Source organism: Peromyscus maniculatus, chromosome 23 (genome assembly GCF_049852395.1).
Source record: "Peromyscus maniculatus bairdii isolate BWxNUB_F1_BW_parent chromosome 23, HU_Pman_BW_mat_3.1, whole genome shotgun sequence".
In the NCBI taxonomy this organism is placed as follows: Eukaryota; Metazoa; Chordata; class Mammalia; order Rodentia; family Cricetidae; genus Peromyscus; species Peromyscus maniculatus.
In genome coordinates this window covers 53,906,801-54,195,158 of record NC_134874.1, presented here as the reverse complement: position 1 = coordinate 54,195,158, position 288,358 = coordinate 53,906,801, and the positions used below count along the sequence as shown (strand labels likewise).

Below are 288,358 nucleotides of genomic sequence, written 5' to 3'. Positions count from 1 at the left end.
GTAAAGGACATTTTGTGAGAGAGTGATGGGACCTGATGCTACAGCTGTGTCAGAAGTGGTTTCTTGGGCACAGTGGGAGCCAGTGTCAGGACGGAAGGCCCCTGTGAGAAGTGATGGGAAGATGTGTGCCGAGCCTGAGAGTGACTGCCTGTGTTCACTGCACTGTTTTCTGCCCATAAAGATGAGATGAGAGCACTACAGTAATAACAATAAGTGCTGATTTGGTATTTAAGGGTTTGTTAGAATGTTTTCACAGAGGTTTTCTAACATTTGTGTGAAAGCTGTCAGTATCCAAGAGGAATTGTGTCAAGCCGCAAGCAAAAAATAGTCATCTCCGGAGGGACCTTCACAAACTTCGCTAAAACCCCAAGGACCACACACCCCAGCCTTCAGTGAAGGCAACTGTGCCCACACAGAGAACCCTCCGTAAAAGCCAACCCCTGCCCAGCCTCACTCAGGTCACCCATCCTGACTCTATCAACCCTTGCCTGCCTTAGTCTCGTCTCTAGAAGCCCGTAACTGTCAATCATGAGCCCAAGGATTATGGTTGTTGGGTATTTCGGTCAGCACACCTTCGGGACCAGGAAGAACCGCCTGATGCTTCTGGGCTGCAAATTAGTTCTCTAGACATCACTGGCACCTTCTGGCTCACAGATGCCCCGGAACCTAGAGGGAGCCCAGGACACTCACCAGTAACAGACTGGGGTTCTACTAAACACACAGCAGCAGTTGTGGTTCACCAATCAGGAAGCAAGGCATGCTCCCGATGCATGGCACTTTCAGACAGCAGCAAAGGGGGACCATGCTTGTGTGTCCTGGGTGCCGGGGTACTGGGGACTCGGGGACAGTTCACCAACTGTCACCAAACCCTCAGTGGATGCTCACTGTGCAAGACCCTAAGACACTGCTCTCGTTGCCTGAATAATCACCAACCACCATTGTGGAGGCAGGAGCTCCTTCTACAGAGGGAACTAAGTAGCTGAGGGTGACGCCAAGGTCGTGTGGCCCTTGGAAAACCACCAGGATCTAAATGAAGGGGATGAGCTATCGAGCATTTGACAATCTTGTCCAGACCTTCTTCCCTCCCCTCATCTGGGCCCATCTCTGTCCTTGGAGTTCATATGCTGGAGATGCTGCCCTCAGGAGTTGGTAGGTAACTTAGGGGACCTTGCTCATCTCTGCTTAGAGCAGAGCACGACTGGCAGCTCCCAGTCTCTCTGGCTCCCTCACACAGCAATTCTCTCTCGAGCACTCCATCCTTGAGGGCATGCACCGTTCTGTGATGCAGTCAGGGAACTTTCCAGAGCTAGTGCTGTGCCAATTGTATTTCAGCTTCCCAAATGGGTCTAACTATCTTTTTATAATGTGCCCACCCCAGACTACCAAAATATCAACCAATACAACAGGAAATCTCCAGGGTGATTGGTGTCTGTGCACATTAGGTATAAGCTTCCCAATGCCCAAACTGAAGTTTTCAGACACAAAAACAAATACACAGCCTTGGGTCTGAGCGACATCTCCGGCTGTGGCACGTTGGCTTAGGAGAATATGGATAGAGCCTTGCCAGCAGGCATACCTTTGAAGATGATACTGACCAAATCTGCTTTTTCTGGGCTTCCTGGCTGACAGGAGGTGAAGAATTTTCCTCTGCCACTTGCTGACAACCATAGTTTCCTATGCTAGGAAGCCATGCTACTCTATGTAGCAAAACCTTGAAGACCAACAGAACTACTGCAGACAGTCGAGCCCAGCCACGGTGGGATTTGGCTAAGATATTTTAAACTGGCTTCAGGCAGAATTCACCAATGCTGTGTATTTGTAATACTGGGCGACATTTGCAGGGAACTTCTGGGCTCACAGCTGTAGAAACACCTTGGGGAGAGGGGTCCTCATCAGCACACCTGCCCACACAGTTTTCAGGCACCAGAGGACAAGGGCCAGGCTGGTCAAGGGTGCCAGCAGGTCTTCCAGGGTGGGATCTGAAGCGACTCTCTGCAGGCGCTGGGCCGCTCTGAGTCAGTGACGAAGCCAGCGGTTTAGAAATGCCACCACAGGGTGAACTTTATTGAAAGCTCATGAGGCGTTCACAATGATCACATGATCCCGACAGCTCCCGTGTCACCCTCCACGGGACAGTGCACTGTGTGGTGAGTTTCAGCCTTGCTTCGCATGCTGCTACATGTCACTAGCTGCGTTGTGCTCGCTGGGTTTGTAATAATGAAAGCAAAATCACTCTACGGGACAGACTTAATTCTGGAAAGCCCTTATGCCAATCAGACTTCGTCTCATTTATAAACACCACGGCCACACACATGCGGAAATGGAGAGCAAAATGCAAAAGAACCCAACCTTGGCGAGAACCGCTCCCAGATGCTCATCACGGAGCGCCTGGACAAGCAAGCGGAGTCTGTCTCCTCGGCAGACACTCCACTCCTCGGCGGTCCCTGTGGCAATGCTGCACAGCGCTCAGTGTGGGTCACACCCCACACGACTGTCACCAAGGCCATTCTCCCTTAGGGGCAAAGACTACAGACTCCAGCTTTTCCTTTTCCCATATAATACACAATATTTCTAGACAGTCTTAAAACAAAGGAAATATAAATAGACGTCAGTCTGTTGTACAGTACACATACTATGGCAGACATTTCATGAAGTGGGGAGGAAGCGGCGCAGTGCCTAGTCTAGGTCCATGTTGACAGGGCCCTTTTCGTTAGGATGGCATTCACCGTTCTGATGCGGAGCTTCAGCACCAAAATTATCTTTGCCTTCTAAATCTTCTTTCTTGTCAAGATTTGGGCCATTTGGAGTTCTCTCCAGTTTAGGGGATTCAATTTTTGGTTTGGGTTGTGTTACAACAGGCTCACAAACATTGTTCAATTCCTAAGAAGACAAAATTAGTCATTATGTAAACGCTGATCCACCCAGTTCATTCATCTACTTCCTCATACTTCTGATCGAGTATGTTCTGACCCAATTCCATTCTCGGCATATCTCTACAAACCGTAGTGACAACCCCAATCAAAGTGACTACCTCCCAGGGTTTCTTGGGGACTTGCTAGATGACTATGGATGCTACCTTATCGCTGCAACGTAAAATGCAGGAATTATGAACAAACGCCACAATACGGACAGGACAATGACTCGAGGTTAAGTCACTTCAAGATGAGGTCAAACTTAAAAGCGGCCAAAAAGGCTCCCTCTCCCCGGTCTTCCTCTCGTGTATTTCCCAGACAAGCACTTCCTTTTCTTCTCAGGACTCTGGCACAGCTGCGCTCCCCAGCATCCGACAAACTCCACCCCTTTACTTTCCCCACAGGACCCCACCTGACTGTTGCTGGTCGCCTTCCCACAGGGGCAGGACTGGCTGTGCAGCACTCAATGTCTGTTTCCTCCAGACAGACAGACAGACAGACAGACAGCAACTGCTGGCACACTGCAGCCGACCAGGATGAATGTTTGCAAAGGCAATAATGAACCAGGGAAGCCAGTACTGGTACAGGGGAGGTCAAAGATTTAGAGGGAAAATGCCACGTGTCAGGCTGAATGACAGAGTCCAGTCAAAAGCTGACACACTCACCTTGACCTTCGCCCTTATTTCCTGAGTGCGCACAACAGGGTCCTGGTCCAGACTCCTTTTAGCCTGAGCATTCATAACATTGTTCATCCACTCCATCACCTCATTAACAGACTTCTCAACCTTCTTCATTTCAGATTCATCAATGTGGTTGTATTTCTCATCCTGGACAGAAAATACACAGACACTATAGAGTACTAAACGGACACATCTACTCTGACCCACTTTCCCCAAGTTCAAATCCACCCTGATCCAAAACACCAACAGCCCTCACTGACAACATTTATTAGGATAGAGATTCTGAGGCCAGGTGCTGGCGAAGTCAAGTCGGTCCTGGGGAGAGCACAGCGCCCACCTTGCTTCTGAAGTCCGCTGCAATCTTGGCATAGTGCTGCAGCCGCTGCCCCAGCTCCTCCAGCACTTTCGGGCGCTCCTCGGCTTCTTGAAATCGGACTTTAACAGGAGTGCCCATTTTCTAAAATGAAACACGGAGTTAACAGTTGCCAAATCTACCTCCAATAACCGTCTACAGCGTAAAACGCAAGTTGCCCCTTTCAGGGGAGGAAGAGCTTACCATCAACTCTTCCAACTTGTCAATATACGCTTGCTTAGCTTGGTCCTCTCCTTCCTCATACAGCCAGTCTTCTGTCTCTGTGAGAAGCCTCAGGAACTTTTCATGTTCCTTTATAGGAAAGTCAAGTTAGTGGCAGCTCACCCCAGAGGTTCTTATCACCCCAGAGGCTCTTATCACCCCAGAGGCTCTTAACCCAAGCAGGCATTTTAGTAGTGACTCCAGGCAGCTCACCTGGGAAGGAACCAGACACTGGGTTCCCTTCACATTAACTAGAGTCCTATGGCGTCACGTGCGGCAGGCACTGGGGCTTTTGTCTTACATAATTCCAGCACCGCTTTTAACTCACAATGCTATGCCTGAGAAACCCAGCTCCAGGTCATGCTTGGGTCATGGAGGAGCAATTATGTTCGGCACAGGTACTAACTAAATAAAGTACACCGCAGGGCAGCTCCAGGGTCGGGGGACCCCAGTATAAAGCAGCTCCAGGGTCGGGGACGGGGATGGGGGGGGGGGAGGTGGTGGTGGTGGTCCTAACCCCAGTATGAAGCATCCCCACACCACACTAGGTGTTCATCCCCACACCACACTAGGTGGTTGTCTGGCCAGTCTTTTTCCAAGTTCCAGCTGTCACACAGCTGTGCTCCTGGACTGACCCAGAGCTTCACTTAGGCAAGGAAAGTGCGAAGAGGACCGAGATGCTCAGTAACAGTGCGGTGATGGACCATGCTGGACAGCAACCGACGGCTGCCCAGAGAGCACCATCGCAGAGGCTGAAGGGCTCGTTTCTCTTTCCAGCCCTAGGTCACATGCCAGACTCAGGAGCAGATGTCTGGACGGTGCAGACTACTAGTGTGACCTGCAACACTCATGGCAGGTGGGCCTCTCTCCAGGGCCCAGCTCAGCTTCTGCTCTCGAACTGTTTTGTTCTCAGAACACCCGAATGACCACAAGCACAGAGGATAAGTGTTAAACCCGCCTATCTAGACCAGGGCCCAGAAGCGTACCTGCTCGCATATGAATTTCTCATAAGGGCCACACAGCTTGTCCCTGAACTCATACACACACTCCTCCACTGCGTTTTTAGCGTCGTTTCTCTCCTTCTCCAGTTTGTCCTGCATTATCATCTTCCCCTGTAAGGAGGCAGAGGTTAGTCAACCTTCAAAGCCACACCTCAACACGCCAGGACCATGACCACATAAAAACCGTTTCAAGTGATACCTCACAAAGCGTTTTCTACAAAATGTCACAGCCCTCCAATTTATAACTACACATGGAGAAGCTGTTTTCTGATGTGATGTTAGCCACCCCACTTTTCATTACTTGTACATTAGAAATAGGCAATTTCTACTAAGTTTCTAAATCCAGTGCTCTCATCCAGTGCAGTGGACCGCAATCACTGCCGGTTTCTCGACTCTGAGACTAGGAAGGCTCTGTCGAGGCCGCAGGTGTTTTTAGAGGGTCATTCCACGGCCTGCCTCCTCCCGTGCCTGTGCCCAGATTCTCAAGCAATTACTTTAAGGAACAAAGCAATTCTCAAACAGGCACAACTCCTGGAAGAAGCACAGACCTCCAGTCCTCACACCCAAACTCCCTAGGGATGAACGGGAGGGCCTCTTCCTTGTGCCTCCATCCCATCTCTGGTAAAGAATGGGTCCCCCCTCAGCCCTTGCAGTATGGATGCAGAACCAAGCAGCCAGAGACACCCGCGGAAAGCAGCACTCACCTCTGTCTCAATGTACATGTTAAGAAGGTCTCGCCCTAACTGCCAGACCAGGTTGGCTTCCACAGGCAGCTCAACGTTCACCACTTTGATTTTAGGTTTTTTGGCTTCTGGAGGCTGATCAACTTTCTTTTCATTTGCCTTGAGGGTTAAGAAAAAGAAAAATTCTTAATCCTTGGAAAACAAAAGCCTACCATATTTCCTGATGCTTTATGCACATATCTCCAATTCTCATGCTGCACCTATCTGAGAGCATCTCCGCCCACCGCCCACCCGGGACTATGGCAGTAACTACGCACATCATCATCTTCCTGCAGCAACTCACCACTCCCTTCTCCATTCACACTCATCTTCACTAAGTCTTTCCCAACTGTCAGGTCACATAAGCGCAGACCACGGCAGAGACGTGGGTCTTTAGTCAGCGGCTGAACTGACTATCTTAGTCCTCTAGCCCAGCACAGTACCTGTTCCAATCAGAACTAGCGCCCTGAGTGCCTCCAAGTCTGTGGATCACGTGCAGAGGTACCACCTGCCTTTCAGCCGTATCACTTCTCATCTGGAACTCTGAAGACAGCCAGGCACAGTGGTCATACCTGCCACCTCAGCACTCAGGAGCCTGTAGCTATGTGTCTGAGGCCAGCTTGGGCCACATAACGCGATGGAAGGGTCTTAAGGTAGCGACTGACAGGGTATCCCAATCCAAAAAGCTCCTAAACCTGAATGTGAAGGCAGGAGGCACCTGCCCCAGGTAGACAACTCCCCTGCTGACTGCGTGTGACAGGTCAGAGCCACACTACAACACAACAGACACCGTAGGAAGTGGCCTCGGCCTCCACGAGGACTACAGAAAACAGTCTTTCACATCCTACCCCAAGCTACGTCACCATTTGTATGTCACTATCAAAAAAGGAAAATCAAGACACTCCAAACATTACCAGCAAAGGCTAGCCAGTGTATTTTACTATAGATTGTTCAGATGATAGAAATACAATGCCAGAGGTGGCCTTTAGTTTTCCAAACATTGTCCATTTCCCTTTCTTCAGATTCTCACCCTCTTCCCGCCCCACCTGACGCCCTGCTGAGGAGACTCAGCTGCACGGTGGACTGGAGAAGCCAGGTGTGCAGCGGAACCTAGCAGGACTGCCAGGCTGGCATGTCAAGGTGGAGACCTGTCCCTGGCACGAGACTACAAGCGTCAGGGCCTGTTCAACGGCTGCACTAAGGACACAGTGCGCATGCTCCCAAGAGTCTGTACCTCTAAGTGTTGTGGACCACGCAGTCAGCCGCAGTGCCAAGGCATCACGCCCCGAACCCCAGCAGAAAAAGAAACCCACTGCCTATAGCTAGGAAGACACAGGAGTACAAGTGATACTCCAGGAACAAAATGAAATGTCGTATACACGGCAGCTTATAGAAACAAGAGCACAAACTTCAACCAACCCCTGACCACCCGACACAGACTTCGAGAAACCCCCAGAAGTGTTCAAGGGCCGAGAGCCAACCTATGTCATTTTCTAGAAAGGTACTGAGACTCCGCAGTAAGTCTGTTGAAATTTAACTCTAAATCAAGGAAGGGGGAATGATATTGAAATGTGAGGACCCATTTTCCTAAATAAATGTCACCACCTCAACTCTTTTCTAACAGGGGAAAAAAATAAACAGCTTTCAAAATCAGTCAGGATCCAGAGCTCATGTTAAGGGCCCCAAGACTAATCAGGACAGAAGCCAATGAGAAACTGGCACAAAATCTATTCTGACCTCCACCAGTCCTTCCCCTTCTGTAACTTGCCTGAGTGAGGGTAAGGGAGCCCCAGAATACTAGGAAGCCAGACAGTTCATCATTTACACGAAGCCTGCAGAAATGGGAACTCTGAAGTACAGCCTGAGCTAAAACGATGGGAGATTCTCACTATCAACATGACGGCTAGTTTCAAAGATTTGGTTACAACTGGCCATTTTTCAAGGGACACAATAGTTTTGTTTTTTAAATTTGGCTTCCAATACTGCAAACAAGTTAAAAGAATAATCAATTGGAAATACAGCCGGCTATTACCAGACCATCATAATTAATTCAAAACTGACAGTAACTGGAAAGGAGAAAAAGTTGAACTAGACTCCTGAAACCCATGTATGAACTACTTAACTCTTGAACTGACCCCGCAGCACGGGATACATCTTTCTGAAACCCGTGTATGAACTACTTAATCAACTCTTGAACTGACCCCGCAGCACGGGATGCATCTTTCTGCTTCTGCCCTTCAGCAAACAGTAGACCTCGCTTTAGGCTGTCTTGGAGTGGTGTTACCAGAAGTTTGCAATCTGCTTAAGTCTGAGTACTCCTTCTAGCTGGTTTTTCACCAAGTGACACGTAGAGAATGAACAGCAAAACCCTACAGCCCGTCCAGTCACCTGGTTCCTCTGGAAAGCACAGGCTTAGAGCATTAACCATCACATGCTGGAAGAGTCACTCACTTTGTCAGCATCGGGGATTTTGTTTTCTTCTGAGGGAAGTTCAGGTGAAGGGGGAGACTGTGAGGTTTGTTGGCCATCAGTTTGTACCTGGGGCTGTGTTCCAGCTTCACTGTTGTCTGGCTGGATATTTTTCTGAAATGAAAGCCCAGGCACAAAGGATGTAGAAAGCAGGTGTACTTTATGAATTTAAAGTTATAGGACACCAAAGACAGTATTCTCAATTTCTGAAATCTTAGTAGGTGGGCAAAAAAGGTACTAGATAAAAACAAAGTAAGTCTGCGAAACTTTAGACATGTAAGAAATTTAAACCTGTAAGAAATTTTATGAATGACAGTGTTACAGTTACATCATCCATGAGGGCTTGACTGCTGGGTGACAATCCAGAGCTCCTCTTGCAAAGCCTTTCCCCTAACCTTTCACAGCTAGGACTCTCATAGGCACAGGAAACGGCTACTAGGCCAGGCTCTTTCCAAAACCAAGTGTCCAGACTCGAGCGGCAGCATGCCCTCAATGGCGTCACCCCAGTTACAGAAAAGGACCAACTACTGGTAATTCCAGGGCTGACCCTCCCCAGCTTCAGGACTCAGCTATCCTACCTCAAAAGATCTCAGGACAAAGAACAAACAATAGGACATGCCAACAGCCCTGCTGAAAAGATCTTGAAGACCAAAGGGAAAGGAATACCCCCAAGCTCTTTAGTGGCCCCAGTTCCGGCAAGTCCGTGCTGTCACCACCTCTCGCCATTGCTAGAGAAGGCAGGCTCAACTCCTTCAACTGTTCCCTGTCCACCCCTCAAGTCTTCCACATTTTCCACCCACAGCTTCTAGAACCTGAGGCAGGCACTGAGGCAAGGCACTACGCCCCCGAGAGGATACAGCACTGGCCACTCCCTCTGTGAATGGTGTCCAGATAGGACAACTAAGCTAAGGCTCATGATGCTAATGGCCCTGCAGTGCTCGAGGCCGCTGGATCCCAAAGCCTTCCACCAACACTGCACTCACTGCCTGCCTGCCTCTCCCGGGAAATCTTTTCTGCTGCTCCTGGAGATCAACTGCAAGTCTAAGCTAAGAAAAGCAGTCACCAGGCCACCATTATCGTGACATGGCTCTTTCTTCGTGACTCCCCCAACCCAGAAAGCCAGGCTAATAAAACGAGTCCTGGAATACCACGGCCAATTTTGCCACACAATGAAAATGAAACAAAACTTGCCTTTCTATTTCAATTTTTATAGCTGTTTTTAACCAGTCAACATATGATTTAATATATATACCCTTAAGAAAGCAAGAAAAGAAAAAGCAACTTTTCCTTGTCTTTCTTCAAAAGAAGTCATCTCAGTCATAATACATAATATTCTCATATCCTGCCATTAATTGGCAGGACCAATTATCATTACACAAACTTCTGATCAATGTTATGTAAGTGAAAAGTATTTAACCTTTACCCTCCTGCTAAAGCTTAGAAAGAAGTCAATTCTACAATGTGACAACCACTCCAGCCACTTACATCCACATCCGAGCTTTCTGCTGCTTTCTGGTTTGGACCTTCCATGTCGGCCTCTACCGAAGAGCCGTCATCCTCCTCCGTTGGGACCTTCTCCACCATGGACGCCGTGGAGATGGTGAAAATGCCATGTGTGTTCACACGCACCTTGACTTTCACCCTAGACTTCTCTCCGTCTTTCTGTGCAGAGACATTCTGAACGACAAAGCGGCCTAGAGCAGAAGGGAACTGCCAGTTTAGAGACGGACTTATTCTATCAAGACAGCCAAGAAAACACAAGGCTAAGAAATAAGAAACCTCAGACAGCCACTCCAAAACTGTCTGTTTCCCCGTCCCCGACCACTCCGAGCCCCACCGCGGGCACCTGGGAGTCCATTCCCAACCCTCCCCGCTATTCCCAGGCCGTCACTAAACTCTGTCACTCTCGGAGTAACAGCACCGGGCAGACAGAGCTCCTGCCCAACGGCCTCCTGCTCCTCCTCATCTCCAGGTGGACGAGCACAGACTTGAGAACCTGAGCAAATCTAAGGCAGGAGACCACGCACATGCTAAATTCCCAGTCTTTTAGGGAATACTAATCTTCTGACTGACTGATCTAAACTGTTGAAGTCAAGTTTGAAATGGGGACACGAGCTGAAGCACCCATCAAAGCTCACACACATCGCTAGGGTAGTGCGTCAGCCCTCAAGAGTGACAAAGAAGAACACAGCTGAATGCTGCTGGGACCTGGTCTTAGACTGGTGGTTCTCAACCTGTGGGTTGCCCCACTCCTTCTGGGGTCAAACAACCTTCCACAGGGGTGGCCTAAGACTGTGGGAAGCACAGACACTCACATTGTGGTTCACAACAATAGCAAAAGGACAGCTATGAAGTACTAATTTGATGAAGAACTGTGTTCAAGTCAGGAAGGTTAGAAGTACCTCTCTAGAGTCACTATTTTAACAAATACTTACTACAGAGCCAAATGTGGTGACCCAAGTTCAAACCCAGAACCCACAGCACAAGAGAACCAACCCCTAAACTCCTGACCTTCATACGTGCACTCACACACAAATAATATTCTAAAAATACCCATTTTCCACGCATGATGGCACATGCCTTTAATACCAGCACGCAGGAACACACAGCAAGCTCGAGAACAGCCAGGATGCATAGACAGATCCGGTCTCCCAAGTGTTCAAGGAAAGGAACAGCCTTTTAACTAAGGTCCTGGCTGCACAGCACACAGCTAGATCTCATTACTGGGCCAGTCAAGGATGCTGGCTGGCACGACCACTAACTCAGAACTAACTGCCAAATGGTCCTTTACAGACACACTTCTGGGTACAACGCTCATGGGTACGGAATGTCAAAGTGCTCAGGAGGGACAGCTCATGACAGCTCCCGTGAGCCAAACACTAGCACTTAGGCAACAGCTCATCTCTGAGCAGTAGCAGATAATGCAGCACCCGACCCAGAAACCCTCAGTTCCCAAGCAAAGCTTTGTCCAGCTGTCCTCTCACGACACTGTGAACCATGTTTTCGAAGCAGTGTGTGATGGGCCAGACTGGAGTCCTTCAAATGCTTTCTCTGTCAGTGAGGTGAGGGCAACGGCGAGGCCTGGCAGCGTCAGCAGGTAGGGGACAATGGCAAGCCTCCGGGTGAAAAGGGCATCTGCAGAGACGCTCCTTCAGAGAGAGCGGAGTACACATGAAGACCTTGGCTCCCTGCTGTGGGAGCCAGGCTTCCAGTCTGAAGTTAGCACCCTGCCAACAACACTCCATCTTGGAGGGAGGTCAGTGTGAGCAGCCAGCACTCTGCAAACACAGACTCTGTCCCAGCAGGAGGGCCATGCAGCAGCCAGGCCAGCAAGTCTCCAGGTCAGCGCAGCCTCCTCACGACTAAGTCTCTGCACTCAGTGAAGGGCTGCACCTCTAACCCAAAGGGCAGGTGCACACCATGACTGGCTTACCTATCTTTGCTTCTGGATACGGAACTCCTTGAGGGTCTGAATAGAATGCTTCCAGCTCAAAAGGCCCCCTTCTCAAGAAGGTGAGAACTTTGGAGAAAGGTGCAGCATGGTTCCGACTGAACACCTCGTGAACACTAGGAGGAAGCAGACGCCAGCGGCTCAGACCTGACAGACTGCTCGCCAACCTTCCCGATTCCGCCCGTCACTCCCGATCACTCCCGACCACCACACGAAGGGGGACAGGTCTGGGCCCCTAGTCCTTCAACCGGAAAACTATCTATCTGTGGCTACATACCCTTCAGTTTCTTCTGAGTCATGGTTCCAGACCAGAGAAATGGGAAAAGGAACCGCATCTGTGACGGAGAACTCTCTGACTTTAAATGCTGGAGAGAGAATCGCACACTGAAAAGACAAACGATTTAATGTTAGAACAGCAGCATGTCATGCACCATTTTAACATTATGCTGACCACAAAGATAAGTCACCAATCCTGGGCCAGAAATTTTTTTGTTTTTGGTGTTTTTTGAGACAGGGTTTCTCTGTGTAGTTTTGGTGCCCGTCCTGGATCTCACTTCAGACCAGGCTGGCCTCAAACTCACAGAGATCCGCCTGGCTCTGCCTACTGAGTGCTGGGATTCAAGGCGTGCGCCACCACCGCCCAGATTGGGCCAGCAATTCTTACTTCCAAGTTTCACAGACTGAAAGACAGGTTTTCCCGGAAACGCCTTGTTGGTGGCATTTTCAATTACAAGCTAACTCTCTCAAGTGTACACCCACGAGAAGCCCTGCCTTACTGCTTTCACATGTCCAATAGACCAAAAGGATGGAACTCCAAATGCTCACATTTTCAATCAAATTTGTAAATGAACACCGGTGGCAAATTCAAAACTGGGACAGGACAGACAAGCTCCAGTCTACACAGGACACACTAACCTAGCTAAACACGAAGAAAGTACCCAGACCCACTGAGGAGAACGCATCTCACCAGTGGTATCCTTCAAAGCAGAGGCCAAAACTCAGCTCCACTGTTCAGAAACTAGGAATTTCCAACAGACAGCCACTCCACCATGGGAGGTGTTAGTCCAAACACTCTAAGTGTACCCATAGACACGCTGTTTCGTACAATTAACAAACGTTACAACACCCCGAAGCCAGGCTGGGCTGCGACAAGACAATGGGCAGGGCTGCCCCCTCTTCTGCTGTCACAGCCACGGCGAGCTCTCCGGAGACCTGCTTCACAGAACCTCATCTACTCGTACCTAACTGCCAAGCATCTTCTGTTTACTCCCAACATCTGGATTGGGTGCATCTGCCTCTCCAATTTAACGTAACGATTCAGCTCCATTTGCAAGTGGGAAAAGAATCTACTTTCTAGAAGCATTTGCTAATACTCCTAACCCTACACATGTTCCTCAAGTGAATTCTTAACTACAATTGGCTAACACTCTAATGCCTCCTGTGCTGGGAAACAGTTGCAGAGCCACCACACAGCTGACCAGCGCTCTACAGGCACTTCCTGTCATCTCAGAACCAGGCCGTCTCTAGACCCCTCTTAGAACAGCAGCCCAACAGTCCTCTTCACCTTCCTCTCTGCCCCTCCGGACAGTCTCTCCTTGGGAATGGAGGGAATGGAAGCAGGCCAGGCTACACGTGCCCGGGGACCAAGGGAGGGCACTGGAGACTCACATACCTGCAGGGCACAGCCTCTGGCCACCGCTTCGTCCGCATTGAGTGTAGTGCTGACGTCTTTTCCAAAGAATCTGGCAATTCTCTCCTTCACAGCTGGGATTCTTGTGGCCCCTCCAACTATCTCAATGGCACTCACATCCTCGGCCTTGAGCTGAGTCTGTTCCATCAAGGAATGAAGGGGCACTTCTATTTTCTGCAGGAGTTCAGCACACAGTTCTTCAAACTGTGACCTTAGTGAATGGAAGGAGCACATGGTCAACCATTGAGTTTTTACCAACCCAGGTCACTTTGCCTTTTCCTCTCAGTATCCCAAATCCCACACGGGTCAAATTATTAACTTGATATAAAATGCATATATTCTGCATATATATATATATATACATATATATATATACATACACACACACACACACACACACACACACACACACACACACATACATACATCACAGCATAGAGAGCACAGGGAGAAAATTCTGTGGCTAATGTAGGAAGAAACCAATCACATTTAGGAAAGGTCCTTCTAAAGACCCTCCCAGGCTGGGGAGATGACTCAGCAGGCAAAGCACTGGCTGCCAAGCCCGACAGCCTGGGTAGTCCTCCTCGGAGTCGTCCTGAGTTCAACATGTGCACCATGGCAGGGTCACGGACAGACGGACGGACGGACAGACAGACGGACGGGGACATGGACACACACAGACACAGACGTGTCCCTAGGTTCTGACTGATATATGATGGTGTCTGCAGCCAACAGCCATCACCCTGAAACCTAAGTCAGGAAGGGTAACAAAGAAGACCGAGGGCAAACTTGCACCGTTCATCCCCTTCACGTGTCCACATGAAAGATGACACACCTGTTCATCTTCCCCGAGACGTCTCTGTCGCTCATGAAGCACTCGATGCTCAGCGGCAGGTCTGTGCTGTTGGAGCTCATGAGCTTCTTCAGCTTCTCACACTCCTGATGGAGACGAAGAAGGGCTCGGATTTTGGATTTTGCATCTAACTTGTACTTGGTTTTAAACTCAGCACAAAAATGCTCCACCAGCTTCTCATCGAAGTTCTTTCCTCCTAGGAAGGGGTCAAACGCTGTGCCTAGAACCTAAGGTTGGTTAAGGAACGAGAGAAGCAAACAAACAGGTTACTTTCCATCAATCGCACTTGACTTAAAATCTCTCACGGCATTTCCTACGTTTACTACCATGCTGAAGAGAACCTTAACATCCTTTTACTTAAACGTAAAGACCCCCCACCCCCGCAGAGTCTTCATGCACCATTTTTCCTAGTTCAATCTTCAACCAACCGTCTAAAGCTCCCAGCTTCACGGTTCACAAAACTCTTCTCCAGAATGGGAGTTCCAACTTTACCTTGAGTTTCCCTTTGTTAAAAGCACAGGCAGAAACTTGGAAAGAGGAGTGCCCCATGTCCACAAACACCACTACCCGAGGCTTCTCATCTGCGTTTGGGAGGTCCTGCTTATAAATTCCGTAATTCAAAGCCACTACAAGGAAAACAAAAGCCAGATCACCAGTTGTCCTTCCCTTTTCTTAGGGATCTGGTGTCATAGGAAACCAACCCTTTACATCCTCTAAGGGATCAGTCACTACTCTCTATGACTGTTAGATAATGCCCAGCCTCTTCACCCCAAGTCACAGTGCCAGACTCCATACACCACCACCACACTTGCCAGGAGACTGCTCATCCACAAACTTTGTTCTCTTTACCCGTAAAAGCACTCGGAGTCAACAAATTCGGATCTGAACCCTAACCCTCTTTAGAAAGGCATTTCTAAGGACACCAGCAGGTGCTTCTCTTACCAGCTGTCATATCATTCATGAGTCGTAAGCAGTTCAAGCCCACGATCTGCGCAGCATCCAGGACAGACCTCCTCTCAGCGTCTGTGAAGAAGGAGGGGACCTGCAATAGATACAGCACTGATAACTAACTGTCCCACAGCCATCCGAATAGACACAGCACTGATAACTAACTGCCCCACAGTCATCCCAATGGACACAGAGAGTGCCTGGCCAGTCCCCAAATCACAAGCATAAATTTAGACTTCATTTCTAGTGATTTCCTTGACTTACAGAGTTGCCTTAAAAAGAGAAAAATAATAATAACAATAATTCCCAAAGCACTGGTTTTCAGCCAAGGGAAGACTCTCCCTGTGAAAAGCTCTTCAGAATCCCAGCCCCTCCCTGTATTACAGCAGCCACCTGCCCTAGAGAGAACAGGCGCAGACGTAGCTGGTCAACCTGTGTTTTTAAAAAGCTCCACGGGGGACCCCACTGCACTGCGAGCCTCTGTAGTCAAGAGCCCTGCGGCGTCTAGCTAACGTTAACTTTGAAATGCTCCAACCCATTCCATTAAGAACACCTTGGTAAGAAAGAGCATTCGTGTGTGTGTGTGTGTGTGTGTGTGTGTGTGTGTGTGTGTGAGAGAGAGAGAGAGGGGGGGGATGGATGGATGGAGGGATGGATGGATACTGGAGCCAAAGCACGGCAAGCTGAAGACAAACACGGTGCCCGGCTGGGTCTACTCACTGAGATGACACAATCCGTTACTGGCTTCTTGAGGTTGTTTTCTGCAGTCTCCTTTAACTTAGTCAGCAGCATGGCTGTTATCTGCTCCACGCTAAAGAGATGCTCTTCATCCATGTACATGACCTACAATACAGCGGGAAATGCTTACACACCCTACCACTTCGGCTAAATGCTCACATGAACTTCCAGCTGTTAGTACATACCCTGCTCCACAAAATTCGAGTTTGTTGGTTTAGGAAGAAAGAAGGAACCAAAAAAAGGGAGGAAAAGAACTTTCCCTAGAGAGAAGGAGGAGGGCGGGCAAAGCTGGGCTGACCCCAGCAGCGACTCCTGGCCGCTCTCCTGCTCTCCACGCGCCCCCCAAAGGGCTCTTCACCACGCCTGAGCCATCGTCACTTGGATTTTTTTTCAAATACCAAAGCAACCAAAAAAATCACTAGAAAGTTAGAAGAAACAGCAAATCATCTAGGTAGGTATGTATCGTCAGTTAAGGAAGTCTCAGTTTCTATTACCTACACTTTCAAAGGAGCCAGACGGGAGGGAAAGGCCCTCGGGGTGCAGTCAGTCACCTTGGGTAAAGGATTAAGCCGAGCCCTCCCCTCCAGAGATGCTCAGAGTAGTGTTACCTTTATCCCAACGCCACCATTCTTCATCGGGACCAAGTCATAGCTCAGGCCGGCCTTCTCCTTCTGAATGAAGGGGTCACTGAACGCTCTGCCATGGAATCTCTTAAAGCTAGACACTGTATTGTTTGCATGAGTGATTTGCTGCAAAAGAAATGGAAGATTTAAACTTTGTTCTAATTTCATCACCTGCAGCACCTGCAGCAATCTCAGACAGTCATTTGTGCAACTCAGACCAGCTCTGGGGGGTATACCTAACTTTCCCTCAGAGTCCTCGAGTTTCCATGAAGGGATAGCTCCTACTGTACTTTCTTCTATGGAAAATGCCAGAAGGAAAGGCAATGGTGTCATCAGACTTTGGGGCAGATCTCAAAATCTGCAAGATAAAGGAAAAGACGGCGCAACTGTCTCCAAGGCTCCAGAACTCCTGAGCAACTGTATTGCTGTACCCCATCTTCTCCCCCAGCAAACCCATGCTCACTCTTCCACTACAGAGGGACTGGAGCACTCTCAGGGGAAGGGCCTTATGCAATTCTGCCTAGAAACTGGCCAGTGCTAGAGGCAGAGGAGGACGGGGTAATTTCCCGTTTCTAATTGACTATTTGGTGGGGGGTGGCACAGATCTTACTGACAAACTCACACTCACATTGCTGGATGTGCGTGTTAAAAAAGGGTATACTTCGGCAACCTGGTCCCTGGAATGCGGTCTTGTTCTAGGTACACATGGAATAAGGGGCATGAAATTCAGAAAAACTGGGTGGACAGACATATGCCCACTTGTTCTGAGACGGCGTTTTCTTAATCTAGTGTTTGGGTCAACCCACTTCAGGACACTCCCTTCAAAGGTAGGCTCCTCACTCAAAATGAAGAGACACCCCTAAACTCCTCAAGTCACTCAGCCTGGAAGCAGCAAGGGGCCACTGTTTCTTTCATCCTGCACAGCTGGGCAGCACCCGAGGTTCAGCACCAGGCGTGCTCACACTGAGCTTGTCAATCGGACACAAGTCAGTCAGACAGACAGACAGACAGACACAGACACACAGACACACAAACACACACTACGAAGACACTCTGCAGGAGTGGGTCCCAGGGACAGAACTCTCATTGTCAGGCTTGGCAACAGGCGCTCCACCCACTGAGGAACCTCACTAGCCTGAGAAACTACACACAAAAAAAGCCAAGTGTTTGTAATTAAAAAAATTGTAAAGTCAAGCATGCTGTCATGCCCATGCCCCTTTAACCCCAGTACTTAGGAGGCGGAGGCAGTGGCAGGCAGGCCTCTGTGAGTTAAGAGGCCAGCCAGAGGACACAGTAACACCGTGTGTGCGTGTGTGTGTGTGTGTGTGTGTGTGTGTGTGTGTGTGTGTATACATACACACACACACATATAGATGAGCACCGAAGTTCCCCTAATGAAGGGCGGGAACAAGGGAGAAGGAGCAAGGGTGGGTGAGGATGACGAGGCAATCACCAAGGCTCAAAAAGAACACCTGACACCCATCTTAGCGGTACGATTTTCATCGTTAATGTGCACGTGTGAGTGTCTGCACACGTGTGCGGCATGTGCCTGGTTCCCATGGAGGCCAGAGAGTGTGTAGAAAGCAGAGTTACAGGCAGCTATGAGGCACCAAGTGGGCACTGGGGACCAAACCTGTAAGAGCAACAAGTGCTCTTCTTAAGGGCAGAGCCATCTCTCCAGCCCCGCGGTCTGGTTTCCAAACCCAAACTCTGAAACCTCAGCACACCATTCTGGGGTGCTGCCGGGATTTTCCTTAACCAGGTGGGCATTATTCTCTTCCAGAACATACCTGATTTTTGGCTGCAACTCCGATTGTTCTGTTTTTTGGTCCAAACGATATGACTGACCTAGAACAGAAAGTAAACGTTTCCCATCTGTCGAAAAAGCACACTCTAAACCACCAGGAGGGGTTCCAACACAAAGCACAGCTCTGCAGCTCACAGCTTTCCCCAGGTCCTCAAGACTCTGGGGATAGGAACAACTGCAAACCACAGCTCGGACAGTGCAGCCCAAGGGTTAACCCTGCTGGTCTACCTGCAGCTGGGGCCTTCTTAGAAGCTCAATACCTTGAGTGCTACTACAGGGTCACCAGGTCACAAGGACATGGAACTGAACACTAATTCTAAAAGCTCTCCATTTAGGGTATTATTAAACCTGGCATTATGCACAACCGACCGGAAGTACAGCGTAACTGTACCTCTGTCACCAGCTTCATACAATCCTAAATGTCACTGTCACTTATTTCTGTCCCCATCTACCACCTGCTTTAGAACTGAAAAGGTTTTATGTAACTCTAAGTCGTCTATGGTGCTGCCCGTAGAGTTTAAAGCATACAGATGAGGCTCCCATCTGGAAGATTCTACTTAAAGTCAAGTAAGAAAAAGAACCAAAGTTCCTGCAGCCTGAAGTATAAATGCTGAGGGGATGGAGTGACCATCAGTCACGTTAAGTCTGCTTTGACCAGATGAAGGGTGACCTGTAACTGGGACAGCTTCCTCAGCAATGGAAGGGGATGCGTAGTAACAGAACCGAGACAAGATGGAGAGGTCTTGTGTGGAGGCGGCAGTGATTAAGGTTTTGGATTAGCCGAGTAATCCACTGTGCATTACTAATGCAAGCCTAATCTAATTTTGGTTCAGCTACTCCTACGTGGGTAAATGAGTAAAATGGGACTATCCCAAGAACATTTAACTTTGCTGTAACAGAAACATCTTGGACCCAGCAGCCTAAGCAGGTACTAAATGTCACCCTAAAAGCCAGGGATTCTCAAGCAATGGCCGGATCTTTTAAGGCGCAGTCTACAAATCCTGTGATTCTGAGCTCTGAGAGACTAGAGACTTGATCTTCTCATTTTCCAAGTCAATTAACCAGCTGTAATAGGGATCAGTAGCCAATCCCATTGTTAACCCTGTAGTTTAATAGTAACGTAACACATCAGCTGAAAATTCTGGTCAACACACTGGTCAAGCATCTCCCCTGCTTCTCCCTGAGCCGCCTTCTTTTTAAACCAGAGACTGAAGAAGCACAGACACACTCGGCCCATCGGGGAGAGGCATTTTTCCTACTAATCGCCAGAGAACCAACCACCATGGCTGTGTAAAGAGGTGGATTGAGCACCACTGCGTTGCTCAGAGAGTAAGTTACCAGCAAGGCTCATTTCCTATTCACACTCATAAACGTTCCTCTGCACATAAAAAACCTAAGGTCGGAATGATTTTACCTTCAGGTTCGACGGTTAATAATCTTGGACTCTGTACATGATGGAAAAAAAAAAAAGTCCTACAACGATTGCCTATAAAAGCAAGTAGCCGTCGTCACCGACTGCACATGCAGGTCTATATATCCGCCTATGCAACCTTCAGAAACTAACCCCCTCAAAAAGTTGCTTTTTACCGTGCTTCCGTTTGCCCACCCACGGAGCTGCAGAATATTTAATCCAGAGGGGGGGTGGGGGGGAGACGACCCATCTTTCCCACCGAGGTTTTTGCACAGCAACGTGTTAGGAACAACGACGATATGAAATTTGTCCTGCTTATTCTAAACCCGTGCCAAAACAAACACACATTCGGTCTGGAAACTCTCATGAACGGCTTTCACGATAAGCCTTAAAAAAAAAGGGGGGGGGAGGGATACTCTTCCAAAAGGCGATTCGGGGCACCGGGGCCACCTTGGCAAACCGAGAGGGAGACGGGGGTGAAAGGCAGGGGCGGCGCGCGTGTCTGCGGTCGCTAACAACAGTCCGCCCGCTCCCCGGGGCGGGCAGCCGCGCGCAGGCTCCGCTGGAACCTTCTAGGTCGTTGGGAGATTTCCCCATGCGGAAGAGGAGGCTCCGCAGCCCGGGCTCCGCCGCGGGGTGGGAACCGGTGCCAGGCTGCAGACGCCGGCGGGGAGCCGGGCCGGGGACCCGGGGGCCGCGCTCCTCCTCCCCGCGCCACCACCCCGCCCGCCCGCCCGCCCGGGGAGCGGCGAGCTCGAGCCCCCCGCCCGCTGCCCTCCCCCGCGGCCGGGCGGCCCAGGCTCCCACTCACGGGGTGCAGCGGTCGCTGAACTCGTTGGCGATGGTCTCGATGCCGCCGGCCCGCGCCACCGCGATGTAGCAGCTCTGCGAGCCCACGTCTAGTCCCACCACCGACATGGCCGGCCCGCTCAGCCTCCGCCTCGGGTCCGCGGCGTGCGCCTCCTGCTCCCGACCGTCCGGGAAGATGCCTCGGGCTCACCCCGCGAGACGGCGCCCGGTCCCCGCCGCCGCCGCTGCTGCTGCTGCTGCCGCCGCTGCCGCTCGCAGCTCGCCCGCCCGCCCGCCCGCCCGCACGCAGCCGCCGCCGCTCGGCTACCAATCCAAAAGGGGAGGTCCCACTCGCTCAGCCTTATGTAGCCTACTGGGGAGAACTTTCCAGAATCTGCGGCATTTACTCACCGGCGCCTCCGCCGGCCCCTCCACGTGCCACTTCCGCTTCCTCCTTCTCGAGCCTTCGAGAAGGATTCTACCCAATGGGCGGCCGCCCGCCCCCGCCGGCGGCCGGCGTTGCCATGGTGACGGGGCAGCCGCTCGGGCGCCATTGGCCAGCGCGGACCGAGCCTGCCCAGCCTCCATCCCGCCCTCCCCACCCCGGGCAGTTCGTGCTCCGGTGGGCCCCGCGATGAGTCACGAGCCGGGGACGCCTGTCGCTCATGGAACGACACCGGGCGGCAGTGTCCGGCTCCCAGACGCCGAAGGACTACTGGGACGGGTGGAGACAGAAGCCACTGCTCCGGGACCCCCGGGCCTCTCGGGTCGCCGACTGGCTGTCGGAAGAGAGCATGCCGGGAAGTGTAGTTTGGCTGGGAGACCGGAGCGCCTTGCATGCCGGGGAGTGAAGTCCAGTGGGGCGGGGGGAAGGCCTGGGCGCTTTGCATGCTGGGATGTGTAGTCTGGGCCGCGGTGCGTGCTGGGACCCGGCTTTGTCTCGAGGGCTCAGAAAAGAAGGCCCCGCTGGTTGCTTCCCCTTCGCGCGCTTTCTCTGGCGCTGGCTTTGTGCTCTGTTCTGCTCTTGGCTGTTCTTCCCACAGCCGATGAATTCTGATTTAGGAACGTCAGGTTTACGCCGCGTATAAGCAGCACGGTTTGTCAATTTGCAGACACTGATCTGCTGGCAAGACTTGCAGAATGAAACACCAGGGGTTTCTTCTTCTTTTAATGAAAGCAGCTTTTGGTTGCGTCGCTTTTAGCTGATTTGGGGTACGAACTTATGCCGACTTTGTTTAACCCTGCCACTCCCAAGCATTATATAAACCGGTGTGGTTTGGTTACTTGTGCGATCTAAGCTTTCGTTTTCTTCCCTTGGAAAGTGAGCTTGGGTTCCACATAGAGACCGAGGAGGGTCAGGAAAGTCCGGCTGAGAACCCCGAGTGCACCTCGATCTCCAGGATATGGAAATAAGCACAATGCAAACGCGTGCGGCCAAGCCAGTGTGTAATTGAACAGACTGGGGACCCAAGGTTAAAAACCTGTCCTCCGGCGAGACAAGTGCGGTTGGCTACGTCAGAGGCTTGCGTACACATGACAGAGGAAGCTGTGTATGGTCGTGGTGGTTGGTTAGCTTGCCGCTTTAGTTATTTCACCTGCTACACTTAACGGCCGTATTAAAATGGAAAAAGGGTAGTAGTTATCTCAGGGGGGCTGCATTTTTAAATTTGAAGTCTGTTTAATGTATTTATTTTTGTTAGGCATCTCTGTCCAAAACTTCCACGACCTCAACGTTTTGTTTTTTTTTTTTAGAATAGGAAAACTTTTATTAAAATCGATAGAATCATAGCTATTTTTAACAAAGAGGACCTATAAATGATTTGATCTACCTTCCACTCTTTATATGAGGAACTGCAGAGATGTGGACCTGGACAGATTCGGGTCATGTTCAGCTCTTAGCACTCACTGCCGATACGTATTATGTAAAACACAGCACCCAAATTTGGACTTCATGGGCTTGTGTTCTGGCTGTCCTTATTAATTTGGGAGCTGTGTGAACTTGTAATTACCAGCCCTTCTGTGTACTCTCTCACAGGATTTTGTCATGATCAAAACTTACACAAAGCACTAACCGTGTAATTATCATGTAATCGTGCTTAATGTCTGTGATCCTCGGCAAACCCGTAAAATGCCAATACCACCCATTCTTGCTGGGGTTTTGGAAGGACTGGGTGTAAATAAAACATCTAGTGTGCTAATGAGCATTCAGTCGGTTATTGTAAGAAAAATTGTTCAAGCACGTTTCAGTGCCAGAACTGAAGTCTCAACTCCCATTGCTTGTGGAGGCCGAGATGTGCTATCATCCTGTCTTCCCTTTGTTTAGTCCGCTCCCTTATCTGCTTGTGTACAGAACGATCAAGTCACAAGAGGCCATCAGAGATCCTTTTATTTAAACACTTGTCACTTTCTGTTAGCCTCGTTCTGTTTTACTTGTGTTCATTCATTTTTATTATATAATTAATTTCCCATGCTATTTTTGTCATGGCATTAGAAATTTTAGGTTGAAACTTAGATAAAGACGAACCCTGCTGGAGAGGTGGCTCAGTGGTTAAGAGCACTTGTTACTCTTGTAGAGGACCCTGGTTTCAGTTCCCAGCACCCACATGGCAGCTCACAACCATTTGTAGCTGCAGTTCCAGGGGATCTGATGCCCTCTTCTGGCCTCCACAGGTACTGCACACCTATGGTGCACATAAATCATGCAGGCAAACACTCAACACATAAAAATATGTAAAATCTTAGAATTTTTTTGATTTAATTAAGACATGTTATTTCATACTCTAGCAATGAGGACACAGAAAAAGTTTATTAGAAGGTTTTTTTTCCCTTCTAATTTATGGAAGGATTGCTACCTTTCTTAACAAATATGTCTAAAGAAAATTCGGCATATGGCAACGGCTCACCGCTGCCCCTGCAGTCTCTCTGAACCACTTTGACACCAGCACATGATGTCACTGTGCATTGGCCTCCTCCCACATCAAGCTGCTGTTTGTATTCACGTGCTTTTCCCTGCGTGGAAAGCTTTTCTCCTTAGTCTCTTAGGTAGGCCTGTTCCCCCACATCCTTCAAGACTGGGTTTGAATCTCATCTCCCTTGGAGGAGGCTTCTGTGCCCCTCCCAGGAAGTATATCACACTTCCCAAAGCGCCTCAGCTTTTGTTGTTTCTCTTTGAGAGAAACGTACCAGCCCTGGTGCCAAGGGTGGTCACTTTGGTCTGAGCCAACCAGCCCAGCCCATCCTCCTTGGCTATGGCCATTGGTTCATGGATGACATGTGATCCAGGCAGCCCAATCAGAGTGGCTGTATGGTGCTAGGATTTGAGTTACCTCTTCCCTCTCCCTTTCCTCTCCCCCCCCCCCCCCCGCCCCCTTTGATCTCTGTTTAGGAAGTTTTCAGTGAGTCCCTCTCCTGCTGTTTAGGAAGTTTTGAGTCCCTCTCCTGCTATTTAGGGAGTTTTGAGATAGACAACCATTACTTTGACCTCACTGTCATTTTGGAAAGGAAAACGACCATTGCCCTCGAAGGACTCAGAGCTGGTTCCAGGAGCTTACGTCAGTTGTGAGACTGCTTCTGGAGAAGATGTGTGAGCCCCGGCTGCCGCCTCCTTGCAAGCCGCCTTGAATGGACGTTTCCTTGGGAAAGCCTTCCTTGAACGTCTTGTCCACAGCACTTCCCGGTGACAGTGTGTGTCACTCGCCCTGCACGGATGTGCCACCGTCCGCAGTCATCCTGGGGCACGTGCGTGTGCACGCATGTTTGGCTTCTCTCTGGTGATGTACCTCAGGAGGTCAGCGGCATGTTTGTCTTCTTTCCAGAGCCGTGGAGCAGCTCCGTAAATATCAGCGGGATAATTGATGATGAAACTCCATCGTAAACTGCCTATGACAAGGAGGATTTATCAGCGGTCCTCTGATCTAGTGGTTCTCACCCTGTGGATCTCAACCCTTTTGGGGGGTGAAAGACCCTTTCCCAGGGGTTGCCTAAGATCATCAGCAAACACAGACGTTTACATTACAATTCATAACAATAGCAAAATTACAGTTATGAAGTAACAAAATAATTTCATGGTTGGGGGTCACCACATCATGAGGAACTGTATTAAAGGGCCAAAGCATCAGGAAGGTTGAGAACCACTGCTCTAAACCAAGTTTATCAGCCTTGGCCCTGGGGACATCTTTGGCTGGACGATGCCTTGTTGTGTGTGTTGCAGGTTTTAGTTCATCCCAGGCCACGACCCACAGGAAGCCAGCCTTCTCCCCGAACCATGCACCACAACAATCCTCAGATGTTGTCAAAGGTCCTGAAGGCACATTTGCTTCGACGGAGGCTCCTTCCCTCAGTCTGGATAGTTTGATTGACAAAACAGCGTGGCATTCGGACGCGTGTGTAGAGAAAGGAGCCTGGCTTGTTTTCTGAACCACAGAGGCTGAGAGAGGACGTGACAAGCCCGACAGCGGCAGCCTGAACAGACACCATCTGAGAGATCTCCCACCGTGTCTCACACCACCTGAGAGATCTCTCACCGTGTCTCGTTTGGTCCCGGGACATGCCCACGGTTGTGAAGATGCCCGCAGCCCATTCCAAGGCAATGGTGTTGAATTGTGCCCTCACTCCCATCCTTATGAAATAATATTTGAATGCCTGCATGGCGGTTTCATAAGGAAGGGAGCGAAGGGCAGAATTTAACACCAGTGTCCTCCCGGCCGTTCACTTGAAAAGAGAGAACGTATGGGGGGAGGCAGGATCACGTCGGCCTTACATAACATTCTGGGCTTCCGCCCTGAGAACTAAATCCACGTACCAGAAATAGAGGCTCTTTTCTTCTTTGCTCTGTTTCGTCAGTGCCTGTGAGGAAAAAAAAAAAAAAAAGAGGAGCAGGAAGGAGAGCGAGTGGCCCGGGTCTTTTCTATTCTGAGCTAGACGGGCAAATTCAAAATCCTTGTACACAGACAGACTCTGGAGTCTTGGCATACTTGTTATGATAGATTGGGGTCTGGGATGGGATCTGTCTGCCAACTACAGATGTTAGCAGCCCTGTACAGACACCTTTGTCGGGGTGGTATGTTGAGTTCTCTGAAGCAAGTGTGTGCTCACTTCCCGACTGAATTAATAATTCACACAGGAAAGTGGGAGTGTTGGAATTTAAAGAAAAAAAACCCACCTTGGGGTTTTATTTTTCAAAAGAAAAGCAGACTGTCGCAGACTGTCCTGGCACAGGAGGGCAGCTACTCACACATCCTGGACCGAAGAAGAGTGCTCTGTCTATTCTCTTTGAGCCAGTGTGCGTCTTTGTGAGTGCTGAGGGAGGAAGGGGCCACCTCCTAGCCAGCCAGGGCCACCCCGAGAGTGGTGACAGACAGGTGCTACCTCACATCCAAGATCTGTTTTTATCAAGCACGTCAGGCTGTTTTTACCTTATTCGTGCCAAGAGAAATGAAATTCTTCCTTCCAGACAAGAGACCTAACTACCTGAGGCAAGAGTCCCGTTTTGGGAGGCAAGGATGGATGCAATCACCGTTACTTGCCAAGTGGAAGATGGCTAGAATAAGGTGGGAAAGAGAAGTTACATCAAGCTACACAAATCAAAGTTCTGTACTTAATTCTGTGACCCAAAGGAGAAATAGCACATAGGCAATTTCTTGCCAATCTAGAATGGTGAGGCGCTCTAAGATAGGTATGAGTGTCTTTCAGCTGCATTGTGCATCAGGAAAAAAACAGGAAAATAGAAGGAAGCCAGCTGAGAGGAATAAAGCTTTTCAGAACATGCACATCTCCAACCTGGAAAAAGTCCCTAGGCCAGGCATAGAGGCACACGCCTGTAATCCCCACACTTGGATGGTAGAAGCAGGAGAACCAAAAGTTTTCAGGGTCATCCTCAGTGACGACATAGAGATGTTTTAAGTCAGTCTCAGCTACATCAGGTCCGGTCTCAAACACACATAAAGCTATGTGCAAAAAGACATCCTCTTCGTGCAACCCAGAGCACAGTGTTCCGTTTGAGTTTTGATACATGTTAGAATACGATGCACAGAGCAGCTCAGAGTGATGGTGGTGATGATAATGAGGTGGCTTTTAAGAATGAAGAATTGGGCCGGGCGGTGGTGGCGCACGCCTTTAATCCCAGCACTCGGGAGGCAGAGGCAGGCGGATTTTTGTGAGTTCGAGGCCAGCCTGGGCTACCAAGTGAGTTCCAGGAAAGGCGCAAAGCTACACAGAGAAACCCTGTCTCGAAAAAAAAAAAAAAAAAGAATGAAGAATTGGCAGGGGCAGGGGTGGCACATTCTTTAATCCCAGCACTTGGGAGGCAGAGCCAGGCAGATCTCTGTGAGTTCGAGGCCAGCCTGGGCTACACAGAGAAATCCTGTCTCAAAAAAAAAAAGGAAAAAAAAAAGGGGGGGGTGCCCTGAGATGGCTCAGTAAACCACTGAGCACTTGCTGCTCTTTCAGAGGACCTGGGTTCGGGTCCCAGCACCCAGGACTGCTTGCATGCTAGGCAAGCATGGTACCAGCTGAGCTACATTCCTGAACCCACATTTATTCTTAAAGAGACTCAAAACTTCCCGGGGGCAGAGTAGTGTGTTGTTGTGGGAAGGGGGTTGAGGGGTGCATCAGGGATGGTGAGGACGGGACTGTGATGGACTAGAGACGTCCATTTGGTGGGGAGGGAATGGCGAGCGGGAGCCTCAGCCCACGTACACGGTCACCATGGTCACCGACCTGCAATCAGGAAGCAAGCACAGTGTTCGGAAGAGGGGGCAGGACTCGAGACCCCACCGCGATTGAGTTCCTCCATTGAGCCTTCACCTCCTAAAGATCCGAAGCCTTCCCAAACGGCACCTGTGGAGAGCATTCGTATTCAATCCACAGCACTGCAGGTCTCCATGAAATTAATCATAACAAAATCAATATAGCCAAACATTTATGACTTCCAGGTCCTCTTTATAGCTTGTATAAGGAAACTGCCTATTAACCTTCAATTTTAAATGTGTTTTTCCCTAACAAACTGTATTAGTTTTTTGTTAGTAATCAAAATACCACACACACACACACACACACACACACACACACACACACACACACACACGTTATGGGATAATCTTGTTGTACACTGTGAAGATGTGTCTCTGCCTAAGGTGCCTTCTGATTGGTTTACTAAAGAGTTGAGTGGCCAGTAGCCAGGCAGGAGAGAATAGGCTGGACTTCTGGTGAGAGAGGATCTCGGGGAGAAGAATCTAGGCGCATGGATTTTGGCTGCAAATTCGGAGCGACTTGGATGTGCCATGTTAAGGAAAGGTAAAGAGCCACATGGCAGAATGTAGATTTAAAATATGGGTTAATTAAGTTATAAGAGCTAGTTGGAAACAAGCCTCAGCTAAAGGCCGAGCTTTCATAATTAACAATAAGTCTCCGTGTCATGGTTTGCAGGCTGGTGGTCCCACAAAGAAAAGTCTGACTACATATATATATATGATATATATATATGAGTATATATATATCATATATATGTATGTATGTATGAAAGAAAGTAAGAAAGAAAGAGGTGGTCTTGTGAGATGGCTGGGTGGGTAAAAGCACTTCTGACCTTGGCTTTGTTTTGCCTTTTTGGTTTAATTTTACTCTTTTGCATTAGAGTGTCTCTCTCTCTCTCTCTCAGTAGCCCAGGCAGGCCTTGAACTTGCTGTTTCCCACCTGCCTCAGCCTCCTGCCTGCTACCACACCTGGCAAGACCCTGTGCCTGGAACACCACGAGGAAGGGCTGCCCTGGTTTACTTTCTATTGGTGTGTTGAACATGACCGAACGCAGCTCGGGGAAGAGAGGGTTTATTTCACCTTACAGCTTCTAGTCCCTCATAAAGGGAAGTGGCGGCGGCGGTGGCGGCGGCAGCAGTGGCTGCGGGAACTCGAGGTGGGAGGCTGGAGGTGGGAACTGAAACAGAGGCCGCGCAGGAATACTGCTACCGGCTGGCTCCTCATGGCTCACTCAGCTAACGTCTTATGTACACACAGTCACCAGCCAGTAGTGGCACTATCCACACTGGGCACTCAGGCCTACACATACACACATAAAACAAATCTTTTTGAAAGGCGTATCTGTTTTACTGTCTTTGCAGATAATTGTAAATACTTTTCTTTGCACAAGATTACCAAGAATTTTGTGCACACCTCGGGTTTTAACTGTGACGTGGAAAGGGTTAACTTCACTGTCTGCCTTTGTTTCAAAGACATTGCCCTTATGGCCCTGTTTTCAATGTTATCTTAAAAGGCATTATGTAGTTGGGCATGGTGGCGCACACCTTTAGTCCCAGCACTCAGGAGGCATGGGGATCTCTGAGTTCAAGGCCAGCCTGGTCTACAGAGTGAGTTCCAGGACAGCCAGAGCTATTACACAGAGAAACCCTGTCTTGAGGAAATAAAACCAAAACAAAACATCATTATGTACGTGCCCTATGGATGGATAGCTACACTGACATCATAAACTTTTCCAAAAGAATGCTGTGGTATGCGTGAATGAGTCAGCTGCCCATCTGATCACCCAGCCCTGGACGTTTCCTTAGCTTATTCATTCATGCATCCATGAAACAAATGCCTGTGAAATTCCTCCCATGAACAGCCATTACGAAAAAGCGTTACAGCCGTTTCAAAGATAGTCATCATCACTAACAACAAAAATAGCCTGTCTGCAGGGCTGAGAGATAGATAGAAGATGTGTGTAGGGCTGGGGTGTGACTTGGTGGTAGAGACTTGAGCGGCATGTCCCGAGGCTGTTGGCTTGATTCCCCTGCACCAACAAGAGGCATCGTGGTAAAATGAGGGAGATTACAAGGAGAAGCCAGGGAAGCCGGTGGCCTAGGGACCGGAGAGGTCACTCAGCTCTGACGGAGTCTGACTCACCTCCATCGTTTTCAGCTCTAGAGCGTGGGCCTTCCCTCATGCACTCAGCAAACATGCCCACTTTGTGCTGGGTACACATCACTGTCGTTTACTTAGGCTCGTTTTAAAAAATTCTTACCCTAGCACTCTAAGGCCTCGAGGCAGGAGACTGTCCCTGAGTGTTTGAGGGTGTGAAGGAGTTCCAAGGACCTCTTTTGCATGGGCAGGAAATCCCCAGGAAATAACCATGATGCCATAAAGCCAATAAGACACAATGAATGTGGACAAGCCTTTATTTTAAACTGGCCCTGAAAAATTATACAATGAGGAAGTCTGTCAGCTTGTGATTCTTTTCCTTCCTTCCTTCCTTCCTTCCTTCCTTCCTTCCTTCCTTCCTTCCTTCCTTCCTCCCTCCCTCCCTCCCTCCCTTTCCCTCCCTCCCTCCCTCCCTCCCTCCCTCCCTCCCTCCCTTCTTTCTCTCTTTCTTTCTTCCTTTCTGTTTCTCTTTTTATTCCTTCTAATTAGTCAGTCCCCCCTCACAGTGATGTTTCATGAATCCTAATTGGTCTTAAAAACCCGGGTTCAGATATCAGGGTGAAAGCTGAAAGATCAGAGAAGCAGAGCAGGCCACAGCCACCACCTCTTACCTCACCAGCTCCTCAGTACAAGAGCCCGAGTTCCTGTCTCCTCCCGCCTTACATTCCCTTCTCTGACCAGCTCTGTCACTTCCTGTCTCAACCTTCCCAGTGCTGGGATTAAAGGTGTGTGATCCCAAGTGCTGGAATTAAAGATGTGTGCCACCACTGCCTGGCTCTGTTTCTCTTTTAGACTGGATTAATCTCACGTAGTCCTGTGTGGCCTTGAACTCACAGAGATCCAGACAGATCTCTGCCTGTCTCCCGAGTGATAGGATTAAAGGCGTGTGCCACCACTGCCTGACCTCTAAGGCTAACTCTGTGGCTCGCTCTGTCCTCTGATCTTCAGGCAAGCTTTATTTGATACACAATATATCACCACAGAGTAATCCGGAAGAAACCAGTTCAGATGTTGGAGTCTGCACTGGTGTCTGTAGCGGGCTGGTCCAACCTTCTTGTCATGCCAACATGGTGCTTTTTTTTTTTTTTTTTGGTCCAGCTGCTTCTGGGGAAGGGTGACCCACTGTCCCCTACTGCCAGCCACTTGCCACACCTCTGGCCCACACCCAGTGACCACCCCAAAGCAAGAACAGGGATGAGCCGTGGCTGGCCTGCCGAAGGCCCCAACCACAGCTGAGAACACGCTGACATGACAATCCAGTTCCTGTCAAAGCACTTATGGGCCCAGGGTAGCCTCGGTTCCGCTGGAGCCCGGGAAGCAGGGGAGGAAATAAATTGTGGAAATGAGTATCCGTATGCAGAGAGCGGGAATCCAGGAGATGTGAATTTATTTTCTTTGCCACTCAGGGGAGCCAGAGACTCACGAACATCATACACAAGCTGCCAAAGAGGCGGGTGGGGAGAAGCAGCGTTTCACTTTGGACTTAGTCACAGGCCATACAAACCCAAGCAAGCAGAGAAACAGAACAAAGCAAAATGCGACAACAGCAATAACAACAACCGCAAAATCAACGACAAAGAAAGGCAAGGCAAGGCAAGGCGTCGATTCACGCCAGGAGGTTGCAGGAGACTGTGGTTTAGCCTCAGCTTTGCCTATCCAGGGGCTCGGGGCTTGCTCCGTCTCTCTGTGTCCATCTCTTGGCTGAGGTCTGCTTTGCTGGTTTCATTCCCAGGAGCTCCAGGGCAACACTCTTATAGCCTGGGAGAGAGGACCCAGCAGGTGTCATCTGCTTCCTTCACGCCACTGGGCAGGTGTAAAGAGTCTTTCTCTGTCCTGCCAGCTCCCAAATAATGACCCGGAGACTTCTTATTAATTACAAAAGCTCGGCCTATAGCTTAGGCTTGTTTTTTTTAACTAGTTCTTATATCTTAAATTAACGCATTTATATTAATCTACGTTCTATCACGTGGCGTTTTCCTCCATCTTGCGCCTTCTGTTTCCTCTCCATGTCTCCTGGCGTCTCTGCCTTTCTTCTTCCCAGAATCCTCCCTGTCTCTGGAAGTCCTGCCTAACCTCTTCCTGCCTAGCTATTGGCCATTCAGCTTTTTATTACACCAACAGCAGCAAATACATCTTCACACAGTGTACAAATATCTCCCAACAGACAGGGGCACCTGGCCTATGCAGGTGCAGGAGTGTTAACCCCGGAGGACCCCAGGACTCGTGCAGAATGGTTAGGAGTGTTGCCACAGACATGAAGAATAAAGCCCGGGGTGGCTGAGATGGGAGAGATGATAGCATCCCAGGCCACTGCTGGGTACCAAGCCCGTGTTTCCACATATCCTTCCAGGAGCCCTCACACATAGATGCCTGCCATGCTCAACCCTGTTTTACAGGATTCAAGAGCTTCAGAAATGCAGGTAAGCGGTAGAATCAAATTTGAGCTCTGAAGCCCTTGCTCGATCAAAGGGGAGGGAGAGAGAGTGGAGGACAACCGGGGACAGGCAGGTGTTGGAAATGAGAGAAAGTGCCTTCAAGGAATGGTCATTCTGTCTTTGGGAACACTTAGCCCACAGGTTCTGGACAGGTCAATTCAAGAGGATGTGGCATTTAGATTTGCATCAGCATCAGAGACTAGTGGCCGGCACTGGGCAGCTGTGGGGCTGAGACGGGACAAAGCTTTGAGTCTGGGTGGGGTGTCACACAGAACAAATGGTAGCTCATCCTGGAGACGGCCCTAGAGGAGCTGGATGCAGCTATCACGAGGTAAGTCCAACCCCAGATGCTCATTATCCACTGGGGACTTCAGGCTGGTTACTCATTCTCCCTGCCAGTGAGACCAAGCTACTAACTAACCCTTGCCGGGGATCGCACAGAGCCCCCTGGGGACAGGGACCTAGCACAGATGGCTTCGAAGGCAGCTGGGATGGAGGAGCCGGATTAGCTGGGAGGAAGGTGTTCACTGTTCCGAGTGTTTGATTAGAGCCTGTAGCTGAAGGGTTCTGGGAAACGAGAGACCGTAACAAGAAAGCTGGTGTCCCAGTTTCTCCATGAACCAGGGAGAATGTTCCAGGGCACCTGTGCAGTGGAAAACGAGATAACAGTGAGCCTGTGCGACCTGGTGACAGACAGAAGCTGCAGCCAGAGGAACCCTGGCCTCACTCGTAAAAATTTAATCCATCTCCGGCTCGACTCCCGTTCTTACAGGACCGTAGCCTGGCTCCATGATAATCGCTTTTACGCCGTTTGTATGCCTTGGCTTGTCTTTCGATTTTACCTAAGAGTTTTTGAAATATCAAACATGGCTTCAGCGGTCATAAAAAGGATACAAAGAAAAGGTAGTTGAATGACTTTTACAAATTGTGTAGAGCCGATGGCTTTTCACGGGCACCGAGCACCGAGCACCCCCGAGTCTGGGTTGGTACTGCCACCTCTGTTAGTTTCCATGGAGAGCAAAGTCACGCAACAGTTCTCCGTCCTGCGAGACGGTGACTTCAGACTGCAGGGCGGATGTCTTTCACGGCAGGCAGTCGAGGGGGCCCTGCCTCGCTGAGCAGCAGACCCAGGGGCCCCTTGCCCTCGCATCCGCGAGCATTTGTGACTCTCCCGTCCCTTCCACAGCCATTGAGTGTCTGCCAAGTCCCAGGCATCGCTCTATGAACTGGCTCTGTGGTGGTAAACAGTGCAGACAAAATGTTTGCCCTCGTGAATATTACAGAAAAACGGAGGAAGAGCTTACGCTAAGTGCTGTGAAGAAACTAAAGTGGAATAATGGGGGAGATGGTGTGTGTGTGTGTGTGTGTGTGTGTGTGTGTGTGTGTTCACTTGTGTGCACTCCTGCTTTAAATAAGGAGGTTCCAAATGAGCAGAGACTGAGGAAGTGAGGGGGTGATGTCCCGGTATCCAGAGAAAGGAAGTCTTAGCATTAGGGAAGCAAAGGCCCCGAAGGCATGCTTCCCCACCAGCAAGGCCAGTCTGCTCTGCATAGACAGGCAGCTGCAACAGTGATACACGGTGGGTTAGAGAGGCACTTGGGATCATCTAAGGCCACTGGAGGCCTGAAGGACCCCGCAGTAAGATAGTGTATTTGCCTGTGAATACAACACCATTGGAAGGCCTTGAGCTTTGAGCTTGACATGACATGATTCTCTAAAGCTCCAGTCCTGCATGAAGTCTTTGGTTGGTTTGGTTGGTTTTGTTTTTGGAGTCAGGGTTTCTCTATGAGGAGCTGGCTGGCCTGGAACTCACTCTGCAGACCAGGCTGGCCTGAAGAGCGTCACCTGCCTCTCTTCCTCTCAGCGCTAGGGTTAAAGCTGTGTGCCACCAGTGTATACTCCTGTGCCTGGCTTGCACCAAGTCTTAAGTACTGGCTGATAGAAACATGATTTGAGGGCTGGGGAGATGGCTCAGTCGTTAGGGGGCTTGCTGCAAAGCATGAGGACTTGAGTTCAAATCCCCAGCACCCATATGAAAGACAGGCAGGGGTAGTGGCACATGTCTACAACCCCAGCACTGGGGAGGTAGAGGCAGGAGGGTCCCTGGGGCTTCCTAGGATCAAGACCAACCAAATCAATGAGCTTGGGTTCAGCGAGAGACCTTGTCTCAAAAGATAATGCGGGGAGCAATGGGGGAAGACATTTGCTGTTTACCTCTGGCCTCCATACTTTTCTATTGCTGTGCTAGGACGCCACGATCAAGGCAACTTGTAGAAGAGTTTATTGGGGGCTTGCAGTTTCGGAGGGCACCATGACCATCATGGGGTGGGGGGAGCATGGCGGCAGGCAGGCAGGCATGGTGCTGGTGCAGTAGCTCAGAGCCTACATCTTGATCCATCAGCAGGAAGCAGGGTGGGTTGGGAGATGGGGAGGGAGAAAGAATAAGAATGGAGTGGGCTTTGGAAACCTAAGCCTGTCCTTGGTGACATGCCTCCTCCAACAAGGGCACACCTCCCAATCTCCCAAACAGTTCCACCAACTGATGGTCAGGTATTCAAATATATGAGCCTATGGGGGGTCATTCTCATTCAAACTGCTACATACATCTACACACACACACACACACACACACACACACACACACACACACACCACATGTAAATCATATATGTCATTTATCTTTTTTTTTTTTCTAAAACTGGGTGTGATGGTACACGCTTTTTTTTTTTTTTTTTTTTTTTTTGGTTTTTCGAGACAGGGTTTCTCTGTGTAGCTTTGCGCCTTTCCTGGAACTCACTTGGTAGCCCAGGCTGGCCTCGAACTCACAGAGATCCGCCTGCCTCTGCCTCCCGAGTGCTGGGATTAAAGGCGTGCGCCACCACCGCCCGGCTTGGTACACGCTTTTAACCCCAGTACTTGGAAGGCAGAGGCAAGTAGATCTCTGAATGCCAGGCTAGCCTGGTCTACAGAGTGAATTCCAGGCCAGCCAAGGGTATGTAGTGAGATCCTGTCTCAAAAAACAAAACAAACATACAAAAACAGAAACCAAAAACCCCAACCAACCCCCTGCAAACCCCATTATCTATTCGTTACTTTAAAAGGAAAAAGAAATATGAGGATAAGTATCTTTGAGCTAACTTAATACATCTAAGTAGTTAACAGCTCAAAGCAATGTCAGTTATTCTAGTAAGAGTTTGTGTATCATTTTTAATACATGGCATTCTTGAAGCCTGTGCGTTTCCGTCTCGCAGAGCAGCATCAGTGTTCTGTGTGGCTTATGCACAGTACAGGTCCCCACGGTGGGGGCGAGGGTGGGAGTGAGGCCATCACGGAGAATGTTCTCGGGGTATTCAGAATGACAAGGCAAGGCTAGTCGATGAGCAGAAGCAGTGTGGGGAGGGCTGACCCGGAAGCATGGCGCCTGCTGATGTCCAGGGTAGAACTGAACTGCTGACTCACTCACTTCAGCTTCCTGGAGGAATGGAAACCTCAATAGAGAGCAACCCTGTGCTCCACAGGACAGCCAGTTGGAAGAAAATAATCCTGATGGACATCTCTTGCTGGCTTCGCTAGTGCTTAAAACTGTCCTTATCACATTCCCACCCAGTGCCCAGAAAGCTCCCCCAGCATCCAGAAGCCTTCCCTAGCATTCTCAAGGTTTCCCCAGCATCCAGGAGCCTTCCCTAGCATCCTCAAGGTTTCCCCAGCATCCAGGAGCCTTCCCTAGCATCCCCAAGGTTTCCCCAGCATCCAGGAGCCTTCCCTAGCACCCTCAAGGTTTCCCCAGCATCCAGAGGCCTTCCCTAGCGTCCTCAAGGTTTCCCCAGCATCCAGGAGCCTTCCCTAGCACCCTCAAGGTTTCCCAGCATTCAGGGACCTTCCCTAGCGTCCTCAAGGTTTCCCCAGCATCCAGGAGCCTCCCAACATTTGGGACACTAGACCAGAACCCTGGAAGTTCCTGAGGCATTAGAAAGCCACCTGAGCACCCAGAAGCCTCCTCCACCTCTCCGCCCCAGATTCTTATGCAAAACTTGGCTATCCTTATCAGTACCCTTGCACATGGCATCCTGGGGTGGGGGCCCGAGGGAGAGCTATCTGTTCCTGGAAGCCAGAGTTCTCTCTGTCTGTTCCAGGCTTGGTAGTGCACAAGTCTGGTGAGTAGGAAAAGCCAACCAGCTTTCCTTTGCCTCCCAGAGAGAAAACTAAAGACGAGTCCTGAACACCCTTTAAAGGGACACAGTAGGACTTTCGGGCCTTACATACTTCTGCCCCCTTAGCACCCTCCTCCCACTACACAAATAACAGCAATAAAAATAAATGTACACACATATTCCCACACGTATGTACTGTGTTGGCCAAAAGACGAATATAGTAATAGCATATTTAATTTTTTTTTCTTCAGTGAAGTTTTCCCCCTGATTTTAAGGAAATACAAAACGATGCCATAAGCCCCTAAAAAGTACTGTGAGCCCTAAACATTGTTGGGTTTAATGGAGAATTTGGTCCTTGCCCCATCACGGGATTATTCTATATACCCTTCCTGGGTCTCCCTCTTTAATAATCGGTAAGATGCTTGTCTGAGCCTCCCAAAGCCTTGACGAATGTTAGATGTGTCTCCACAGGCCTCCACGAAAGGACATTCATTATAATGCTAAACGTCATACTTTACAGTAGGCTCTGTGTTGCCGCTAATGTCTTCAAAACCTCACCAAGTGGGTCTGGCAAGTTTCCGTGGAGGTTAGCAGCTGCGGTATTTGAATGAGAAATGTCCCCCAGACACTCAGGTCCCCGCTGGGGATGCTGGAGGAGGAAGTGTCACTGGCAGTGGGCTGGGAGTATTTACAGCCTCGCTCCACTTCCGGTTCACTCTCTGCTTTGAGCCTGCAGCTGAAGGTGATCTCTCAGCTTCCTTTCCCAGCTGCCTGATGCTGTGTGGCCCCCAGTCGTCACGGATTCTCCCTCGGAAATCATACATCCAAAGAACGCTTCCTTCCGTATGCTTCCCTGGCCCTGGCGTTTTATCCCAGCAATAGGAAAGTAACTACTGTGCATTGATACGTAAGATTCTGATAACTGTGGGTCCTTTCACGTGTTTGCTCCCTTTTCTTCTCGTGTGCACCGGACCGAGCGGTGGACCACTCAGCTGTGGTTTGAATGTGCCCCCTAAAAGTTCTCGTCTGAGAAAGGAAGTCCCTGTTGTAGCTGGAATGTAAGCCGCCTCCGGAGAACACTCAGTCTCCAGCTAGTGGTGCATTTTGAGAGGTTATGGGTGGCGCTGTGCGGCAGAAGCGGGTCACTGGGAGCAGGCCCCGAAGGTGCTGTCTTCTGGGGTTCCCAACCAAGCTGTCTGATACTTCTCACTCTGTAACGATGTGTCTTAAGAGAGGCTCCAGGCAGCCAGACGACTCTGTCTTGCCATGTGATGCCCTCGGCCATGTTATCATGAAGCAACAGGAAGACACTCTTGGATCGCCAGCTTCCAGAAACGAGAAGAAATGAATCTAGATTAAAAAAATAGGTTCCACATGAGGCCGTCGTCTACTGCAGCAATGGTCTGAAACACTTTCTGCCGAATTGGAGAATAATATCTCACTGCAGATGATTTGAACAGTGAGCTATTACAAAAAGGGTGTGCAGTTTGCTGGGTTTCTTCCCTCTCCACTGCAAGTTTTAATGTCCCAGGAAGAGGCTTCTCTGGCATCCTAATGGGTCCGAGAGTCAAAAGCTACATTCTTAGTACTTACGCAGTGGAAGACAGAAGGAAACTCTTGTTATGTAAGTCCCTGAGCATTTAGGGGTCGTTTATCATTGCAGCATAGTGTAACCTACCCTGGCAGATACATAACACAACTCCAAGTCCACATTATTTCAAAGCCCCAAATAAACCCCAGAAGCAAATATCACTATTGAAGGAGAAAACGCATCTGTAGACCTTTGCATCATCCAGACTCCTCTCCCTATAGTGGATGGAATATGTTAGCCCATCTGTCTCTTGCTCATTCATTTTTATCAAGACTGATTAGCCTCAAGAACTCTGCTGATCTGTGCCTCGCCACCTGTCCTAGAGGTTGGAACTAACAGGAGCAGAGTCCTCTTTTTGTTTCCCACAATCCACTGCTAAGGATGCGTGCTGCTCTTCAGGGTTTGATTTCCTAGGCAGGTGCCTGTACTCAGTGCTCCCTGTAGTCAGCGCGCTTAGACCTGAAAGGAAGGAGCAGGAAGCCTGGAAGGAAGGAGCAGGAAGCCTGGGAGGAAGGAGCAGGAAGCCTGGGAGGAAGGAGCAGGAAGCAAGAGAACGCCTTTAAGTGCCAGCGGTACTCCTGCAGCTTCCTAGAGCAGCATTGTGGGTGAGCAGTTAGTGATACATTGGCTACTGACCATTGACGCGTGACTTTAGGAATAAATCCTATCGGGAAGGAGGGACGAGAGCTTTCATTTTCGGAAAGCCCCTCAAGCCTTGTCTCTACAGGAGAGTTCAAACTTCCCCTCTGAAGTTTCTATTTTTTTCCCCCATTAATTAACTAGACAGAGTCACAGGAGAAATAAAAACTAGTATATGCACAGTGTGCTGCCTGGGTTTCTGCCACCTTGATACGAGCTAGAGCCATCAGAGAGGAGGGAGCCTCAACAGAGACTGTTACTCCCTAAGACCGGCTGGAAGGCATTTTCTTCATCAGTGATCAGTGGGGGAGGGCCCAGCCCATTGTGAGTGGTGTCTCCCCTGGGCTGGTGGTCCTGGGTTCTATAAGAAAGCAGGCTGAGCAAGGCATGAGGAGCAAGCCAGTAAGCAGCACCCCTCCGTGACCTCTGCATCAGCTTCTGCCTCTGGTTGCCTGACTTCTTACAGTGATGGACTATGATGTGGAAGTGTAATAATAAACAAACTGAAAAATAAATAAGCTGAATAAACCCTTTCCTTCCCAACCTGCTTTTAGTTATGGTGTTTCTTCAGAGCTAAAGAAACCCTGCCCAGGACACACAGGAACCATTTAAAACACAAAAACCCTGCCCAGGACACACAGGAACGATTTAAAACACAAAAACCCTGCCCAGGACACACAGGAACCATTTAAAACACAAAAACCCTGCCCAGGACACACAGGAACCATTTAAAACACAAAGCTCAAAAGGGAGACCAGACGGATAAAGCCTAGATACCCTCTTTCTAGGAGACACAGCAGTGTGGGTCCTTCTGGGGACTTTGAGCAGCAGTTCTCAATCTGTGGGTTGCAACCCCTTTGAGGTCACATAGTGGATATCCTGTATATCAGATATTACATTACAATTCATAGCAGTAACAGAATTACAGTTATGAAGTAGCAAGGAAAATAATGTTATGGTTGGGGGGGGGGGTCACCACAACATGGGGAACTGTATTGAAGGGTCGCAGCATTAGAAAGGTGGAGAACCACTGCTCTAGAGAGATGGGAAATGATTTGAGGGTGAATGAGCCTGGAGACCACACAATGGCCAAAGGGAAAAGTCCCTTGGGCTCCGGTGTCATGTTGGATTTTCAGTCTCTTCTTCAGGGAGATGAATTTAATCTTCCCCCATTAATGAAATTTCAGCTGGAAGATTGAAACAGCAATCGGGCTCTCTTGAGTGTGTCTGCTCTTTAGACAGATAAGAGACCCCGGGGGAAGTCTTCCTCTGCATCTGCTCCTCCCTGAACCCTCCCTTCGATGTCTACCTCGTTCCTCCTTCTGAGTGTTGCTTCCCGAGACACTGCAATCTAACAGCGTTTAATCTGTCCATCAGCTTTCACCTCAAGGTGTCCCAAAGCAAAACAGTGTCCCGACTGCAGTCCCCATCCCTACCCATGTCCTGTCCAGCAGCGAGGCCTTGGCAGAAACTCAATGTTGTCCTCAGGAAGAAGTAATCAGAAAACAACACAAAGAATTAAACACTGGGTCAAGACCCTTTGTAGATCTCGTCCAGACTAGTTTTCTTTTCAAATTAAAAAGAGGCTTCATTTGAGAAATCTCTGAGGGAGATGAAAAACAATGAAATTACAAAGCCTCACACGGAGTCAACACATGTGCCCCTCCACCTCGCCGTCAGCAGCCACACCACACTGTGAGCAGGCAGGTACGGCCACACTGGAGCATGCACCCAACTAATTATTAACACGATGCATTGCACCCCCGCAGTTCTCCCACCAGCCGAGCAACTTTCAGCAAGGACCGGGAGCATTGTAGACGACCACAACATGCAGTACTTTTAGAGATCCTATTTTCTGTAGAATTTCACAGCTGGATAATTCTCATAAGCAAAACTACTGAGCCTTGAATGCCCAAACTGAATAGAATTTTCAGAAGTGGAAACTGTGAGCATTTAAAGTATATTTCCATTGTTCTCCCTGCCCTGACCTACACAGATAGCTGGGCTTTTGGCTTGTTTGGGGAAATACTTTCAAGTGTACAAATGAATGGCCCAGTCCTAACTGATATGGCAATGTTCAAATATGTTATTTAAAAAACTGTATCTCTCTCTTTTAACCTTAGAACCTTCGATTCTCTATTAGAACCTCTGTTTTAACCTCTATTATAACCTTAGATTGTGGACAGAGTTGTAATTCATTTGTGCCCTTGTGAGTCAAACTGAGGCTAAAAGACAGAACACTTAACTGGTGAGCAAGGAGAGATTAATATCATTCACTTGACTTTGAAACTTTATTTCCTCAGATGAGGCAGCCCAGAGCACCAATTCCTGAGTCCCCCACTGAGAAAATGCTGTGGAATAATCCTGTACACTGTGAAATGTGTTGTTCTCATTGTTAATAAAAAACTGATTGGCTGATAGCTGGGCAGGAAGAGATTGGGCAAGACAGCCCGACAGAGAGAATGCTGGGAAGAGGAAGGGCGGAGTCAGAGGAGTTGCCAGCCGGATGCAGAAGGAGCAGGGAATGAATATGCCATGCTAATAAAGGTACTGCCATGTGGCAGAGCATACATAAGAAATATGGGTTAATTTAAAATGTAAGAGCTATTTAGTAATAAGCCCGAGCTACCAGCTGAGCATTTGTAATTAATATTAAACATCTGTGTCAGTTATTTGGGAACTGGCAGTCGGGACAGAAACTTCCACCAACAAGAAAATCATAGGCCTTGAAGATATATATATATATATATATATATATATATATATATATATATATGCTTTAAGTCCCTCTTTCTAAGGTTGTATAAGCCAGTTTTACAGGTATATAAAAGCATGTTCTGGAGCAGCAGAGATGGTTCTGTAGTTAAGCACACTGGCTGCTCTTCCAGAGGGCCTGGGTTTCATTTCAAGCACCCACATGGCAGCTCACTACCATGTGTAAGTCCAGTGTCAGGGGATCTGATGCCCTCTTCTGGCCTCCTTGAACACTGCAGTCACATGGTGCACATGCATGCATGCAGGCAAAATACTAGTACACATAAAAAAACTATCTTTAAAAGCATTGTGTGTTGGATACAGTCAGATACAAAGGCAAATTAGGGTATTGAAAACAGGAAACAGGAAACATACCACAGTGTATGAGAGATGTAAACAGAGGCAGAACCTTTTGTCTTGACCTCCCGGTCCCAAATAAATACATAAAAGCTTATATTAATTACAGAATGCTTGGCCAATGGCTCAGGCTTATTATTAACCAGCTAACATATAAATGAACCCATTTCTATTAATCTATGTATTGTCACATGGTCCGTGGCTTTACCGGTTCTCTGGCATCTTGTTTCTTGGGTGGCTCATCACATCTCTCTCAACTCTGTTCCTCTTCCTCCGAGTCCTCAGTTTGATTGCTCTGCCTAACCTTATCCTGCCTTGCCATAGGCCAAAACAGCTTTATTATCAACCAATGAGAGCAACACATATTCACAGTGTACAGAAGAATTATCTCACAGCAGAGAGATGCCATAGACATGCAGAGATATAGGCAGAGCGAGTGCACCCAGCACCACATAGAAAAAATCAGAACTCTACACTGTTTACCTCACATTCTTTTTCTATCTGTGTGCTTTTATATGTAGACAATTAATATAACATACTCATGATGTATATAGATGTAAGTGATATTGTCCATATCCAACAGTCTAGAGCAGTGGTTCTCAGCCATCCTAATGCTGTGACCCTTTAATATAGTTTCTTGTGTTGTGGTGTTGAAAATTATTTTTGTTGCTACTTCATAAATGTAATTTTGCTACTGTTATGAATCATGATGTAAATATCCGTGTTTTCCAGTGGTTTTAGGTGACCCCTGTGAAGGGGTTATTTGACCCCCAAAGGTATCACAACCCACATTTTGAGAACCACTGGTCTAGAGAGTATTGCTGAAGGGTATTAGAAACAGCAACATAGTGGCTCCCCCTACTGGTGAGAATATCAATTACCTGAGCTCCACAGTTCAACATATTAAGGGGAAAATTCCAGAAAAACAATTAATGCTACATTGCATCTCATTCTGAGTATATGATGAAGTATCTCCCATTGTGTTCTGTCCCACCTGGACATGAAGCATCCTTTTGTGCAACATATGCACACCTTATAGGCTACTGATCTGATGATCAGTCAGTAGCCATCTCTGTGACATTGCAGGGCTTATGTCCAAATAAAACATGATTCACTGTAAAAAGTCTCCAAAGTCTCACACCACAGTAGTGATGCTCAGTTTTCTTTCTCTTTTTCTATTGTTCCCCCTGTCTCTTTCTTTGGGATGGTGTTTTACCATGTAGACCAGACTGACCTTGAACTTGACATATAGCCCAAGGTGGCCTCAAACTTAATGCTTTTCCCGACTTCAGCCTCAAGTACTGGGATCATAGGCATATGCAACCACACCCAGCACACTAGTGATTTTTAACATTATATCATTATACTCATTCTATTGTGTTGTTAGTTATGTTAATCTCTTTATTCCATTGTCCCCATATATAATAAAATAGATGAAAAACATACTACATGGGGGTTGGTATTACTCAGGGTTTTAGGTACCTCTTGCGGGGGACTTTGGACTGTATCCGTCATGGATAAAGGACTACATGGCAAAGAACTTAAACAACCTCATGAATAAGCAACGTTTGATCTGGATCTTATAGGAAGCCCGGAATTTTGCCAAGACAAAGAATAGGGAAATGGAAATAATAAAAATGAAAACCGTGACACTATTTTCTCCCATGGGTAAAAAAGAATGGCACATGTGTGGCCAGAGAGTCCTGAATCCCTGGTGGGGCATGTGAGGGATGGAAGAGGCAGAGAGGAACAGGGTGAAGAATTGCCACACACATTTTATCCCACAGGATGTCCCTGAAGAAGGGAACCACAGGGGAACATGATGGGTTTGTGGCTTATTGTACCTCTCCACTGCCCTTTGTGAGAGGAGTTCTTCTGTCTGTTACAGAAAGAAAAAAAGAATTAACAGTAAGACAGCCCTCATGTTTTTAAAAGGTTTTTTGCATTTGTTGTTGTTTTTGTTTTTTCAAGACAGCATTTCTCTGTGTAGCCTTGGTGCTGTGAGATGTCTTTCTGCATGCTGTGAATATGTGTTGCTCTGATTGGTTGATAAATAAAGCTGCATTGGCCTATGGCAAGGCAGCTTAGAGGCAGGTGGGAAGTCCAAGCAGAGGTACAGAGAGAAGAAAGGAGAGGAGGGAGAGACGCCGGTTGCTGCTAAAGGAGCAGCAAGATGCCAGCAGATCGGTAATGCCACGGCCATGTGGCACCGTATAGATGAATAGAAACGGGTTGAGTTATAAGAGCTAGCTAGCAAGAAGCTTGCCATAGGCCATATAATTGATAATGAATACAAATCTCTGAATGATTATTTTGTAAGTGGCTGCGGGACCACGGGGCCGGGCAGGACCTGAGAAACCTTCCGGCTACACCTTGGCTATCATAGAACTAGCTCTATAGACCAGGGTGGCCTCAAACTCACAGAGATCCATCTGCCTTTGCCTCCAGAGTGCTGGGATTAAAGGTGTGCACCACCACCGCCCGGCTACTCTAAAATTTTATACATATGGGGTATTTTGCCTGCATTTGTGTGCGCCATGGACATGCAGTGCCCGAGGAGGCCAGAAGAGGGCATCAGATCCCCTGGAACTGTAGTTTCAGATGGCTTTGAGTCACCACATGGGTGCTGGGAACTGAACCCAGGTCCTCTGCAAGAGCAGCCAGTGCTCTTAACTGCTGACTGAGTCCTCTCTCCAGCCCCAAGTCCTCACAATTTGAAATAAATGGTTTGTAAATAGTCTTCCCGTATCTGCTATCAAATCTTTATTGTCGCTTGGCACAGTATTAATTGCAGACATATTATTAGATAGGCTTTGAATTTGCGTTCCTTCTTACTCCAGGTGATTTTACTCCAGTTACCAGACACCTGCCAACAACTAAGCAAGCTGTCAAATCAAATGCTCCATTGAACAATATTGCACTTCCCGTGATTGACGACCTTTCTGGATCGGTCCTGGACAGAGGTGGTGAACAACAGAAATCTCTAGCTGCTTTATGGAGAAAAGAAAACGAAAGCTATTACCCAGTTCAGAAAATCTGGGGCAGTAGACCCGGGGTTTGGCCAGCAATCAAGACCGGAGCGCAGAAAGCTAAGAATAAACTAGAAATTACTGTAGGGGTGGATCCGGGGGATCTTCTGCCAGCCCTTCAGGGTGGAGCATACGTGGTTGGAAGCACCTGTTGCAGCTGTCATCGCTCGGGGGTGGGGTGGGGTGTGTGGGGTGTAGGGGGTGGTGGGGGGTGTGTACCCTGCACCGTCCTTTGCTTCTGACTCAGAACCAGAGCACCTGTGCTGATTGGCCAAGTCTCTGCCCCTGCTTCTTGGCTGCTCGTGGGACTAGGAAAGTCAGCGGCTCCCCGCCAACAACATGAGGAATTTTCTAAACCAGGAAGGGGCCTCGGATACTGCGATGTCCAAGGAGAAAGCTAAATCACCCCTCCGAGCCAATCCCGCTCCGTTTCCACGATGCTGCAGCACGTGGCTCCCCGCCCCCACCCCGCCCCGCCCCGCCACTCCGATTGCTTTGCCACCGGCTTCTTTTTCTTGCTAGAACAGGACTTTGTGACACCACAGAATGGTGCCCAGGCTGTGTTCCTCATTCCTAGCACAGCGCTCCTAAAATCCTTGGAAATTCTGGAGTGATCCTGGTTTTGAGCGCCCGTTTGGTTCTACCGAGGCCGTTCTTGGTGGGCCCCTGAGTAGCTTCAGGGTGAGGGCCGATAAACCACCAAGACCAAGGCTCGGTGGAAAGCTCAGGCCCTGCAGCCCGGTCCCCACATTCTCCGATGAGGGGAAGAGGAGGAAAGATTCGGTTAACCCTCAGTGGCCAATTATTTAATCAGCTCTGCCTAAGGAGTGATTGAAGGACGGGGTTTGGAAAGCGCTCGCGTTGGCAAACCCATCCCCGTGCCGTGTGGAAGTGGCTTGGATCGAGACGGAGTTGCTGTGTCAACATTTATTAAATAAATAAAGCCAATGAATTTTTAAAGGAGGCCTTTTGTGCGCGGTTGCCTGATAGTTACCGTCACAACAGACCGCCAGCAAACACGGACCGCCGAGCATAAAAGCCACAGCAGCCTTGTATACAAAAGACCTCTGAGGGTGCTGTTCAACCCCGGGGCTGAGGTCAGTCTTGGGCGAACTACTGTGGCGGGAGCTTGTTTCAGACCACACTGTATGGGTGCGACGCTGGTGATGTGGTGGCAGGTACAGCCACCTTCCAAAGGACACGCATCGTCCTGATTTTTCTCTCAGGACTCCCCTTGTCTCCGTGTCTTTGAATACACCCGTAGTTCACCGCAACATTTATAGTCTTGTTGCATTGCCCTGTTCTTCCCACTGCAGGGCTGTTAATAAATAAATCCAGATTTATTTCGCTTCAGGTCTAATTTCTTTGTGTTTTTCTTGATTGGCAGCTGGGAGGACATCACATGCTGCCTCCATGGGGACATTGTTTCTCTGCTTGGGATTCTGCTGGTCCCCCTTCCATGCACTGCTTCCCCTAATGGTTGATGGTAAAACAATAAGCATAAATCAAAGTGCCTGCCTGGGTCCCCCGAGTCATTCTAGCAAATTATCAAACCAGAGGAGAGGGCCATGGGAACCCTCAAATTATAACCACGGTTAGAATTGCAGGTGACCTGGGTTTAGGAATGACATTAACGTAGGACTGAGCTATTGGATCTGTGGGCTCTGATGGTAACTCCAGGTAGTTGATGTCAGGATCACTTTGAATAGTTAAAGACGCAGCTAGTGCCAGAGACTTAAAGAAATGATGCTGGAACAGCCATCAAATGTTTGTAGTGAAGAGAAAAACAAAACAAAACAAAACCCATCACCCCCTATGTGCTTCCAACTCTTTTTTTGTTTTTTTCCTATATGGCATTCTGTCTTTCCCTAACTCCTCTTCCTCCACCTCCCCCCTTAAAATGATTGTTTATTTTTATTTATGTGTATGTATTAGTTTATGTGCACCGCTTGCATGCAGGTACCAGCAGAGGCCAGAAGGGGGCACCAGAGTCCCTGGGGCAGGAGTTACAGGCAGTCGTGAGCCGTCTGACTGGGTGCCAGGATCTGAACGCAGGTCCTCTGGAAGAGCAGCAAATGCCCTCAACTGCTGTGCCATCCCCCAACCCTGTGCCATTCTCTTTTTATTTCTACTGTCTGCCAAAGTTTCTTTCCCTGTTCTTCCACGGGTGTTGTCAAACCTGTGATCCATTTACTCTTCTGCATGCCACAGTCCTATGTTACCCTAATTCCTAAACACGTAAACCCAGATGGCTCATCCCAAATGCATCTGTCCAGCGCAGAAAGGCAGCTTGTTTTAAGTCCATGAGCCCCTACCCTTACATATATAACCCTGTGACTTGGCCAATCAGAGGCCAAGCTTCAGAAACACTCTCGGCTCTTCCTGGTTAATCCTTCATGATATCGTTGCTCTCTGCCTCAAAAGTGTTTCTCTGCTTCTGTATGCACCACTCTAGTTCAGCTCCTTGTTGGCTTATGCAGCTTCTCGGGCCGTTGCAATAACCATAGCCCAGGCTCACAGTCATCTGACTAGACCTCTCCCGGGTGTGATCTGCACTCGGCCTCAGAGTCATCATGAGGGGCTGCTTTGATTAGTGTGACGCCATCAAAACACTGTGTCAGCCGGCGTTCCGTCCCTGTAACAAACGCCCAGACGGTGAACGGAGAGGAAAGCCTTGCTTTGGTTCCCACGTTGGAAATTACAATCCACATTCCACGGGCCTCACTGCTCTGTGCTGAGGCCACACACGATGTTCTCAGTGCACGGTGGAGCAGACATCTTATCTCGTGGACAAGATGCAAAAGAGGAAATATCAGGGCTCCCCAATTCCCTTGGAGAGCACACCCCCAGTGATCTAACCTTCTTCTGGTAGGCTTGCCCTCCCAAGGGTTCCACCACATCTCAATGGTGCCACCATCTGGGGATCAGACCTTGAACACTCGGGCCTTTGGGGGACATTCCAGATCCAAATGGCAGTGATATGGGAGGTGGTACGATTTTGTGAGCCTGCGTGCAAGGCCTCAGTTTCCCTGCTTGTACCTTCTATGCCAAATACTTAAGCAAAAGGTGATTGTTTTGTGTGCACTATAGTTGGGAATGTGTTGATTCCAATCCTTTGAAAGGTTTTTAAACCCTGCACCCGGGATCCCTCCCTGGCAGTCTCGTCTTGTCTATGACCACACGCCTATTTCGGCATTTCTCTTGGTTTCTGTCTTAACATTTCTATATTTATTTATTTATGTATGTACTTACATATGTATGTGTGTGCAGACAGCAGACACACTGTGGGATTTGGTTTTCTCCTTCCTCCACGTGAGTTCTGGAGATCAATCTCAGGTAGTCAAGCTTGGTGGCAGGGACCATTACCCCCCCAAGCCATCTCACCAGACCAGCTTTTCGTTATTGTCCCCCACCCTTCATTAAACCGTGGTGGCTCTCCTAAACAGATATTTAACATGTACCCCAGCATTTAGGTTTTCCTTTTTCCTTTATCCTGTGTCCTTCCAAAGACAGATATTAAGGCACAAAGCAGGCAAACACAGACTGGGACATGCCTACTCTCATTTGAGACCTAAAACACAACAATTTGATTTAAGCAAGATGCTTCCAACATCTGCTTGACTTAATGCTTAGAAAATGCTATTTCTGAAAAATGATGTTTTTGTTTGTGTAAGACTATTATGCCACAGCTATTTTATGGTTATTGAAGTTGAGAAATTATGTAGAAAATACATTTTTAGACGGAGGAAAGAAAAGACATAAAACAAGCTTTGGCTTGAGTTTTTCAATTAAAATAAATGATGGCTGTATCTCCCAGCCTAAGGTTTCTCTTGTGGGTGAATAAGCGGCTGTCAGGTCCTCGCGGCCGCCATTTCTGTGGGCCTGGTTGCTTGTGTACTGTTCCCCTGTCTGGGCTGCGGGACATCCCAGGCTTGCTGAGGTTTTCTCAACCCCAGCATCAGTACTGGTCTGAGTACTGGCAGTGCTCTCCCGGCATGACTGATTACAACCACACAGTTCCAGTCACAAGCGAACAAATCTCTCTTCCTTCACTGCCATTAATGCCTCTGCTTTCCTCTCTGGCAGTCCAGATACTCCCCACATGTTATGACCTCTATTCTAATCCCACTCTCTCCCCAAAACTATCCTGGAAGGTCTGGAGGCCTCTTTCTCCTATGAACCCATAAAAGCTGTTCAGGTCACCTGGATTTCTAGTGCTGCTTTGCTGACAGTCATCTGTGTGGTTACCGGGTAAGTAGTTCAGAGACAAGGTGACATTCTCTGCCATTCTGTCTTAAGTGTTTTCGAATTCCTGAAGGTTGCATTCCCAATCTTGTTTTATGACCCAGGATTTATTTAGCATGGTATCTCTTCAGAGAGAAAATAATTTTAAGTTGTGCTATTAGAATTTTGATCTTGATTAGTTTATTTTGGTTTTGGTGCCAGGGATAGTATCCAGGGTCTTACACGTGATCACCAGGCCAGTGCTATCCTGATGAACTGCAACCCCAGCCCCTGGACATGAAACGTAGCCCAAAGGCCCAGGCGTGAAAATTCTAGCTACCAGATTGGTGCTCCTGGAAGGAGGTAGAGCCTTTAAAAGGTAGAGGGAAGTTAGGTCCTTGGTGGCACGCTCTTGAAGGAGGTTGTAAGACCACCCCCAGTCTGTCAGTCAGTCTGTCTGTCATCTCTCTCCTGCCATGACTTCACTACATGTTCTTTCCACGTGAAATGGAGCTCAGTGAGCTATGGACTGGAGCCTCAGAAAACTGTGAGTCAAAAGAACCGTTCATCTTTTCCAGTTGACTGCCTCGGGGATCTTATCAGGGTGAAGGAACACCGACTGATGCAGGGTGGCAGGAAGAGAAGGCAGAGCATCGTATTTACCAGTAGCAGGCTCCCCTCTTGGCTTCCGGGCTATTGGCAGCTCCCTCTCACCCTTCACGTCAGTGGAGTCTGAAGTGACTGTGACACCCTCACTGGTAGCTTTCGAATGTTGATGCTCGGCTGTTTAGTCTTCTCCTCCCACGCCACAGGGATGGTGGGGACTTAGCTGGTATGGCAGCTAGCCTGGTCCCTAACAAGGGGTGATGGTTGGGCTGGAAGGTCACCCCGGCAGCAGACTTAGCACGACCAAGACAGACCGTTATGTTAAATCGTGGTATTTGGGGTTGTCTCTCGGTATAACTTGGTCCGTTTAACTGTCCACTATTATTTTAAATCTGTAGTGGTTGGGGCTTGAACTGAATGACTGTGAGCCAAAGCAGGCTTGGGGGAGAGTGGGTCCCTCAAATACAGCCTGTCTGAAACTGGATGTGCTGTACCCAGCACAGTGAGGGAGGCAAAGGGCTTGGGGTGGGGTCCAGATCATCAATTTACAAGCTATGCGTCCTGGACTGGCCAGCCCCAAATCAACAGGGGCTTCACCTCACAATCCTCTTTATATTTGGGGAAAATATTGAGGATCCCAAAGAGAGTTTGCTTAAGTGTTCTGTTTCTGGGAATATTTACTATGTTAGACACAAAACTCAGAAATGTAAATACGTTCATCAACTCACCTAAAGTTGGACAAATAAATGCATCATGTAAGTACACTATATCTTTAATGAAAACTATTCTTTCAAGAGGCAAAGTTAGTGAGAAAGTTCATTGACTTAGAGTTTGTAACTCTCTTGAGTGTCTGGTTTACTAGAAGGCAGGGGCATTCTCAAAACAGTCTCTTCATTTCAGCTCTTGTGCTATATTACTTTAGATGAAGAAAATCCTGCTTCATGCAGATATGCAGTTGAGAAAAGTTAAAAATAGTTCATCAGTCCTTTTATATAATGATGAGTATCCTTTGATTTGACATCCGAACTTGAGACAATTGAAAATTTCTGAAGTTTATTACCATGTATAGTATAAGACTGTTACTTTAGGTGCAAATCTTTTGATTTTATAGGTCATTTGGAAATTACTATCTCACCAAGTGTTGTGAGAAATTGCCTATAAGAGAAAAACCTTCCATTTTAGAGGGAAGCTCCTTAAGGGAAGTGAACAACTCAAAGGTTTTAGGAAGTTTCTGAAACTGACCAGATTCACCGGACCCTCCACAAGTCCTTATAAGCAGAGGCACTTAGACAGGCTGAGAGCTAGGAAACCCTCAGACAAGCCAGACTGTCTAGAGCTGTGGTTCTCAACCTGTGGGGTTCGATCCTTTTGGGGGTTGAATGACCCTTTCACTGGGGTCTCAATAAGATCATACGAAGTCGGGCGGTGGTGGCGCACACCTTTAATCCCAGCACTCGGGAGGCAGAGGCAGGCGGATCTCTGTGAGTTCAAGGCCAGCCTGGACTACAGAGTGAGATCCAGGAAAGGCGCAAAGCTACACAGAGAAACCCTGTCTCGAAAAACCAAAAAAAGAGTTGTGATGGAAGATCATACGAAACACAGATATTTATATTGTGATTCATAACAATAGCAAAATGACAGTTATGAAGTAGCAACACAAATAATTTAATTGGTTGGGGTGTCACCACAGTATGAGGAACTGTATTAAAGGGTCACAGCATTAAGAAGGTTGACAATTACTGGCCCAGAGACTCAGATCAGCAGAATTGTCTGAAAAAGGCAGCGACCAACCAAGCTGTCTCTACGAGCCTCAGGCCACCTGAGCTGCCTGAAAGTGACGTCCCAATCCATGGAGCTGCCTGCAGGTGTGCAGGTGTGCAGGTGTGCAGGTGTGCAGGTGTGCAGGTGTGCAGGTGCGCAGTGCACTCCAGGTTTCCGGCTTTCATGACCTGTTATCTGTCCATGGCTGGGCTTGGTGATACAGCTGTCTTGGAGTTGTTTCTTCTCCTGTAAGTAACGCCTCACCCATTCCCTGTAAATAACCCCAGTAAAACACATTGGTTCACCAAGTTTGGCTTTGGTGGTATCCGCATTTCAGTCTGCCATGGGTTCCCTACACGGGGTGAGTAGGTGTGTGTTCACACCTCCCTAGGAGCAGAGTCACACAACACTGAAGTACAAGTGTGACATGAAGAGTTCAGATTTTCTTCTCTTTCTTTCTCTCTTTCTCTCTTTCTCCCTTCCTTCCTTCCTTCCTTCCTTCCTTCCTTCCTTCCTTCCTTCCTTCCTTCCTTCCTTCCTTCCTTCCTTCCTTCCTTTCTTTTTTGACGCAGCCACTGGTCCCATCTTTAAGGATTGAGAAGCTGCTGCGTTCTCAGCAGCAGATATACAAGTCTCATTTTGCATGAAAGTTTGTGTCTTATCACTGGCAATGGATTTTATCAGCCGCCTTCCTTGAAATGACAGGCTCACTTTGTTTATTTGTTTGTTTGTTTGTTTGTTTGTTGAGCACACACACATTTGTCTGCATCCTACGCCCCAATAGCTGCCATTTTGTGGCCTTTCTCTCAGTCACACCCAACTTTCCCAGAATAAGCAGCTAGTTGAGCTTGTCACTCAAAGGGACTCACACATGCTTCTTCAGGGGCCTCACGCGTTAGCTATGACATGCAAGGACTTCCACGTTTACCTCTCAACTCATCACACAAACTACTAGGAACAAAATGACGTGTATTCAAGGGTGTGATTCAATAAACCCAGTGCTTTCCACTGCTTCAGCAAGGACCTACAGCTCGACTCCTCACCCCTTTCCTGGTCCAGCCTCCTGTCACTCCTGGGTCATTGCTTTCTTTTGTGGCTACTTCTGCGCCATTGCTGGGGAAGCCTGTCCAGAACAAGCTAACATGTTAGCACTGCTACAAGAAATAGTTTGCACTTTGCAAGCAGATACTCTGAAGCGGTCTCAGGGATCCCCTTAGGAACTTGGCAAACCCAGATACTCTGAAGCGGTCTCAGGGATCCCCTTAGGAACTTTGCAAACCCAGATACTCTGAAATGGTCTCAGGGATCCCCTTAGGAACTTTGCAAGCTCAGATACTCTGAAGTGGTCTCAGGGATCCCCTTAGGAACTTTGCAAACCCAGATACTCTGAAACGGTCTCAGGGATCCCCTTAGGAACTCTGCAAACCCAGATACTCTGAAGCGGTCTCAGGGATCCCCTTGGGAACTCTGCAAGCCCAGATACTCTGAAGCAGTCTCAGGGATCCCCTTAGGAACTCTGCAAACCCAGATACTCTGAAACGGTCTCAGGGATCCCCTTGGGAACTCTGCAAGCCCAGATACTCTGAAGCGGTCTCAGGGATCCCCTTGGGAACTCTGCAAGCCCAGATACTCTGAAGCGGTCTCAGGGATCCCCTTAGGAAACCATTCAGCCATCCCAGGTTTGTTTCTGTTGCTGCGATAAAACATCCTAACAAAATGCAAAATGTAGGAGGAAAGAGTTTATTTGGTTTACAGTTTCAGGTTGCAGGCCACCATTGTGGGGAAGTCAAGGCAGGAGCTTGAAGCCGCTCATCACATTACAACCTCAGTCAAGAGAAGAGAAAATGCACACATGCGTACTAGCACTCAGCCTCCTTCCTATTCTTTCGCAGTCTGTGACCCACCCTCAGGGGATGGTGCTGCCCACGGTGGGCTGGTCTCTCCCCACCTTAATTAAGGTAATCAAGGCAGTCACCCACAGACTTGTCCACAGGCCAGCCTAAGCTAAACAGTCCCTCAATGAGACTCTCTTCCCTGGTGAGTCCAGATTGTGTTAACAATGAGCACTAACCACTGCACTAACCCATCTTAGACAACAGGGCAGTAGTCAAACTGGAAAATTGAATGGAAGGTTAACAAAAGTACGCGTAAGGCACTTAGGATGGTGCCTGGATACGAGAAGCCCCCAGAGCATCACTGTGCACCAACTGATGCTGTGAAGGCATCCTGCCCGTGTGCTAGTGTTGATTGTAATCTTTCATCTTTCTCCACACACTCATCCTTCTGGCAGATTCCCACTTTAATTAATTGCTTCGTCGGTGCCCTTCTGTTCTCTCCTTCTTAGCGCCAGCCAGGATCCACTCAAGTACAACTGGTGTGACCTCGGTCACAGTGCCACGTGACTCCTTCCTTCCATTTCACAGTGCTTGACCCGTTAAAGAGCAGTTTCCATCACAGGCAGTTCTGGCTTCTGGCGTTGGACCCTCTTGAGATTCATCTTATTATTCTAGAGACTGGGAGTCTGTCTGAGGCAGAAGGATCGAAAGTTCCCAGCAGGCTTGGGATACATACACAGTAAGACTCCATCTCAAAGGAAAACTAGAAAAAAAGAAGAGTTCTTTATTTTTTATTTTTTTTTTTGTGAAGGTTAATGAAACAATGTACTTAAAACTAACTGCCAGAAAGCTTACCTGTGGCATGCATATCTCATCTGTATCCGTTTTTTCTCTCTGATCTCAGTCTAGTCCTCTGACTAGAAGACATCACCACTGAATGGAATTTCTCATGCATTGCTCATTCATTTGGTCGCAGTGCATGTGGGTATTATCCGTGACTTCATCACATTGTGAAATATTTATTCATCGCTTCTCCGAGAGAGGCTGCGGTTAGGACACAAGACAGGCAGCAAGAGCTATGGGCCCACCGTGGAAGTTGTGTTCTCGCTGGCAGCCAATACAGCTTCTCCAACGGCCTCCGTGCCCTTCCGTGAAGGTCAACCTCCTCGGCAAGGCAGCCAGGACGTGGGCCCAGCCAGCTTCCCTTCGATGCTCCTTATGAGATCACTCAGCTCCTGTCTCTGAATGGTTGCAGTTTCCAGCTTACAGGCCAACACTTGCCTGTCCCCTCTGTTTGGAATGCCTTTCTCTATCTGCCCCAGCTTGCCTGTAACTGTGTCATCCTGAAAGTCCCCCACCCCCACCCCGGCTCCATGACTTCCCTTCTCCCTTGCCCTTCCATCTTATTCTGTTCCCAGGCTCCTCAAAAGATGTGTGCTCATACATGGCTCATGGTCACTCTGTGTGTCTTGGTCCTCCCGGTGGGGTATGATACACCAGGAAAGAGCTTCCCCCTCCCACTGTCATGCCATAGGAGAGCCTGGCACACATAATTCCTCCGTGAGTGTTTGTCCGTGGATGCGTGAAAATGTTCTCCACTAATTTTGGCCAGCTTCTTTAGTCAAGATCCTACATCTTGTTGATGTAAAATGACCAGCTAGCTTTTAGCAGTAGCGTTGAATTTCATACAGGCTGTGCAGTAAGTGGAACACACACTTCATTTCCTGATGCTCCTGCTTTTCATGATGGACTCCTGGTCTTTATAACCATGGGGTGGGGAAGGCGTCTGACTCTGGGAAGGAGGGCAACCTAGCCAAGTGGATCATCTGGTTCTAATGAGAAGTTCTAGGAGGTGGCTCATTTGTCGACAGACACCTTTACACTTCTGCGACATTCAGAGAATACAAAATCAGATGTCAAATGGCTTTGATTTCTGGGGCTTGTTTGGGATGCTTATCGAGGTGAGATGGTGACCTGAGTTGTGTTTCTTGGCTCTTGGTTTGGAGTTGGCAGGTTGTGAGAAACCTTTGGTGTAACATCTTCAGGTGGAAATCTTGGTTGAGTGTTTGGTTTGACAGAAGGAACCTGCCTATGGTTTTTAAATAAGCTTTGAATTAAAGTGAAACAAGACCCTTAGGCTTGGAGATATCATTTTAGATCAACCAAGTATTTTTCATGAGCACTTGCTGTGGGATGTAGTCCCAGGATGGAACATTTTGCTGTCTCTTATCTTCCTGTCTTTCTTCCGTGGAGTTAAAGATCCTCTTATTACCATGAAGGTTAAGGCATTTGGTGAAATGATCTCTCCAGTTACCTAGCCAGAGTGCAGATTCTGGGTTGAGGGAAAGGCTAGCCTGTTGTGGGAAACTTATACACTGTGTGAAGATGGGTTGCCGTGATTGCTGTAATAAAAAGCTAAATGGCCAATAGCTAGGCAGGAAGTGTAGGTGGGACTTCTGGGCAGAGAGAGAACTCTGGGAGGAAGGAAAGTGGAGTTACCAACCAGACATGGAGAGGAAACAGGAGGTGCAAGATGAAAGAGAGGTAACGCCACGTGGCAGAATGAAGATTAATATAGATGGGTTAATTTAAGTTATAAGAGCTAGTTGAGACAAAGCTAAGCTAAAGGCCAAACTTTCATAATTCCTAAAGTCTCTGTGTCATGAAAGACCCTAACCCTTCAGGCTTGCACCCCCTAAGCCCCAGGAGAATGAGGAACTAAAAATCTAGTTCCAAGGGCAAGCTGACTCAGCCACCCCTGCCACAATGTAACAAGGTAAAGAGATCTCTGTTAAGAGATGCGCTCAACTGTGACTGGGATAATTGCAAGTGTTCCAGGAAGGACCACTGTGACCTTTGTGTAACCTTCATTCCCGCCCTGATACCCCCTTGAGGTTTCGGGAAGAATGTACATGCGGACGTGACTGTACCCACCCCGTGATCAGGCCATGATCTTGTGAAATTAGCCTCTAGACATAAATCAATTGAAACCAAATTGTATGGGAATTGCAATCTTGTGGCTTTTGTGGGTTTTTCCTTTAAGAGTACCTATGTGGCTTCAGTAGGATGCGACTCTTGCTCTCAGGACAAGGGTAGCCCAACTGTACAGCTGCATCAATAAACCTCTCGCTGTTTACATCAACTGGACCGGAGTCTGGGTTCTTGGGGCGCCCACTCAAGAAGGTAGTACCCTGGGTCTGGGGTCTATCAGTCATTATTTGCAGAATGGCATTCCAGACAAAAAAGTACAACTACATTTGTCACCCAGTGTGGGGCACATAAATGCACATAAGGCCTGAGAAAGCTTTCTGGCGACCACGGTCTCTCCGGTAGGGTCAGTGCCAGTGGCACACAGAGGTGCGGCTCTTTTAAGAGGCCCTGCTATCAAGCACTTGAATGGGGTTTATGAGCAGCAAAAGGCTATTCGGTGGCAGGAGATTAGGCAGAAACGCTTACTACAGTTTAGACCCAGAAACTTCCCAGAGCTGGGGTGGACGGACCAGCTCCAGGCAGGGGCGGCAGGCATGAGGCTCTGCTCTCACTGACCCACAGTGGGCAGAGTCAGCCACCAGACCCTGTGTGCCAAGCAGAGCTTTGTGGTAGAGGGCCTAGCTACCGCTCAGCAGTTTAAGGTTTGGCTCCCCATCAGAGAACACTGCAAGGGAACAGCTGCAGGCACTTAGTAAAGTCAGGTCCAGGCCGAAGAAACCTCTGAATAGGTTACAGCATGCTTAAAAATGTGCTTAGATTCCGAAGAAAGAAAAGAAAATGAGTTTCGACTTTAAAATACTTTAAAAATAATAAAGCCTTTAAAGAGATGCCACACCTGCACGGCAATTGAGCTCGCAATCTGGCGGGGGAAGTCGGGATGAACACAGCACACACCAGTCAAGTTGCAAGCATCATGACCCTTTTATTCTTTCTTCCCTATCTTATATACCCTTTCAGAAGGAGGAACAAACAGAATTGTTTATCAAGCACCCAGGGTCAAGGAATGATCAGCATGTCCCAGAAGCCACAGCTGCCAAACCACGAGATATACCAAACAGCAAAACATCCGCAGAACAGCCTGACCTCAGTGCACTCAGAACAGGGGAGGTGGGGGCAGTCTTAGAGGGGTCAGAGCTATTCTGATCCCAACAAAGAGAGAATAAAACAATATAAAAAGAATAAGCCATGTAAAGATGGGAAATACACAGGATGTCTAAATCTTGTATGGTGTTTTGTTGACCTTGCATTTTTTAAATGCTAATGAACAAAAAACAATAGCTGCTGAGAGACATTGGATTATGGAAACTGCTAAATTAAACCAACCTATATATTTAAAAATGTCTTAACTTCAGAATGGAAGTCAGAAAATATCTTGTGTTGGGGGAGAGGTTTTCCTTTTGTTTTCACAGGAAACAAGATGCTATGGGTTTCTTCAAAATTAATAAAGATCAGATTTGATTGGGGAAGACTTCCTGAAAAATCTTGGTTACAGACATGAAGAAAAAATCAAGAAAAACTATATAAGACAGGTAACATATATGCTGATCCCCTCTACATGGGAACAGCTCTGAGACTGGATGAGATGTGATTAATCTTGTTGGCTACAGAGTCCTCATGACTTATTATTACAGGACATCCTTTCATATGGCATGGATAGAGATTTATATTACAGTTTGATTATACACTCCAAACAAACATAAAGTTAGCAGATGTCTTTTACCTGCTCAAACACAAAACAAAAAAAATTGTCTTTAGCTGATTTATGCACACAATTCCATACTTGTGTTAATACAGATGTGTGTGTGTGTATGTGTGTGTGTGTATGTGTGATCTTTAAAAGTTTGTGTGTTTTCAGAAAAAAAATGATCAGACACCAATGAAGACAAGTAGCCCAGGAGATCCAGCCTCTCATAATGCCTCAGTTGCAGTTTCCTCAAAATTCTGAATCCAGAACAGCTTCAAAGCTGCTGGCTGAGATGGTCCAGCCTCACAGATTACTCCAGCCAGGACTTCAGATAAGCTCTACACTTTCCCATCACACAGAAACTAAACAAAAAAGGATACAGCTAGCTCTCCCAGGACTTGACCATTGTCCCAATTTTCTCAGGGTCTCCTAAAGATGCCACCCCCAGACAATAGGAAACAGTTTAGAGAACATGATGCCCACATTCCCAAGAGGTGGGGTGGATGGTTTTTGGTTGTTCAATGGATTATGGATATTTATCATCATTTAGGGGGATTGGTTTTGCAAGTTGTTGTTGGTCATAGTCAGGGAAAAAGTTGAGTAAAGGAGATTAGATTCTGAAATCTCATTCTAAAAAAAAGGGGGGGTAGATAGAAATAATAGCATAAAAGTGTAGATTATTGAATCTGCTTTTAAATTAAAAACAGCTACTAATCTCAAATATTGGCATGGATTTTTGTATATAGATACAAATTTAAGGTTATTTTTGTTATAACACACTGTATATATGCTTCTACTCTTGTTTAAGGTATTTTTTTTATATTGATACAACTTTAAGGTTATTTTTTGTTAAACTGTATATATGTTTCTGTTTTTTTTAAAGATATTGTACCTATTCAGCTCATTTAAAAATGCAATGTAAAGTTTTAGTCCTTGAAAGCTATTATTACAAACTGTTTAGGATAATTAAGAAATGTAGGTTAGTAGTTAGTCACCCATAACAAACAAACATGTAGTCATATTAGGTATGTTTTCAAGGTTAAACAGACATATTTTAGGCTGGGCGGTGGTGGCACACGCCTTTATTCCCAGCACTTGGGAGACAGAGGAGGTGGATCTCTGTGAGTTCGAGGCCAGCCTGGACTACAGAGTGAGTTCCAGGAAAGGCACAAAGCTATACAGAGAAACCCTGCTTCAAAAAACAAAACAAAAACAAAAACAAAACAAAACCAAAAACATTTCAGAGATGTACAGAATATGAATTTAAGATGTTTTAATAACATAAGGCTTTTTGTGACAGTGAGACATGTCTGCTCCTGGCAGCACAAATCTACTTCAAAAAAGGATGATGGACATTGAAGAAACTCCATTTGGAGTTGACTTTTATTGTGGCAAAGTTAGCCACTGGGCAAGAAAATGCCCTTGCATCAACTGCTGTGCAAACTAGAAAAGCAAGACCCAAAAGAAAGTGACTGTCAAACTTTGCCAAAACAAGATAGGACGGTCCTTCAAAATTCCTGCTTCATAGAAAAATCTGCCAGATATCCTAGGCCTGTAGGCTGATGATGGATTCTCCAACATTGCAGAGGAACTTTGGGTGAGTGTCCAGGCAGCCAGCTGTTTCTGTCATTTCTATAGTTTTGGAAGTTTCTTGCTCTGCATTTCCTGTTACTCAGGTAATATTATATCCTTCTCAGGTCTCTGATGGGGTTGAAGACTAGACAGTTACAGTTACAGTTTTTATTGTTACCAGATTCAGAAAAGAAACTCACAAAAGAGGTGTAAAGTTTATAAGGCTGAGAGACATAAAGGCTTAAATTGTTTATCTAACAAAAAGTTTTAAGGTCTAGAAAGATATTTTTAGGATGGTAATACAAATTATGATAAAAATGGTTTAGGTATAAAACTTTAGACTCATCAAGATAGTATAGATAATAAAGTAATCTCTCCAAATTTGCCAAATACAAATGGCCTGGATATGGTAAATGTAATTCTTACATGATAATTGTTCCTGTTGTATATAGTTTTACTGTTTTAGAATTAAAACATTTCCTTTTCATTTAGACAAAGGGGAGAAATGTTGTGGGATATTTGTACACTGTGTGAAGATGTATCGCTGTGATTGGTGTAACAAAAAGCTGAACAGCCAATAAAAAGCTGGACAGCGAGAGGTATAGGTGGGACTTCTGGGCAGAGAGAGGAAACAGAAGGTGCAAGATGGAAGAGAAGTAACAAGCCCTGTGGCACAGCGTGGATTAACGTAAGTGGGTTAATTAAGTTAGGAGAGCTAGTTGAGACAAGGCTAAGCTAAAGGCCAAGCTTTGGTAATGACTAAAGTCTCCATGTCATTATTTGAGGGTTGGCAGTCCCAATGAAAAAAGCGCCACACTAGCCAGTGGTTAACGTATGACACTATGGGTCTGATCTAATGATCTGAAGTCCTAAAGAACTACTTTTTTTGCCTGTCTAGTCCTTCAGATTCCAGGCCTGACTTTAGTTTGGGAAATAATCCTTCGGCCCCTTCATAATTCAGAAAGCCACTTCCTGGTGTGGGAAAAGAATTGACCTCCTGGAATGTGCCGGTTACTTGTTTGTTTCAGGCCTAAAGCAAGAGTCTGACGCTGTCCAGTGGCCTTTGCCAGACAGGAATGGGAGGCCTGAGGGCGCATTCAGAGTTCCAGCAGAGAGGCAGCAGGCTGGAGGGGCTACTCAGAAGCCTTTCTCGTAGTCTGTCACATGGCTTTTGATTGATCTGCCGCATGCATGCCGTACCTCTGTCTGGGACCAGACCCCCTCCTCCTCTCAGCCCAGAGACACACTGTTTCTCCTTTAAGAAGTTACGCAAAAGTCACTTCTGTTTTTATGATCAGTTCCAAAGGGCTTGATAGATGTCACATATTCCTCTGTGTTCCAATGTGTTCCTGCCATCTGCCTGTACTGAAGTATCTACTGCATGGCAGGCTATGGACATTCTGTCTCTCTAACTGGACTAGGGAGTTCTTGGGCTCGGTGCCAAGTGCATGTCTCAGGGCCTAGCAAAGGCCCATTAGCCAACAGTACACTGTCATTTGAATAAAGAGTATTGCCTTAAAAACCTGGTGTTGCTCTAAGATCAACCATCTATAAAGAAGCTGTTAATTAGACTGTTGGCTACTAATGCCTTTATGAATATGTATTTACATTATTTCTTTAGGTATTTATACAGATTGTTTTAAATTACTTAAGTTTTAATTATTTAAAATCCGCCAACCTGTTCCAATCATGTTTCTAAAGGGTCCTCGAGAAGCAACAGCTTGTGCTAGCTTGTGCTAGCCTGTGCTAGCCTGTGCTAGCTTGAGCTTCTCACCTTGCCCTCCAACAAGGAAAGCTGGACAATCCCAGAAGCCAGCATGGCGGTGACAATTCAGATTAAGGTGAGAGAATCCTAAGAAAATAGAACTGTGGCCTGCTCTTCTCCATGTCACTACATTGGAGTGCTGGAGATTTATTTTTTTCCTGTGGAGAACTGTCCCCTCACAGTGGGTCTTACAGGCAAGCCTCAATCCTGTGTCTGTCAGTACCACTGTGAGCAGGTTTCCTATGGGAGTCTTTCTACTAGTGATCGGGAGAGGACTTCCAGGGAGCCTATTTATCATATGACCAGAGTCACTGAAAGGCAATCCTTTTCCAAATGTGAGTTATGGAGCTGTGTGATGAGCCATTTATCATTGTCCTCCGTGGAGAGACAGAAGATGGGCAAGTTCATTACTTAAAGGATGTGCTATTGTCCTTACGGTCCAATTTCCCACACTTGTCCTGGAATACAATTATGTTGTATTGTGATGAGGTTTTTCAATTAAAAATTTGTATTTTATTGATTTCAATTATATGTACACGTGTGGGTCTGTTTGTAGGAATGTGCCTGTAGAAACCAGACACATCAGATCACCCTGGCGTTTGAGTTATAGGCAGTTATGAGCCAACAGATATGGGTACTGGGAATGGAACTCGGGTCCTCTAGGAGAGTAGTACATGCTTTTTAAACACTGAGCCATGTTGTGGGATATTTATACACTCTGTGAAGATATATTATTGTGATTGGCATAATAAAAGCTGAATAACACCATGCGACAGAAGATAGATTAATATAAATGGGCTAGTTTAAATTATAAAAGCTAGTTGAGGCAAGCCTAAGCTAAAGGTCAAGCTTTTATAATCAATAAGAAGTCTCCCTGTTGTTATTTGGGGCTGGCAGCAGAAAAGAAAGTCCGTCCACAGAGCCATCTCCCCAGCCTCTCAGGATAGATTTTGATGCAAACTCTGATCCACTAAGCTCTCAAAGTTGTTTGCCACCAAAGCAGAGTCTTCAGTTGAGTTACTTGGCACCTAGACTCTTCTCTCAATTTACACCTTGTTTATATTGTGCGGTGGAAGGAATATTTTCTGGGGAGAAAGCTAGACAACTTTGCAAGTGGGAAACAATCTAGAAGCTTTAGAATTTCCCAAGAAGGGTCAAGGAGTCAAAGCAAGTCAGCTGAGAATTTAGAAAGGACCTAGCACTGGTCTTCATTAAATGTAAGACCTTAGTCAAGAGATTGACACTAGTCAGCAAGAGTTGAGCTGCAGACCCGTGGAAACCAAGAAACACGACTGTCAAAGTCCTTAGGAGCAGGCCTGCTCTGAGATTCTTTCGACCTGTGATTGGCAGCGAGTGTCCATCGCGTCCATCTGTGCTATGACCGGAGTCACTGAAAGGCAACCCGGACTGCCTACAGACTGGCATGGTCTAAACTCAAGCCGGGGATACACACTTGGTCTTATTCATGTCCTTAGAAGTGCAAGAGAAAACCTGTGTTCCTGGGAAGGGTTCTCTAATTTTCTCTGGTAATTGCTTTCCTCTTCAGTCCAGTACAATGTAATTAGGTAAGCCTACGAGCCGGCAACTCTCCCTCGGTGAAGGGAGAGCCTTCACGGTTCTGTGCTGGAAGGGACTCTGCTTATGAGGCTTTCCCACATCACTATACGCCTCTATTCTTTCTTCCTTTCTTCCTTTCTTTCTTTCTTCCTTTCTTCCTTTCTTCCTTTCTTCCTTTCTTCCTTCCTTCCTTCCTTCCTTCCTTCCTTCCTTCCTTCCTTCCTTCCTTCCTTCCTTCCTTTCTTTCTTTCTTTCTTTCTTTCTTTCTTTCTTTCTTTCTTTCTTTCTTTCTTTCTTTCTTTTTTTAAAGACAGGGTTTCTCTGTGTAGCTTTGCTCCTTTCCTGGAACTCACTCTATAGGCCAGGCTGGCCTTGAACTCAGAGATCTGCCTGCCTCTGCCTCCCAAGTGCTGGGATTAAAGGTGTGCGCCACCACCGCCGGCGTACTCCTGTATTTTAATTGATTCATTTTCATTAGGTATTTTGAATAAAAGTGTACCCTTCCTCTTCTGTCACGGTGAACACTCAAAATTACATTTATAAAAAAATTAGCTTTACATCAACATCTATTAAGAGCAGAACTCGGGGCCAAAGCTATTGATCAAATTCCACTTAAATAGAGGATATTAAGTAAATTAGTTGAGCTGATTAAAAACACCTTCATCAAAGTAGAACATCGGTGCCAACAATATAAAGAGCTGAGTGATCGATTTTGCTTTTTATAAAAACAGAATATAGTCCATTAGCAGGGAAGCGAAATGATCCCTCCTCCTTCACTTTGGGCACAGTAAGGGGAGTGAGTGCTCTTCTGCTGGGGATGGGGAAGGAAGGCAGAAAGGAGGCCCTGAGGTCAGAACCCCGGAGGAGGAGGAGGAGGGCGCGGTCCAGTTGGGCGGCAGGACCACCTCCATCCGCCGCTGCTGCGAGCGCACACTGGGACGCTCCCGCTCCCGGCCGCCAGAGGGCGCAGCCCGAGCCGGCGCGGCGCCGGGAAGGAGGAGGGGAGCGCGAGAAGGGTCAGGCGCGCAGGGCGTCCGCGCAGCTCGGCTCCGGGAAGGGCGCGCAGCCTCCGCCGCCGGGATGCGGCCGCCTGCGCTGCTGGCGCTGCTCAGCTGCTCCGCGGGTAAGTAGCGCGCGGCCCGGGCGCGGCGTGGGGAGGGAGCCCGAGGCTGCGGGCCGCCCCCGCGCAGTTCCGGCTGCCGCCCGCCCCGTCCCGCCCCGTCCCGGCCGCAGCGCCCTCTAGCGGCGCCACCCCTGGCCCGCTCCCTCTCCATCTCCGCCTTCTTCCGCCGGGGCAGGCGGGCGGGTGGGGAGGGCGCGGCCGGGTCGGGAGCCTGCGCCGCGCAACTGCTAGAAACTTTGCAAGAGGCCGCGCCGTGCCCGCCCCTGCCCGCCGCCCGCGCGCCCTGCCGTGCACACCCCGCGCCCCACTATGTGCACCCCGCCCTGTGCGTCCCCAACAGCCCCGCCGTGTGCTCCGCGCGTCCCTCCGAGTGCATCCCGCGCCCCGCCGTGTTGTGCACTCCCTGCCCTACCGTTACCTACCTCGCGCCCCACTGTGTGAACCGCGTGCGACCCGCGGTGCGCACCCCCTGCTCCTCACCTTTAGCACCCCACTCTCCACCTTGTGCCCCTCCCCGTTCCCCACGCTATTCACTCATGGGCCCCACAGTGTGCACCACTTCCCCCTAGATGTGCACCCCTGCGCCCCACCTTGCGCACATCCCGCGCCCTACCGTAGTGTGCATTCCTGGAGTCCCCCCTTCCCGCCCCCCGCATATCCCGAGTCCCACCGTGTTCGACCCCTCCCGACCATGTGCACTCCACTCCCCACGCCCCAGGGTGCATACCCCATATCGCACTGTGTGCACCCGGCTCTCCACCTTGTTCACCCCCTGCACCCCGCCCTCTGCACTCTGTTCCTCCGGCTGCGCCCTGCCACAGGCATCCCCTCCCCATGCTCAACTGTATGCACCCTGGATCCCCAGCTGTGCGTGACCCATGTCCCACTAGGTGCCTCCCAAGTCCCCAGTCATGCACACTCTGTCCTGCCTCGAGTACCCCATGCGCCCCACCGCGTGTGCCTTGCAACCCCACCCAACCTTACACAACCTTCATCCAGCCGTTAGCACACCCTGTGCCCCAAGGTGCCTGCTGTGCCCCTTGCGCCCCGCCCCCCATCCTGTACCCTCAGCCCTTGCCATCTCCTGGAACTCCTCCACCACCCGCACCCCCAGGAACCTACAAACATGACCCGTCTTCTTCCTAAGGCAGTTGGGCCAGGAGGGGAGGAAGGCCAGGGGGCCCTGCTGATCCTTGGGGGCTGCTGGTGGATCCCCAGGGAAAATCAGAGAACTGGTCTCAAGCAGTCCCGTTGCCCAATCCTTTCTTTCCTGGAGGCGTTTCCTCCCCCTGTTAGCTAAGATGTGAGAAAAAGTTAAAAAGTCACTGTGAATGACTTTTTATGATATTTGTTCAAGTTTGAAAGCCTGGGTAAAAAAAAAAAAAGGACTCTTTCAGCTTCTCATTATAATACTTTCTCTAACCCTGACTTGCCTGTGTTTCCTGTCTCTGAAAAGGCAGAATTTCAGATTTTTAGAAATGGCGTAATGGTGCAGTTTAGGGAAAGACTTAGTCCACCAGAGCCCTGACAGCTCGTTTTTATTTAGATTTATGCTTTCCGAAGAGGGACATTTTTGTTTTGCTTCCGAATACCCCTGGCATTTCTTCAGGTGCTCACTAAGTGTGAGAAAATTGAGCTAGATTAACTCGTAATTAATTGTTCACTCACATGATTAATTTGGCAACGCTGTGATTTAAAATGTTAGGGCACCTTGGACCTGGAAGGTGGCAATTGATCATGGGGAATCTGGCCAGAGATCATTGGTTGAAGAAGGTGTTGCAGAGCCCGGGGAGAAGGGCAGGCTAGAGGGTGGGGATCTGGTGACTGAGGCTGCCTATTGCCTGGAGGGTTTACAGCTAACCAAATGGGTGGGTGGTGTCTGAAATTAGCATTCTATTTGTAGCATTGCCTTTAATAGTAATATTTGTATATCACAGATGCAGTATATAGGCTGAAAGCTACATTGGTTATTTTTGTATCTACCTTTTAATACCCTTAAGGGGATATTTGATTAGATAATACAGGAAAGGACAGCCAGAATGAACTAAAATGTCAACACATTTTTAGAGATGCCTCCGAACCTCATGAAGTTGTTAGACAAGCACAATAAATGAGATATAAAGTTCCTTAAAAGGTTCCCGTGAGAGGCTGGAGAGATGGCCCAGCGGTTAGAGCTCTGGCTGCTCCTGCAGAGGACCTGGGTTCAGTTCCCAGCACCCGCATGGCAGCTCACAACTGTCTGTAACTCCAGTTCCTGGGGTTCTGATGCCCTTTTCTGGCCTCCATGAGTACCAGGCACTCATGCGGCACGCATACAAACTGCATGCAGGCAAATTATTCATATGCTTGTAACAAAAATAAACTGAGCAAATTCCAAGTCCCCGTGAGACTCTTGGGTCTTGTGACTGGCTTCTGTGAGCTAGTGCAGGAACGAGGCTTCTTTCTTTCAGGCCTGGTGTTTAGTGTTCTATACTTTGATATAAGGGAAGGGACACTGAAATGTCTGAAGATGTGGCCCCCCCTTAGAATTCTGTTGGAAGAGAAAGTGTGCCATGAGCTTTAAGTCATGGAATAATTTTGATAGTTTACAAGTACCATATCCCTCCCCGCCCTTTTTTTGTTTTTGGAGACAGCGTTTCTTTGTGTAGCCTTGGCTGTCCTGGAACTCCCTAGACCAGGCTGGCCTCGAACTCACAGAGATCCACCTGCCTCTGCCTCCCGAGTGCTGGGATTAAAGGCGTGTACCACCACCGCCCAGTTTACATACATCTGACTGGGCAGTTTCCTCACACACTACCACATTTTTTTTTTCATTTTGAGGAAAGTCAATATAGAAATTTTATTTTAAACCTGTGTGTATGCAGACAGAATTCGTGGCGGATTCAGTTCTAGTGTCTGGAATGAGTTCCAGAGTGGGATTTACAGCCTCTTGGTCGCCATTCATTAGCTGTATGGCTTTGAGTGGCTTTGAACCTTCCTTGTTTTATATAGAACTCGAGGCATGGACTTGATAGACCCCTGGAAATTTTGCTGTCTCATACAGTTTTAACACACCGAATCCATCATGGAAGAGACTGCTGTCTACCTTGCAGCCTTTGCCTCTCCTTTTCCCAGCCAGACTTATTTGGATTATATGGGTTTAAAAGGATGGGTGGAGGGGTAATGGAGATGATGTCACTAGAAGATATTTTTAGGTGGCTCTTGCAAATTGGGGTGACCAAGGAGATATCTGTAAGGATTATGGGGAAGCTCATTGAAAGTGGCTGGTGCAGCCAGGAAATAGACCTTTGGGGCTTTATTCATCGTCCTTTTCGTTGAGTTGAGTGGATCTCATGCCTGGAACTCTGAAGGTCACATTGTGACCATGAGATGACCTTGAAAATGGAAAGAAGGTAGAGGGAAGGAAACAGCCTGGGTACCAGACGGATGCGGAATGCCACGCCAGCCCTGTCTGTCACCCAGTTGCCGCCTTGGATAGCAGGAGATTATATGCAGCCAAACCCAATCTTAATTGATACCTCTGCGGAGAAGATGATTTGAACCAATGGTGAAATAATAGCTATTAGCTTTATCTTTCACATCCCTGTCTGTTCTCTGAGTGAGCCAAGATTGGATTTCTTAGCACCTGCCAAATTGGGATGATTTTTTTTTCTTTCTTCTGAGCCAAGTCTTGCTCAGATTCTTTTCATTACGGTGAGTCAGAAATTTTCAGACAGAAAGAGTCAAACCTAACTCTGAGTTGTTTTTGTGTGTTTTTTTTTGTGTGTGTGTGTTTTTTTAATTTTGTAAATTCCCCTTTGTTTCTCAAGTCACTTGTAGATATTGCGGACAGTGGCTGTAATTCTCCAGATAGATTTGTTGTCCTTTGAGACCCACCCCTAGCAAGCTGGCATAATCCGATCGGTCATGCTTTGGTCTGCTAGCTCAGTCCAGCCCTATAATACCATGACTTCAAAGTTCTTCCCCAAGCCCCCAAGGCAGCCACGTTCAGTGGAGGAACACGTTTGAATTGCTAGATAGAGCTGATTTCAAAATCATTAAAAAGACCATTAAATACAGAAAGACTATTTGGAGTGTCATTATTCAAAGGTAAGTTTTGAGGACTTACTGTGTGTTGGGTGCGGAGATGTCCCAGGAACAAGGCTGAGCCGGCTCCACCCTTAGGGGGGAAGGCAGCGTTCAGTGATTAAGCCAGAAAGTAATTGCATCCTGCTAAGTTTCCGGACGCTTTGAGAACATGTCGCAGGGAGGTCTCGGCCTTCTATCTGCTCTGGTGCAGCAGTTTGCGGCGACAGAATGACGTGACTTGTTAATGGTGGAAGACTTTCTGGGTCACCTGTGTGGCATCGAGAGCCAGGGATGTTGTGAAGCAGTGGTCCTCGGCCCTCCTGATGCTGTGACCCTTTAGTACAGTTCCTCATGTTGTGATGACCCCCCCCCAGCACCACCACACACCACCATAGAATCATTTTTGTTGCTCCTTCGTAACTGTGATTTGCTACTGTGACGAACCGTCATGTAAATATCACGTGTTTTCTGATGGTCCCGGGCGATGCCTGCATGTGGAGGGGCTTTTGACCCCGGGGGTCGAGACCCACAGGTTGAGAACTGCTGTTATGAGGCCTCCTACAAGGACAGCTCTGCCCTGCCATCATCAGACAGTTTAGTTATTGGCCTCCAAACGTCAATAGTGCTGGGGTTTGAGAAACAGATGAGTGAAGGCTTCCTGGAGGAAGTGGTCCCGCCGTCGTAAGCTCCGCCGGAAGGGGAAGGAGAAACCAGGAAACTGAAGGGGCAGGAAGCGTGGGGTGGAGGGTTCAAGAGGAGAAAGAGCGGCGGCCGGAGAGTGCAAAGGGTGGCGGGACGTTCGGGGCCGGGTGAGGGGGCCCCTGCAGACCAGGTCGCTGACTCGTGGGGGCCTTGATGAAGGGCTGTGCATGCGAGACAGGGATTCGAGGGGCTCGTGTGGACGTGGGGAGTGGTAAGCGGGGAGCAGCCTAACGACGCAGGGGCAGGAAGACGCCATCATGAAACCCACATTACTTTGTATGGTAGTTTTAAAAACTATTTTTTTTTTTTTTAAATGAGAAGCTTCCAGACTCCATGATTGGTTGGGGTCGTGGGCTGAGAGGACTGGGGTCAGAATGAGTCACTTAGAAATTTGGGTCGTTTCCTGGTGAGATGTCTCAGTGGTTAGAGCACTTGCTGTTCTTCCAGATGGCCAGAGTGCAGTTCCCAGATCCATGTCAGCCAGGTTACTACTGTGGGTAACCCCAGCCGCTAGGTTCTGAAGTTCTCTCCTGGCCTCTTCAGGCATCTGCGCGCGCGCGCGCACGCACGCACGCACACACACACACACACACACACACACACACACACACACACACACTTAAAAAAAATCCAGGGCCTTTGTGCAAGATAGGCATGTGCTCGACCACTGAGCTACACCCACTGAAATACCAGTTTCTGTAAGAAACGAGCCAGAAGATAGTGTCTGGGTTCTGATAGAGGCACTTAGAGGAGGGGCAGAGTTAAAAGAATTTTTTATTGTGGCTAAATATGTATAATAGAAAATCCATTAAGTATAAGTTGAGGTATACAGTCATGACTCGACTTTTAATTTTGAGGGGGCAGGGAGGGTGATGATATCTGGACAAGTTGAGTTTAGGGTGCATGTCAATTGTTCAGATGAACAGTTAGAAATTTGGGTCAGGAAGCTGGGCAGTGGTGGTGCACGCCTTTAATCCCAGCACTTGTGAGGCAGAGGCAGATGAATCTCTGTGTTCGAGGCCAGCCTGGGCTACAGAGCGAGATTCAGGACAGGCACAAAAACTACACAGAGAAACCCTGTCTCAGAAAAAAAAAAAACCCAAAAAAAGAAAAAAAGAAATTTGGATCAGAGCAGGGTGTGGTGGTGCACACGCCTTTAATCCCAACACTCTGGAAGCAGAGGCAGGCGGATCTCTGAGTTCCAGGCCAGCCAGGTCTAGCTCTACAAAGTGAGTTCCAGGCCAGCCATGGCTGTTACATAGAGAAACCCTGTCTTGAACAAACAAATAACAACAACAAAAATAAAGAAAGAAATAAAGAATTTTGGGTCAGGAGCTCCCCTACTGAGGAGGAACTTGGAGGTGGTTTTCGGAGGTGGTATTCTGAGCAGTTTTTTGTTTCTGTTTTTTACTTTTTTAAGGGAGAAAGGCTGGACAAAAGAATTCATTTGTGCTTTGCCCCCAGTGTATGCATACCAGAGACATTTTGACTTTTGGGGAAGAAAGCGTCTTTTCGAATGTGAAACGGAGGGTTTAGGGAAGAGAGCAGCAGTCTCATTAGAGAGGATTTGCATATATCAGCTACGACAGCACCGTTTTCTCCGGTGTGTGTGTGTGTGTGTGTGTGTGTGTGTGTGTGTGATTTATCTTCAGCTCTAATAGAATTCGCAGGGAAAGGGAAAAGGTGATCTACTGCTGTTTGCGTTGGTGCATGCTGGGAAAAGCTCAAGGCTTCTCATACTTCTCTCGAATTTATCTTCTGCCGATCCTTGAGGGCGGCTGTGCACGAGTTTGTATATCGCTTATGAAGTGAAGGAAGAGAAGGATTTGAAAAGGACAAGGTCATTATGGAAATAGCCCATGTAGTTCCCTTGAGTTCTTGGGTAGCTGTCTGTCCCGGTGCGTGTCAGGCTTTAGTGTACGTGACAGTCCCCACAACATTTCCAAACGCCTAAATTTGTTAACCTGTAGATTCCAGGTAACTTAGTCTGTATGGTAGCAATATACGTGAGGCTGGGCTGAAACAAGACAGTTTAGCTCACGGCTCTCGAAGCTGAACATGGGTGGTGGATGGTAGGATGTGGCAAGAACGTATGCAGGCATGTAGGGAAGAGGCACGTGGGGTAGCCTGTTACATTACAACCCAGATCCAGTACCTGGAAGCCTAGGCTGCTCCTGAGTGAGCGGTGATTCCCCCTCCTTAGGTGAGTGCCTCATGACTGACTGACCATCATCTCTCCCCAGGCCCCACCAGCCTCCAGTGCCTACCAACTGGACACACTAGTAGTTTTATGTCAACCTGACGGCAGCTGGGTCATTTGGGAGGAGGGGACCTCAGTTGAGAAAATGCCCCCACCAGGTGGGCCCTGAGCAAGCCTGAGGGCCATTTCCTTGACTGGCGCTGGATGTGGGAGGCCAGATCTCTGTGAGGGGTGTCACCCTGGGCGCTGTAACAAAGCAGGCCGAGCAAGCCACGAGGAGCAAGCCAGTAAGCAGTGTTCCTCCATGGCCTCCGCATCAGTTCCTGTCCCTCGGGTCCTGCCATGGCTTTCCTGGTTGACGGACGACAAGCAGTAGAAACCTAAGTAGGGCAAGAGCTAAACCTCCAGTGCATCCCTTCGAGGCCAGCCTTCTCCAAACCTCCCTTCCAGGGAACTGGTTTCCTTGAGCTCTATTTCAAATGAGGCTCGTGGATGTGTATTTTTAACAAGGGGCCCAGGTTACCTGTGTGCACAGCCAGGTGTGGGAACTCCTGGTCCACCCTAGGCTTGGGTATCACCTGTGACCATCACTGGGTGATTTTCATGAACATCCATAACATGTAGAGGCGTCTCTGAACTGCCCTGCCTTGAAGATGAGCCGTGTGATGGTTACGGAACGGAACACCAGCTCGCCTCCGGCAAGGGGGCTTCTCCACTTAGGGAAGGAAGTAGGAACTCCAGAAGGTAGACCAAGAAGTCTTTCACTGCTTCCAGCATAATGTTCTAGTTGGCTTGCTATTGCTACGATAAACACCATGACCAGAAGCAAGTTGGGGAGGAGAGAGTTTGGCTCACAGGTTATCATCCATTATGAACAGGGTCAGGGCAGGAACCCAAGGCAGGAAATGAAGCAGACGCCATGGAGGGGTGCTGCTTACGGACTTGCTCTCCACGGCTTGCTCAGCCTGCTTCCTTACACAACCCGGGACCGCCTGCCCAGGGGTGGCCCCACCCACAGCGGGCTGGGCCCTCCTCCCGCAATCATTAATCAAGGAAATGCCCCACCGGCTGAGCTGAGGGAGGCATTTTCTCAGTTGAGGTTCCCTGTTCCCCGGGCGGCTCCAGCTTGTGTCAAGTTGGCGAAAATCTAACCAGCGTTTATGAATGGACAGATTTTCATATCCTTCTGAAGGGACTCTCACGGTTTTAAGAAGAACTGGAGCAGTGAGTTGTTCTAGCAGAGACTTTTAGTGCAGACACAAGGCAGTCCGTAGGCTTGGACTGTCTCAGACCGTAGACCGCACGGACTGAGAGGTGCTGGTGCGGACTGTCGGAATCTGCTGTTTCCTGCCATGGACCAGCTGTCCAACAGTTAATCGTGCATTGTGTTTTTGTGAAGTAGGCCTGGCAGTTATAGTTCAACAGTGTGATTGCAGCGTGAAAGGCTTTTACAAAGCACTCCTTTCCTTGTGTTTGAATATTTGCTTTGAGTTCCACTTCAGTGTGTGGAGCAGGGAGGTTTTTGGACTCTGTTTCAGACCATGGCGTGTCCTTATAAAGCTAGGTTTTGAATCTCTCCTCCAAACTGTTGGAGTTGAAATTTTCGGGTTTTTTTTTTTCTATCTTGAGTGACTTCTTTAATGAAGATGTAAATCAGGGAAGGGCATTCTCTTTCTTTGTAAATGTATGTGGTCATTCCTGTTTCTGTCCCATGTGCTGTTCTTGTAAATACAGTTCTCTTCCAGCCCCCAGGGCCCCTGGGCCAGGCTGTCTTTCAGCCTGGTGTCATGCCAAGCAGTGCCGGGGGCTGAGGTCTTTTCTCCGACCACTCCCTTCTCTAAAAATTTCTCTTAAAGGGTACTTGAGAGGTGGCCTAGGTGGCTCAGTGGTTAAGAGCACCAACTGTCCTTGCAGAGGACCTGGGTTCAAGTCCCAGCAACCATGTCCAGAGGCCCATAATTGCCTGTAACATCAACTTAAGGGAGTTGATGCCTGTTTTGGGTCTCCTTGGGCACTGAGTGTGTGTGTGTGTGTGTGTGTGTGTGTGTTTTCCAGGGGTTGCCTGGAAGGGCCCACGTTCTTGGCCACAGGTACAGTACCGAGTGAGGAGCAGGCTTGTGGCTTCTGTCTCCTTGCACTAAGGCCCCAGCAGTGCTGGGTTCCCTGACTTCATTCTGTGCGCTGTTCCATGCGGAGAGAGAGAGAGAGCTGCTTTTGGAATCATGTACTTAATTTGTTCAGCGGCCAGGAGCTGGCTCACCTCATATCTGCTCAGCCCGTGGCTGATTCTTCCTGCCAAGTCCTGAAGGTGGAGTCGTGTGTTCTGTTCTTCTGCACAGCCGCCCCCCCCACCCCCTGCTCCCCCCTAGCCACCTGCATGTCTGCCTCTCAGGCTGAGGCTTCTGTCCCTCTGCCGGACAGCCTGAGGTGCCGGCTTGCAGTTCCCCCATCCCACGGAGGCCCAGCTATGTGCTATGTTCATTCACCAGTAGCCTCCCAGCTGGCGTGTGTGTGCGTGTGTGTGTGTGTGTGTGTGTGTGTGTGTGTGCGCGCGCGTGCCCATTTTTATCCCCCCGTACGTCGTTCAGTTCACTGTCTCAGAAGTCTGTCTAGGAAAACCACCTCCATATTGCATTCCCTTCCTCAAGATGCTTTCATGCCCAAGGCGGGGGGAAAAAACTAGGTTCTTAAGGAACCCCTTCATTATGTTTAACTACCCCGTAACTCCTGCCTTCCGGGTGTTCCCACCAGCAACTTCTCTTTCTGGGGGGTCATTAACCCCTAGATGTCCCCGCTCCATCCACTCTGCCCACCCCAGTCATCCTCCCAGGTGTCTGTGCCTTGGCCACTCCCTTAAGCCACGTGTCCCCTCCCCAGCTAACGCGGACTCACCCCCTCCATGTGTTTCCACCTCAGTCACTCCAAGTTCCTAACCCGGTCATTCCCCTGCATAGGTGATTCCTCCCCGGTCACCAGGGGTCCCCAACATAGGCACTTCCTCCTGCCCGTCACCCCCTCTCACAATATAATTTCAGCTCTTGTCACCCCTTCCCTTAGGCGTCCACGCCCTTGCCACCCCCTCCCTCAGGTGTCCCTGCCCAGCCTCTCTCCTACACTTTATGTCATCCCTTGGGTGTCCAAGCCCTAGGCATCCTGGCCTGTACAGTGAGTGTGTGGGAAGTGTGTTTCTGGGCCTCCTTGGTACCTCACCACAAGCCCTCTGGACATGGAATCTAGGGGTGCAGAGAGCCAGCTCCACACCTCTTGACTGTTGACGGACTGGCCCCTCTGGGGGGCGGGGCCTCCCTCTTCAGCATCACAGGGTGCTGGTACAGGCAGACAGATGGAAGTCTGAGCAAGTGAGGTCCGAGAAGATGGCTGCTGATACCCGCGACATGTTACACACCCCCCAAGGCCTCCGTCACTCATGGGCGGGGTCTGTGCTGGCCCCAGTGTGGAGGGATATGCCCTTCAGTCGCTGGCTGGAGCTGCTTCTCGGTGGGTCGTCAACTGCTGGGTGGGGGGTGCCATGTCTGTCCAGGGAGGATGAGGAAGAAAGAGGAGGCCTTGCTCCAGGCCGAGTCTGCTCAACTATGGGCGTTGGCGAATGCTTCTCTCCCCTCAGCTGAAGTGGGTTACCTTCAAAGCGTTCATTAGAAGGGAGCAAATTGGCCTTGAGCTGTGGTCCTGGAGTGGAAGGCCCCCTCCTGGGACCTGCAGTGAAATTCAGAAAAGCACGGGGGAGGCAGGGCCAGCCCCTGGAGGCTGCCAAGGAACCTTTGGTAAGTAGGTCACAGGCAAGCAAGCCAGCCCCAAGGCTTGCTTCCCACGGGGCCTGAGAAGAAACGCCCCGCCCCCCATGTTGGTGATTGTATCAGATTTTATGCACCCTCCTGGCCTTTGGGCAGGACTTGCACCCACCTGACAGACAGATGGACAGTCTGCATCGTCTTGATCAGCAACATAACCTTCACTGTTGCCTGAGCTTTTTGTTGTTTTGGAGAGGGAGTCTGTGGAGCCCGAGCTGACCTTTAACTCCTGACCCTCCTGCCTCCATCTCCTGAGCGCTGCTGGGATTACAGGGGTGCGCCAGCCTGGTTAGCTTACCCAAGCTTTTCTCTGTGCCACACTGGGCCATCTCCTCAGTCCTCAGCTCCTCCGGAGGTGGAGAGAGCTGGATGCAGAGTGTGGTTCCTGTGGTTTTCAGTTTTGTTTGGTTTCTCTGATGGACGTTTCTGGAAGACTGGGAACTAGGAGGCACAAGTGTGTTGACTGCATGGAGGCAGCGTCTTCCACCCATCCGCAGGAACCAGGAAAGCCCGGGGATGCGTGCTGCACACACTGCGGTTAGCGCCTTCAGGCTTCTTAAGCACCAGGGCTTCATCTAGCCCATATAACTGCATCCCAGGCTACTTGTAAAAAAATCTCCATTTATCTTTCCGTTACAGGTGTGCTCACACATTCGTTGGAGTGAATTATTTAAAGTTTTCGTGAAAAAGGCCTGCCCCGATTTGCACTTTAAATATAGTCCCCCATCTCAGTTCACCAGAATTCACATTGAAAAGAGAAAATGACTCTCAAACAGCAGTTTGGCACGTAAAAGCATGGTTTACCTTGGAATATTTCTCCAGCTTCGCATTAAGGCACTAACACCAAATTTCCAGAAATGCTTTCCCGTGCCAAACCTAGAAATCAGCATGAAATGAAGCAGCGAATATTGAGCCCCAGGTGGTCATTGCTGGGTGTCCCTGTGGCCGGGAGGATATGGACTGGACAGAAAGAACCCTCCTCCCCTCTTCCCTCACCTCCTTCTCCCTCTCCTGTCCCCCTCCCCCCTCTGAAGTTGCCAGACCCTTAATATTAAAATCGAAATGAAGTCAACCATGAACATTCAAAATACAGGACGTCTCCTGTAGATAACGCAGCCTGGGCGGCAACTTCAGGAACTCCGAGCAAACACAGCACATTCCACACGCAGTGCTCAAACCTCGTCATCTTACGCTGTGAATTATTCAGCCTCTGTTTATATTTATATTTCATATATTCTGCTTGCTCCTCTGATTAGCATACCCCAAATCTGCAGTGCGTCAAAATGCCGAAATTAAAAAAAAAAAAAAAAGGAAATACAAAAGCAAACGGTGACCTGTCTCCTCCCACTTTGTGGAAATGGAAGCCTTGGTTCTATTAATATCGAGACCTAATTTAAGACAAAAAATAGTTTAAGATTTTCACACGTTAGCTACTGAGAGGCGGCCTTTGCTTTGGTAATATGAAGTTAATATTTGTGAGAATGACTGAAATAAATGGACAATTGTTTTAAACCGTATTCACCCCGTTTTCTCTTTTACCTCACACCTCTCTTTCATCATCTTTCCCCAAGAAACCTGGGTTTTGTTGGGAGGGACTCTGCAGATGACTCATCACTTTATGCTTTTGATTTATTATGTGCCCATAAAATACACTGGGTGCCTTCATGATTTTGTTTGTTCGATTTAGTTTATAGAAAAATGTCTGGATGAGAGGGGGCTGGAAAGCGATGGACATCCTCACCATGTTGCTTTAAATATTATGTCATCTCTGCGGTGGGAAAAAGAGATTTTAGTTTCACGGTGGAGTGATGGAGATGATGACAGACTTTATTTTTAAAGGATTTTAAAAAAGTCTAGATCTGTGCATTTCGGGAGAGATAGAAGTCACATTAAGCCTTGTCTGCACGAAGGCCTGGTGTCCCCATCTCGGCAGGCGGGATCTGTGGGGCTCGCTTGGCTTATGGGCGGTACCTTCCTGGAGGAGCGGGTCTCCTTTAAACAGTGACACCGGCAAATAGTAGCTGCTTTTTTAAAAGGCGAGGCTCCGCATTGGTGCCTCCCAGAACCATTGCGGAAAGGGGGCCTTCCAGGCCAGGCGGTGTTAGCGTGAGGGCGGTGGTGGCGCATGCCGTTAATCCCAATCCCAGCACTCGGGAGGCAGAGGCAGGCGGATCTTTGTGAGTTCGAGGCCAGCCTGGTCTACAGCGCGAGATCCAGGAAAGGCGCAAAGCTACACAGAGAAACCCTTTCTCGAAAAGAAAAGAAAAGAAAGAAAAGAAAAGAAAGGGGGCTTCCACAGTCTGCTCTTCCCTCTCAAGTCACTGACACAACCCCATGAGTCATAGCCCACCGGCTTTGCAGGCAAGTCGGATGAGAGAAAATTCCAGGCGTTAGATGATGCCACTGGACCTCTTACATGAGAAAGTGACTTTATTTAATAACGGAGGCAATGATAACCAAGAGACCGTTGATTACCTAGGTTAGAAATGAGACCTGATTGGAAGGAGTGTTTTCCTTCCAGTGCCGGGGATTGGGCGAGTTGTGCATGTTAGACAAATGTCCTGCCGCTGAGCCATATCCTCAGCAGCTGCATCTTTGAATGGAAAACTACACTGACTGTGTTAGTGGAACGTGAGGCCCATGCTGCTCGCCACAGAGCTGAAAACCCAGGAGACAGAAATTCATAGAAGGAGACAGGCTCGTTCAAAGGTAACTCTCAATCTCAGATGTCCGTCTCCAGGTGTTTAAGGGGCAGAGAGCTTTTATGGGGTTCAAAGGAGAGTTATGAACAGACGGGGCAAGAGAGCCCGTGTGCTGGCCAGTGTCTTGTGTCTTCTGTCTTCTTCGGCAGGGGGAACCTCACCATGGCCTGCCCTCTGTTCTGATCAGCCAGAACGTGAGCAATGGCTTTTCTTCCTTCCCTAAAAGGATTAGGAAGAGGGAAGGTAAAAAGAAGAAGAGGAACACTGGATTTCTTTTTAATTTTAAAGATTGTTTTGTTTTATGTGTAGGAGTGTTTGCCTTCATGTGTGTATATGCTCCGTGTGTGTGCAGTGTCTGCAGGGGCCAGAAGAGGGCATCGGATCCCCCTGGAAACTGGAGTTACAGATGATTGTGAGCTGCCAAGTGGGTGCTGGGAATTCAACCTGGGTCTCTGCAAGAACAGCCAGTGCTAAGCCATCTCTCTACCTTTCCCACACTATCCATCTATCCGTCCGTCCATCATCTATCTATCTATCTATCTATCTATCTATCTATCTATCTATCTATCTATCTATCTATCCATCCATCCATCCATCCATCCATCCATCCATCCATCCATCCATCCATCTATCTATCTATCTATCCATCCATCTATCTATCATTTATCTATCTATCATCTATCTATATCATCTACTATCATCTATCTATCTATCTATCTATCTATCTATCTATCTATCTATCTATCTATCTATCATCCATCCATCCATCCAGGATCTCCCTGTGTAGCCCTGGCTGGCCTAGAACTCTCTGTATAGATCATATTGACCTTGATCTTGCAGAGATCTGCTCTTGAGTGCTGAGATTAAGGGTGTATGCCGTCATGCCCCCAGCAACAAACAGTTTTAAATGAACTGCTGGAGCTTGACCACAGTTTTTCTAGTCTATAAGTCCTCAGCATGTTCAGTTCCTCGAGTCCTATGGTGCCAAGCGATGCTAACACATGACCATGTCTGATGGTTATTTGTTTCTTCAGTGATATTAGAGGTTAGACCCATAACCTTGTAGATGCAAAGCACATACCCCCCACGGTGCTCTAATCCCAGCATCTACAGCTACTAAATAATTCTGGTTTGGGTATCTCTTCTCCTTGAGGGTTTGATGAATTAAAATATTTAATTTTCTTTTAATTATGTATATGTACATTTAAAATATGTCTGTGTGTGAGTTTGTGCATACGTGAGTGCAGGTGCCAGTGGTGACCAGAAGAGGGCGTCAGATCCCTGGAAGATGGAGTAACAGGTGGTTGTGAGCGACCTGACATGCATGCTGGGAACCATGTCCTCTTTAAGAACAGGAAATGCTCTTACCTGGTGACCCATCTCTCCAGTTTCAGAGTCTCTTGGGAGCAAATGAAATAAGACAAACCCAAAATATTAAGTACCCAGAAATGGGATTTAAATGGTATTTGGATTAAATCTCTGCTTTATTAACAATTTGGGCCTTGACTCACATGCACGTGCGTGCGTGCGTGCGTGCGTGTGTGTCTGGTGGCTTGAATAAAATGTCCCCTATAGTCTCAGGCATTTGGTCCCGTGTTGGTGGTGCTGTTTGAGAGGCTTAGGAGGTGTGGCCTTGCTGGAGGAAGTATGTCACTAGAGGTGGGCTTCAGGAGTCTTCCGTCTCTCACCGTTTGAGTTCCTGTCTGCCCGCGGTTCATGACGTGAGTCCTCAGCATCCTGCTCCGGCCACCGTGGGTGCTCATCCTCCATGCTGGACTCTCCTCCGTCTGGAACCATAAGCCCCAAACAAACCTTTTTGTACGCTGCCGTGGTCATGGCATTTTATCAGAGCAAGAGGAGAATAACTAACACTGTGTGCCAGTATGTGTGTGGGAAGGTGCATGTATGTGTGTAAGCGTGAATAGGTCATATCGTGGTGAAAATAATTGGGAGTGGGCAGTGATCTCTCTTCTACTGGATTAGATAGGCGCCGCCTGGTAAGGTAGCCTCTCACTACATATAAACATGCATGCATACATACATACATACATACATGATTCCCAGCATGCATGCCAGGTGGCTCACAACCACCTGTCACTCCAGCTTCCAGGGATCTGACGCCCTCTCCTGGTCCCCACTGGCACCTGCACTCACGTATGCACAAACCCACACACAGACACAAACAGATACGCATAATTAAAAGAAAATTAAATATTTTAACTAATTAATCAAGCCCTCAAGGAGAGGAGATACCAAAACCAGAATCATTTAGTAAATGTAGATGCTGGGGTTACAGCCCCGTGGGGAGACCCCACGGCCAACAGTGAAGACATTGACTCATTCAGTGTTGCTGAGCTAGGTCGGCATGCTGTTTGTTAGTCAGTACGGTTATATTCCTGTCTGTGTGGAGTTTGTAATCAGAGCCTATTAGGAAGGGCCCCCAAATATGTATTTCCAGTTGGCGCTGAGTTCTGTGTGAATGGTGTACCGAGTGCGCAGGCGCAGGACCGCGCTCGCCGTCTTCCCTAATCCACATTCCACACACTTGCGGCTCCCTTGGCTTGCGCTTCCGTTTCAACTCTGCCTTCTGAAATGTCATTCTGGAAATGGAAACGATTAAACAGTGTTAGTCATTTACTTTTTAGTGTGACCGCGTCTTAGATTATTTCCTTTGAGCAAATGTTAGCGGGTGATGTGAGGCAGTGGATGTCTGGGGACGTGGTGGGGAGGGGACGGGGTAGCTAGAGGGATCTGAAAGGTTGAGTTGTCTCCAGCTTGTACAGTGCCATTCCCCAAGGACCCTCCCATGATGCTTCCTAAGCTGCATTATTGTCTTGGTGTCCTAGAACACTCTATGCCGTGTGTCTGCCCTGGCGTGGTGCCCACCTCCTCTGGGGATGCTGCCCGAGGACCTGAACCACGGCCCTGCAATGCTCTTCCCTGTCTCCTTAGGAGAGACTCATTATACAGTGAATGTCTGTTTTGCCCCTTACCCTGGCTGACTCTTCGGCTTTTAGCATTTTGCTTCACATTTTCAGTGCTGTGTTATAGTCTTGTTGTTATTATTTTTAATGCTCAGCCTAAGTGTGCCCCTAAGGAGATCTTTGCCCATTTATGACTCGAACTGAGAGCGCTCAATCATTCTGAATGGAGGATGATTTTAATTCCTTCAATCTCCTGCCGTGGAATTTCAGAAGGATTCTGCATGTTCTCCTTCTGGCTTGTGAACGGTAGTGCCTGCGATTCTAACCCCACAGCCCCAAACAACAGGCTCACCCCAAAGACAGTTCCGTTTCTTTGGCAAGGAAGATGGAGGTGGGAATTTGTTCTACCAGGCCCTGCATCCTCAGGAATTTTCCTTTGCTAGGAAGGTATCTAAAGCAAGAATTTGAAGAAATGTTTTTTTCCTACAGTTTTTGGTTGTTTATAAAGATTTTAGTGGCTCTGCTGTTTTGTTTTTTGTTTTCCTGCTTGGTAGCCCGAGCTCATTAACTTCACAGTGATGAGAAATTTCAGGTCTAAGATAAAGAAAACCTGTAATACTTGTGTGTAGCAATGAAGCTGTTAAGAAAAGAGCAAAATGTATCTTGTTAAAATCGTCTTCCCCTCCCCTTATTATAAGCAGAATTGTTGAATGTTGCTAATTTTAATGTAAACTTGTTTCTCTTTTTCCTCCTAGCTTTTGCTTTGGTGTCTGAAGAGAGAAAAGAAGAGGTCAAGCCTTCCCAGGTACTTCCTGTAGCCATCTAGTCTAAACATTCCCCGGAGATTCTTTCAGATTCAATGAGAAATGTAAAGATTTTTATCCTTAACAGTTAACATTATTTTGCTGTTGTACAGATTGAGATATTGTTGAATATCTGTTTCTGTATGTATATGTGTGTATGCGGATACTTGTGTAAGTGTTGTGAGCGTGGAGCCAGAGGTCAGCTTTGTATGTTGTTCCTCAGGCTCAGTGTGTGTGTGTGTGTGTGTGTGTGTGTGTGTGTGTGTGTGTGTGTGTGTGTGTGTGTGTAGTGCATACGTGCATACGTGCATACGTGGAGGCCAGCAGAGGATGTCAGGTGTCCTGCTCTGTCACGGTCCACCTTATTCCTTTGAGGCAGGGTCTCTCCCTGAACCTGGGGCGAGGCTGGCAACCAGCAAACCTCAGCGATCCTTCTGTCTCTACCCTTGACAGCTCCAAGGTTACAGGTGCGCAAACCCACACCTGCATTTGTATGTAGGTCCTGGGGATTCGAACTCAGGACCTCAGGCTTGTGCAGCAAGCACTCTAACCACGGAGCGGTCTCCTTCAGCCCTACCTTGCCTTTGATACAGCCTCCTTCCTTGGCCTGAGTCTTGCTGGTTAGGCCGGCCGGCCTGCCCCAGGAATCTGCCTGTCTCTGCTTCCCCAGTTCTGGGATGACAGCATGCACCACCGGACCTGGCTTTTTTGTGTGGGTGCTGATTCAGGTCCCCATGCCTGCGTGACAAGCGCCTTACCAGCTGAGCTGGCTCTCTGGCTGTCAGTATGGGTTCTGAAGCCCTCACAGCAAGCTGTGAATACAGGTGATTGCTTTGGGTGTGTGGGGGCGCATGTGTGTTGTATGCGTGCTCACATGCATGTGTGTGCATGTGTGTGTGTTCCTCCATCACTCTCCACTAAATAGACTGAGGCGAGGTCTCTCCCTGGACCCAGGACTCCCCTTTTCAGCTAGCCTGCCTAGTCAGCTTGCTTCAGGGGTGTTTGATCACCTCCTCTCCATGCTGCACCCCGGCTTTTCTGGTCTCTGGGGGGGGGGTCTGTGCTCTACCAGCTCCCCGCTTGTACCCTGCCCACCGAGCCATATTCTCAGCCCCAGAGTGTTTTGAAAACTATGATTTAATAGTTCAGACAGACCGACTAGTTTCAGTCGTTTTTAGGAGAAAGGGTTTTGATACAGAGAGATCTTTGAGAAGCTCTACTTGGGTAGCTTTGTTTCTCAGGGTCTCCTGCCCTGGGCTTCATCTTGCAGTCTGTGAGAGGATGCTTGTCACAGGGGCGGGGAGAGTCCAAAACCTGACTGCTGTTGCCTGGAAGATGGATCCATGTGGGAAAACATCCTGAGGACCAGATGAAGGACTCCACAGGTGACCAAGCTGCTGGATTCCTTGGACACTCAGAACCCGAAGCCAAGCTTGGGAGCTGGGCAGAGTGGGTCACACTTTTCCAAAATCTCTGAGCCTCCATTTTTGATCATTGGTGATGTTGGATAATTTCAAGTATGTGTGTGTGTGTGTGTATAACCACTTCAGCTTTGCATACGCTCACTTTAACAGGTGAGCAAGAAACAATATTTAAAAACTGCAACTCGTTTTGTTATGTTAATTAAGGCTCCATTGAGTCGATGTTTTACTCCACAATTGGTATAAACTCTTTTGAATAGAATATTTCTTTGATCAACAGAGCATTATCTAACTGTGCTATGGGATCCCTCCAAAGGGGAAATGATGCTAATAATTTCTTATCATGTTAGGACTCTTTAGGGCTAGTAAAAGCATTTGAACACATTTTATTTAATTTGATCTTCTCAATGACTCTGGTATTGCTAAGCAAAAAATAGATATTCCCAGTTAAACAGAGGGACTTGGGCCTGAAAGCAATTATGTGATTTTACCAAGGACAAAGGATTATTAGAAGTTCAAGTTCAAATGTTCTGAGTCCTGTGTTTTCAGCTTGTACTCCATTTTAATTATGTGTGTTTGATAGGATTGAGATTTGCTCATAAAGAGTTTAATGTGCTATGCAAGGGTTATTAGCAGAGAATTAAAATTTTGTTTAATGAATTTAGAAATTATGCGTACTTAGAAACGATTTTTAAATTTTATTTCTAGGGGGCTGGAGAGATGACTCAAAGGTTAAGAGCACTAGCTGTTCTTCCAGAGGTCCTGAGTTCAATTCCCAGCAACCACATGGTGGCTCACAACCATCCGTCATGAGATCTGGTGCCCTCCTCTGGCCTGCATGCATACATGCAGACAGAACACTACGTAATAAATAGATTTAAAAAAAAAATTTATTTCTATGTGTGTGAGTGTTTTGCTTATATGTATTTTCACCACGTGTGCCTGCAGTGCCCGTAGAGGCCAGAAGAGGGCATCAGATACTCTGGAGCTGGAGTTACAGGTGATTATGAGGTGTCATGTGGGTGCTGGGAACTGAAGCCTTGTCCTCTGCAAGAGCAGCCGGTGCTCTTAACTGCTGAGCCTCGCCTATCATTTGTATGCAAAGAACTTGCAAGCATGCCGTTTTGCATTGTCACTGTACAGACCTTAAAGCCCAGGTGGAGGGGTTGACCTGGTCCTGGCGGTGGCATATCAGAGTGGGGAGCGGTGAGTGGGATGGATGCGCTGTCACCAGATCCCCTTCTTGTCTGTCTTGTGGCTGATGTGCAGCCTTCACAGCGAGCACGTTTTTGATTAATGTTGATCGTCAGCGGAAGAAACTGTGTCATCAGAGATCATAAAACAAGCCCTGCACTTTCTTCCTTGGAAAAGCCTTTTTTTTTTCCACGAGGGAAGCGGAAGACAGGATTTTAAATGTTCTGTCAATTCCTCCATTTAGCCCACTTTTCTTTCTCGAAGGGGAAATTACTCAAGACTATTTTGGTTCTGTTTCAATCCACCCAACTCAGCCTCTCCTTGGGTATTTTATTTTTACAGCTTACAAGTGGAGTTGTTTGAAAAAGCTAATCATTTCCCTGGCTTTTGTGTCAAGCCAGTCTGAGCTGCAGGGCTCAATGGTGAATAAGAAGATATGGGATCCAGCTTGCTCCTCTCTGATGTCGCCAAGCCGTGTGGTGGAAAGTCCGGCAGGTGTCCAGGGCTGTTGAAGTGACGCTGTCTGGAACCCTGGCTCTGTGTGGTTTTCATCTCCCACGTTGTTGGAGGTGACTCTGGTTGTACCTAAATGCGTGCTGTGCTGATTGTTTTTCTAAAGACCTCCAGGCTGGTGCTGTGAGGAGAAAGGGACTGGGAAGACCCAGGCTTTAGTCCTGGTTTTGTGGCCTGTGACTCGTGAGCCCTGGGAAGTTGCTTCATGTTTTCCCTGAGAGAAATGATTGTCTTGTTTGGAAAAGGGCAACATTAGCTGTCATCCTGTCCAGTGCTGTGTCTTCTTCATCCAAACATTCTGTTTTCCCACGAACCACACAGCGGCAGCCGGTTCGGTGGCTTAACAAGAAGGGGCGGGCACTTCAGGCAGGGGACAGGGAGGGTCGTGGTGGGAGCCGATGGTGGCCTTGTGCCTGGCATGGCCGAGCTGAGGGTGGGAGGGGGTCCTGACCAGGTGTGGCCTCTTGACGTCTGCTCAGGCCAGCTGGTGTGCCAGCCTGGCTTGGAACAACACCTGCAGAGAAGAGGTTGAGCATCCCTGTCTTAGTAGACTCTTCCAAAGTTAGTCGTTTCGTCAGGATTTAACGGTTGCTTACCTGGGGTCTGACAGAGCAGTGTCTGGCTGTGGTGTCTTCTCTACTCCGTGGCCTTTCTACTCTGGAGGCAAGGGCAGTTTCATAAAACGCCGCCCATCAAGTCACATCCCCATCTTCCGCTCCGTCTCTGCCTCATCTCACGGTCCCTCTGGCATTCTCTGAGGACATTTCTCTCTGTGGCGTTGCCTTAGCTTTGAAGCGGCTCCAAATCTTGTGGGTCCAGGCTCACAACTGCGTTTCTCATTCCAGCCTGTAAGAAAAATCAGATATTGGTAGTGTCTGATCACCATAATTACAGTGTACAGCTGCCAAAAATGAAAAAAACGAGCAATTAGGAGGAAAGCCTCATTCTAGTCTGAGGAAAAGGTGTTGGAAGTGGCAGGTTGAGCTGTTGACACTGAGCTTTGTCAGAGAAGTTGTGAATCTCCAGTGGGTTACTCAGGGTCAGAGTCAAGTTGTCTCTGTGCCTGTGTCTAGATGTGTATGACAGGGCTCAGCGGCCCTGAGGCACCCTTTCGTGCCCAAGAGGTCTAGTGACTATGTGTGTTACTATAACAAAATGCCTGAGACTGGGTGATTTATAGAGAACTGGCATTTATTTCTTATAGTTTTGGAGGCTGGGGAGTCTAAGGTATAGGAGTGGAGGCCATTGTTTGTGCTTGAGTCATTCCATAGCAGAAAGCAGAGAAGGGCAAGGGATATGTGCCAGAGGAAGAGAGGGCTGGACTTGGATTTATAACAGATCCCCACTGCATGGTGAACTCACACCACAATAGCACTGTGCATACATTACCTCATGAAGGTTCCATCTCAACACTGTAGAGTTAGGGGATGATTCCCTTCCCTTCCCTCCCCTCCTCTCCTCTCCCTGCCCCTTCCCTCCCTCCCTCCCTCCCTTCTCTCTCTCTCTCTCTCTCTCTCTCTCTCTCTCTCTCTCTCTCTCTCTCTCTCTCTTTCTTTTGTATGAGGATTGTCTAGATGTATGTATGTATGTGTGCTCTGTGCTTGCAGTATGCATGACATCCAAAAGAGGACATCAGGTCCCTTGAAACTGGAGTTACAGATGGTTGTAGATGGTTGTAAGCTGCCATGTGGGTGCTGGGAACTGAACCTAGATCCTCTGCAAGAACAGCCAGTGAGTGCTTTTAATAACTAGGTCATCTCTCTAGACTCTAGGATGACCTTTTCTCCCTCTCCAGACGAGGTTTTTTCTGTGTTACAGCCCTGACTGTCCTGGAACTCACTCTGTAGATCAGGCTGGCCTTGAACTCAGAGATCTGTCTGCCTCTGCCTCCCTAGTGCTGGGACTAAAGTTTGTGTGCCACCACGCCTGGCTTGGGATGGCATTTTCCACGTTTCGAGAGACACATTGAAGCCATAGCAGCGCCCATCATCTGTCCTCCTCCAAGGCTCTTTGTGGAAACTTTAGGGGTGCTTCTCAGCCAAGAAAGACTGTGTTAACATTCCCTTTAAAATGATTTACTTATTTTTATTTTATGTGCATTGGTATTTTGCCTGGATGTATATCTATGTGAGAATGTCAAATCCCCAGGAGCTGGTGTTACAGACAGTTATGGTGCTGGGAATTGAACCCGGGTCCTCTGGAAGAGCTGCCAGTGCTCTTAACTGCTGAGCCATCTCTCCAGCCCCATGTGTTAACATTCTTTATAGCATTGTGTCTTAGTTACTTTTCTGTTGTGATGACAAAACACCACGGTCGAGGCAACTTACAAAGGAAAGCATTTAATTTGGGGCTCACGGTTCCAGAGTCCATGACCATCATCGTGGGTAGCACAGCAGCAGCCAGGCCGGCATGGTGGTGGACGAGGAGCTGAGAGCCTACATCTGGTCCACAAGCACCAGTCAGAGAGACACTAGGAAGGATTTTTGAAACCTCGAAGCCCATCCACAGTGACCCGCTTCTTCCAACAAAGCCACATCTCATGATCCTTCCCAGCAGGTCTACCAGCTGGTGACCAAGCTTTCAAATCTGTGAGCCTATGGGGACCATTCTCATTCACCGCACATCATGTCTGAGCTCAATAAAGACAATAGCTGGGAGATCTTTCATCCCGAGGAGAACACTGCCAGCATTTGGACAATGTCTGTCATTCTTACAGTGTTTTAGAGTGGACAAGGTCTTTAGAATTAACTTCGCCCCAAATGCAGTTTTATACAGGAGGAATAAGCTTTTAACCCGAATAAATGACTTGCCTAAGGTCACATACAGAGGACACAGCCTAAGCTGGAGAGATGGCTCAGGGGTGAAGAGCACTGGCTGCTCTTGCAGAGAACCTGGCTTTGATTCCCAGCACCTTCATGGTGGCTCACAAACACCTGTAACTCCAGTTCTTAGGGGATCTCGTGCCCTCTTCTGGTCTCAGTGGGTACTGCACACACATGGTGCACATACATGCAAGCAAACACTCACACACATAAAATAGGCACAATCTTGTTGCAGAACTTCTGGAGCAATGCGAATGCTCATGGTTCCTGTTTTGCCTTCTTCCGTTCTAGCCTCCTTACTTTAGGGAAGCATTTAGCCCCATCCCCAAGTCCTAGCACCACGTATTAGACCAGATGATTCGTCTTTATTCACGGTGTTGCTAGTTCAGTTAAATGATGGAATTCATCTTTGTCTCTTTCATTTTAAATACAGGCTTTGGAGCAGAGTAGTCTCTCAAGGAAACATGGCGTAGGTAAGCAGTGCACTTGTATTATTTTTATGTATGTGTGGTGTGGTGGGTGTGTCTATGTATATTTGCATGTGTATGGGTGCATGTGTGTGCAAATGTGTATGCATGTATGTGTGCCTATGATGGAGGCCATCCTGTGTCTTTCTCATTTGCTCTCCATTTTACATACTAAAGCAGAGTCTCTCCCTGAGCTGCTCACCAATTTGGTAAGCCTCGTCATCATTGGCAATCTTGCCGCAGGCTTTTCTGTCTGCCCAGTGAGTCTGGTTTTTATGTGGGCTCTGGGGATCCAAACTCAAGGTCCTGTGCTGTGCAGCCAGCCCTTAATTGTCAGAATCATCTCCAAAAAAGGTTTTTTTTTTTTTGTTTGTTTCTGTTTTTGTTTTTTTAATTAGCCAAAGGACAAACTTTATTAGCCCCTGGGTTCTAGTTCTCTGTCTCCTGTACAGTTTTGGTCCCCTGTAGTATCCTGTCTGGTGGGCAGCAGTGAGGTCCACTTGGCTCGCAGCAGGGGCATCTCTTCGGATAGTGGAGGGTTTGCCGATGTGCTGGAGGTTACCACCTCCAAAGGGACGCTCCCAGGATTCCTGGCCACATCCTGCACACGCGGCCAGCAGTTCCTCTTGGCGTTGTACCTTGTGGTAGGCACGGCCAGGCTTTAAGGTGGGTCTGTCAGTTCTGCCCCGACCAGCCATCACACCAACGACAGTGCTGTTGGCCGAGGAAATGACCTTGGACCCTGACAGCGGCTTCCCTTGGATCTTCCTGGTCTCCCGGCTGTCGGAGATGATGTAGCATAGTTCTGGGTGGCTCGTGCCAGCTTGCCCCTGTCCCCAGGCTCGTCCTCCAGACGACACACAATAGGTACCCTCAGGCTTGGCGCCCACGAGCAGAACATGGGTGACATTCAGCTGGGCCTTCCTGCTGCAGTTCACAAACTGTCCAGTGTGGATTCCCTCCGCGGCGATGAGCAGCTCAGTCCACTGCATAAATCGGTAGGGATCGCAAAAGGCCACTTGCATTCGGGGAGCATTGCGACAACCAGGGTCGTGAATGATAGCCTTTACAATGCCCTTAAAATAGCCATGCCACTCAGCGAAGTCCACAGCACGCAGGCGCACGGCGCCCTTATGGTGTTTCATGTGCGCGGAACACAGAACCGGCGTCTTTCCACTGTCCTTGGATCATGTGACCCATGGCGGTCTGCCAGCAACCAAAACTGAAAAGAGGATTTTTGTTTTTAAGATATGGGCTCATTTTTTTTTTTAAGATATGGGCTCACTATGTAGTTCTGGCTGGCCTTGAACTCACGAAGGTCCAGCTGTTTCTGCTTCCTGAGTGCAAGGATTAAAAGTGTGCACCACCATCCCCATCTCCAGCAAGGAATGTTTAAAACCTGTATTTATGTGTGTGTGTTGTAAATTATAGTCTAGCGAAGTTAATTTTCCTTTTTGATAGTACTGATGAGGTATATTTTGTTGTTTGTGGCTAGCCTGAAGCTTGTCGTCATGAAGACCTAGGGAGAGCATATGAGAGCCATTTTCGGAGTGGCATGTGGCTTCTGACACAAGTGAAGTACTTACTGTGGCGTCCATTTGTTGCTCACTCCTGGAGGAGAGACCCTGCCGATCATTGTGAGCTATGAACATGTTTGCTGAAGGCAAACTGTAGTGAGTTTAGAGAAACAGCAGCCACAATGTACAGGAAAGAGGGGACTCACCTCTGACAGCTGTCCCCTGGGCAGCAGGGAGTCAGGAGGCCGGGTGGCGTGCCAGCCAAGGCTACGGAGATCAGCTCTGGGCTCTGGCCTCAGCCCGAGTGTGACTCACTCGAGGGAACACTCAGGTCAGATGCAGAAAACATTTCTTACTTCTGATGTAAAGAACGGCAGGAATGTAGGCATGTACGCTCTTTCCATCAACAGACTAGATTAATGTGGGGTGGGGTGGGGTGGGGCCAAGCAGCATGTCAGTCACCTGCCATTCATTATCCAACATTCTTTTTCCCTTCAGCCCCACCACCCAGACCCAGATAACTACCAAGTGGATCCTGTCCCCAGGACAGTCCCTCTAGTCCCCTTTTTGGGAAGACCTTGATGCCTTAGGATTTACTTGGCTCCTGGTACCATTTCCAGCTTCAAGACAGTCAGTCCATAGTCCAAGCGTCTAACCCCATGTATAAATCCCTCATGATCTGGCTTGGCTGAGCCCGCCTACCCTCTAACTTCATCATCATCTGGGCGCCATAAATCTTTTTTGCAGAATTCTTCCAGACTCCTGCGGGCATGGGGATGCTCCAGAGCCTACTGTGGGCCCCATGGTAACCCCATTTCTTCCTCGGCTACTGTCCTCCTGGAAGTGTGCAGAAAGCTGCAGCCCTTCCAGAGAAATTCAGCAGATCCTCTGTGGCCTGGCCCCACTGCCCGCCCCGCCCCGCTCCCACAGCACCCCACAGATTGACTACGGCTCTCTACCCAGTTCGGTGTTTCCAGGCCCCGGCACTGAACCGGGCTCTGATGCCTGCACACCGCTCCTGTGTCTCTGACTCTGAGCAGGTTACCGACGACGTTTGCAGACCGGGTGTGTAGCGTACCTGTCTGTAGTCCACAGAAAAGGAAGGGCCAGTCTGATCTCAGCTATGTGAAAAAGTGAGGGACGCACATGACTCACGCGACGAAGACGCCTGAAAGGGGAAGAATTGGCTTTTGTTTTTCTAGAAGAGCATCTCCCCCCCACCACCCCGAGGATCTGTTGTCTTAGTGAGAAGAACGGTAGGAGCTTGCCGCACCGGCAGAGGCAGCAGGTCTTGCTTACGGTGGCGAGCATAGGATTAGCCTTCTGACAGGTGGATTGCTGTGGTGCAGAATTTATTAGGAAATAATCTGGATTTATGAGATGCCGTAAGGATTACTGCAAAGAATGCCTGCATGTCCACCGCCCAGGTTAAGAAGTGAGGCGTCACCGAGAGAAAGAGAGAAAGCTTTAGTCCTTATCCCCAGTTACGTGCCTCGCCCGTGGAGTCTTTGACACTTTTAAATGACATACACAGTGTGCATACTGGGGAGTTTCTATTGTAAATTTTACACAAACCAGAGATACCCAGAGAGGGGAAGGATCGGTTGAAGAATGGCCGTCATCATCTTGGCTCATGGGCATGTCTGTGGGGCATTTTCTTGACCCCTAACTGATGGAGGAGGGTCTTGCCCACTGTGGGCGGTGCCATGCCTAGGCAGGTGGGCCTGGGCTGTACATGAAACCGCTCTGAACAAGCCAGAGAGAGCAAGCCACTAAGCAGTGTCCCTCCATGGTCTCTCCATCAGTTCCTGCCTCCGGGTTCCTGCTTCCCGGGTGATGGGCTGTAACCTGTAGGCCAAATTAACCCTTTCCCCCTCAAGTTGTTTTTATGCATGGTGTTTATCACAGCAATGGAGTAAATTAGAACAGTTAGCTACTTGATGTATATTTTGGCTTATATTTTGCAAATTACTGATTTATACAGTTTTTTCCTTTTTTTGTATCTTGGCAGTATTACAGCATTCTCCCTATGAGGTTTGTCTAGAATGTCTGGATTTATACATGTTTTCATAGTTACTGTTTTCATTAATTAGTAATAGTTAGTTAGCCCACGCTAATCAATTTTTATTGCAGTATAGTATTCTGAATTATATATACTGCTGGTAGTCAGGTTGCTTCCATTTTTTTCTTTCCACATGCTTTCTTAAGGCTGACTAAAAGGGTCACTAAGAAAAATACATCTTTAATTTAGTTAAAATTTGAAAGCAAATCCCCTAAGCTTATTGATTGCATTCCCTTTTTTTTTTTTTTTTAGTATTTGAAGATTATTTATTTTATGTGCATGAGGGTTTTGCCTGCATGTATGTCTGTGCACCATGTGTGTTTAGTTCCTACGGAGGCCAGAAGAGGGGTCAAATCCCTCAGAACTAGAGTTATTTATGTTTTTGAGCTCTATGTGGGTGATGAGAAGTGAACCCAGGTCCTCTGCAAGAGTAACAAGTACTCTTAACCACTGAGCTATCTCTCCATCCCCTATCCGTGCTTAACAAAAAGCCAACTTGGCTTTGGTAGGTTAGTTTTTATCAGTTGTTTTCAACCTGTGGGTCACGACCCCATTTGGGCAAATGACCCTTTCATGGGCTCTCATAGCAGATATCCTTTATATAAGATATTTACGTAGCAATTCATAACAGTAGCAGAATTACAGTTATGAAGTAGCAATGAAAGAATTTTATGGTTGTGGGTCACCAAAACATGTATTAAAAGGTTACAGCATTAGGAAGGTTGAGAACCACCGGTTTATATTAATGCTTCAGGTGGAACAGATCACAGATAATGTTTTGCCTGAGATGAAAGACTCCCCTTGTAAACCTTACCCCTGTGCCCAAAGTATGCACCCTGGAAGCCAGCTTAAAATAGAGTAATACCCGTGGAATGTTTCTGTTCATATAGGCAAGGCAAGGAGATAGGCCATATCCAGTAGGTTGCCCAGAGTTTCCTTTTAAAATTTTTATTGAGTTTTATTTAACCAAAGAGTATTTCTGATTATTTTTAGGACCTAGGTGGCTCACTGTGGAGCTATCGGTTGTGTGAATGTTTGGACAAGTGAGTAAGTGAATGGAGCACTAGAACCAAACGGAACGATAAGACATGACAGGATACAGTTAAAGTCACAGTGGCATCCTTGAGCTGAAGTGTTAAAGATGGAGGCCTTGGGTGGGAGGAGGGTCCTCGTATCGATTGGCTGCAGACCTGGCTGGAGGCCACCAATGGCGTCTCACCGTACCCTTGGGCTGTTGTTTTAGCTCTGTTTCTTTATTACAAGTTCAGGACCTGAGGCGGCCCTGATGTGCTTCTCTGAGACGTGACCTGAGCAGCAGCCACACCGGTTTGGGGGTTTCCCCCAGAGGGTTGGGGGTTTGCTCCTCACTCACTGTTGTAGAAGGTTGGCTGTACTGAGGTGGGTCCTGCCCTCAGCGTGCCCCGGGGCACGGTCTTCTCTGCTGCGAGGCTTGCGGCCAGCCCCTGCTTCTGTGGGATAGTTGTGGCTGGTTTTCTGGAGATAACACCCAGTCCTGGCTAGGTGCCTTGCAAACTGGGGAAGGGATTATTGCATTGCTTATTTGAAAATCCTTGTGACCTTATGGGGTGCGGAGAGCCACTTTTAAGTATCGCTGTGAAAGGTCATCCAGAACATTCTGGAAATGTTGCATATGAGTTTGCTAAGGCTGCTGTAGTTTAGATATGACGCGGTCTCTCCAAAACTATATGTTGAAGGCTTGGTCCCCAGCCCTCGGCACCATCAGGACATGATGACGCTTTGAAGAGGCGAGAAGCTAGGTGGCTGGGGCCCTGTCCTTGAAGGGGATACTGGGATCCAGGCTTCTTCCTGCCTTCCTTTGTTTTCTAGGCTTCAGTGAGGCGGATAGGCCTTGTTGGTTCCTTTTGTGCCCCTGTGACCACAGTCCCTGGCAGAAACAGTTCATAGGAGGCAAAGTTTATCTGGGCTCCCGATTTCAGAGCAGTTCAGTCGGACAGGTTGGGGAGAGTTCTTAGTGGTGGCACTGTGTAGCGTCTCCCCAGATCATAGCCAATCAGGAAGCGGAGTGTGCGTCAGGAGGCAGAGGCCAGGGATAACCGTCAAAGGCTCTTTGACAAAGACTCAACCTGATTGTAAAGGTTCCACAGCCTCTCACAACAGCAGCGGCAGCTGTGACCAAGCTTTCAGAATGAGCCTGTGAGGGACGTTTCAAGTTTGAACCACGGTGGGCACCATGCACCCCACATTCCCTTCCATGACACACTGTGCCGGGGTCCTGAAAACAATGAGGCTGAGTGACCATGTGTGGGGACCACCAAAACTTAAGCCAAAGGAAACTTTTGCTTCCTATAAATTGATTGTGTTGGTCTTCTGAAAGAAAATGGTTTGTTTTGTCAGAAGTGTGGGGGCTGAAAGCTATGGTGAAGCTGTCTGTAGGGTTGGCTCCTGAGGGCTATGGGGGAAGACCCCCTTCAGGCTCTTTCGTGGCTTACACTGTGTTTTCACACCACCTTCGCAGTGTGGCTTTGAGTGTCCCGTTCCCCTCCTCTAAGGACAGTAGTCACACTGGGATAGGAGCCTCTGTAATGAGCTCACTTTAGCCTGATGACTCTGGAAGAGCCAGCTCCAAACAGGATCGTGTTCTGAGGACCAGAACTCAGCGCATGCCTTTTGGAGGGGGCACAGTTCACCCCATAGCACAGCGTAGGGTTACGTTGGGACCTTTGGGAAGTCACTGGGCAGTGTGGCAGTTTTGTTTTGCAGACGCAAGGGGAAAGGTAGTGTGTTCCCTAAGGCGTGGTATAGTACAGTGAGCTTGTTTGCTTGGCACTTCTGGGAAGGAATTTTTGGATGGTGCTTTAAAAGTAGAGAAGATAGTGGTTCTCGAGTTATATAAATAAAAATTTCTGGGATTGGTGAAGTGACTCAGTGGTTAAGACCACTGGCTCCTCTTGCAGAAGACCTGGGTTCAGTTCTCAGCACCCACAAGGCAGCTCACAGCTGCTGTAATTCTAGTTCCAGGAGATTTGACGCCCCCTTCTGGCCTCCACAGGCATTGTATGCACATGGCACACATACACACATGCAGGCCAACACTTCTACACATAAAATTCCCCCCCCCCTCCGGAGCTGAGGACCGAACCCAGGGCCTTGTGCTTGCTAGGCAAGTGCTCTACCACTGAGCTAAATCCCCAACCCCTACACATAAAATTTTTAAAAGTGTTCCATTTCCCCTTCAGAGCTTATTGCTCGAATGTTTGCTTTAAAACTGTGCTCTTATTCTTATGTTCATTTAATCACTGTTAAAAAAAAAACCTGGAAAACTTTTTGTTTGTTTGTTTTAGACTTAAAAGAAATTGTGTTTGTCATCCAGAGTCAAAGTAATTCTTTTCATGCCAAGAGGGCAGAAGAGCTGAAAAGAGACATCTTAAAGCAGGCTGCAAATCTGACACAGGTATGTGGAGAAGACCCGGGGAGGCTAGGGGCCATTGTGCATGTATTGAGATATTTATGTTTCCCTGAATCTATAGGAAATCAATTTTATTTAGGTGAGAATAACTCTCTGGAGTCATTGTACTAATTCAATATTGAATATTGCTGAAAATGTTCTCCCATGGTATGTGTATGTTTAATTACAGGAGTTATGTAATTTTGTAGGACTACCATGGCTTTGTCCTGATAGAATAAAATGGAAGAAATAACGTTTTAAAAGAACTAGAGCTAATTAACATGCAAACTCTTGGCAACAAGTTCTAAGGCAATTTTCATGTTGAAATAAAATTTTCATTAATCTTACTGTAGCGCCCTCTCTATGAGGCTCTTCCTGTGTTTTTCTTTTTTAATTGGATGTTATTAATTGAATCTTTGATCTGACTTATAGTGTAATATCCCAGGATTATGGAGAGAAAAATATGCACACAGCTACATTTTAATGGCATTTGAAAGAGGTGTGAACTGAATCTCAGGTTGTTCTGAATAGTGTCGGTGGTTTGAACAGGCTCTGCCCTCTCGTAGGTCATTCCCTTTAATTGGTGAGGGCATAGTTCAAGCCTCCTAGTGGGTATCTCAAGCCACAGAGGGACCCCGATTCTATTTGCCGTGTGCCGTCTAATACGTGGCACACCTGTATTACCTAGATAAAATTAATTTATAAACTAAGCACAAGAAGAGATTAGCAGTATCTAAAAGCAGAGTAATTAGAACAGTGTATTGTAATGGAGCTGTCAGCACGTTACCATGATGCTTTGGACAGCGGGTGTGTGTGTGTGGGGGGGGGCGGTGAGGGGGGAAGGGCTTGAATGACAGCGGTCAGCTCTGTGCCTGACATGACCGGTAGTCACCAGTGGGTGAGTAGTATAAACTGTGAGGCTGTGCTGGACACAGGCCTGATGGGTGTCCTGGCAGGACGTTGAGACGGCACAATATTTTACCGTATGTCTCAGAATAGCACATAGTTTTAAGGATGACAGTTACGTATGTGTTCCACATTTTTTTCAATCGCAATTGACTTGAGACTGAAGCTAAGGAAGAGGGTCTGCTGTCCGTCCTGTCTGTAGATGCTTTCTTCTGTTCCTCTCTCCCCTGCCTCCTTCTCCACTTCCTTCTCCTCCTCCCCTTCTTCTTCCTTCTCCCTTTTCCTCTCTTCCTTCTTCTTCTCTTCCTCTTTCTATTTATTCTCCTTCTTCTTCCTTTGAGACAGGGTCTCACTGTGTGGCCCTGACTGGCTTGGAACTTGTTATATAGACCAGGCTGGCCTTGAACTCAGAGATCTGAATGCCTCTGCCTCCTGGGTGCTGGAATTAAAGGCATGCATCAACATGGCTGGTAGACATTTTTTCCTTTCAGAAGCCCCGAAACACAGACACAGACAGACAGACAGACAGACACACACACACACACACACAGGCACACACACACACACACACACACAGACACACACAGACACACACACACACATACACACACACAGACACACACACACACAGACACACACACACACACAGACACACACACACACACACAGACACACACACACACACACAGACACACACACACACACACACAGACACACAGACACACACACACACAGACACACACAGACACACCACACACACACACACACACACAGACACACCACACACACACATACACACACACACAGAGAGACACACAGACACACACACACACACACACACACACACACACACACACACACACTTTCAAGTGCCTCTCTCTGCACCAGCTGCCTTGGCCCTCAAGACTGCCCCTCTGCGCTCTCTCTTGCTTCTCTTCTCTGTTTCACTGGAGGTGCTGATGAGAGGCAGTGTGGGGAGCCCCGGGGAGAAGAAGGGAAGACTTTTGGGTTCAGGCAACCATGAACTGAATAAACTCCCCCAGTGAGACCTTGTGTAGTTAGTGATGACCTCAGACACACTGAGACTGGATCACTTACTCCCGTGGGAACCGTGGGCACACGTTTCCTGTGTCCTTGCCTGTGTCCTGCTCCCAGAAATACCTTCGGTCTCTCAGAAGCAGTGTTTATAGGATACCTCACTATTTAAATGGTGCTATAGTTCTTGTCAATAATATGGATGATACCCTGTGCCACCTAAGCCTAGGTGATTGAATTCACTCCATATTTTCTCTTCTGTATGGTCACTCTACCCTTTTGTCCTTTCTCGTGTGTGTGTGTGCACGTGTGTGTGTGTGTGTGTGTGTGTGTGTGTGTGTGTGTGAACATGTGCACCTGACAGTCTCCCTGGCACTCATGGCGGGTAGTGCTCCTGGGGCTTGGCTCATAGTGATGATGAGACCTCTGGGTACCTGTTGATGGGAAGCAATAGAAATTATAAAATGTTCCTTTTTATATATAAGGAAAGTGATGTGTGTGTGTATATATATGTATGTGTGTATGTATGTGTATATATATACATATACATATATATACATACATACATATGGAAGGTGCTGCTTGGGACTGGCTGTGCCTGTTTTCTTTGAGGCTTTGGTTACTGGATACTTAACACTGATTCTAGGCCCTGGGGGGAGGGTGGCTTGAGGCTCCCACCAAAGCCAGACCCATCAGTTGTGATTAGGAATGCAGAACATGCCCCCCTGTGTCTCCTGTGGTTTGGTTTGGTGTCTGGGGATTAGCATCAGCTTCCTGCACATTCGACAGTTACGAGCTCTACGCTGAGCTTCATTCCCAGTTCCTCCCGATGGAGGGGGTGGATCCAGAATAGTGGTGACCGTCAACAATTCCTGTGTGTGCGCATGAGCTTGTGTGTGTGTGTGTACATATGTGTGTATATGTATATATATGTGTGTATATATATGTGTATGTATATGTATGTATATATGTGTGCATATGAATAGATATGTGTATACGTGTATGTATATGTATGTATATATGTGTGCATATGAATAGGTGTGTGTATACATGTATGTATATGTATGTATATATGTGTGCATACGAATAGGTGTGTGTATACGTGTATGTATATGTATGTATGTGTGCATATGAATAGGTGTGTGTATATGTGTATGTATATGTATGTATATATGTGTGCGTATGAATAAGTGTGCGTATACGTGTATGTATATGTATGTGTGCATATGAATAGGTGTGTGTATACATGTATGTATATGTGCATATGAATAGGTGTGTGTATATGTTTATGTATATGTATGTATATATGTGTGCATATGAATAGGAGTGTGTATATGTGTGCATGCATGTACACTGGGGCCTGTGCATGTGTGTAGGCCAGCAGACAACCTTGGTGTAGTTCTTAAGCAAGCCATCCTCCACCTCCCTCCTTCTCCCCTCCCTCCCCCCTCCCTCCCTCCCTCCTCCTCCCTCCTTCCCCCTCCCTTCCCCTCCCTCCCTCTCTCTTTCTCCCTCCCTCCCTCTCCCTCCCTCCCTCTCCCTCCCTCCCTCTCTCTTTCTCCCTCCCTCCCCCTCCCCCTCTCTCTTTCACCCTCCCTCCCTCCCTCCCTCCCTCCCTCCCTCCCTCCCTCCCTCCCTCCCTCCCTTCCTTATCTCCCACTGGCCTGGAACTTACCCAGTAGTCCCAGGAAGGCTAAACTGGCTGCTATTAGCTTCAGGATCCACCCACTGGTGTCCTTCCTCAGGTTGGGGTTTCAGAGGCAGACTTGGGTGCTCTGGACCTGAAGTCAGGTCCTGCTGCTTGAATAACAAGCATTTTTACACAACTCCAGCTCCAGCCGGCCAGGTGGTGGTGGTGGTGGTGGTGGGGGTTTCTGATGCCATCTTCTAGCCCCTGAGGGCAACTGCACCTGTGTGCACATACTCCACATACATGCACACACTGGTGTAGCAGTGGGGACCGCTGCCTTCTGAGCCCCGAGATGACAAGCAGGTGCCACCAGGCCTGGATTCTCTGCACCACCTTGACCCACAGCTGGCCCCACATCTGTGTCGCATACAAACCCGTTGTGTCTTTCCAGTGTGTGCTCTTACTCACTACCTGTCTGACGTCCTCTTCCACCGATTATAAAAGCAGAGAACATGTTGAATCCTGTCAACTTTTGATTACTCAGAGTCAGGCTCACCCCGACTCCCCCAAATTCATTCTCTTCTCTGAGTTACTTTCTTTTCTGTTGTAATAGATGTTTCTTTTCTTTTAAAAAAAATTTAAAAAGATTCATTTATTTTGCTTATGTGTATGAGTATTCTTGGTCTGCGTGTCTGTGCACCAGATGCACGTGGTGAAGAGGCCGGAAGAGGGCATCAGATCCCCTGAATTGGAGTCACAGACAGTTGTGAGCCCTCATGTAGGTGCTGGGAACTGAACCCAGGTCCTCTGCAAGAGCAGCCGGTGCTCTTAATGGCTGAGCCATCTCTCCAGCCCACAATGAATATCTCGGGCACAGTTCAATCACATCAGGTATATTCGTGTTGTCAGTAATCTCCAGAGCTCCTTTACTCCGTAAAACCAGTACTGTGTACCTCTAAACAGCTCCCTACTCCCCTTTCCGGTAGCCCTAGGCAACCTTCTTTTAACTTCCAGTCTCTCAGTCCGACTGCTGTGGACGTCCTAGACGGGAGAGGAGTCGTCTTGGGGTAATCATCCTTGGGGACTCGCTTGTTTCATTTAATTGTGTTTTTAAGGTTCCTTAAATGAATGGCTGGGAGCTGGAGAGATGGCTCAGTGGTTAAGAGCACTGGCTGCTCTTCCAGAGGACCTGGGTTTGGGTTCCCAGCACCCATGTGGAGGCTCACAACCATCTGTAACTCCGGTCCCAGGGGATCCGACACTTACTTCTGGAGTCTGTGGGCACCACGTGTATGTGATTCATAGAGACACAGGCCAGAAAAGCACACATATACATAAAAATAAAATGAAGAACAAATAGCTCTTAGTACTTTTGTTCAGGCTAGTGACCTCAGTCCAGCGTGATGGAAACTTTCATCTGTAGATAACCTTGTTGCTCCTGTTCTGACTGGCATCCCACCAAGGCCTCTTCATGGCACCTCTTGTCCTGGTGTCTGTTTGTCCTATGTTCAGATACCAGAGCAAGGACCCACTTCTACCTCTACCCGGTACCAACTGGAACGCCAAATACAGGATCAGAGACAATGTTGCTATTGATGTATCGTGTCAACTTTTGGAAGCAGCTCGTTACATCCTCAGTGAGTTAGGACACTGGTTGCCACTAGGTGGCGATATTGGTTTTACATGTAAAAAGATGTAGTTAAGTAATGCCATTAAGGGGGGGGGGGGCGGTGTTTAATTTTCGTGATAGTAATTAGAGTCTAAAGTGATAAAGAGACCCCCCTTCTGATTATAATAAGATCAACTGTTACTGTTACCCTGACTTGACATCCCCGGGTGTGGCTCAGCTAGGAGGGCTAAGGAGAGAGGCCGGAGGATCTGTAGCGCTCAGACTTAATTTGCTGAGGAGCGAGCGTTGGAGTGTGCTGTTCGCCTTAGGCAGGTTCAGATGTGGATTAACAAGGCTTCTGTCAGTCAAAAGACTGCAGAATTTGCAGCTTTGCTTAGTTCTGGGTCTCCCCCTCTTTGTGTAGCGTTTTATCTCCCATATGGGATTAAAACTTTGGTTTAATTCCACGAATGGCATTTCAGAGGTTTAAAAATAGTTGGCAGCTAGTCCTCAGTCTGTAGGCAGTTCTTGGGGTGGGGTGGGGCAGCGATGAGATGCTTTGCCTTGGGGCTCTGTGAGCACTTGAGAAAAGGTCATTTTCTGAGCATTAATTGCTGAGCTGTGCCAGCCGAGCGAGGAAAGTCGCCTTATAAAGCAGGAGTGCTCCCTAGTTGAAATCAAACTGGAAACTGTTTCAAGGAATTGACACACTTTTGGGAAAGTGTTGACAGCTTAGCCTGCCTCCGAGCGGAGATGGGGAAATGGGAAAAGCTGTCAGTCTTGCCGAAACAGTGGTGGGCGCGTGCAAGGGCCGCACATAAGGGGGGCCCAGTGCGACGGTGTGTGCGGGACTGTGATGGATGGGTTAGGGGTGCTCTCCCGGGACCTGAGCAGGAAGCCTTTAGCTTACAATATTCGTCTCTCAGAATGCCTTCCAAGACCATTCCTAAAAGTTGCCCTGTGATCAGGGGGCAATCAGCAGTTAGCTTTGATCATTTGAATATTTATCTGATAGCTCAAAATATCCGTGCCTCCCACGGTAGCAGACTCCCAGAACTGCTGTTTATGATTCGTCGCTCCTCTCAGGTTGCACGCTGCTCTGAAGCCTGCCGAAAAATCAAGGCGCAAACATGGAATCGGTTCTGTGATTACGAGTCTCCTCCTAGCTGCTCCCTTTGCGTTGATGGGGCCGTTACCCGGGCCTGCTTTGCCTCAAGGTGCTGAAGCACGGTCTTATTAAAACCACAAACATTCCTCATTATTACAGCGTGAATAAGACATAGGTGCCTGCGCTAACTCTATGTGAAGTTTAGCAGTGAGCTCCTAGCGGCTGCTGGAGTGGCGGAACTATTTTTCTTGTGTTCTAGAATATTCCTGCTCAAAGCATGGCATGCAGTTTATAGTCACCTTGATGTTTATAATTTTCTTATTTTGTTTTTCAAGACAGGGTTTCTCTGTGTAGCCCTGGCTGTCCTGGAACTTGCTCTGTAGGTGAGGCTGGCCTCGAACTGACGGAGATAGGTTGCCTGCCTCTGCCTCCTGATGGCTGGGATTAAAGGCCTGTTGTACCACCTCCCGGCCGGTTTCTGATTTTTAGCATCATTGTTTTTTTTTTTTTTTTTTCTAATCAGTAAATTACCAGGTTTTACCCAGTGCTGACTGCAGCTATAGGGTGCTCTGGTGTGAAAGATTAGCGAGGAACCCGAGAAAAGGGGCGTTCCAATTCTTTTCAGTTTGAAGGCGAGCGGTAACTGTTTCATGCTGTGCATGATGTCACTGGGTAGAGGTTGGGTGTGCAGCACAAACGTGCTACTGTGCTTATGCAGCGGGCGTCTGTAGCTTTATCAGGCCCGTTTGTCTATATGAACAGCAGATTTTAGACAGCCCACAGGCTTGCGAAAACCGTGATGTCCATGCGACACGGTTTAAGAAGCAGGGCCCAATGTAGAGAGTGAGTTGGTTCGTATCGGTTTTGCGTTTGAGCTTGGAGACGATGGAGGGGTGAGAGTTCTGTGAAATTAGGAAACAAAGACGGGGGAAATCAGCCAAGGGATGTGGATTTATATCCCCGTTCTGGGAGGTAACCATGTGAATTCTCAGAAAGGCGTACTCGGGGATGCCTGGCTGGGTCTGGAGTTTGAACAGTCATGCTTGTGGGGTAGAGCAAGCATGTGCGGGGAGTGGGGGGGGCGGCAAACTAGGATCCTTTCAGGTTAGAATGGAGAGAGAAGAATGTTCACTGTGGTTGATGAAATATCAGGTCCCTAAATAGGAGGGCGACTGCAGATTTTGAAGGAACGCCATTTCTCCTACAGATTTCTTTTCATTTCTTCTTCTTTCTTTCCCCGCTTTGCCGATGGAGAAGTGATGTGAAATGGTAAAACTGACTGTCTAAAGAGGCATGCAGGCGAGGAGCTTCGTGAAGGAAGGGCCCTGGAGAAGCGTGTGTGTGTGTGTGTGTGTGTGTGTGTGTGTGTGTGTGTGTGTGCCGCTCTCCTAATAAATCAAGCACCAGAGTTGATTTCTGTTTAAATACATGTTAGGTCCGCGGCATCTGGTGCCAATTATGGTTTGAATGTCGGTTTATGAGCCCAGCACGACTCCTTCTCACAGGAATTGTTTGTGTTCCTCTCCTCTTGGTACAGCTTATGTTGAAATGCAGAGAAGGGCTGTCATCTGGGTCTTTTTTTTTTTTAACCTAACCTTCCACAATGTGGCGTCTAGTTATCAAGACTAGCTGCCTAAAATGATGGGAACGGAAGGAGTTTCACTGTAAGATGAAGTGGAAAGAACAAAGGACGGGAGACGCAAAGCTTAACGACATTATGTGTAGTGCTTTCTCACCCCACGGGGATCCAGGCACCTTTGAAGGTGGTATGATGAGAATGCCCATTGCATTCAGCACAACGAAAAGCTCCCTGTAGATGGGGCCAAGGCAGTAAGTCACTGTAGAAGGACTGGGTAGGTGGGAGGTGTTGTGGGGAGCAGGGACCAAAGTTCAGAACGATGCTGCAGACTGAAACATGGGCTGAACTGTGGACAAATTAGACTGTCACTCCTCCAGGCAATCCACCAACAGAGAAAACACCGCAAGCGAGTGGTGCTTGATTTGGGTCCGGGCAGATCACTCTGCTCTCGGCCACAGAGGGACGGTGCCGGCGCCGTTAGACCCTCTTCTCGCCTGCTCCATTCCTCCACACACAGCTTCTAATTTCATTGCCTTCTTTTGTGGGGAGACTCTAAGGCTTATTTAGAACCTGGCAGAACCCCAGCCTTGCCAATAAATTATTCCTCTTGCTTGTTCACGGAGAATTGTGGGAATTGCCATTTTCTGGAGCTGAGTTAGTCAGGCCTTGGCTCATTAGATTAAAACAACCCCATCTCCATAAAACAAGCCTGGGAAGCTGGCAGAGCCTGGCGCAAAGAGCCGGGGGAAGGACGGCCTCACGCTTGGTAATTTTAGAAATGTGTTTTATTGGCAGAGAGACGGTGCGAGGTACTTCATTAGAGGGTTAGCGTTGAGAATCAGCAGTGCGACTGATTTTATTGCCTTCGCCTTTTCTTTTTCCATCTTTTTTATTTGTATTATTTATTTATTTTAGATACAATCTTTACTATGCAGTCCTGGCTGGCCTGGAACTCACTATGTAGACCAGGCTGACTTTGAACTCATACAGATCCACTTGCCTTGCCTCCTGGTGCTGGGATTAAAGGCGTGGGATACCACGTGTGGCTTGCCTCAGCTTTTTGATGTTATCACTATACTTTCCTTTTGGATGAGAACAAATGGATGCTTATTCACTCACAACCCTTTCTTTTGGGTAGAGATTGACAGATGTTAATTTGTCATATAAGGTCTTTTTTATTACATTGGAGACTTTATTACAGTGATGTTGAATAAGAAGTTATCCATCCTTCCATCTACTGGATATCTATTATTCATTTTATGAATATATTAATAACATTTTGTACAATAATATATTAATAATCATATAAAATGATAAATATATAATAAAATAAGTAATATTATTAATAAGTAATTCTTGCAAGTAACTGGGCAAAATATCCCAGGAGAAAAGAAATTCTTTCACTAAAATAACTGTTTCTTTTTAATCCACAGCTAGACTTCTTGGAAGCATCTTGTCTTTATTTTAATGCTTTAAAATGTCATTATGTATTCATTTATTTTGTGTCTGTGTCTTCTTCTTTTTTTTTTTTTTTTTTTTTTTTGGTTTTTTGAGACAGGGTTTCTCTTGTGTAGCTTTGTGCCTTTCCTGGAACTCACTTGGTAGCCCAGGCTGGCCTCGAACTCACAGAGATCCGCCTGGCTCTGCCTCCCGAGTGCTGGGATTAAAGGCGTGCGCCACCACCGCCGGCCGTGTCTGTGTCTTCTGATGCATTCCTGCCATGCTCTGTGCCGTGGAACTCAGAGGGCAGCTGGCTGGAGTCAGTTCTCCCCTTCTGTAGTGTGGGTCCCAGGGATGGAGCTCAGGCCATGAGGCTTGGAGCCTGAGTGCCGTTTCCTGCTCAGCCACTACCAGCACGGAAACCTCCTTTATACACATGCCCTTACTTAGGGTATTCCACGCAACAGAGGAAATAGAACATTGCGACTCAAGGTGGTGGTTGCCCAGCAATAGTGAATTGTTATTATATAATGGTTGAGAAGCCATCTCATCAATATTTGTTGTCTGCTTTTGGCTGGCCAGTGCCTGGAGTATTTGCTGCCCTAGATACCTGCCCCGTGTGAGTCTGGAGAAGCTGGGTGTCTTTGACTTTTGCTTCCTAGTCTATCACTGAGGAAAGTCAAGGCAGGACGTGAAGCAGGAACTTGAAGGAGAACCCGTGGACGAGCACTGCTTGCTGGCTCACTCACTGGCTCACGCTCAGCCTGGTTCCTTTTACAGCCCAGGCCCACCTGCCTAGGGTTGGTGCCACCCACAGTGGACTGGGTCCTCCCACATCAATCATCAGTCAAGGCAATCTCTTATAGACATGACCCTAGGACAGTTGGATCTGGACAGTCCCTCCTTAGAGACTCCCTCAGAGGACTCTAGGCTATGTCAAAGTGGTAGCTGAAGCTAAAGAGAAAGGTCATGAAGGAAACAGGTGGCAGGCACTCCGTTCTCCCCAGCGTGGCAGACACCCTGTGATCCAGCATGGTCAGTGGGATGTGTAGGGTCTGGAGCCAGGAACCTGAAAATGCAGATTGCTTTAGGACTCTGTCCTCTAGAGGTAACATCAGTGTCACTGGAGACAGGAGGACCAAGTTAAGAGTCAGTACATACAGATGAGTGCCTCATGCAGATGATGAGGTGATGTCGGCAGCGGCAGCCTCTCCAGGTTGCAAGTCACTGGGTGTGGTACCCTGCTCTGGGTCAGGGGGCCTATTGTACTGTGGGGAACATGTGCTTCCAGATGGGTGAATTGCTACATGGTTGCATACAAACATAACACCCTAAAAATACAGACAAGGACATGTCTAACCACACCTGGAGAGACATGCACAGGTTAGGGCATTTGAAGCAAGCCTTGAGATTGTAAGTTTGCTGGGCTCCTGTGGATGGAGGCAGGAGATGAGGTCTGACTAGATGTGTGAGTAGATGAAAAAAATAAAGATGTGCTACTCTGAGCTAAGAGGCTGAGCTCGTGTCTGGGAAGGTGGCATGTAAGGGACCAGTGAGACATCTAGTGCGTAGGGCCAGGCTTGGAGTGGAGACAGTTGGGACCTCGGTAGGCATCATAACTGGTTTTTACCGGGTGCACATCACCCTCCTTCTTATTCTGGGGCCCTCGCTGTGCCCCGTGCTTTGCCGTTTGCAGGCAGGAGGGCATGCATTTCCCTCCCGGCCGGTCAGCAATCTGCAGAAAGGAACCCGCTGTAGAGAGAGAGGTCAGTGATTTGCCCGCACCATCTCTGGTGGAGCCAGGCCAGAAGCACCCGTCAGCAGGTCTGCATGGCAGCCGTTCTGGGTTCATTAGTGAGCAGTGGCTTCTTAGGCCAGCCCTTGACCTACGTTGGCATTATGCCTGGCATAGGTCCTTGCGATTCTCTGGTCGATTGGTTTCTGAGTGGCCTGGCCCTTATTGGAATGTGAGACCCGAGCGGACAGGGACTCTGTGGCTGTCTTCTTCAGCTCTTGATTATATTCCCATAGTCATGCCTGGTGCATTAGTTACCTGTCTGTGCCGTGATGAAACACCATGAACAAAGCAATGTACGAAAGAAGGAGATGGTGTGGGCCTGGTGATCCCAGAGGGTTTGAGTCTGCGCTGGTGAGGACGGACAGCGTGCAGGGGGCAGACTTGGTGGCTGGAGCAGCGAGCTGAGAGCTTGTATTTTGAAACCTAAATATACAAAAGAGGGGGAGGGAGAGACGGAGGGGTAGAGGGAGGGAGAGACAGAGAGAACCCTGGGAAGGGTACAGAGGTTTTGAGACCTCAAAGCTGCCCTCCTGCAAGGCCACACCTCCTAGCCCTCCCCGAACAGCGCTACCAACAGCTGTGGGTACCAAGTGTTCAGATATGTGAGCTCATCTCCTTCAGGCCATCGTACCTGGTACATAATAGATGCCCAAAATACACCGTAAAGCAGCAATGATAATCATAGTTATTAAGTGCGTAGCATGTAATAACTCACTTATTCCCCCTGACGATTTTGTTAGCTCATCACAGGAAATAACAGGCCCACAGCTAGTTTGGGGGACTTACTGAAGGTCACATGGCTCAGAGGGAAAAAAAAAAGCTAAGATTCAGATGGGAATACTTGGCTCCTAGAAATCAGGTCTTTAAACACCAAGGTTTACTGCTTTTATGAGGAAATGATTAGTTAAATATATATGTGCTATAAAAATATATTTAGTAGTTCAGTTCAAAGTACATAGCTTATAAATAAAATTTATAATGCTGTAATACATTTTCTTTCTGGAAAAAACAGTTAATGATTAAGACAGGTATATGGAAAAGATATATATATATACACACACACACACACATACATATACTTGGGTTCTTGGAAAGAATATTAGTATACTGTCACTCATAATATTCTAACCTATAAATGAATACTATATTTAAAGGTTATAAATCTGTCTCATATATGTTCCAAGAAGCACATCATACAGCCCTATTATGACAATAAGTATATATCTCTTACAGAAGGAGTTATAATAATAAGCAGATGTGGATTTTTATTATAGTTTACTTGTTGGTCTAACAGCTCAGTTCGGTGCCCAAGGGCTACACAAGAGTTGGGGTTAAATTTCAGGACCTTAGCATCTTTACCTAACACCTGCAAGCAACTTGATGATTGCTCTCTCATCTAGCACTTGAGGCTACATGGTGGGGTGACGAGGCCATAAAGTCTTCATCTTCAAAGCTTAGGCCAGTATATGAAGGTAAGGACAGATCACAATGGCTGAGAAATATCTGTGGACGAAGAGAGACCAGGGGCTGGAGAGGTGGCTCAGTGGTTAAGAGCACTGGCTGCTGTTGCTGAGGACCTGGGTTCAGTTCCCAGCACCCTCGTGGCAGCTCACAACCATCTGTACTCCAGTTCCAGGGGATCCAATGCCCTCTTCTGGCCTGTGAAGGCTCCTGCATGCATGTGGTGCAGAGACATGCATGCAGGCACACACGTACACATATAAAATACATTTTTGAAAGGAGAGATGAGCGGTTGAGTTAAATCATTGAACCTTTTCTTCCAGACAGAGGCAGGAAGACGAGAGGGGTACAAAGCTGAATCCGTGAAATGATTAAATGTACTGATAACAGCTGAAATATTCACTTGCTTTGGTGTATCTTCATTTGTGAGCCTCTCCATTTGCCCATTCATGTCTCTAGACGTAAAATCTCCATGGTTCCCCTCCGTGTGAGGGTTGGTGGTCGTGGGCTATGGATGTAACTCAGTACTTGCTCAGCATGTGTGGAGCCCCAGGTCTGATCCCTGGCGCCACAAAACAGAACCAATCAGATGAATCAGTCATTTCTCAACTGTGACCCTTTCCATCAAGGCCCCTTTCCAAATGAGGAAGATGAATGTGTGTACGCACCGGGACCACCCCCCCCCCCCCGAATTAGACTGCTGGCTTTAAATTTGTTTGCCAGGGCTGGAGAGATGGCTCAGTTGTTAAGAGCACTGGTTATTCTTCCAGCGGACTTGGGTTTGATTCCCAGCAGCCACAAGGTGGCTCACACCCATCTGTAACTCCAATCCCAGGGATCCAACGCCCTCTTCTGGCCTCCGCTGGTACTGCATGCATGAGATATGGAGCTATACATGCAGCTAGCCACGCACGCATGCACGCACGCACGCACCGAATTAAATTTGTTTGCTTTCAGTAATCATTGTCTGCTTTAAATATGAGCATGTGTCTTGCAACAGATGAGTTCCAAGGAGGTGCGAGGCATCATCCTGTCTTCAAAGAGGTGATGGCACCCAGGAGGTGGTGACAAGGCAAGAGTAGGCTTTGGTTCCAACACGGGGATCGTATTGACAGGTCAGAAGTCCCGTGATCAGTCTTTGCGGTCCCCTCCTCTTGCGTTTACCCACATTTGACCAGCTGTCTGTCTCATCCCTGTGTGCGGCTTCTGTTCTGCGGTTACCTTTCCACCTGCACACGTCTGCATAGCCCGTTAGATGTTCAACAGTGCCTGGCTGGGGCCAGGCCACATTAGATGGTGGGTACCTCTACTATCCTCAGAGTAACCACGCACAACATTCTCTTTATCTTCTCGAGTTTTTAATTTGGAAACTCTTCTCCCCCCCCCCCCAATTCCCTCTTCTTACTCCTCCTCATCTCACAGGTTTGGTACTCACTGTGTAGCCCAGGCTGGGCTTCAACTGGCAGTAGTCCTCCTGCCTCAGCTTCTTCAGGTGCTAGGATTTGCAGTGGCTGTCACCCCTGAATTTTCTTTTCTTTTTGTGTACATGTGCATGCGTGCGTGTCTGTGTGTGCGTTTAGGGGCACGCACCCCTGTGTAAGCCAGAGGAGGTTGTGAGGTGCCCTGCCCTCTCACTCTCTGCTTTGCTCTGTGGCAGGGTCTCTCACTGACCTGGAGCCTGCTGTTTCTGCTGCTAGGCTGGCTAGGCAGCAGACCCCAGGCGTCCTCCTGTCTCTGTCCCCCACCTTGTTGGGGGTCACAGCCATGCACAGCCATGCTCGGCTTTTACGTGTATGCTGGGGAACCCAAGCTCAGTGAGCGCTCCAACCCATGAAGCCATCTCCCCGACACCTCTTTTTATTTGTTTATTTATTTTTACTTTTACTTTTACTTTTCCGTGCAGGGGATCAAACCCAGAGATCAAATACTAGGGATCAAGCACTCGACTTCAAAAAATGCTTCTTTCCAATGGCTCATTAAAAACATTTGTGTGTGTGTGTGTGTGTGTGTGTGTGTGTGTGTGTGTGTGTGTAGAGGTGCCATAGAGCTGGTCACATAGCACCTTTAAAGACAGTCTAAGTCTTGTAGTGATGGATTAAACAGAAATTAAACCATTTGATATAAAATCTTATTGTGGCCTTTTAAAACAATTCTTTTTAGATATTAAAACTGTGCCTGCATTGTGTGTGTGTGTGTGTGTGTGTGTGTGTGTGTGTGTGTAGGGGGGCATCACACATGCTAGGATGTGTGTGCGGAGTCAGAGAACACTTTGTGGAGTTGTTCTCTCCATCCACCTTTATGTGGGTTCTGGGGATTGAATTCCGGCTGTCGGGGTGTGAGCAGCAAACAGCTTTACCCACTGAACCCCCTCACCAGCCCCTATTGTGACTTGGATTATTCAGAATCATGTGACAAGAATACAAGCTCGGGCTTTTTAGCTAGAGTAGACTAAGATGTCTTTATAACTGAGATGGGCGTGGCTTGCTCTCACGTCAGTCCAGATTCCCGAGCGTGGCAGCTGGCGCCTGCCTGTCGCTTTTGAGCACACATCTAGGGACTGTAATCCACAAGACACATGCTTATTAAATACTTCTTAAGAGATACGGGGGCACAGAACAGACAGGAACCCGGCCCTTCTTGTAGTCACAAATAGAAGTAGATAGGAGACCCCTGTCAAACAATTTAGTGAATTAAAAGTAATGGAGTCAGGCGTGGGTTTAGTCCACTGCCAATCCGTAGAATCTGTTTCAGAAGAGGGTTTGACTCCTGTGTTGTGCTGGCTAAGCGCTCGCTGAATTTGCATGGTGGTAGGAGTCATTCAGAAGCCGGCAGCAGCCTCTGCCAGCAAAGTGTCCTTGCTGCTGGCAAGGAAGCCTGGGACTGCCTGTGGCCGCCATACGTGTCCCACCGCGGGGATGTGGAATACATATCTACAAGTGGAAATCTGAGGAATGTTCCATTCCTCTGGTGGTGGCTGGAATGAGAACGGCCCCCATAGGCTCATACGTTTGAACGCTTGGTCCCCAGTGATGGAACTGTTTGGGAAGGATTGGGAGGCGTGGCCTTGTTGGAGGGGGTGTGTCACTGAGGGTGGCTTTGAGGTTTCAGAAGCCCACTCCTTTCCCTGTTAGCTTTTTCTGCCTCGTGGTTTTGTCTCCAGATGTGAACTGTTAACTGCTGCCCGAGGGTCAGGCCTTTGTGCCTCCTGTCACGCTCCCAGCCTTGACTGTTGTGGACTCTAGCCCTTTGAAATTGTAAGCCCTAAGTAAATACTTTCTTCTGTGAGTTGCCTTGGTCATAGTGTCTTATCATAGCAATAGAAGAGCAACAAAGACAGAAGTCTGTACCAGGAGTGGGGTTTGAACACGAAGAGACATGTCCGTTGGATACTGTAAGCCCAAATTAAACATTTTCTTTTATAAGTTGCCTTGGTCACGGTGTTATCACAGCAATAGAAGAGTAAGACGTGTCTCAATTTACAAAAAAGATAGGATCATATGGTAACTACTGAAGGCTTTTGGAAACATGTAGCTTATGATTCTGTCACAACAAAACAAACCGTCACTACCTGGTTCCCTCAGTTCTTGCTCACATGGGAAGTTGCTTTATTATAGGAATCGTACCAGCTTCTCTATTGACATAAAGATGTTTCCATTGTTATAATACTTTTATCATAATTTTATTTTGTTTTGTTTTTCGAGACAGTTTCTCTGTGTAGCCCTGGCTGTCCTGGAACTCTCTCTGTAGACCAGGCTGGCCTTGAACACAGAGATCTGTCTGCCTCTGCCTCTGCCTCCTGAGTGTTGGGGTTAAAGGCGTGCACCACCACTGCCTGGCTAACTTTTATAATCATTTTAATGGCTACTTTGTGACTTATTAGCACTTGCTTTCTATCTCAAGATTTTAACAGTATTTGCTGTACATCTTATCTGGTTCACATGAACATCCACACATAATTATTTCAGCATTATGCAAGTATTAATATCATTAGTTTATACATGATTTTTGCTCTTCTGTAACCCTCCATGAATATATATATATATATGCATCTGTGCATACATTACAGTTTTTAAAAGGTGATGACAATTTGTGCATAATTCAGAAGTAACAGTAGAGAGGCCCTGAATTATTGATTTTGTTCTATCTTGGATAACTTAATTCAGCCTTTAGGCTTGCTTTTTTCTGAGCATGGCACATCATTTGTCTGACTTTTGACTGTGTTTTTTGAATTTGTGCGTGAAAACTGGAACAAATACTACATAAAAGAAGGGAATGGAGTGAATTGATATCCAGCGGCAGCAATTTATAGTAAAAGCTACCTCTTCAGCAATACATTGATTTGTGCTGGAGGAGTGGTGTGGAGTCAAAGCGATTTTGACCCCCTATCTCAAGTGCGGCGTGTGTGTGTGTGTGTGTGTGTGTGTGTGTGTGCGTGCGCGCGTGTGTGTGTGGTGCGATGGTCAGCGTGGCTGTGTGTGGGTGGAGCCGTGGTCAGTGCGGCGTGGGTGGGCGGTGCTGTGGTCAGTGTGGAGTGTGTGTGTGTGTGTGTGTGTGTGTGTGTGTTGCGATGGTCAGCGTGGCGTGCGTGGGCAGTGCTGTGGTCAGTGTGGCGTGTGTGGGTGGAGCCGTGGTCAGCGCGGCGTGTGTGGGCGGTGCCGTGGTCAGCGCGGCGTGTGTGGGCGGTGCCGTGGTCAGTGCAGCGTGTGTGCGGTGCCGTGGTCAGCGTGACGTGTGTGGGCGGTGCCGTGGTCAGCGCGGCGTGTGTGGGCGGTGCCGTGGTCAGCGCGGCGTGTGTGTGTGTGTGTGGGCGGTGCCGTGGTCAGCGCGGCGTGTGTGGGCGGTGCCGTGGTCAGCGTGACGTGTGTGGGCGGTGCCGTGGTCAGCGTGGCATGGGTGGGTGGTGCCGTGGTCAGTGTGGTGTGTGTGTGTGTGTGTGTGTGTGTGTGTGTGGGCGGTGCCGTGGTCGTCAGCGCGGCGTGCGTGGGCGGTGCCGTGGTCAGTGTGGTGTGTGGGGGCGGTGCCGTGGTCAGTGTGGTGTGTGGGGGCGGTGCCGTGGTCAGTGTGGTGTGTGTGGGCGGTGCCGTGGTCAGTGTGGTGTGTGTGGACGGTGCCGTGGTCAGCGCGGCGTGCGTGTGTGTGGAGCCGTGGTCAGCGCGGCGTTGGTGGGTGGTGCCGAGGTCAGTGTGGCATGGGTGGGCGGTGCTGTGGTCAGCACGGCGTGCGTGTGTGGTGCCGTGGTCAGTGACCCCATAGCACTCCAGATGGGAGGAACTCCTTCTTAAACTCCTTGTTGGGGTCACCCTGAATTCACTTTACAGCTGACACCCAGTACGAGACACGGCAGTGTGTGTTGCAGGAAAAGGCCCAAGCATGTGAGCTGAGACGTTCGGACTGCCGGCTTCCCTAATGACGTGAGATACAGCAAGCAGCAGTGACGTTTCAAGCTAACGTGCACAGCCTTGCGGTCGTTACACTGTCTGCATCCGTGGGTGTTTATGTAGCCATGGCGCCTTATTTTAGGCTTTCCTAGTTCCTTCTGCATTTATCAATTTGTGGGGCTTTCAGTGAGCCGTTCCTATCGCCTGCGTAATTAATTTGGTAGGTCTAGTATTTAGAGTAGTGTTTCTATGGTGTAAAACATCTTTAGAGGGATTTTTGGGTACTTTAAGCAAAACGTTGGCATGCGAGATAGCTGGGATGCTGCATCGTTTTGCTCAGACAGAGGGTTTCACAAAGCATGCGTTGCCTCCATGTGTATAAAGGTTTGTTTTGTGCCCCTGAGTGATCCCTGACAAACAACCCTGGCTGAGAGAACCTTGATGACATTTGCAAATCTCCAGTTATCCCGGTGAACACTCTTGGGGTCTGGGGGTAGGGAAGTTGGCTGATCTCCTCTGAGACACGACGTCATTGCAGCAGATCCTGAAGCACAGTGAGAGGCAGGTTGACGTGGAGGGTAGCGCCTGGTAACTCGGCACAGCAGCGCCGTTTGCAGGGTTTGAGGGTTGTTGTATTCTTACTCTTCCTTCGTGTTATCTTTCCAGGATCTCCCCAGAGTGCTCCTTCTCCATCAGTTGGCGAAGCAGGAGGGTGCTTGGACCATCCTTCCCTTGTTACCGCAGTAGGTACCTTTAACTCAAATGCTGTCAATCATTGGCATTTGGGCCTCCACACTCTTGCATACCTTAGTAAATTTTTCAAATTGTTAAGAGGTTGTATGTTTCCTGAGATACTAAGTGCAGTAAGTTTGAGTTTTATATTTTGCGATTACTGTATTAACTAGATTTTCCCCCCAGTGATTGGCTCTTAATAGTAATTAGTTTTTGCTTACTTTCTTTTAAAAAATGATTTACTGTAGTTTATATATGAGTGTTTGCCCGCTTGTGAGTATGCGTATTACCTGCATGCAGTACTCACAGAGGCCAGAAGAGGGCATTGGATCCCCCGGAACTGGAGTTACAGATGGTTGAGAGCAGTCATGTGGATGCTGGGACTCAAACCCAGGTCCTCTGCCAGAGCAGCCAGTGTGTTTAACTGCTGAGCCATCTCTCCAGCCCCATAGTTTTAATTTTTAGATGTGTCTCTGATGAGTGCTTCAAACTCAGGTTTGAAATTGTTCTTCTAAACTGATGTTGTTATGGGCAGAGTGAATTGTAAGCACCCTTCCCATCTGGAGACCACCAATCCCTGGATTTCCTTGCATTCAGAGCTGAGACACAAAGCTGAGATACAAGTGGGACTACGCAGAGAACAGTCTAGACGTTTTTCCTTCTGTTTACCCTTCACCTATTTCCTAGATACTGGTTTCTTACTATAAACTCCAAAAAAGAAGAAAGAAAAAAAAAGGAAAAAGAAAGAGAAGGAATATAGCTGGGTAGTGGTGGCACACACCTTTAATTTCAGCACTCAGGAGGCAGAGGCAGGCAGATCTCTGATTTCAAGGGCAGCCTGGTCTACAGAGCTAGTTCCAGGACAGCCAGGGCTACACGGAGAAACCCTGTCTCAGGAAAAACAAAAACAAACAAACAAATCTTACTGTAAACTCATCTGCTGCATTATATAGTATGTGCACTATGAATCCGTTTGCCCTAACCCAGTTCTTCCCATCAGCTTTTCTGTAACGTATAGCAAGAATTCAGCGTGGATCTTCTTCTGTGAAGAAGAGACGAGAATACAAATCCGCAGACTCCTTGAAGCACTCAAGCAATATGACCCATCTAAGGTACGCACGACTTCAAAACCATGTTTTGACTCGGGAGACGATAATTCAGAGAAAATGTGATTTTGATTAAGAGATCTTTGATATAAAAGCTTGATTTCTGAAAGCTCTGCTGTAAAATTCTCTGAGGTTTGTAGCTGACAAAGAGCATGAAATGAACCATTTTATGTGAAAAATGTATATTTATATGTGTTGGCAACACAAGGAAGTTAAAAACAAAAACAATACCTTTTTAGAGTTACCAACCAGTTTTCCATAGGAACAAAATTAAATAAGCCATTTTTCCCTGTCAGAAAAGGCCACACATATAACACACAGACGTAGTTTTTATTTATTTATGTTTTATCTTGTGTGTAGGGATGTTTTGCCTGCATGTATGTGTGTTCACCATGTGCAGGCAATGCCCACAAAGACCAGAAGAGGGCACTGGATCCCCCAGAACTGGATTTACAGATGGTTGTGAGATATGTGGGTGCTGGGAACCAAACCCAGGTCCTCTGTAACAGCAACAAGTGCTTTTAACCCCTGAGCCAGCTCTCTAGCTCTCAAAAGAATTATTTTGATGTCTTCAGATCCTGGGTCTGATACCCACATACCCAACTCAACCTGATCACTTGGGATCAGCAGACTTGGATTCTTTCCGGTATTCACAGGAACTGGCTCCATCCACCCCCGAGGCTCACTCCGAGGAGTGTGGGTGATGTCTGGGGGTGCAGGCCACGTGCGCTGCTGCAGAAAGAACACCTCGACAACACTCCTCATTTTTAGATTGGTTTCTCAAACTCTGCCTAGCTCATCCCTGCCATGAAAACCGCCGAGTCTGGTGGATCCTAAGTGTTGGAAGGATCCATTATGATTTCTTTCTGTTGTTGATTTCTGAGAAGCCACTAATAAAAATGCTTGGGCAAGCCATCAGGTGGGAGGAGACTTAGGAGCCGGTTGACCGGTCCTTCCCCATGATGCTGTCCCCCAGCCCTGGGCCTTGCTGCTGTGTCTAGTGCAAACCGTTCGTGAGGCTTTTGTTTCCTTCTGACTTGAATGTTAGGGTTCCAGCCTGTTCCGTTTGTGTCACCCCGAGACTCCCGCCCCGTTACCTCTGGTTCTGATTCTGCAGGGAGATGGTGACTCACAGGGACGTTTTAATGAAAATTGGAGTGATACATGGAGAAAGTTCAAAGCGAGTTCACAAGGAGCAAGTTCAGAGCGGAGGCCCAGGGAGATGGTTGCCCTTCCCTTTTGAACTCCGCAGCGCGGAGAGAAGAAAATGCTAGGATGTTTTATCTCTCTTGAAAGTGGCATGACGGACTGTAGATGACGTAATGTGGAGGTCAGCTGAAACCAGCGGGGCCCGTTTCCTCTGCTGTTGGAAATCTTAGGAGAACAAGAAGCCGATAGCAACACCAACAAGCCATATCAAAATAGTAACTGCAGCGTGCATCGGGGGACCGGGTATTTTGATCCCGATAGTGTTTTCCTTGCTACCTTCCAGTCATTCTCAGAAATGCATACTTGGGCTCTTGTTCAGTGTTTTAAATGTGTAAGGTTAATAGTTGTTGAAGTAACTGATCTCAGTGGAATCGCCTCCTCAGCTGGTTCTGTTCATCTCCCCTGTCTTGCTTGAACCTGTCTGTTCTACTCCACAGTATGGTTTTAATATCTGTATATCTGATAAGGCATATTTACGTTGATTTATTTTTAACAGCAGTGGGGCATGGTGCTGGCTAAGGGTAATTCTAGTAGATTATTAGTTATCTTTCCAGATTTATCTTTTTTGTTATTCTTTCCATGAAGCCACTAAGAAAGCCATTCATTGGGAAGGAAGATGTACGGTCCTTTCCATGGTCTCCATTGAGTCCTTCCTTAAAATAGTTTATAACCTCGATAAAAACATTAATAGACTATCGCATGTGCTTTATAGTAGCTGGGCATTGTAATCAGGAGATAAAATCAGACGGTATGTTTTGTGTAAAACAATGTTGTCGTCACAGGTCTAGTCATGAAAGCTCAGTGAGAAGGGGAGAGAGGACCCTGAGGACGGGGCCTCCAGGTCTGGGAGCAGCTCTTCCTGTCCCAGGCACCATCGTATTCTGACACCTTCCGTCATTTGCTTACATGCATGTCTCCTGGGCTTGCTTTTCCTCCGTGGCTGTGGCGATCTGAGCCAGGCTGGATGCGGGAGGTTTTGACTGCGCTTGGAACACAGACACTGTTCCTCTGGCTGCTAGAGCCGGGCAGGGGAGGCCCAGCTCAGTCTGCCTGCCTCTTTCCTATCAGGCTCCCCACACCTACTGTGTGCCGGACACCGGGCTTTCTTACCATTGAAGATTTCAGCCCACCCCCCCACCCGACACCGGGGACTTCACCCCAACTATATTTACTATTCTTTCTCAGATTCTTCTTTCCACTGTGGGCTTCTTGATGTTACGTTTGCCTCAAGAGGTTTCCCTCTCTTTTCTGGGACACCCCCCGCCCCCCATCAGTTATTGCACTTACTTTAATTTCTATCCCCTCTGTATCACAAGCCGCATCCCTGATTGTTGTAGGTTCTTGATAAATATTGAGTGAATGAATGGATGAACTCTGGAAGGAAGTTTTCCAAGATTTATTGAAAACCTCTGTGGTTGGGGCTGGAGAGGTGGCTCAGTGGTTAAGAGCAGTGTCTGCTCTTGCAGAGGATCCCCGTTTGAATCCCAGCATCCACTGGGCAGCTCACAACCATCTCTAACTCCAGTTCCAGGAGATCTGGCGCCCTCTTCTGGCTTCTATGGGCACTGCGTACCATGTGGTGCATAGACAAAACACAGGCAGAAGACTTGTTCACATAAAATATATATATATATATATACATATATATATATATATACATATATATATATATATATATATCTTTTATACTCTTATGTGGAGTAGTCTATAAAAATAGCATTTAGGCTGGCAAAATGGCTCAGGAGTAAAGGCATCTGTAGCCAAGACTGTCTAAGTTTGAATGCAAGGACACACAGTTGTCCTCTGACTTCCACGTGTGTGTGTGTGTGTGTGTGTGTGTGTGTGTGTGTGTGTGTGTGTGTGTGTGTGTGTGTGTGCCCCTACGCACGCGCGCGCGCACACACACACACACACACACACACACATGCACACAATCAAAATAACAAGGCAATTTACAGTGAAGAAAATATTCTTATAATTATGGCACACAAAAAATTTAGGCAGTAAAACAATTTTTGAACATTGAAAACAAATCTTATATTTATACTATAATGATGGCTAATATTTTTTCACACTAATGACCTGATCCTGAATCATCATCTTAACTATAAAGATTGTGATAGATTTATTATCATTCTTGTGTTAATTATATTTTTATTTGGATCCTGCAGAAATACATAATTTATGATATCTCTGTCTGCCAAGATATTTAGTTAACTATAGTTTAGCTTTAATATTTTAGTTAACTAGTTCTGGTGCTATTACTTTGTTTCCAGTCTTACATGAAATGGCTTTTCAAAAACGATGGTATGTCATCTTTTCATTGAACAGGAATGGTTTTTAGGAAAAGCATTGCATGATGAAGAGTCGACCATCATTCACCATTACGCCTTCTCCGAGAATCCTACAGCCTTTAAATATCCCGACTTCGCCGCTGGCTGGGCCCTTAGTATCCCACTCGTAAATAAGTAAGAGCTTTTTAGACGTTTCGGGGAGTGTCTTATGTCACTGAGTTTTGTTCCTGAGGACTTGTAGGTTCTCAGGTGAGTCTTTCAGCCAGAGGTGTCCTGCGGGAGTGGGAAAACGTGATGGACGGGAGGGTCTTGCCTCGGCTGGGTCCCTTACGAAACCAGCCAGACACATCACTCCCCTTCTGTCTACTTCCCAGTAGTTTCTGGCAAAATAAAGTGACTAATAAGTCATGAGACTAAGAGAAGGTACCAAAGGGCCAGAGAACACGGAGGAATCATGACCATTGTGTGGGAACCTCCTTTGACCATTGTGTGGGAACCTCCTTTGCGGCCATGTGACTTTGATACCAGTAAGACAGTAAACAGTGACTTGCAGGGTTTGGAGAGGATGCCGATTACGGGACTGACTATGCAGATACAGCCCCGGCCAGGCTCGGGCCAGCTCCCGAAGGCACCCTGGGCAATCATGTCTGGCTGTGTGTGTGTGTAGCTGCAGAGTAATGGTGACTGAGTTCATCTGAGGAGAAATGTGGTTTTTGTTAGCTTCTATTAACTATTCTTTGGAAGGTGGAAGACTGGAAAACATCTGTGGCCTTTGCTCAGAGATGGAAGGGTCTCTCTAATTTTTCACTGCATGTCCTATTTCTAGGATTTGGGGTCTTGAAAGTGTGTTGAGCTATTGTAGAAAAGCACAGGCATGTGAGGTCACAGCTGTCCTGAACACCTGCACGACACATTCGTGTTTGGTAGTTTTGAATTTTCCTCTGTCCCAGTACAGACTCCACAGCCGCCCAATGTAAACACAGCTCCGGCTGAGATGGGAGAGAACTTGATTGTGGTGGCTGTGTGTGCAGGTGTCTTAGTCTGGCTGGCTATAACAAAATACCACAAACAAGGTCATTTATAGGAAAGAAAGGTGTATGCCTGAGAGTTTGGATGTAGATAGATTTCTCTTTGGGCCACCAGCTCACAAAAAATGACATGGAGACTTATGATTAATTATGAAAGCTTGGCCTATAAGCTTAGTCTTGTCCCACCAGCTCTTATAACTTAAATTAACCGATTTACATTAATCTATGTTTTGCCTCTTGGCTTTTTACCTCTCTTCCATCTTGCATTTCCTGTTTGCTCTGCCTGTCCTCTAGGACCTCTCCCATGCCTAGATTCATCTCCTTCTCTCTCTCTCTCTCTCTCTCTCTCTCTCTCTCTCTCTCTCTCTCTCTCTCTCTCTCTTCCTGGAAGTCCCGCCTAACCTCTTCCTGCTTAGCTATAGCCACTCAGCTCTTTATTAAACCAATCAGAAGCTGCCTTGGCAAAGACACATCTTTAAAGTGTGTAAGAAGATTATGCCACAACATTTGGAGGCCGGGAAGTTCAAGATGAGGGAATTTACAGTTCCAGTAGCTGGCAAGGCCTGTCCTCCTCTAAGTTTGGCGCTAACATCAACTCACTGTGACCTCTAAAGAGAGCTCCCTTGGACTGCTTTTGGATGGCTGCAAATGCCTTTATGATGGCTACTGACCCCCTCCCTCTCCAAAAGATGAAAGCCCCTCCTCCTAAGAGGAATCTTACGTAGTCAGCATAGGAATATAAGGACACAAGTGTTCATCGGAAGCTATAGCAAACTATGGCTGACGGAATTGGGCTAAGAGCCTGGTTTTTTTGTTTTTTACTTGGAGTTCAGAATGCTCCCAGCATGCCCCTGTAATGCTGGCAAAATAGAGAAACCTGTACCAGGTGACCTCTGCATTCAGTGTCCTCTGCTCCTTACCACACTTGGACAGTGACCAACACATGAGAGTTTTAGTCAATAACCATGGTGTTTCTCTGTCTATCTGTCCATCTGTCTGTCCGTCCGTCCGTCCGTCCCTCCCTCCCTCCTTCCTCTTCTTCTGTCAGCAAAACAAGCAAAATCAAGTAAAAAAAAATGTACACTCTACCACAGCAGTTAATCAAACTCTGGTCCTTTAGACTATGTATGTTTCCCTGGATGCAGACAAGGAATGAAAAAATAAGATAATTAAGCCCATCTAATATTGCAACTATCTGTGGCAAGATTTATTAGACAATTATTATTAAAGCTTCCTCTCTCCCTTCTCCTCTGCGTGTGTGTGTGTGTGTGTGTGTGTGTGTGTTGTGTTGTGTTGTGTTGTGTTGATCACCCACTGATAACAGCTAACAGTTTGAAAGTGACCTTAAAGAAACCAGCTAGTCACCACCAATGTTGGAAGCAGCATGCGGATACAGGTAGATAACATCTGACTTTGATTTTGAGTTCTATTCTGGGCCAGCAAATTCTTTCCTTGTAAACTCTGGTTAAAAATTTGATCAAGGGTCTGGAGAGATGGCTCAATAGTTAAGAGCCCTGGCGACTCTTCCAGAGGACCCAGGTTTGGGTCTCAGAACCCACATAGCATTTCATAACCATGCGGGATTCCAGGCACATGGGATTCAGTGCCCCCTTCTGGCCTCCATGGGCATACCTGCTGGGAAAGCATCCATAGAAATAAAATAAGTGAGAATTTTAAAAATTAAGATGAGATGTTCCCCGTTCCTTTCCCTACAGTGTTGAATAAGTGTAGAGCTGGCCCTTTGTTAGAGACCTAGGGACAGCGCAGGGAGAGACGTGGAGAATTAGTTTGGCTTGCTCTTGGTCTAACTTAATGTGAACAGGAAGACTCTTCCCCCCCACCCCTTTACCGTCACACTCAGGGACCATGGCAGCATTTGTGCTGATGGGTAGTGAGGGCCAGTCTTTCAGGGATGGTTCCTTAAAAATGAAAGGGTTGCTCAGTGAAGACTCATATGGAGGACTGGATGGGACCGGGAGGGGTGTGCTCCAGGGAGCGCATGGGGGTTAAGACTCTGGACGCTGGGGGAATGCAGAGCCCCCCAGGCCAGGCAGGAGTGTGGGGCTTTATTCTGTGTGGGAAAGGAACCATGAAGAATTTTTTTTTCAAAGAAAAAAGTGACCTGAAAGAAAACTGGTATTTTCATCCAAAACACATGCTCTTACCTTAAAATTTATATTTGTATCTGTTCTCAACTATTAGAAAGTCTCATAAATCTAAAATAACAAAATCAAATGTCTCTATTGTGTAGGCTGACGAAGAGATTAAAGAGCGAGCCCCTGAAGTCTGACTTCACGATAGACTTAAAGCATGAGGTATGCCGCGATTTGACTAAGTCTTAATGGTCAAGGACCCACCCCTCGGGTTGGGGGCGGAGCTCAGTGGTTGCACACGCACCCCAGCTGGAAAGGTCATGACTGTGGCTGCCAGCTCTGTCCTGAAGAAAAAATAGTCATGTGTTTTGATGCAAGAGTTGTGTTTTAAATGTTATATTTCTAAAAGTTTTTTTTTAATTTTAATATCCCCTAAAAATGCCTCCTTCCCCCCCTCCCCGCACCCTCGTGTTCTTGCCACGGAGATGATTTCCCAGCATTAGGTGGAGAAGCAGCGGGGGTGGGGTGGGGTGGGAGGGAGGTTGGATCTCATGCTTCATGCTTCTTTGCTGTTTTAGGTGAGTAGATGGGTCCGGAGGTGAATTTTAAGAGCATGCCAAAACATTGTTGGGAATGTCTCTGTGTGGCTTGGTGCTTAAGCACTTATGTCCCCTTCCGGACTCTGTGGCGGTGAAATTGTCCCAGGAGCATTGCTGCAACTGGGAGATGATTTATGTTGGTGTGTGTAGCTCTGGCCAACCAGAGTGCTCTCTGTCTCTTTCCTTTTTAAAGATCGATTGATTTTTATTTTGTGTATGAGTGTGTGTCTGTGTGTAGGCATGTGTACCATGTATATGCAGTACCCACAGAGGCCAGCAGGGGGCATCACATCTCCCGGAACTGGAGCTCCAGGCAGGTCTGAGCCACTGTGTGGATGCTGTGAACTGAATCAGGGTTCTCTGTAAGAGCAGAAAGTGCTCGTAACTGCTGAGCCATCTCTCCAGCCCCATATAGCGGTCGCTTGTGGACATACTATTGTTCTTTCTTGATAGTGAGTGCCTGCTTGGCTCCTGGTTGTTCACTGCGTCAATCATCATTTCTATGAATATTTTTGGTACGTGCCACAATTATCTCTGAGCATTTCTCTATTGCAAGATAATTTAAAACTCTTTCGACTGCAACTTAACTTTAAAAAATGCATTTTTTTTAAAGGCTGGGCAGATGGCCTAGTTGGTAAAGTGCTCTGTGTAAGCATGAGGATTTGAGTTCAGATCCCTTGCACACACATAAAGAGCCTGGCACAGCAGCCCAGCTGTCATCCCAGGGCTGGGAGGCAGGGCCAGGCAGATTCCCGGAGCTCCCAAGGCCACACCCTCTAATCCTTCCCAAGCAGCTCCACCCGCTGGGGAGCAGGCATCCAGACAGAGGAGCCTCTGGGACTGTTCTCATTCCTGCCACCACGGGTGTTTCCTGTCAGCCGCTGGTGGTTCTGAGCCCCAGACTGCTGTGGTGCTTCCTCCTACTGGTTTCTGTGCCGACTCAGCCTGCACGTCCTCAAACGGCTTCCTGTCATCCGTCTTTGCGGATTTTTCTCTTCATGGTTCATTTCTTTTCTGCACGATTCATGGTTAACTGTTTATTGCTGATTGATCAGATCAATCTATGTGGCATTACCATTTTTTTTTTAAACTGGGAGGTGGTTCCTGTTGAATATTAGCAAATTGACATTGTTCAAGCTGATGCTCTTTCTAGAAGGTGTATCCTGCTGCCCCCGGGGGCAGTTTGTACCTCCCTGTATTTGTGGTTTTTGTTTAGCCCTGTCCTGTCTAACACTGTCTTCTCTGAGCAGATTGCCCTGTACATCTGGGACAAGGGTGGAGGCCCTGCCCTCACTGCCGTGCCCGAGTTTTGTACGGACGATGCTGGTCCTCACTGTGCCACCACGTTCCATTCTGTTCTCCCGCTCTGTGTAAGTAAAGAGAAGCGACCCTCCCCTGCAGAGCACAGGAGGATGCACATATTGTGTGGATAACATTTGCATGTTGTGGACATAACATCCTAGTAATTCACGTCCTTAAAAATAAATCAGCTTTTGCTCCGAGCCAGGCTGCAGCCATATGCCATATGCCTTATAGGTAAGTCCTGTTGCTGCTCCTACCTTCTGTATGGAGATGAGAGATGCATGGAGAGTCTGTGTTCCTGCAGGTCCTTCTGCTTACCACGGGACAGCCAGTGTGGGGGAGATAAGAGCTAGTGGGAAACGGAGGGGTCATTCAAGGGATAGTGTACTGGAAGGTGGGGCGTGTTGTCTCCCAAAGAGGCTGTCTTAGAGAATGCAGATATGTGAACGGGCAGGGAGAGGAGGTGCAGTGGGCACTGGACAGGGAAAGGAGGTGCAGTGGGCACTGGGCAGGGAGAGGAGGTGCAGTGGGCACTGGGCAGGGAGAGAAGGTGCAGTGGACACTGGCAGGGAGAGGAGGTGCAGTGGGCACTGGGCAGGGAGAGGAGATGCAGTGGGCACTGGACAGGGAAAGGAGGTGCAGTGGGCACTGGGCAGGGAGAGGAGGTGCAGTGGGCACTGGGCAGGGAGAGGAGGTGCAGTGGGCACTGGCAGGGAGAGGAGGTGCAGTGGGCACTGGCAGGGAGAGGAGGTGCAGTGGGCACTGGCAGGGGAAGGAGGTGCAGTGGACACTGGCAGGGAGAGGAGGGGCAGTGGGCACTGGGCAGGGAGAGGAGGTGCAGTGGGCACTGGGCAGGGAGAGGAGGTGCAGTGGGCACTGGCAGGGGAAGGAGGTGCAGTGGACACTGGCAGGGAGAGGAGGGGCAGTGGGCACTGGCAGGGGAAGGAGGTGCAGTGGACACTGGCAGGGAGAGGAGGGGCAGTGGGCACTGGGCAGGGAGAGGAGATGCAGTGGGCACTGGCAGGGAGAGGAGGTGCAGTGGGCACTGGCAGGGAGAGGAGGTGCAGTGGGCACTGGCAGGGGAAGGAGGTGCAGTGGACACTGGGCAGGGAGAGGAGGTGCAGTGGGCACTGGCAGGGAGAGGAGGTGCAGTGGACACTGGCAGGGAGAGGAGGGGCAGTGGGCACTGGGCAGGGAGAGGAGGTGCAGTGGGCACTGGCAGGGGAAGGAGGTGCAGTGGACACTGGGCAGGGAGAGGAGGTGCAGTGGGCACTGGCAGGGAGAGGAGGTGCAGTGGGCACTGGCAGGGGAAGGAGGTGCAGTTGGCACTGGACAGGGAAAGGAGGTGCAGTGGGCACTGGCAGGGAGAGGAGGTGCAGTGGGCACTGGGCAGGGAGAGGAGGTGCAGTGGGCACTGGGCAGGGAGAGGAGGGGCAGTGGGCACTGGCAGGGAGAGGAGGTGCAGTGGACACTGGACAGGGAGAGGAGAGGCAGTGGACACTGGCAGGGAGAGGAGGTGCAGTGGGCACTGGCAGGGAGAGGAGGGGCTGTGGACACTGGGCAGGGAGAGGAGGTGCAGTGGACGATGGGCAGGGAGAGGAGGTGCAGTGGGCACTGGCAGGGAGAGGAGGTGCAGTGGACACTGGGCAGGGGGAGGAGGTGCAGTGGGCACTGGCAGGGACAGGAGGTGCAGTGGGCACTGGCAGGCAGGGTATGTGTGCTGAGTAGGGCTTTGTCATGAAAAACCTGCTACTCAAGGCACCAAGAACATTACAGAGCCAATAGATCATGTCTAGGAAGACTAGCTGCCCATTGGGGTCCGCAAACATTACAGGTCCCCTCTATGGCACATTGTGGGGTCTGTGTGTGTGTGTGTGTGTGTGTGTGTGTGTGTGTGTGTGTGTGTGCGCGCGCGTGCGCCATGGACATGAAGAATCTGAAATTTACTAGTTAATTTTTTTTTCCTGTCAGGGAAAATACATTCAACAACCTCATCCAGTGGGTGTTGTTCTCAGGCCAGTTATAGAAAAGGCTGCGTGTACCGTCCGTCCCTCTGTCCTTACCCCTTTCTCCCGGTCTTTCCCTCTCTCTTTTCCCTCTGTCCTCCCCGCCCCCAGCTGCAGCACGTTAACATTGGTTTCCTGGGACTGCCCACAACCACCTCACAGCCTTGGCCGTGCTTTGCCTCTAAAGACTAAGGAGATAGGCTGCACCTCCTGGAGGAACCCGAGGGGCCAGACATTCTGGAAATCGAAAGATTCTGTAGCAGTTAACGCTCTTAGTCACTTAGATGGGGCTTTTCCAGGCTAGAGAGCCAGGGAAGGGAAGCTCCACCCGGGTCCCCTGAAGGAGCAGCCACTGCAGTGTTGAGCACCTGGAGAAGCCTACCTGCAAGAGTGAGAACATTGAGCTGGGTTCAGCACCTCTCACTCCAGCCTTTTCTGTCTCTCCGCCCATGGTCATGTTGTTGGTTGTTTCTGCTCTTTTAGGGGACCTGCCACCCATCTCCCAAATAAACCACACATGGAGGCTTATTCTTACTTATAAATGCCCGGCCTTTGGTTGGCTTATTTATTGCCACCTTTCCTTGACTTTAAATTATCCCGTCTATCTTTTGCCTCTGGGCTTTTATCATTCTCTACTCCTGCATATCTTTCTTTGTTTCTTACTCTGTGTCTGGCTGTGTGTGTAGCTGGGTGGCCCCTGGAGTCCTCCTCCTTCTCGGGCTAACTACTGCTTTTCCTCTTCCCAGATTTCTCCTTCTATTTATTCTCTCTACCTGCCAGCCCCGTCCATCCTTTCTCCTGCCTCTCTATTGGCCGTTCAGCTCTTTATTAGACCATCGGGTGTTTTAGACAGGCACAGCAACACAGCTTCACAGAGATAAACAAATGCAACATAAACAAAAGTAACACACCTTAAAATAATATTCTACAACAGTCATACCCTTTGTTGATACATGGGGATGGGAATTTTTGTCCCGCTTCTTAGAAAGCTGAGTGCAGGCAATTTCTGTGACCCCCAAGGCCTGCCTCCACCACTCTCGCAGCGTGTGCCCTTGCTTTTGATTTCACCTGGAACAATCAGAACTCTTATAGGACACTTAGTTTCCATGGAAACCTATGGTCTACTCTCACTGTGGACCTGGAGACTCTGAAACTTACTAAATTATTAATCTCTTTTTCTTGTCAGGGAAAATACATTCAACACCCTCATATAGTGTGTGTGTGTGTGTGTGTGTGTGTGTGTGTTCTCAGGCAAGTTGTGAAGAAGGCTGTGTGTACCATCCTAACGCGCGCACACACACACACACACACACACACACACACACACACACACACACGCACGCACACGCACCCACCCCACAGTGTGCCATCAGAGGGGACCTGTAATGTTCACAGTTCCCAATGGGCAGCTAGTCTTCCTAGACACAAAACCTGCTTGCTCTCTTATACTCTTGGTGCCTTGAGTAGCAGGACAGAGCTGGGGTACATCACTGTGGACAAACCCCACCTTCAAAGTGGTGGCGTCACCATGACTGTTATTACAGGTTGAAGACAGATGTGTGTGTGGGGGGGAGGGCAGTTAGTATATTTTCTGTTGCTGTGGTAAACTATGACCAAAAAGAAAGTTGGGAAGGAAGAGGTTTATTTGGCTTACCCATCCCGATCACAATCCACCATTGATGGCAGTCAAGGCAGGAACTGAGGCAGAGAACCTGGAGAGACACTGCTCACTGGCTTGCTCTCCATGGCTTGCTCAGCCTGCTTTCTTATAGCACCCAGGACCACCCGCCCAGGGAGGATGCCACCCACAGTGGCACACCGGGCCTGGGCCCTCCCACATCAGTCTTTCATCAGGAGACTGTCCCACAGACATGCCCACCGGCCAGTCTGACGGAAGCAGTTCCGTGACTGAGAGTCCTCCTTCCCAGGTGACTCTGGGTTGTGTCAACTAGACAACAGCTTTAACCAGTAGGTGGGGTCAGCACACCTGCCCCCAGGAAGCAGTTGACGTCCTTGGGTGTGCTCGCTCCTCAAGTTCCTCTGGGCCTGCTTCCCACCCGTGTGAATTTCCTCCCACCAGGGGTTGGAAGCAGTTCTCTGTGGAGCAGAGGACACACACCCATGCCCTAGACTTGAGTGGACAATAAGGAGCTCATACATGACTTCAGCACCAAGTTCGGCCAGACCCAGAGAAGCAGATTTCTCCCACCTTTGCGTGAAATCATCCTCCTTTCTTCCCCTTGGTCAACATCTCCACCAGTTGAGAAGAGGGAAGGAGAGAACTAACGTTTATTAGTTACCTGCCGTGTGCTTAGTAAGTTAGTAGTGACAGCAGCCTGCTGGCGGTCCTCACTGCTGACTTCTGAGTGACCAGATGGAAGTTCAGAGAGCTTAATAAGGAATGTGTCAACGTGACTCACGGCCTGCGGGGCTGAGCTGGGCTGAGCTGGGCTGAGCTGGGGTACAGGACCAGGACTGAGCTGGGGTACAGGACCAGGACTGAGCTGGGGTACAGGACCAGGACTGAGCTGGGGTACAGGACCAGGACTGAGCTGGGATACAGGTCCAGGACTGAGCCAGGGTACAGGTCCAGGGCTGAGCTGGGCTGAGCTGGGGTACAGGACCAGGACTGAGCTGGGGTACAGGACCAGGACTGAGCTGGGGTTCAGGCCCAGGGCTGAGCTAGGGTACAGGACCAGGGCTGAGCTGGGGTACAGGTTCAGGACTGAGCTGGGGTACAGGCCCAGGGCTGAGCTGGGGTACAGGTTCAGGACTGAGCTGGGGTACAGGCCCAGGGCTGAGCTGGGATACAGGCCCAGGGCTGAATTGGGGTACAGGTTCAGGACTGAGTTGGGGTACAGGCCCAGGACTGAGCTGGGGTACAGGCCCAGGGCTGAGCTGGGGTGCAGATCCAGGGCTGAGCTGGGGTACAGGACCAGGACTGAGCTTGGATGCAAGTGTGTAGGTTTGGGCTGGGAAATAGGTTCGTGGATGAACTTGATGTAGGTCCAGAGCCAAACTGGGATGCAGGTTCAGTGCTGGTTGACTCCAGAGCCTTCATTGTCAGGTTCCACACACATCCCCTCTCTTTCCTAAAACTACCATAGATAGAACAGATAGCTATGACATGGATGAAGTTTAACTGTAAGATCTACCATGGGCGTGAAGTCTAGAAGTCTAGGTAATGCTGACCACAAATGTAAGTAATTGGTTTCTTTTCTTTCTTCCGCCTTTTAGGGAACGCCAGTGAAAAAGGAGGAGGTTTTTGTTGCAGTGAAAACATGCAAGAAATTTCACGGCGATAGAAGTAGGTTTTGGGCTATTCATTTTCCTTGAACTTTCAAGATCCAAAATGTCTTTGAAACAGTGCAAGCCAGGTGTAAATTCAAGATGGGACATCACGCTAGTGGATGCTGACGGGAAAGTGGTTGTTTTTTGGGTTTTTTTGTTTTTTTGTGGGTTTTTTTTTTTTTTTTTTTTTTTTTTTTTTTTTGGTTTTTTGAGACAGGCTTTCTCTGTGTAGCTTTGAAGCTTGTCCTGGAACTCACTCTGTAGCCCAGGCTGGCCTTGAACTTACAGAGATCCGCCTGCCTCTGCCTCCCGAGTGCTGGGATTAAAGGCGTGCGCCACCGCCGCCGCCGCCGCCGCCGCCGCCACCACCACCACCACCACCCGGCTGGGAAAGTGGTTGTTTAATCAGATTCTTTGCTGGGCCGCTCCAATCCCTGAGAGATCACTTAGGAGAGGCAATTTTGTATTGAAGTGTGAATGGTTACAGCCCTTCTAATATTGAGATCAGCACCTTAAATTGACAATGGGAAACCCAGCTGTGGCAGCCTTGGAGCTGGTGTGTGGATGATAGTCTGTTCTGTAAAGGGTCCCACTGTGTGCAGGCTCAGTGTCTGAACCGTGTGGAGACTACCAGAGGGGCTTCCAAGGTAATACAATCCCCACAAGAAAATCTCCTCTTGTATTTATTTTACATGTGCACATTGGTACTTTTTAATGAAGGTCCACGGATTTGCTCATCGAGTATTTGTATTGGAAAAGAGGGGGGGGAAAGTCACTTTAGAAACCATGGCCTGATGTACGGAAACCCTGGTGTGCAGATAAATGTTGTTTTCTTCATTTCTGCTGTTTCATTATAGAGTTTTGCTAGTTGTAGGGACAATGTTAAAAGATCCATCCCAAATATAATTGGCACAATTCCTCTTTTTATGTTTCATTTGAATCAACACTTTCTGATGCCCAGAACCAAACATTCTTTTGCATGTTCTAATTTTAGCACATTTTATGAAGAATGATTCGATTGCACAGGGTGTCATGTACATATAGGAAGCTTCCTAATGCAGCCGTCATGGTCATGGGATTGGACCCATGACCATGAGTGTTGGGAAATTTGTGTACATTTTATGCAATAATGCAATCCACATATTTTAAGGGAGAAGATGTTTTTAAATGAAAGAATGCCCTAATTTGGATTTATAGTGTGACCTATGACATCATCACCAATTAAAAACCAGTAAAAGTACATTAATCATATCTTTAGACTTGCCTAAACTTGTCATGTCAAATCCCAAATCTATTAAATCTGGCTGAGTAAATATATGTATTTATTATGCAAGGAGGCTCACATACTGTTAAAAATCAATAAAGGAGTTGAAATAAGACTTTTATTTAATCATAAATTTAACCTCAATTTAGTAATTGGAAGGGCTCTGTAAGGTGATTTTGAAAAAAATACCTTTGAGGTGCTGGAATAGTTAAGAGCACTGGCTGTTCTTCCAGAGGACCCAGGTTCAGTTTCTCAGCACCCACATGGCAGCTCACAACCATCTGTAACTCCAGTTCCAGGGGATCTGGCGCCCTCTTCTGGCCTCCATGGGCACTGCATGCACACGATGCACAGACGTAGGCAAACACACACACACACACACACACACACACACACACACACACACACACACAAATAAATCTTTTAAAAAATTGGAGAAAAGGTGATAGATAAACGCACTAGATTTTTTTAAAATTTTGTTTTTCTGCAAAAATATTTATGTTGATCTAGTTGATCTTGAAGCCACTCTTAGAACAGTGATTATTTTTGCAACATTGATGTTAAAAATATGTGGATAGGGGGCTGGAGAGATGGCTCAGAGGTTAAGAGTACTGGCTACTCTTCCAGAGGTCCTGAGTTCAATTCCCAGCAACCACATGGTGGCTCACAACCATCTATAATTCGATCTGGTGCCCTCTGAATACATAATAAATAAATTAAAAAAATATGTGGATAGTAAGAGATGACACTGTAATTTTTGCTTTAAAGCTTTTTTCAGATGATAATGAAACAGAAAATAATTAAAAGTCCCGCCTGTTGTATTTTTCATAATCTACAGAAGTGTATGCTTGTTCATTTTGAGTTGTGAATTTTGAATAATTTAGTTTTCTTATTTCTTTAAGATTGAGATTATTTTTCCCCAGATATCTGTGAAATGCTTTTATGCTTGGATTTAGAGTTTGAACATTTTTTGAAATTATAAAAATCTTAAAAATTCATTTCTGGATCTATGGTGACTGAGACACAAGACCTCAGAGTGAAGGTTTCGCTCGTGGGTTTCTGCAGTAAGCTGACTTCCAACTTCTATGCCTTGGTTTGTGAAGGCAGCTTTGTGGCGAGATCGGTTCCTCCCTTTGCTGGATGGAAGCAAAGCCTGCCTGGCCACTGGGCTCTGCACATCTCCTTTAAACCCGGTCCAGGGCTGGAGAGGTTAAAAGCATGCACTGCTCTCCCAGAGGACCTGCGTTTGTTCCCAGCACCCATGTCAGTCAGCTCACAGGGGATTTGACACCTCTGGCACTCATGTACACCTACCCACATGCAGGTATACATGCACGCATATAATTTAAAGATAATAAAAATAATTGGTTAAAAATGCTAATCTAGAGGCAGAGCCAGGCGGATCTCTGTGAGTTCGAGGCCAGCCTGGTCTCCAAAGCGAGTTCCAGGAAAGGCACAAAGCTACACCGAGAAACCCTGTCTCGAAAAACCAAAAAAAAAAAAAAAAAAAAAAATGCTAATCTAGCCACCAGTTGGCTCACAGGCTGACCAGTTATCCTGTCAGTGACAGACAATGCCATAATTCTTTCTTCTTTCTCCTCCTCCTCCTCCTCTTCTCTGTCTCTCTGTCTCTCTCAGTGTGTGTGTGTGTGTGTGTATTGAAGCCATTCACTAATCTGATCTTATGTTGATAGTTCCTTATGCTATGACAATAACTGTGATACCCTTGATTTTGTAGAGACAGATGATCTACATCCCATGGCCTCTTATTAGCAGAAATGTGGGGGAGTCCTGTGACAGTCACCACATGTTACCAGGGAAACCGGGGTCCCCTCTTGGGGTTCTTAGGCTCATTAATAAAAGAATTTAAGAACAGACATAAGCAGAAGCCCCAAGACAGTTTAATTAGTGTTTAAAATGAAACTTGCAGAGCAGGCAAGCTGTAGGTCTTGGCACTGCCCGGATGTGGGAGACAGCGAAGAGGCCATGGCATTGAGTTGAGTAGGCATGGAGGCCAGCCACGTGATGGAGAAGGAGCCGTGCCAGGGAGGGGGCTTTAGGAAAAGCGTGAGAAATCCGGAGTACCAGCGAAAGCACGCTTGGGCTCCAGCCAGCATCTGGAGAAAGGAGAACAGTAGAAAGAGACGTTACACTTTCCTGAAGGTGGGCAGACCCAGCAGGAGCTCCCAGGGAGGCCTGTAATGACTGTGCGGGGCAGGAATTCTGGGACAGAAGAGGACGCTGTCTTATTAAAGGGATACTTATTCCTCCCACTCTTTAGCATGCCTGAAGGTGACCCTGTCTCCCTGAGGGGTGGGTCTTTACCTGCCCCATTGGAGGAGACAATGGCATGTCTCCATCCAGAGGTAGATTCTGTGGTTTATTTATTTCTTTATTTTATGCCCGGTGCCTGGGGAGGTCAGAAGGAGGGCATCGGGTTCCTTGGAACTGGAGTTAGGATGGTTGTGAGCCGCCGTGTGGGTGCTGGGAATTGAATAGAGCCAAGAGCAGCCAGTGCTGTAAACCACAGAGCTGTCACTCCAGCCCCAGGGACACTCGGTTCTTCTGGCTCGGAGGTGACGGCGGCGTTCCCTTAGTGGACCTCCACTGCTGCTCTGCCGCCATGGAGAACACGAGGTAGTACTTGGGAGTTCGCTCTAGCCTGACTGTGCTCCATGCAGTATATTACAAACCCCACGTGATAAATTGTCTTTGATAGTCACATCGCTGCCTGGCTATGCTCCAAGCCAGTTAGGGGCTGGACAGAAGCTGTGGAAGCAGGCCTTGCCTTTGCAGTGGCCATGAGGAAGGACAGCAAGGCGCTGAAGCCCACACGTGGCCCGTAGCACACACTGGGTGGGCCCCGTCAGAGCATGTTTCTGTCCAAGCAGAAGGCGCAGGGGGAGGGACGGGTGTTCCTCTTTTCCTGTTCTCTGGGGCAGAGATCCTTGAAGGAACAAAGGCCAAATGGCAGGGAAGGGGAGGAAAAAAATATATAAACCAGATAAGAAACCGTATTTTTGAAAAATTGAGAGTGGGCCACGCTGTTCCTTGCGAGCCCACCTGCTTCATGACCTTGCATCACCTCCATGGAAGAGGATGAGGGAAAGGATGACAAGGGTTAATGTACAAGGAATTCATATTTTTAGATCATCATGATGAACTGATCACAAGACCAAGTTCAAATATCTTACCGATTTTACATGTATCCCTAACCATGAAAGAGCACTGCTGCCGAATTTGCCTGGATTCTGACAGAAATAGAATATCAAGTTCTCGGAACATAGCAAAAAGTGTTTTACTTTTTTTTTTTTTTTTGGCTCTAAGGAGTAATACGTGTTGACACCATTTGAAGCATGTGAGTAGGGAAAAGATCCCTGGTTTTTAATATGCATCTCAATGACTTCCTCTTGGGTTACGGGGTCTTCACTTTGCGATGTGAGCTGTCAGAACCCCTTCCGTTTTCTCGGCATCGTTCTGTGGTGCATGCACGCGCGTGTCCCACATTCCTGGAGTAGGCAGTTCTGGTTCATCACGTTAGATGGGGTGTGACATGGTCTCCTGTGGGCTCCCTCTAATTAAGAAGGTTAAGTGTGATTTCCTCAGCCATTAGGCCTTTTTCACAGCCTGCCCCAGATCTTAAAAACAAACACTGTGGCTTCCAGATTAAGAAAAAGAAAAGGAAGAAACCCATCTGCTGTCTTTCCTGCCGTGATCTTGTCCAGAGGAGGCAAATCTGAGCGGCTTTTATTAGACAGTGTCATAGCTGCCGTCTCTGATGAAGGAGGCCCCAGGTACCGGGACACAAACCGGCTTCCTGACAAGGCGAGGCTTGCGTTAAAATGCCGCACCCCCCCCCCCCCACTGTGGGAGGCCAAGCAGACAAGGGGATGAAGTGTGAACTGGCTGAGGGGAGTCACATGTTGCTGGACCCGACCTGGCTGTGGAATGGCTGACTATGTTCCAAGCGTTGCTTTTGATCAGCTGGGAAGGATGGATTTCCAGCTTAGGCCCACTGAAGTCTTTAAAAAACAAAGAATTGACACACTTGTGTGTCTTTAACACTCTCTGGGGAAGAAAGACACCCCAGGACTTCCCATTGTGGCCACTGACTCACACCTGGAGAAAAGGGGCCATTTGTCAGTTGGTAATAGTGAATTCCTCGGAATCGGAACGGCCCCCTCACTCTTGACTGTGCGGCACGTTCACACTTAATGGATCGAACGTTTATAAAATGTTCAAATGTCACCTGTCACAAGAGGCAATTTTGCAAGTTAATTCATGGGGTAAAGTGGGTTATTCTGCTGTCCCTGCCAGTGAGATATGTCTTCCACTGACTCCAGAAAGATTTATACTACCTGCGCTACTGAGATTTCTTCTTCTTCTTTTGAATAATGACTTTTGAATCATAAATTTTTACTCTGCTCCAATTTAAAATAACTCTATGGCAAACTTCTTTGATTCAGTGTGATTTTATTCTGTAGAGGAAAGTTTGGATGCACAATGTCTCCCATAGGCTCACGTGTTTGAACATGTGGCCTAGCTGAATAACATGAGCTCCAGGCTCAGTGAGAGACCCTGCCTCAGAAAATGTAAGAAAAAATGGATGAGGGCACCCCAAGGCCTCCACTTATCTCTGTGCCGACAGATGCACACACTCACACAAGCATGCACGCATATCTCGTACACATGCCTGTACACATACACACAAAATACAGTTTACATTTATTTTATTTTATGTGTGTGAGTGTTTTCCCTGCATGGATGTATGTGCCCCACATGGGTACCTGGTGCCCAAGGAGGCAAAAAGAGGCCATCAGATCTCCTGTAACTAGAGCTGCAGACAGTTGTGAGCCACCATGTTGGTGCTGGGACCTGAAGCCAGGTCCTCTCTAAGAGCAGCCAGGGCTCTTAACCACCGAGCCACCTTTCCAGCTTCCAAAAATATTTTAAGAATCCATGTATGGACCAGTAAGTAACCTGTTGGAAAAAGAGAAATGATTCACAGTTCATCTAAACAAAGCGGTATTATCAAGACACCGTTTTATTACCTGGAGGTGAAGCAGGATGTGCGCACGAGGGGCCGGCACCAGTACGTCAGGTAGAGGGTTCAAGTCCCAGGTCATCAGCAGACAACCCTGGCATTGCCTGCAGTGCAGAGTAAACACTGAGCCTTGGGACACTAAGGAAGAGTGAGTGTTGCTTCTCTGTGGGGTCCCGCTGCCATTTAAACTCTCACTTCTGTGTGTCATGCCTGTGATAGTCCCCTCTGCTGTATTTCCAGTCCCCATCGTCAAGAAGACATGGGCGGCACAGGCAAGCCTTATTGAATACTACAGCGACTTCGCAGAAAGTCCCATTCCTACCGTGGACCTGGGAATTCCCAATACGGACAGAGGTGGGTCCCGAAGTCTTGCTGCCCCCTTTGACTGACTGTCCCCGGACTGTGTAAATTCAGCAAGTCAGCACACACTGCGATCTCAGTACGAGCACTTCTTATGTTAGTTTCTCCCTCTGTTTCCACTGAGCGTCTTTACCTGCGGATGTATGCTGGCTCTCCCTCGGGACTTTAGTACAGACAGAGGCTCTGCACTGTTGGTAGGATGGCTGTACCCTAGCAGTGAGCATGTGGCAGGCACAATATGGTTGGCCGGGAATGGTTTCCCGCTCCACAGTTCATCATGGCTAGAATGGCGGTGCCAAGTTAATTTGTCAGCTTCTCACACAATGCTTGTGTCCTCCCAAGTCTGTGGTCTAGCTCATACTTTGAATCTCCGAGCGCTTGGCACCTTCTGTAGGGTGCACAAGTGTTCAGTAAGCAATATTATAGGCGTTAACATTTGATTAGAAAGTGGCTGTGAGTCTACCAGGATTTCCTTCCAGAGGGGAGAGCTTTCTAGTGAAAACCGTTTTCATTTGGTTTGGTTTTGAGACAGAGTCTCATGTAGCCCAGGGTGTGCTGGCCTTGAGTCCATGAGCCGCCTGCATCCGCCTTCCGAGTGCTAGGATTATAGGCATTATCTTACTAAGAGTTTCCTTTGCTGTGATAAACACCACGGCCAGAAGAAATGTAGGGAGGAAAGGGCTTAATTCAGCTTACGTGAGAATTAGGGAGGCTAATTTCTGGGGACATTCCAGGTCATTATTGTGCATATCAGCATTCAGGCTCGAATCAATCACTTTAAAATTCAAACTAAATAAATAATAAATGTATGCTGTGTATTTAGAGCAAATAATACATTTACAGTTTTCTTCTTACCTTTCCTAGGTCATTGTGGAAAGACGTTTGCTATTTTGGAAAGATTTCTGAATCGCAGCCATGACAAAATAGCATGGTTAGTCATTGTGGATGACGACACGCTAATCAGGTGAGAGTCCTCCTCCTCCGGGGACTGGCTCTGACGGCTGTGACAGGCTTGGCTGCTTCTGGCGATGGCGGGGCAGCAGGGATGGGGTGGTTTTAAAATCCTGAACATCTGGCGACGACGTGAAGCAGGTCACTGCCCCGCTGACTGCCTTCTGGCCGTGCTCAGCCATCGTTAGGGGAGGAGCACCAGCTGGAACCTACACACAGAGTATGTTAAAAGAGATGGAGCTGAGAGTCTCAGGAGACCAAGACTGTTAGAGTTTGCAGGGCGTAGAACTAGAAAAGAGATGGATGTCCAAAAAGACAACCGTGGGCATCTGCAGAGGGCCCTCCTCAAGTGTTCGGTAGGGTAGAACATCTGTGTGAGGAAGCTTCTAGATGCTGGGACAGAACCCACCGAAATGATCAGAGGGAATGATAGTGGGCACTCACGCAGGGTACTCAACAGTCCCTGTTGCCACTGGGCAGACTGAGGTACCCTAACCCAGGGACACTGTCCCAGAATTGATACTGTTAGCATTAGTTATTATATTGTTATTAAATAATCATCACAACTATTTCATATTTCAAAGGGGATGCATGGAAGGTGTACTCTATAAGTCTGATATAATCTTATAGACATGAAAACTATTATCAAGGATTTTTAAAAGCCTTTTGAGCAGGGTTAACAGCAAATTAGACACTGCAGAAGAAAAATATAGACATTCAATGATATGACAATAATTACCAGCCAAAGAAAAATGCAAGGTCGGGGGGAAGTGCTATAAATGACATTATTATATCAATTCATAAAAATTAGAATTAGTAGTTAGCTTAGATACATTGCTTCAGTGCATTGATTTCAAGTCATATAATTAAAGCTACTATATATTTTATTTTTTAAAAGATTTATTTATCTAATTTTATATGTTTGAGTGTTTTGCCTGTATCTGTATATGTATACCATATGTGTGCAGTGCCCATGGAGGCCAGAAGAGGGCGTCAGATCCCCTGGAACTGGAGTTACAGATGTTTGTGAACCACCATGTGGGTGCTGGGACTCGAACCCTGGTCCTCTGCAAGAGCAGCAAGTGCCTTTAACTGCTGAGCCGTTGCTCAGGCCCCCCACTGTGTATTTTCACATAGAAGTCTCAGGGTAGTCTTGCTCTCATTTCTCTTGGTGAAACCTGTAGAGGCAGAATGGCTGCTTTTCTAAAGAAATGTGTCATGTCGATGCTAAAGGTCCTCAAGATGAGGACTTTTTCTGCCCTTAGGAAGCATAGTGGGATGGTTGGGGGAGGGTCTAATGTATGCACTTGCAGGAGAGTGGAAAAATGTCCAGAGTGCGTGCTTGTGTGTTGGTTTTTATATACTCAGAGGACAGCCTGTAAATGAGACCCTAGAGTAAATGGGAATAATTGGTAAATCTGGGGAAAGGGCCCTTGGGGCTTTCATCCTGTTTTTTGTAACTTTTCTGTAATTATAAAATGCAGCCCCATAATAGGCCAGAACGGAGCATCCTCTGGTGTTGAAAGCTCGGTGTTCTGCCGGTGAAATCCGCTGCACTGCCAGGCTCTACTCATTCAGCACGGGCGGGACTCGCTGGAGAGCATGGACATGCTGTTTTCCTACATGGCTAAGACTCAGAAGTGCCTGAAATGGGAACAGATTGCTAAGTGAAATGCTTTTCCTGGGCCAGATCTCCATAGATGGAGTTGAAATCTGTGTGCTTCATCCGCATTCCCACTCTGGGGTGGATGTGAAGTGGGTGATAATGATCAGACTCCACTCGTGGTCTCTGAGCCGTGAAGCAGCATGGTGAAGCAGCCCAGAGGAATCTTAAATCACTTCAACCTTAAAATACGGAATGTTGTAGGTGGAATTGATAATTTCACAATATGTAGGAAGAAGAGAAAAGTAATTCTCTCTTTTTAAATTTTTACAATTTGTAAAAATGTTTTATTTTATGTCTGTGAGTGTTTTACCTGCATGTACGTCTGTGCACCACACGCATGCAGTGCCTGTAGAGGTCAGAAGAGGGCGCTGAATCCTCTGGAACTGGAGTTAAGTGGTTGGGAGTTGCCATGTGGGTGCTGGGAACCGAATCCAGGTCCTCTGAAAGAGCAGCCGGTGCTCAGTGTTGATCCAACTTTCCAGCCCCCCCTCCCTGTCTTTTTAAGCTCAAGCAATTCCTGTTTTTCCCTAGAAAGTTTGGGGGATTTTGGCCTTTTACAGACAGAACCCTTGGAAATCCCCAAGTGTGGATCCTCCATCAGCAAACACAGTCAGCCTCCCCATACAGATTAGTTTCTCAGACGGCTTCTTGAAGACAGATTCCAAATTAGGTGTGCTTTGAATGTATAACCTTCATGCCAAAAAACAGAACATGTTTTATGCTCACTCAGAAAGTGCCAACATCAGCAAAGGCCATGGCTTCCAGATGTTCTAAACCTGCCTATAAACTTGTAATCCCCCGGAGCGCACACTTGTGTGGGGGGTTTGTGGCTGCTTTTGTCTCGTCCTTATACAGTAAAGTTGCTTTCCCCACTCACAGCTTTACCATTATCTGTCTGTCTGTCTGTCTATCCATCCACCCATCTATCTATCTATCTATCTATCTATCTATCTATCTATCTATCTGTCATCTATCTATCCATCTATCTACATCATCATCATTATTATTTATCTATCTGTCATCTATCTATATCAATCATCATCATTATCTATCTATCATTGTCTATCTATCTATCTATATCAATCATCATCATTATCTGTCATCATCTATCATCTATCTATCATCTATCTATCTATCCATCCATCCATCCATCCATCCATCCATCCATCCATCTATCTACCTATCTTCATCATCTATCTATCTGTCATCATCTATCATCTATCTATCTATCTCTCTATCATCTTTCTATCCATCTATCTACATCATCACTATCTATATATCTCTATCATCATCATTTATCTATCTATCCATCATCTATCTATATCTATCTATCTATCTAATCTATCATCTATCTATCTATCTATCTATCTATCTATCTATCTATCTATCTATCTATCTATCTATCCTTCTATGCAGTGTCTAGAAAGGGTGATGGATGGATTCTTCTTGTATGTTTGGCTTTTTCTTCCTCATCACCGCGACTCCTCTCAAGTGGGGGGACAGTGAGTGTCTGGGACACCTGCTACTCCCGTATTCACTTGGCAGTGTTCTGATGCAGTCCGGAGCCTGTGCTACCCACCTGAGAGCCCTTGAGCTCATGGATCAGGGTCTCAGAGGCATCTTGAAGTTTAGCCCTTTAACATTTTAACCCAAAGTTATGGGCTATGCAAAAACTAGTTTTAAGGATCACTGGCCAATGTTATAAGGGAAAGTTAAGACTTGGTGGAGAATGAGCTGGAATTCTCTAGAGTAGAGGAGGCCTCCAGAAGGCATTTGTAATGTTATCATTGGTTTTCTTTTCTCTCCCTCCTCCCACTCTCCCCCTTCTCTCTCCCTCCCTCCCTCCCTCCCTTCTTCCCTCCCTCCCTCCCTCCCTCCCTCCTTCCCTCTCTCCTTCCCTCCACTCCCCTCCCTCCCTCCTTCCCTCCACTCCCCTCCCTTCCTTCCTATCTTTCTTCTCTAGCTAGCCTAGAACTCATTGTGTAGACCAGGCTGGCCTCGAACTTTCAGAGGTCTGCCTATCCCTGCCTCACAGCTCCTGGGATTAAAAGCATGACCCACCGTACCCAGCTCAAAATGGTCTAATGCTTGAAAACAGGGGAGCTCTTGCCTTTGTTACATCAGCCTGCCTGCTGGCTTTTAAAAGGGAGTTTTCTGTCTTATTTTCCCACGACCGGGTTTGTTCACCTCACTGCAGCTGTGTTTACAGCTTGTGTCATTCTCGTCGACACTGTGTGAGGACGGGTGGGCCCCCAGGTATTCAGGGGATGCACATGCAGACCGTAGCTCATTCCCTGGGAAGCCTTGTTGAGGAAAGACAGCACACTCCGAGGTTTGTGGGGGAACCCGGCTAGCCCAGCTGGCCCCAGCCTGACAGGAAACCCCCAAGCCTACTTGCCCTTCGGAAGCTCTCTCTCTTTTATTTTGGCCATCAAGAGTTAAAACAACTTTGTCATTGGAGAAGAGGTGAGGTTTGAGTGACACTTGGAAACAGCCTGGCAGAGGAGATTTACAGCAATCTGACTACCTTTAGTCATCCCCTGCCACCCTGCTGCCCCGAGGGTAACTGGCAAGGCTCAGTTCAAACTGGATGGAGGGCGCCTCTGACATCTCGCCTTCTCTTCTAATGTAGAGTGTTCATATGGGGGGGGGGGAGGCATTTTTTAAAATCCATTTATTCCATTCTTGAATTCCACTGCTAAACGCCCCATTCTGAAGCCACATCAGAGTTAAGTAAGTCCTCTCTTTGCTCCTCAGCATCTCCAGGCTCCGACGTTTGCTTAGCTGCTACGACTCCCGGGATGCGGTGTTTCTGGGTGAGCGTTATGGCTACGGCCTGGGCACAGGTGGTTACAGCTACGTCACAGGAGGAGGCGGGTGAGTGAGCCATCTCTTGTCTCCGCATCTCTACTAATCCCTGAAGGGTGGGGTCCAGAAACCCCTGCAGGTGCTCAAGGCCTTTAGATAAAATGTGACATTGGCGTGTGTCCTGGGCCCACACTCCCGCCAGCTTGAAATCCATTCCCGATCATTTCCATGCTATGGAAATCCCTCTTTCAAGGTGAGGATCTGATTGTGTGGCTTCTAGAACTCCTCCCCCTTCCTCCAGAGTGATGATAAGATTGCAAGTGTGTGCCACTATGCCTTGCTAGAAATAGGTTTTATATTGTGTTCTTTACAGGATGATGAAAAGAATAAAACTCAACAAATATATTTTCATCTGTGGTGGGTGGAGTCCACGGATGTGGAGCCCCTGGGTTCAGAGAGAACTGTTTTAAACATTTTCTTTCCACACTGGCAGAAATGGTCTGCAGGGCTGAGACCGGTTCCGGCATGGGCACTCTTTAGATGGTGGTTGTTCCTTCAGTAGAAAAGGAAACATTACATTTGAGAAATATGAACAGAACTCATAGTAAAGAGTAGCTTATCCTCTGAAGGAGTAATGTAAAATTCAGGTCAGCATACTTGGTAAGAATCTCCCTGAATTAATGCTTGATTCTAGACTACCAACTGGTTTAGACTGTCATTTTTTTTTTTTTTTTTTTTTTTTTTTTTTTTTGGTTTTTCGAGACAGGGTTTCTCTGTGTAGCTTTGTGCCTTTCCTGGAGCTCACTTGGTAGCCCAGGCTGGCCTCGAACTCACAGAGATCCGCCTGGCTCTGCCTCCCGAGTGCTGGGATTAAAGGCGTGCGCCACCACCGCCCGGCTAGACTGTCATTTTAGATGGAAAAAAAACGCTTATAGATTTTAATTTCAGAAAAAAATAAGTCATTAAACCTTTAAATTATCTAGTGCTTAATAAATCATATTTGATGAAATAAGAAAGTAGAATCTTAGACTTAGGCAATTAAATAGTATTTGTGTAGAATTTATAGGTTTTAAATAATAGCTAAAAAAAAAATCAATCGTCTTAAATGAAGCACCTGCCTGAACTCTATGGGGAAAGATTTTAATTTGATTTTTTATGGGTAAATCAATTGAGCAGTTAATCTTTTCTGTTATTGCTGCAGTCTTTACCATTCGGTGTTCAGGAGGGCATTAACTGGGTACCAACCACAGACATTTATGTTCACGGTGTGCCAAGCAGTATTGTATAAAGTGTGTAAGCGTGTGAAGGACCAGGGTCTTTCGTTCCTGTTTTATAATACCTGCGTTTGGAACGCTTCTGTCTCAGGCTCTTTGCATGTCACTCTTACAAAACGCTTGAGCCTGGGTAACTTCTAACCCAAAGAGGGTTCTCTAGGTCACCGTTTCAGAAGTACAGAAGTTTGGCCGACATCTGCTCGGCTTTGGTGGCAGCCTTCAGGTGGCATCACATGGAGGGTGGCATCAGGACTGGAGCACAGGCGTGAGGGAGAAACCGTGCTGAGACAGGAAGCGAGAGCGCTCGAAGGGCCCGAGTCTTCCTTTCTGAGACCCCCCGCAGCCAGCGGAGAGGAAGCTTCCTGCTCTGTGCTGGCTTGATTTCTCCGTGTCCCTTGACCGGAGTGGACAGCCCACCACTTGTCAGGGTTCTCAGGCCCCTCGTGACTTGGCGTGTGTCCTTTGGACCTTCTAGCCTCGTCTGTCTGCACTCCCATCCTGATGAATCCATGTTGAGCTCGTTGCAATTTCCCAGAAACACTTGTTCCCTCTTCTCTCTGACTGCGGTCCCCGTAAGCTTGTTTCCCGTCCCAGCTTCCTCTGTCTCCAGTTCTCCTCATAGATTTCCAGTCGCTGTCCTTTACCCCCTGTTTTCCCACAGTGCAGCCTGGGCCTGCGGTCAGTCAGGCAGTCAGGGTCGGGTGCTCTTCTAAAGCACTCACGGTGCGTTGTGCAGCCCATTACCATCTAATTGCCGATTTACTTGCCCATTTCCCGCTTACGTTATGAATTATTTGTGGACAGCACCTGTGTCCTCCTTCCCATTATGGCCCCCGCTTCGTAGCAGAGGGACTCATTGCTTTTCAAGGAACAGAGAACAAGTAAATAAAGAAATGCACGCACACTGGCATTTAATTTCCCCATAAGTGACGTGACTCATGCAGGGTTCAGATTTTAAAAGTCCCTTCATTGAGATGCAGAAGCAATCTTCATGAGACGATCCTTTCAGTCAGTCTTTGAGAAAAGCTGCAGACAATATTGTGTACTTTGTCCAGGGCCACTTAGGATTTTTCTAACGATTTGGCTGAAGAATGAATGATTTTTAAAAAGAGCAGGTTAGGGGCTGGAGAGATGGCCCAGTGGTAAAGAGCAGTGGCTGCTCTTGTAGAGGATCCAGTTCAGTTCCCAGCACTCATGATTTGTCTGTTACCTGGGGCATATGACACCCTCTTCTGGCCTCATTGGGTACACATACATACATGTGGGCAAACACTCAAACATACACATAAAATAAAAAAATAAAAATGACTACTGAGCCATCTCCCCAGTCCCCAGTTTTTAATATTTTTTTTTTTTTTTTTTTTTTTTTTGGTTTTTCGAGACAGGGTTTCTCTGTGTAGCTTTGCGCCTTTCCTGGAACTCGCTTTGGAGACCAGGCTGGCCTCGAACTCACAGAGATCCGCCTGCCTCTGCCTCCCGAGTGCTGGGATTAAAGGCGTGCGCCACCACCGCCCGGCCAGTTTTTAATATTTAATATAAATTTTTAATTTATATAATTTATATAATTGTACATAAATTATATTAAATAAATATTAATATATCTAATAATAAATATTAAATGATAAATATCTAATATTTGATAATATTTAAATATAATTTAAATGATAAAATATTAATATTTTAATAGTCAATAAATATTTTAATATTTAAATTAAAATTTAATATTTAAAAGTTGGCAGATAGAACACTCAAGCATTCTTTCCTGTCGAGCTGGGATTGGTCACTTTCCCTGTGGGTGGTCCACTTTATTCTGAAAGAACTTGTGGACAGTACTAATAAGTTTTGCTAAAGCCTTTGTGTACTTAGTGCACATGAATAAGTAAAGTTGCTCTGTGCAAACTGTCTAAAGTATAAAATAATTACTAATGAGAATTCAACACTTGGATTTTATCTTCCCATGAAGTTGGTCTTCTAGGAGCCGACCACAGTGAAAGTCCTCATCTATTCTCATTCCACTGGTGGGGGTGGTTGTTTTTGCTCTTTTGAGGGGCCCACCACCCAGCTCCCAAATAAACCATGCACAGAGGCTTATTTTTTTTATAATTTTTTTTATTTACCCCAGTAATCAGATCGGTGAATACCCTAACTGTCATCATAGAGCCTCCACCCAGTAACTGATGGAAGCAGATGCAGAGATCCACAGCCAAGCACCAGGCTGAGCTCCAGGAGTCCAGTTGAAGAGAAAGAAGAGGGATTCTATGAGCAAGGGCATCAAGATCATGATGGAGAAACCTACAGAGATGACCAAACCAAACTAGTAGAAACTCATGAAATATAGACCAATACCTGTGGAACCTCCACAGGACTGGACTAGGTCCTCTACATAAACGAGACAGTTCTGTAGCTTAATCTGCTTAAGGGGCCCCCCTGGCAGTGAGATCAGGATCCATCCCTAGTACATGAGCTGGCTTTTTGGAGCCCACTACCTATGGTGGGACACCTTGCACAGCCTTGAGGCAGGGGGAGGAGCTTGGACCTGCCTCTACTGAATGTACCAGGCTCTGCTGACTCCGCATGGGAGGCCTTACCTTCTAGTAGGAGGGAATGGGGGTGGGTTGGGGAGGGGGAAGGCTGGAGGGGCAGGAGGAGGGAACAGGAGGATCTGTGATTGGTATGTAAAATGAATAAAAAAATTTCTTAATTAAAAAAAATAAAGAAGCCGGGCGGTGGTGGCGCACGCCTTTAATCCCAGCACTCGGGAGGCAGAGCCAGGCGGATCTCTGTGAGTTCGAGGCCAGCCTGGGCTACCAAGTGAGTTCCAGGAAAGGCGCAAAGCTACACAGAGAAACCCTGTCTCGAAAAACCAAAAAAAAAAAAATAAAAAAAATAAAAAAAAAAAAATAAAGAAGAAAAAAAATTTTCTTTCCTTTTACATACCAACCCCTGTTCCCCCTCCCTCCCCTTCCCCTGCTCCCCACCCAGCTCCATCCTCTCCTCATAGAGGGTAAGGCCTCCCTTGGATAGTCAACACGGGCTGGCATACCAAGTTGGGTCCCAACCAAGCACCTCCCCGCTGCATCACAGCTGAGCAAGGCATCGCACCATAGGGAACGGTCTCTAAAAGCCAGTTTGTGTACCCGGGATAAGTCCTGGTCCCATTGCCAGGGGACCCACAAACACATCAAGCCTTGCAACTGTCACCCACATTCAGAGGGCCTAGTGCAGTCCCATGCAGGCTCCTCAGCTGTCAGTCCAGAGTCCATGAGCTCCCACTAGCTTGGGTCAGCTCTCTGTTTTTTTCCCATCATGATCCTGAGTCCCCTTGCTCCTATAATCCCTCCTCCCTCTCTTCAACTGAATTCCAGGAGCTTGGCCAAGGGCTTGGCTGTGGGTCTCTGCATCTGCTTCCATCAGTCACTGGATGTTAAGTTCTATGATGACAGTTAGGGTAGACACCAATCTGAGTGCAGGGGAAGGCTAGTTCATGCAGCCTCTCCTCCACTGCTATGAGTCTTAGTTGGGGACATCCTTGTGAGTTCCTGGGAATCTCCCTAGCTGCAGATTTCTCTCTAACCCCTAATGGTTCACTGTCAAGAGATCTCTTTCATTGCTCTCCCTCCCCATCTCTTTCCCGACTCGGCCATCTCGAGCCCTCATGTTCCCACTTCCCATCACCTCCCTTCTATTTCCCCTCCCAGTTTATCCAGAAGATCTTGAACCTTTCCCCTTCCTGGGGAGATCCATGTGTGTCCCCCTTAGGTCCTCCTCTTTACCTAGCTTCTCTGGGGCTGTGGATTGTAGCCCGGTTGTCCTTTGCTTTGTGTCTAATATTCACTTATGAGTGAGTACATACCGTGTTTGTCTTTCTGGGTCTGGGTTACCTGACTCAGCATGATTTTTTTTTCTAGTTCCATCCATTTGCCAACAAATTTCATGATGACATGTTTTTTTTTTTTGTTGTTTTGTTTTGTTTTTTACCGCTGTGTAATACTCCATTGTGTAAATGTACCACATTTTCTTTATCCATTCTTCAGTTAAGGGGCATCTAGGTTGTTTCCAGGTTCTGGCTATGATGAATAGTGCTGCTATGAACACAGCTGAAAAATGTCCTTGTGGTGTGGTTGAGCATCTTTTGGGTGTGTGTCCAGGAGTGGTGTTGCTGGGTCTTGAGGTAGGTTAATTTCCAATTGTCTGAGATTCCACCATACTGATTTCCAGAGTGGCTGTACAAGATTGCATTCCCACCAACAGTGGAGGAGTGTTCCCCTTGCTCCACATCCTCTCCAACATAAGCCCTCATCAGTGTTTTTGATCGTAGCCATTCTGACAGATGTAAGATGGTATCTCAGAGTCATTTTGATTTGCATTTCCATGATGGCTAAGGATGTTGAGCATTTCCTTAAATGTCTTTTGGCCATTTGAGATTCTTCGGTTGAGAATTCTCTGTTTAGCTCTGTAGCCCATTTTTTTAACTGGATTATTTGGTATTTTGCTGTCTAGTTTCTTGAGTTCTTTATATATTTTGGAGATCAGCCCTTTGTCAGATGTGGGGTTGGTGAAGATCATTCCCCATTCCGTAGGCTGTCTTTTTGTCTTATTGACAGTGTCCTTTGCATTACAGAAGCTTCTCAGTTTCAGGAGGTCCGATTTATTAATTGTTGCTCTCAGTGTCCGTGCTGCTGGTGTTATATTTAGGAAGTGGTCTCCTGTGCCAATGCGTTCAAGAGTACTTCCTACTTTCTCTTCTGTCAGATTCAGTGTAACTGGGTTTATGTTGAGGTCTTTGATCCACTTGGACTTGAGTTTTGTGCATGGTAATAGATATGGATCTATTTGTATTCTTCTACATGTAGATATCCAGTTATGCCAGGACCATTTGTTGAAGATGCTTTCTTTTTTCCAATTGTATAATTTTGGCTTCTTTATCAAAAAATCAGGTGTTCGTAGGTGTGTGGATTAATGTCAGGGTCTTTGATTTGATTCCATTGGTCCACGTCTGTTTTTATGCCAGTACCAAGCTGTTTTTATTACAGTAGCTCTATAGGGATGGTGAGGCCTCCAGAGGTTGTTTTATTGTACAGGATTCTTTTGGCTATCCTGGGTATTTTGTTTTTCTATATGAAGTTGAATATTGTTTTTTCCAGGTCTGTGAAGAATTGTGTTGGGATTTTGATGGGGATTGCATTGAATCTGTAGATTGCTTTTGGTAAGATTGCCATTTTTACTATGTTAATCCTGCCTCTCCATGAGCATGGGAGATCTTTCCATTTTCTGATATCTTCTTCAATTCCTTTCTTCAAAGACTTAAAGTTCTTGTCATACAGGTCCTTCACTTGTTTGGTTAGAGTTACCCCAAGGTATTTTATATTATTTGTGGCTATTGTAAAGGGTGATGTTTCTCTGATTTCTTTCTCAGCCCGTTTATCATTTGTATATAGGAGGGCTACTGATTTCTTTGAGTTAATCTTGTATCCTGCCACATTACTAAAGGAGTTTATCAGTTGTAGGAGTTCCTTGGTAGAATTTTTGGGGTCACTTACGTATACTATCATATTGTCTGCAAATAGGGAAAGTTTGACTTCTTCCTTTCCAATTTGTATCTCCTTGATCTCCTTTTGTTGTCTTTATTGTTCTAGCTAGAACTTCTAGTGCTATATTGAATAAATATGGAGAGAGCGGACAGCCTTGTTTTTGTTCCTGATTTTAGTGGAATTGCTTTGAGTTTCTCCCCATTTAGTTTGATGTTGGCTGTTGGCTTGCTGTATCTTGCCTTTATTATGTTTAGGTATGTTCCTTGTATTTCTGATCTCTCCAAGACCTTTATCATGAAGGGGTGTTGAATTTTATCAAAGGGTTTTTCAGCATCTAATGAGATTATCATGTGGTTTTTTTCTTTCAGTTTGCTTATATGGTGGATTACATTGACAGATTTTCATATGCTGAACCATTCGTGCATCTTTGGCATGAAGCCTACTTGATCATGGTGGATGATTTTTTTTTTTATGTGTTCTTGCATTTGGTTTGCTAGTATTTTATTGAGAATTTTTGCATCAATGTTCATGAGGGAGATTGGTCTGTAATTCTCTTTTCTAGTTACATCTTTATGTGGTTTGGGTATCAGGGTAACTATAGCCTCGTAAAAAGAATTTGGCAGTGTTCCTTCTGTTTTTATTGTTCAGAACAATTTCAGGAGTATTGGTATTAGCTCTTCTTTGAAATTCTGGTACAATTCTGCGCTGGCCCTGGGATTTTTTTTTTTTTTTTTGATTGAAGACTTTTGATGAATGCTTCTATTTCCTTAGGGGTTATAGGTCTATTTAAATTGTGTATCTCATCTTGATTTAATTTTGGTATGTGGTAGCTGTCCAAAAAAATTATCCATTTCTTTTACATTTTCCAATTTTGTGGAGTACATGTTTTTGAAGTATGACCTCTGATTCTCTGGATTTCCTCAGTGTCTGTTGTTATGTCTCCCTTTTCATTTCTGATTTGTTAATTTGGATATTCTCTCTCTGCCTTTTGGTTAGTTTGGATAATGGCTTGTCTATCTTGTTGATTTTCTCAAAGACCCAACTCTTTGTTTCATTGATTCTTTGAATTGTTCTCTTTGTTTCTATTTCATTGATTTCAGCCCTCAATTTGATTATTTCCTGGCGTCTATTTCTCCTGGGTGAGTTTGCTTCTCTTTGTTCTAGAGCTTTCAGGTGTGCTGTCACTAGTGTGAGATTTCTCCATCTTCTTCTTTTTTTTTTTTTTTTAAATATTTATTATGTATACAGTGATCTGCCTGCATGTATCCCTGCAGGTCAGAAGAGGGCGCCAGATCTCATTACAGGAGGTTGTGAGCTACCATGTGGTTGCTGGGAATTGAACTCAGGACCTCTGGGAGAACAGTCAGTGCTCATAGCCACTGAGCCATCTCTCCAGCCCCTCTCCATCTTCCTTATGTGGACATTTAGTGCTATGAATTTTCCTCTTAGCACTGCTTTCATAGTGTCCCATAAGTTTGGGTATGTTGTACATTCATTTTCATTGAATTCTAGGAAGTCTTTAATTTCTTTTTTTATTTCTTCCTTGACCCAGTGGTGATTCAGTTGAGCATTGTTAATTTCCATGAGTTTGGAGGCTTTTTGCATTTTGTGCTGCTGTTGAAATCTAACTTTAAGCCAAGGTGATCTGATAAGATACAGGAGATTATTCCAATTTTTTTTTTTTTTTTGTATCTGTTGAGATTTGTTTTGTTCCCGAGTGTGTGGTCAGTTTTGGAGAAGGTTCCATGGGGTGCTGAAAAGAATGTATATTCTTTTGTGTTTGGGTGAAATGTTCTATAGATGTTTGTTAGGTCCATTTGAGTCATAACATCTGTTAAGTCCTTTATTTCTCTGTTAAGTTTCTGTCTGGCAGATCTGTCCAGTGGTGAGAGTGGGGTGTCGAAGTCTCCCACTGCTAGTGTGTGGGGTTTGATGTGTGATTTAAGCTTTAGTAATGTTTCTTTTACAAATATAGGTGCCCTTGTATTTGGGGCATAAATTTTCAGAATTGAGACTTCATCTTGGTGGATTTTTCCTGTGATGAATATGAAATTCTCTTCTTCCTCTCTTTTGATTGATGAAGTCTATTTTGTTAGATATTAGGATAGCTACACCAGCTTGTTTCTTAGGTCTATTTGATTGGAAAGTTTTTTTTCCCCAACTCTTTACTCTGAGGTAATGTCTGTCTTTGAAGTTGTGTATTTCTTGTATGCAGAAAAAGGATGGATCCTGTTTTCATACCCATTCTGTTAGCCTGTGTGTTTTTATAGACAAATTGAGTCCATTGATATTAACGGATATTGATGATCAGTGATTGTTAATTCCTGTTATTTTATGGTGGTTTGTCTTGTGTTTCTTTTCTTTAGGATTTGCTGGTGTGAGGTTATCTATTGCCTGTGTTTTGGTGGTTGAATCTAGCTTCCTTGGGTTGGAATTTTCCTTTTAGTACCTTCTGTAGGGCTGGATTTGTGGATATGTAACATTTAAATTTGGTTTTGTCATGGAATAGTTTGCTTTCTCCATCTACGGTGGTTGAAAGCTTTGCTGGGTATAGTAGTCTGGGCTGGCATCCATGGTCTCTTAGCATCTGCAGAACTGTCTAGGACCTTCTGGCTTTCAGAGTTTCCATTGAGAAGTAGGGTGTAATTCTGATAGGTCTGTTACCTTTTTCCTTTGCTGCTCTTTGTTTGTTTGTTTTTGTTTTTATTTTTCCAGACAGGGTTTCTCTATGAAACAGTCCTTGCTGTCCTGGAACTCACTCTGGCCTCAAACTCAGAGAGATCTGCCTGCCTCTGCCTCCTGGAGTGCTGGGATTAAATGGTTAGTGTTTTGACTATTATGTGGCTAGGGGACTTATTTTGTGGTCCAGTTTATTTGGTGTTCTGTAAGCTTTTTGTATCTTCATAGGCATGTCCTTCTTTAGTTTGGGAAAGTTTTCTTCTATGATTTTGTTGAATATATTTTCTGTGCCTTTGAGCTGGAATTCTTCTCCTTCTTCTATCCCTATTATTCTTAGGTTTGGTCTTTTCATGGTGTCCCAGATTTCCTGGATGTTTTGTGTTAAAAATTTGCTGGATTTAATGTTTTCTTTGACTGATGAATCTCTTTTCTCTATCATATCCTCTGTAACACGAAATCTAATAAGTCTTTTAATAATAAACCTGGGAGCCTGTTATTGGGGTAAATGCTGAAAGATCAGAGAGACCAAAGAATAAGCCACTGCCATATCTCACCTCGCCAACTCCATGAATCCTCTGACTGAAATCCTCTGAGTCCTCACCCAAAGGCTCCAGCCGAAAAAGCCTTTAGTTCCTGTCTCCTCAGGCCTTATATACCTTTCTTGCTGGAATTAAAGGTGTGTGGTTCCTAAGTACTGCGATTAAAGGTGTGTGCCACCACTGCCTGGCTCTGTTTCTCTCCTAGTCTGAATCAATCTCATGTAGTCCAGGGTGGCTTTGAACTCACAGAGATCCAGAGGGATCTCTGCCTCCTGAGTGCTAGGATTAAAGGTGTGCGCCACCACTGCCTGGCACGTATGTTTAATCTGGTGGCTTGTTCTGTTCTCTGATCTTCAGGCAGATTGTATTAGGGTACACAACGTATCACCACAATCCTCAGTGCCTGAGATTCTCTCTTCCATCTCTTATATTCTGTTGGTTATGCTTGTATCTGTAGTTTCTGTACGTTCACTTAGATTTTCCTTTTTCTGCACTCCCTCAGTTTGTGTTTTTTTATTGCCTCTGTTTCAATCTTCACATCTTGAACTGTTCCCTTCACATGTTTGTTTTTTTCTTGGGTTTTTTTTTTTTTTTTTGGTTTTCTTTAAGAGATTTCTTGATTTCCTCCAATTTTTGTTTGTCTTTTCCTCCATTTCTGTAAGTGGATTTTTCATTTCCTCTTTTTAGGGTCTCTATCATCTTTGTAAGGTTGTTTTTAAGGTTGTTTTCTTCTGGATCATCTGTGTTGGGGTGTTCAGGTCTTGCTGCTGTAGAATCACTAGGTTCTGTGGTGCTATGTGGCTCTTTGTATTGTTGAATGTGTTCTTACGCTGCCGTATACCCATGTCTTCCTTTAATCTGAACAGGTGGCGTTCCTGGTCACTCTTCTTCCAATTGGCTCCCATGGGGCCTCTGGTTCCTGTGGTTGTTCTTCTTCTCAACTAGTCCAGGAGGGGGTTTATAGCTCTGGTGGTCCCTGTTCCCAACTGGTGCAGGGTAGGATTATGGCTCTGGTGGTCGCTGATGCTGCAGGGGATGGTTGGCTAGGGGGTGGGGGTGGAAGCAGGCTCCTGCCCAGTCAGTCTCTGGGGCCGCACTGGCTGAGGGGAGGGCCATAGAATGTTCTAGGGACTATAGAACTGGGCTGACCAGTCTGGAGATCAGGGCCTTCCCTGTTCCCAATCGGAGCAGGGTGAGTGTATGGCTCTGGTGGTCACTGGTGCCATGGGGGGTGGTTGGCTTGGTGAGGGGACAGGGGAGGGTTTATTCTTGTCCCAAAACCAGACAAAGACAATCAAAAACAGGAAATTATAAACCCACCTTGCAGATGAACACAAACACTAAATTTGTCAATAAAATACTTGCAAACTTGTTGCACGAATCCTAATTGGTCTTATAATAAAAACTTGGAGCCAGATATTGGGGTGAATGCTGAAAAATCAGAGAGATAAAGGAACGGAGCCACTAGAGAAACTTCTCACCACTACCAAATCCTCAGGCCGAAAGTGAGGTGTGAGACCCTGTCTCCACGAATCCTCAGGCCAAATGCCTCTGAGTCCTCAGCCGAAAGGGCGAGAGACTTATTCTTTTTTTTTCTTTTTTTCTTTCTTTTTTTTTTCTTTTTTTTTTCCCATCACAGGCAATTTATTTTGTTCTATTCATTCACAGTTAATACAGAAAATACTTGGAAACATTTCCATATAATGTTTGACACAGAAATCATCAAATAGAAGTATACAATGTTGACAGGAGGCAGTACATTTATAATTTATAACCCCAAATGTATTTATAAATTAGAAATGGAAAGATCTACAAATGAAATTATGAAGGTTCACCAAAGTCATTTAATCTGTCAGTTTCTCATTCATTTTTGTCTTAATAATATTCTATTGTATGAATAAGCCACATTTTATTTCTCTCCAGTATTTGATAGCTATTTGAGTTGTTTTAACTTTTATACTATTAGCAACACACTGCTGTAAACCTTCATGTACATGTTTCATAGGTGCACATTTTCAGTAGTTTGAGGTTATATTCCTAAGGGTAGAATTGTTGAGTAACAGAGTAACAATGTTTTGCATTTTGACCAACTACCAGACTGTTTTGCCAAAGTGGCACACCATTTTACAATCTCACCAAATCCTTGTTTTTAAGGCTCTGATTTTTGTACAAAAGCATTCAATCATTCTGTCAGACCAAACCAGGAAAAGTAAGCTATAGTTCAGAGCTGTTCTATTCCATTTACTATGCAAAGCCAATCTTGGCGTTTGCAACTCTCAGCCCTTTTGAGTATTCTTGCAGTGTTCACCTTTTCCTCCACCACTTTTTTTTTCTTCTTTTTTTCTGGTTTATTTCTATCTATTATAAATGTATAAAAAATCCTCCATCAACGAGACTTATTCTTAATTATGAATGCTCAGCCTTAGCTTGGCTTGTCTCTTGCCAGCTTTCCTTAACTTAAATTATCCCATCTACCTTTTGTCTCTGGGCTTTTCCTGTTCTCTTATTTAGGTAAATCTTACTCTACTCTGTGGCTGGCTGGGTGGCTGGCCCCTGGAGTCCTCCTCCTTCTCTCATTCCTTCTTCTCTCCCAGATTTCTCCCTCTGTCTATTCTCTCTGCCCATCAGCCCCGCCCATCCCTTCTCCTGCCTTGCTATTGGCCGTTCAGTTCTTTATTAGACCATCAGGTGTTTTAGACAGGCACAGTATCACAGCTTCACAGAGTTAAACAAATACAAGGTAAACAAAAGTAACACACCTTAAAATAATGTTCAACCACACACTGGAGCTTGCAAAAGAGAACAAAGCGTTTTCTTCCCTCACACGAGCCCTGTCCCTGGGGTGGGGAGGCTGGGGTGGCTGTCGCTGACTGTGCTGGAGTTTGACCGAAAACACGTGGCCCTGGGGTCTCACTGGTCGAACGTCTGAGGAAGGTCTTGCCGGTTTGCAGACTCGCAGTTTCTCCCGTGTATAATGATGGGAACTTCAGCCCTCCTTCTTGCACACTTGTGTTTCCTTATGTGTCAGCTTAGGAAGAACTTCTGGTTGTTGCTCAATCAACTGCATTTTAGCGAGACCAGCAGCACTGTCGTCCTGGTGTTTGCACTATCAGTCCTGGTGTTTGCACTGTGTTCTTGGTGTTTGCACTGTCGTCCCTGGCGTTTGCACTGACCTTCCCTGCGCTTGTCTCTGGTGTGTAGCTGCGTTCAGCAGACCCCGGTGGGTGGAGAATCACTTTTCTAACCACGGTCTGCACAGTCTTCCTCCAGCGCCGTCCTGGTAGGTGGACTCGTGGAAGATCTTTGCAGAGGACGCTTTGCTGAGTCGTTTTACACATTGAACTCATTTGAGTGCCTGCTGCGTGCGTGCGTGCGTGCGTGCGTGCGTGCGTGCGTGCGTGCGTGCACTGGGTTGTGAGAAGACGTGCATGGATTTTAGTTCAGCTGCGCCACCTTTGGGGCGTTGTGACCTGAAGAGGACCAGAAAGGAAACCAGAAACCCTTCTCTCTTTCAAAAAGAATTTATCAGGGGAGAGTGATAAATTCACCCCGAGGTCATTACTACAGAGCACCTCTGCTGCCTGGGGTGGGTGCGCTCACCCCACCCACTCCGCTCACCCCGCCCACTCCGCTCACCCCGCCCACTCCGCTCACCCCGCCCACCGCGGCTGCGGGATCCCGACGAGGCTCCATCGAGGCCCACGCAGGGACTGGCTCCCTTGACACTCTGTAAGAATGTGTGGCTGCCCCTGCGGCCGCCTCTGCGGCACAGACCACCACGGGCAGCAGCTAACCATCCTCCCTCCGTCTGGGGCCCCTACTGTCAGATGAACCAAGGGCTCAGCTATCAAGGGGAGCCCGGGAGGATTGGGCGCTGGTGGCGCACGCCTTTAATCCCAGCACTCGGGAGGCAGAGCCACGCGGATCTCTGTGAGTTTGAGGCCAGCCTGGGCTACAGAGCGAGATCCAGGACAGGCTCCAAAGCTACACAGAGAGAAACCCTGTCTCGGAAAGAAAAGAAAGAAAGAAAAGAAATGAAAGGCCTTTGCTGCCTAGGATGCTGAGGGAAGCATAGAAATACCACAGTGGGCTGAAGTCCCCACATCCCAGGCCAAATGGTGTCACGGCACTGTTGAAGATATGTCACGGTCTGCCCACCCCTCCGTCAGATACTTTTCTGTTGCTGTGACAGATACCAAAAGCAACTCGGGGAGGAAAGGGTTAATCTCATCTCGGAGTTTGCAGTCCACCATGAAGGGAAGTCCAGGCGGGAGCTGAGCAGAGGTCATGGAGGGACTCTGTGAGCAGAGGTCATGGAGGGACTCTGACCTCTTCCCCGTGGCTTCCTCCGCCTGCCCTGACACAGCCCAGGACTACCTGCCCAGTGCTGTCACCACCCACAGTGGGCCGAGCCCTCCTGCATCAATTATTCACCCAGAAAATGCCCGCAGGTGAGGTGTTTTCTCCAGGGAAGCTCCCTTTCTAGATGACAGAGAACAAAGACAGTAATGTTAGGGAAACCACGGTCACGTAGCGTTCGTTTATAGGGGAGACACACACAGCTGTCTACTGGGTCGGGAACCGTCTCTCGCAGTGATTTTGCTTTCATACAGTGAATGTGCGGAGTCAGTGGAAGTGTGCCCGCGTCAGTGATGGGCCCGTGTCAGTGATGTGCCCGCGTCAGGGATGGGCACCGTCCTCAGGAGTGCGGCCCCTCAGCCGTAGCCCTCCATCCCCGGGAACTGGCTGCATGGCGCTAACCCCCCTAACTCCTTTTCTGTCCGCTCCCACCAGCATGGTCTTCAGCAGGGAAGCCATCCGGAGACTTCTTGCCAGCAGCTGCCGATGCTACAGCAATGATGCTCCCGACGACATGGTCCTGGGCATGTGCTTCAGCGGGTTGGGGGTCCCTGTGACCCACAGCCCCCTCTTCCATCAGGTGAGAAAATGTTTCGCTTCCCCTCTCACTGAGAGCGTCTGTTTCTTTCTCCCCTCATGTTTTGAAAATAATCTTAGGGAATAGGATAGGTTCCGTGGGGGATGTTCTTTTTATTTTTCACACGTGTGTGTGTGTGTGTGTGTGTGTGTGTTGCCTGCATGTATGTAGGTGTATCATGCACATGCCTGTGCCCACGGAGCTCAGAAAACGGCATCCTGTTCCATGAATCTGGAGTTTTGGATGGTTGTGAGACGCCGTGTGGGTCCTGGGAACTGAACCTGGGTCCTCTGGAAGAGCAGTCCGTGATCTTAACCACTGAGCCATCTCTCCAGCCCTTCCATGAGGGATGTCCTTAGCAGATCTTGTGCATGTCATGTGCATCATAAAGACGAGGCAACAACATCCAGAAAACCAAGTGATGTTGGACCAGTGGCCTTGCAAGTAGGACTAGGAAGCACACATCCTCTCCCCTCCCTCCCCTCTCCTCTCCTCTCCTCTCCCCTCCCCTCCCCTCTCCTCTCCTCTCCCTTCCCCTCTCCTCTCCCCTCCCCTCCCCTCTCCTCTCCCCTCCCCTGCCCTCTCCTCTCCTCTCCCCTTCCCTCTTCCCTCCCCTTCCCTTTTCTCTGCTCTCCCCTCCCCTCCTCTCTTCTCCTTCGGGAAGGTAGACAGACATTGATTTGGGGGACAGGAAGTGAAGCCATAGATGTCAGCCGAAATTGCTGCCCTGGACAGGAAAGAAGAACTTGTGTCTTTCCGGGCTGGCATCCGTTGGAGAGATGCAGGTTTAAGGGAGCCTGCTTTTACTTTGGCTTGTGGAGTTTTTCTGGGCTTTTTCTCCTTGGTTTACTTTTAAACAGGTGGCTAAAGTCCACTGAATTTCAAGGTGGTGTCTGAACCTGTTTCCCAGATTACAGAAAATCAATAAAAGGATTACATTAGTCAGTAAAAGGATAAAATGATGTTTATAGGGGCCATGGTTCTCATGTTTCCTTGATATGAATTTCGGAGTTGGAAAAGGGAATTCTTCCCATTAATTTTAGTAATATTTTAAGAACCTAGTCAACTAATGTTCTAAAAATAATAATTTGTAATTCACATCCATTCACTATGCACATATCCTTTTTAAGAAATATGAAGCTTTTTGACATTTGAATGTAGATACATGTATATTTTAAGGGCCCACCATATATTCAAAATATAGCCTCTGCACTTTTAAAATTATTTAAAATTATTATTACTATCTTTTTTTTTTTTTTTTTGGTTTTTCGAGACAGGGTTTCTCTGCGTAGCTTTGCGCCTTTCCTGGAGCTCACTTGGTAGCCCAGGCTGGCCTCGAACTCACAGAGATCCGCCTGGCTCTGCCTCCCGAGTGCTGGGATTAAAGGCGTGCGCCACCACCGCCCGACTTATATTATTATTACTATCTTTATGTGGGTGTTTTGCCTGCATGTGTGTCTGTGCTCTACCTGTGTGAAGTACCCTGAGAGGCCAGGAGAGGGCACTGGATCCCCAGAACTGGGATTACAGATGGTTGTGAGCCACTGTGTGGGTGCTGGGAACTGAACCCAGGTCCTCTGCAAGAGCATCAAATGCTCTTAATTACTGAGCAATCTCTCCAGCCCCTTCCTCTGAATCTCTCTCTCTCTCTCTCTCTCTCCTACAGTAATAAGTAGTAAATGCTAGCACAGCAACATAGAAAACTGAGCACGGTGGAATTTCACCATAGAAAAACAACTTGAACAAAGCAAAGAAAATATAAGCATTAGCAACAAAGATAGAACCCATATTGGTGTCTGAGAAAACACAGGGAGGTTGAGAATAAACCTTTGTAAAACGAGGCTCACGGGACCCTTCACTCCTGGGCCCCGGGGGAGGCACATGATGCTCACAGGAACCCTTACTCCTGGGCCCCGGGGAAGGCACAGATGCGCCCAGGCCTCCAGAGGTTTTTCCCATTTCAGCCTGTGTCTTGTGCTATCTTTACGATAACTCAGAAAGTGAATTATTCCCTGTCTCTCCCTCTCAGGCTCTGTGTTATGATGTTTTATGTCACAGTGTTTCACCCCTGGAAAAATAATTAAAACTGTTTGTGTGTAAGGGAAGTCACTTATCAAGATTAATTGGATTGTCCTATAGCAGCCCCTTCCTCCTAGGATAAAATACATTAGTCAATAAAATGATAAGGCAGAGAGACAGAAAGATAACGTAATCCCGAAGTGAAAGTCCTTTGAAGATAATTCAGAAACGATTTCTTTGGAGTTACGTGTTGTTCCTCACGGTGTTTCCTTTCATTCCCGTGGTAAGCCTGAACCCTGTGTGAAGTCACAGAGTGTTTGCAACCTGTTCCCCCAGCCGGCACTGCCATGTCCACGGGCTTCAGCAGCTTTTAGAGTGTGAGCAGATTCAGAGAGGGCTTGACATTCGCAATGTCTAAACCCAGATCTCCACGCTGTCTTGGTGCTGAGAGAGTCTGAGAAGTTGTGCCCACCCCTCAGATTCCTGCTGTGTGAGAGATGGAGAGGGGGGTCATAGGGTGTTCTCAGTGGCAGTACTGGCCAGGCTGCCTACTTTCTGTTCCTGCCAGGGCATATCATTATGAAATCCTAGGTTTAGAAGGGGACTCTAAGGAATGTTAGATCAACCCTTCCAAAATCCGATTTCACTAATGGATATGACAGTATGCAATGGCCAGTGAGTTCTCTGCACAAAATACAGATATTAAACTGGACAAGGATTTGTTAAAAATAATGATTTCAGGACTCTGGACATCAAATAAAAACTAACAATAAGTTGAGAAGCAGTGATTTCCAAAAATCCCCTGCTCTATGTCCTTTTGAATATGAATACTGGGATGCGAGTCCTTCGTGCCCAAAGTCACTGCATTCTGCCTGACCCCTACCCTTTCAGTGTGGTTACAGGGAACATCATTTTTTCCTGTGTGTGCCTCACTGGAATAAAGAAAAGCTCTGCTTCCAGAAGAGATTCATTGGCTTGGGGAAGAAGAGATGAAGACTTACAAATATGTCAGCCAACATAGTCAGTTTTGATATGGAGCTAACAAAAATAGGCCACATCTCCACCGCTCTACCCTTAGGTCAGTGGCTCACTCAACCATCACCAGAGAAGCTTGTTGCTATTCTTGCAGAGGACCCAGGTTCGGTTCCCAGTGCCCATGCTCTGTATCATCTGTAACTCCCATGGCAGGGATCCAGTGCTTTCTCCTGACCTCCGTGGGCACCAGGCACGCATGTCATACACACGCATACCTGCAGGCAAACACTCCTACACATCAAATAAAAGAATCCAAAAAGGTGTGTTGTGTCATCATCTTAAAATTGAGACAATTTTAATATCGTAAGCGCAATAATTTACTATATAAAACAAATTGCTCTATAAATTTATAGGCAAATTAAGGACACCGACAGGAATGGAATGCTTTGGTTAATGCGAACCAAATCATGTCTGGTTTCAATTTGCCTTGGAGCGCTGTGGCTTTTGACCTCGATCCTGTCACTGTGGGGCCTGTCTCGTCCTGCCTTTTCTGCCTTTTCTGAGTTGTAGAGAATCTGGACGGTGATGGTAGTAAACCCTTATAGTTTTCCTTAGGGTTAGGACCTGTTTTCATTTGTACCTCTAGGCCAGAATCACACTGCCCTTCCCTGCAGTGAGCCTGTGGTTCCTTTTCTGAAGGCTGCCACCTGGATCTGTTGGCGCAGTAGGTGGCCAGGCCCTGAGAACACCTTGCCCCAGCTCCTGCATAACCCAGGCGTGGCAGTTTCTCAGAAGAGACCCACTAAATACGTTTTCTTCCTTTGTTTTTTAATCAAATATCACATGGTGCTGACTTAAGTGATTCATGGAGCAAACTGCTTTATTAGCATGCTGGAACAGTCTCCCGGAAGCAAAGTGTGGAAAGCAGACTTAGAAAGTAAAGCATTTGAGAAATTAAAGACAGCAGATACGGAATTTGAGGGAAAGCAGTTGAAAATATGTCCCTTCTTGCTTCAAGGCTCCCATAGTCACTATCGCATATTAAAGCGAAGCGGTGGCGATCTGAATCAGCGTTTGTCCTGGGCCAGCTGTTGTGGCAGGCTTTAAATCCCAGCACTCAGGAGGCAGAGGCAAGCAGATCTCTGACTTCAAGGCCATCCTGCTCTACATAGAAAGTTCCAGGCCAGCCTGGGCTATGTAGAGAGATCCTGTCTCAAAAAAGCAACACAAAATGTTATTTTGAAATAATAATTTAAAAGATCTACCTTTACTTACTGTGTGTGTGGATGAAGGATGCCATCACACTGTGCATGTTATGGCCAGATGAGAATTTGCTAGAATCAGGTCTCCCCCTCAAGGTATGGGCTTTAGGGATGGAACCAGGTCCTCAGGCACCTTCATTTGCTGAGCCAATCATTTTCTTTTTAAATTGACAATAGATTTTTTTTCATATAATACATTTTGAGTACAGTCACCCCTCCCGGAGCCTCCTCTACCCCACCCACCAACACACACACAAATCTACACACCCTTTCTCTCTTTAGAAAACCAACAGGGATCTAAAAACAAAAATAAGATAAAGTAAAAAGAAACAAACCAGAATAGAAGAGCCAAACAAAACACACACACACACACACACACACACACACACACACACAAAGAAAAAGAAAAAAAAACACATAGAGATTTAGATACACACACATTTGCACGCACAGAAGTCTCATAAAAACACAAAATCGGAAACCATAGTATATAATCAAAAGACCTGTAAAGGGGGGGGGGGGAGGCCAGACAAAACACTGAGACAAAAATAAAACAAACAAACAAAAAAAATCATCAACAAAATCCCTCTAAAAATAGCAGTGAGTTCATCCTGTGTTGGCCGTCCTCTGCGGAGCATGGGGCCTAGCCGTAAGAGCGGTTTGTATACCCAGTGAGACTCCATTGGAGAGAACTAGTTTTTCCTTTGCAAGCAGTTATCAATTGGAGAGAGCTTCTGGGTTAGGGATGGGGGCGTGTGTCCACGCCCTCCTCAGCTCTGGGACCCTGTCTGACTTAGACCTACGCAGGTCTGCTCAGACCCTGTGCATGCTGCCACAGTCTCGGCGAGTTCATGCGTGCATTGGTCCTGTTGTGTCTTCAAGGCCTTGTTTCCTTGGTGGCCTCCACCCCCTCTGGCCCTGACAGTCTTCCCACCTCCTGGCCTGTAGGGTTCCTTGAGCCCTGGGTGGGGGATTTGATGGGGACGTCCCCTTTGGGACTGAGTGTGGTGGCTCTTTGTTGTTTGTTCCCCTTACTGCGGAGGCATGGGCCGAGATTGTTCCTAACCCCGGGAAACCATAACCATGTTCTTTGTGCAGGCTCGGCCAGTCGACTACCCCAAGGACTACCTCTCCCATCAGATTCCCGTATCGTTTCACAAACACTGGCACATTGACCCGGTGGAGGTGTACCTCACCTGGCTGGCACCCGGCGAGGAGGGCGACGCCACACGGGAGACACAGAAGGATCCAAGAGAAGAATTATAGACCCAGAACCTGGGAGGAGCAGGCGAAGAGATCCGCCCCATCGGCTGGGCTGTGGTTCGGCTGCTTGTGTAGGCCACAGGAAACAGACACGTCTCAGCCTGTGTGGAAAGAGGGTATTTCTTGATGGGTGGACTCTTGGGGGAAACTGGGGGAGATCACTTGTTTTGATGGATGTTGTTATTGTTAACACAGTGATTACTGTGCCTTTTTTTTTTTTTTTCTGGGCTTTGTGACTGTCACAGGAAATAAATGGTACCGGAAGTCCTTTTCTGTTCTCTTCATTGTATTGGGGATTCTAACACAAGGCTACGGCTCACTGTTACGCTGTGTAAACATCGAGTCTTCTGACATGGATTGCCAGTGGATGCACCTTTAAGCCAGCAGTTCTCAACCTGTGGGTCGTGACCCCTTTGGGGGTAAAGTGACCCTTTCACAGGGGTCACCTAAGACCACCAGAGAGCACAGATATTTACATTACAATTGGAAACAGTAGCAAAGTTACAGTTACGATGTAGCAACGGAAATGGCTGGGGGGGGGGTCACCGCAGCATGAGGAATTTATGAAAGGGTGTCAGCAGTAGAGAGGTTGAGATGCACTGCTTTAAAGGGTCCCATTGATGGTGGGAATTATTCCCCGGGAACTCGGCAGGAATGAGATACTGAGGCTGATTCATAAAGCGTAAAACTCAGTGTGAAATCCTCTGGCTCTCATGGTTGCTGTTTTACCTTCTCTAACGGTTGCACCCCAGAAACAGAGGCTCAGAGCCATCTGCTGAGGTTTCTGCTGCTTTTGAGGTTATGCGTTGGTACCATTCTCTCGGAAGCCCTCTGCTGTGGTGAGCGTACAGGGTGTCGCCCAGAGTTAGGATGCTGGGTCCACAGGTCCCCCGGGTGTCAGCCAATCCTATGGGGGTCCCAGGATTGGAGCTGCACCTGGAGCTGGTTAACTCTTGCTTTTCTGAGTGTTACATAGTAACTTGCTTCTGGCCCAGGAGAGCCAGCCTCCACCCTGGTGGCTGCAGCCTCCACCCTCCTAGAAGGGTGGCGTGGGGTTGGTCAATTTCCCTGGGTCCTTACAGAATGAAATTGGAATAAAGTGCTCTGAAGCAGCCCTCATTTTCAAGCCATAATTTTTAATATGTAGTAATTTAACAGTTCAGTATTAATGTATGAAAAATGTTGTGTGTTAACATTTAAAGCGAGGTGATTTTGTTATAAAAATGTATTTGCACATGATTGGATCTCAAGCTCCTAAGTTTTGTATATTGTAATGTTTTCCTTTATGTTTTCCTCCGCAGTTCATTAACCTTGCTTAGAAGGCTTCTAAACCCCGTAGGTTCAAAGCCACACCGCCAAAAGTCTTCGTGTGTTTATTTTTTTAACAATGTATTTTTTTTCCCCATGTAGCTTACTTTTGACTTGTGTCCAAATTCATGCAATACCTCCTTTTCCAAATTCAGTTAAGTATCAGGACTAGTCTGTGCCAGTGCTGTGGTCTGGTGGATCACACTGGATTCAGTCTGTGAAAACTTGGATTTTGTGGTTCAGCCAGCAAGTGGACTGAGAACAGTCCAGTGAATGACAAGGACCATAAGGGTTTCTGGGTGTCGTGCGGATGACTCCAGCATCCTTGCTGATACAGCTGTGAGTGTGGCCCTTGCTGTCATAGCACTTACCTTTTTGACATTGCAGTAATGCCCTGGGGGATGGGTACAGTGCAGGGGAGCCTTCAATCCCCCTGACCCCCCACCTCTGCTCAAAGCCTTCAGTCTGCCCCCACCCCACCTCTGCTCATGAAGTGTTACCAGCCAGAGAACAGTTTCATTGAACAGGACGGAAGCCAGCACGTCTGAACATGAAGACCTGTGTTGTCCAGCCTTTCCTCTCTGTTAGGATCTGGGCCTTCCGCTGGCTCTGGGGATCCTTCCCTGGTATCTCTAGATAACGGGGTTGAGTTTGTTTCTTTTTGCAAGTAGAGAAGCCTCACCATGAATAAAACATCTTCAGTTTACTTCTGATTCTGCATTTTCTCTGTTCGTTGAGACTAGAGAGAGGCTGGGGAGGAGTGTGCAGGACAGGAATTGAGAAATTGGGAACACTCACAGAGCAGGAAAACAATCAATGCAAGCTAAACACCTTAGGAAAAGGCAACAGAAATTAAAAACACAGTTTATAAAGATATTATGCTTTGATGTAGAGCAAATGACAGACCGACTATTCGAATACCAACTGAGAATTGATATCTTAAAAAAAAAGCCTTAATTTTGAGCCTAGATTTTTCAGGGCACATGCATCCTCTTCAATGTTCTCTTTCCCTTTAAGTAAGGGTTTCTTTACCAGTGGATATTTTTATCCTAAGGATTTAGCACCAAGGATTTATGTGTGGATTACCTGGTGGGGTCATTTTTACTTTTAAGCCGTTTCTCAGGACCCAACTCATTGCCCGACAATGTAGGATTTTTTACATCTCACAACTAAATCAGAAGCCGAGATACAAAAATAACCTTTGTGGAATCCTTGGAAACATAATCGCGCGCCGGCCTGAGGAATGATGCTATGCAGGGGCGCGTAAATGCCAGTGTTCTCTGCGTGTCCTGATTGATGGAAGACATTCAGTACGCCTGCATCCATCATTGTTATGGATGCGTGTGGAGGACCTCAGAGACTCACAACACAGTAGACATTTGTAAGGATGCCTGTGGTGCTTGCATTCATGGGGACGTCGTTTCTGTGGAAGAAGATCAATCAATACGCCGTTAAGTACACTAAACAGACTTACAAGGGTGCCCTTTGCCCCCCTTCACTGCTTCGCTCCTGCCATCTTTGAATAACCGGCATGAAAAGGTGCTATTGTTTACGTCACCGAGCCCTCTAAACAAGTCACCTGCAAAATGTGTTTTCCTCCTTTCTATAGAATAAAATTAAAAAAAAAAAAAAGGTTTTGTTTATCATCTGGTTTGGGCTGTGGTTCTCTCTTTAAAGGCGGGGGAGGGGGATTTTCAGGAATAAGGTACCGTGACAAAAAGCTGGCTTCTGAGACAATCACAGCAGCGCAGTACTGGTGGCCAGAGCTGCAGAAGGCTGGCTGAGGCATAGGGGCTTCTCTGTGGGGGACTAGTCAGAGGGCCTGGCTGAGAAGGTGATTTGGGGGTGAAGATCCCAAAGACTAAAGAAGGCTGAAATGTAGCCAGTGGCTATGGGGTTCAAAGCCAGAGGGACTAGCCACGGCGATGGCCTCCAACATGAAAGCAAGTGGGGACTGTTCCTCAGCCACCACTGTCGCTGAGCCATGGAGTGTCGGTGATGGGCAGCAAGCAGCTGGATGTGGAAGTCGGGCTTAGTGACGTCAGGGCTTTCATATTGGAGTTAGGTGTAGATGTGTGTCTGTCTGCGCGGGGGTATGTGCCTGTGAGTGTAGTGCTCATGATGGGTCAGATCCCCTGGAGCTGGAGTTACAGACAGTTAGGAGCCTCCTGGTGTGAGTGCTGGGAACTTAGGGCCGCTCTGGAAGAGCGGCCAGTGCTCTTAACCCCTGCGCCATCTCTCCAGCCCTACCGTGAACATTTCAAAGGCCTCCCTCACCACCTCAGGAGTGGGTAGAATGAGCTGCAGAGGAAGCAGAGTCAAGGGAAGGGACAGCCTGTGAAGGGACACGTTGATGTGTGTTTCTAAGGGGTGTGCGCTGGATGCCAGGGGTGTGCCGTAAGGGAAAGCAGGGGAGGTCTTTCAAGAAGCAAATGTTCCATTGTGTTCAACCTGCCAAGAGGTCCATTAGGAGGGGACAGAAGGGACTGTATGATTCAGTGGCTTGGAAGTCACAAGTACAAGGTGAAGTTGGAAACAATTGTGGTAAACCTCTCCCCCCCCACCCCCACCGCCCCAACACACACAGAGTGTGTTCCAAGTCATGGGGAGGAAGATGGTGTGAGACATGGGGTCTGAGGAGTTTGGCTTTCATGATGGAAAATTCTGGAACTGTCCATGTGATGACAGTGTCCCTGTGGAGAGTGAGGTTGACTTCCCTGGCCGTGTTAGTGAATGGAGCTGGAGTTCATGGCTCTGTGTTTGTGGGGGATCTGGCCGCCTGGGAGAATCTGCTGAACCGTGAAGAGTCGTGTCTGCCCCATTTGAGACAGGCCTCTGTTGTGTTGAATTTTCTAATGTGTGATTTTCTGTAAAGCAGCTTCATGAGTTACAATAAGGAAAACTCCCTGTATCAGGATGCCTTAACATATCACAGGCATGCCGTGACATCACCTTGGCTCTGTGGCAATCAAGTCACTCACCTCAGCCCACCCCCTTCCTCTCTCGCCTCTCCAGATATGCCTGTGCCCACAGGGCCTGAACCACTGAGTCTCTTTCTTTCTCTTTCTCACATAACATCACACCTCCGCTCACTCTAACAGTGCCCATTTGGCTGGTACTGCAAGGTGCCGGGTGGGCCCGGGGAGGACAGCCCCAGGCTTGCAGAGGGGAGGGGGGGTCCCCGCTCAGTTCTTGTCCCACGCAGTTCGTTGTGACGCTGGGTTGGGCCATGCTTCCTGACTGATGTGGAAGTGCCGCTGGAGTTCTGTGATGGGCTGGGGCTGGAATCCCCAGACCTTGTTTGGCGGAATTACCCCCCGCCCCCCACATCCCACCCTCCACCCGACCCCCGGTCATATGATGTGGGGCCGAGGAGCTGCTCTCTGTTTCTTGTACCTTTTCTCAGACTCTTTTCCTTCTGTTTCTTTTATCCTATTCTGATGTGTTAGTTTTTGTTTCATCGTTTTATATTATATTATATGCCTGTTTGTTTTCTAATGAGAGACAGAAAGGGGGTGAGTCCGTATGGAAGAGACTTGGGGAGGAACTGGGAGGAGAAAGTGAAATCAGGGTATGTTATGTGAGGAAAAAAAAAAAACTTTTTTTTTTTTTTTTTTTTTTTTGGTTTTTGAGACAGGGTTTCTCTGTGTAGCTTTGTGCCTTTCTTGGAACTCACTTAGTAGACCAGGCTGGCCTCGAACTCACAGAGATCCGCCTGGCTCTGCCTCCCGAGTGCTGGGATTAAAGGCATGCGCCACCACCGCCCGGCTCTATTTTCAATAATAGGAAAAACACAGTGTAAGTGAATGGACCAGTGCTCTTTATATGCATGTTGTGCAGCTTAATTGACACAAGCCAAGGTCAGCTGAGAAGAGGGATGAGTGGTACATTTTCCCCCCGAGAACCTCCACTGAGAAAATGCCCCCATCACAATGACCTGTAGGTGAGTGTAGAGGCATTTTCCTCATTAATGATTGATGTGGCCGAGTCCAGCCCAGTGTAGATGGAGCCACCCCTGGGCAGGAGATCCTGGGGGACATAAGGAAGCAGGCTGAGTGAGCCATAGGGAACCCCCAGTGAGCAGCGTTCCTCCATGGTTTCTGCCTCACTTTCTCCCTGACTTCCCTGCAGTGATGGACTGTGATAAGCCAACTGAACAGTTGGTCTTGACCAGGGTTTATTAGGGCCACAAAGTCATGTAGGGGGATGCTCGGAGGTTCAAAAGATGAACATGGTCTTGTTTTAGAGGGGCAGGGGAGCAGCGTACACCGTGTACTGCCAGGAATCTTCCCCTGCTTTACTATTTCCAGACACGGTCAAGCAAGTGACTTGGGTCAATCTGACGTGCCTACTTACTCATTTGTTTGATTGGCAGATGAACTGTAGAATGAATGTAGAATGAATCCTACAGTCCTAGGTCTGACTCTTCCACGTCATCACAGGCACTTCACTTCCTGTCTCTGGGCAGCATCATGAGAAGCAGCTGCGAGTCTATTGTCTACATCTAGAACCTGCCTTGCCTTGTTAAATATCCCCAATGGGTACCACATCTGCCCTGCATTATGAAAACTCATTAATTTCAAGACTTCAAGATTCTCCAATTAGAATAAATCACCTGCCTTATCCATTTGGAGAATTTTGTCATTGAAATGAATCAATTTGAAGTATATTTGACTTTCATTCTCAGGCCCCAAAGCATAGGAAATGCTGCCACGAGACAGTTTTAAGGCAGCAATATTTTATGAACACAAAAGTTAACTGTGGGCCACTCAATAAATATTTATTAAGTATTTATTGTCTCCTTGATCCTAGAGGGGGAATGGTGAGTGAAAGCAGGCATACTTTATGCTTTTGTTGAATTTATAATCATGAGCATAAATAGTAATTAAAACCTGCTTCATAATAAAATACATAATTACAAACTCTGATAAGCACTGAGGTTTGGTTTGAGACTTTTAGAAAAACAGGTCAGCATGTGGAGTGGTCAAGGGAGTGGTCGGGGTGAGGCAATATGCAAGGCTTTCTGTGGAGGATTTACAGCGTTCTTGATAAGCTAAGTTTGGCTAGACTGCTCTGGAGCCAGACCTGGCCTGCCCTTTGTAACTTGTTTTCTTCCTTTAATATTTCAAGGACATCTTGCATATTGTTAAATATTCTGTAATAAAAACCACATCCTGTATTCCATTGTATGTTCAGAGCAAAAATTTCTGGGGAATCCTTTATTATCCGATATTTGGTTAAAACCATGTCAGACGGAGCAGGGGAGGCCTTCTCAGCATACTTCCGTCTCACCCATGTTTCCAGGGATCTTTAAGGCCCAATTTTGTTTGCAATACTACCTTGAAATTCCACCTTACCCCAGTCAGAAAGGATACCATCAAGTAAAACCAACAACATACCTTGGCAAGCACAGGGGGAGGGGCTGCTTCACACCACTTGTGGGAAGGCACAAGTTAATGCAGCCGATATGTAAGTGAGCGTGGCAGTCTGTTAAAGACACACACCCTGAAAATACAAGGACCATAGGACCCAGCTGTGCGGTCTTTCTTTCTTTCTTTCTCTCTCTCTCTCTCTCTCTCTCTCTCTCTCTCTCTTTGTTTCTTTCTTTCTTTCCTTGTTTCTTCCTTTGTTTGTTTGTTTCTTTCTTTCTTTTTTTGTAAACAAGAAGTAGAATTTTATTTTCTCTATACATGTGTAAAACAATTAGGACCAACATTTTAAAACAAAGATGAAGAGAAAACCCCCTGGGGACAAAAATGACATAGAAACGGGGACAGAGTTGCTGAGAGGGTCAGGACATTAGCTACAGCGACTCTGCTTGACCCAAGATACTGGGGGGACGTAGGAGGGAGACAAAGGATGGTAGTTTACTGAGGAAGTGGGCCCCGGAGTGGACCACGAGGTGGAACTGGGGGCCGTGGGGGTGGGTCTGGGTGGAGGGAGCCCCCCCTCCGCCCGCTGGTAGCCATAGGGAGGAGGTGGGGGCCATAGGGAGGAGGTGGGGGCCATACGGAGGAGGTCTCAGAGGACCAGTGTATCCATGAGGGGGCGTCAGTGGAGGAGGCCCTCGCATCCCGTGTGGAGGCATGGGACCTGGATGACCCATGGGAGATCCAAAAGGAGGCCCTCGAGGTCAGTAAGTTTGCTGCCTTAATTTTAAATAACCTTTTTTGTCCTGTCCCAGTTAAGTTGTTTGTGTGAAAAATGTGCAGTTGGGTTCCAGAGGGTGCTGGGGATCAGTTCCCCTGTGGCTTTTCCTGTTTGGAAAGCAGTGTCCAGCTTGCCTCTGGATACAGAGTAACCATTCCTTGACTCCTGCTGTTGGAGGGGTATATAAGCCCATGTTGGTACGAATAAAGACAACTACTTCCCTGACAAGCTGAAACTGGGTGTCTAGAGTGCTGTTTAACCTCGCTGTCCCTTGCTGGGTTTCCTGCTCCAGCTGCGCAGGTCGTGGCACTCGAGGAGGCATGCCCATCGGAGGAGGTCCAGGATGAGGCATTCCGGGAGGTGGCCGCCAGGGTGGTGGCTGCCCTCCACAGCCTGGAGGCCTAGCATGGGGGTGTCCTAGGCCATGGGGGCCATGGTGGGCCAGCTGCATCTGGGACATCCCTGGATGGGGCGACCCACCTGGTGGGAATGGGTGTGGATGTGAATGCCCGTGACCAGGGTGCCCAGCTCCTGGAGTTCCCACTGCGGGGGGGGGGGAGGGGGGGCATGTCCTCCAGCCCCAGGTGGCAGAGGTGGTGGGGGCATGGCTGGGGGTATCCCAGGAGGGAGGGCTCCGGGAGGCGGCCCTGGAGGTGGGAAGGAGCCAGGGGGAGGCATGCCTGGTGGAGGAAGCCCAGAACTGAGGGATGAAACCACAGGGCTGGGGGCAGAGGGCGGAGGGGGTGCATCTGCAAACAGCTGATGAGGGCGGTCAGCCTGGGACAGTGGGTTCTGGGCTGCCAGAAGTCGTTCAGCTGCTGAGCCATGGCGCTCGCCCTTAGAGTCCTTCTGGAAGGCGTAGGACACAGTGATAGGGTGGTTGCAGAGGTACTGCCCATTCATGGCCTCAATAGCTGCGTCTTCGGACATCAAACGAAGCAAAATTAATGAAGGAGTTGCCAGTGTCGGGGTCCCGCATAACCTTGGGGGTTTGTAAGATGACCCCAAAGGCGCTGAAAGTATCATAAAGCGGCTTCTCGTCGATTTCTGGGTCCAGGTTCCCAATGAAAATGTGGCGCACGCCTTTAATCCCAGCACTCGGGAGGCAGAGGCAGGTGGATCTCTGTGAGTTCGAGGCCAGCCTGGGCTACCAAGTGAGCTCCAGGAAAGGCGCAAAGCTACACAGAGAAACCCTGTCTCGAAAAACCAAAAAAAAAAAAAAAAAAAAAAAAAAAAAAAAAAAAGAAAATGTTGGCTCTTACATCCAGGTTTTTGTTGTGAGCTGAAGCCTTGTTCACCGGTATGGGCTTCCTGTAGGGTTTGATCGTGTTCATAATCTTAATGGCATAGTCAGCATCTTCCTCGCTCAAGAACTCAACAAGGCCATAGCCGTGGTGCTGGCCAGTGACTCTATCCTTTGGCATGTGGGTGTTGACCACTGGCCCTGCCTGGAGAAAGAGCTCCTACAGCAGCGGTTCACTTACTTTCTCGTCTAGACCTCCCACGTACACCGTGGCATCCTGATTCCATTCGGAGATCCGGCCCGGCAGCCATGGCGAAAAGGCTCCCGCCGTCTCTAAGGAGCAGCACCGCCCTCTGTGTGCCGCTTCTTTGTATTTATCCGAAGGACTCTAAGAGAGTTCACCACAGAGATAACCACACCCCTGTGTGGATTGTGGCACTGTTTACAATAGCCCAGGCAGGGACTCAATCCAGCTGTCCATCCAAAGAAAAGTGGACAAGAGTGTTATTACATATGCACACGATGGAGTTTTCGCTCAGCCACAGAGAAGAATGAATCGAAGTCATTGTAGGAAATATGTTGCACTTGAGATCATCACGTCAAGCAAAATAAACCAGAAAGACAAATATCATTTGTTTCCTTCCATGTGGGGGGTCTAAAGAGTGCTCACATCCACCAGAAAGTAGACAAGCAGTTGTTCAGGGGGTAGGGACTGATGCTCTGGTGGAGGCGCAGCCAGGTGGTGAGGGAGATGAAAGAAAAACATGCTTTCTAAAGTATAAAAACACAAGAAATGAGAGTAGGAGGGAGGAAGGAAGGGGGCAGGGTGGGGGTGGTGGAGGGGAACAGAATCTGCTCAGAATCTCAACTTGCGCGATTTCATCAGGCCAACCTGGATAATTCGGGACGACCTTTCCACCTCAAGATTCATTTGTAAAGAATGAATTCATTCACTTGCATTCGTTCATTCACGCACGGCGCTCAGGTGGAGGTCAGAGGACGACTTGCCCAGTCAGTTCTTTTCTTCAGCTGTGTGGGTCCCTGGGATTGAGCTCAGGTCCTCAGGCTTGGTGGCAAGCACCCACCGTTACCTGCTGAGCCACCCTACCAACCCTCCACCTCAAGATTCTTAATCTCATCCGCAAGCTCATTTTACCACTTAATGCATCCGTAGGTTTTGAGAGCTAGCATGCCAATATTCTGCCTCCTCCCACACTGTGTTAGTTCCCAGTCTTACAGAGACAACAAAATACTCGATAAAAAGAAAGGGGTCCCAGTTGGAGGGTGCAGTCTGTGGGGGAGCCACGGCAGCTGGACCCCAAGGCAAACTGGCAACATCGCATCCATAGTCGAGAAGCAGAGAGTGACAGGGGCTGTGCCAGCTCACTTTCTCCTTTTTAATCGAGGCTGGCACCCGGGCGCATGCAATGGTGCCACCGACATGTAGAGTGAGCCTTCTCATTGCTATTGGCTGGACCGGTAAAGTCTCCTTCGCAACACACTATGCCCAGAGGTTTGTTTCCATGGTGATTCTAATTCCCATTGAGTCGACAGTCGAGATTAACCGTCTCCCGCTAACTTGTGTGGAAGTCAAACTTACCTGAGCGCCCCTTCGGTAAAAACATCTTCAGGCTGCACATACCCTTAGGTTGTGGTGTGGCCAACGCTTTCTCGTGTAAGTCAGTTCCACATGTTTTCAAATTATTTCCTTTTAATTTTTACATTTAACTCAAGTTGTGTGTGTGTGTGTGTGTGTGTGTGTGTGTGTGTGTGTGTGTGTCTATGTGTGGTTATATGCATATGAGTACAGGTGCCTAAAGGCATCACCAGAGGGCCTTCTGAAAGAGCAGCAAGTGCTCTTAACCATTGGGCTATCTCTCCAGCGCCTGAGTCCTATGAGTCTTGAATACACCCTGGATTCTATTCTGTTGGCATTGTTCTCTGGGTTTTGTTTTTGTTTTTGTTTTCCTGACAATGGTGCGTGTTTTCTCTCTCCTTATCACTGCACAGATTTAAAGCCCACACACTAGAGACTGCTAACATTTCTGTCACACCTTACCAACATGCCTCTTTGCACACCCTCATCCTCTGTTGTGAGCGCCACGGTGATGGGAACCAAAAGCAACAGGTGTTCTCGACTGCTGATCCATTTCTCCATCCCCAGCCCAGATGGTTTCTTTTTCTTTTTCTTTTCTTTCTTTTTTTTGGGGGGGGGGGTTTGTTTGTTTGTTTTGTTTTTCAAAAGAACTTGCCAACCTTCTATGGGTAATGGACAATTGAGCGTCAGATTAAATAAGCCTGGATGGATCTAGGTGGGGTCTTGGCTTACAGGTGTGGAGACTCCAGTCAAGGATTAATTGTCCCATTTTAGGGGTTTGCAGCAAGGCAGCACATCACGGCAGGAGCCTACCAGGAAGCCAGACTTCTCCTATGTCCAGGAGACGAACAGAGAAAAAGATAAGAGTCCCATGGTGGAGGCATCCCTTTCCACCCTCCATTGACTTAAGGACCTCCTAAAGGTAACATCACCTCACAGTGGCACCTCCCCCAACCCTAGGTTTGACAATTTAGGAAGACATTTAGACATCAGTCTTCACATATATCTGCATGTGTGTGTGCACACACACAGATTCACACATACGTGTCCCCCAATTGCTCATGGATGAGGGTGAGCAGTGGCCAAAGGAACCACTGCCATAAAGCACACTTTTGAGGGGTAGGAGTGGACAGGGACCAGAGAGACCATTGTGTAGGGCACTCTGAGTGGGAAATCAGACAGAGCCCAAAGAGGTGATTGTGTCCACTGACATCTTATGCAGGGTTTATATGATGTCCAGAGTCTACAGCTTCTCCCTGAAGGGCGTTTTCCTGCCCTCATGATAGATAAGCCTGTTTGGATGAATTCTTAAGGGAATGGACAAGGTATGTCTTTCTTCTTTGCCCAAATCCTCCAGCTGGACAGTGATCTCATCACCTTCTGGGCAGGTCAGATACAAACCAGACCCCATCTGACCACAGCTGCCCAGCTCCAGTTTCTGGTTCTACAGACTGTGTAGTAGGGAGATGGTGTCCATCTCCAAGGACCCTCAAGACCTCTGATAGCCTGCTGGCTACCCAATACTTCCCTGCTCTGCCTAGTCATGAGACAGACAGTTTTCCATAGGGGCAAAAGAAAGGAATGTTTGTAGCTAGAGTTTTCCTGCCTGGCCCACAGTCAGGACCAATCTCTGTCACCCGCCAGTCCCACAGCCGCTCAGACCCAACCAAGTAAACACAGACTTATATTGCTTACAAACTGTATGGCCGTGGCAGGCTTCTTGCTAACTGTTCTTATAGCTTAAATCAATCCATTTCTATAAATCTATATCTTGCCACATGGCTGGTGGCTTACCGGCATCTTCACATGCTGCTTGTCAGGGTGGCGGCTGGCAGTGACTCCTTCTGCCTTCCTGTTCTTTTTTTTTCTCCTCTGTTAGTCCCGCCTATACTTCCTGCCTAGCCACGGCCAATCAGGTTTTATTTATTGACCAATCAGAGCAACACATTTGCCATACAGAACATCCCACAGCAAATGTCTCCTTTACTGTGAGACCATGGCCTTCCATGGTCCCAGAGCTATTGGAAGAAGTCTTTTATTACATTGACCAACCTCAGCATGGCCTGGGATATGTTTCCTGTGTCTTTTAGACGGGATTCCTGACAACCAACTTCAAGATTCTCTAATGGGTCCAAAACCTTTCGTGTGAAGACAGCCTTCATCACTCCATTGAATTCATTAGCTCTCATGTTCAGTACATCATGTGAATGCATATTTCCAGTTTGCCTTTATATTTAAAATAAGTCAAATAGTTTAGATCTTTAAAGTTATTTTAGTCGTAAAGGTAATATCATCCACCATCCTCCTCAGAACAGAAACAAAAGACCTTCTATTAAATACAAATTGCTAAACTAAATTCTAAAAGGTACAAAGAAATTTACTCACATTATACCTGTAGTTTGCTTTGGATCTTTTCGGTTAGCTGTTGTGAAGTCTTGGGCGGCAGGAAGGTTCACTGAGGTAAGGGAACATTTGCTATTAATGGACTGTGGTGCTGGAGGCTTATGCTGAGAGCGGGCCACTCAGCTTCAAGATTAAGGTGCTGGGAAGATGGCTCAGTGGGTAGGAACAGTTGGCACACAAGTGTGAGGACCTCAGTTCGAATTCACAGGACCCACAGACAGCCAGACGTGGTGTGCTGTCACTCAGATAAAGTACATCATTGAGACAATTGATGGAGCTTGAATATGGACAGTGGGTTAGTTAATCCAACTTACTACATTTTCTGAATTTGATTCTGATGTCTGTCTATGGTCTTCTTAGAAAATGTACAGCAGGCAAAATAAGTCACCCATTCTTTCACACACGGTTAAGAATGAACCATATACTTATACCAGCAGCCTAATTGTTCAGGCAGATCCATAAGCTTTTTGAGAAGGGATATTTCTCTTCTTGGCTCTTTAAGTTGACATTGAAAATGTCTTATATGTTTTACTGAGGAACAGTCCTCTAAACTCGTCAGTGGGATAAGGAGAGGACCTGGTGGCTTTCCGCTAAGAGCATTCCCTACTGTGTGAGTTGAAGCTTAACTAACTCAGGCTTGATCGTGAGTGTGATGGGCACCACTGCCTAACACGTCTCTAAATACAGACACCAGATTGTAGGGACGGATAAGGTACGCCGACTCCTCTTCTCTGTGGGAGCAGGGAACCCTATGGCTCATGGATTCCTTGCAGTGTGCGATATTGATTTTGCTTCTAGTTTAGTCACTGTACTTTGGGACTCTCTTTTCCCCTGGGCCACATACAACCTCCTTCTCTCACAGGCTTTAGACTCTCTTACCTCCTGCTGAAACCGTCTTTAACGGGTCACCTCAAACTGCTGGCTCGTCTATTTGTGTGATTTATACCATCTATTTATATTAATAAAAAATCACATTTTTAACATTTTGGGAGTTAGGTTTTGTGACAATATCAAAACCTATGATAAAAATTAACTAAAACTGCTGAAGTACTGCCTTGATCTATCCAGGTGGATTACCATGGTGGCCTCATACCTCCTGTCAATCATTAAAGAAAAACAACAACAGGGTGGTACTTTTCCTCTATAGCCAGAACTTTTAAGTCATTTGGGCACGAGTCTTAAACTCATGCCCCAAATTCATTTTATTATGTTTATGCATGTATGTAGTATGTGGTGGGGGCATGCACATGTGTGTATGGGATGTGTAGAGGCCTGCAGTTGACATTAGTGTGTTCTGTGATTGTGCCCCACTTTATTTCTTGAGGCAGGGTCTCTTGCTGAATGGGGAACTTGTCAGTTCTGGATGGTCTAGCTAGCCAGCTTGCTTCAGGGACGGCCTGTGCCTGCCTCCCAAGTGCAGGGATTACAGGCATTACCATGCTCGCTGTGATGCTAGTCTTGGTTGCCAACTTGACGATATCTGGAATCAACTTAAACCCAGGCAGCTGGGCACATGTGCGGGAAATTTCTTGATTGAATGTTTGAGCTGGGTCCATCCACCCTCACTCTGGGCACACCTTCGGGTAGCAGCCCACATAAAAGGGCATAGAAGAAGGAAGCTTTTACTTTTTGCCTGCTCTGCTTTACCCATGCTGGCACATTCATCTGTGTAGGGAAAAGGGGTTGGCTAAAGAAACCACCCTGACCCTGGAGCCTAGAACTAGGGAAAGATGGCTCAGATAAGGCCAGTGAAAGAAACATAGTTTGGCTTAAATCAGAACCATCTCTGCCCCTGGCCAGATGTGAAAGCAACCAATCACAGAGCAGGGCAGTAGAACCCTGGACCCCAAGTCAACCCCCGGTTGACTCCACCCCCCAAGACATCCTATGTAAACCACCCTGCCTGGCCAGTTAAAAAAAGAGCTGTTCTCTCCAACCTGGTAGAGGCAGCTAATTTCCTGGACTCCTCCTTCCCAAATAAATCTCTTTTTCAAAAGAGTTTTGAGTGTGAAGATCTTCATTCACTGGTGTAGAGAAGATCCTTGCCGAGACATCCCTCAGTAGACAGAGCAAGGAGGAGCTGAAAGAGCTGAAAAAGGAACACTTTTCTCCTGAGCCAGAGGAGATTGCTACATTTCTGCAATTTCTTAGGCCTGAGAAGCAGAACTCTGCTAGGAAGTCCCCTCAAGTGGGGGCTGAGCAAAGCTCAGCTGTAGCGGCTCTCCAGGAGAGGAGCAGGATTGCTATATCCTGTGGGGAGACCATCCCCCATCACACCAGGTATAGCCTGACTTTCCCAAACAGTCAGGATACCCTTCCCTGCAGAGCTGTCCTGAGCTGCTCAGGGTGTCCGGGGTACCTCGTCCTCCAGGGTTGGGCTGCCTCTTGGCAGCTCCAGCCATCAGAGCTGTCCTAAGCAGCTCAAGGTGTTGCCTGACTCCCAGGTAGTCAGGACACCTTTCCCAGACTTGCAAAACTCACATTTTGGTGCCCAAACCTGGGACCTGTAGCTAGAGTTTTCCTGCTTTGCCCACAGTCAGGACAAATCTTTGTCACCCGCCAGTCCCACAGCCGCTCAGACCCAACCAAGTAAACACAGAGACTTATATTGCTTACAAACTGTATGGCCGTGGCAGGCTTCTTGCTAACTGTTCTTATAGCTTAAAGTAATCCATTTCTTTTTTTTTTTTTTTTTTTTTTTGGTTTTTCGAGACAGGGTTTCTCTGTGTAGCTTTGCGCCTTTCCTGGAACTCACTTGGTAGTCCAGGCTGGCCTCGAACTCACAGTGATCCGCCTGGCTCTGCCTCCCGAGTGCTGGGATTAAAGGCGTGCGCCACCACCGCCCGGCAAAGTAATCCATTTCTATAAATCTTATACCTTGCCACGTGGCTTGTGGCTACCGGAGTCTTCACATGCTGCTTGTCATGGCGGCGGCTGGCAGTGTCTCTTTGCCTCAGCCTTCCGCTTCCCAGAATTTTCCTCTCTCCTTGTCCCACCTACTTCCTGCCTGGCCACTGGCCAATCAGTGTTTTATTTATTGACAATCAGAGCAATTTGACATACAGACCATCCCACAGCAGGGACCAAACCCACAGAGTTGCAACAAATTTACTTACAGTCTGTCCTATTGCTGAGACTTTCTGTATTAGAACTACCTTCTTCAGGATTCCAATATAGACTGTCTTAGGGCTTCTATTGTTGTGAGGAAACACCATGACCACATCATCTCTTATAAAGAAAAACATTTAATTGGGTGGCTTACAGTTCATTTCATTATTATCAATTGTGAGACATGGTGGTGTGCAGGCAGACATGGTGCTGGAGAGGTAGCTGAGAGTTCTACATCTTGTGCAGGCAACAGGAAGTGGTCTGAGATACTGGGTACAACTTGAACATATATACTTCAAAGCCCACCTCCACAGTGACACACTTCCTCTAATGAGGCCACACCTCCTCGTAGTGCCATTCTCTTTGGGTTTGGGGGGCCTTTTCTTTCAAACCATCACATAGCTTGATGACCAGCTGAGGCATCCAGCCTCATGAACAACATCAAGATCCTTATTTCTTCTGACGATCCTTACCATTTCACTTTCCAGTTGTGTTCACGCTGTCAGCCCTGTCATGTTAGAGAACCCAGACTGACATACTTGCCCAACTTTAGTGTGGGTTCTGGGCATCTGGATTTTGGTTCTTGTGCTCACTCAGTAAACCCTTTACCTGCTAAGCATTCCCCCAACCTCGGACCCTAGAATGCCATTCTTCAGTAGCATCTATTTCTTTTCCCTTCTTTCCTCCTTCCTTCCTTCCTTCCTTTCTTCCTTCCTTCCTTCCTTCCTTCCTTCCTTCCTTCCTTCCTCCCTCCCTCCCTCCCTCCCTCCTTTCCTTCCTTCCTTCCTTTCTTCCTTCCTTCCTTCCTTTCTTTCTTTCTTTCTTGTGTGTGTGAATGAGACTGGGACTGAACCTAGGGTTTCATGCATGCTAGACAAGTGCCCTACCATTGAGTTATATTCTCAATCCAATGCATAAAATTCTTAAAAATCATGTGTTAATCATTTATCACACTTTTTGGCAAATGCACACACATAAATTAAGGTTTTATAAATTTTCACCTGACGGAGGCTTTAAAGGTACAAATGTGAAAATTCCAAATTGGCTCATCATATTTATTTGATTTTTGAAGATTATTGGATGTAAGCGAGTATTTTATTGGCAATGCTGCTCAGTGAGTGCGTTGAGTGCTGTTTTATTCAATCTCATATCTACAGAGAGGTTTTATTACTATTGATCTACTCTTTGGAAAGGATTTTATTGGCAATGCTGCTCAGTGAGCTCACTGGTGGTGTTTTATATAACTTGATATATACTTAATCATTCATCACCAATAACAATATTTGGAGCAGATCCATTGTTCTGCCCCCAGGGGTTTGTCCACCTTAAAGCCACATCACCACTCCTCAGCATCTGTGAAGCTGGGCTCAGGGCCTCTTCCCTCGAAGGAACCAAAGCCCATTGATGCACAAGTCGTCAGTATAATGTGCTGCGCACAGTGTACGTATATGACCTATTCCAACCCTCCCCAGAGCTTTAAATCATCACTGGAATGTAAATGGTTTTCTGTATTGTGTGGGAAAAATGACAAAAATACATATTCAGTATAGAGGCAATGCTTCTAATGTTTTTAACACAAGCTTGATTGATTCTGCAGATCCACAGCCTCAATATAGAGACGGTTGTCTGTACGTGGTGAGATTAGGATGAGAGAGAGGTGACCTGGCGTGATGCAGGAGAGTCTGTATCTTCAGTACTATGCTCAGAATGCAGTGCACAGGTGGACGCAGCTCCAGAAGCCGATGCTTTTAATCGTCCTTAAGCCTCTTGCAGTTTGAATCCTGCTGTTTTAGAGCAATGGTTTTCAACTTGTGGGTCATGACCCCTCTGGTGGTCAAACAACATTTTCACAGGGATCACCTAAGCCCATTGGAAAACACAGATGTTTACATTAAAATTCATAACAGCAGTAGAATTACAGTCATGACGTGGCAATGAAAATAATGTTATGGTTGGGGGTCAGCACACCATGAGGAACTGTATAAAAGGGTCACGCAGTGTTAGGAAGGTGGAGAACTATTGCTTTAGAGAATCTGGACTGTGATCTTGTGGTGCTAACACAGATATCTTTCTATCTTTAAATTTCATATATTCATATGTGGGTGTTTGTTTTGCCTGCATGTAGGTGGACTGTATATGCCTGGTGCCCTTGGAGGCCAGAAGAGGGCATACGACCCCTTAAAGCTAAAGTTAGATGGTTGTGACCTGTCATATGGGTGTTGGGAACTGAACCCAGGTCCTCCGCAAAAGGAACAAGTGCTCTTAACCACTGAGCCGCCTCTCCAGCCCCCAGCACAAGTCTCCTAGCTGCTAACCTTAGCTTCAAAGGGATCACTGACTTCCCGGGACAGGTCGACTGGCTCCAGGACAGGTCGGCCGGCTCCAAGACACTTGCTGTGCACCTGACCCAAACGCATCCAATGTAACGACAGAGAATTCTGCAAAATTAAGGAAATCCAGCTAAGAGATTTGCATCAGCATTTAGCAAAAACCCAAAACCAATCAACCAACCAAGCAGAGCCCCCAACCCCCAGAAACTCTTTGAGGTCAGAGCATCTTAGGAAAGATATGAAGACATCCCTGTCATCAGGCCACGGGGGTGAGATTGATCCTGACGTATCAATACAGAAATATGCAGTGATTCGCTTGTCTAGATGAAGAGGCAGAAGCCTGTCACTCACCAGGTCAAATGAGAAAGGCCTTCCACCAAAGCAGGTTAGCTGAACATAGTGTCCACCGGTCTACTAAGACGCCATCCTTTGTCGGAGAGCTGGTTCAAGCTTAAAGGTAGATAACTGTTGTTTCCCTCTCTTTGTTCCTTCTTCTCCCAACAAGCTTGTAGGGAATTTATGTCAAAATAGAAGTCATTTCGTAATTACCCTTTCAAAAATGTCAAATAAATGGGCCCCTATGTGCTCTTATCTCAGTTTATTTCCAAATCACTTTCTCCTCAAATCTCACTTGGAAGTTAGGCCTAATTGAATTACATGGGAAAATGTAAATGTGAAAATGTGAAGGCCACACGAAGCTCCCTACACTTGCCATAAGGCACACCATCTTATCTACTCCTTTAATTATTTTGCTAATGAGACCATGTATGTATTTCAAGATCTCAGATTATATGTTTTATTTACCCATTTATTTTGTTTCTGTCCTGAGGCCTTCTGCATGCTAAGTAAGTGCTCTGCCAGTGATCTATATCCCAGGCTCCCATGAATTCATTTTAAGAAGGTTCTTTGGGGCTGGCGGTGGCTCAGCAGTTAAGGGCACCGGCTGCTCCTGTAGAGGACCCAGGTTTGGTTCCCAGCACCCACCTGGTGACTCAAAACCTTCTGCAACTCCAGGTCCAGGGGAATCTGATACCCTCTTCTGGCCCCTGCAGGTACTACATGCATGTAGTACACATACATACGCTCAGGCACATACAGAGAGACATGAAATAAACGAATACATCTTTATTTATTTTTTTAAAGATTTATTTATTTATTATGTACACAGAAGAGGGTGGGTGCCAGATCTCATTACAGATGGTTGTGAGCCACCATGTGGGTGCTGGGAATTGAACTCAGGACCTCTGGAAGAGCAGTCGGTGCTCTTAACCTCTGAGCCATCTCTCCAGCCCATGAATAAATCTTTAAAACAAGAATGGTAATTATTTGTCCTAGACCCATAACTTTGGAGATAGCATGCTTTCTGATTTATGTAAACAAGGAATCTTTGTTGTGGACGGAATGTCAGTGCTTTATCAGGATGCTGAAGCCCTGCTGCCCAGTGTGCTGTTGTTATAAGGCAAAGTCTGAATTACAATTGCCCTCGGGAGACAATTAGGTCTTGAAGGCAGTTCCCTCAGGAATAACATTTGGGCCTTTATAAGAGGGACCTTTAAGGACTGTGTAGCTCTCATCTCACCAGGATCTCAGCAGTGTGCCACCTGGGAGAGAGCCCTCTAAACACTCAGCCCTGATCTTTGACCCCGAGCTGCTTTTATGTCTGCGCCAGTGGCCTATGGTACTTCCCCGTGACAGCCTGAACAGAGACAAGCCTCTTTTTGTTGGTATATATAATAGAAACCACACCCTTTTCTGGCCATTTTGGACATTTTTTGTTTTGTTTTGTTTTGTTTTTCGAGACAGGGTTTCTCTGTGTAGCTTTGCGCCTTTCCTGGAACTCACTTGGTAGCCCAGGCTGGCCTCAAACTCACAGAGATCCACCTGGCTCTGCCTCCCAAGTGCTGGGATTAAAGGCGTGCGCCACCACCGCCCGGCTATTTTGGACATTTTTACACACACACACACACACACACACACACACACACTCATACACACACACACACACACACACACACACACACACACACACACACATTCATAAATATTTTAAAACTGTTTTTAATAAAAGAGAAGAGAGATCAATGAAGAGTAAACGTAAGTTCATACCCAGAATGTGCAGAAAACTCCTGAAAACCAAGAAGAAAAATCAGTCCAGGATTCCAATTCTGGCAGAGATATAAGCAGGGCGAGTCCCAGGAGACAGAAACTAGATGGTTGAGAAATGTGCTCACCCTCAGCAATCGCCACAAAATTCAAAGCTGAGCAGCACAGCCATCACTACACGACGGAATAGCGAAATAGACAAAAACCATTTCCTCATGAAGCCAGGAACTGTTCCAGTCCCGTCAAGTGGTGTCCTTGGGTGGAAGTGCAACCGTGTTCAGCAAGGCCACTTGATTCTGAATGTCCCACCAATGCCTGTTCACGGATGCATCATCAGATCAACTGTCTGCTGGCTTCTGCTAGCAGTGAAACCACTGCAGCTTCCAGATGCATGAACACAGCTGGCCGAGGAGAGATCTGAGACTGAGAAAATATTTTCAGCCCGTCCTGTTTCTCTCCCTGGACAACTGGGCAGAGACTGTTGTCATAATTTTAGCATCTGGATAGATTTGCTCAATTCATGGGTTGAAGTCCCCTTGTGCCCCGGCCAGTGGGGTGTCCACAGGGGCGACCCACCTGCGGGAGAGAATGAAAGGGACGGGGAAACGCGAAGGAAGACAGCAAGTCAGGGTTCTGATCAAGCTGCAAATTTTATTGTCCTCAGCAAGGCTTATATAGCATGGGAGGGGGAGGGGGCAGGAAGGAGGGAAGGGGTGCATGACGCGCTGGACGTGCAGGTGAAGGGAGACGTGCAAGTCAAGTCGTGAGGGTCTTGTGCTAGGTGGTAAGGTCACTGGTCAGGGCCCAGTGTTCTGTTGCTATGCTACCTGACCTACCTGACCTGTTATCTTTGGGCGCATCTGGTTTAGGGCCTGTGGCTTCTTCTCTGGCCTAGCTAGTACTTTTCCATGGTTCATGTTTGGTCCCTGACACCCTTGGAGGGCTGCTGTGTTAGTGGAATACAGGAGCCACACAGCGGGGTCAGAAGCCGTCTCTCCCACATTCCCCTCCACCCTACTGCAAACATCTGTGCAGCTCAAAGGTACGGCGTTTTGAGTTTCTCCGCCGTGTTGGCTCAGAAGCCAGTGCGCGTTCGGTGTGATTTAACAGCCTCGTTAGTCCTTGCTACGATTGAAATAAACAGAAAATAAGCAAATAGTGCTATTATCGCACCCATGCCTGTTTGCAGTGTGTAGAATTAAGGGTAAAAGTGCCCGGGGAAATGTCAGCCTACGTAGGTGGGTGTGAACATGTCAGGTGGAGTTGTGAAGAAAGCTGCCACACGTGAGGACCACAAGAGAACTAACTGAGAGACTACGGCAAGCCACCGCAGCAAAGAACATAGGATGTGCCGAGTTCGGGAGATAATGGCAACAAAAATGTGCCCTTTGTTTTCTTCTCCGTGATGGCTAATCTTGGTTGTCCACTTGACACACCTGGAAAGGAACAACTTCAGTGGAAGATTTGCCTGGATCAGTGTGGCCTAGAGCATCCCTGGGTGGGCAGTTTCTTAACTGCTCGTTGATGGAGGAGGGCTCAGCCCACTGTGGGCAGCACCATCCCTAGGCAAGTGGACCTGGGCTGCTGAAGAAAGGTAGCTGGAGCCTGGGAGGAAGCCCAGCAGCATCCTCTATGGCTTCTACTTCAAGCCCCTCCCACCCTGACTTCCCTGGGTGACAGACCTTTTAGGTGAAATAGTACCTTTTCTCCCAAAGTTGTTTTTGGTCACGGTGTTTATCACAGTGATAGAGAAGCAAATTTGGACGCCCTCCAAATATGTCAGGGCAAGAAGACAGAGATGGATGATTCTGACTCTTAAGAACTGGTGGAGTCACTAGACCGGAAATAGAATCCAATCTACAGAAAGTCCGGGCAGAGTGCCGCCTCCAAAGTCCAAGTCAAAACAGATGAAAGACAAACTCTCCGCCCCTGCCCCTGCTCGCCCCAGGAGCACCGCCTATCAGCCTTGCGCTTGGATAGCTGGGGATGACTGCTGGGCTGCTGGGGATGACTGCTGAGCTTCAGGGGATGACTGCTGGGCTGCAGGGGATGACTGCTGGGCTGCAGGGGATGACTGCTGGGCTGCTGGGGATGACTGCTGGGCTGCAGGGGATCTCTGCAAACTTCCCTCCGAGCCAACTGAGGTCTACTCCTTCACCCAAACTTCTTTGGTCCCTACCTTTGAGATGTCTTTCTCCATGTGAGTAGGCCCAGTGTCCGGTTCCCAGTGAGGGCAGTGTGTCAGACAAATCAAACCTCGAGCCCAGCAGGACAGACACTGAGTTCTGCAGCTTCTCACCCAGCATCTCAGCCTCATGATGGAATCTTCCAGGCTCTGGAAGGCTAAGTCAGCCCCACCCCTTCATGCCACCTCGTTGAACATTATCCCAGAACCATTCTTTGGAACTCAGGTCCATATTTTCCATCCACTTAAGCAGTTTCAAATCCTTATATCTTACTGTCGATTCTACTAAATTTCTCATTTTCTATTTGAAGTGAAACAAAACATTTATTTCATCATATGTGATTTTTGAGTGTATATGTGTGTGTGGAGTGAGTGGTGTGCCTGTGTGTGTGCATGTGTGGAGTGTGTATACATGTACATTTGGAAGTGAGAGGACAACCTCCACCTCCTTTGAGACAAAGTTTCTTATTGGCCTGGAGCTCACCAGTTAGGCTTGGCTGGCTGAGTGAGCATCTGTTTTTGTTGCCTGCTCGGGGATTACAAGCATGGGCCCCACAGCCAGCGTTTTTTATCCGGCTCTGGGGTCCAAACCAGGGACTCAGGCTCTCAAGCCCAGCGCTTTCCTGACTGCGCTCTCTCTCCAGCCCGTTGCATTTTGTGGGTTTTGCGGCCATTACAAATCACACTGTTCCTAGTTGTTTGCGGCTGGTGGGCGGAGACACCTTTCATGGCCTCCTTATTTACTGTTCTTAGTCAGTTCACAAAGGAACTCTTCAGGGTTTCTCCGTGCACACTCAGGCCACGTGTAATGGAGTTGGACTTCTTTTCCTTTGAGGTTGTCATCTAATATCTTTGCCTTTTTGCCCTGACTGGAGTCGGCTGACAGGGTTGACTGGATCCTGAGCATGTACATGCTACTTCTAACACACAGGAGAGAAAATCTTAATACGGCAGGCAGCGTGGGAAATAAGGACAAGGCTGGGTTATGTTGTCCCAGCAACACAGCTGTGTTGAAGAATGTAACTTCTATTTCCACTTTCCTGAGGTTTTTTCTTTTAAATTACTTTTTATGAGCTCTTTGAGGGTTTATAGTATGTTTTGATCATATTCGCTCCCAAGCTCTTCCAAGTAGCTTCTTTCCCTACTTACTAATTGAATGTTCTTTTCTTTAAAAAGGACACCTCGCATTCTCCAGAGCCGCTTGTGCTGACCAGATATTGTTGGCTATGTCGTCTTCCACTTGGGGTGTGGTTGACTTCCTTTCTGAGAGGACTACACTCTAAGAGCTAACAACTGCCAATCGCTCCATGGCTGGAGTGGTTATTTCACGCCCAGCTCCCCTTCCCACACTGAGCTTTGGTTTGGGCTTGCACAGGTTTTGTGCGTGCTATTGCGGCCACAGTGGGCTCCTATGTGCAGCCGATCGGATACGTTCAGAAGACAGTCTTCTTGTGGTCGTCACCCACTGCCTCTGGCCCTTACACTCTTTCTGCCCCCTCCTCCGCAACGATTGCTGAGCCTTGGGAGGAGGGGCTGTAGTACAGATGTCCTTTTAAGGCTGCACATTCTGTGATCTCTTATTCTCTGCACCATGGCCTGTTGTGAGTCTCTGTGCTAATCACCATCCACTGAAAATTGGAGCTTCTCAGGTGAGGGTTGAGCGATACGTTGATCTACAGGTGTAACCACAAGTCAACAAGAGTTGGTTCAATCTGTGTCTGTTCTATGAAAAGGTGTTTTAAAACACACTCAGCTATTGTCTTAGTCACTGTGCTATCCCTGGGAAGAGACATAATGACCATAGTAACTCTTAGAAGAGAAAGCGTTTATTTGGGATGGTTTGCTTACAGTTCCAGAGGTTTTAGCCCATCATCAATCATGGTGGGAACCATGGAGGCATGCAGGCAGGTGCTGGTGCTACACACACACACACACACACACACACACACACACACACACGGCGGGGGTCGGGGGGCAGTGAGGGAAGGGACTGAGTCTAGTGTATAGGCTTTTGAAACCTCAAAGATCACCCTCAATGACATACAAGGCCTTCCTCCAACAAGGCCACACCTCCCAGTCCTTCTCAAATAATGCCACTCCCTGGTAACAAGCATTCACATATGTGACCTTATGGGATGCATTCTTATTCAAAACATGGCAGCCATTTTAATCTGTCAGATGCTCCCCACTTTTTTGAAGTTACTGAAATTGTGATGCAAGCTTTTGCCTCTTTCCCTTGACTGTGGTAATGACTTAAGTGTTTAACGCCCCACCTGCCTTTTGGGATTAACCCTGTGGCTTTGATCTACTGTCCTTGTTATTCTCTATTTACTATTTTACAGTATCACTGGATTTCATTTTATTTAGGATTTCTGTCATTATGTCCATCAAAGATAGTGATCTGTGATGCGTTCTTTTGTCTAGTTTTTCTGATTTTGATAGTAGAGAAATTCTGTCTCCATAAATGAATTTGGAAGATATTTTCCTCTTACTGTGCTTTGGAGACATGTCTCTAACATCAACTAGTTGTAATATTTTTTCTCTCAAATGCTGAGGTACCTTCTGCCTAGGGTTTTACAAGAAAATCTAAACCACACAGTTCTCTTCCTTACAGTATGGTCTATTGGACTTTATGGTTTGTTTATTTTTCCCATCAGAAAAGAACGTGTATTCTGTCTGCTCTTGTCAAGTGTAGTGTTTTGTAACCCTTAACGAGACTAACATTGGTAGCAAAGTTTTATTAACCTTCCAATTTATCTGCTAGAACTCAACTCATTGAAATATAGCGTTCCCAGCTATACTTATGGATACGTCCATTCTTTCAATGCTGTTAATCTCTATAGATTTTGAATCCATATTAGGTTGCATTCAAAATTAGGGTGGGGCATGTCTTCCAACTGGATTGCCCCTTTTATGTGCACAAACTATTCTTCTCTAAAAATGCTTTGCCTGAAATTGAATTTGTTGATGTTACTATAGCAAACAAGATTTTTGTTTTCTTGGTCCTATGTGCTCAGAAAGTTGTCCCGTCCATTACAAGGGGCCCCTCTGCTTCAGCAGGTTTTGCTTAAGCAGCATTAAGTTAGTTTAAGTTCTGTGTAAGACTATTACTTAATGTTTAATCTCTATTTTGCCTGGTTGTCTTTTTGATGATTCTGATTCTGATGTGTACGTATGTGATGTGTGTTGTAGGGAGGGAGCACATGCCCTGATGCACATGTGGAGGTCAGAGGATGACTTTGAGGAGTTGCTTTTTTGCTTCCTGTATCACATGGCCAATGAGCATCAGTTCTGGTCACCAGTCTTGCGCGGTGGTGGCAAGCACCTTCACCCACCGGGCCATCTTGCTGGCCTGGTTTTGGTTGCCAAGTGGACATTTTCAGTTGCGTCGCATTTGAGGTTACTTACTGACACTGTTCAGTTTGGGTCTCATTTCCGCTTGTCACTTCTGGTCTTTGTTATTTCTCTTGTGTTAGTAAAGCATTTTAATATTCTGCCTTAGCTCCTCACCTGACTTTCTAGCTTTCTCTTCTTTCATTTTTCATGATCACTCTAGCAGTTACAATGCATTATTCATTTGTTGCTACACCACATATTAGGGCCTCACTGTGGCTTCATGGCCAATGTAAGAATCTCATAATAACTCTGTTTACTGCTTCCCACGCTTCAAGCTTTCGCTGTCTCATATTTTATCTCTTTACATTTTAACTGCCCTTTTGTTGTTGATGGTTAAAAAGCCCCTGGAGACTAAGGCCTGAGACCGTCAGTTAAAGGCCATTCTGAATTATACAGTGATTGTCAGGCTAGGCCCAGCGATGCAGTAAGGCATGGTCTGGCCTAAAAACTGTATTTGCATCTGGTAACCCTTGACAGCAGATGAGGTGAGGTGGGTGGCACAAAGGATAAAGTGATTGTTTTGCAAGCCTGAGGACCTGAGTTCAATTCCCAGCACCCATGTGAAAGCTGGATGGCTCATATCTGTACCCTGAATGCTTGGAGGGGCAGAGGCAGACAGATGCCAGGCACTGGGTGGTTAATTTAGTCCAAACAGTTTTTAAAAAGGTGGGGAGAGTGACAGAGCCGACGACACCTGATGCCAGCCTCTGGCCTCCAAAGGTGTCAGAGGTGTGAGCGCCCTGTCATGAGTCTTTCTCACCAGACTTTCTCTGTCCCTCCAGCCCCCAAATAATGACACAGAAACTTCTTATTAATTATGAAAGCTTGGCCCTAGCTTAGGCTTGTTCCCAACCAGCTCTTATGACTTAAATGAACCCATGTATACATATATATATATATATATATATATATATATATATATATATATTTAAGATTTTTTTAAGATTGATTTATTAAGTATACAGTATTCTGTCTGCATGTATGCTTACAGGCCAGAAGAGGGCACCAGATCTCATCACAGATGGTTGTGAGCCACCATGTGGTTGCTGGGAATTGAACTCAGGACCTCTGGAAGGACAGTCAGTGCTCTTAACCTCTGAGCCATTTCTCCAGCCCCCGAACCCATTTATATTAATACATGTTCTGCCACGTGGTTCTTTACCTCCTCTCCAGTCTGTACATCTGACTCCTTCCATGTCTTGCTGATGAAATCCATGTACATCAGATTCTTCCCGAGTTCGTTCCTCTCTCCCCCAGAAGGCCAATCTATACTCTTCCTGCCTAGCTATTGGCCATTCCACTCTTTATTAAACCAGTCAGAAGGTGCCTTAGGCAGGGACATACCTTCACAGTGTACAAAAAGATTATCCCATAGCATTTCCCCCTTTTGTCTAAATAAAAAGGAAAAGTTTTAACTCTAACACAATGAAACTATATATAATAAGAACAATTATCAGGTAAGAATTGCATTCACAATGTCCAGGCCATTAGTATTTGGCAAATTTGGATCTGTCTTGGTGAGTTCAAAGTTTTATACCTAAACCACTTTCTATCATAACTTGTATTATCAACCTAAAAATGTCTTTGTAGACCTTAAAACATTTTCTTGGATAAACAACTTAAACTTTTATGTCTCCTAATCCTATAAACTTCACATCTCTTTTTATAAGTTTCCTTTCTGAATTTGGTAAAAACAACAACAACAAAGAGTATAACTATCTTGTCTTCAACTTATCAGAGACCTGAGAAGGATTAAATATTACCTGAGTAAACAGGAAGTGCAACATTGAAGCCTGCATCTTTGGCCTAGAATGTCTGACAGACTTTTCTGTGAAGCAGGAATTTCAAAGGACTGTGCCCCCTTACCTTGGCAAAGTTCAGCAGTTGCCTTCTTTTGTGTCCTGCTTGTCCAGTTTGGACAGCATTCTGTCAGCAGTTGAGGAAAGGGCAATTTCTTACCCAGTGGGTAACTTTGCCACAATAAAAGCAAACTGCATATGGAGGTTCTTCATGTCCATTACCCTCCCCCCCTTTTTTTTAAGTAAGTAGACTGGTGATGCCAGGAGCAGATGTATCTCATTGTCATGAAAAGTCTTATGTTATTAAAATATCTTAAATGCCATATTCTGTAGAACTCTGAAGTGTTTGAAGACTACCTATATATCTAATATACATACCTATTTGACCTTGAAAACATACCTAATATGACTACAAGTTTGATTGTTATAGATTGCTAACAACTAATCTGCATTTCTTAATTATTCTAAACAGTTTTAATAATAGCTTTCAAGGACTAGAACTTGCATTACATTTTTTTTTTCGGTTTTTCGAGACAGGGTTTCTTTGCAAGGTAGCTTTGCGCCTTTCCTGGAACTCACTTGGTACCCCAGGCTGGCCTCGAACTCACAGAGATCCTCCTGGCTCTGCCTCCCGAGTGCTTGGATTAAAGGTATGTGCCACCACCGCCTGGCACATTACATTTTTATACGAGTCTCATATGTACAATACCTTAAACAAGAACATATATACAGCATGTTATAACAAAAATAACCTTAAATTTATATCAATATACAAAATCTATACTAATGTAAAATATTTGAGACTAGTAGTTGCTTTTTAGTTTAAAAGTAGGTTCAATAATCTTCCCTTTTACCCTATCATTTCTATCCTTCCTATTTTCTTTTCAGAAAGAGATCCCTGAATTTAAACTCCTTTGCTTAGTTTTTTTCCTTGACCATGACCAGTAACAACTTGCAACCAACACCCCCTAAATGATGACAAACCTCCATAAGCCACCGATCAAAAACCACCCACCATCCTACCTCTTGAGAATGTGGGCTTTGCGTTCTTAAAATTACTTCCTCTTGTCTGGAGGTGATGGCATCTTTCGGGAACCCTGAGAAAATTGGGATAATAGTCAAGTCCTAGGGGAGCTAGGTGTTGTCTAGCCTTGGTATACTGGGAAAGTGCAGAGCTTATCTGAAGTCCTGGCTGGAGTAGTCTGTGAGGCTGGACCATCTCAGTTAGCAGCTTTGAAGTTGTTCCAGACACAGATTTTTGAGGAAACTGCAACAGAGATACTCTGAGAGGCTGGATCACCTGGGTATTGTCTTCATTGGTGTCTGGTCCTTTTTTTTCTGAAAGTACACAAACTTTTAAAGGTAATATACATACCTGCATTAACGCAAGTATGGAATGTATAGTGTGCACAAATCAGCTAAAGATGATTCTCTGCTCTATGTTTGAGCAGGGAAAAGGCACCTGTCAACTTTATAAGTACTTTTGGACTGCATAACCAAACTGTAATATAAATCTCCATCCATGTAATATGAAAAGAGAGCATGTAATAATAAGTTGTGAAGACTCTGTAACTAACAGGATTTATTGTATCTTATCCAGCCTCAGAGCTGTTCCCATGCAGAGCAACAACACACACATCACCTGTCCTGTAGACCCTCCTGGTTTCTTCCTGTATGTCTGCAGCCAAGATTTTCAGGAGGCCTCTCCCAGTCAAATATGATCTTCATTAATTTTGAAGGAATCCACAGCTTTTCATTTCCCATGGAAACAAAGGCAAAATCCCTCCCTCAAAGTAACACATTTCCCAACTTCCATTCTGAAGTTAAGACATCCTTAAAATATATTGGCTGGTTTAATTTAGTAGTTTTTCTCCTACTATCCAATGACAACAGCTGCCATTTTTGTTGATTAGCACCTAAACATTTTAAAATCAACAAAGAACTATATAGAACCCAGATGCCTTGTGTTATTTTCCATTTTTACATGGATTATCTTTTTATATTACATTACTCTCTTTAAAGACTTTATTATTTTTAAATCTATTTTTTCTATGACTGTCTATACTCATTTTGTTTTCTTTCTTCAGCACCTAAGCACATTTTCAAGTGTACTGTACTTGTTCAAAGGTCCATCATCCTGCCCCCCCCCCCCCCCGCCCCAATCTGGACCTGGCTTTTTGCATGTCTGAGCCCTCTCCTAGTCCTGCTAACAACTAAGCTCTTATGCTTCCTGCCTCATCTTCATCCTCTGTTTCTTTGCCCTCCATCTCTACTTGCTCTCTACTCCTGGCTCTGATGAACTCTACAAGAGTTCTGCCTTACCATCTACCAAACCTCTGTGTTCTTCCCTTCTCCCTGGTCATGCTGTTCTGTCTCCTCGACAGAAAACCCTGTTCCTTCTTCCCCTGGCCACACTGTTCTCTGCCTCCTCAGGAATGTTGCTCTACCCTACCTCCCATCTTGATATGTAAAAACCTCTTTTGTTCTCAGTCAGTTGCTCTGGAATGCCACTAGGCTTCAAGGAAAGGGGATGATATGAGCTTCATTTGCACAAGAAACAAAGCTATGCATCTAGGGGATCAGGAACTTGGCCTGGGAGACAGGATATCTCCAAAAGGACGTTTTACCTTAGTTTGAGGGGGCTTCAGGCTTCTAGCAGATGGTCTGGTAGCTATCTGTTCCTGGCTTGTCTTTCAAGGCTTTGTTTGGGGTTGGCCCTATCTTAGGAAGTAGTTTAGGAGGATATTTGCAAAAGGCAGATACCCAAAACAAATGCTAAAGAGGAGCCAGGAGCTCAGAGGCAGAAGGTTCTGTCTAGGTGATTTTATCCAAGTACTTTGAGATGGAGGTTCACATACACATATACATTTTAGGAGAATTATGAGCACAAGAAATTCATAGCAAGGCACAGCTGAATATCAAGCTGTGCAATACCACCAAATAGTCCATGCTAAATGGCTTCCCACTTGACTGACCCTTGGTCTGGTCAAGGTATAGCTTTAATACACAGCTGGACTTCTTATAACATATTCTTGTGGCTCATCACAGCTGGCTCCGCCCTTCTAGGGTTGTTTCAGCAGGCCACCCCACTGATTCTAGGCTGCAGTCACTGTGTGCCCTTTGGTGAGAGCTGAGCCTCATGCCTATGGGTACTGGCAGGAAGCTATTTAACCACCCCAGCCCTGGGCCTGCACATCGAATGTCAAATGTTGTGGGTCTTTCTTGTTGAACTTTCTTTGGACCACCAGCCCCCAAATAATGGCATGGAGATTTATTATTAATTATGAAACCTTGGCCTTAGCTTAGGCTTGTTCCCAACTATCTCATAATTTTAACCATTTCTGTTAATCTATGTTCTGCTCTGTGGCTCTTTACCTCTCCTCCATTCTATACGTCCGACTCCATGTCTCTAGTGAAATCCATGTACCTCAGATTCTTCCCGAGTTCCTCTGTCTCCATGGAAATCCCATCTATCCTCTCCTATCTGTTGGCCATTCAACTCTTTATTAAACCAATCAGAAGGTGCCTTAGGCAGAGAGACACATCTTCAAAGTGTACAAAAAGATTATCCCACAACACTCCCCTATCCACACATGGGTATAGAAAACACAAATTCACCAAAGGACACCAAGTCCTGGTGTGGACAGGGTGAAAAATATATGCTTTGTACACTCATGGTAGGAATGTGTTGCGGTAACGCCCGCTTTACCACCACCCGTTCACCATGTCCGAGCGAGGGGCTGCAGATTAAAAAATAAGAGACAAGAGACAGCGGGTCATTCGCCACGGCTGAATGCCGAATGCCAAATGCCATTTATTGAAAGAGGGAGGAAACCTTACATACAGGCTTACAGCACAATGGAGGATCCCTGGAGGGCAGAAGTTCGCTACCGAACATTCTTGCATCTAAGCTGTTAACGCCCAATATGCAGGATATACAAACAAGGAACTTTCCTTAAGCATTCAGAAGGGTGGATACCAGCAGGGAATTAGCATAGGGAGGACATCTGGTCAAGGTCAGCAAGCAGGCAACGGCTTTACTCAATATGGGAGGAGACCAGGGCCCTACAGGAATGCATAAGAAATAGTAGTCATCATGAAAACTTCTGTAGCGGCTTCTGAAAAATTAAGAGTGACCACATGGTCTACTACTGAATATTGAGGTGATAGATATGAAACCAATTTGATGGAGACACAGCTGCACTCTCCAGTTCACTGTAGCACCCCTTACAGTACCAAGAAATGGAAGCATCTCAAGTGTTCATGAACTGGTGAATGGGTAAAGGAAATGCAGCCCACGCACAGAAGGGCCACCATTTAAGCACATAAAGATCAAATCGTGCGATTCTGACTTGTAATGAAGCACACAGCATTATGTCACACAAACTAAGCAAAAAATGGAAAGATGCTCTATGATCTCAGATGGAGAGTTGAAAAGAGTGGAAACCATAAAAATTGAGAGCACAATATTTGCCAGAAGGATGCATGTTATGGATGAGGCAAAGTCCTCAGGGGAACTTCATCACCATGAGTAACAAAAATAACTGGTGCTCTGTTGCAAAATGGGTTGATTGTAGATGATAATAATGAATAATAAGATTATTTGTAGAAAACTAGAACTTCTTTGAATATATTAAGCACATAGAAATATATGTGTTTCCATCAACCTTTATGAAGAGTGTACAATCTGTACACATTTCAAAGCATCATGGACTAGGGCTGGAGAGATGGCCTGGCTGGTAAAGCTCGGGCTACCCAAGTCTGAGGGCCTGCATTTGATTCTCACTGCACACTAACAACTGAGTGGATTGGTTGGAAACAGGAAGACCATGGGGCTTGGTCAGCCGTCTAGAGTGATCGGCTAACTCCGGGCTCCGTGAGAGATCCTGCCTCAAAAAATGTTGTGGAGAGTGACAAAGAAGGGCATTGACATCTACCTCTGGCCTCCACACGTGTGTACACACACACACACACACACACACACACACATACACGCGCTCTTGCACATGCACACACACAGGCACACACACACACACACACACACACACACACATACCCAATCATAATTATTCCATAATATTTTTGAGTTAAAAATAAAAAGGGGGGCTAGAAAGATGACTCAGAGGTTAAGAGCACTTGTTCTTGCAGAGGATCTGGCTTCCGCTCCTAGCACCAGTGTGACAGCTCACATCCGTCCATAACTCCAGTTCCAGGGATCTGACATTCTCTTCTGACCTCCCTGGGCACTGGGCAATCATATGGTACACACACATACATGTGAGCCAACAAACACACATAACTTTAAGAAGGACAAGAAGAAATTTAGAATCTGCTTAAGTTAATGGAAAATATGGACATTAGTTCAAAGGAATCACACCATGGTATTAATAAAACTATGGGTAAATTATAGAGATAGTGAATTACAGAAACCATCCCCAGGTGTAATTATCACAACATACACAACTTGACAGGCTCTTTGGCTTCCCCTGTGATAACAGACTCCCAGGAAAACAACCTGTCAGATTCAAAGCCCGTATCTAGAGTTAAAAGATACCAAAGAAAAAGCCCTGTAGAGCTCAACTCAGGAGATCTTTCTGGTCTGAAATTCTTTTATCAGCAATACCAATAAACACGAAGTTTTCAGGAAATCTACTCTTATGTTTATTACAGTGCTGGTGTGGTAGGAATGCCCAAGGCTCCCCCGACAGCTGTCTTGTCCTCCGGGATGCAGTCAGACGGCGAATGGGCTGCTGAGCTTGAGAGGTGATGGACTCAACCATTGTGTGTTTGCAGCTTGGTGGGTTCAGAGGCAGGGCTTTGCCGCAAAGGGGAGCTCGTCTCTCGGCTGCCCTGCTCTACGTACCTGCTCGTGTTAAAACCACACAGCACCGAGAGAGTAGGTGTTTGACATGTAATTATGTAAGTATGTGATGGAGTGGGCATCCTGATTGGCTTCATGGAGGCAGCCATTTGAGACCATATACAGCCATAAAAACACATTGCACACAGTGAGCTTATGTAATTTTTGTTGAGTAAACCTTAACACTGAAAACTTGAAATACGCCTGGAAGTAATCTAATAAAATAATTGCAAGACCTTACTTAGTGCTAGAAATTACAGAATGTTGTTCAGGGGTATCTGAAAAGAACAAAAACATGATTCATAATTTCATGGACTGTAATGGTCTCATATGGATCTGCAGATTTTATTCTAATCAGATTCCTAGAAGAAGGTCAAGGATGGTACTCACTGGTACAGCACTGACCTAGGATGCACAGGGTCTTGACTTCCAATCCCAGCATCATCAAAAAACTACCCCCAGAGGATTTGTGTGTGTGCATGTGAGTGCCAGTGCACGTGCGTGTGTTTACCAGGAGACTGTATATCCCTGTTGTGTGACAGACTTTTCCTGGGGAGACCACACACACACACACACACACACACACACACACACACACACCTGCTCACCACACAGATAGGGAACCCACGACAGACTAATGTATGGACACCACCAAAGTCCAACTTGGTGAACCAATGAGTTTTATTGGGGTTACTTACAGAAATATGGGTAAGGGGTCACTTACAGGAGCAGAAATGACTCAAAGATGGCTGCATCACCAAGGCCCACCCCACCATGGGTGACAGCCCACAAAAGCTGGAGATCACTGCACAGCCTACAGGCAGCTTAACACATTGGACAGTGTCCTTTCCCAGTGGCGCAGTTGATGTGAGCCTCTTGAGCCCATTGGCTAGTCTCCGCTTCTCCAGGGGTTTGTTGGGGGTGACCCCAGCAACCGTTATTGACTGTATTTTCTTGGGCGGGGCAGGGAGCCTAGTCGTCTGGATCGGTTTCAAGGCCTTCCTGGGGCTGTTTGGAGTTACTGAACAAGCTTCCCCTCGGGATGAAATGCTCAGATCTGGGAAGAAATGGTTACACCACACCCTGGAATGAAGAGAGCCTTTCCCTGGCTAGCTTGGACACCTGGTCACGATGGGAAACCCTGCGTAGTAGGACACTGAGGACAACCTTCAGAAGTGCAGGTCACTCAGGGCCGCAGACCGGCGTCTCTCTAGGAGCTGAAAGCTGCCCTCGGCCGGCCACGGGAGAATGGAAACAGGTCCTTCTCCACGTGGGACACACATGAGCCTTGACTCCTGGGTACCAGCCCGACTGAAGCTTCCTGACAGACACTGAGCAGAGGACCTGGCTAAGCTGTTCTTTGGCTCTTCATCCACAGAGGCTGTCAGATCATAACGAATCTGCAGCAATCCACAATCCAGATTCATAACCGGGATGGGCCCTGCAAGTCAGAGAGGGGTTCTCTTCACCAACCCCGCGCCCAGAGACTTCCATCAGCGCGTTTTCCATGAGACTATTCAGAGGGTTAATACACAGAGCGTAAGCGCTTGGCATCATGAGTATCATGGGATCACAAGTTAAAACCAAAACCAGAGCAATGGCTATGAAAGACCCCTGGCTGAGATCTTCCTCCGGGAGAGACCCCAAACCCAAGGAACACACCGAAACCACAGATCAGATGCAAAAGCAAGAGGGTTTATTTAGACCAGGTACCTGGGGCGAAGTCTCTTGGAGGACTTGCGCGCCTTCCTAGGGCAAGGGGGACTTTTTATGGGATCCCAGGGGCAGAGGCGCGGTTACAGAAGCGAGAAGCATAGTTACAGGGTCCCTATTGGTTGTTTCAAAGAAGGCCAGGGTGAACTTGGGGTCGTATGTGTGTGGCTGATTTGGCCTTGTCCAGGCCAGCTGCTTATTTCTCAAGGCCAGGGGCCCGCCATAAAATATCAACTGTCTTACTCCCAAGGCCGCTGACCCAATTATCCCCTATCTTAGGCCCGATGGCTGGTCATAGTTATCTTTTTCTTTTAAGGCCGGCTGGCTAGTTAGTCACAGCTGTGAACTCCTGTTTTTCTGATTCCTGCAGAATGGCGTTTCTTAGGCTAAGTTATGGGGGGGGGAGCATTTCATTGGCCCAAAGCCCCATGTCCTCATAATGGAGCGGGGGTCTTTCAGCTAAAACAACGAGATGGCCATTCGGAGGGCCGGCAAGGCTGGGCAGCGCATTGCTTTAGCACTTTTAAGGGACGGCCTCTTTGGAAAACCATTCTGCACACTCTGCTCGAGCAAACCAAACACCTACAGCAGCATTGCAGAAATAGGCTGGGCTTTGTAGACAAAACGGCTTTTGTAAATAAAACTTAGGGCGCAGGCAGGCCCATGAGTCCGTGCGTTGCTTGTGACTCATCACAACACAATGTACCGCTTGCGGAGCCTCACGTGTTTGCCGTCTGGTTTCCTACAGCAAGTTTTCCGAGCCTCAAAATCTTCCCTCCATCCCTGCAGCTCTTCGCAGCCTAGTTCCTTAAAGCGAGGTATTCAAGGGAGGCTTCGCTGATCGACCCCAGCCCAAGGTCACTTGGAGAATGGGTACTCACAGCAGCACGCTTCACAGCTTGTTAAAAGGGAACAAAAGGTCCGCGCCGCCGCCGAGGGAGCCTGCAAGACGACACACAAGTGCCCCGCCCCGGTGCTCCTACCGCCAACAAATATGTAATGGAGAGATGGGAAAGATGGAGTCCATGATGGAGAAATGGGAGAGAGAGAGAGAAGCGGAGCAGTTTGTGTGCTGTGGAGAGATGCGGGGCTGGAGATGCAGTGGCGGCGAGCAACAGGCGTGTACCGCCTGCTGAAGCCATGGGGATGGATGCCTGGGCCGAGGCTGCCACCGAGAACCGTGTCTGGGTCCCTGGCTCTGCCACAGCTGGGGTCCGTGTTAATGTCTGCGGCCCCCGTTACCACCACGGGCCACTCTGCTATCCATGGTCCGGGCTGCCGCCTGAGATCACGTCGCTGGCTGTCCCAGCACTGTGCTTAGCTGGGTTGGCTCCTCAAGGGGGCATGGGAGGGCCGGTCCCACCCCTCACCCGGGCAGCACAGGAAAGCTGGTCCCGAGGGCGTGAGCTCGCCACAGCTAGCCCCAACTCGGAGTCATTGTGCTGGGGGAGAGCTGGCCCTGAGATTAGAAGAGCTCGTCCTGCCCCTTGCTGGCGCTAGTGGCTCTGCACCTCATCTGGGCAACACAGTAGAGCTGGCCCTGCTGGTGTGGACTTGGGAGAGCCGGCCAACAGCTTCCAAGGCTAGATTTGTTTTTTTCATTTGTTTTCTTCTGCGAGAGAGGTTGCGGGGGGGGGGGGGGGGGGGGGGGCGGATATGGAGGAAGGGAAGATGAACGGGATTGGAGCACAGGATGTGAAATTCACAAAGGATCAATAAAAAGCTTTTTTTTTAGGAAAGGAACAAATAGTGCCTGGACTGAGAGGCTTGACTAATTCTCACAGCTGTGTTGAGCAAGAGAAGACAAGACCAAAAGAACACAATCTGGCTCCATTTCCATGAAATTCAGGTGCAAGTGGTCAATACAAGTCGCAAGCATGAAAAAAACCATGTCTACACAGCACACACACCTAAAGGACTCGTCTTAGGTCCTGCAGTTAATTGTTTGATGTGTATCTCCAAGTAAGAAATGAAGTTCTGTGTTTTCTGTATGTGATGCTATCATAAAGTCCTTCCTTTAGAAAATGTGTGTTTTTAAGAATATCAAAGACAATATGTCTAGCAAATTAATCAAGAATTCAATGGGTCATGGGTAATCCTGAAAGACCCCCGAAGGTAGTCTTCCCTCTGGAGAGACCCTCGCCCAGAGATCACACCGAGACCATAAGTCAGATGCAAACAGCAAGAGGCTTTATTCAGGAACACGGGTACCCGGGGCAACGCAGTCACTCAAGAGGCTCAAGAGACTGGCGTGCCGACGGGCTGGAGCGGAGGGTTTTTATAGGGTCGGGCAGCAGGAGCACGAGAAGCATGGTTTACAGAGTTCTGATTGGACGATTCAAATGAGGCCAGGTTCAAACTCAGGACAGTTCGTGGTCCCCCCCCCCCCCCACCAGCTCGACACGCCTGCTGACTTGGTTACAAGTTGTTTTTCTGACCTTTAGTACCCTGTTCTGGGGCCAGGTGGCCCACCGTAGATACCCTGTTTGTTCCTGTGCCCATGTCCTCTAACTGAACTTTCCCCGTGCTTTTCAGGCCTTACTTGAAATGGCGTTAGGCTAAGCAAGTATGCTGGGGTCTTTCAATCCCAGTTCAGAGGTCAACTGCTCATAGTGTTTTGTGAGATGAGACCCATTTATGGTTTTGGTCATCTGGCCTACAGGAAAGATTTCAAGAACTGACCAAAGACATCCTTGGGCCTTTTCCCTCAGATTCCTCGTGACTGGGAGTTCTAATGTGTCCCCCAAATTTTATGTGTTGGAAGCCGAATCCCCAGTGCAACTGTCTTGGTGAGTGGAGATATGGAGGAGGATTCAATGGGGATGGCTGTGCCCCCTGGAACCAGTGAATTGTCACAGGAATAGGCTCCTTATTCTGGAAGTTTCTACCCTTACAAAAGATGAGCCCAGTCGGCGCCCACCCTCTTGCCTTTAGCTACAGGACGGTGCATAAGAAATGCCCTTGCCGGATGCCAACACCTTGTTGGTGGACTTTCAGGCCTCCAGAACTCTGAGAAATAAATTTCTGTTCTTTGTAAGCGAACCAGTGTGTGGTATTCAATCATGGTAACACAAACCAGATCAAGACAGGTCTTCCCCCAAACAGAGACCGGCTTACATTGCCACGGTGTAAATTTGGGAGGCTCCAGCCGTAAGCACTCTTACTATAACATTCAGACCACAGTTCCATTGCATTTCCCCCACTGCCCAGCTAGTCTCCCCCAGCCCCTTTCCCTCAGGCTCTTGCTCTTTCCCTGGGTGAAGACCCTAAGAGAATGTGCTGTAGTTAATTGTCATGGCTCATCAGCCTCCCTTCACCTGCCATCTTAGACGAGTTTAAGGAATACAAGAGCTCTAGCCTGGTTACCATTCTAGCTTGGTCTTATTTCCCCTTAACCATCTCCAGACCACATTCTTTTGGTAGAAATAATGTGGAAAGGTGCCCTGTAGGTGGGCTTGGGGAGCCCACTCATCCCTTCGAAGTCTTGTGGTCGGCCAGGCAAATCAGTATCCACCCGCTCCAGCTCGCTTCACATAAAGCTACGATTTGGGCCTCATTCCTCCTAGCATTCTGTGGAGGAATGTTCCGAAGGCTTTATCTCCTTCCTTCCTCCCTTCTAGCCTCTTCACATCAGCGGGCAGATCCTCCGTGGACCACTTGCTTCTGTGATGTTTTTCCCCTTCCAGCAAATGTCAGTTATGCACGCCAGTCAAGGCCATTCTAAAGGGGCAGGGCTTTCCATCATATCCGTGCTTATGCACGCGCGTGTAGACCGCGGGCTGCTATTCCATTCAACGGCTTGCCGTTCTGAACTGTGCAGACATCTCAGGACAGGGAAGCCACTGCGAGCTCAATCTGCCTTGACTCTTTCAGGAGGGTGCCGTTCCCTTCTCCATTAATTAGCAAGGCAACGAAACTTCACCATGGCAGGCAGAGCGCCTTCTCGATGGTCCCCAGCACACATCTGGTACACGCCAGGAAAGAAGAGGGGCGGGGAACTTCCAGCCACTTCCAGAAGCTCCGTCCAATATGGAGCCCAGCAATGGGGAAGAGGGGAGGAGGCGCCGTTCGAGACATTTCCTGGACCCTTAACAGCACATTCCTGGCAGACCCAACAAGCTCCAAGCGGGGGACACCTTTCTAAACCAATCTAGCAAGTGGAACAGGCACCCATGCTCCCTCCACTGCACAGAGGTCCCCGCCCCTCCGGCTTCATAACCTAAGAAAATAAGAATAAATAAGGAATGCTGTCCCTCCCAGACAGTAACCGGCAAGTTAGGCCAGTTGCTCAAGTCAAGAATTTGTCTCTCACAAAGTCATTATAAGAACTGCTAAACAAAGACAAATCTTCTTGAGCCAAACAAATGGCTGATTTGTTTGTACCCACATCTGGCACAATCTTCACTAGGACTTTTAGGGAGAGGCAAGTGGGCCACACTAAGCACTAATCACTTTTGCGGTGTGTCTGACGAAAAGTCCGCGGGGGTGGGTTGAGGTATTTGTCATTTACCGCAAGGTCAGATTTGAGTGTTTCATCTTTTGTTTGCTTTAAGCATTGCTTTCAGTGAGACTCGGGCAGGGGCTCTGGAGGGGTGCTCATGCCTGTGACCTGGTGATCAGGTCATCCGCAGACGCTCCTCCGCCTCTGACTTGGAGGCCTTCGGGCAGCTGAGCGCAGGAGTCTTGCCAAGCACACCCACGGGGGCTTTCTGTACAAGTGAGAAAGACTTCACACATTTGGCAGCCTCCAGGGTGACGGGTGCTCTGTCCTTACTGAGTTTTTCCAGCAGGAGAGGGGACATCTCTGAAGTATGTTGGTCTCAGCAAGTAGTCCAGGGGCTCTCTTGAGAAGCAGTGTGTTTGGCCACTGTCTCCCACATTCGTGTTAAAAGGGTCATTTTATGTATGGCCCTTTCTGTGTTTGGCAAAAGGAAAACGCTCTAGCAGCCAGAAGAAAAGGTGAGTGGTTCAGGTTCCCACTTGCCTTTCCGAGTTCCCCTGGGAGGCAGAGAGAGGCAGACCTGAAGAGCAGACTACAGATCCATACCTGTGGGGACAGGTGAGAGGTGTGAGGGCATCTCCAAAGACTGGCCTTTCGGGCCACGCGGCCCGGCAACCCGGGCCAGCTAGGCAGTCCACTCACTGTCTAGCTGCATCCTCACACATTTTTAAGGATTGTTCAATTTTTTTGTCCTCCTGCATTTCGGAGCCATTTCTTGCTTTCTGTACCCACCTATCTGCCCCCCGTCCCCCCCCCCCCCCAAAAAAAAGAAAAGATGTACTTTTCCTAACTCAGCCGTGAAACCAGGTGCTTCTAAGGGACTGTGTGTGATTCTTTGTCGTGGAGCGTGATGCTTAGAAACCAAGTTCAGGTGCCAGTGTGTTTCCTGTTACCAGACTGTCATTGTTTCTGGGCTTTTTCAACTGCGTGTGTGTGTGTGTGTGTGTGTGTGTGTGTGTGTGTGTGTGTGTGCTCATCTATCCCATGGAGCTGGCCTGCCCTAGCTGCCTTGAGAGGCATGCGTCATAGGTTTTTCAGGTCAGAGCCCACGGCTCCGGGGGCAGAGTGGGCCTTCCAGTTCCTGAGGGACTGACGCACTCCCTCAGGCACTGAAGTGCTGAGGCCACTTTGTGCTTCTCTGTATGTTCCCTTAGTAGTCACGGCAACGTGGAAGCTGACAGGACAATTGGTCTTAGCCACCAATCTTGTGGACCCTGTATGGCTTGCAAGCATCACTGTATCCTGGCAACCACAACTGTATTGATCCTGACAGTTGCTATTATCTTCTGTTTCTGATAAAGGTATAAAAAGTCTGATTTCTCTCAATAACATTGTCACGGCCTCAGTTTTGCTGTGGACCCTCCAACTGGCCCGATTTAATTCCTTGCAGCCAGGTCAGGTGTCCTTGGCCCAGTAAGTGAGCTCCAGTCCACCACACTGCACAGCTCGCCCAGACGCCAGTCAGTTAATACACACAGCCCTTCTGCTCTGGGCCGGGGGCCACTCCCCCTCACTTTCCTCCGCTTCCCTCTTAGGTACAAATGGAGCGTATCAAGTGTGTAAGGCACACACAGCTTGGGCACAGGGAGAATGGGACAGGCACTGCCGTTCTCCAAACCTGCTCTGGGGGAAGGCGGGCTCTGGGGCCCTTCTCTGAGCCATAGCAAAGCTGCCATTGGACTCGCCTCATTTTTCATACGGGGGAAGAGGAAAGCAGTCACTGAACACGGAGGAAAGATACTGAAAAAGTCTCGAAACTGGGATCTGAGCGAGACTCCTGACAGTGAAGAACTCTGGGTGATGTTATACTACACCAAAAAAGGAACTTGGAATCCAGAAGGCCAGAGAGAAAGCTCAACATGTCAATCACACCTATCTTTTCTCTTCATTTCTTTTTTAACTGAATTGTGAATCAGAGTAACTGCACACAACTGCTTTATCTGGGAGAAAATGCTTTTATCAGCTCCTAAAAATCTCCATGTATCTTTTTGTCAAAACAAGAAAAAGATTTGAGAAGGATCACGCTGTGTGTTCCCTCTGTCACACAGTATCAAGTCAGACTTATTCCAAAAACTGATTTCCAATTTAATTTCTACAATAGATGGCTGAGTAAAAGAATATAACATGGGGCAGTTTAGATCCCAACATTGAATTTGTATCACTAAACAAGATTTATGCAATCATTTCTATCAATTACCTTCTTGCCTAAGTCTGTAACTAAAATTGTTTAGTTAATGTATCTTCAAATTTAGAAGGCTTTTGGGTGGGCATTGATAAAGAAGTCAGAATTGCAAGCCTGGGTATCTCCATGCAGGAGGAATCTCTCCTAGAAGAAAGCTGTTACCGGGGTCACGCACAGGCCTCTTCTCTAAGCAGAAGGCCAGAACGGCTCATAGTTGCATTGTTGTACCACAGAACGGAGTTGCACGACCCTGGAATGTGGTCCAGAGTCTGGCAGCATCATGGCAGGAGGCAAAGGAAGGTCTCCCTGAGGAAGGACTTCCTCACACTCCTTCCCCAGACCCACTTCTACGTCCTCTGTGTAGCTCACACCCACTCACAGCAGCCCAGGCGAGACCCGGGGGTTCCTGGTACTGCCACAGGTAACTTGTTTCAAGGTCACCTTTGTGGCCTCAACTCTCTCCCTCCTTCCCCTAGCAGAGGCGCAGCCAGTGTCAGGGGCTGCCACTGTCTTTACCAGGATACCAGGTGGTGACGTTACAGTCCACAATACAAACTAGAGAGAGTCAAAGGCAGGAGACTCTTGGTTGAATTTGGCTCAAGCAAAAATATTTTTCAAATATCTCAAGTTTTCAGAATTCTCCATGTTCAAGTAAACTTCCAAGTTTCTGGCTCTCATTGAGAAATATAAAGACGTGGAAACGGGGGACACGCGCCCATACACTCCGAGGAGGCAAGTGCTCTCCAAAATGGCACCCAAGGGGCTCCTCAGAGGGCAGGCCCCATCTTCCTCTTCATTTCTTTTACTTTAGGGCCAACTTATGTGACCAAATGTCTCCTTTGGGGATAGAACTCTAGCAATGAGGCAGAAACCAAATTCTGGGCCATTTGGGTTGAGGGGTGGTAGTGAGGATAAACAAGAAGAAATAAAAAAAAGTAAAGCTGTTCCCAGGACCAGCTTTGCCACAACCTGAGAGAACAGGCAGGTCTTCTCAGTGTCCCACCTGTTTGCTCCTCTGGTGCAGCCAGTAAACCAAGGAAGGACAAATCTGTGGCGGAAGGGCTCTGGGAGAGGGGGCTGGCCAAGAGAGGGCGGGCCAAGAGAGGGCGGGCCAAGAGGATGTTACTTTTCTTCATAAGGACACTTACGCACTCGGGAGGCAGAGGCAGGAGGATCTCTCAGAGTTCAAGGCCAGCCTGGTGTATATAGTGAGTTCCAGGCTAGCTTGCGATGCAAAATGGGATCCTGCCTCAAAAAACCAAAGCCCAACAACAAAAACAGCAGAAAAAGGCCAGGTGGCAGTGGTGCCTTTGATCCCAGCACTCGGGAAGCAGAGGCAGGTGGATCTCTGTGAGTTCGAGGACAGCCTGGTTTACAGAGTGAGATCCAGGACAGGCACTAAAACTATACAGAGAAACCCTGTCTCAGAAAAAAAGCAAAACAAAACAAAGAACACCCCCCCCCCAAAAAAAAACAAAAACAAAAACAAAAACAGAAAAGCACTGAAAAAAACTAAACGCATATTTCCCAGAGACCTCTTTGATCAGAGCATCCACTGGAACAGGACCCAGTAGCAACTAGACACACACACACAAGCCGAGGTGTTGTCCACTACATCAACCCCACCCCTAACTCGCCCTGTCCGGCTCTGTCTTCTACTCAGTTTCTCCCATTGTCTAAACAGCATCAGAAGAAGATTCTGATGTCTTCCAAGATGGAAGGGTTACATGCTGGAAGGAGCCTGAGTGACATGATATATGGTAGGGCACCTGTCGAGCCTCCCCATACACTGGAGGGAGAAAGAAATGCTTGTCGTTTCAAGCCGCTGCCATGTAAGGGGCTCCTGAGGCAGCCGCTGTGCATATCTCCTGTCTGGGTCACTGGATTTGATTCATGAACAGATCATCAATTACCAAGGTACTTCCAGAAGTTTCCTTTCAAGTCAAATTTCTCAACAATTTCTAAGTCTCTTTCGGGCAATCACTGCATCTTCACCAGTGAGCGTCATTTCTGCATTGGAAATTCAGGCCAAGTGCATTTACCCATTGTCTCAACTGCCACGTCCAACTTGTCTTTCTGCCTACATATGACACTGTTGAGCATGCTCTGTCTGGAAGCTTTTCCCGTACCCTGGCTCCTCATGCGTGGTTCTGGAAACATGTTCTTTTCTATCCCAACACCACCACTCACGGAACCGCAGCTGGCGCATGGTGGGGTGGGGCGAACTGGCCCTACCGCCTGAGGGGGAACCCAGAGCAAGCAGGCCAGAGCGGGAGGAGGGAAAGCTAGTCCCAACAGGAACAGTGTCCTCCGGGAACTAAATAACGGCCAGCCGTGTAACGTGGTTTGGGGCACTAAAGGCCATTTGTTCACACGCGCTGCTATTCGGAAGGAACTTTCCCCCATCACTTAACCATTCTCTAGAGATTTGCGTTGGGCACGGTCTCAGGGTTATGTTGCTAACACCGAGTCAGACAGACCCGGCTGGCTCCTCTCTTCTCTTCAACACCAAGGATTCTCATTCACGGTCCTTGACTCCCCTTTCTTAAATGTAACCGAACCAGGTATCAATCTGGCCTGCTTATTTCTCTTTAAGATCAATTTTCTGGGGTTATCAGCCCCAGGACATTAGACCCTTGAGGCACTTTCAAAAAGAGAGCTCCCAGCTCCTCTGATAGAGCCGGCTGGTGGGACTGGGGTGGGTCAGTGGACACTGGCTTGGACACCTGTGTGGCAGCTAAGGCTGATGTGAGCGTTTGCGCTACTGGCCTTAACAGCTCCAGGACATCGAGTACTACTCCTTAGGACAAAAGAATGCCAAGGAAGACAAAGGGAGACCCAGGCACAGTGGCTACACTATGACGAATTGGAGAAACCCTAGAGTAAGCTTAACTCTTGGTGGGGGGTTCCAGGGGCTGACTCTGGGGAACAACCCTGCGAGCTTCTTTCATTGCCCTTACGGAAGGGGGGATAGTGCCGTTCCCCGGGGTGTCTGGCCCCTCGGAGTCCCAGTTTGCCGTCTTCGCTATGAAGTACCTTAGGACGGAGACAGATATACCTGCACTGTGTCAAGTGAAGATTTTGCACCAGTCTTTTTTAAACTAATTTTTTTTAGTTAGTATACAAATAATGGGTCTCATTATGACATTTTCATACATATATGTCTGTACCTTGCTCATATTTATCTCCTCATTACCCCTTTTTCATTTATCGGTCCTCTTTTTTCAAAAATCTCCCATTTGCTTTCATGCTGTCTGTCTGTCTGTCTGTCTATCTGATTAAATTAAAATTTTTCAGACACGGTTATGAAATCTGAGTGTCTTCTGTGCCTGGAATCAATACTATATACAAATGGGCCAATATATTCCCTTGAAATTTCTCCTCAGATACACTCTCTTTCCTTTTGGGAGTGTGTAGTAGCAACATCTGCCTTCTCTCTTCCTGACATGTAGGACCCTCAAACCACAGAGGCTTCTAAAAACTAATGAGATGACCCGTGGTTTCCACTTGAAACAGAGATTTGAACCACAGTCATCTCACAGATTTTGAATAAGGCCTGATGTACATAGTAAGCACCACATGTGTGCTTAGCAGATTTTAGAAAGGTGAAATTTGGGTACTTCATTGATGTGTTTGTCCCATATTTATTTTTCCTATACTTCTCTCCCTAGTCTGGGTCCAAGCTAAAAAATGGCTCATAAATCAGACCATGGTGTCTATTCTTAATCATGACATAAAGGAGGGGGACTTGTCAACCTCACCTGGGTACACCTCTGCATTCCTGAGGTGTACCACAGAGTGTGTCTATGTCCTCAATGTTCAAGAGTGACGTTTTCAGCAAAAAAAAATTTTTTTAGTCTTGATGTGCTCTTTGGGCTCTTCTCTGGCTCCTCCTGATGTGGGTGTGGGACTTGGCGAGAGGGTGACAGGTCCAGTTTGCATCTTTCCTCTCAGTGCGCGGGACTTGTCAGCTTTCTCTTTCCACAAGGAAGAGTTTGAGGTCACATCATTAGACTTTGTAGTGAGCTTCTGGAGGTACTTTAGGAAGCCCAGGTCCCCAAGGGCCCAAGGGGGCACAGTTTGTGGTCTCAGGCTGGCTCTCGGCCTCTGCACTTTTTTTCTTCCAGTGACTTCCGTGTGAATTCACCTGCACAGACAAACTATACCAATTCCAGACGAGGGACAGCAATTCCAAGGTCGCAGCTAGCTCCACTTGAGAGCAGTGCCGGTCAAAGGTGAAAGAGCCCTCATCAAGTAAATGTGGTATATCTCCCCCCCCCCATCCTACCTCCCCACCTCCAAATCACAAGCAACCACCGACCAAATGCAACAGTCATTACCTCAGATCAGTAGCTGTTCAAAGAGAAAGTATTCCTTTTGAAAAGCCCATGAAGAATATTCATCACTCAAGGGAGCACCCCATTTCTGGGCAATAAATATGTATGGTTTGTTTTTTTTCCCCTGATGGTAAGGAAATGACCATTGCAGCCGTTGTCTTTCGGCCTCTTAACAGCTTGCTGACCATTTTCCCTGAAGTACTATGTTTGATTGTGACTTTGGTCATCATTAAAGTATGTCATCACTAAATACGCTATGTAACACGAAAGCACCATTTACACGTATCAATGCTTCGTATAAAATGGCACTTGTGCATTTGCTTTAGAAAGAATGCTATATCGAACCCGAGTCATGTGTGATTGCATCAGCATCCTTCATCATACACTCAAGTACCCACATTCTTTTTCTTTTTGAAGATTTATTTTTATCATTTTCTATGTATGCGTGTGTGTATGTGGGTATATGCACATGGGTGCAGGAGGGAATGTTGCATCTCTGGGAGCTGGAGTTATAGGCAGTTGTGAGCCACCCAATGTGGGCGCTGGAAACTGAGTCCACCGGGAGAACAGTCAGTGCTCTTAACCACCGAGCCATCTCTCTAGACTCCCTGCTCCAACCTTCTTGGAGTTCCACTAGGAGACAGCCTGCTCTCCCTTTTGGAGGTGAGGACACTGCCCAACAGGCAGTGACCTGCTCAAGGTCACACGGTTGACTCATCAATAGCAGAGTTAAAGTTCAGCCTCTGGTTTGTCAGGCCCTTGTATCTCCCCCCAACTTGTTCCCTGGAAGGACACGAGAATCCTAGAGCCAGTCATGTATTTGCATGACACTCTTGGTTTGACTCTTTGTGTACCCCATAGCCAGAACAACGGGTCTCTGTCTTGTTCCCAAACAATTATGGTAAACGACACTGTCAAGTCATAGAAAGGTGGCCTGTATGCAGTGCACCATGGTGGGTGAGAGCCGAGGAAGGAGCATGAAATTGCTCATTCTTTGGTGCTTTGAGGAATGGATGGTCATAGACTTGGACACGGATTAAACCATTTTCTAGAAGGTCCCAGAACCTGGCTTAGCGATGTCTCCTGACTTCAAATGAGTGTTCTAGAAGATGTAGTTTCAGCCATTTGCTTAAAGGATTTGTTTGGAGCCCCTGTGTGTGAGGCAAGGAAGACTCAGGCACAGCTTCTCTGGAGCAGAAGAAGCCAAGGGCCCCAGACACTGGCAAGTCTGCAAGTCTGCAATGATGTGGGTCTTGGTCAAGAAAGAAGTGTAGCCTCACCAAGGGCATCATGGATGTCATTATGAACTTATAGGAAAGGCCATATATCATGGTTTATTGTGTTAGAACTTCTAAGTCAAACATCAGGAAATGTCTTAGACATCTTCCAAAAGTTTCCAAATCAAAATAGTAAGTTCCTTTCCCAGCTAACCTGTTCCCAGCTAACCCTTGTGGCATTTTGACATTGTTCTCTTACATAGACCTTACAGAGGGCCAGGAAACTTGGTCATGCTATGGCAATAGTGAAGGATTTGTGGAGTAGTGGGTTCTCTATCATGTCTCCTAATGATCAGTAATACATAGCTCTACGCTTGGAACCAACTGGCAAACATTTAATGGTCACCATTATTGACATTTCCCACCAAACTTCCCAAGGGGACCGATTCCCTTTGCAAGACTGAATGTCTAGGGGTGGGGGTGGAGGTAGGGGTGGGGGGCAAGCATTGACTTTGTAGAGGCTCTTTATGCCATCTACACTGGGCAGCCAGTTTTCCTTCTAATGGCTTGGCTATTGCCCACTTACTAGGCAGAACTACCTACATTCCCAGAATGCCCTCCTCTTCTGAATTTCCTGTTGCTGCAGGCCACGGAGGGAAGTTCTTTCTTGAGGGCTAGAGAGGGAGGGGAGAGCGAGGAATTTTGTAGCGTGTACACATTGTTTCTTGGCAAGTGCTCTGTAACTGAGCCACAGACTCAACCCTCACACAGCGTCTCTAACCTGTGGGTCCACTGTCTTGGTGTGAAGCAACCTCTTGACCTGGGACAACTCTCCCTTTCTGCCTAGTCCTCCCTTCTCTTCTGGAGGCCCGTTAGGTCAGTCTGTGTTCAGTTGCTGGCACGGAAAAAACCCTGGCTTCGACAGGATAGCCCCGTCACCAAAGCCAGAGAAAACGAACTGAAATGGTCAACCTGGCTATGGAGGTGGGGTAGGGTGCCTGCTTATTGCTTGTGGAGCTCTGTTCTGCTCATGCCCTACTTCCCTGACTACCAGCATGTGAGCTGTGGGCTCCAGCATTCACTGGAGAAACGGTTTTAGGGAGGCGGTAAGATATCCCAAGTGCTTAAAATATGTAAGTTTCTCCTAGTGTCTCTGCCTCTGTAACTGAATGAACCCTGACTGATCTGCACCTTCTGGACCTGTGAGCCTTTGCCATGGCTGGATCCCACAGGCCTGCTTACATCTCCACCGGAAGCCTCTCCTAGCTGAGGATCCATCACTCAGGCACGTGCCGTGTAGTGAAGTTCCCTGCTATGGTAGAACCCATGTCTCCTGATCCTGTCTTAGCGGGAGAGGGCTAGTATGAGCTTGCTCTGTCATCTCCCCGTCTGGGTAGCAAAGGCCGTTTCTTAGTAGGTGTGGCCTCTCACAGGAGATGAGAAGAAGGCCTGACCTCAGGGCCATTCTTGCGTCCCCAGAAAAGCCTCACTGCATAACCTTGTCTTCTTGCAGCTGAGGTGTCAGAGCGTGAGAAAAAAAGGACATGAGGACAGTCCTCCACCGTTCGCCCGTCCTAAGAGCTCAGAACTGAAGATGGACACAGAGGTGAGCTTGTCCCTCAGCTAGTGGTTCTAACGATCACAAACGTCCTTCTTGCACTCTCCGTCTCCAAACTCAGACGGCCCAAGCCAGGGTCCTGGGAATCTGTAATTGAAATATGTTACACAGCTACATTGAAAATCCCAACACTACATCTAACTGTGAGTGGGCCTCTGATGGTAGTGGCTAGCCCATAACCACACAAGGCTTTGACTTGCTGAGCACTCCATGTGTCTAAGTACACATTTCTGTGCACTAGAAGTCAAAGGGAGCAGAGATAGGATTGACATTCTATCGTGAAATTCGAGAAACGTCCACATCTACTATTCTCCTGCAACTGGGAGACCTCATCTGGAGGAGAATGTTCACTACAAAGATAATTGTCAAATGACTTGAGTGTCAGGGCAGATTGGGGAGCGGCTGTCTTTGCAGCTCACAGATGGGGGATATCGGAGCCAGACATGGATGCAGCTTCTAAGAAGCAGCAGGAGGCTGAAGACAGAAAAATTGATGAAGATGAAGTAGGTGAAGATAACTTCCACAGAAGCCTGGCCACCTCTGGTCCTGTCCTCAGAAAGTTTTAAAAGAAGGAATTGGATGAAGTCTTTGCAAAGGGAATAGTTGAATCCACGAGCCTTTCTTCCATGGACGTGGCACCTTGGGACCCTTTCCTGGCTATGTTTTAGACAAGCCAAAGCTGCCGCCCAGTGCTAAGACATCTGAAGAGGACAACCCACTAACATGCTGCCGCGTTAGCCTCAGCACGGACGGAGGGTTTTCAGAGGACCAGGAGAGGCAGACCTGCACAGAAGAGATGGAACTCAAGAAACTAGCTTTCAAACTAATAGTGGCAGACTTCAGACGGCTCCTGTGGCCACGTGGCCACCAGCACGTAATCTAGGGCCCTGAGAGTTTTATGAAACGGGTGTAATGATCGCTCTGCCCGGGCCTCGGGCAGGGACTCCATCTGGCTAGTGGATTTACTGAATTCAACTTGTTGCCAGGGAGGCTTGTTTCCACACAAGAGCCCTTCGCTAGGAGAAGGGTTACAGATCTGGTCAGTTCACAGCCTCTGCGGTGGCAGGACGGGAGCTGAGACAAGGACGGGCTTCAACCGTGTGACTCTCTCAAAGGCATTAAAACTCACAGAGAATCTTCTTTGTAAGACACAAAGGGCCTTCGCTGAAAAAGAAAGCTGCCCCAGCTCATCAGCACTGACTGCTGGGCTCTCTCCGTCTTAGGTCCTCTTCAGGTCCTCAGGGGCTCTGGGGGTGACATCCACAGGGCTGGTGAGAGGCGGCTTGGGGAAACCAGGAAGTTCAGCCTCCTGTTTAATAAACTCCAGTGGGGGCCCTTGAGCTTTGCAGCGTAGTTTAATGGCTGTAAATACAGCAGGATTGGGGGACCGGCTCTTCTGGTTAAAAACAAGGAGGAAAAGCGCACAAGCTTTGTTTGCTTTATCCGGCACTGGTTCCTTGCTTTCGTCTTTTGTGCAACAGATACACCTGCATCCTTGACATTTCCTCAATTAAATGTTGAGTGACCCGAGATTGAGAAAGTCCTTGAAGGACAGACAGGTTCTCAGAAGCCCCAGGGAGCTGCTGGGATATTAGCAGGCAGCGTGAATCGCTCCTGCAGGAAGCCAAAGCTGCACCTTCGCTAGCAGGCTGAGGTTTTCTTTTTCTTTTTGAGCATCAGTTTGGAAAGTGCCGCGTAAATTCTTAGCTGAGAATGCTTTGGCAAGACACATGGAGACGCACAGAAACTGACTAGCAGCCTGGTGCTCAAAGTCTCAGAATTGGTGGTATCGCGTGCCGTCTCCTGCCAGCAAGTACTTGCCCCGGCTTCAAAGGCACGTGGGACCGAAAGTTTTTAATTTCTCAGGAAGAGTTCTTCCCAATGCAAAGAACTTGGAGTGAAAAGAAAAATGGCGTCACTGCTGTGGGACGTCGGTTGCCAACAGGACAGCAAACCATCCCACTTTTCCCAACTTCTCCCTTGAGTAACAATTGGTCAGCAATACTGGAAAATATGTAAAATACAAAAGGGAACAAACAAACAAACAAAAAACCCTTAGGTTTTGTTTTTTTTTTAATCAAGTAGAGATGAGTTTTCGAAGCTCTCCCCCGCCCTGCCGGCAAGCCCCTGCTGCTGCGGATGGCGCACGTTGGCCGGGTTCTTCTCTTCACCTCATGTTCCTGCTGTTTGTCTGCATGGTGGGGACGGTGGGGGAGTGGGATGGGAAGCCTGCTGTTTAAAGCAGTATTTGATGTCCGTAAAGTAAAGCTATGCCAGTGTTGAGAACTGGTACCAGCTTAACTGCCCAACCTCAGATTGGAGGTGAGGGTAATTTGTTTGAAATGCTAGGGTTTGGCCCCAACTCCATGATTGTTTTATCAAGTAGACATGTTTGTTAGATGAGCTCTGAGAGGTTCCCCTCCCGCTTCTTTTGAAGTTTTAACAAATAGAGATGAGAAGTGTGCAGTATTAGGAAAGATTCTGGAAGAGTCCATCAGTCTAATGTCAAAATGAAAATGTATTTCTAGGCTTCCTTGTCTGTGACTCCTAAACGATTCGGGAGATCGGAAGACCACTTGAAATCTCATCTTTCCTAACTCACACTCTCACACACAGTGGGAATAACTGTTTCCTTGGACCACGTTTAAGACTGGAATAGTCTAGATTTCAGACCAGGCTGCAGACCAGACCGAGCCCCTCAGAACAAATGTCCTTAACAGAATTTCAGCTGTCGCTTCTTCAAACGACACCGGGTTTCCTTTTCTGTTTTCTTTCTTCGTTAGCCTTCATTGGGCAGACATGTTCACGTTTCTGTTTCCAACGTACTTTAACCATACATTTAGCTGCTTGGAGTGCCCACATTTGACTAGTTGATGAGATGCAGGGCGGGGGGGGGGGGGGGCCGGGGCTTGAATTTAGCAGTATGCCCTTCTGACAGGACCTATTAGCATCTGGGGACTTCCATACTTTCTGAAGCAAAGCTGGCCTACTCCATTCCAAGTCCCAGATCCAGAATATGCCAGGTCCCAGTTAGTGGCAGGATAGGAAGTTAGGGATCTGAAATGCAACTCTTAGCGTGGGTGGGGTATGACGGGACATGTCCTCACCATAGGCAACCATAGGGTGTTCATCCTTGGCATATGCTGCCCCAAAACTCAAACACAAATTTGATCAAGATTTCAGGAGTAAATTCCATCTTTTTTTTTTTTTTTTTTTTTTTCTTTTTTCGAGACAGGGTTTCCCTGTGTAGCTTTGCGCCTTTCCTGGAACTCACTTGGTAGCCCAGGCTGGCCTCGAACTCACAGAGATCCGCCTGCCTCTGCCTCCCGAGTGCTGGGATTAAAGGCGTGCGCCACCACCGCCCGGCTTAAATTCCATCTTAATGGAAATACAGAAGGTAGCAGAAGAGAAAAGGATGATCAGGATATGAAAGTAGCAGACATTGCACCCGTTACCTGGTTTGTTTTCTTTGAGCATGCACACACACACACACACACACACACACACACACACACACACACACACACACACACGGAGCACTGGTGTGTATCTAAAAAGACCTAAGAGATACAACAAAAGCAAGGTGGTGTCATTACTTGAATCCAGGTGTGTGTGTGTGTGTGTGTGTGTGTGTGTGTGTGTGTGTGTGTGTGTGTTTTAAGTAATTGCAAAATTCTGGGGTCTACTAGGGAAATTGTAGCTTGGACTAATAGATGATATTTGAAGCAATCTCTAATTTTTCAAAGCCTAGCAATGACATTGTCACAGTTTGGATACATTTTCACAATACTTGCAAAGCGCTCAAGGGTCGTATAATGATGTCTGTCCTATACTTATAATTATTTGCCAATAATAAAACCCCAAATAAAAGATTGTATAACTGTATCAATATATGGTACATATTTATGAAGCAGATATGGCAGACTCTTACTATTTAGTCACTTACTACAGGTGACAGGCATGTTTTATGTTCTAGATGCTTTAACATTTTTCCTTATGAAAGAAACTCACAAAAAGGGGAGGGGGGGCTCCCTGACTTTAGGAGAGAGGCCGATTTCTGTTCCCGAGAGCCGGGAGCCGCTCTTTCTCCCCACATTTTCTCCCCAGGATCTGGGACCTCTGGTCCCAGAACTTCTGAGTCAGAAACAGGAGTGATGTCCCCTTCCCTCTGTGTCAGGATGCGCCACATTTCCCCTGCTCATTTAAATAAGCCAAGACCCCGTCCATATCCTTAGTCATCATCCCGGGACAGAAGAGGAAGGCTAGCCTGCCCATTGACCCCCTCCTCTGTGACCACGTGACCTCCACATCAGTTTAGCGCTTAGGGTATCCTCTCTAGTGTGTACCTTCCACAGCACTGCGTCCTTGTGACTCCCCATTGCTCGGAGGATAAAGTCCAAGCCCCTAGCATAGTGTGTGATGCCCTGTGGATGGTGTGGTGTGTCACCCAGCCCTGCTTCAGCAGTTGGTGGTGTCTCCCAGCCTGGGCCACCTTTTCTCCCTGCTGTTCTTGGCCTCCTCTACCCGATGCTTTCTCATGAGCACAGGGATCCCCCTAGACTCAGGAAGTAAGCTTGGATGTACACTTTAAAACAGTACCTGGCACATTATAAGCACTCAGTAAATGTTAACTGCTAACTGGAATTGTTTCCCTTTCCTCACACTTGAGTGAGGTCTTGGAATTCCACCCAACTTTCCCCATGAGGTAAATGGCCATTCTTGCTTCCTCCTTCCCTCCCCCATTCTTCCTTCTTCTCTTTTCCTCCTCCTCCTCATCTTTCTTTCCTTCCACATCTAGTTTAGTGCCAAATGTGTGCTATCATCTCCATTTTACAGATGTGAAACTGAGAGCGGTGTGTTCGTGTGCACGCGACAGGGTCGGCTGCAGCCCCCAAAACACATGTCTGAAAGCCCACGCGCATGTGACGGCATCCTGTTATTATCCATAGCAGGTCCCGTCCTGACTGCTGGTGCTGCCAGGCAAGTATTTGTGAACTGAATGAATGAATGAATGAGTGTGAATACACAAACGTGGGGCAAATGAGCATGGGCATAATGAACTTGGGTTTGTGCAAAAAGACACCATCTTTTTAAAACATCTCTAGCAGAGGTATTTGGGTTGTAGGACGTCACAGCCTTGCACCCAGTGGGTGAAGGGACCCTGAGGAAAGGTGCACCAGGGTCTTTAAGTCAGTCTTGTATTTTTCCAAGACTTCATGGACTGTAGACTCAGCTTATTTACTGGGGACTCATTTTGTCCCCCATAACTCCTCAGTGTTCAGGATTGTGCCTCTAAATTCTCTCAGGGCTTTAGCTCTCCTGAGCAAAGACGTGAAGGAATTAGCTGCCAGAGGCTCCTCCATCACTTCCTGTACCGGCTTTCCTCTTTGTCTCCTCTGCCGGGACTGTCCAGTTTGAAGTGCATTCTTCTGGAGGCTGCTTTTGGAAGAAAAGCCTGCCCATTCCCGTTTTGATGGTGGGCAGAAGGAAAACCCTACTTCCTCAGAGAAGCCCTCCTCCACTGTGCCATCTGAAGTCCCACCCGTACACATGGCTGTCATAGTCACCTACCCTGTGGCCACAAGAACACTTCCCTCCTTACAAAGTCTCTTCAGCTGTCTAAACGTGGCGGCGGTTCCATCAGGAGGCAAGCTCTCGAGGGAAAAGCCGGACGCAGCCTGTCCCGGCCCAGCTGGGTCATGAAGTTCCTCGATGGGTGCTTGTTGAATGAGTGAAATGGGAATGGCAAGAGACAGAGATAACTGGCACAACGTGGACGATGATGAAGACAGAGAAGCAACACCGTGGACCTCCAGGGTGCTGGGCTTCACTGCTCCTGTTTCGTTTCTTCTGACCTACCCCGTTCCTGGTCTGCAGAAGCTGGATCGTGCTTCCTTTCAGACCCCTTTCTTCCACGTGCTTGTAAAATACTCATTGAGTTTGACTCACAAGCGGTATTCTGGGTCCCTGTGCAGTGACAGAGGAGGAGAGAGACCTTGTCGGACCCTTTCTAACGTCACGACGGTGATTCTGGCCGAGCCGGCAACACCTAACACCCTTTCCTTCGGCCACAGGAAGGTTGTATTTATAAAGTGTTGGCCGTGGGAGAACAATCTGCTCCCCAAAGCCCAGCCTCAGGTCCCAAGGAGCCACAGTCAACTGTCGATGACGCTGGTAAAGACTTGTCGTTAATTCGAGAAGACACAGTGCTCATGAGGCCGTAGTGGATTTTTTTATTTCCTGGCATGAGAAGTAGAATAATTTGTGTTGCAAATTTAAGCTCAGGTCAGTGGCTTCTGTTTTTGTGATAAAACTTCACTTAAAAGTACTTATTTACTTTTTGAGTTAAAAGACGTGCCATTTTAGGATGCATATGAACCTTTTCCCCCACCCACTTCTTCTAAGAAATCCATCGCCAGTGTAAAATGATGCTCTTATCTGTGGTCCAGATCAAAGGATGACAGTTGCGGCTTTGAAGATGATATTCACGTGTGCTGTTCAGAAATGCCCCACAGGACCAGCCCTGTAACTCATGAGCGGCTTCTTGGCAGTGTTTACGGCTACCATCATTTCCATCTCCCCCATCTGGACCCCACAATCCACACTCGCTGCTGCTGCCGCCGCCGCCGCCGCCGTCCCTTTACAAGCTTGTCTTCTGCCCACAGGCTCCTTTCTCTCAAACTCACCACCCTTAACTCGCCTGACCCTCCCCATCACTCTCCTCTCACGCTGCCCCCCCTCCTTCTAAATCATCTTTTTCTTTCTCGTCACTTCCCCGCCCTCAGAAACAACGAGCAAATGTCCCCTTGGATGTGGGGTCTCCGCAGATCAAGAACGGGTTTCCCAGAGTCCTCCTCGCCACCACGCTCACCCTTCCCACCGCTCCTTGCAAAAGGCGTGCAGGGTGCTCTCCTGGCAGCACCGCCCCGTGTCCTGGGGAGGAACCGAGCGGGCAGCAGTTTGTCTCGGCTGTCGAAGCTCACACTGGTCATTTCTTCCCAGGCCCATCTCTTTCATCTTTGTTCTGGGGCACAGAGGGCCACACCACACACTCCTTCTCTTACCCTTTGAAAACGGCGTTTCTTTCTTTCCACGCATAGGCTAAGAAAGAGAATTGTTCATTTCTTCCACTTGTTCTACCTACCTAGAGTTAAATACTTTGTGATTTTCCCGAATATTTCTGGACTCTTGAGAGATAACGGTCTTTAATTCCACATAGGTCAGGATCAGAGGACTCTTAGAAATGGGTGCTTTCAGCACCCCCAAAGTCACATCGAGTGGAATGCTTGCCTGTAACATGCCTTGCGTTCTTCTCTCTCTCTCTTCTTTTAGGGGAAGTGAGCCCGGTTTCCACCTCACAGGATGGGAGTTGGTTAAGTCTTACCTACTTGAAACTCCCCGCCCCCCCCCCCCCCCCCCCGCACCCCCCGACCGATAGACACAATCCTTCTGAGGTCTGACTGGGGTTACTTTCTCAACCCTTCCATGGGGCCCTGTCCACTGTGACCCCATCCATGACAGGGCCAGCATGAGGTTCTGCCATGCCCTGGTCTTTTGGGGGAGGTGACATCTTTAGTAAGAAGAGACCTGCAGGAGTCAGGAAAAGGAGTCCCAGCATCACCACCAACACTCACCAGTAATCCTTCCCATTCACCCACCTTTGGGGAGGCTATCCACCACCCCCACGTTTCCCCCGAGTACTCTGGAGTAGGAGCAGCAGGAAATATTGGAAGGATAGAGAGGGGAGAAACAGATAGAAAATACAGGATAGCCTTGAGAGGGCCTGGATCCTAATTCTTGGGGCCTCGACCCTCTCTGCCCTAGGGTATTTAAAAGAATGCCAAGGGGTGGAGCAAAAGACCTCCTCCCCCAGCACAGCCAAGTGCAGACCATCTCAGACACCTGCACTCAGGCCCGTGGTCCAATCATCCTCTATTCGGACCTGCTGGGTAAAGCTACCAGGAAACCTGAAAATGGTCTCCCACACCCACCCAGCACAGCTGGAATTCAAGCTGAATGGGAATTTCAGAGTCTTCTTTTCTTGGTCAGTGGCAGCTGGATTCATTCCAACACATTGGAGATCTCACACCGAAACCAGAACCTTTCAGTGTGAGAAATTAACGGCCCGTAGGCTTCAGCAACAGGGGTGAGCGGATGGTTTGATCACTTGACACGTATGCGTTTCCAAAGGGCTCATGCGTAAAGGGAGTAACAAAAATACAGACCCTGTGCATGGAACTTAGAGAAACAACCTGGTAGTGGTCCTTGTAGCTTCAAGTGTAGGTACCTTAAACCCAGTCTAAAAGCACAAGTATTCGTCTCCGGGAAGAGTGCTACTAAAACTATGACGTCCCCAAGGCACACTGGGCTGACCTTCCACACACCTGGGCGTCTCCTGCCTACCCCTGCCCCGTGTCTGCCCACGTCAGAGTCTCGCAAGCCTTTCCCAAGCCCTCCGCTGACTAACGATATCCTCCCCGGGCTCCTCACTGACTAGGTTTCATTCCACGGTGGTCAGGCCCTCACCATCCTTGTGACTCAAGACCCGGGGGGTGGGGGGTCGGGGGGTGGGGGTCCTCTCTGTGCCGCACTCACTTCTCGGGAGCTGCGCTTGTCTCCATCCGTCTTCTTAAAGGCGACGTAGGACTGACATTGAACAAACCGCTCCCTAACCACATACCACTTGTTGGCTGTGACATGTGTACACTTTCCAAACCATTAGCATGACCAGAAGGAAGAACTAGTCCAGACTCCCCAAATTTCTTTGTATCTCTCTGTTCAGTGTTACGCTTACAGTTCCCGAGGCCCCCATCTCCAGGTAACCTCTGACCTGCTTCCTGTCACTACAGATTAATGTGCTATTAATTAAATTAATTAACTAATTAATTAAAATGTGTATGGTTTTATGAAACTGTGATTATGTCACATATTCCTATTTGTTTGCTTTCACTTAGCACATGACTATTAACATGCTAACCATTACGAGAGAATGAAACCCACTGTATTCAATATCCGTCTAGTGCGCCCATTGATTGTGGCCATCAGCCCTTCCGTTCTTCTCTGCCCTCTTCCCCCGCCCCTTCCCAGACCCCTTTTCCCAGTCCTTGGGAAGCACCCTGATATTTCATCTCTTTAATTTTCATTTTTGTATATGTGATAAAACACATGCTCCTTGTCTTCTTGTGTGTGGTTTCTTTTCCTTAACCTGATTATCTCCCAGTTCTGCTTTTCTCCCAACGCAGGGGGCATTATTCATTTCCCTCTTCATCTTAGCTGCCCCGAGGAAGCCTTTCTCAGTTTTCTACGCTAGGTCACGTGCATCTTGCACTATGTCACAGCACTGTATCATCCGATCATTGCATCTCTCCCACGCTTGTCTACATAGTGAGGCCAAAGACTATGTTAACTCATGTCTCGGTGTCGGGCATAAAGTATTTGTTGAATGGATAAACTGCCAGATGCTACAAAGGAGGAACATGCTGGCCTCTGTGGGTCATGGAAACCTTGAGAGGAACAGGGTGGTGGCTCTGAGTAAGTGGAACCATGGGGCAAGGGGACTCTGGGAGGTTGGTTGGGTAGAGTTCCCACTCTCATGGGGGTAGACTGAAGTACAGTCAGACGCGGCCTGTAGGTCTGTGAGCATTCTAGAACATGGTGGACACATATCAAATCCCAGGCTCAGCGAGCAAGGGGAGGAAGTCGCTAGGAAGGTCAGGAAGCACAGCTTTAGGCCTGAGGTCTGTAGTGCCTGCAGTCTGTGTTGGGCGAAGGACAGTATCGGAACCAAGGTCTTGGGAGACTACTGAAGGATTGCACGAAGGACAGTCTCCATCCCCCCCCCCCCAACTTATGACTGAAGGACAGCCACCCAGCATACTCCAGTGGTCGATGTTGTGGGATGAAATTGACACAGGTCTAGAAACCAAAATGAAGTTAGCGCTGCATGTTCTCTGAGTCTGAAGAAGAGTGGTTATGGAAAGCTCTGGAAACAGTTTGAAGGGCTTGGCTCCGTCCTGCTGAAGGGGTACGGAAGGAGGTCAACCCAGCTCCACGGTGAACACAGCACTGCTTAATTCTCGGGTCCCCATGGCTAGCTGCTGGACCTAGAACGTGTATATGTCTCCAGAGCGTTTTGGAGATCTTAGCATCTGTGGCTTGGGGGGGGGGGTGCTCCTGTAAAGATGGAAACCTCCCAGGAGTCATGGGGCTGGGATGCATCCAGGATGCATCCTGGAGTTGCCATCACGTACGCTCTGCAATTCCGTCCCTTTTGGTGGGAGTCCCCATCCCTAGTTAATTCAGGTGCGTAGTAGAAGATAAATAAAACCTCTTGCTGAGTGGTTCAAGAGCCTGTGCCCGGCCACCTTGATCTCTACCAAGACTCATGCAGCCCTAGAAGAGAGGAGAAGTGCAGACCGGTGCCACCCAGAGCTCATGACGCCAGGCTGGTGCCACCCAGGGCTTATGATGCCAGACTGGTGCCACTCAGAGCTCATGACGCCAGACTGGTGCCACCCAGAGTTCATGATGCCAGACTGGTGCCACCCAGAGCTCATGATGCCAAACTGGTGCCACCCAGAGCTCATGACGCCAGCGGTCAGCTGGGGGGTTCCTCTGGGAATGGAAATCAGTTTTCCATTTCTTCAGATCCTCCAGTCACTTCCTAGACCTTTATATTTCCTGGTTCTTTTCCAGCCTCGGGCTGCTCATTGCTTCTGACCATTGTAGGCTCTCTCTGTTCTGCACAATGCCTATCCTTCCGAGCACACTGCTCTCAGCCCTGTCCATCTTTCGCTATAGGCTTGGCTGCTGGCAGGTCTCACGCATAGCATGACTTCAGCTACCATCTGTATGTTGATGGCTCCCAAATGTATGTATACATAATATTTCTGCTCTGGATTCCTAGCTAGCAGAACTATCCAAGCGCCCCCTAGGTGCCTCATATTCAGCACACGCCCCATTTCCTATCTCCAGCAGCCATGCCCTTCTTCGAGGGCATCCTGTGAGTGTGCTGGTGTGATGGGTTAGTGGCCAGTAGGTTCTTCTAAACTTTCTCTCTCTTTAGTCAAGTATCAAATGGCAAGTGCTCTTGCTTTGGGCTTCTACATCTCTCTTCTTTCTCCTCGGGTATTCTCTTGTCCTAGACAGTTAAGAAGGTTTGTGGCTTCTGGGATTCAAAAGCCACCATCTATGACCTACTTTTGAGTCAAAGGGCAACGCTCTGCTTCCCCAGCACACTCTGGCCGGACCCAGCTGCCTGCGTGCAGTCTCAAGTCTGTACCACGTGTTGCTGCCCCAGGTCCTCCCCTTCCCAGGCCCCTCCCTCTATCGTTTCCTTCACCACGAACTGCAAATCTACCAAGTCAGTGTGAAATAAAATGTGGACAAACATTTCCAAACACTGAACTTGACTCCCTTCCCCATTCTGGAGTACTGAAATCTTGTCTGGTTTCTTGTTTTGTTTTGTTTTTCTTTAGTTTTTTTTTTTTTTTCCAGTCATACTGAACACTTTTTTCCAATCACTGTCAAATTCAAAATGCATCACTGACTCGTGGGTTTTCTTCTTCTTCTTTCTTCTTCTCCTTCCTGCTTTTCTTCTGGCGATCAGTGGGCCTCCTTTAGTGGCCCAGTCCTGCCCAGGCTTATGAGCAGGACTCGGTCCTTTCAGAACTTGCTGTAAAGCAGTGTGGTAGACTGGGCATACTGATGCAAAACTGTAACTCATTAAGATATGGGTCCCTTGTCCCCTGACCAGAGTCCCAGAGTCTCCACCATTGTCCCCTGCAACTTCTCCCTTACATCACTCTTCCTTTCGGAACCCCACATCTCTCCTTGGGGATTTCTGAACATTCATCTACTCTCACCGCCACCCAGACCCCATGGGACTGCAGGGGGCGGGGCCCAGTGCTGAGGGTCCTCTTCAGCTTCCCCCTTCCCTGCTCTATCATAGGCGGGCAGCCACGCACCCAGCGCAGAAACATAAGCCCTTAGAAACGTTAACTCTCTGCTCCAGTGTTCACTAACCTTCCTACGGAAGAGCTCTCGTCAGCAGTGGCTCCCACCCTACTCTCCCCGCCCCCCTCCCCCGCCCCGTCATGGTCCGTTGTTCGCACAATGTAAGGTGCACATGAGACACACGTGTGTCTCGGGGGCCACAGATCCCAGTCGTCGTTTTCAAATGCACAGCTCGCTTTATCCTGCAAACTTCTCCATTTGAGAGGGCGACGGGAAATAACGGGCAGATCAGGAATTCTTCCTCCTCCTCGGGTGCTTGGCCCAGGGGCTCCACAGAAGAGCCAGTGGAGCACGCCGATTTGCTGCAGCAGCTACGTACGTGTCCAGTTCACCGTGGTGTCCACCGCTGCATCGGCCCACAGCTGGAGGTACTGGGGTACCTCAGGCATATGTCTCTGGGTCCCGCCGCCGCCGCCGCACAGCGACCTTTCAATTCCATTGACAGTGTCTAAGGCACACGGCACAAGAACCAGTTCTGAGCTAATCTGAGCCGTGTGGAAGTTTCTGAGGGTTGTCTAAGGACATTTCTTTATGGATACCCCCGTTACTCATCTATCTAGCTTTCTTTCCCCTGGAGTCTTCTACTTCCCTAGGGATTTTCCTGGGAAGTAAAACCTCCTTCTGGTCCCTCACCAGCCTCCCTGGGCTTGACCTGGAACATGGCATAGGCAGATCATCCCTCACGGTCTCTTCCCACCCCAGCGGGAGAAGTGTTTTGTTATCACGGGATGGGACACCTGCCTCTAGCTCATCAGGTTTACTCCCGAATCTTCCAAACAAAGGTTGCCGTAAGTCCTAGAAAGTCTTTAGGCTTTTGAAACTCAAGAGATACAGCATCTTTCTCATGTTTTCCCTTTGCCTTTGCTGGCCATCTTACCGACCGCCATCACGCTTCTCTCTCCCCTTCGTTGGCCACATTTTATCAACTCTCTTTGCCCAGTGCTGCGGGGCAGGCTGAAATGCCGGGAAATCAGGGCCAGCTAGTGACAGCCTCGCACGCCGGCCCTTTGCCGGGTTTGCATTTGCACGCTAACTTGCTAAGGGAAGAGGCCACCCAGTGACACCAGTACACTGACCAGCCGTGGCTCAGTGGCAAGGCTGGGCCGGAACCGCCCGACCCCAGGCCGGGGAGTACATGTCGGGACCCAGCGTGGCATTTGATCCTTAGAAGTCCTCTAAATGAGATGACCTCTGAGGTATCATCCTCTGAGTGAGAGAGACATAGCGGTGAGTGACCGGGGAGCGGCGGCTCTGGAATCTTCGTACCCCAAAGAGATAGTTATAATGGGTCTTGGCCTGTGGAGGCAGGTCCCTGTCTGTCTTAAGACGTCTCTACAATTTCTCATGGATTTAAAACCACGGTGATAAGGCTCAGGAGAAATAAGGCACAGATCGAAGAGGAGAAAGCAGGACTTCTCCCCAGAGCCAGGCTGGGATGTCTGCAGAGGATGGCCACTTTTCCTCAGAACATCCCCCCTACTCCCAGACCGCCTCCCTTCCTCTCCTCTCGGGCCCAGCTCCCCCTGCTGCTGGCCAGCATTCACTGAGTGCGCACTCTGTGCCAGGCCCTGCCCCAGGCCCTGCCCCAGGCCCTGCCCCAGGCCCTGCCCCAGGCCCTGCCCCAGGCCCTGCCCCAGGCGCCTCAGATGAGTTCACCCAGCTAATCCTCACAACTCTATGAGGTAGGTCTGATTCTAACCTTCCTCACTGTCAGTCTTGGCCTTCTTTGGATGTGTGAATGGCCCAGGATGCTTGCTACAGGAGGCAGGGCTGGCTGGGACATAGCCCCGGGTACAACGAGCCTGTGGCTCCTGGTGTGATTATCTCCATGGCACCTGCAGCGACTTTTCCTGGGGACACTGAGGTCAGGGTCTCCCCCTCAGTTCATCCCTGAGACTGGGACTTGAGGAGACTGAGCTTCAAACGTTTAGACAACAGTGAATTCATATTGCTTTTCTCTTCCTGACGTTGACCATGCTCTTCCATGTCCCACTGAATGCCAGCCCCCAGCACCGACTCCCATCTCGGAAGCTTCATTGTGTTAGAGTGATCTCAGGCCATTTGGTAACTTAATTCTACAATATAATCGTGTTTGTGCTCCCACAGTGTCGACAGATGACAACCAAAGCTACAGGCTGATTGGGTCCAGGCCTACCAATAAATAACATCTGCTTCTCTGAAGGTTAAAGGAGAAATCTTGGCAAGCAGCGCAGACAGACAGGAGAACAGCTACACCCTCCAGTGACAGGTGGAAGCAGGCCTCATTTTCAGGACCTCAGTGGAAGCTCCTGACAGCAGACTCACAGCCCTTGAATACTATTCCCTTCAAGCCTGGATCTAAGACACTGAAGGCTGGGTGATGCTGAGATGCTGGGGGACTTTCCCTGACCTAGAAGCATGCCATCACAGTAAATTCTAGTAGATGCAACACAAAGGACTAGCAGGACGAACACTGCATGAAAATTCCAGTAACTGCCCCCCTTGGCTCTCCCCAGGCCTCTCAACCTCCTTCAACTAGGATCTGACCCCCAGGGTTCCTTTGGAAGCACATTATGGGAACAATACTGCAGATTAAGAAAATAAAAGCAAAAAACATTTAATGAACACTTTAGGAAAATATATTGTTCTTTCTTGGGCCAACTACTCCTGGTCCTCCCCTTTCTGCCTCTGTCTCCATGTCTGAGTACCTCTCCTGATTTTTCCAGATGCCTGGAGGATTTCCTGATAGCACCAGGGATATGCGCATACGGGGGATCGTGGGGTAACAGTTTCCATAGTGCCCATGGACTTGGCTAAGGACAGGGTCATCCATGCCACTCACACTCCTTGTGTCCAGGACCCCACCCCCACCGTACGGATGACCAGCTCCCTCTCTTGCCTGTAGGGGCAGAATGATTCAGGCTCTGTAAGCCCATGTGCAAACAGGATCCAATTTTCACAACGGGAGAAACTGAACCATACGTATCAGCTGTGTTAATCTCCAAGGTCCTCAGACTCATTGTCTGTCCGAGTTACTGCTTCTGACTGACAGATGGACACTCATACAGGGACTTCAGAGTATTGGCAGGTATATCTCATGTGGAGACAGAAGGCCGCCCAGGGAAGAGGGAGTCACCTCTATATGCATCTACGGACGCACCCTTCAGCCACAGTAAAAGCCACCCAAAGCCTTTGTTACTCTTCCAGCTAAAATATATTTTCGACAGCGAACCTAGCACGCGTTTTCACCCTATCCAGCCCTGTAGAAAGAGTTAGGTGAACCTACACTTTGCATGTTTTTATAGTCATGGTCGTCCAGCGGTGCTAGCCAGTGCGTTCTTTAAAGCAGGTCTTCAGGCCTGCCTTACAGTTACAGTCTCAGGAGATGACCTTTCTCTGGAGCTGGCCTGGGAGGGGCCCCGAGAGCACTGCTTCCTAGGGCAGGCTTAGGTCCTGCAAGGCCCCAAGGTCTCAGACCTCAAGTCCCGCCGCCTCTCAAGGCTTCAGGACCCAGGGCAGCTGCCTTTGCCTGCTGACACATTTTTTTCCATGGGCGGCTGGGCCCAGCCCGGTCTCCCTCACAGGAGTGTTGTAGATTGTCAGTTGATAACAAGAAGATGACACTCAGTGGCCTTTGTTTCCATTTCTACTGCTCTAGGTCCTAAGGGGCAAGGGGGGAGGAGGAAGGGCCTTTCTTTGACACCCTCGTCCTGTTTCTTTTTCAAACCATTGTTAACATTGTAAACTGGAGTATGGAGAAAACAGAGTGTAGGAATCCATGGAGCAGAATGCGTTTTTTCTTCTTTTTGTTTTGGTGTGTGTATGTGTGTGTGTGTGTGTGTGTGTGTGTGTGTGTGTGTGTGTGTGTGTGTGTTGCGTGCTGTGTGTGACACTGACGCTTGTGTGGTGACTGCTGAGGTCGAGGAAGGGACATTAGTCAGATCCAAGGAAGGAGCTGCTTGTGGCTTCCACCCCTTCCCCGCCTGACCAGAGGCCCTGGGAGAAGAACAGGGCTCGTCTCTCTTCCACACAGCTTGTAAATGAGCTGACATGGCTCCTTTAAAGGATTCCACCTGGCAGCGTGCCACTTTCCAGTAGCACGACAAACCTAGACCCTGGAGGGTTGCAAAGACGCCCTCCCCACTGCCCACCTGCTTCCCCTCCCCCCTATCCCCCACAGAGGATGCAGGAGTCTCCCCAGGCTGCTTCCCAGGACAGAGAGAGGGCTGGCCATGCTGAGACTTCCTTCCCAATCATGTACTTCTCCGTCGTCCATTTTTTTTATTTTTAGTCCATTTGATTCTTTTCCTCCTCATGTCTCTAGGCACTTTCCCATAAACCTTTGCGCTACCCCTGCCAAGCTGTACTGCTAACCCATTTCTATGTAGATTGCATATGTTTTTACATCACGTTCAGAAAGGACTCTCGTCCCTTCCTGGATGAATGCTTCAGTTTGGTTTGGTTTCATTTCGAACTTCTCAAGTCATTATAAAAAGGCTGGTTGGATTCTTTAGGATCAATTTATCTTGAAAAATCCTCATTTGTGAATTGGATATTGTTGTAACGCAGGGGAGGGAAGGAGGCAAAGGCCTGTCTGTCCCTGCCATCTGGAGTAAGGTTTTCCAGGTGGAGAAGGGGCATTGGGACATCTCTTGGGGTCACCCCAAGGCCCGGCCTAGTGTCTGGTCCCTTCATCACTTCTCATCAATAGACTGAAATCAGCTCTAGGAGATCTTGAGTAGTTTGCAGCTAGGAATGCTGGGTAAGTTCTGTTTGGATCATAACTTCTTGATTTGGGGAAATCTATCAGCAGTGATCTTTTGAACTTCATGTCACAAGTCCCTCACTCTCTTGTCCCATCTGCATAGAACGCTCTCCCGACTGTGTGTCACCCAACCTGGGAAGCATCAAACGTCAAGAGTCAACCTCGTTACCCCAAATTTTGCAGCGGTTGGGTAGATGTGACACATAAAAGTGAAACCATGTGAAGGTTGGATCTAAAAATGAAGATGAACATCGGTGATGGGCCTGGAGAGAGCAGGAGCCTTCAGAGGAAGACCAGTGTAGGAAACACCAGGAAGGTGAAAGCTTGAGAACAGCCTGCCTTTTCCAGGACCCAGTGAACATCTAAACAGCCGGCTAGGCCCTGGCACACCTGCTAATCAGCCAGAGAAATCCATGTATGTGAGGGTGTTTTCAAGGAGCCAAGCCTTGGGGATGTAGTAGACTTTTGGTGGACTGAATATGAGTTACATACGATTCTTTTGGTATTAAAACAACTGACAATTGAACCCAGGTCATTAACCAGGTATTCTGAAATAGTTAAGTCAATGAGAACTTTGGATTCTAACTAAATCTGAAGGCCAGGGTTTTAATAGTAGGAATGAAAGCCACAGGGGAGAGATGGCACATCAGAATGTGAAATTATCTTCCTAAGCAACTACAGAAGTACAGTGATGCTTTTCCCAATGCCCATGGAAACCGTCACATTTATCGCAAATCAACAAGGGGACCTGTAGTATTTTCCCCACATTATCTTCTTAGAAGTTTAGAAAATGCAAACGACTAAGTGATCTCTTTGGTGAGTTGTGCATCTTGTCAATGTGATTCCATGTTTAGTCAAGATCAAGCCAAGTCCAACAGACAGATGAAGAGAACATACTCATATCATCAGTAGCCAGAGCTATCTCCCGGTGAGAGCTGGCCTTTGATTTGAAATCAGTTTGTTTTTCTTTCATGATGCCCTCTCCGCCCCCCCCCCCACTCAGATTTGGTGAGAACAGAGGAGGCGGTAATCAAGACACACACCCCAATAGTTTATGCTGTGGTGGGGAATGGTTAAATCTCACTCAGATCCATTCATGCAGACACACACATGCTTGTAACTCAAGTCAAAAGGAGGCTGTGGGAAGGGAGGAGGAGGGGACAAAACACTAAAGACACAGAGACAAGAGAGCATACAGGCTGACTGACTGTTCTCTAGTACGAAGTAGTAGAAGAGATCACTGACGATGTTGGGAGGGAGTGATAGGTGTGGGAAAGTTAACTAAGTCAGAGAGGTACTTATCTAGGACTAGATCCTGCAGGGACTTGTAAGCCAAAATGAGGAATTTGGACTTCATCCTAGGAGCAATGGAGGACCTCTGTTTGCTTGTAAGCTGGGGAGAGACATGGTCAGGTTTTCTCTGTGGAGGACAGAGGAGCTGGGAGAGAATTTGGACAGCCAAGGGGAGGGATGAAACCTCTACCATTCTTCAGTAGTGGCATGTCTAGAAAACACATTACCAACAAGGTCAAAATAATGAGGAAATGATCAGTTGAAACCCCTCTAGACGGGGCTCCATCTGGGATGTTTCCAGTAGCTGTCTGAACAAAGTGTTGTAGGATGAAGTTGTCATAGGCATGCCCCCCTCTCCTAACGTCTGCGAGGCAATAGGCTTTAATTAGGCTAAAGAAAGCAAGAGATGGTATTTATCGATAATCACACTAAATAAATACTAGCTCCAACCCCTAGGAACCGTCCACCAGCCCCTGGTGTTCATGAGGGGTTGAATTTGAGAGTCATTTTGGCTTTGGAAAAATTTGCCTTTCTCAACAGAATTAACTTAGACAAAGTAGGATGGTTGGTACTTCCTTGTCCAATCTTGATTAGCCACAGAGAGTATCCGGAAAGATCACCCCGTACAATGTTAATGGTTTTCTTAGGATTTTATAGTGCAGGGTTGATGGCTTTCCTCTGATGGGAAGAGGACAGCCTTTGTTTGAAGGGTATCCCCCACCCACCGCAGCCCTGTAATTTCACAGCACATTGGCAGTCTACACTGTGTGTCTGTATTCTGAGGTACTCTGCTCCTTGTGATATATAAATTTTACTAGTTTTCTGGGAAAAGTTGGCAAGAGCAACCTAAAATGCCATCCACAGCTCCCTCTATTCTTTCAAGAGCATTCTCAATTATCCAGAATAAATTCTGCTCAACCTTTGTTCCTTGGGAAATCACTAGAGAATCAGATTTTTTTCTCAGAACACAGATAAGCCAAGAATTTTGTTATATAATTTGGCACCTAAGAGATATCCAGGAGAATACATTTTGCATTGAAATATCTATTCCGTTAATATATGGGAAAAAACAAAAAACAAAAAACTGAACAAATTATGCTTTGAACTTTGAAAAACACAGTTTGTCTGAAGAGGTACGGTACAGATTATAGCTCTTGATCTCTTTGTGGATATAGCCCAGGTCGTTTTTTTATCTTCTACCCAGAGGAAGAGTTTCACCTGTCTCCAGCTTAGGACTTGGCCATGCAGTAACCCAATTGATACTGGTCAGACAGCCTGCGTGCAAAAGGCAGTTGAGGACCCACTAAGAGAGATATGTGTCAGGGATCGAAAGAAAAGTGAAGGCTGACACATCTTCAGATGGTCTGGTTCACGTGTTATCTATTCCTCCATTTTATTCAATATGCACCTTACGGCTTCCTTTGTGTGCGCTGTCCGGCGATGTGTGTGGGATACGAAATACAAGGACAATCCCTATCACTTTCAAATGTTACAAGAGTTGGTAAGATGATGGGTAAGACATAGAGACCTTATGAAGAATGGAGTCTCTTTGGCGGGGTGGGCCAAGTTAGGTGTGAAGGAAGACCAGCAGGTAGGACCACAAAGTAGTGCTGAGGTAGGGACTTGCCTCAGCGGCAAAGGGGTATTAACCAGAGAGACCAGAAACTTTTGCATAGTCCAGAGCACAGAGGTGTGGCAATGTTTAGTCTGAGGAGCTTGCATGGTTAGAGGACTGGAGAAGAGATAGGCTGTCACGTTAGAGGGGAAGCTTGGGCCAGACTGTGAAGAATCAAAAATTTCATGCCAAGGAGTGTTCATTTTTCCCCACCAGCAGTAGGATCATCATACCATGTTCCGAACTGAGAGAGTGTTATACGCCTCACGAGATGCATATTTTATAATAAAAAAAAATATGTAAAAGAACCGGGAGACAAGATGAGGCCACTCTGGTGCCAGACTTCAGCATCGTGCTTTGCAGCCGATGCTCTGCTGAGCTCAGCCTGCTAGGGGAATATGATGATAAAGGAAGTGTGTGTGGAGAAATGACCTCCGCTAGGCCTTCTTTTACTGGGTGGTGTGTCTTGAACATGTTGGAAACTAATGGCTTACAGAGCTTCCGACGTCAGGAGACACCAGAAGACATCGTTGTCATTGCTAAGGGTTTCTCGTGCTCACACAGGAGAACTCAAAAACAGCACAAAGCCCCTACCCTCCACTGGAGGCCATGCTTAGCACCTTATTTTTTCTACCTCTAAAGGTAGAAAGATCCACAGAGACCCCAAGAATTGCCCTCTATGTAGGTGTCCCCAGCCTCCCAAATCCGGATAAAGGACCAAGGTCAGAGGGTCAATGGCCTGGCCAAACTCATCCAACAGATGACATGAAAATAATGCTCCGACCCTCAGTGTCACAGGCCCTTCAGCAGAAGAGCAAACCCCACTGCAGGAACTTTATAGCAACCCAGAGTTTCCAGACTTCATACCAGTCACTGCATAATGTGTCAACGTTTTTTATTTCTCACTTCAACCAGCTCAGGAGTTCAACATCCAAACCACACTTTCTAGAACTTCCATACTATGAACTAACACCTTTTGCAATCACGGACAAACCCGGGACACAAATGGCTAACTGGGGTGCCCATGTAACACATCAAAGCAGGCCTGGCCTCCAGGCTCTCCCAGCATCTTTCAGTCCCTACCTGCTACAGGGTATGGCTGGCATACCCTGCCCCTTACCCTCAGCTCCTAAACCTTATCTTCAGTCCCTAGTCTATCTGTTCCAACAATCAACTAAAGACTGCAAAGGACTCCAAACAGCACTAGGTGCTTCTGAAAGAATTCCAACCAGCAGGAGCTTATTAAGCATCTTAGCGGGGGGGGGGGCTCCAAAACAGCTAGCCCCGGGTGGGTGGCTCAGCCTCACAGACTGCTCCAATGCAGCCTGAACTTCCCTGGCCCCAAGATGGTCCCTGGAGAGCCTGGGCAGTGAGTGAAACAGCCCGCCCTTCCCACCCTTGGCCAGTGGGGTGGTCTTCCAGATTTGAACGAGACAAGGGTTAAGGACAGCCACGCCTGAGTTCAGTGCCAACGACAGGACTCAGTGTCAGGGTGCTGTGGGGCATGTTAAGAAACAAAGAAACGAAACGATGAGATGTGGCCTGGGACATCTTAGGCCTGGCTGCTGTCGGTGCCTTGAGTGATCTCCTCTGCAGGAATCACGGGCACTCCGGTGGCAAAAGAAATAAATCCAAGTGTGTTTGCCACCGGCTGCTTTGGCCAGGACGTGCGAGGCGGGTGTAAAGGAGCAGGGCACAGAGAAGGGGCACTGGCCAAAGGACACGCGAACAGGCTGGGGCCAGGCAGCTGGCGGGCGACCCGCAGGGGCTCCTGCACACTTCAGCATAGCAGAGGTGAGAAAAGAGTTCTGAAATATAAACTAACCCCAAAGACATTCCCCTTAGAGTCGGCTCTGCCAGCGGCAACCTGGGCAAACCCGGAGGCTGCGGCCAGGCTCTGACGCTTAACAGCCCGCACAGCAGTGGATTCTGAAGGCAGTTGCCTTTGCGATAGTAGAAATTAAAGATTAGAGAACTGGTCGAATGCGACACATCTCGATCGTATCATTTTCTTTTCCAAACACACTGACAGGAATGGGGTCGTCTAGTGAAGAGGAAAGGGAGGGGCCCTCCTGCTGCCCACCTGCCCCCAGATGGGGGCCGTACCCTCCCCTTAACACTTGCTGGGTCTGAGCGATTGCAGACCCTCACCCTTTCCTCATCCCTTTCTCAGAAAAGGCCCAGAGCCAGAAGAGGAGTCCCAGTGAAGGGCAGATCTATGAGAGAAGAGGTCTAGGAGACAAGAGGGGAGCCATCCTGGGCCAGGATGATTCCTTTTTCCACCCTGGCTATGGCACCATCAATCCCTCAGAAGAATTCCAGATTCATACCAGCCAGCCCCCCTGTACACAATGTCCAGCTTCCCTATTCATTTACCAGCCAGTGTAAACAGTCTGCTTCCAGGGACACCCACATGGTGGTGATGGTGGTGGTGGTGGTGGTGGTGGTGGTGGTGGTGGTGGTGGTGATGGGGATTATAAAAGCAATGAATGCCACAGCCTGAAGACACCCCCTACACACATCCAAGCCCCATGCTGCATCATCCCCACCCTGCTTCCCCCTCCTCTAGACTGGACCACGACTCCATATGTGGAGCTATGTGGCACAGTTTGCACCATTATATACCCCAACCCTCTCCTTTCTGAACACATTCCTCCTCTGGGCTGAGAGAGGCAACCAGAACAGCTGCAGTAGCCATGTTCAGCCCAGCTTCCCTCTGAACCCCACAGTCCGCTGCTTGGCGGACAGGCATTGACGCTCCATCACATTCAACTGGCTAAATTTCTTTATTGGCAGGAATTTTCTCTAAGGACTCCTCCTCATCCTCCTACTTCTGTCTGTTTTCCTTCAGGATCACATGGTATAGCCGAAATGTCTGAACATACTTTGGTTTCAAAGGACACTCATGGGTGGGTCCTGCTTCTCCAGGTTTCAAAAGAGATCTGACTGGATAGGCTGTTAGTGGCAGTTTGGAACATTCCCAGTATTCTGTGGCAGTTAAGGGGCAGGTCTGCCTGAAGCAATTGAAGCTGTCCTCAGGGTCAGAGGTCACAGGTCTTAAAGTTTCTTGGTTCTTACTTAGAAAAAAAGGGGTGGGGACCTATTTTCAGTGGGCAAGCAAATCATGTATAGCTTTCATTTAGAAGCATGTGCTCATTTTAAATGTCATTTTTGTTTTCTCCTGTAAAGTCCTGATAAGTAATTTTCAGTATTCCTCAATGCCCACACTTTATTATACTTAAGATTCAGGGTTCTTGGACTTTACTGACCCAGGTGACTCTCAGACTCTAAGAACCCATATCAGCATGGGATGGATGGTGGCACTGGGCAGATAGGCTGTGAGCAGATGGGACAAGACCCATCAACAAGGCAAGAAGAATTCAAGTTTTGCTCATTGTATAACGTTTTCACTTTCACTTTTTTTTAAAAGATACAATACTGGAGAATACACAAAGTTGTCTGTACAATTTAAGGAGTGATTATTGAGCAGATAGCCATGACAGCCTGCAAATGTTCTACCAAGGAAGAATCTTGCTTTGGGGAGTGGAAGCTTGTAGGGCAGAGTGGGAAGGGTCCCTAAAATCAAGTGTGCGGTGGCATGAGCTTGGGGCAAGTAGGAGGGAGGTGGATCGTACGTGTGACTATTCTGGGTTCAGGTCATCTGAGACTGAGACAAAGATACACCAACCAAGCAGGAGATGAGGCCATGCTCTGGGAACAAACAGCCCTCTGCCCCGGCCCTCATTCCTCAGCCCTGTACATGGATACTGCGTGTCATCCCGGGGACCTACAGTCTCTCCATCTGTCTCGTGACGCAGTGGGACACCCCTGTGAGTGCTGCATTGACACTGAAGCCATTAACTTCAGTGCTTTGAAGCCTGGAGAGTATCACATTCAACGTCCAGGCTCACTTCTGTTTTCACATTGGGTCACGAAGTGTCCTCTCTTTTCCTATTATCGGAAGGAGGCTTTTGGAATCCGATCATAGATCTTAATTATCTTGGGGATTTAGGACAGGTTTGAGAACGTCTGATCATCTCCCAAACATCTGGTGAGGCTTAGCTGACGATGAGAACAGCTGTTGCTATAGAAAGCTGGCTGTGAGCCTTTCCACCTATTACAGACACATTGCTTACCTAAGGAAGGGTACATTTGCTCCTTAATACTAGACTTTCTCCTTTTTCTCTCCTTCTTCCTACAAACAGGGGTCAGGAGACACTTCTTAAGAGCTGTTTATTTTCCCTCCCCGGAGTTTTCATGACCCCTGCTGTAGTCCAAGGGGAACCCAGATCACCACCTGCCCAGCTGTTGGGCTGCATTTAACACTTGCCTTTATTTTTATTAGAAATGCTGTCCTTAGGTCCCAGAGAGATATCGGAGTGGTTAAGAGCACTGACTGGTCACGTGGAGGGCCCTGGGACTGTCTCCCAGCACACAGTGGCTCACAAACATCTGTCACTCCAGTTCCAGGGGAGGTCCAGCACCCTTTTCTGATCTCCGTGGCAGGCGCTTCATGCACACGGCACACAGACATACACGCAGCCCGAATACTTACACATTTAAAATAAACCTGAAGCCCGTTCTATAGTTAAACAGGTGTGTGTATAAGGGAAGTACAAGATGTGCAGTCTGGGAGTGCCTAACTGGGCCCAAGGGTGAGATGAGCCATCTCCATGTCATTTCAGCCTAAAGCGGCTGCCTGCTTGATTCAGTTCGGTAGCAAAGACGCTGGCTTTGGGGTCAGGCAAACCAGGGTTACGGGGTGCTTAACCTTCTACGTAGCCCTCTGTTTTCCACTGTGCAACCAAACCCACCCACAGAGACCAAAGGAATCTACTCTTTTTAAAAAAAATTGTGAAAATGGGACCTGATTTTATTATTTGCCTTAGACCCTGCATTTCTGCTACTTGGTCTCCGTTCCCCTGTGCATCCGTAGCTCGAAGTGTCTATCTAATATTTTGTATGCATTTAACCAATTGTTGATTGTTCAGATGCTTTCAGGTTTTTAATAGATTTGTAATTTATTTAAGAACACTCAATACTTAGTTCTGATTGTCAGTTAAAGACAGATCGGAACATAGGTGATCTACGATAGACAGGACTGTGGTAGAAGTCAGAGTTCTCATCCGATTGGTTCGGTTGTTGTTTGTTTTTTCTGAAATAGGAAACATGAGTTTGGAGGGATGGCTGAGGTTGAAGCGCCGGGGTGAAATACAGTCGATTGTCACTGTTTGTGAATAGCAAATGTGCAACTTCATCTACTTGCTGGACTTAATTTATAACTAAGCCCTAATCAAAGCCTGCAAATCAAAGCCTTCTTGTCATGCAAAGGCTGATGCAGACTCAGATCTGCAAAATTTGGGGTCTTTCCTGTGTCCGTGTTCCCAGTTGAGGCTAAATGGGGCCACACCCTGCCCTTTCTTTCACTGAAAGTTTTGTGCGATACGCAAGTGTTATTTTTGTGGCCTCTTTAATACCAGACTTACAAACAATACATTTTTGAGGATTATGGTGGTGATTTTGCTGTTGAAAACGCTTCCCTGGGGCTGAAGTGCTAGCTAGGGCTCCTGAGTGTAGGAAACATTAGTAACATGTCTCACAGAGAAAACACGTGTGTAAAAAGCTTCACCCAGGAATGAGTGAATGAGCACTGCTCTTGCTGTGAGTTCAATCCTAACCAATAATATATAGCAATAATATGCCATCAAATAAGGTGTCTTAAACAGAGACACACACAAATTAAGGACCAAGTTACTGGTCGGTGAAAATAGGATGGCTGGAATTTCAGAGGCTGCTGCTACCTCTGTGTTTCCCGTAGGAGCAGAGCAACGGCCCAGGCTCTGTGAACACAGTGCTTGTGTAAGCTAGCTAGAAATAGCGATTTTAAATAACAATCATCAACTACAGAGGACAGTAACACAGTGACAGGAGGAGCTGGGCAGCCTTCAGGGCCCACTTGACTTTAAAGATCGTTAAAGATCGATCCATCAGTGACCGTGGTTTCAGGGAGCCTGGTGGAGTCTGACGGGAATGGGGGAGTTGAGAGCGTTTGTAAGAGGTGCTTACCACGGCTGACCTTTACTGTTTATAACTGAGTGTTTATGTATGTGGAAAAGAGTCATAGTGCCAATGCAGCCAAACATAGCTTTTTTGTTTTCTTAAAAATTTAAATGGGTTTTCAAAAGTATTTATTTTTCTGGCCTCCTTCAATAAGACTAAAGACTGTTACCTAAGACACACGAACTGTGACCAGTGTCTTTGAACAGCAGAAGTTAGAATTGGACAGTGTCTACACGTGGCCACCTAGATTTCAGTATGGGCTTTGTGCTCTGTGAGAACTTTCTGGTATGTCTGGGGTTGTACAGGATTTGCCCCTTTCTTATGTATGCAGTCCAGGGTATGGTAGGACCTGGTGTCAGTCTGGCCAGACTGAAGCCCATAGTTTCCCAAATACTCTGTAATAAGATAAATTCTTCAGACTCCAGGCTTCCTGTCTGGAAGTAGCTTCTAAGTTGGGTCAGATAAACTGAATGAACTTGTGGGGTGTTTTGAAGGCAGAGCCTAACGTGTATTGTACGTTCACAGGCAGGGCGTTAGCTGTTGTGATTAATACTAAGATACTGGGACTCTCTTCAATGGTTACAAATGATGGAAGTCACAGCTGCCTGTTTTCACTTCAGATGATAGCGATTACGTTCTGACCAGAGAAAAGTCAATTTTATCCCACAGTTTGGAAAGATGTCGCCAGGTTCTCCATATGCTCACTTGGTATTTTAATATCTTTAAAAAATTTTTAATTTCTTTTTATGTCATGTGGGTGATTTGCCTGAATGTATGCATGTGCACTACGTGGATGCCTGGTGCCCTAGGAAGCCAGAAGAAGGCACCAGATCCCCTGGAAGTGGAATACAGACAATTGTGAACCACCTCTGGATGCTGGGAATCAAACCTGGGTCCTCTGCAAGAGCAGCTGGTGCTCTTAACCACTGAGCCATCTCTCCAGCCCCGGTATGTTAATATTTTAAAAGAAGAAGCTGGTAAAAGGAATAGCTGTTGGCCCGCAATGCAAGGCTTAGCCCCAGGAGAAATGCAAAGAGATACTGAAAACGAAAAGAGAGCTTCCACAGTAAGAGACACCAGCCCTCGAAACAACTATTATCAGTTGTAGCTTTGCCCAGGGGGATGGTGGGTAATAAGCCACACATTAGGTATGGCAAAAGCAGGGCCACGAGGAAATCTGGGCATTGCAACAAGATACCCCGGTACCCAGGATGGGAGGGAGAGGGCTTCAGGGGAGGAATAATTTGCTTCCCCTCATTTGGGATTTAGATTGTAGGTAGGGGGTGAAAATGAAGAGATCCAGCTTGATGTCCATAAGCAGGCACTGTCTGGGACGCTAGGGAGCAGGCTCCATTTAAAAGCCGCCTCTTCAGCTGGAGAGATGAGCCAATGGTTAACTTTGCTGCTCTTGCAGAGGACTTGAGTTCCGTTCCCAGCACCCGCATGTGGGCTCACAACCATCTGGAACTCCAGGGGACCTCAAGCCTTCTTCTGGCCTCCTTAGGCCAAACTTGGTGCCCCGGCATACATGCAGGCAAAACACTCAAACACATAAAATCAAAACAAAATATAAATAAATAAATAAATAAATAAATAAATAAATAAATAAATAAAAAGAGCTGCCTCTATTCTTCAGAGTAGCTTGACAAAATTGGGTAGAGTGTACATTTCTCATTGTGTTACCCAAAATTAGCACTTTGAATACACCCATGGGATAAGTTATTAAAGTGAAAATGAAGAGATTTTAAATTTTCCTTTCAGCTTACCAGAAAGTAAGGAGGTCACAGGATCTGATAAAGGAAGGCAGGTCAGTTTCTAAAAGTGAACCAAGTTCCAGGAGCTGAAGATCTCAGATTGGGATAAGAACTGGGCAGGGGGTGGGGGTGTGTCTTACTGTTGTGTCGCTGTGAAGAGACACCATGACCACAGAAACTCTTAGAAAAGAAAACATTAACTGGGGACTTGCTTCCCGTGTCAGAGGGTGAGTCCATTACCATCCCCGTAGGAAGTGTGGTGGGACAAGGTCAGGCGTGGTTCCAGAGCAGTAGCTGACAGCAATAAGTCCTGATCCACAGGCAGCAGGCAGAGAGAGACACTAGGTAGGCCTGGCATGGGCTTTTGAAATGTCTAAGCCCACCTCCAGTGACACACCTCCTCCACAAAGGCCACACATCCTAATCCTTTCCAAGCAGTTCATCAGCTCACATCATTCAAATCACCACAGGGGAGGAGAAGGCTCAAGTGTCAGATGGATTAGCATCCCAAAGGTGGTAAAACCGAAGACAGGAACTGCCAAAGAAACACAGGCAGGCTCTAGCCACCCAAACAGGACGATGTGAATTCTAGCACTGGCTGAGCTGAGCAGAGGGAGAGGAGCCTGAGAGGGAACAGGCCGTGTGGCCACACCACGGACGAGGGCCATGCCAGGCTGTTGACAGTAGCTCTCTTAAATACAGGAACGAAGGAAGGAGAAGTGGATTTCTCAGGGGGGAGGAGGGCGGCTGGTGAGAGCCTGGACTCTACCAAATGCAGATTCGTCTAAACCAAAGAGAAAGGCTATCCTTGACTTGTCTTAAGTTTCTATTAGGTAATATGTGAAGTCAACAAAACGACGCATATACATCACAAAGAGCAGGTCACAGATGAGCAACAGGTAACCTCCGGGACTGTGGTATCTCAGCAGCTCTCCTCGCCATGTGGATTCTGTCACTGTGGTCAAATGGGCTGCTGCAACCATTCTGGCCCCAGCCACTGAGACAGAGGCCCGAACCTAGAGTCTGTGTTTCCAGAGAGATGGCCCAGAAGAGTCACAAATTACTCATTTAGCTGCACCCCCCCCCCCATGAAGAGATCAGGAAATCTACATAGTTGGGTGGCCATGGATCCAGGCAGACTTTGGGAGTGTTCTGTTCTTACAAAGAAAACCAGCATCTGGGTGCCATGAGACCATTTGGCAGCCTGTTATCTCCATGGATCCCCCCCCACCCCCCACACACGTAGCTTTTAAAGATAATGCCAGGTCACTTTCAGAGCATTTGATTTAATTTTTACCTATCAGCAGGGCATACAATTTCCATCAATAAACATCTTTAACAACCACTGTTACTGTTGAATGTCTTGTTTTCATTCATTAATAGGTATAAATTGATATTTTATTGTGATCTAAAGTTGCATTTCTTTTTTTTAAAGTTATTTATTTTTATTTCATGTGTATCAGTGTTTGCCTGCATATCTGTGTGGGGGTATCAGATCTTGGAGTTACAAACAGTTGTTAGCTGCCATGTGGGTGCTGGAAATTGAACTCAGGTCCTCTGGAAGAGTAGTCGCTGTTCTTAGCCACTGAACTATCTCCAGCCCCTTTTCCTGTTTCTTACTCTTTTTTTTAAAAAAAGATTTATTGCCGGGCGGTGGTGGCGCACGCCTTTAATCCCAGCACTCGGGAGGCAGAGCCAGGCGGATCTCTGTGAGTTCGAGGCCAGCCTGGTCTCCAAAGCGAGTTCCAGGAAAGGCACAAAGCTACACAGAGAAACCCTGTCTCAAAAAACCAAAAAAAAAAAAAAAAAAAAAAAAAAGATTTATTTATTTATTATGTATACAGCATGTATGACTGCAGGCCAGAAGAGAGCACCAGATCTCATTACAGATGGTTGTGAGCCACCATGTGGTTGCTGGGAATTGAACTCAGGACCTCTGGAAGAGCAGTCAGTGCTCTTAACCTCTGAGCCATCCCTCCAGTCCCCCTAAAGTTGCATTTCTAATGAGACCGAGCTCGTAATGCCCGATCATATTTTCTATTTGGTAAAATCAATACCTGTTAAAATCTTTGGTCCACTTAAGCCCCTATTTGGTTATTTAACTTTTTATTCATTTATAAAGCATTTAAAGATTTTCGTATAAATTGTTTCATCATGGCCATCCATTCAATTATCTTTTGTGGCCCCGAATTATCTTTTCACTGTAAAAGGTCATTCATTTAACACAAGTTCTTTTTGTTTGTTTATTTGTTTTGTTTTATATTTTGAGACAGGGTTTCTCTGTGTAACAGGCCTGGTTGTCCTGGAATTCACTTTGTAGAACAGGGTGGCCTCAAACTCAGAGATCCACCTGCCTCTGCCTCTGAGTCTTGGGATTAAAAGCATGTGCTACTGCTGCCTGGCAACACACGTTCTTTTTTTTTTTTTTTCTCATTAATAAAATTAAATTTTATTGTTCAATTAATATATGCTTCTACTACCTCTGATATTCAAAAAATTTAACTGTGAAAGTAAAGTATAGGAATCTAATTTTACAAAGAAGTTTAATAATTTTCAGTCTAATTACAATTTTTAGTTGAAAATACATTCTCTCATATGATATGTCCATAACACAATTTCCTCCCCTAATCCTGCCAGCTCCCCTCCTTCACTTCCCATCTCCCCCAGATCCACTCACACTTTGTTTCTTCTTCAGAAAGGAGCAGGCCTCCAAGAGACAACTCCCATACAGGACAAAACAAGATGCAATAAAACAAGGCAAAATCCCTCACACCAAAACTGGACATGGTAACCCCATAGGAGGAAAAGAGTCTCAAGAGCAGGCAAAAGAGTCAAAGATACACCTGCTCCCACTCTTGGGAGTCCCACAAAAACACCAAGTAACAGACAAAATCGATGCTCAGAGGACTGGGGCAGACCTATGCGAGCCCTGTGCTTGCCTCTTCTGTGAGCCCATGTGATCCCTGCTTAGCTGATTTGACAGGCCATGTTCTTCTGGTGTCCTCCATCTCCTCTGATGCCCACAATCTTACCTTCCCCTCTTCTGCTGGGTTCCCTGAGGACTGAGGGGAAGGACCCAATGGAGAACTAACATTTAGATTCTTTCTCTGCATAAGATCTAGCTGTGGGTCTCTGCACGCCCTCCCTAATTTCAATTCTTAACCCCAAGGAGAAAGACTCAAAATAGTATTTCAAATATTATTTATTGAGATATGAGAAAACGCAGTGAGGAAGAGGGGGATTGTTTAGATGTTTAAATATATAAAGGAGAGTCTTGCTATATTTATAGTATGATGGCATCTAAAGGTGATTGTTGGTGTCAAGCTCCACATTAATAAACTCTCATGTAAATGGCAGCACACGTTCTTAACCTGACAGTCACAATAATTTGAGGGCCCATAGAGTCCCCACCCCCAAACCATCAGGATAATCATCTTCTCCCGGCATCAGCAGTTTGTATGACGTCAGTACAACATCAAATGCCAGACATCAGACATGGTTGCCTTATTGTTGGCTCAGGTGCACACTTACTGAGTTTCACATGAACTTACTTTGTGTATTTAATCTGTATGGTTTTACACGGTAAGCTATACCAAGCGTATCCCAGAGCATGCTGTATTAAATCGTAAGTTTCATGGAAATATGGCTCTTGTGTGTGCATTGCAGGTGGGAACGCGTGTGTATCTACATGCGTGTAGAAGTCAGAGGACAAACTCTGATGTTGTTCTTCAGGCATGGTCCACTTTTAAGAAGTTCTTTGTTTCTGAGACGACCTCTCACTGGCCTGGAACTGTCCTAAACCAGGCCAGATCAGCCGGCCCAGGAGCCCCGGGGGTGTGCCTGTCTCTGCCTTCCCTACCTTTTCCCATAGAAATCTCTTTTTAGTAAGAAGGTTACTCCATGTTAGTTCAAGATTTTCATTCTGGGAATCTGGCATTCAAATTGAGGCTCAAGGGAATTCTGAATGTTTTTGTTGAAAGAAAAACAATGAAATGCTAAGTCACAAAAATAATGAAATATTTGCAGTATCCATTAAGACAGACAAGATCTGGACAGTCAGGAAGGTGGGAAAAACTGAGAAGTGTAGTGGTTTGAACGCTAATGACCGCCCTGTATTTGAATGCTTGGCCCTCAGTTGGCGGAACTGTTTTAGGATCAAGAGTGTGACCTTGTTGGGGCAGGAATATCATTGGTGGTGGGCTTTGAGGTCTCAAAAGCCCATGTCATTCCCAGTATCTTTCTGTATCTCTGACTCTTTGTCTCTCGTGTGTGTGTGTGTGTGTGTGTGTGTGTGTGTGTGTGTGTGTCTGTCTGTCTGTCTGTCTGTCTGTCTGTGTCTCTTTGCCTGTGTCTCTTTCCATCTCTGTCTCTGTCTCTCTGTCTCCCTTTGCCACTGTGTGTCTCCCCATCTCTGTCCCTGTGTATCTGTCTGTCTGTCTGTCTGTCTGTCTGTCTCTCTGTGCCTTGTGCTTGTGGATCAAGATGTGAGCTCTCAGCCACTGCTCCAGGGCCATGGCTGCCAGGCTGCTGCCATGCTCCCTGTCGTGATGGTCTTGGGCACTACTGCCCTCTGAAGCCGCTAGCCCCCAAATTAAATGTTTCCTTTTCTAAGTTGCTTTGGTCATGGTGTCTCTTCAGAACAATAGAAAAGTGACCAAGACAACAAGTAACTCTGAAATTATTTCAAAAGAGAGGTTAAAAAGTATGCCCTGATTTTCCTACCTCCATTCTTACTTCCCTTATTTTTGTTGTGACTCTGAAATGATTCCAAAGTCAAAGTCCTGCCAGCCTGTTTCCTTCCGTTTTCCTTCCTTCTTAGATCCTTTGGTGAGGCAGATGCAGAGTGGGGAGGGCCTGCCCATGTCGTTTTTGTCCCCAGGTAGACGTGGAGTTGCACAGAAGGCCCCAGGAAAGATGCAACTCCACCCTGCCCCCTTCGAAACTTGGCTCCATGGACTTCGAGCTCCACAATGGCAAGGATCATGTGTGGCAAATGGGTACTGGCCCCAAAAGCATCCCAATGGGGTTACCATAGTTCTTTGTCAACAAACCATCTTAACACACGAAGTCAGGAGAAATGAGTTGGCTGTCACTAAAGAGATGAGGCGGATACTGTTGTCCACTAGGTGATGACCTGTTGACAGGAGGCAGAACATCCTGCAAGCTTGGCCCTTAGGTTTTTAATAACAATCGACAACCACTTTGATTTCATCTGGCGCCATGGCTCTACAGTTGCATGCCCAATTCCTGCCATTTTGGAGCGCACTCTGTACTCTAGTTTAATGCCCCCTCAGCTCCCAGATGTAGAGACCCCTTTACAAATGTCTGGAGGAGATCTTCTTGTTCTTTGTCTGGCTAATGTCACTTTAAGTGCACTCAGACTGCCGTGTGGCCCTTTGGCTTGTCATTTTAATGGATTACTGGACAGAAGCTATAAAAGGAAGCACTATGCTTGGAGACCATATCCAAGAGAATTGCGGACGTGATTAATAGGGGGCTTTTAGCTTTTATGGAATGTCATTCTTCTTAAAGTGCACTGCTAAAGGCCTTCAAAATAAACCACCTTGTAAAATGACATAGGTACATATATCCTGGGTTTTGGAGGGATGAAGGACCCAGTTTCATTCACACAGTGTGTTAGAAAACTAAAAGCCCCCCCCCCTTATTTTTGCATTCCAAAGTGGAAATGATAGAAATGCCCTCATACAATTTTCTGCTCCTTTTTCTGCCATTGGCCTCTATGGATGTCTTAACTGGGTTGGTATTGTTGGAGCACCTCCAGGTTTGGGGTTTTTTTTTGGTTTTTTGTTTGTTTGTTTGTTTGTTTTGGTTTCCCCCTTTCTAGTCATGATTGTATGCTGTGGGATGTTCTGTATATCCTGTGGGAGCCCGTTCTCGGGTTCCTCGTGGCTTTACCCAGCAGGTCCGCATAGAGGATGATTAGGACCACAAGCCTGAGTGCAGGTGTCTGAGATGGTCTGCACTTGGCTGTGCTGGGGGATGGTCTGTATGTCAAGTTGCTCTGATTGGTCAATAAATAAAACACTGATTGGCCCGTGGCTAGGCAGGAAGTATAGGCGGGACTAACAGAGAGGAGAAATAAAAGAACAGGAAGGCAGAAGGAGTCACTGCCAGCCACCACCCTGATAAGCAGCATGAAAAGATGCTGGTAAGCCATGAGCCACATGGCAAGGTATAGATTTATAGAAATGGATTAATTTAAGCTATAAGAACAGTTAGTAAGAATCCTGCCACGGCCATACAGTTTGTAAGCAATGTAAGTCTCTGTGTTTACTTGGTTGGGTCTGAGTGGCTGTGGGACTGGCAGGTGACAAAGATTTGTCCTGACTGTGGACAAGGCAGGAAAACTCTAGCTACAACTGTATCAATTTGCAGTATCACTGACAACATAATAGAGGTCCCCTCTCTATATTTTCATTATCATTTTTTGTTTGTTTGTTTGTTTGTTTGAGACAGGGTCTCACTATGTAGCCTTGGCTGACCTGGAACTCACTATGTGTTAGAGTCCTGGAGAAGTCCCACAAAAGACCACCATCCTCATATGCAATCAGCAAGAGCATTTATCATCTCTAGTGTAAAAGTTCCAGTATGCTGGGGCCTCACATCTGACACAAAGGCAAAATGGCAAGCAGGAGAGAAGCTTGCAGGCTCCCTTATACACAGCTAAAGGATTTCTAAAGGCAGTGAGGTCATTCTATCTATGACTGGCTTACATGAGTGGTAATCATATTAGTATGCTCCTTATTGGTTAGGGCTAGCAGGGCATGGCTAAGGCTATAGTTTTCCTATTTGGGGGCAAGTCTGGACAAGTCCCAGAGTCTGTCTTCTTTTTTTGGTTGTTGCCTTGAGATACTCTGGGGGCTGGCTCAGGCCTGGCATGTGCAGTTCCTTTTATCCTTGCTGTTGGGGGCGTTGGTGAATGATTGCCCTCTGTGCGTGGCTTCTTCAGAAACGGTCTGGTTCCAGGAGGCAGGAACTGAGGCCTAGTTCCTAACTGAGTTATTAGGATCCTGTCATGGTATTTGCCTGACCTTCTCACTGTGTAGACCATCTTATTTCTTCTTTTGCCCAGTCCTTGAAAAACAGGTGATGTTTTAAGGATAAATAAAACAATTTTCCCAGTTCCCCATCTTTATTTAAAGTGCTCTCCCGCCCACACGCACACTTTGGGGGCTCACACTCTTGTTTTGCCTCTGATCTCCAGCCTCTCAGCCTTGAGGTGAAGGAGGTCCCTAATGACTTCCCCCATTCCTTTGAGTTTCTTTTTTGTGAGCCATACACACACTAGGAGCTCAGAAAATGGAGGCGAAAGTCCTGGCTGATTAGCAAAAATTTCTATTTCTGGCTCTCATTACACTTCAACTCAATAAATGACAAGGACCTGCAAACCTTAGAGCTGAACAATGCTGCTTGGCTCTCCAGGCAATCGTGGTTTGCTTGAAGACACCAGGAAGTAAAGCTTGTCTGAGACGGAAGCCATAGGGACAGATACGCTGCGCCTCCCCTTGTGCCCTCTAGATGGCGCTGCACACGAGTAAGCCGGAGTTAGGCTGGACATCTTCAAATCCCTCGCTCCAAAAGAAACACAATTGTCAAAGTTGAGCCTCTAGATGAAACCCCTTGTCCATCCCTGAGCCGACGTATAAAGAGCTATAAAATCTATAGAGTCATCTCAATGCTGGGTGCAGCATACACGGCCACCACGCTCCTGCCCCTGGTCCCTTATTCCTTGCTCTGGGAGCCACATAGACTTTGGTTCCTCAGGGTGAACTTTGGTGGACTCACACCTTGATTTGTTGTAGGAGCCGTAGGAAGAACCGGAAACGCTTTGGTTTTGAATCGCTTCCTGAATGATAACGGGGGCCAGAGAGACAGCTCCCTCTTTGTAGGCAAAGGCCTCTTCTAACCTGACAACCTGAGTTTGATCTCCAGGGTGGCATCTGGGTGGCACTTGATGGAAGGAAAGACCTGACCCCCATGCACAAAATAAATAAATGTAAGGGTGAAAGGACCTGTGATGGTCAATAATGAAGTACAGATCTATAGAAAATGATTTTTAAAAAAATATTAGACTTATTTATTTGTATGTGTGTGAGTGTTTTATCTGCACGTATGTCTCTTCTCTACTTGGGTGTAATGCTGCTTGAGGCCAGAGAAAATCCCTAGCAAGTGGAATTACAGACAGTTGTGAGATGCCATATGGGTGCTGGGAATTGAACCTGGGTCCAAGAGCAGCCAGTGCTCTTAACCACTGAGTCATCTCTCTGTCCCTGATTTTTGATTTTTAAGGTAGGACTCACTGTGTAGCTGATGCTGGTCTCAGACTCTGCCTGTCTCCACATCTCAAGTGCCCAGGTTAACTTATCGATACCATCCTGTCGTCTGATGGGATTTCAAGTACCCATCTAGGAGGAAGGAGTACAGGCGAAATCCCTCTGCACCCTTGCTGAGCACAGGAGGTGTTAAGAACCAAAGATTCGCTATTGTTGCTTCATCTCTACATGGCTAATTGAGAATGCATGGTGTGGTGTGACAGCCAGTGAATTTGTATCATATGCAGGAAGCTTCCAGAGATGATAAAGCCAAGAACATTATTTAAAGCATGGTGCAAATTGTTTCTCCAACACAGGTGATGTCATTTTTGGTAAGTGATACAGACTTTATTTTCCCCGTACAGCTTTACATTTCATTAATTTCTGATATACTGCACTGATGTGTTTCCTGAGGGTTTTAGTCTTAATGTGTATTTGATGCAAGAACAGCTGCCTTCGGTCTCTGTGATGTTAAGTTTTTTCTTTTTTTCCAAGTTGACACAAGCTACAGCCATCTAAAAAAAGGGAACCTCAACAAGAGAATGCTGCCATCAGACTGGCCCATGGCAAGTCTGTGGGGCATAGTCTTAATTGATGACTGATGTGTAAGGCCCAGCCCACAGTGGGTGGTGCCAACCCTGGGCAGGCTGAGCAAGCCGAGGGGACACATGGCCAGTAAGCAGCTTTCCTTCATGGCCTCTGTACCAATCAGTTGCTGCTCTGAAGTCTACAGTAACCCTCAGGAGGTTACTGTAGAGGGAAACCAGGGAAGAAGACACCATGGCTGTGAATACCCTGCCATACAGACTCACAGCTGGGGCAAACTAGAGAAGGTACCCCTCTCCCGCTAGCTGAGGCGGGATCTCACTGTGTAGCCCTGGCTGGCCTGGACCCCACTATACAGACCAGGCTGTCCTCAAACTCACAGAGGTCCACTGGTCTCTGCCTCCCAAGTGCTAAGGGTATTCATCATCATGCCCAGCTTATAACATCCTTTTTATTCAGGCTCTTTTAAAATGTAACTTAACTTTCAATTTTTTACTATTCTTATTATTCTTTTTAGAAACTCTTTGACAATTTCATGTACATATTATAGATATATATTCAATATATATACACATATATACATATCTACACATATGATGAATTTTAGTCATTTTTCACCTCCATTTTCCACCTTGCATCACCTTCTCTGAGCCACCGAACCCCTTCTCCCCAACAAAGTTCCTCTCCTGTCTCACCTCGTCTTTCATGTATGACCCATGAAGTTTACATGAGTCGCTTACATGAGTGGGAGGCGGGTTATTTACCCGCCAAGGAAAAAAGTGACATTCCCTCCCCTAGCAACCACTAACTGAATCTTGGCTGTTTGATCTGCTCCATGGGCTTTCCCAGTGCGGGCTAGTCAGATGCTGGGACCCCAGGGAGCTGCTGAAGTGTGCAGATAAACCCCTTAGGAGCTGGACCCAAAGGTGCAGCTCCCGGGGGCGCCCGCTTGGTTTACCACCACCCCCCACGTGCCTCAAGTGTCATCTTGAGTTCTCCAGCGCCGAGTCCCTCAGCTCCCCAAGCAAGGTCGGTTCATTATTAGACCGTTAGCTTCAGTGTGTGTGTGAAGATCCGTTCACTGCCCAGGGAATGAGAGGGAGCTGAGGATGATTCCCTCCTGATGATGATAAGCCTTGCTGAGGGAGGCATCTCTGTTTCAACTTTTTCCTGTAGTTTCAAGGTAGACAGCTCTCTCCTCTCTCTCCTCTGTTATGTGTAAGAGGGATTCCACTGGTTTCCATTGTATTCTTGGTGAGAGCCGATCCAAGTGCAGGTGCTTGTATGGTACATCCATGGAAGCAATAACAAGGACCTTTGGCCTTGGAGCTGTGCTGTGGAATATTAGTTTAAGATGTGTTCCATTCGTTTGTGCTGTAGAAGACCCATTTAAGGAGGCAAAGATGTATTGCGTCATTTGCTTACCTCTGTGAAGCTGTGTTACTTTGTCTGCCTAAAACACCCTGGTTGGTCTAATAAAGAGCTGAACGGCCAATAGCAAGACAGGAGAGGGATAGGTGGGGCTGGTGGACAGAACAGATAGGAGAAGAGATCTAGGTTTGTAAGGAGAAGGGTGAGGAGTGAGAAAAGGAGGATCCCAGGGTCCAGGCACCCAGCCACACAGCGAGCCACAGAATAAGAAGGAAAGAAAGAGATATAGAATAAAGAAGGATAAAAAGCCCAGAGGCAAAATGTAGTTAAAGAGAAATGGGACAATTTAAGTTAGAAAAGCTGGCTAGAAACAAGCCAAATTAAGGCTTACTTATTCATAAGTAAGAATAAGTCTCCATGTATTTATTTGGGAGCTGGGCAGTGGGCCCCTAAAGAGTAAAGCTGTTGTTACATTTCAGGAACACATACATATATATTGTAAATAGCTTTAAGCAGCATATTATAATGAACGCTTCCTAAGATCATAATATCCTAGAGATTATTCTGAAAAATACATTTTGTGAGAAATATCTATATATAATAGCATACAGTTAAAAGGTTACTAAAATGAGGTGGTAAAGATTTGACATAAGTACATTATTTTCCAAACCAAATCCTAAGGAGTAAGCTGCACAGTTGGTATAGTTTGCATACAACATGTTTATATTTTTCTCCAACTAGGACTTTTTCTACACACGATAACACACATTATTTTACTCCTGCATAAAACTGTATATATGTGAAGCATTTCTAAAACACCTAGGGAAAAAAAGCCCTCTTTCCCCATCTGTTCCAGGTGGTTGAACACGATGCGGGCCAGCCACACATCCCACAATCGCCTCTTCGGACATGAAAATGATTGAATTCCCCGAGCAGAAAATGAAAACCACGAAACGGGCAGAATAACAAGCTTCACTTCTGTTCCATCAAATACAGGATTTAAATACACAATTACAGAGCTTCGGCTTTCTGTGCTTTCGCATTTAAATTTTATCCCATCCAATCATGGCCACTATCCTGTGGAAAACAGCCACCTTGACACCAGCTGAAATGAGCTCGGCGGTCCCAGGGCTGAGCGGGTTTAGTCAAGCAGTCCTGGGAAAGCCCCGTCTTGTGAGTGACTTGGAGAGAAAGCCATCAGTGCTCTGCGTTTGTGTTCCGGCTGATAATTAAAACAATGCAGCCCACAAAGAAGAGCGAAAATATGATGCCCTCACTATCTCTAACTCCAGCCCCTTCTGACGGATAATTTCCACAGAGTTACCCCCCACAACGTCAAGGCATTTGCAAGCAGGAGATGCGATCCTCAAGATGTTCAAACGGAACACTAGCCAGTCTTTCGAGTCCTCGATGCTCAAAGTGTAGGCCCAGGGGGCCAACACCGGGGCCAGGTCCCCAGAGCTTGAAGGAGGACAACCCCATTCGCCTCCCTCCCAGGTGACTTCCTTTAAGATGCAAGACCAGTTGAGTAGTCTTGTTCTCAGCTCCCAGGAGGAGGCTGCATCAGAACATGAGATAATCCCATATTTCAAGCGGTTCCTTGCCACAGGGTGGTGGTGGGGTGTTCGTCAGCTACGCAGTCCAATAACACACGTGGGCTAAGTATAGAGAAGGAAGAGGCATCCAAGAGTACAGGCCGTGCTGGCAAAGATGCTCAGAGAACCAGTCCATAAATGGGCACCTGCAGTCCTTGGAGGTTTCTGGGATGTTTCTCAAGCCCCAAGGCAATAAATTCACAAATCCACCTGATTACAGTTGTAGACATGTGGATTAAGAACGATCTCGGAGGAGCTGTTTACCACTTTATGTTCAATGCTGGGCCAAGGGAAAAGTGATTCACCCCACAAACAGTCAGTCCTTTTAATTACATGAACAGGTCTCCCTCCCTCCAGAGGAGGGGCCCAGGGCGGAAAGCTTCGTCTCATAATCCAGGACCAGGAGAGGTCGTAACTGAGACGGGGAAACAGGGTCTGAACTCATTCTCGCTGCAAATTTCCCAGAGAGGGATCTGGGTCCAAGCCTGCAGACTCTCCTAAAGTCCCGCTAGTTATCCTCTGTACAGCGCAATCCCGCATCAGCAGCTGACAGGCAGGGATCTTCTACTCAGTTTCAAAATTAATTTTCTACCTCAAAATTTGTAATCTTGGGTCCCGAAGATCTTTATGGAGAGAGCAGAGGGATCCAGATGTTGAAGCCGAGCTGAGGTCCAGGTGGTCAGGTGATCTCACCCAAGATCACCCAGGTGGTCCCACTGGCTCGGGTGTCCGTGTCTCCTTCACGCTGACCTCCAGTTGACTCAGCAGCGTGACTGTAGAGAGAGACGTAGAAATGACACTGAGTGGGCAGCTTAGTCAACTGCTTAGTTCATCGCTCACTCTGTCATTTTCAGAGGTTCTGACCAGGTTCTGCTTAGATTTTGTTTTCCAAAAACAGTGTTCTTTATGAGTCACCCCAAGGTTTCTGAAAATTGAATCATGTGGAGCCTTCATGGATTCCCTAAGCCCCATGTCTTGATAATGAAGATAAGAAACAGTGAGATACACACTCCTTTGAAGCAAGACACACAAGCTGTGTGTGTGTGTGTGTGTGTGTGTAGATCAGAGGACATCTTGCTGGAATTTGTTCTGTCCTTCCACTGTGTGGATCCCAGGGGTTGAACTCAGGTCCCTCGCTTGGCAGCAAGCACCTTTATCCACTGAACCATCTCGCTGGCCCCTAGCTATGGCTTCTTGGGTAAATGATTTGAGTTTCCCTGAGCCTTGCCTCCAAGTAACAACACCTACTGCGTAGTCTGCTGGGAGGATCTAGAGGCACAGTAAATGTGAGTCACTTTGCAAAACACTGACTCCAGAGGGAATGGAGAGGGCACCCTTAACTTTTCTTGGTTTGCAATGAGTGGTTTCGCTAGGCCCGAGGTCAAAAGTCTTGTGTAAACTTTGTCAGGCAGGACAATGTAGGGAAGAACGTGCGAAGGAACCAGGTGAGTGAGGTAGAGAAGGCAGCAGCCGGGTCACGGGATGTACTAACAAACTGTCCCGATGTGATCGGGAGGCAGACAGGCCACTGGGCAGCATGGGGCATCTCCAGAGAGGTCAGGTGGACCTCTCTTAGGGAAGAGGAGGGAGAGCATGTCCCTAGACTTCTTGCTGTCTCCTCTTCTCCATTGTCAAAGCCACCTCCATCCGACGTCGGACGGAGGGGCAGGAGACAAAGGCTTTTCATCCATCTGCTTTCCCTTGTGGACCTGTCTCTCAAAGTCCATAAGATGGGAACTTAGGAAGCGCCTGGCACCCATACCTCGGCACTGACAGCAATGCTCCAAGGCAAGAGGCAGGAGGGCTGCGGCAGACATTGCAGGTAAGGGCCTGGGGACAAGTTGGATTTGGTGTGAGTCCCATGGGTAGCTACAGCAGCTGCTTACTAGAGCCTTACTGACTCCTGGGTACCCGGAGGTTCTCTCCAGCAAGGATGGACAGCTCCATGTACCAGCAAGGATACTGTTGCTAACAAATCTTCCCTGTTGTTTCCATCGCACTGAGTGGAAAATGATGGTTGCACAAACCCAAGATGCCAGTAAGTGAGTCTGGTGTGAGAACAAGATAGGGATTTCGGACAATTTACGTGCATGGAAGGATGCAAAACTGGCTTGTAACACTGACACAGTGATGCCCTGATGAAAGCCTGGGACAGTGGGTGGATTGAGAGGTTTTGATGTGCAGAATAAGATTGACATTTCAGTGACTTCCACGTGCACACTCACCCACATCTCTGTACCTACTTCCTCAGCAAAAAGCTGCTAGTGAAGCTGTGGAGCTACATAGCATTACGTAGCAGGTACAGGGATGAGGGCCAGGATGCAGTACACCAGAAAAAGGCAAGATGAGGCATGGAAAACACAGGTTTTAGCAATAGGATGAGAAATGAGGGAGAAATCAGGAGGATAAAAACCTTGCACTCGGAAGCCAGGTCTCCCTGTATTCGTAGCACTTGAGATACAGGGACAGGAATTCAGCGTCATCCTCAGCTTATTTCAGCATCATTCAAAGTGAGCAAAGCACCTTGTTTTGGAAGCTTTCCGCTAAGAAAATGTTTCCATGATAATTGTTCCGAATAGCCTGACTCTTCCTCCATGAACTGAATGTTTATACAGAGTCTGTGTTTGTAATAAAATACCTTTGCAGTGAGATTGTAGAAACCAGAGCTGTGAAGTAATCCACACATGCTTCTGCTCTTACTAACGGCTGAGTACTATGCTATTCTCTATAGACACCACATTTTCTTTATCTGCTCAGCAATCGATGGGCACCTGTGCCAGTTTCCATGACTCGAACATCGCGAACACTGAAGTAATAAACATGGGTGTGCATTCTGTGGTCTTTACTGTACTTCAGAGCACACAAAATGTGAGACTTAAAGATGTCTCGCATGTCCCGCTGCTCACTTATCAACAACAGCACATACCATGCTTTTTATATACCTGTCACACAGTTTGTGGTGTCATCCCACCGGAACCTGCAAAGACAGAGGCTGTGGTAGCTGCCTCGCCGGATCGCGTGACTAGAGTTCAAGAGGCTGAAGCGGGGGTGAAGAGGGCGAACACGGGGAATAATTTAGCCAGGACTAAACACAGGGACTCCACTTGGCTTGGACTATGCCCATATCCATCTCCTAAAAATGCACCCAGCACCCTGTTAGCAACCTAGACCCAATTGCACCAAGCCGCGTGGACACCCCACTTCAGACAATGGAGTAAGCTCCTCCTCCCCCAACAGCCACCAAGTTTAAATTCTATTCAACCGGTTATATTCAAGGAGGAGACTAGAGGGGCGATCCAACCTGAACTGGTTTTGGGTGAATGCGCAGTAAGGCAAGCTGTGTCCTCTCAGTGAATTTTGGGGAGAATTTCCTACTTGTCATCTCATTCTTATGTGCAAGTGTGTGTGTGTGTGTGTGTGTGTGTGTGTGTGTGTGTGTGTGTGTGTGTGTGTGTGTGCATGGGTGGGCAGCTACCCACAGAGACCTGAAGAGAGCATCAGACCTCCTGGAGCTGGAGATACATGTAGTTGTGGGTGCTGGGAACTGCACTCAGGTCCTCCGGAAGAGCAGTCAGTGCTCTTGACCACTGAGCCAGCTCTGCAGCCCCTGTTCTTACTGATCATCTATTAAGGCCTAGTAAGAGTAACTGTGACTGTTTGTTTGTCTCTGTAGATTACATGATGTGTAATTTGTAAAAATCAGCTACAGTATTTTCATACTTTCCAAAAGCATGTACGCATGATGCTTGTTGTCATGTGTTCTGAAAAATCTGTAAAGTAGTAAAAATAGTTCACCAGCAGAGAAGAGTTGGCACTGGACACCCCATACAGCTGCCCCTCAGTACCCACACAGGGGTGCCCCCACCATCTGTGGATTCCCAAATCTGTGAGTACTCAAGTCCCATATATAAAATGTCATATGATTTTTGCATAGCCTACATTGTCCTTCTGGGTACTTTAAGTCACTTCTGGGTCACTTATAATAGATGCTGGATGTAATGTAGAATGTAGATGTAATGCAAGGGAATGGACAGAAATGCGGATCACCATGGGAAGCAAAAAATAAGCCAGGTCCATAAAGGCAAATGCCACATGCTTTCTCCCATAGGCGGAAGCCTAGAACAGGTGTGGAAATAGAAGGGAGCTCCTGGGGGGTGTGGAACAGGAGGGGGATCGGAAAGTGTTAGAGGGAGTAAATGCAACCTTAATGAAACTATTCACTTTGGACAATTAATTTGCAGTTAACAAATAAAAGGGACGAGCCAGCTTGCTGCCTGGTTTGCACCAAAAGCGTTAATTGATGGAAAAATTCTTAAAGTTTTTCTTGTGGGACCTCACAACAGGGTTGAATCTGAGAGGAGCCAAGGCGTCTGGACCAGTGTGGTCGGGCAGCCTGCCCCTGCCAGCCTTCCCCAGTGGTCCCTTTGCCGTTTACTGCTGGTCTTGCTTTCTTTTTTTCAAACAAGCCACCATGACTCGTTCCCCCTCGGTACCCTCTGGAAATCTGCAGATTAGGAATGGCCACACGAAGAGTCACTGAGCACCGGCTACGACATAAAAAGTTTAAGTGTGGCGATAACTCTCTTTTTAAAACGTGATTATAGGGAAGAAAAGTAGTCAATTGAAAGTCTTAGTATATATATATATATATATATATATATATATATATATATATATATATATATATATATATCACACCTATTTATGTTAACTGTCTCAAAAGAGTGTATATTTTAGGTTTTAACTTTTCCAATGCCTTCAACTACTAATATTATAATAAAACTAACAAACCTTAATGTTAAAAGTTGTGAAATATAATATGCAAATATAAGAAACAGTGCGTAATTGGCCTGGATAATTTGTTGGCCAAGTTCACTATACTATAGCTACTGGATACGTGGTTCAAATTTATCCTTGAGTGCCAGACCCCAAGAGAAGACTAGCTTCCTTAGTAGGACACACCAGGCTCTGATTATATGAATAAATAATCATTTATAAAAGATAACCCTGTAGAAAATACGGTGTCTGAGGAAATAAAGGTTCTTCCCAGGTAACCAAGCAGCCGGTGCTTTACTCTGTCCTTCCAGCCATTTAAAAACCAGGAAGGACCAGTCATACACCTGTGCAAAGCCCACCCTTATATTCCAGGAGCCAGGAGCCCAGGCATATAAACCAATGTGCTGGTTATACATCAACTCAAGCGAGAGTCGTTCGAGAGGAGGAACCTCGGTTGAGGAATTGCTCCCATCAGATTGGCCTGTGGGCACATATGTGGGGCATTCTCTTGATGCAGGAAGGCCCAGCTCACTATGGGTGGTGCCACCCCCGGGGCAGGTGGTCCCGGGTTGTATACAAAAGCAGGTTTGGCAAGTCATGGGGAGCAAGCAGTGAGTAGTGTTCCTCCATGGTCTGTGTTTCAGTCCCTGCCTTGAGTTCCTACCCTGACTCTCCTCAGTGATGACTGTGAACGGTAAGATGCAATAAGCCCTCTCCTCCCTGAGTTGCTTTTAGTCACGGTCTTTATCATAGCAACCAAACTCCAACTATAATAAAGAACACAGCAAGGAAGTCTCATAATCTCCTGCTCATATTTCACGATCGTACAGCTTCCCTATGCTGCTGTGTGGATCACCAGACCAGCACAGGTCCCCAGGCTCAAGAGCAAGGACTGGTCTATCCATTAAACTCAGCCAGGAGGATCTTGTGGGCACACTCACCCACTTAGGCCTGAACCCGTCCACGCATTTTGTTAGCAGCGAGTTACAGACGTCTATATTCTGTTTGGATTGCTCCTCTCCTGCCAGCTAACCCTTCAGAAGCCAACAGTAGGTGATCCCGGCAAAGTTGGCCCTGCTCCTTTGAATATGGTGCCTACAAGAGTTCAGAGGAGCCCTGAGCATTTTCATCACTCATTTTCAAAAGATGTCCTGGAGGAAGCTTGCAATCTCCACATGGCATGATTTTTCTCGCTGCTCTGAAAGCTGCATTCAGATTCACCCTGAAGTTACTGAATGTGCATCAAAGCCTTCTCTATAAAGACGAGAGAAATTGCCTTTTCAATAGAAGTGATGAAAATAACTTAGATTTCCAGGGTGCCTGTTTCTGAAGATCTCATAAGGCCTCTATATGGCTTGGTGAAAAGATTTCCCCAACCCCCCAGAAATCTTTCTTTCCTTATATAGTATTTGATTCGTAAAGTCTCTCAAAAGTTTAAATGTGTTTCTCAGTATTTTTCTCATCTTCTGATGCTGTGTCTTTGGGTTCAGCACATTTCAATTTTACTTACAGGTATCTCTCTTTAAAGAGAATAAATCTATGTAAGTGTTGACTTGCTTTTCTTCATTCTCAGAGAGTTCAACATCTCTGGAGAGCCATTTCTTAGCTCTCTCTTCTGGATCAGTCGCTGCTAACTTCATCCTTCATCTTATTTGGGGCCAATGAGGTGACTGCAGCCCTGGGCCACCACCTTAGTGTCATTCTTTTTTTTTTTTTTTTTTTTTCAATGACCAATGCCGTTTATTGAAGGAGGGAGGAGGTCTTGAATACAGGCTTACAGCACAATGGAAGAACCCTGGAGGGCAGAAGTTCGCTACAGATGTTTTACAATCTTGCATCTAAGCTGTTAATGCCCATTATGCAGGATACACAGACAAGGAACTTCCCTTAAGCATACAGGAAGGTGAAACCCAGGAGGGAATTAACATAGGGAGGATATCAAGGTCAAGGTCAGCAAGCAAGGCAACAGCTATCCAAAAACGGGAGCCAGGACCCTACAGGTCGCCCTTTTACTAATAAATGAGCTTCTGACTTAGGTTGCATGGGACGTCAGCAGATCACCATACCTGTCATGGAGACACCTGCCCAGGCCACACAGGCGCTCTGTCTTAGGTTGGTGAGCGTCCCCCAGGCATTACCCATCTCTGAATACTCATTATCATACAGGCTCAAACGTGTGTGAGCTGCAGAGTTAACTGCTGCCAAAGATCTCAAAGTGGCATTGGGCTTGCAATCTGTGTGTTCGACACAGAAAAGATCAACAGAGGTCCTATCCCACCCATAGCCAGTAGGCTAAAGGCAACTGAACCATTCCCTTCCTTAACGAGCCTTACCTTGTAAGATGGTATCCCAAAGGCAAATGGAACTTGAGTTAATAAATTTATAATTTTAAATATAAATCTTAAATATCATTGTTAAATATCAATAGAAATCCGTGTTCTTGACCTGATGTCCAATACCTTTGCTCCTGGTTCTATCAGGTAGGTGAGCACTGTGAGTATTCCCTGTGCCAGTCAGGTCTCTATTGCCGTGGTAAAGGCCGTAGCCAAAAGCAGCTTGGCTAGTGTCTTAGTTAGGGTTTCTTATTGCTGTGAAGAGACACCATGACCACGGCAACTCTTACAAAGAAAACATTGAGGGGGCTTGTTTACAGTTCCGAGGTTCAGTCCATCATGGCAGGGAGCATGGCTGCATGCAGGCAAACGCAGTGCTGGAGTATCCTACATCTTGACTCAGAGGCAACAGGAAGTTGACTGACTGTCACACTGAGGAAAGCTTGAGGAAAAGATCTCAAAGCCCACCGCCACGGTGACACACTTCCAACAGAAGGTGTGACCCAGATTAAAGGTGTTCCCTCCAGCCTCAAGGTCTGGATTAAAGTGTGGTCATCCAGCCTCTTCCAACAAGACCACACATCATTCAACAAGACCACACCTCCTAATAGTGCCACTCCTTATGATCTCGATAGCCAGATACATTCACACTACCATGGGGAGGAAAAGGCTTATTTCATCTTATAGTTTATAGTCCATCCTTGAGGGAGATGAGGGCAGGAACTCAAGCAGGAACCTGGGGCAGGAGGAACGCTGCTTTCTGGCTTGCTCAGCCTGCTTTCCCATACAGTCCAGGCCCACCTGCCCAAGGGTGGCAACCACCCACAATTATCAACCAAGAACTGCCCCACAAACTTCCTATGGACCAATCTGATGGAGGCAATTTCTCAGTTGCGGTTCCCGGTTCCCAGACACCTCTAGCTTGTATCAAGGTGACAAAAAGCTATCTGGTGCACTCCCAGCATGGCAATGCCTGTGTTTTCACCAGTTTCCCTTTTGACAGCTTAAACCAAAATTCAACATTCAACTCATACCTTTGTGAAATGAAGTTTAAAATTAACCTGAACGGCAATACCGGACTACCTGGCATGAGGCACCAAGTACTTACAGATTCTGCATCTGACATTATTTTGTGAGCATTTCTCCAGTTCTTATTACCTTAAAAAAAAATGCTCTGGAAACAGCCTGAGTTTGCTGTGTGAAAGAACACTGTAAGTTCCCCCGGAACTCTGGAGGCTCAGTCTATTGCGTCACCTGACTCCCTGGGAGGAAAACAAACAGCCACAGAGGAAGAGGAATGTTTCTGAAAATGAAGGGGTGCCCTGCTTGAAGACACATCTCAAGACAAACGCAATCACACCTCTCCAGAACAGATCCTGATTATGGGTTTGTTTTACGAATCGGTGTGCATGGTCATGGAGTGGCAAGTCTGACATCTGCCGGGCAGGCACCTGGGGACTCTGAAAAGAGCTGAGGTTGCAGTCCTGAATCTGAAACCTGCAGGGCAAGAGGCGGGCTGCAGATTCACGCAGCACTCCTGTGCCATTCCACAGTAAAGATGATGCACGCGGCTTGTAACCAGGCCTCTAAGAAATGGGTTCATCCCCATGCTGGTATTTTTCATCTACGTGAATGGATGACATTCTTCCCAACAGCATCTATAGATTTCCAGCCAAAACTTTAGACTTCTAGAAGGGTACAGGGATGTAGACTTTAGCCCAAACCAGATGCTCTATCAACATCTTCCGATTTGAAGAGCATCCCAGAAGGAAAACATCAGAAAAGCCCATCTTATGAACCGCGCAGAAATATCCCAAATACAAGTTGAGTCCAGAGCTTGCCTACTCACGGGTTGGCACAGAGAGGGCAGAAGTGGTACCACACAAGGGTGTGGTCCATGCATGGGGAGGTCAGGGCACAGGGTTTGGTGGGATGGAGACGCTAAAACCACAGAATCCAAATAATAAAAGACAGAAGGGAAATGAAAAATGGTCAAAGCTGGAGGGTGAGGAGAGGACTAAGCGTGTGGGAGCAGAGGCAATTCTGACAGTTCTGTGGTGGACTTCAGGGGATGCACACAGGCGGCATGTGACCCCAGGAGCAGGGCTCTGAAGTACAGGATGCAAAAATGAGTTTTTATGAGACAAAACAGAAGTTCTTTCATCTTCTCAGCATAAGATAACAAGTGTAGTGGGTAGCCATTCCAGCTTTGATCTGGAAGTTCCAACCCCCACTGAGGTGTCGGTAACTGTCACGCCTACAAGGCAGGGCCGAGAGAGGACCCTGAAGACCCGGGATCAGGATGTGCTGGCTCTCTTTGTTCCTGGACCCTGGACGCTGGAGGTAGACTGAGCAGAGTTCTCCAGAGAACACTGCCGGACTGTGCCACACCTTTCCCAGACCCTGTTACCTATCCCTTCATTTGTGAGTTATCACACAAAATAAACCTCCCTTTTAACTACGTGGAGTGGCCTTAATAATTCCACCAATAGACGAGGGCCGCTCCGAAGATGAGCTGTTGACAGTTACAGTTTCTGGAGGACTCCAGAAGGTTCTGAAGTGTGTGCTGACTATCTTACAGCTTGTATCTCATCTAACAGAGCTAAGGGAGACTGAGGCTCATCTTGATGCCAGGTATCCTCAGGGGGAGAGCTAGCTACCATGGAGATGGAGGGAGGGAAAGTCATCTGAGGAGCTGGAGGACTCGGGGATACCGGAGGACTAGGGCACAACTCACTGGACTCCCACGTGACTTCTCTTTATAGGGACACTAGCTACACTAGATTGTGACCGTTCCCGATTATCCCATTTTACTCTGGAGCTCTGGAGCCTTCTCTCTGAATGAACTCACATTCTGAGGTATTACAGCTTAGGGCCTCGGTGTGTGCGTTTGGGGGATGACATAATTCAACCTGTACCTGTACCTCAGACCAAAAAATAGTCTCAATTTTAAGCCTAGGTGGATTTAGAAAAAAAAAAAAAAGTCAGTGGAGTTTTAGCAAACCTCCTAACTATTACAGGAACTTCACAAAACATGCCATGGGGACAGATCCTGAGAGAGTATGACCCAGGTCTCCACAGCGTCTGTGTCTTTGGCAAACCTGGATGTATCATCAACTCGGAGAAGACACTTGGTAGGCTCCTGAAATGTTGAGCCCCTGGGCGTGGTGGTCTGAGTAAGAACAGCTCCCATAGGCTCATATGTTTGAACCCTTGGCTCCCCATTTGTTGACTGTTTAGGAAGGATTAGGAGGTGTGGCCTTGTTAGAGGAGCTGAGTCCCTGGGGGTGAATGTGTCCCATGCCATTCCCAGTTAGCTCTCTGCCTCCTGCTCGCAGATAAGGATGTAGGCTCTCAGTTACTGCTCCAGCACCATGCCTGCCTGCCTGCCTGCCACCCACCGTGATGATCATGGACTCACCCTCTGGAGCCTCGAGTCCCAATAAAGTGTTCTATAAGTTGCCTTGGTCATGATGTCTCTTCACAACAATAGGTAAGTAACTAAGACTGTGAATCAGGCTTCTAGGGAAATTCTGTGTTGCCCAAGGTGTTTTTTCTGTATGGCTAGGGGAAGAGCACAAGGTGAATAAATGAATCTATCGGTGTATACTGCCTCCCTGGGAGCTCCTGGACCACTGCTCAGAAGAGTGTTTGTGACTCATTTTTGTTTGTCACACGTTTTTCCACCATAAAATGATCTGCTTTGTGGGATACGAGGCTGGACCTTGGAGATATTTCTGAGCTTTGTTTCCAGGCAAACGCTGGCTGTGGCTTTTCCTTCATGTAGAACCAGAGGCAGTAAGCGTTCCCACTGGATGGAAGGGAGAATGGCCAATTTTTAACAAGCCCAGTTTGACACAAAGAATATACCAAGATGTCTGGCGAGGGTGGAGGCCAGGAGATCTGCAAGGCTTTGTGGGAGGGTAGGAGGCGAGCCCTGATAGATGGGCCAGGGTGATATATTTAGTGACTGAATGTGAAATGACTAGGTCTCTTCCAGGAAATGAGTCACGGGTTTAGAAAGCGAGGTGGCAGTTTTATGTAGCAGAAGGAAAGAGCTCAGTGAACTGTGATGAGGGACGTCGGGAGAGATTCCAGGCAGACATTCGTGAATAAGTCTCTCGGGACCAGGCTCTAGTGTAAGTTCACCCGGAGGGACTTGACGTCTTCAGCGTTACTTAATGCTCGATCTGTCAGAACAGACTGTGCTCTTTGAGAAGACAATCCTGCCCAATCCTTTCCTGGCATCACGGGGAGCCATGTGCCCACCACCACTCTTTACAAAATCCTTCTTCCCTGGTTTTTCCGCCAGCCACTCTGGTCCGTTTCACAGAACTAGAGGTGTTTCAGTGTGCTGTCTGTATATATTCTTCTGCTGTCGCTTTCTGCCTTTCAAACATCCCTTTGATCCCGCAAAGGCTTGTGAAACCCCAACTCCTTTGCCAAGAGTCCCTTGATCCTTCTCATTTGAATACTTTTCTCTGCTTCCTCTGGAGACCTCATAGAATTTTATAGTCACGATAAAGTACAAGCCGCCACATCACCTACTGGGACTCGGGGGAGGGGGCTTGTTCCGTCCCTATTAGAATTCTAACAGATTATTTAATTTCACAAAGATAGAGACCTTGGCTTTCATTTTCTTTGAAGCCTCGCCTGTAGAACAATTCTAGTGCACAGAGAGAGCCTATCAGGTGCCCATGAATGAAACAGAATCATCGTCTGTTGGAGGATATTGAAACAATGGGGGGAAATTACTCCCCTTCTGTGAGAACACCCTCTATTGGGAAGTGGGGTCGGAGTTCCACACAGCACAGGGCTCCTTGGGAACCTCAACTGGAAATGTGAATGGGGTGGGTCTGGTGCCAGGGCTGTAGGATTCAAAGGACATGAAGATTTAGAGCGGGATTTGCCCCCTGTCTTGTTAAGAGGTCACCAGTGCAGGTCGGTAGGGGGTCTGTGGAGGGCCGTGTTAATGACGCAGTTAGAGTGAGCTTTCCCTTATCAGCAAGCCTTGAAGTGTTCTTCCATCTCCATCTTCCATAAGTTAACAAACTGGATTAGACGAGGGCTTTCTCTACCCCTAGACGATCGAGGTGGCCCAGGCAACCCAAGGGTAACTTCCGTCTTAGGAATCGCCAGCCTGAACTCACCCAAGCTCCTAGGATCTGATTGTAAGGTGGCATCTCTTCTGCCTTCAATTTTGTGTACGTGTGTGCACATGGGTGTGTGAAGGGAGTGCATATGTGTGTATGTATGCATTGGCAAGCATGTGGAGGCCAGGGAGGCGTCATCCATTTTTTTTTTTTTTTGAGACAGAGTCCAGAGTCTCTCATTGATTTAGAGTTCAGGCAAGCGAACCAGGCTGGCTGGACAGTGAGCTCCAGGGATCCCTCTGCCTCTGTCTCCTCAGTTCTGGGATTAAAAGCATGTGCCAGCATGCCCAACTTTTTCTGTGAGTGGTGGGGATCAAACTTAAGTCCTCACACTCGTACGGCAACGCTTTTCTGGCTGGGCTGTGTCTCTAGCCTGACTTCGATTTTCCTCGGGGTTCTAGATCTGGGGCTGCGGTGATGTGTGTTGAAAGAGCTCAGAAATGAACTGAGTGCACACCCCAACTTCTGATGCTCTGATGAAAAACCAGCGGGGCTCGAAGTTACTTACTCCAGCTTCATGTTGTGTTTCAGTTGTGACAGTTATCCCAGTTAACCCTTTCAGGAGAATCTCGGCCCTAATCACTTGGTGTAATACATGCCCAAGGCCCTTTGGTCAGGTTGTTCGTTAGTTCTGGGGCGGCTGTTTGGGGTCGGGGTTAGGACAGCAAGACCATCACCCCAAGTGCCACTGTCTGTCTTTGTGTTTCTCTCCCCATGAACTCATCTTGCACCAGGAATCCAGACTTTCCACAAATTCCGCAAATCTATGCACTCCAAGAATGCTATTCGTGCTACATAAAAATCACCTCTCTGTGTTTGAGAAGCCATCTTGTAAACCGAAGATGGATTAGGAATACACAAGACCATTTGACGGCATATGCCCAGGATGAAATGGAAGTGACGTAGGAGGGGTGGGGTGGGGGGTGGGGGCGCAGAGATGTAAGCTGGCACTGGCCACAGCCCTCCGCAAACCCAAGAGCCAGACAGCAAAGCAGAGGCCAGGACCTTGGGTGCCTGGGTGGCTTTCGTACCACGTCTGCCCTCTAGTGGCTGCAATGCGCAGTCTCCTTGTGGAAACAGGCGCTAGCGGTGGGAAGGAAGAATCAGGCTGGGGATGGGGTGAGCGAAATATTCCGTCTTGAGTGAGCCTTGCCTGCGGCCACCTCCTCTTCAGATTGCCCAAAGTGCCTGGCAGAGTGGAAAGCTCGGTGGTAAGAAGGCCCGAGCCCGTCTTTAGTCGTTAAACGGAGTCGATTTAACTAGCCCCTTACCGGCTTAACCCAGGAGAACAGTATCAAATCTGAGAGTTGTGAAGATTGTATGAACTAATTTACATGAAACAGTCTGACCTGGAGCTGGTAGGTTTTAAGCATAAGTACAGTGCTCAGGTCCCTTTCATCTTTATTCACTTCTTGAGTGCATAGGGTTTTTTTTGGTGGGGCGGGGGAACTGAGAAAAAATATTGATCCCTCTTCAGATTCCCTTTGAAATGTCTCCAAGTAGCAGAATGTTCTATCTCTAACCCCTTCAAAGAAAAAATGGTCACCTCGGATCGATAAGCTCTTGCAATTGCAGGTTTTGATAAATGGCTCATCAGGCTTTTCTGTCATTTTTCTCTTCAGATGCAGGAGTCTCTTGTTCCTTCTCAGCTCGAGACCGCACCCCATTCACCCAGAATCTCCCCCCCTTCTCTCTCTCTGGAGTTTTGGCTTTTTGAGACAGGGTCTCTGTAGCTCAGGCTATCAAGGAACTCAACATATAGCCAAGGATAGCCTTGAACATGTGGTGATCGTATCTAAGCATCCTGAGTGCTAGGATTATGGGCATGAACCACCACATCTTGCTCTGAAATGTATTTGAGCAGAATTTCTTGGGATCCACTTCTGAGGTGAAGGGCTGTCTTTTTGAGCAGGCACATGGCTGGAGTCAGTTTCCTTCCAGAACTAAGTGGAAGGGGCGGAGGATGATTCTCACTGGCTAACATTGCCTCACCTTCCAGCTGGTCCACACCCTACACTCGGGGCCTGAGGGAGTCACAGTGCTTCCTCTGAGCTTTGCTGGAAAGGGGCATATTAAAGTAAGGAAGTCAGAAGCTGGTAAAGCTGGACCCCCTGATGGGTGTTGGGGTGCCATCAGAAGTGTTTAGGCATTTGAAGAGCTAGATCTTAAGACCTCACAGATCTCAAAGTGCTCCAGGCAAATGAAAGCTTCTCGGTCCTGAGATGTCATATGCTGGGGCTGGTTCGTAGGGCCTGTACCTCTCCTCCATCCCGTGATGCAGCAGAGAGCTGAAGGAACAAAGAGAAACAGCTACAGATCTACCTGGGAGAAAATTCTTCCAGCTAGAGGGGCCAGACAAGTGCTTGGCATATTTGGAAGCCTTGAGGCGCATGCTGTTCCTGGAGATGAGTGAGTGAGTGCGTGAGTGTGTGAGAGATCTGGGTTGAAGAGGCCACTTCACCTTGTGAAAGTGCTGACTTCTTCTGAATCAGACAGAAATAAAATCTGAGTAGAAGAGAGAGCAGTCATATTTAACAGGATCATGTAGTTTCTGTTAAGCCAAGACTGGAGGAGAGAAGGCGTGGAAGCAGGTGAATTGGTAATTCTAGAATTCTCTAAGCAAGGAATACCCAAGGCATGGATAAAGTTTGGAGTTGCTATATCTTGAATCTGGAGTGTCTCCCAAGGACCTGTGTGCTAAGGGACAGGTCACCAGCCTGTGGAAGCTTTAAGCGGTAGGACACAACCAGAAGAAGCTGGTCTTTGAGGGCATGCCCTGGAGGGGCTATTGGCACCTCAGGACCCTGTCTTTTCCTTTGCTTCCTGGTTAGCCTAAGGTGAAGCGGCCTCTTCAGCCGCCTCTTCCGGTCACGGTGCACTGTACTACCACAGTTCCAAAGCGTCTGCCCCAAGAGACCGCGGACTGAACTGCTTATCCGACCGCCACATGAATCTTTTTGTTAACTTGTTTCCTCAGTGACAGGGAGGCTGGCTGACTTGAAGAGAGGGTGCGATTGTGGATATAATAAGGCGCCACAGCCCAGTCTATTCACAGTTAGAGGCTGTCCGATGGCTCACCTGTGGGGTCAGGCAGTGAAAGACAAGTGTAAACGGTTTGGCTCGAGCCTCTGAAAAGCCCAAGGTGGGGAGGGTGTGGGAGGAGCTGCTTTCCTGAGGGAGCGTGAGGTGGCATTTTTGACATGTTATGTTTTGAGGTGCCAAATCGCCATCCTAAAGCAAATGTCAGCGTGAAGTGGTTTATATGACCTGAAAGTCGGGCAGAATGCTCAGGCCTGTGATCAGAATGTAAGTGAGTTCTGCATACAGATGGCATTTTAAGCCAGAAATTTGATGAGATCGCCGGGGAATACAGACAGAAGAGATGCAAAATTATGGCACTCTGGGGGCACTTCTGTGTTTAGAGGTAATATGTGGCCATCCAACAAGACTACGGAGGTCTGTAGTCAACAAGACCCAAGTTAAACCAGGCAGGGAGGAAAAGAGATTCACAAAGTGGGAACAGACAGACCAAGCAAGCCACATGACAAGGACACAGCGTTGACTACTTAGCTTAGCAAGGAGATTATTAGTGACTGTCACATTCCTATGGAGCCTAAATCCAGATTATGAAATCAACTTGGAAGCTTGTCATTTTGTTCATCTTTTAAGATAAGAATGTGCAAGTTTCTCAGATAGAATGGACATCATAACTCACTCATGTCTTGTGTCCCAGCATGTTAAAAAGGGTATTTGTTAAAAAGAACATGTAAATGCATGAAAAGAAATATTCTAGGCACTGGCCTTTGTGGAGGTTTGATGTAGCCCACTTTTTTTTTTTTTTTTTTCTGCGTTTGAATGCTTGGCTGGTGGCACTGTTTGGAGAGGCTGGGAGGGTGTGCCCTTGTGGGAGGAAGTGTGTCACCGGAGCTTAGAGAGTTGAAAGACTCCCATTGCTTTTAGTCTGCACTCTCTGCCTCTTCACTGTGGCTCAGTATGTGAGCCCTCATCTCCTGCTTCTGCTGCCACACTTGGGATCCGCCATCGTGGACTCAAACCCAGAGCTCTCAGCCCAAACAAACTTTGTTTTCTGTAAGTTGCCTTGGTTGTGGTGTTTTATCAAGCAACAGAAAGGTAACTGATACAGACTATAGTGGTCCTTGTGAGGATGCTCTCACTCCAGACAACTGGGCCAGGAATGTGCCACCAGAGAAGGGTATACTTGAATCACTTGAAGATATAGATGCTCATCCTGTCTGTCTGTCTGTCTATCTATCTATCTATCTATCTATCTATCTATCTATCTATCTATCTATCTATCTATCTTGTGACACACTCTCATGTATCCCAGGCTATTGTTGAACTTACTATGTAGCCAAGGATGACCTTGAACTTCTGATTGTATTACTACCACAGTGCAAATTCTCCTGAGCCTGCCACCAGCACCCAGGGTATGTGGTACGGGGGATCACACCCAGGGCCTGTGCACTCTAGGCAAGCACTCTCCAATTAAATTACAACCCGAGCCTCTGTCTCATACTTAATAACATGTCCATTTCATGTCTCTTTATTTAAAGGTTTGTTTGTTTTATTTTATGTGTATGAGTATTTTGCCTGCATGCCTGTACATGTATGTCCCTTGTTTGCCTGGTGCCACAGATCCCCTGGAACTGGAGTTACAGACAGTTGTGAGCTGCCATGTGGGTGCTGGGGCTTGAACTTGGGTCCTCTTGAGGAGCAGCCAGTGCTCTTAGCTGCTGAGCCATCTCTCCAGCTGTAAGTCTAATTTTTGTATAACATCATCGTCATCATCATCATCATCATCATCATCATCATCAAATAACCACAGCTTGACAATTGTACTAAAGTTCAACTTAGAGCAATTCTCCTGCTTTCATTCTTGACCTTCCATGTACTCCACCCTTACAAACTCTGTAATTCCTCCTGCATATTTATTTTATACAATTTATTTATTTAAATTTCATGTGTCTGCATGTGTCTGTGTACCACATATATGCAGTACCTGTGCAGGCAAGAAGAGGGTGTAGGAAGCCCGGAACTGGAGTTACAGGTGGTTGTAAGCAGCCATATGGGTGCTGGGAACTGAACCTATGTCCTTTGGAAGAGCAGCCAGTGATCTTTATTGCTGAACCACCCCTCTAGTCCCTGGCACATTTCTAAATCTTTGTTATCTTCATGCTCAGACTTCTAAGGGCCTTTGATATCTTCTTCCTATAAGTCATGCCTTCCTTGCTTCAAAACATGCCTATCATTTCATGACTCGGGTGGGGATGTTTGTTGAATGGGGCCATGTGTCATCTCCATGTTCCTCTTTGGAGACAGTGGTGAGAAGGTTGGGCATGGTGACCTCCTCTGTGGAGCTTCCAGTGCAGTGGGACTGTACGGTAGTGACCATAAATGAGCACTCACAATGAAGGTAATGAATGAAAGAGAGGGGTCCTCTTGGTCCATGTTTTCCATTGTTACCCAGGTCCTCCTTTCCTCATTCTGAATTTGGCCCCAGGAGCACAGTTCATCTCCTGGGTTCCATGAATTACTTCCCAGAGTTGCCTCTGAGCCAAATTTCTCCAAATATATCCAAACAACACCTACTTGATCTGCCTTGTTGGAGATCTCACAACCACCCTCCAAGTCAATAGAGAAAAGATAAAAGCAGTTGCCCTCACAGTGAGGCCAAGAGCGTGTGTGTGTGTGTGTGTGTGTGTGTGTGTGTGTGTGTGCATGTGTGTGCATGCGCGTGTGAGCGCACACCCTCACCCACCCACCCACCCACCCACCCACCCACCCAGACTTTCATCCTGTGTCTGGTCCACCATCATCCACAACAGCATCCCTCAGCCCATCACCCACAACAGCATTCCTGAGCCAGCTGCCTACCTGGTTCACCATCATCCACAACAGCATCCCTGAGTCAGCATCATCCACAACAGCATCCCTGAGTCAGAATCACCCACAACAGCATCCCTGAGTCAGCATCATCTACAACAGCATCCCTGAGTCAGCATCACCCACAACAGCATCCTTGAGTCAGCATCACCCACAACAGCATTCCTGAGTCAGCATCACCCACAACAGCATCCCTGAGTCAGCATCACCCACAACAGCATTCCTGAGCCAGCTGCCTACCTGGTTCACCATTATCCAAAACAGCATCCCTGAGTCAGCATCATCTACAACAGCATCCCTGAGTCAGCATCACCCACAACAGCATCCCTGAGCCAGCATCACCCACAACAGCATTCCTGAGCCAGCTGCCTATCTGGACACAAGAACTTTAGCTTGGACCTCCTGGTCAACCTCATCCCTTTTTGATCAGCCCATCATTACCTCTGTTACTTACTTCTCTTCAGTGCTTCTTGATGTGCCCTGGTTATCTCTATCCCTACTGGAAAGGACCATTCAATAAGAACCATAAACTCCACAGGACTTTTGTGATGGACCAGGCTCTGCAGTAAGTGAGTTGATGTGTCTCCTCATTCTATCCTCAGAACAGCACCAGGGAACACACACAGTTTAGCTACAACACTAGTCTCATTTTGTGCGTAAGGAAGCCGAGGAACAGGAAGGCTAAGAACTTCTCAAGTTGTATAGATGTCAAAGGAAGGAACATCATAGTATGGACCCACGTCATTAACCACCAAGCTCTTACTTAGGGCTCCCACCATCTTTTCTCAGTTTCTACAACAACCTCCAGCCTTGTCCTACTTAAGCTTTACACACACCATAAAATATTTAGTTGTTGCTTGCTTTGCTTTGGAGACAGGGTCTTATGTAACCCAGGCTGAGCTAGAACTCACTGTGCAGTCCAGGCTTCCCTCAAACACAAGACAAATTACCGTCAGCCTCCAGAGTGACTGGGATTATAGGCTTGTGCAGTTTGAATGTAACTGGCCCCCATAATCTCATAGGGAGTGGCACTATCAGGAGGTTTGGTTATGTTGGAGTAGGTGTGGCCTTGTTAGAGGAAGTGTGTCACTGTGGGGTGGACTTTGACGTTTCCTATGATCAGGATACCACTCAGTGTCTCAATCAATTTCCTGTTGCCTGCAAGATACAGGACTCCCAGCTACTTCTCCATCACCATGTCTGTCTGCACACCCCCATGCTCTCCGACATGATGATAATGGACTGAACCTCTGAAAGTTATAAACCAGCCCCAATTAAATGTTTTCCTTTATACGAGTTTCTGTGGTCATAGTGTCTCTTCACTGCAATAGAAACCCTAAGACAAGGCTGAACTTCCCCAACTTAAAAATTTTCTTCTATCTTCTTTGTTTGCTTAAGTCATTTTTTTAGGTTAGCATGCAGCATAATGGTTTTTATCACAGCATCTTTGTGTGTGTGTGTGTGTGTGTGTGTGTGTGTGTGTGTGTGTGTGTGTGTGTGTGTACACCATTGTATTTTATTCTCATTCACTCCCTGCCCCATTCTCATCCGTTCCCTCTCTTGTGGCCACACCCCATCTAGTTTCCTTTCTTCCTGGTCAGTCCCAACTTCGGCTTCCTCTCCCATGTGTTCCATTTCTCTAGCTTCTCCTAAGAGCTCTTCACCCTCATTCACGATATCCGGCCCCCTCTCTCCCTCCCCTCCCAATGTAGGCTCCACGTCTGAGGGAAAACCCAAGTCATCAGGCTTTCTGAGTCTGTCTTGATTCATTTAGCACAGTACCTTCCAGCTGCTTCCATTTGCTACGTCTTTATTCCATCTCCATCAACATGGCATTCTTAGTTAAAGTACCTTGGTTGTTCCTGGTCGCCCTGGGGATAAGTTCCAAAGTCCACAATGAAGCTTTCAAAATTGCTCTCCAGTCTTCTGTTTGCTTTTTAGGGCTTCCTGATTCCTTCCGTGCCTCAGCTCCACAGCTTGAAAACGCTCAGCTTTTAAAACTTTTATTACTTTTTCCAAAAGGAAATTATATTATGAGTAATTTTTCTTATTTTAATACCTCCTCTCTAGGGCCACAAATTCTTTAAAATGCATTTTTCCTTTTTCACATTTATAATCAGGAAATAGTCATTATGTATATTATGATGCATGGTGTGTTGTTTTGATGGATGTAAGTATTATGGAACGATTGAATCAAGTGAATGAATATTTCTAGCACCTCACGCTTTCTTTTTTGTGGTGAAAGCATTTAAAATCTCTTGGCAGTTTTCAAATATACAATACATTGTTATTCATTATAGTGGCATGCTGTGCGATCAATCTCCCAAAAAAAATCCTCCTTTCTAACCAAAACTTTGAACCACTTTATCAACATCCTTCCACCAGAAGCTCCCAGAACCACCAATCGTCCCCTCTGCTTGAATGTGTTCAATTTTTTTTTTAAATTACATATATGAGGAGCATCATGTGGTACTTGCCCTTTTTGTTCCTGGTTTGTTTTGCTTAGCCTAGTATTTCTCCAGGTTTGTCCATGTTGTCACAGTCTACTTAAAAGTTACCCTTACAAAGATGTGATGTGGAGCCTACATTGGGAGGGGAGGGAGAGAGGGGGCCGGATATCGTGAATGAGGGTGAAGAGCTCTTAGGAGAGGCCAGAGAAATGGAACACATGGGAGAGGAAGCAGAAGCTGGCACTGACCGGGAAGGAAGGAAAGTAGATGGGGCGTGGCCACAAGAGAGGGAACGGATGAGAATGGGGCAGGGAGTGGAGGAGAATAAAATACAATGGTGTACACACACACACACACACACACACACACACACACACACACACACACACAATGCTGTGATAACTTGACTACATCCGAAATCAACTAAAACCCAAGCGGCTGGACAGACCTACAAGGGCTTTTCTTGCTTGGGTTGCTTAAGGTGGGAAGACCCACCCTAAATCTGGGCCACATCTTCTGGTGGCAGCCCACATGAAGAATGTGAAGGAAGCTTTTGTTTTTGCCTGCCTGTCCTCGCTCTCGCTGGAAGGTTTGTCTGTCCTGCTACTGAGGCATTCCTTCACTGGTGTTAGAGCCGACTTCTTCAGAATACAGCCTGAAGACCAACCAGCAGCTCTCCAGGAATCCTGCAGGGTTCCAGCACTACACTGGGATGCTGGGACATCCATCCTCACAGGGTGACCGATTCTTGGCTTTCCGTTGGGAGACAGTCAGTGCTGGACTAGCTAAACCATGTTAATACATTTTGTGTGTGTGTGTGTGTGTGTGTGTGTGTGTGTGTGTGTGTGTGTGTGTGTGTGTGCCTGTGTGTGTGTGTGTGTGTGTGCCTGTGTGTGTGTGTGTGCCTGTGTGTGTGTGTGTGCCTGTGTGTGTGTGTTCATTCCATCAGTTCTGTCCTCTAGAACCCTGCATAATACAAAGGACATTCCATTGTGCATATGTACTGCATCTTTTGGTTGGTCCCTCTGCAAGATGCTGGTATCATTTCTTGGGGCACTTTCTCACAGTGGGCTTGGTGATGTTACTCACTTGGGTGTGAACAACTTATACATCATGGTGGAGATGATGTCATGGTTTTAGGCCATGGTTTTAGTACCAGTGTTTCTGGGCTCTGGTGAGGCCCATCCTGGTGTAGATGGAGATATTTACTTCATGGTGGCCAGAGGGCAGAAGAGAGAGCTAAGAGAAGCCAGTCATCTACTTCCTCCACTCAGGGTTCAGATCTCAATGCCCTATACCATGTGATAATGGATTAAGTCATTGATGAAATCAGTTTCTTTGTGATACAACTACTTTTCAATAGTCTCACCAGCCAGGGACCAAGCCTTTGGGAGCTCATATTCTAGACACCACAGCTGGTTCATTTGGCAACCCTTTATCTTGATTTTGTTGTTTTAAGTGTCTACATACTGATTTTTGTGGTGGTTGAATTCATTTTCATTCTAGAAGACAGTACAAGGGTGCCATTTAGTCTATACCCTTGCCTACTATGTGGGGGTTCACCTCCCACCTTTTGAAAGGTTCTTAGGTGGAGGAGAGAGGAATGAGGAAATATCAGATAGAAAGACCTAGTCGACAAGAAGAAAGAGACACAGGATAGTGTCTGGAGGGCCTATATAAATACTCAACAGCCTCGTCCTTTATTAAAAAGGGCTTTTTATAATATGCCAAGGGAAGAGGCAAAAGATCTCCCCATTGCAAGATCAAAGCACACCATACAGCCAAGTGTAGACCCTTCCAAACACCTGGTACACACACCTGTGGCCAAACCATCCATTGTGCAGCCCTGCTGCGTAAAGCAAGCTCAGATTCTCTGACCCTGAGTAAGCTCTCACTAGGAAGCCTCTGTGGGCTCCCACACTGCTACACTAATTTTGTAGTGATATCTCACTGTGGTTTTAATTTGTATTTCTCTAGTAATTAGTAATCCTGAGCATTCCCCCATATACCCACGTATTCGCTACTTTTTGGTTGCTGTGATAAAAACACCATGAGCAAGGCAGCTTTTAGAAGGAGGGGTTTATTTGGCCTACAGTTCCAGAGGGATCAGAGTCTGTCATGGTGGGGAGGCATGGCAGCAAACAGCAGGCAGAACATGTGGAGCAGGAAGCTGAGTGTTTACAGCCTTTAGTGTAAAAGCACGAGGCAGAGAGAACCAGAAATAGCAGGAATCTTTAAACTTCCAAAGCCTCCTCCAGTGACAACATTCCACCAATAAGACCACACCTCCCCAACGGTACAACTAACTGAGGACCCTGTGTTCAAATACATGAGCCTGTGGGCGACATTCTCATTCAAAACACCACAACCTGTTTGGTCGGTAGTATTTGCTCATTTCAGGAATGCTTATTCAGCTGTTTGCCCCCCTCCCCCTTTTTTTAAAATAGGGTTTTTACTTTTCATGCTATTGAATGCTTTAAATATTTTAGATATTAATTTGTCAGATGTACATATACAGTTATATTCTCCCAATCTTTACCTTATGGATAGTTTCCTTTGCATTAAGGAAGCTTTTTTAGTTTGATATAATCTCACTGCCCATCTTTTGTTTTATTCCCTGACCATTTGGGGTCACATTCAAAACATTAGCCCAGCCAATGCCATGTGGTTTTCTTCCAATTTTGTAGTTTCTTGTCTTACATTGTATCCTCTAAATTCAGTCTGAGTTGATTTTTGTGGATATAAGCGAAGAGTTCAACTCCACGTTTCTGCATGAGGTTGTCCACGTCTCCTACTGTCATTTGCTGGAGACTGCTCTTTGTCTATTGTGTATTTGTGATATCTGTGCTGAAATCAGTTGACTGTGTGTTTGTTTCTGGCCCAGAGCACTTTCTTTATAGCAACAAATATGCTTTGCTTCAGTTCTGCATCTTCTCATGAATTCTTTCTTTGGGGGAAACCCCTCTGACTGACCACCTCCTTCACTTTCCATAGTCTTTTCCTACTATTCTTGCATCCTAGCTATTATATTATTTATCATATTATAATATAATTATAATATTATATGTTATTTGTTATATTATATTATTTATTGTATTATAATATAATTATAGTATTTTATTATTATATTATAGTCAGCAAATTGAGTTTCTCTCCTACAGAGCCTCCCTAATTCCCCAGGTCTAAGAAGATGCTTTGGGTAGCACAATGACACCCCAAAGATGCTTATGGTATAATGTAGATACATTACCTTATATGGTAAAGTGATCTATTCTCTATTACTGCCTCCAAATGACAGAGGCAGGCTGACACTATAAAGAACAGGAGATTATTTAGTTGATAGTTTTAGAAGTTGACTATCCAAAGCATGGCGCAAGCTTTGACCAATCCCACTGCAGGGATATGCCAAGCCAGAGAGCCTGGATGGGGATAGGTGCAGGCTTGTAGACCTAAGCTCTCAAGAACTAACCATAGTTAGTCTTGTGAGACGAAATACTTCTTTGCCTTCTGAAGCCATACCCACACTGGCCTGAGCACCAAGCACCGGTCCCTATCTGCTAGAGGCTCCTCCACTTCTGGTTACCACCACGTTGGATATCATACTTCCAACAAACAAGGAATGCCCAAGTCACAAATAAACCACAGCACAAGGCAGAGGGGCCTTTGTGGATATGACAGGTTAATGGTAGTAAGACTGGGATTTGGTGTTGGATTATCTAGATGGGCCTAATGTCGCCTGAGTCAGGAGAGCCAGAATCAGAGAAGGCAATGAGACAATGGAAACTTCCAGAAGTTGGAAGGGCTAACGAAATGTGTTCTTTCCTTGAGCTTCCAAAAGGCACACAGCTCTGAGGACGTCTTGAGTCAATCATGTTGGGGTGTCTTAAAAGAAAATCTTCCATGGGCTCAACTGGACCCACAGTCCCAGGTGTCTAGGAGAGGGATTGGTGCTTAGGCCTTTATGAATACAAACCCAGCCTGGGACCCTCCAAGATGATCCGCAGCACCGTGAGGTGCAGCTGTTACACTGGCCACTAGATGTCAGACTTTGCCCTCCTCCCTGTTAGACACCTCCCCTCCAATCCCCTCCACCCTTCCCCCAAATTTAGGATGGTTGTTGTTGTGTTTCATGTGCTTGCCCCAACGAGCCGCCCAAATGCAGTTGGGGGGAACCATTACCCACATTTACAGCTGAGGAAATGGAGGCCCAGAAACTAACTCAGTCACCAGTCGGACTGGGGCAAGGACAGGTTGTGACATTCCATTTAACCATGCCATGCTGCCTTAATCCAGTCAGGCGCTTTGCCTCTGTGATTGTGTGTGAACACAGAAACCAAACCCGTGGCCCCGAGGACAGAACCAGGAGAGAACAAACGTCAGGTTTCTTTCAAAGAAATCTTATTACAACCTTGTCATTCATCTTTATTTATAGTCCCGTTTTCATAAAAAAAGAAGGGGAAATCTTCTAAAGAATTAAATATGGTGACTTTATATTTCCTGAGCAAACTTTGGATGAACAAGCCAAGGTCTAGTATTGAACATGCCGGAAGACGTTTACGCATGGCCTCTGATAGAAAAAGAAGGTGGTTGATGATATAAGGCCAGAAGATATAAGGCCCACTGAGCACTGAGACCCAAAAGTCAGCACTGTGTGGTGGGTGAGGTATAGATGGATGGTGTGTGTGTGTGTGTGTGTGTGTGTGTGTGTGTGTGTGTGTGTGTGTGTGTGTGTAAGTGAGAATGCTGAGGAAGATGAACAAGAAAACTTCCTGCTTCGGGGCTCCTGAAAATCCAACTATTATGGACTTTATGTATTGATATTTCCCCTACATTTCTGATTGCAAACCTCTGCTATCACTACCAAGCAAACAATCTCAACCCAGACCCCTCTCCCAGATGGATAGACAACGGTAATATTTTGGGTAGAATTCTCATCAACTTTATCAACATAAATAGGCACATCGAATTTATTCTCAAGACATTTCATCAGAAAAATGTGGACGATTCTCATGAACTAAAAAAAAAAAAAATCTCATAAAACAATTAGCTTGAGGATCTAAAAGGCCACTTAACCAAGAAAGGTCTAGATAAAGTTTTCTCTTCCTTGTTTCATATTTTTCCTTGTCAAATCCCAATAGGATTCACACAAATTATAGGACCAACAAAATCAGCCAATCTCTTTGCCCCCTTACAACGTTTTTCCTGAATCAACTGTACGATTGTGTGTCAAGGACCCCGTGAAGGTCTAAATGCCCCGTGTAGTCCTGACCATTGTGTATAGAGGGGGGCAGTTTATACGTAAGCCTGCCTGCCACCGAGCATTCCCTAAAGCTCCTTGCTGCCACTCTGCTTGGATTTTAAAGACATTAGGGGGCAGGAGCCATAAAGCCAGGGCTGGCATCACACTAGGCTGCTGTGGTGGACACCATGCTCCCCTTGAACTGCTCAGGATTAGTCACCACCACCACCACAAGAGGAGCTTAGAGCCAGTCAGCATTGGGGTAAGGCTGGAACCACAGCATTGACTGGAGGAAATCAGAACCACAGTACCATCATCAGTGACACCACACCAAAAGGAACCTTCCTCCTCTTTGAGAACTCTATTTCCCTTGGAGTTCTGGGAAACCCAACCTATCTGGCTTCCAGGCAAGGCCTTGACAAGGTCCTGCACGTCTCTTGTGTCCACTCCGCACCCATCTCTCCTTAAGCGACACCCATTTCTTCTCTGCATAGAGGACTATGCCTTTGAGGGCAGCAAACCAGTTCCTCCTCCAAGAAGCGTATAGCTACGTGCCCAGCCCTTAGGACAAACAGCCACAATCAAGGCTCCTGTGCCATAAGGAATGGAGGCCATGTAAACAAGATGGCCACATAGTTCTGTTTAGAACTATTACAAGCTCCAGCTTTCTTGTGTTTTCAAGTGTTTAAAGTCCAAGTGTACATACTTGAACAGTCTTGCATTTGGTTGTTATTCATTTTACTTGCTTAGTTCTTTGCATCTTGAGGAAGGGCAGCTAGCTGACTTGTGATATAAATGGTGGGTGGGCCCTGGGCCCTCCCTCCTTCAATTTTCCTTTTGACATGCAGTGAGGTCACCCCGTCTTTACACCTGATTTTCTTTTGATTTGTAACACTTAAGGGTGGAGGTAATGACTTCCCCATTGGAGCGTGCATTTCATGATGCCGAGACCCTAAAATGCACTTCCAGCTGACAGTTCACTAAGTCTGTTAGGAAGCAGAGAAGGGACAGCGGGTACAGAGTCAGCATGTGGCCTGTGGTGACAGATCGCTGACCACGACCAGTCTGTGGAACTGAATGTGAGGGCTGCTCAGAGTGACTCTTGGTCTCCCTCAGGATCTTCAACTCAGCACCACAACTCAGGTCATCTGGACACCCGGATGCTTCCAGAATGTTCGATAACCAGGTCATTTCTTTCTTTGGTTACTGGGATTGTACAGTTCAGGTCATTGCGTTACAAGGTTAGCAAGCGCCCGGTGTCTCCGAATGTCAAAAGCTGTGCAGGACACTGAAAACACTTCCTGCGACCCAGTTCTAGAGACAGAGACACGGGGTAATAAAATCTCGTCAGCCTTTTCCTGGGGATTCTAGCCACTACACTCTCTTCCTCGCCTTTGCTTTCCCAAGGCTCTTCGGGAAGCCAAGCGAATGCAGAGGACACATGGGACCGGGTGATTGGTGGTTTGAAAGTGAAGTGGATTTTTCAGTGCTTAAAAAAATTGATAATTTCCACTTTCAAAGAACTGTGTGTAAGGATAATTGAGCAAAGAAAACTCACTTTTTGAACCTGGTAAGGGATATTTCATTGACTTAATGAGTTTTCAACACAACAAAATTGCTCTTTGGGAAGCAGCTGGGGCTTTTGTTTGTTTGTTTGTCTTTTTTATAAACTCGGTTTTTCTTTAAAAGACTTCAGATTTCCCGACATAAAGGGCATCATCTGCAGTGGAGTTTGAATGTAGACCACTCTCGAACCTCCATAGTTACATTCCAGTTCTTTGTTCTTAAGAGAGCTCTGAGGTAGGCATTTTCTTTTATTTATACAATTTCTTTCAGCTAAAGAAAATTTGCCAACTCTTTGAGACTTACAAACAATGAGCTACAGAATGTCACAAAGGGACAGATGGGATAAACAGTTTTAGAAGCAGTTTGGGCTGCCGCTGGCCTTGATTGTCCTGTCCTGTAAAGTGCTAGAGTAAGAGTGTAAGAGTGTTGGAGTGTAAGAGTGTGTCTAAGAGTGTTCTGGTGAGGTTCCATGAAGACCAGCCAGAGTCCACCGTACCAATCTCACAGAATGCTCTATGTCTTAGTCAGGGTTTCTGTTGCCATGAAGAGACACCATGACCAGGGCACCTCTTGTAAAGTTTAACATGTAATTGAGGTGACTCATTTACATTTTCAGAAGTTCAGTCTATCATCACGGTGGGACATAGCGGCGTTCCAGCAGACATGCTGGAGAAGTAGCTGGAGAGAGTTCTACATCTTGTAGGCAACAGGAAGTGGTCTGTCACACTGGGCAGTTTCTTGAGCTTATATGAGACTTCAAAACATGCCTCTTCAGTGACACACTTTCTCCAACAAGGCCACACCTTCTAATAGTGCCACTCCCTTTGTGGATCATTTTTTTTCAAACCACCACATTCCACTCCCCCAAAGGCTTGTAACGATAACAATTTGAAAAAATGTATTCAGTCTGACTTCAAAAGTTCCCATAGTTCATAACAGTCCCAAACTTACTTAAAAGTCTAAAGTTCAAAGTCTCTTTTGAGATTCATGTGGTCTCTTAACTGTAATCCCTTGTAAAATCAAAATAAAAAAACAGCTCACATACTTCTAAAATATAATGGCACAGGATATACATTACTGTTCCAAAATGCAGAGAAAGGAGCATAGTGAGGAAATACTGGACCAAAGCAAGACAGGAAACCAGCTGGGGAAACTCCACGCAGCATCTCCATGTCTGATGTCAAAACACTCTTGAGATCTCCAACTCCTTTCAGCTTTGGCTATTTTCACTCCCTGTTAGAAGCTCTCCTTGGCAGGTATTCCATGGCTCCAGCATCTCTAACATCTTGGGGTCTCCACAGCAATCCAGGCTTCAACTTCACAGCTTCACGAAATGCCTCTGTAGGCCTCCATTCAGGGACACCACTGACTCATGTCTGGCCTTAGCATCTTTCCTTGGGCATGGAAGCAAATTCCATAACTCATTTCTTATATCCTTAGCTTTAAAGCCAGAACCACGTGGCTAAAAGCTGCCAGGTTCTGCTACTTATGGGGGCTAGAACATGGCTCCCTTGTTCAATCACATCTTTACCCACCTTCTGTCCTCCATTGCCTAAGCTTGGCCATCCTTGAAACTTGCTCTGTAGACCAGGCTAGCCTCAAACTCAGAGATTCACCAGCCTCTCTGCCTTCTAAGTGCTGGGATTAAAAGCATGCCCCACCACACCCAGCTCTAAGCTTTTCTTTAGTTTCTTTTCACAGGTTGGAAACTTAGCTGGGTAGAATCTTACCCCGAGCTCACCACTCCCTTTATTCCATTTCTTAATCCATTTATCTCCTTCAACACAGAATTTAGCTCTGTTCCACGTCCTGATGCCCCTTTTCTCAATCTATATATTTTGTATTTTTATTTGCTCAGTTTGCTCTTTTTCATTATAAATCTTCATTAGTTACCACTAATAACTACACAAAAGAGTCTATACTAGGCTGTTTTGAGGTTTCTTCTCCAACAAATTAATCCAAAACTCTTCACTTTAGTCTTAGGCAGACTCTTTGGACAAGAGCAAAAGGCAGCCACATTCTTCACCAAAGTATCACAAGAATGATCTCTAGGTCACATATTAATATACTTCTCCTTTGGAACCTCCTGATCCAGGTACCCACAGTTCAACAAATCACATTCAGCACTGTCTTCCATCTGCCTACTAGTATGGCCCATTAAGCAGTGCTTAAAGCATTCTACTGCTTTTCTAACTCAAAGTACCAAAGTCCAAATTCCTCCAAACAAAAATTTGGTCAGGCCCATCACAGCAATACCCTAGTCCCTGGTACCAACTTCTGCCTTAGGTTTCTATTGCTGTAAAGAGACATCATGACCATGGCAACTCTTACAAAGGTTAACATTGAATTGAGGTGGCTCACTTACGTTTTCAGAGGTTCAGTCCATTATCATCATGGTAGGTCATAGCAGTGTGCAGGCAGACATGGTGCTGAAGAAGTAGCTGAGAATCCTACATCTTGTAGGCAATGGGCAATGTTCTATCACACTGGGTAGTATCTTGAGCATATATGAGACCTCAAAGCCTGCCTCCACAGTGACAGACACACTTTCTCCAACAAGGCCACACCTATTCCAGCAAGACTACGTTTCCAAATAGTGCCACTCCCTTTGTGGGTCATTTTCTTTCAAACCACCACACCCTGGGACCTCACAATGTTGTAATCTTACCAGAAGGTAGCGAGCTTCCAGTGACCCATGTTGTCAGGTTTGTGTGACAAACGCTACCTGCTGAGTCATCTTGCCTGTCCCTGTGATTCATTTTAATAGGAAAGTCTAAATCATAGATTTCATTGTCTACGAGTCAGAGTAGTTTAATGACATATACCATATCATTACAATCAATAATACCAGGGATAGAAGTATCTATCATTAGTCAATTTGTGATAAATTGTCCATTGTACTCAATAGAGTCCAAAGTAGACCCAGATTTGATGGTGGGAATGAAGGAATTGGATTGTGGTTCTGAGATGGGTTTTTGTCTTTCTTCTTATTGCTCTGGGGTTTCCAGAAAACAGTTTTGCAGAGAACACCCACCTTCCTCCTGTAGAGGTGGCTGCAAGCTACAGCTGTGAAGCAAATTAGAAATAAATTCCTGAGGAGTCTACCAGTTGCCTCCAAGAACACTGTTGGGCTAATTAAGGCAATCGTTCTAATTACTATGAGGTTTGTTCCCTGGCAAGCACTGTCCAGCACACCATTATTTACCCCCTGGTCCCCAGCTTCTTGTCACCATGGCTACTCTCACTGTCTCATGTGGCTTCTTGACAGTCACCTCTGCACACATTTGTTTTCTGCCCTGGCTACCAACTTGCCCAACAGAACCATCAGTCAGGATTCTCTTTCCTTTTGGAAAAAATAAAATCAACCAGTTGTAATGTGCTCAACAGACTCTCGGCCTCCAAAGTGGGATTTATTTTTTTTTTTGCCTCCTAGATATTTAAGATCCTTCTTGATAAATAGGTAATTAAAATTATGGACATACCTCTTGTACTATATCAGGCAACACAACAGTTCTCCAAAAACACTAGATTGGTTGGCTCATGAGATATGTTACCCCCTACACTCTCGATACCTGTGCTCCCCCTATATCCAGTAGGCATCTATTATAGTCATTAAACAAGGCTGTGTGATGGATGTGGTGCATACACATACAGGAAGTGTAAGGTGTGACAGGAAACTAGACAGTACCGGACTTGCCCCTCCACATGGTGAAGCCAGCACACATAAGAAATAAGAAATAGATTCAGGGAGCTGGAGAAATGGCTGGGTGGTTAAGAGCTCTGATTGGTACCCAGCACTCACATGGAGGCTCACAATCATCTGTAACTTTAGTTACAGGGGATCTGATGCCCTCTTCTGGCCTCCATGGGTACCACATGGATGTGGTGCATACAGGAAGGCAAAACACACAGGTAAACTAAATCTGAAAAAAGAAATAGATTCAGAGTATTGCCCTAACTCCATGCACATAAATGTGAGGCAACATAAGGTGTAACTTAAACCCAGCAGATCATGACTGTAATCGTAGTATCACGGTGGTGGCCTCTGGTTTCTCATTTACTCCCAGCTGGAAACGTTTGGCTTTGTGTGAGCACGACTTCGGAATCTTTCAGTTTGCTAGTTAAAGTCTTCCACCAATGATCATTTTTGTTCTGTCTCTGGTCACCTCAGCTTCCCATCTCCGAATTCCTCTCCAGCGTGTTGTCGCTTGCTAGCTGCTGTTTTTCCAGAGTTACTGGCATATTTACTCCGTCCAGAATGCAGTAATCATCCATCAAATCTCTCTTCTATTGCGGCTGGCTTTTCAGGTACCAGCATTTTCTGTGAAGCAAGATTGCAATTTGCATTTATAGTATCACATAAAGGATGCAGGGTTTCATTCATCAGTGACTTTGTTGTGGTTTTGTATTTATTGATGTCAATATATTTCATGTTAGCCATCTGGTCTTATTCCTTTGCCTGTGATTATTGCACTATTGTGGCATCCACAGAATTATGATTTTTCTATTAGTTCCAATAAATGTACACCATATTTTTATGAGTAAAATAACATGTCTCCTATAAAATGACAATAAAATCACTCTCAATGCAAAAGCATGATAAAATATTTAATTTGGCCCCAAACTCATAAAATTTGGAAGTATCTTATACATAGGCATGGACTATCTGTGTTTGTTTTTCTATCGATATAAACACCATCTCAACATTTAGTCCTGAAGCATTTACATGACATCTTTGGAATGTCTCTATCACACACACACACACACACACACACACACACACACACACACACACGCACACACACACACATGCACGAATGCACGCACACACACTTCTGCAGCAGGACAGCCCGGGTCTCCACCAGGCTCAGCTTGGGGAGTGGCCCTGGAATGAACTCACACAATGCATGTGTAGGGTTTCCCGTACCCTCTGGGGCCAAGTTTCATTTCATCACCACACTTTCTGCTGTTGCTTCCCATGATCCAGAAATTTCACTGTGGGAGTAACATTCTTAGAAGTGTGACATGAATGAATCCGCTGTCTTGGGCATTTCCCTATCAGTGGGATCTGGGTTTTTAATTGGCTCTTGGCGTCACAGCCATTTGAATTTCTGATTCTTTTATTCTTGTGTCAAAGTCACCTCACTTAGCAAAGCTGCGTGTATCTCAGTCATTTTTTACTTTTGGTTCAAATTCATGCATACTTAGGAGGGGGAAGACCATAGAGTGTGTTTTATGGTGTTAGTGTAATGCAGTGCAGAAATGTCTCATTTATTTATAACGTGAGATTTATACCACTATCCAAATCCAAAAGGGATCTGAGGTGGCTCACGGAGATGTTGACTTTGCTCTATCTGAACGTCTTAGACTGTAATTTATGCGGGTGGCTTTGTCTCATCTATCTGCCTTTTCTTGGCGGTTGGCGATTAATGGCAGCGAGTGGAAGAAAACTTCTACTGAAGATATAAAACATCCTCTCATTTGTGAGATTTTTGGCAAACCCTGGGAAAACTGCAAGAGGAGATGATTTGAAATTGCACACCAGGCAGAGGAAAGTCAAATGGCAATTTACATTTTAAAGAGGAACGCCAACTGAAAGAGAAAATCACCTTTCAAAAAGACATTTCTACGAGAAAACTGTCAGTGTCCCCGTGGCCCTCACATACATGCGACGATCCCTGATAGCCCTTTGAGAGCTGGAGATGCCACTGAGGCAAGGAGGTCTGACATCTTAGTTACCTTTGTGTTTGTGTAAGGGCACACTGCAACGCGGTTACCGAAAGAATCAAACAAGTTTGAGATTGGTCAAGAACGTAACTTCTGGGTTAATCTCTCTTCCTACATTTTGTCACATCCCACATCAAGGAGTAAAATACAGATGACAAAGGAAGAGGAAGGCGGGAAAGGGCTGGCCAGGCTGGAGAAAAAAAAAAAAAACAATTGCTGAAACAGATGTCTGTGCTGTGTTTTATTAGGTGGCGGACTGGCCACGCATTTAACAGCCTGACAGATGGCGGACGGCTCTTCATCAACAGAATTTGACTGGACGCTCTGTCTCGGTCATGACAGAATTATTAAGGAACTGAAGTTGTGTTTACTGTCCAGAGAGTCCCTAATCTGCGGCGCCCCAACCCATGCCGGTACGCGCCTTCCTTTGGCTCAGGCCCTCTTCTGGAGGCATGGCCGACTTCTCTCTGAGTGGGGACAGGACACACACAGAGAGCATCCTAGAAACCAGAGGGGAAGCGGGCCACGTTGGGATGCAGCAACAGTCGTCAGCTCCCATCTACCAGGTAGGACCAGCAGGTGGGGGATCCCCAAGGCTCACTCTTACCTCTCATCTTGGCAGTGTTGGGAGGCATGTATGGACAACTAGGACTCTGACCCACAGGACTCAGTGGGAAGCCATTTTCCTGAGCTCTGTCGCGTACAGCTAAATCACCATCCCTCTTAGGAGGCTGTGGGGCTTTGAATTGTGAATAGCCCCCATGCCAAGGTGGTTTGGATAGATCTTAAATCTGGTACCCACTGGACCCATCTAGATCGTTTCTCGGTTTCCATTCTATGCTAATATTCCATGGTTCCAAGGCCACTGAATCTGCCTTACGCTGTTCTTTTCGGGATAAGCCCTGGGCCACAAATATCCAGTAGTCTCCGAGGACCCATCTTCATCAGCCCTAAGCTCTGCACATAGCTTCTTCAACAAGTCATGGCTTGGCAGGCACTGTATGCAGGTGTGGATGGGTCATGGCCCAGTTCCTGTGGAGACGGAAGCGGTGTAGCAAGATTCCACTGGGAATGGTCCAGATGCAGCCCAGCCATGGCTCTCTACTCACGGACAACCAGATGGTGTCAAGAGACACCCAGGAGAGGCAGAATGAGGCACCCTGCCACTGGGCAGGCAGGAGACTGCTTGCCAAAGACAGACTATGCAACAAGATGGGGAATCAGGTCAAGTTAGAGAATATTCTGGATGACATCAAGACAGCCGGGAAGCAGAGCAAAAAGCACTTGACCAGACCCAAAAATCTGGAAATGTTAGAGGCAATGGCAGCCTATCCCTGGGGGACCACAGAGCCTTTCACAATGACCCACATTGCCTGACTCCAGGGCTGCTCTGGGGTGCAGGAAGAGCTTGCCACCCCAAGAAGCCCCATTGACGTCAAGTCCTAGAAACACAGCCGATGCCCCAACAGGAGCCAGGTCATTCTGTGAGCATCCCCCCCACTCCCGTTCCCACTCTTCCCTGTTCCGTGTCTCACTGGAATAAAATGCAGCTTGTGTTCCCTGGGCCTTCGTTTCCTCACCTGTGAGATGATGCTGAACCAGATCATCCTGATGACATGTTCCAGAGCTAAGTTTCTATGGAAATAAAACAACTCATAACAGAGACAGGAAAAACAAAAAAAGAAAGAAAACGGTCTGCTAAATAAGATAGTTATAAGGAAGGATAGAATCGTGTAGACAAAGAAAAGCTGCCAGGAAGGAGAAGGAAGTCTTGTTGAAGACCAAGTACAGCAAGAATGCCCAAGATCTCTCTCCCTCCCTCCCTCCCTCCCTCCCTCCCTCCCTCCCTCCCTCCCTCCCTCCCTCCCTCCCTCCCTCCCTCTCTCTCTCTCTCTCTCTCTCTCTCTCTCTCTCTCTCTCTCTCTCACACACACACACACACACACACACACACACACACACACACACACGTGTGTGTGCACACAAATGCACTTGGGCTTTGGTAGCTGAGATTAATGGAGGTGAGTACTCAGCTTGAGGCCATCTAAGGTCTAGGCATAAGCTAACCTACTCAACCCTAGAGTATCTTCCAAAGAAAGCAGCCCAAAGGAGGCGGGAAGCAGGAGAGATCCAGACACCAGGCTTGCATTCTTAAACGACAACTTGTGGGAACGAATTAGGGTCCTCCAAGAACTACGTTAATCTCTGTGGTAGGCAATGTCCCCAGTGTCATAACTACTCACAAAAACGTCACCTTACACCGTCATCCCAACACCTCCACCTTGGGTAGCAGGAATCTTAAAAGGTCTTATTAATAAAATCAAACCTGAGGCCAGTTATTGGGGTGAACGCTGGAAGATCAGAGAACCAGAACAAGCCACGGCTACCTCTCCTCACCGGATCCTCAGCTGATCCTGTTTCCTCAGACTGGATGCCTCTGAGTCCTCATCCAGAATGAATCTCAGCCAAAAAGCTGTTCGTAAGCCTGAAAGCTTGACCAGCCAAATGCTTCTAGTTCCTGGTCTTCACATCTTATATACATTTCTGCTTTCTGCCATCACTCCCTGGGATTAAAGGCTCACGTCTTGGGATTTAAGGCGTGTGTCACCATGCCTGGCTGTTTCCAATGTGACCTTGAACTCACAGAGATCCATGCCTCCAGAAGGCCAGGATTAAAGGCGTGTGCTACCACTGCCTATCCTCTATGTTTAACATTGTGGCTGTTCTGTTCTGTGACCCCAGATTAGTTTATTAGCATGCACAATATTTCAGGGAACACAATACCAGCACAATCTTGGAGACTAAGCTTCTGACACACAAACCCTAGACTGGGGATACATGGAAATTATATTCAAACCAGGACAGCCCTCAAACTTCCTCTTTAGACAAGCCCTTTGGTTTTCAGACTTACCCCTCACAAATACCCAGCTTCTTGGAAGCACCTTCACAGAGAGATTTGTAGCTGTCCATCTTCGGCTTGATGAGTCTTCCAGGTTGGCCCTTCCAATGGTTCCCATTAGAATATAGGGGTGTGGTTGTTGAATTGCCCAGAACTACAGACCCGCACCCCCATCCTCTCTGTTTTCTGAACCTGAGCTCGAGGGCAGCAGAATGGGAAACATCACTTCCGCCTAGGGTTTAGAGCTCTCGCTGTGGTGGAGGGGACTGTGGGCTTCTGAACGGTCGATGACTGCGTAGCTAAGCGTCAGCGTACAGAAGGCAGGACACACTCGCCCTTGGAAAGCCGTGTCAGAGAAGGACGACGCTAAATGAGGTCCAGAGCACTTAGACCCAAAGCGACAGGAGGACTGTCCTGAGGAAAAAGCCTGGCCCACTGTGTGTTTTATGGAATGTGTCTCTGTAGTGAGAAGACGATTCATTTATATATCTTTTCCACAACTTTCTCCTCCACTAAGGTTTTGCCAAAAATAATCTTTGAAACTCACTCTTGGGCAAATTCACGTTTTAATAGGTTGTTCTGTGGGCTGTCTCTTAGTGTTTGGTTTCGGGTCGAGAGAGTAGTGGATTTGCTTCTCCTGGTGCCCTAGGTTTCTAGGAGCCGGAGAGATTGAGAGCCCCCTCGACGGCCTGTGTGTGACCTAGAGACAGATTTCCCCAGCGATGGCCCATCTCACTCACACAAGCTGATGGGTGGGTGGTTTCAGTCTCTCCTCAGCCCTGGGTTTTTGCTTATTCTCCTTTCAGGACTAGGAAGAGCCAGTCCTCAGGACCAGCATTCTAGTCAGGATCCTGCTTCCCACCCTGTGAGGAGAGTTCCAGGTCAGCTCATCCCCCAGAACTTTATCTCAGGGAGCCCTGCCTGCTTTTTCTGATCTCCTCAGGTCTGAGCGCCGCTGGTTCACTGTTTCACACCTCTGGTCCACGGAACCTTCCTCTTGCTTTTGGTTCTAAGCTGTCTTGTTTTCCTCTTAGGATCTCATCCCCTTCATCGATGTCTTGCTTATTTGACCTCCGAGAGTCCGGCAGGAGCGCCAAAGGGTGGCCAGCGTTCCGTGCTAACCTATGACAAACACCGTTCCACCGCGGCAAGTTTCCCAAGCTTCACGATGTAGACAGGTCATCTCCGAGTTCTGAGTGAGTGTCCCGTGGCGGTAGCTGAGGGAAGGGATACCATTCGCCACTTGCAGCTCTTGGCCATCGGGGATCAACTTTTACACTAAGTGTGTAAAAGTTTTACGCTAACTATAATGCAGACAGACTCTGAACCAAAAAGCAGAAATTGCGGCTGGTCGTAATTGTGCAAAGCAGAATTTCTAGTGTGTCTTCCCATGTGAAAATTTGTACCAATGTACATCTACTATGGGTTTTTGTTGTTGTTGCTATTGTTTGAGGCAAAATTGGAGTTTATTAAGAAAAGGTATGTTTTTTAAATTTGTTTTCATTATTATTATTATTATTATTATTTTGGTTTTTTGAGACAGGGTTTCTCTGTGTAGCTTTGCTCCTTTCCTGGAACTCGCTTTGGAGACCAGGCTGGCCTCGAACTCACAGAGATCCGCCTGGCTCTGCCTCCCGAGTGCTGGGATTAAAGGCATGCGCCACCACCGTCTGGCTCATTGTTTTCATTATTTTTTAATTACATGTATCTGTGAGTATGTGAGTATGTGAACATGAGCAGGAGTCCACGGAGGCCAGAAGGGGATGTTAGATCCCCTGAAGCTGGGGTTACAGGTGGTTGTGAGGCACCCAGTGTGGGTGCTGGGGACTGAACTCTGGTCCTCTGCAAGAGCGATATTCAGTCTTAACCACTGAACCTTCACTCATTCAGATTCAAGAATGGGAGAGAAGGGGGCAACTTTAGGAAAGTAAGCATCTACTCTTTTGAATTATTTTGAGGATTAAATCATATCGTCAGTTGTAGTGATTTGAACGAGAACAGCCCCCATGGGATCATTTATTTGCATAGTTGGTCCTAGTCGGTGGGCTGTCTAGGGAATATTAGAAGGGATGTCCTTGTTGGAGGAAGTGTGTCACTGGGGGTGAACTTTGAGGTTAGAAAAGCCCAGTCCTCCTGACCACCCCCAACCTCCAGCCTGTAGATGAGATGGAAGCTCTCAGCTACTGCTCCAGCACCATGCCTGCCATCACACTCCAGCTTGTAGATGAGATGGAAGCTCTCAGCTACTGCTCCAGCACCATGCCTGCCTGCCATCACACGCCAGCTTGTAGATGAGATGGAAGATCTCAGCTACTGCTCCAGCACCGTGACTGCCTGCCATCACATGCCAGCTTGTAGATGAGATGGAAGCTCTCAGCTACTGCTCCAGCACCATGCCTGCCTGCCTGCCATCACACTCCAGCTTGTAGATGAGATAGAAGCTCTCAGCTACTGCTCCAGCACCATGCCTGCCTGCCTGCCATCACACTCCAGCTTGTAGATGAGATGGAAGCTCTCAGCTACTGCTCCAGCACCATGCCTGCCTGCCTGCCATCACACTCCAGCTTGTAGATGAGATGGAAGCTCTCAGTTACTGCTCCAGCACCATGCCTGCCTGCCATCACACTCCAGCCTGTAGATGAGATGGAAGCTCTCAGTTACTGCTCCAGCACCATGCCTGCCTGCCATCACACTCCAGCCTGTAGATGAGATGGAAGATCTCAGCTACTGCTCCAGCACCATGCCTGCCTGCCATCACACTCCAGCTTGTAGATGAGATGGAAGCTCTCAGCTACTGCTCCAGCACCATGCCTGCCTGCCTGCCATCACACTCCAGCTTGTAGATGAGATGGAAGCTCTCAGTTACTGCTCCAGCACCATGCCTGCCTGCCATCACACTCCAGCCTGTAGATGAGATGGAAGCTCTCAGCTACTGCTCCAGCACCATGCCTGCCTGCCATCACACTCCAGCCTGTAGATGAGATGGAAGATCTCAGCTACTGCTCCAGCACCATGCCTGCCTGCCATCACACTCCAGCTTGTAGATGAGATGGAAGCTCTCAGCTACTGCTCCAGCACCATGCCTGCCTTCCATCACACTCCAGCTTGTAGATGAGATGGAAGCTCTCAGCTACTGCTCCAGCACCATGCCTGCCTTCCATCACACTCCAGCTTGTAGATGAGATGGAAGCTCTCAGCTACTGCTCCAGCACCATGACTGCCTGTCTGCCATCACACTCCCCACCATGATGGTCATGGACTCACCCTCTGAAACTGTAAGCAATCTCCCAATTAAACGTTTGATGAGGGGGTCCTTGGTCATGATGTCTCTTCACAGCAATAAGACACAAGCTAAGAGGCTCAGCTGAGTATCCGGCACAAAATTATTAGTTACCACTACGTCAAAGGACCTCTGCCCATGGACACCCATCTCAGAGTGACTGTGCCTGTCCAACAAGTGACCCAGTGAACAACATGAAG

The 288,358-nt window shown here is 47.3% G+C and overlaps 2 protein-coding genes, 1 long non-coding RNA gene and 2 pseudogenes across 7 annotated transcripts; 2 read left to right on the top strand and 3 right to left on the bottom strand.

Annotated features, from left to right (window-relative positions):
- Positions 1–2,035: 2,035 nt before the first annotated feature.
- Hsph1 (heat shock protein family H (Hsp110) member 1) lies at positions 2,036–20,962 on the bottom strand. 4 transcript variants are annotated; one of them, XM_076560144.1, is made up of 19 exons: positions 20,691–20,933; positions 18,452–18,509; positions 16,898–17,019; positions 16,647–16,787; positions 16,021–16,143; positions 15,295–15,394; positions 14,845–14,978; positions 14,335–14,579; positions 13,482–13,710; positions 12,087–12,193; positions 11,792–11,925; positions 9,844–10,052; positions 8,341–8,472; positions 5,872–6,009; positions 5,153–5,278; positions 4,149–4,256; positions 3,930–4,049; positions 3,578–3,739; positions 2,036–2,880 (listed from the first exon to the last, which is right to left on the bottom strand). In XM_076560144.1, exons 4-19 carry the CDS (start codon positions 16,671–16,673, stop codon positions 2,677–2,679), a joined length of 2,298 nt encoding a protein of 765 aa, XP_076416259.1. In that variant the 5' UTR covers positions 16,674–16,787; positions 16,898–17,019; positions 18,452–18,509; positions 20,691–20,933; the 3' UTR covers positions 2,036–2,676. The 4 variants fall into 4 exon arrangements, with proteins under 4 accessions (XP_076416259.1, XP_076416257.1, XP_076416260.1 ...); XM_076560142.1 differs by lacking the exon at positions 16,898–17,019 and having other exon boundaries at positions 20,691–20,962; XM_076560145.1 differs by lacking the exon at positions 8,341–8,472 and having other exon boundaries at positions 20,691–20,842.
- Positions 20,963–63,497: 42,535 nt separating this feature from the next.
- B3glct (beta 3-glucosyltransferase) lies at positions 63,498–160,722 on the top strand. Of its 2 annotated transcripts, none has more exons than XM_076561221.1 (15): positions 63,498–63,649; positions 80,810–80,859; positions 87,241–87,280; positions 94,177–94,286; positions 112,891–112,967; positions 113,957–114,068; positions 117,603–117,739; positions 120,845–120,908; positions 122,536–122,655; positions 127,831–127,900; positions 134,433–134,546; positions 135,417–135,516; positions 139,927–140,046; positions 154,795–154,939; positions 160,291–160,722. In XM_076561221.1, exons 1-15 carry the CDS (start codon positions 63,607–63,609, stop codon positions 160,456–160,458), a joined length of 1,470 nt encoding a protein of 489 aa, XP_076417336.1. In that variant the 5' UTR covers positions 63,498–63,606; the 3' UTR covers positions 160,459–160,722. The 2 variants fall into 2 exon arrangements, with proteins under 2 accessions (XP_076417336.1, XP_076417335.1); XM_076561220.1 differs by lacking the exon at positions 63,498–63,649 and adding an exon at positions 68,463–68,630.
- On the bottom strand, positions 87,704–88,474 carry LOC102903003 (large ribosomal subunit protein uL2 pseudogene; annotated as a pseudogene).
- A 6,896-nt stretch (positions 160,723–167,618) lies between the features above and the next one.
- LOC102903606 (splicing factor 3B subunit 4-like) lies at positions 167,619–171,314 on the bottom strand (annotated as a pseudogene).
- Positions 171,315–232,180: 60,866 nt separating this feature from the next.
- LOC143270645 (uncharacterized) lies at positions 232,181–236,846 on the top strand. The gene is made up of 2 exons (XR_013047882.1): positions 232,181–232,264; positions 232,416–236,846. It is a non-coding gene; the product is annotated as an uncharacterized LOC143270645 (long non-coding RNA).
- The last annotated feature ends 51,512 nt before the right edge of the window (positions 236,847–288,358 follow it).

What these genes read in the sequence shown, in the direction of transcription:
- Hsph1 (XM_076560142.1), bottom strand. Translation starts at nt 20,797, where the DNA reads ATGTCGGTGGTGGGACTAGACGTGGGCTCGCAGAGCTGCTACATCGCG. An exon ending in CATGAATGATATGACAGCTG is followed by an intron (nt 14,979 to 15,294) that starts GTAAGAGAAGCA and finishes TTTTCCTTGTAG; the next exon opens with TGGCTTTGAATTACGGAATT. An exon ending in CAGCGGACTTCAGAAGCAAG is followed by an intron (nt 3,740 to 3,929) that starts GTGGGCGCTGTG and finishes TTTTCTGTCCAG; the next exon opens with GATGAGAAATACAACCACAT.
- B3glct (XM_076561220.1), top strand. Translation starts at nt 68,573, where the DNA reads ATGAAGGGCTGTGCATGCGAGACAGGGATTCGAGGGGCTCGTGTGGAC. An exon ending in TCGTGTGGACGTGGGGAGTG is followed by an intron (nt 68,631 to 80,809) that starts GTAAGCGGGGAG and finishes TTTTCCTCCTAG; the next exon opens with CTTTTGCTTTGGTGTCTGAA. An exon ending in AGGCTGCAAATCTGACACAG is followed by an intron (nt 94,287 to 112,890) that starts GTATGTGGAGAA and finishes TTATCTTTCCAG; the next exon opens with GATCTCCCCAGAGTGCTCCT.